The sequence below is a fragment of the Crocodylus siamensis genome, chromosome 1 (assembly GCF_052110815.1).
Source record: "Crocodylus siamensis isolate JL-2025a chromosome 1, ASM5211081v1, whole genome shotgun sequence".
NCBI lineage: Eukaryota > Metazoa > Chordata > Crocodylia > Crocodylidae > Crocodylus > Crocodylus siamensis.
In genome coordinates, this window is record NC_143395.1 from 154,813,780 (window position 1) to 155,102,137 (window position 288,358).

At 46.4% G+C, this 288,358-nt stretch overlaps 1 protein-coding gene across 5 annotated transcripts; it reads right to left on the reverse strand.

The window, feature by feature from the left end:
• Window positions 1–11,955: 11,955 nt before the first annotated feature.
• Window positions 11,956–219,806, reverse strand: MDGA1 (MAM domain containing glycosylphosphatidylinositol anchor 1). 5 transcript variants are annotated; one of them, XR_016442233.1, is made up of 19 exons: window positions 219,188–219,806; window positions 150,602–150,741; window positions 146,914–147,088; window positions 141,377–141,573; window positions 136,841–136,973; window positions 129,772–130,041; window positions 129,002–129,331; window positions 124,486–124,779; window positions 93,695–93,964; window positions 88,680–88,831; window positions 65,885–65,938; window positions 59,917–60,094; window positions 58,779–58,802; window positions 49,906–50,118; window positions 48,543–48,677; window positions 29,249–29,379; window positions 26,772–26,880; window positions 17,285–23,653; window positions 11,956–14,316 (listed from the first exon to the last, which is right to left on the reverse strand). XR_016442233.1 is itself a non-coding variant. In XM_090046573.1 (18 exons), exons 1-18 carry the CDS (start codon window positions 219,345–219,347, stop codon window positions 23,562–23,564), a joined length of 2,997 nt encoding a protein of 998 aa, XP_089902699.1. In that variant the 5' UTR covers window positions 219,348–219,806; the 3' UTR covers window positions 11,956–23,561. The 5 variants fall into 5 exon arrangements, 4 of the variants coding, with proteins under 4 accessions (XP_089902699.1, XP_089902676.1, XP_089902706.1 ...); XM_090046573.1 differs by having other exon boundaries at window positions 11,956–23,653; window positions 49,906–50,058; XM_090046550.1 differs by having other exon boundaries at window positions 11,956–23,653.
• Between the last annotated feature and the right edge of the window lie 68,552 nt (window positions 219,807–288,358).

A 288,358-nucleotide genomic window follows, 5' to 3' on the forward strand; every position in this document is an offset into this window, starting at 1 on the left:
CCCAGATGTTTGGCCACCTTTGAGTTCCTGCTGGAATGACCAGGTGCCTATTTACACTTGGGCTGAATTTGATGCAAGCCTGGAGGGTCATACAACCTCATGCCATCCAATCTTCAGTGAGATGCCTCCACCATTCTGCCATTTTCCCACCTCCTCAGCAAGTGCAATATGCAAACTAGCTAACTTGGAACAGCCTGTGTTTCCAGGGGGGCCTTAGGTTCCTTCTGAACTGACACTAGTGTCTCTCTGTAATACCTGAAGGTTGGCATGGGAAGCAAGCCCTGGGCCAGGTCTACATGGCAAACTTTCTGTGTGGTGTAGCCATGGCAGTCAGGATGGAGCTGGATGGTAGGTACAAAGTGATGGGCATCCCAGAGCAAAGAGAAACAGTTGGAGTTCTGCAGGGCCAAATCTACACGGCAGACTTACTGGCCCTGCCATTAGCATCTATAAACACGCTGGCCTGTACCAGGCAGGCTTCCCTTAAACCAAAAGTAGTATAGCTACCTCTGCATTGCACCATATGTTGGCTAAGTAACATGGAGGCAGGATAAATAGCTCTGTCACTCATCTGTGCTAATTAACCTGTTCAAAGCAGCTGTGAGTATGTAGCTTCTGGACTAGGAGAAGCCTGCCTGGAGCAGTGGGGCATGTTTGAGGGCATCACTACTGGCCATGGTAAGTTATTTGTATAGAGCTGGCCCTGGCCAACTCCTTGTGCAGATACAGATTGGGTGAGGTCCAAGGCGTCCCCTTTCCCAGCTGCCTCTTGTGGCCAAGCAGGGAAGGGCAATTCATCATGCATCAAAGTATCATTGCACACAGCCTACACATGCAATTAATGCAAAGCAATAAACTCCACAGTTTATTGCTCTGCATTAATTACATGTGTAGATGTACCCAGTGTGTGCAAGGAGCAAAACACTGTGGAGCAATGAACTCTGGAGTTTATTGCTCCCAGGTGCACTGTTTGAATGTGTGCCTTGGAGTAACCAACTCCAGAGCAATTAACTCCAGAGCTTATTGCTTTTTGGATGTGTGCCCAGGACTGCAGCACATTGAGCTGGGTCAGAGTCCTGGACTGTTAGCTGCTCCCCCAGTCTCAACATGCTGCGAAGGGACTGGATGGGGTGCCTGTCACACAAACACAAACCATAGCCCCTGACCTGTCACAAGTCAAACAGGGGGGCAGCAGTGGCCAAAGTCCTGCTGCTGCATGGGCTGTTAAAATACACTTGAGAGATCCAAGGAAGAGAGGTCACTTCTGCAGTATGACCACACACTGTAGAAAAGCAAATGAAATTCTTTCCCTGTTTGGGAGTCACTGGGCTATAGCTCTAGAGCTGTAGTTTGTCCTCATCTCCCCTCTCATATTGATGGTGGTAATGTATGGATTACTATTTTCTGAGGGTCTCTAGAGTGATGCTGTTTCCCAGTAGGGGAACTGCACATAGTCTTGTCCTTCCCCACATTGTTACATGACACTGATACTAATGATACCTGCTGTGAAGCGCTTTGAGGCCAGCCCCACCCCCACCAACACAGGAGAACAAGAAAAGGAAATGTTTTCTCAGGTCTGCCTGGCTGCTTGCTCAGTTGCAGCCACACTCCCCCTGCACCCTTGGATTAGGCTCAGGGTAATTTAGCCTTAGGTTTTTCCTGAGACTATTTTAACACTTGATGTATGACCAGGACTGAAGAGGGGCGTTTGTTTCTGAGAACCTTGCATCACATACAATGTGACATGGCATGCCCTTTAGGGCAGGGGGAGAACTGCAGTTTGTCTCACACTTTCCCTGATAGCCCTAGTGAAAAAAATGGAGGCTGGAAGGAATGGCTTCCCTCCACCATCTAATTCCCTCTAAGGGCAGAAGTGGCCAGGTACAGGTGCGGCCCTAAAGAACAGACAAGGAGACATGGGCACCTTAGGACCTGGTGTCCCTTGGCTCCTAGAATTCAGAGTGCCAGGGTGTGACTGAAAAAGCCAGCAGCCATAGAGAATGGCAGGTGTGGCTATGGCCTGCAGATCTCTCACCAGACACCAAATGGAAGTCAAACTTCTCTCTTTTAGGAGACACCAGTCATTTTCTGATGGGTATGTGCTGGAAAGTAAATAGGTGAGAAGAAGGAAGGTGACTACGGGCCCATCTACGTGTGCAATTAATACAATTTGGCTTTACTGCATATGCAGATACTAAATGTACTGTGCAGTAATTTACTATGCAGTGGACCTGTCTACACAAGCTCAGTAGCTCATTGCTATTGTGTAGTAGCATTGCCAGGCACTAACCATGCAGCAACAATACTGTGCAGTAGTGATGGACTACTGTGCAATAGCTCATTGCTACTGCGCAGCAGCATCAGGAAAAAAACCATGCAACGATGGTACTGCACAGTAACATTGGTTACTGTGCAGTTATTTAGTACTTGTTTATGCAGATACTAAATGGCTGTGCAGTAACAACCATGTAGTATGCTGCTCACATAGACAATGTAGCCAGTAAGTGCCTGCACATGTAGACAGTGATGCTTTACTGCGTAGTAGATTACTTTATATCACATGACCTACATCTCCTAATTTTGGTCTCCTGGATACTTGTATGGGACCTGTCTTCTGTCCTGCATCCAACACAATCAGTGGGCCAGATGCCTTGTCCCTTCCTGTCCCCTTTTCTCTGTCTGCTTTGTTCAATACAAAATGTTTCTTGAGATTTGGGGGCCTTCCCAAATGTGCTTGTTTGAGACTTACCTTCTCATGTGAAGGAATCTAGACTGAGCTGCTGCCCTGCCTGAGCCCTTATTTCATGCAAGGCTTGGAAAGAGGCTTTGCTACAAAAAAGTTGGAGAAGGGAAGTGGGAAGGTTGGGAAGCCTGGGTAACAAACAGCAGCAAGCAGGAGTATCCCCCAGTCCATCTCCAGAGAGCGAGGCAAAACATGCTACCCCGATCTCTGCTCTGCTCTGCTTTGCTGTGTGATTCACCTGAGCCCAAGGGTAAAAACAGACATGGCATTTAAGGTGGTTCTGATTGATCTGAGTCAATGCCTGAGAGTGACATAGCCCTTTAGAGGAAAAACACGTATCAGGTTTATCAGGGGTATGACTGTCCTGGGCTTTGACTCACTTCAAAATAGGCATATTACCCACACAGCTTGAATGGTGATTAACTCAAATTAGCCCCCATTGTGGGGGGGAGGTGGAAGAGGTGGGGCGGGAATGGGAAAATGTTATTTTGTTTCTTCACAGGCACTTAAAGTGGGGCAATGGGCTTGTACAGCTGTAGGATCCCAGGATAAAAGACTGTCTGGGGAGAAATCCTGACATCCATTCTCACCCAAAGATGATCTGGGATAATCAGGGGTGAGTAGTTGAAAAACATGAATACCAAGAAAGGTGAGGCAATGCTGGTATCTGCAGCAGGCTAAGAGCAAGGGGATTAACCTGAGTGGAGGGAAACAGGAGCTGGCCTTGGCTTCAGGCAGGGGTGTCAATCAAACATAGGCTGTGGACTGGATGTGGCCTCTGGTGCTGCATGCTCTGGATGTGGCACAGGGTGTCATTCTGGGATGCTCCATGGAGCGTCCAAGGGCCAGACCCAGTGAGCAGGCCCAGTCTGTGGGGTACTTCATGGACCATACACCCCATGACAGTCCCCTGTGCCACAGTGTGCACATTTGCACAAGTGGTCTGGCTATGTGCTAGACCAACTATCTGTACACATGCCAGTACAGGGGTCAGCATGCATTACTCAGTGCACACAAGCTGGACCTGGCACTGTAGGCAGCACAGGGAGTCCGGGGTGTGGGCACTTGAAACTGCCCCTCTGTGCTGCCTGTAGTGCTGAATCCAGCTTGTGTGCAACAGACAACCTAAGCCCCATGCCCTCCACAGGAGCTGGCATGTATGGCAGGTGTGCAGAAGATCTCTCTAGGGGTTTGGTCCGAGTCTGGTGCACAGAACAGCTCAGGTACACTCATCCAGCCCACAGGGATGGATGAGTTTGACACCCCTGGCTTACGGTCTGTTGCCAACAGGGGTGGATCCAGGGGCAGAAAGCATGTGCAGTGGTGTAGATGCAACACCCTTCACTGCTGCTGCTGTCCCTGGCTCACCCATGTGCAGTGGGAGTCCCAGAGCTAATCCTGTCTTACTCCAGTTGCCAGCTGCAGCTGTACAGGGTGCTAGCCTTAGCAGGGGACAGCAGCAATGGTGCAAAGGTTTCACCTTTCAGCCCCTGGTCCCTGCCCACCCTCCCCCTTCACAGGTATCCCCTGGGAGCAGTCACTGGAAGAAGGAATCTGTGCACCACAGTCACTGTCCCCAGCTTGTACAAGCATGGGGGGAGCCCCAAAACCATTCCTGACCTGCTCCTGCCCATGCTGCAGGGAGTGACTGTAGGGGAAGCTGGCTTGGGACAGCAGCAGTGGCACCCAAGTTCCTCTTTCCAGCACCTGCTCCCAGCCAGCACGGGACACTGTGGAGAGTAAGGGGGGAGATGGGGGCAGGCAAGGGGGCAGGGAGTAGGTGCTGGAAGAGGGACCCTGCATGCCATCACTAGTCAAGCCCCATTTCCCATGCAGCCACTCCCCAAAGGCTCTGGCTTGAGGAGTACAGGAGTGGCTCTGGCCCTTGCCCTTCCTCCAGGTCAGCCATAGACAATGTCAGCAATGGGGTGAGGGGTGGGTTCCCCTGCTTCATGTACCTGTTTCTTGACCAGCTCCGCCATGTCCCCTGTGGGCTCCAGAGCTCCAGGCACACCTAACCCCAACCCCCACATAGTCTGAGAGGCAGTGTGGCACACCCCTCTTCAGTAGATCCTGGATATGCCCATGGTTGCCAATGACAGTCCTGGATGCCCTGTGGCTTGCAGCAAAAAAACCTAGAACAGCCAAGGCCCTGGGTGTTTCCTAGAACTAGACATTGACAAACAAAAGTGTATCAGCTGTGTCTGCCTCCTTTGTCAAAACACACATCACCCCTTAGCTTGGCCTTGATGGTGTGGCACACAATGGCAATGTGAACTGGGGCATGGGTCTGAGTGCAGAAAGCAAGGCTTTTCCTCGCCCAGCCAGATCTGCTCCTCAGTGATTGTGGGGATGGGTTTGGCTGAGTGGGGAACCATGACTTGACTTCCCTGTTCATAGAGAAGCACTGAGATTCCCTGGAGTGACTCTCTCTATGTGGGGAAAGCTGGGCAGGGGCTCCAGGGGGGCCCTTAAGCCCCCAGAGCACCTTCCCAGGATGGTGGAAGAGTGCAAGCAGCTCAGGCTGCTTCTACTCTTCTAATACAGAAATAAGAGATGTCAGCTGCAATAAAGTGGCAGAGTCTATTATCACCTTTGGTTGCGGCACTGATTTCCCTTTCACATGGCACAACACAGGGTATCAACAGCTATTTGCTCAGCATTTGTGCCCCCATAAATATTTGGTGACATCTGTTTCCACACAGAGTAATCCTATGTTGGCTTTTTAGAGAATCAGGGGATTTGTCTTGGCCAAATTCCAGGCTTCTCTGTACATGCACCCCCACAGATCCAATTAGACGCTGATTCATTGTCCTGTCCTAAGCAGCTACCTGGGATTGTTGTGCCTGTCCTGCCAACTGTGGCTTGCCTCCCTTCTTGGAAGTGGCGGCGTTGCAGTGGGGAAAGCTGAAGGATTCACAAATCCATTTACCTAGGAGGTGCTGTGTGGGACTTTGTGCTGGGCAAGGCTACGTGGCTTTGTTATTAGCATTAGATTGTGCTAATGCTTCTTCCCAGCCCACCAGCCACACTGCCAAATGACAGAGTAAAATAAGTATTAATGGAGACTGTGAGAGACATAGTAGGCTGCCTGCTCAGGAAATGTCAGCGAGTGCCCAAGACGCATAGTTTCCTCCCTCTGATTGGAACTGGCATTGCCCTGTGGAGGATAGAAATGCTCACAGGCTCTTGCTAACTGATGAGACCTAATCGATCTTTGTCATTGCAAGGAGCCAAGGCCTCTTTGGCAGAGAGTTCCCAGGGAGCCAGGACAGGGAGCCCCAATCCACATCTGCACAAAAGCAGCTCAGATGCCTACCAGGCAGCTGCAGGCAGTATTGTAACTAGGGCGGGGTTACCAGGGAAGCTGCCTCCGGCACTGACTTGGGGGCATGATAAAAAAAAAACTGCTGCCAAGGCAGCTGCACAATCATATCAGTGACAGCCGGAAGTGTGTCACAGCTGCCCTAGGTGCCCAGCTGTGTTGTCATGCCTCTGGCTGAAGGGGACGTTTCTGGACTAGGGCTTGGGAGCTCTCCTGCACATGGGACTGGCTGCCCCATTCAGGGTAGAGGGCCATAGTGCATGGGCACTGAAATCAGGCCAGTCCCTCTGTGGATTGGTACTAGTGTTTCATGGCCTGATGGGCTTCATTGTGGTTGTGTGCTTTTCCCTGGCTCTTCTAGCCCTTCACTGCCCCTCATTCCCACTCACAGGCAACTTTATGTCCCAGCAGTTTATGGGGCTGTGAAACAGACTCCTGACTGCTGAGAGGAAGCCTAGAAGCACAGAGTCCTGTCTTTGGGAGGCTGAGAAAAGACTATTCCAGTAGCATCCATGGATGCTGGGCTGAACATTAGAGACCCTACTGGGAGTAAATACTTATCAGTATCATTTGCCCAAAGGACCTGGGCATGTAGGGACCCAGGAGGAAGGAGTAGTTCACCCTGCTGTCAGAGACGCAAAATGCACAGGGATCCAAGCATGTTGGACTTGGGAAACAGTGTGCTGTCCACACTTTGCTAGGTGTTCTCCTAGGCAGCCTAACCATCACATACTTACCTGGCAGGGGAAATACCATGTATCTGGGTCCACGAAGGTAGTTTTCTTTAAGTGTTCCTGGGCATAACTGTTCTTCTGGCATGGTTTAGTACCCACCAAGGTGTTGGGGCTTAAAGCCCTCTTCATGGAAATGTGAGGCTCCTCCCTAGCTTGCTCCTGCGGCCATATGGCTGAGGCAGGTGAAACTTGGGGGCATCAGAACCACAAGCCTCCAGGCTTGGGACAGCACATAGGATGATGGCCAAAAGACTGGAAATATCTGAAGCCTGGCGGGGGTGGAGGATGTTTGCTGGTTGTAGGGACACTTATGGTTCTGGACTGACGCAGGGATTTGGACTTGACTTGGCTGATTTGGCTTGGAACATGAAAAATTTCTTCAAAAAAAAATGCCTGACCATCACAGCACCACTGACGTACTGACCTGAACCTTTCCTGTGGCAGCTGCCATCATCAAGGCCTTTGTTCACACATCAAGGTGTTTGTTCACCTTCCCTAGCAGATAGTCAAGATTTCTTCGGGACTTTCAGTCTTTGTGGAGGATGAGGAGCATCAGCTTTATGCTGCATCTGAGGCACTAGGGAAGGCCCTCAGCTTCACTCCATGTCCATCCCATCAATCTAATGTTCATGCTAGAGAATTTGCCTCCCTCTACCAGATTACTTGTTCTCTGCAAAGTGACTTGCTCAGAGTCACACAGGAGACCAGGGGCAGGACAGGGATTAAAAACAACCTCCCAGATTCCAGGCCAACACTTTGTTATTGGGCCACCCTCCACTTGTACCACAGTAAAGCAGAAAGAAAAGTTGGGACTGAAGTGGGGGAAAAACTGAGGGGGCCCCTGTACAGCCAGCAGCCAGGCCCGACTGCAGTGATTTTTCTCTGGTGGATTCTTTCTTGCTACTTTCTTTCCCTGAGGCAGAGGAGGTGATGGCAGACTGCACTCAAACCTGGGTGATGCACAGTACAGACTAAGAAGGGAGACCTCCAGGCATCCATGCACCCTGCAGAGCCAGGGCTGTTCTTTCCTGGCCAGGTGGACCACAGGTTGATGGTTTGTCACATAAGCTCCCTCTGCAGCTTTCTGCATTTTATGTCCCATTAGGCATGAGGCCAGCTGACTCCTTCACTCTATAAACAGCCCCCTCCTTTCCCTTCCCTTCCACAGACTGATTACAACCTTCCTGACAGCCCTCTGCTCATCTTCTGGGCCTTTAACCACCGATTGCTTGGGGCGGTGGCCAACAGGTATGACTATGGAGGCTATAGCTGCAGGTGCAATGAGCAGGGTGTGGAGAGAAGGCCAGGGGAACACCAGGAGAGGCAGAGAGAGGAGATGGGAGCCCTCGGCCCTTGCATTAGCTGTGCAGGAATCATGTGCACAGAGTTTGGGAAGTGGGAAGAAGGCCTGGCACTGACAGCCAGGAAGAATCCAAGCTGGGATATCCTGGTGCTGGAGGCTTTTCCAAACAGACTGGCAAAACTTCAGGGCACATGCTATGGGGAAGGATCCCACCCTTGTCTCCAGGATAGGAGGTCAGGGGGAAGTACTGGGGTTGTGTCACGTCTCACCAGGAGCAGATTCTCATCTAACAGCAGGGCTGTGTTGTTCTTTACAGAGAGCACTCCTCTGAGGATGGCAGGTGGTGGAGTAATGGCGACACAGGTGGTCAGAGAACTTATTAGGGTGGGGGAGTGTAGGGCATACATGAGCAAGAGCTGGGCATGGTGGGGGATGTCTGTAACAGCACATGGTGTGTGGGAGAGGGTGTAGCTGATGTACACACAGAACCCATATGTGGGCTAGGGGTGTGTTTGTATGAGGATCTGTGAAGTGCCTATGTGTTGTGTGTGAGGCTGCAACAGAGCTTGTGTTGTGCTTGCAAGTAAAAAGGGTGAAGAGAGGAATTTTCCCTCTACCTAGGGTCCTGAGCCTAAAGAAACTCAGCTCCATCTCCATCCTTTTGCACTGCATGTGTCCGATAGGCAGGGGCGCCCCAGTGAGGCCTGAACACCAGTCTCTTCAGGCTCTGCACTAGACCGCTTGTGGATTGGGAAGTCATTGCCAAGGGCCAGCCTTAGCTGCTGCTGCTGCAGGGGAGGGACTGAAGCTGAAGACTGTCTCTCTCAATCTTCTCTGTTTTTAGGTCACTTTGCTCTGACTTTATAAATCTTGGTGCTGCTTTGCTGCCCATAAATCTCACCCCACTACTCAGCATCACCTAGCCATTTATTTTTCCTGTGGACTTAAGTAAACAGGTCAGGATGGTTAAAATCAGGGGTCTGCTGCATTTGCTGCGATGAGCTGTGGCTTGTGAGGTACTGTCCATTTCTTCCCCGCCTTTAAATGGTGACAAGAAAGTACATCAGTCCTTCTACTGGGGGTTTGGGGTCCAGGAGGACACTCTGACATTGGGCGTTCAAAAGGATCTGCTAAATCTCTAACACATGCATAGACACTCACACAGGCACACACACATCAATAGAGAACTGAACGCCAAGTACGCACAGCATGTACCCTTACCCTCAGTCTCCCCACTTGCATGCAGATATACTCTCTCTTTCTCTCACTCACACACCCCCTCACATACTCCCACACACTCTTTCACTCACACACACATGCAAACTCATTCTCACCACATGCACGTGCTCTCTCACTGCCCTCTCCACAGCCTCATCCCCACCCCCTTACAAACACACAGCCTCGCACTCTCTCTACACGCACCTACACCCATGTAGGCTCATTTTCACCACACACGCATGCATGCACATGCACACATATCTCTTTCTGAAAACACAAATCTTATGACTTGCAACTGCACATCATACATCCATCCACACCCCCAGGGAAGCATATATTGTCCGTTGCATAGATCTACTGAAGTACTTTGTACACCACTCACCTACCACAGACCTCTGTGCCTGGACCCTCACTAAAGCTTAGGTACTGGGGTTGCAGCTGGTGCTTTATTGTGTATTGTCCTATATGCTCTACAGTACCAGAAGAATCCTCTTTGAATGGTTCCTTCCCTGCTCTCCTCCTTCCCCTTCCTGTAGAACAGTGCTGGGGTGCTCCTGTCCCTGCCCAGCCCCTGTCTTTTGCTATCTACTAAGAAAGGGGAAAAGACCCTGAGTGAGTATGAAGGACTACAACATAGAAGAGGCACAAGTCAAGCAGGTTATAAGTAAAAACTGCAGTTTCTCCCAATTCTGGAAGCCAGGAACATGTGGCAGAGGTCTGGGGAGGGTTGCCAAGTCTCCAGGATTGGCCAGGAGTCTACCGAAATTAGCATCAATCTCCCAGTGCCTACTGAAAGCGATTCAGGAGATTTTAATAGGATATTTTAAAGAAAAAAATTCTCCTGAAATAGCTTCAGTCAGAGTTGGCAACCCTAGGTCTGGGTTCAGGGAACGTGGCCAGTCACATGGAAATGGGCGCAGCTACTACCCATTTCCCCTGTTGTGAGATGCTCTGTATGTCCACAGCTGTGAATTTATACATTGAATCCCAGCAAGTACCTTAAGGTTGAAAAGCCAAGCACTCAGACATTAGGAGATGCCAGCACTAAGGTTCACTGTGTAACCTGAATTTAGGCCTTTGTGTGTATGCATTCGTATTCATTTTAATTACACAACCACATGCTATTTTTTCTGCAGGGCCCCTACCTCTTTTAGTGCATGGGAGAGACTGTGCTTGCTGAATGTGCAGTTAGTCGATATTCCTTTTTATCCTCATCACTCTATCTCTAGCCCTGGGTCTTATTTACTGTACACCCTCCAATCCCTTCACTGAATATAAACTTATTAATTCCCTCATGGACTTTTCTCTGCTGCATTCATGGCGCTCAAAAACTTTAATGAAATCCACTTCATAACACCCTCATAGGTGAGGTGACACTGTTATCTCCAGTTTGCACCTGAGGCATAAAGAAATGAAGGCCCACCTTATCAAAAGTATCCACCAACTCTGGATGCCTGATTTGAGATGTCCAGGGTCTTATTTTTCAGAGTACCTTGCATTTTATAGCTTTTTAGATATTCAAAGCACAACTCCCATTGCCTGCAATTGCAGCTCTGAATGCTCAGCATTTCTGCAAACCAGACCCCAGGGTCTCAAGTTGGGCAGCCAGAAAATGAGGAACATACAATTATTGACCATCTGTGAAAAGTTTGGTTTAAACAACTTGACGAGAATTGCACAGGAACTCCATGGTAGGGTCAGAATTTACATCTCCAGGCCTATATTCAACTTCCTTAATTATGACGCCGTGTTTTTCTCCCTGCAGTCCCCTGCCTCATTCCCTCTAAACTTTCCAACCCCTGCAGCCTGTGAGCACAGGAGAGACAGAGGTCTTCCCTGTTGTCAGTTCTAGTGCCTAGCCCACAGCATCTCCTGGTTCCCAAGAGGTACCATGGCATGCTGTCCCATTGATGGCAGTTGGTAATGAGCATGCTCCATGTGGTTAGCATGAAGCTCTGTGATCTTGGGTCATGTTCAGCTGGAACGGACAATTTAGAAGATGTTGCTGCTCAGTTTAAGCCTCTGGTGAACATGGGCAAAGGTCAACTTTTCAGCGGTTTCTGAGTTGACTGGATTTACATGGGATTTGGTAAAAGGCACTTGCCTGACCAGTGTGACCATCTGATACATTTCAAGTCCCTGGCCCTCATGCAATAGGAGTGAAGCAGTCTCCCCGCTTGTAAGAATTGTTTACCTGTGCAAAACAACATGTTTCCCCCCTGAGCCTTTTTGGTTGAAACTTAAAAAAAGAAAAAAACCCCTCTGAAGCAGGCATGTGAACGTCAGCTGGAACAGTTAATGTTAGTAAAGCTTTAACTAACTGAAAACAGGGTCTTATAATGGAAACTGTCAGGCAGCCTTAATTATAGGTGTCCTGGCCAGCTCCACCTATAGACTCAATGAATCAGTGCATGTATACTGCTGCTCTCTGCTGGATGAGATCAGAATGGCTCTGCTGGGAGTCGCATCTGCTGCTGGTAACAGAGACAGTCTTGCAGTGAAAGTGCTTGGGGGGGCTGCAGTTTTGGACCAGGAGGCTCCAAGGTCCATCCATGTCAATACCATCCAATTCCATGTGCTCATGGTACGTGATACATAGACAACAGCAAAGTCCTAGGTAGTACTGATTTATTACAATGGATATTACAAAGGTAGAGTTTACATAGCCTACTGGCTCACAATGGGATCAGAGATACCCATAGTGCTTGCCATTTGTTTTCTGGATGCGTACTTATTAGATATGGCTTTGGCTTCTACAAAGTCCCAAGCCAATGCTCCCAGGCCCTGCCATCCCAGGGAGTACAAACCCATTATCAGGAATGAGGCCCGTGTCGCCTAGGTGGTAGACCAGGCAGAGCTCCAGGCACAGTGCCCACATGAAGCTATATATACAGAGTCTGGCTGGGATATAGCTGAGTATATCTTGAAGGAAGCAGACATCTTCATCTGAGAAGCTGTTGTGGTTAAGGGCCATAGGTATTATCACCAGTATCTATGAAGTAAGGTTCAAGACATACAGTAACTGGTCTCTGGCTGGTGCTTCTGGAGGGGACAGCAGTGGGTGGGAGGGCCATACTGCTCCAATGAAGCTGGACAGTTCCCTGCTTGTTTCACAGACTAGGATTGTTTTCAAGCTGCTGCCCGGTCCTTCACAGGAGAGACCTATGTAAGGGACCAGATGAGACTGCCTATTGCTTAGCAAAAGCAGCAATCAGTAACCTCTGTAACTGCAAGGCTGGGCACTAGGACAGGAGAGGGAGGTTTGAGAAAGAAAGAGACTCAATGCCACCAATTATGGGCACATCAGTGAAGTGAGGGCCTCTGCACTGGGATGAACAGACCCTCCAATGTGTGTCAGTGCGTTCTCTCAACACTAAGCACCACTGTTAGCAGCACACCCAAACTGAACTCCCTAGATCAGTGCCCCATGCCCCAGGATGGTTATGCACTGAGATAGACACAGATAGAAATAACCTCCCTGGCACCCAACACAAATGGACACATATACTCTCTCATTTGAGTACTGCAGCTTTATTTGAATGAAATAATCCATGTTGAGAATCTAGTGGTAACATGGAGGGAGGGGCGGGGGTGGATGGGGGAACATTTATAAAACATCTCACCCTGTTTCAAAGGTTCCTTCAGTCCCTTTGTATTTTGTGCTTTTAAAAATTTTGATGTTTAATGTCATGTTAGATGCTGGCGAGTGGATTGGGGTCTCCTGCTCTGCCTGATGATGACAACGATACTCTATGAAGAGCAGAGCAGGAGCGTGAGGAGATGTGGCTATGATGAAGACAGTGGACAACAAGGTGGCTTCCCTGGGACTCCATCCAAGATGTTGATGAGAAAAAAACAACAAACATTGAAGAACCCCTTTCCACCCTGGGCCACCCACAGAAAGCCCACATATACAAAGTCTGTTGCCTGCTTCTTAGGGGTTTGCAGTGGTTCTGTCAGGTCAACATATTGTTTCTACTGGCCTTGGTGACCTTGAAGCAGAAGGGATGGATGAAGTCTCCTTGCTCAGAAGCCCACAGAAGTGGATCACAGTTTTGGCCTGAGCTGATTCTGTCTGTCACTCCTGGAGCTGTGGACAGGATTTTGGTGTGATCCCCTTTGTGGGATGCAGCAGAGAAGTTTCCTTCTGATATCTCTGGACTGAAACAAAATGTCTGGTGATGGCAAATTCATGGGAAAGAGCATATGAAACACTGTTCCAAACCAACCCTTGCACTGCAGGCTGGAGGTACTGCAGCTGATTCTCTCTCATCCAACACAGGGACCATCGCCTGTGGGGGTGACAGCTCTCCAAAGCACCTGCTGTGTGTATGTGGTACATACGAAAGATCCTTTTAATTGGAAAAACAAAATAAACCACGCTAACTCAGTCTTTTCAGGCTGAACTGGGGTGTTCTCCAGATTCCCAAAGCAAACTTGTTCTACAGATCATTTCCCATGGTGACTGCTGCCTTGTACTGCCAGGTTGTGGACATGATTCAAAGCACATAAGGAGCTGAGTTCCTGCACTCTTCCCAGCCTGCCTGGGAGCACTGGGAATGATAGGAGAGAAAGCAAGCAAGTTCTGTGGAAAGCTTCAGCAGGGATTTTGTAAAACCCCAGTGCTTCTAAGAACAAGAAATACAGGCCAAGCTAATCCAATGTGAGGCCTTTATGCTAGGCAATCTTCATGTGAGTATTACTACAGCCCAGCCCCACCAATAATGATATACTCTGAAGGTTTATGAGAAACACCCAGGATCAAGAGAGGCACTGGATCATCTCAGGTAGACTTTTAGAGAGACCTGCTAGAGAGTCCCCTTTAGAGAGACGGAGGAAGCAACAAACAAGTTACCTGTAAGAATTGCTGCACAAATGCATGTGGAAGGCTGTTTTCTACCATGTAGGAACATTTTCTACATTTAGCTCCAGTGTCTGAACTGCCCAACAGAAATTTCTGGCTCTTCTGGTGTCTGCATGGTGTACATGGAGCCTGTACCCAGGAGACATAAAATATTGCACCTGACTATTGTTTGTGGACAGAGAAACTGATTTCCCCCTCTTGCTAATTCCTTCCCCCCCGTCACTAAAATGTACACACACTCTGACCCGTCTCTGATGGGATTGCTACCTCACTTGACCTTATGGACATTGATCTTACCACACTTACTTAGCTAATGACAGTATGGTGTCTTCTAACTATTGCTCAGTATACGTCTCACACAGTGCATAAAAGATGTTGATAGGGCAGCTCTGTGCAACTGGTTCTTACTACAGCGCCCAGTGAAACAGGGTATTGGGTGTGCACAGCTCTGAAGGTACCCAGTACCTGGCAGGAGGTGTCCAGCATTGCATGGGATCAGGTACTTTATGAAGAGTGCCTGCTGATTGAATCCTCATTACCTGTGGTCCTGACAGTATGGGGTGGAACAGTGGTAGCTCTGCTGAACTCCAGGGTGTGCACCACTGAACAAATGAGTGGTGAGCACTGGGCAGTACAGGGAAGGTCTTGGATGGGTAAGTTGGCAGTTGTACATGGGATGCTGGCTACTGAAAATGCTACACTTGGACACATACTTTCAAGCCCTTGCCTCCATCCCCACTGCACTGTTATTAGATATTACTTCAGGAGTTATGGTCTATACAGGGCACATCTACACATGCAGTTTAATGCGCAGTAGCTTATTTTACTGCACATTAAAGTGCCACATAAAAAACCGTGCAATTATGCTTATGTGCTGTAAAATAAGCTATTGTGCATTAAGTGTCACTTAAAAAACATGCACTTCTGGCCCTGTGCAGTAGGGCAGCCTAATGTGCATTAATTTAGTACCTCACACTGGAGGTATTAAATTTAATGTGCATTAGGAAAAGTGCATTAATGCATGTGTAGACTGTCGCCCTGCTGAGCACAGAGCCAGCAATGAGGTGATAAGTCCTACCCACTCTGAGCCATCCATGCTCCAAATTGATGTATTTTGAGAACGAGTAAGGGGTCAAGGCTGTCCCAGTCTCAGCAGGGAAGCCTTTTAGGGGTAGCTAGGAGACCTCTTATCCAATACCTGGCATTGACCCTCTCTCATGCTGATGCTAGGATGATAACAGCCACCCAAAGTGGCTAAACAGAACACAACAGTTCAGCACCTGCTACATTTGGTGCGTCTCAGCTCTTCCCCAGGGCCTCTCTTTCTATCTTTGCTGATTACCAGGGTGGTTGTTATATTCTTAAACCTCCTGGCACCTCAGATAAACTCATCTGTATATCCCCTGGCACTAGAAAAATGGGTGTTCTGTTACCAAAAGCACAATTCCTACACAAATCAGCAGGAGCCAGGAAGAGCGAGGACTACAACCTAGGACTTCAAGCCCCTAACATTTCAAATCTAGAACAACATCAGTTGCCAGCAGTAGTATGTCCCTTATCTTTTCTGTAGGCCCAGCCATTATAGGACTATCATATACACAAATCTCCAGCTGCTATTCAGTGTATAGCCTCAGTTTGTAGCTCATAGTCCACACTAAAGAGCTGGCCATGCTAACATCAAATAGAGACAGCAAAAGCAAATGATATTTGATTGCCTTGGCTGACAGTAAGGGCTGTTCGCTGGTAGCTTGACTTGTGTGGGTACTGTCCTCTCATCAAAGTGTTGTGCTGGGCCTAAGGCATCCTTGGAGGTGTGTGGCAGGGATCTTACTGTAAATTAGCTGTTAAGGGGAAATTCTCTGCCTTACGAGACAAGCTAATGGAGAAACGAGATTCCACCCATTACCGCAGAAGCAAGTAGTGTCATGCTAGGCCAAACTTAAGCACAGTCCAGGGTTGGCCATAGAACTTGACAGCTCTTCCTACAGAGGAGGAGGAGAAACACATGATTTTCCAGTTCTCCATATCTGAGAAGAGAAGATTTGCAGACACCTGCAGATTTCCTTTCTCCTCTCCCTTCGTTCTTTACTCTGCGTAGAAAATCCTCACTATGAAAGGAAGCAGAGTAAAAGGGAATGCTCTTCTGCTGGGAATCTAACCTCTGACTCTCTTTGCAGTTAAACAAAGACTTCCTGGGAGAACAGTCTGTACAGACAGTGCGTTGGCATCAGGCTCCTTCGAAGAACTGTGTACATTGGAAGCAGTCGCAGGGCTCGATGCCCTTCTGAGAGGGGCTCCCTCCTGAACACCAGCATCCCAGAAAGCATGACCAGGCAGGCCTCACAAGGCCTCACAGACTAATCACTATGCCAGTGTAGGCATAACAGAATGACCTGAGCTAGGACTACCTGTGCACTACTTCAGACAGTTTGGAGCCAGGATTTTGGGCCAGTCCTGTTTGTGTGGCAGGAGGCTGCTCAAAAACTTGGATGTGGAGATTTCCTTGTCCTCAGTGTATAGCTTCAGAGCTTCTACCTACATAAAACACCTTAAACATGTTCCCTTTTCAGGGTCCTGGGAGACCTGTTATTTCCTTTACTAATGAGGAAACTGAGGCATTAAGATACTAAGTGACCTCCCTATAACCACCGAAGGACTGAAGATTTCACCTGAGTTGCTGCTGGACACTCATGACCCGGCTAAACCAAGGGGATGGGGTGAGGTTGAGGGAGAGTATCCCTGCCAAATTAATGGAGGGTGAAACAAGAACTGTACATGGCTAGAAGCTGGATAGCTACACTTCCCAGCAGTCACCCAGCCATGAAGTTTAGGGACATGGCTCATGTCTGCCTCAGCTGCTCATCTTGCCTTTGGTTTTCCTTTCTTTCTCCCTGGTGAACAGGCAGCTTGGCACTCAGGCTATGGGCAGTGCATGTGCCCATCTGACTGGGAGCTCTCTGAGAGGCAGCCCCTTCTCACTGAGGACTACTGGTGCTATGGTAATGTAAGAGACTGAAGGGTTGAAACAGGATTTATGCTGAAATTGTGCCCAACCTGACATTCCCCAGGTTGAGTGTTGGGTCCTCAGGGGCCACACCTGAAATACAGCTGCTCTCCTCTGCAGGCGCAGCACACAGAGATGTCAGCTCCCACCATACTATGTTCCTCCTTGGGCTGAATCTTCTGGATACAGGACCAGGCTTTCTACAGACTGCACAGCTGTGTTGAAAATGAAGGTGGCTCAGAAATGCTCTGTAGGATGCCAGGGGTTCTTTGTGGTCCTATGGCCACACAGAGCTGCCTCTGAGCTAAAGCAACAATGCCAGGCACTGAGTTGCTGTTTAAAGTCCCCATAATCCTGGTGCCTAGAAAAAAGGTGATACAATCAGTGACTGGAAGCACCCTTGAAAAGGAGACATGAGGAGCACATGAGTCCCTCTGCTATCATCTTGGGATGCTGAGTGTGTTGGGACTATTTAACTTCTGGCTGGAAACCATGGGGGCCTGGTTAATCCTATGGTGAGTAACCGGGGTTACAGTGAGCTTTCCAATATGCTATTAGACTTGCTTTTCTGCAAATGTCTTGCTCATTTATTAAGCATCATCCGAGACTGAATGAAAAACAACAGCGCCAAGATAAAAACATAAAGATTAAAGCTGCCCTCCAGAGACTTCCAACCCTAATTCTTTGCACTGGGAAATCTAGGTTGCGAAAGGCAGCATGCACTTTGTGACCAGGAAAAAAGGGCTACTAGTGTAGTTTGTTGAAAGGCAATTGGAACTGAGGTGCAGCCATGGTGGAATAAGTGGACGTCAGGGAGGGACTGTGGGGTAGGCATGAGGGTGAGACTGTTGGTTTTCTTGGCCAGTTGATGCCACACTATGATTTAGTCTCCATGGAACAGGCAGGGAGCAGGCTTCTGGGAATACACTTGAGTAGCGCTAGTTGCCGTGAGCTGTAATTACCACTTGGCAGAGAACCCCGCTTCCAGCAGATAGCCAGCAGTGACCAGCACTGCACTTCTACTGCCCCTTACCTGGCACTGCAGTACACTTGTAGAGTGCCCATGGAGGGACTTGGGGTTGTTGGCAGTCTTTCTGGGGGAAAGATGGGTTCATCTCATCTGTAAGGCTCCAGCTTACAAAGGGGATCAAAACAACAGCATCCTGAGCTCCTTGTTTTAAGGCAAATGTTTGTCTTTCTGAGTGGCATGAAGCAATACGCATTCATCCCCTGGGTCCTAGAATATGTCCCTTTGCATCCAGGCAGTGCCATTCTGCCCTAGACAGAGTCACTCACAATAGGAGGAGCTGCTATTTGCAACAGTGTTAGTCCATAATCTTCAGTGACCCTCCTCGCCCCAGACTGAGAATCACAGGACCCCAGCCCAAAGGTAAAGAAGTCTTCTAGTCCAGCCAACGTATGTGGATCTGATTTGGACAGTTGGGAGGTGAAGTACAATGCCTGCTCTCTCACTGGTACTGAAAATCCTTTGCATCATTTCTGAGAGAAGTCAACCCAGGAGATCCTATATACTATGAAGTTATGTTCTGGCCACTTTGAACACCAGCTGGGGAGTAAATGTCATTTGTAGCATGATTACATATCCCCCCTCCACACACACATCCATAAATTGGCCGTACAAAATTATCATGGAGTTTACCAGACTAGGTTGATGAAAAATAAAAAAACACCCACACACTTTATTTTACTGCCTCCCCATTTGCCCCCCCAACTAAAATTGTTTCCCCAGGTGAAAATGTAGGTAATATTTTTGCAGGGCTGCAATTTAGGCAGTGTGCTGTGAGATTATACCGAGGTAGATCTGCACACCTGCCAATCATAAAGTTTTAAAATCCAGCCATTATTTTTAAATATGGGCACTTAAAGGTCAGAATAATTTTTTATATATACAGAAAAAAAGGCCTTTTTTACTCTTAAGTGGCTGGAAAGTTTCACTTAGGCTTTCCAAAGTACTTCACAGGTGACCTGACACAAAATGTAACATGCTAGTTGTGTTGTCCTCTAGCGATTGATCCATATAACAACAAAAGAACCTACTACTGCTAGCAACTAGCAGAGTTTCTCCATGCAAATGATAGATACCCATTTTTTAACCTCTGAAAGTCTTGGATTCAAGTACTATTAAGGAGCTAGGATTAGGTCTGTTCCTCTAATGGAGAATGAAATAATCAAAGCAAAATATTTTTTTCCAGAATGCAATGGGCAAATGCAAAGAGCTTTTCACATTAACAATATTTTGAAATATTTTGCACAGGAGCACTCACTAGCCCTATTACCTACAACATATATCCATCTTGCGCACACGCATTTTCTGTATTATATACTGAAGAAAAGGAGTTGAATGTACGCTGGATCTCACCCCCCCCCATTTCTCTTCTGCATCTCTGTAGCTGCCAAACAAAGGTTTCCCTGTAAAGCAAAACAGCCTTTTAAATTTATATAGTACCTTTTGCCTATAGGGTCTTACAGACTATATACAGAAATAATCTCACCCATCACTGAGATGCAGCCGTTTCTGGAGTGGAACAAAGCAGGTAATGAAGAGTCTCACAGCAACACTAAAAGCCAGGAAAAAACAAATAATGTACCCAGTTGGAACTGCAGAACAAATTTAAGGAGACAGACTGCAATTAAATGTATGGATTTTAATTTGGTCAAGCCACTGTGCAAGGTGCTATGGGATCATTAATGACAAAGGGGCAAGGACCCTGGTTTCCATCTCAGCTGAAAGATATTACTTCTAATAGCACAGTGCCTTCCAGCATGAGGCTGGGTCTAGTACTGACTCCTAAACCACACATACTACTGTCTGTAGATCTATAGTGGCCTCCCATCCACATATTAACACAACATAGCCTTGTTTAGCTTGTGAGGCTCTAGTCTAGACAAAGACAGCTTTGCCTCAAAAGGACACACAAATGTGTTTGTCCCTAATGCATGTGCAGCCTCCATCCTGTAGAAGTGAGGCATCTGCCCTACCAGCCTGGCTTCTTCCTCTGTTCTACATTTTCTCGCAGCACTTCTGACAGTGAGACAAACTCTTTTCCTTCATCCTTAACAGTCCCAACAAGCTGAGGCACTTGGGTTAATGAAGCTTCCTAAAACAATGCTGATTTCAAACCACAGATGAAAGAAAAGGAAGCCAGGGTAGGATGCACACTGAGAGGATCCCTGAGATTTATATGAGAGGTGACTATGTTTCATACATCTGAGCCCACAGGCAGAAGCAAGCCATGGCTCTGCGGGAGAATCCACTCCCTCTGGTCCTTGGCTCCAGTACCACGGACTCTGAGCTCAGTGGCACTCGTACCTCCCTGTGTGTGCTGGCTCCTAGGTGGTAGCACAAGAAGTTGCTGCAGCTATCCCTATTAGCATCATAGCCTCTCTTCACTGGCAGCTGTCCTAAGGATGCAACTCACACAAGACTTATCCCTCTTCCATTCCCTGTTCTACCAGGCCTGGAGTCTATTTTCTGTCCCACCAGGCACCAGCATACGTTTATTTACAACACCATACCCCAAACTCCCATGGCATTCAAAAGCTGAAAATCCATGCCCTGCCCCTTCCAGCCCACCAAGGCTATGAAGAACTATGACTTCCTGAAGCTAACTCTTTGGGAAAAGGAAAATGCTTCCCTTCTACCCCAAAGACTTATTGAAAGCAGCAACATGACAGGGACCCAGATTATTGGCTAGGTCCGCTTGGAAAGCACTAGGTCTCCTCCTATGTCTGAGAGAAATCTCTTGGGTAAGGGTGTGAAGGCTCGTGGCTGTCAGTGAACAAGGAGGAAAGTAGCTGCTTTCTGCAGAGCACAGAAATGAATGAAAGGCAGGGCACTAGTTTGTTGCTGCCCTGCTGTCTGCTGGCAGCAAGGAGAGGTCACCCTCCAAACATCCCACCACAATGCCTGGCCAATTATGATGGTTTCACAACCTCTGCCAGGGATTCTGTGAGACAAAGACATAGACTCAGGAGAGGAAAAAAAAGCATTGATAGACAGGCAGAGTGCTGGAAACATCTGGCTTCTCTATCTCTTGAGATCTCCTCTATGAAGGATCCCCTCTTCCTTCAGAGCCCAATCTCCTAGCACCCTTTCTTTGGCTGAAGAAGGCTCTATGGGATTCCTTTGTATTAGCATCCATTGGCATCCAATCCTATACTGGCCAGGAAGGGTCACCACAGACTGACTGCAGACACTGCCTCCAGGGAAGCTGGGGAGTGAGAAATTGAATCCAAAACTCAAGGCTGAGTCTTTTGGGCAGTAGTGGTGAGCACTAAACATAGGCCTCCTATGTCTGAGGAGGAAATGAGGCATCAGACATTTTAAGGAAGCCAAGCAATACAGAGGGTTCTGGAAGATAATACATCCAGTGAATTTAGATAAATGTTACCATCTGGGAAAACGTAGAAACCATCACAGATGACAGATGGGGGGACTATTTTTAGTGGGGACTGTACCTGAGATAGGTCAGTGAGTCTCTGCTATGTCCTTGGACTAGACTTCAGATGAGGTGTCCTTCACAGGGAACAGTCCTACCTAACTGAATCACTTCCCCACATGCTGATACACCTATAGTGAGAGCCCCTATACCTAACATTATGATTTTCAGGGAGGGCTGTGTAAGATATGTCCTGAGCCATTTCCACCTACAAGTCTACCTGGCTCTTTACTTGGCTGGTGCAGGAGAGACCTTTCTTGTGTGTGATGCTGTTACAGCAAGTGCCAATGTACCACATTATTCCCAGAGCTACAGTAATATGCAGGACGAACCTAACTGCAGCAGAGTGGGAGCAGAGAGGCTTCACCTCTGTGAGGCTTGCTTGAGACCTCAGCTGTATTCCTTCCTGGTGGTAGCACAGACTCTATGGAGATGAAATCCCAGTCCCCTTCCTGTCTGCATTGTTCTTTTCCATAGAAAAAAAGCAACAAACTGGACTAATCCTCACTTTGGGATCAAGCCATCGGAGCTTTACTGAGTATTCTACCCCTCAGCTCCTCTGACCATTGCTCTAGTGATGTGACACCACCTGCTCCAAGACCCTTCCTGGTGACAGGATGCAGCTGTCTTACCCTTGCGCAGTAATACAGCTGGCACATTTCACCCATCTTATGGATAATGCACCGCAGAACCTTGGAGCTGAAGGCAGCAACTGCGGTTTCAGAACTGTTCAGATTGCACAGGGCCTGAGGCATGTGGCAAGGAAGGCAAATCCAGGGTTCTCCCTGAAGCCTGAAATGAAAGACTCAGAGCGGTGGGGAAGTGCAACAAAGGAATAGACAGAAATAAATAACTAACAACAACAGCCAGCTGAGGAGAGATCCTGACCCTTAGGCTGCTGCAGCTCCCTTTCCAATGCTTGCAAGCTGATTAGGGTCAAGACAGCATGCCACTGCTCCCACTCCACCCCAATGGGAGGCCTTTCTGTTATCAAAGTTTGTCCACCCAGTTGCAGAAAGCAAAAGAGAGGCTGAAAGCGAGGTTAGCAGTTGGGGCCGTTGAGTGGTTGGTGCAGCAGCTGGATCCACCCATGGCCTTCCACTGTTTGCCGTAATCCACATGATGGGTCTGTTTCTCTGTTTTCTTCCTTGGGCTGGAGGAGGGCACAGGGGGGCATAGGGGATGGGAGGAGGAGAGCACTGTGGGCTAAAGCAAATCACACAAGGACAATTAAATATATGAGAGTCTGGAAGATGCAAATGGAGACACTGAAGCACATGCAGCCTAGAGGGCCATTCTATGGCCACTGGCACACGGGACAGGAGCTGCCCTGAACAGAGGCAGGTAGGGTGTTACTGCAGGGGGGCACTGCAGCTGGGGCACAGTAGCCAGAGCCAGCAGATTCACGTTGGAACATGGAGAGCCATATGGGGAGAGCACTGTGGTATATTGTCTCCTAAGCTGTGGGCTCTGCAGTAAAGAAGTTAACAGTTCTGGTAGAAATTTGTGCTTTAATATATTTTTTTTTGTTTAAAACAAGTTCCCACTTCCCTGAGGAAGTCCTGTCCAATGTTCCCAAGGAAATATGGGAGTTTTCCTTTGTCATTCATTCTTTTTTTTTCATTCCCATTTTTCCTTCATTCCATCTTTTATGGTTTTGTTCTTTCCTTCCTTCCTCTGTCGTATTTTTTTTGTTTCTGTTTTTATTTTTTTGTTTAGACACTATGACTTTCTTGAGGAATCCTCCAGGTTCTGCACTGGATTCCTTGGCGTGGTCATGCTTGTCAGTCTTTGGTAACGTTTGGACACTTTGGTGTGCCAGTGAGGAGGGGGAGGAAGAGGAGCAGAGGTGGCTGAGTAGGAAAGGAGCAGGAATGTCTCGGTCAGAAGACACGGGCGCTTGCTTGCCATCATCTAAGCAGCACATAAAGAAAGAAAGTCACTGGCCCACAGAGAGAAGACCTGTGCAGGGTTGGGACACCATTCCCTGGAAGGGCAACCGCTATGAAACAAAGAGAGAGAGAGAGAGAGAGAAAGGGAGATTAGTTAAGACAGACTCCATAAAATAAATCAGTGAGTGCTAGCCAGTACTACAGGAAACAACAAGAGCATTTGTAGAGCTCGTGGGAAATCCGAGGAATTTTTTGCCATTATTTCAAAAATGTCTTGTCATCCCAAATAGGAACAAGAAAGTCAGAATCTTGAATTCTATTACAAACTAAAAAGCTGGAAAAACTCAAATCCAGTCAAATAGAACATTTTGTTTTAATCACTTGTAAACATTTCCTGTTGAGGTTGAAAATTTCTCACTTTCTCTTTTTTTTTATTCTAATGAGCTTGAAATTTGCCTGGAAAACTTGCTTTGAACCACACACTCAAATGTTTCATTAACAAACAGATACCCAGATGGTTTATTTTGACAATTTGGAAATTATTTTCTCTCAAATGTTTTGATTTGAGAAATGTGATGGAACAAACCCTTTTCCATAAAAAGCTCTTAGTAATTATCCATGAAAAAATGCTTCCTTGAAAAATTCCCAACTAGCCCTAGGTGCACAGGATACCCACTCTGTCTTGCCCCATTTCGTATTCTCCTGAGAAACTAGCCAAGGCTACAGTTAGGACAAAGCATGTGCATACTAGTGCTTCTCCTCAAAGATAGAAGAGAAACAGAAATTACCAGTCTTCTCCAGAGAAACCAAGGCATTCAAATGATATGGATGTTATTGGGTTGCCCATCCCAGAGCAGGGAGGGAAGCTTTCTTTTTTTAGGCTTCTAGCAACAGAAAGATATGGGCAAAAGAGAAAAAGGCTCTGAAGAGAGCAGCTACAAAGGTGGTGGGGCTGGAAGGAGCGACTCATGATGCTGAAAGAACTAAATCTGTCTTTCCGGCCAAGGCAACAGCTGAAGGATGAGTTCCACCTTGAGATCTACGTATGAAGGATGTAAAAAGGAACAAGAAATGATTCAGCGTGAGATCTGTATAAAGAAGGGGAATGGGATAAAATAAAGCCAAAGAAATTGTAGGCTGACTGTTGTATTTCCTGATAGTAAAATACTTTAAGCTGGGGAGTCATCTCCTCAAGGAAGAAGTAGGAACATCATTGCTTGGGACCCTTACAGGTAGACACTTCAGGGAACATGTGGTAGACTAGAAAGGGACCCAACACAGCTAGCTAAATTCAGTCTCAGAGCTCTAGGATTCTCAGCTTGATTGATGCCCTCGGTTCTGATGGACTAGGCAAGGGGATGGGAGCTCCTGCCTGTCCTTCACCAGAGGAGTTGAGAAACAGAACCCTGCTCCTGAAGAAATAATGATTTAGAGATAGGGTGCATCCAGACAAGCATGGATGTTTGGTTTCCCGGGGATATCCAGGGGTCAAAATAACCTGTGGGAAAAGAAACAGGAGCAGCACACACTTGGGCAGTGCCCCTTGCAGTGCAGAGAACATCGGACTGTGCATTACGTGGCACTGCAGATGTGTTTGTGGCACCACATACCATATAGCTGCACTTGTCTGGATGTGCCCATAGAGGCTATTAAAGGGTCAGAGAAGATTTGTCCCTTCCCAAGCTCAAATGACTAGGATTAATTGGTTTCACTGATATCTGCAGCACTGTAAAAGTCTTGCAACTGCCCAACACCCTGGCTGAAACCCGAGCATATTAGTGTAGAGAATAGTGGCTGGCAGAGAGCCACCAAATGGCTGGAGATAATGGAAGACCATAGCAGAAGGGCTCATGGCACAGCCATGTCAGATTCCAATGAATCTGCAAATTCTGCTAAACACCGTGTTATAAGGACATGAGAAGGAGCGAAGGAAGTGTGATAATGGATCCTGATTCTCAAGGACTGAGTAGGCAACCTCGGGATCATAGGATCACAGGAAATTAAGGTTGGAAGGGACCTCACAAGGTCATCTAGTCCAGCCCCCTGCTCAAGGCAGGATCATCCCTGACTAAACTGTTCCAGACAAGTGTCTGTCTAACTCACACCTGAGAATTTGCAGGGATGGAGATTTCACAATGTGTACAGGTTCCAGAGCTTGACCACCCTCGTAGTCATAAAGTTTCCCCTAACCTCCAACCTAAATTTCCTCTACTGAAGCCTGAGGCCATTACTCCTAGTCCTGTCCACTACAGCCACAGAGAAAAGCCCATATCCATCCTCTGTAATTATCCTCCCAGTCTTCTCTCTGGCTCTTTCTGGTTGTGGGCTGGAATGACCCACCCTGGGTCAGAGGCAAGTGGGAAGGTGGGTGCTAGGACCAGCTGCTGCCACTGCTTGCCTCCCCAGTAGCATGGGAGGGTGCCTGCAGCTGGCACTTCTCCCTGTGGAGGCATAGAGTGAGTGCCCATAGCAGAAATTCATCCCCTCGCTGGCAAGGGAGAATGCCAGGAGAAGGCACCTTCCCCCTGCTGAATGCTGCCGAAGCTGCTAGTTCATAGACTGGATCCAGGGTTCCACAGGCCAGATCTGGTCCACAGGCCATAGGTTTCCAACCCCTAATTTGGGGTCATGTTAACCTGTGGTTGCTCACTGCAAGGTTAGGGGTTTGAGGTTCAGAGCAACACAACAATAATATCAATGAGATCTTTGCAATGCCCCTGCTGTTGCCTACACAGCAGGTAGTCATTGTCCTTTTCTGTGGGAAAGATTTTGCTTTATAAATGTACTCTCAAGCACTTAGGAATAAGCCAAGTCCTTCCCCAGAAAGCTCACTGTTGGCCTTGCAGCTAACAGCAACGACAACACTGAGAACACCGGACGATACTCACTACAAACCCAGCCAACAACTCTGTATATCCTCCAACTCATCATATCCCTGCAGACATGCAGAAAACATCTAACACTGCTGAAAAAATCCCACCCCCACCTCTTCCGTTGCAGAAGGGCATACCACGTATAACCCTCCAAGAAACGCATCCATATAAGCCCATCACAGATACACACCTCCTGAGCAGGGAAGAACAGTCACGCAACCCAGTTACAACCCTGCACAACACGCACCCCTCCTCCGCTCATTGACACAGTCATACCAACCCATCAGATGCCATGGCACAGCCCCCACCCCTGACGCACATGTGTACACACCCTCAAGCCTGCTCACACACTCACCCTTATTCGGGCCAATTGGCTTCCTTGGACAGTCCCCCTTTTTCAGAGTGACATCATCAATGGCAATATCTCCCTCGTAGTTTGTGCCACGGACACCTTCGAAGATGATCTGTGGGTAGAGACACTAAGCAGTGAGAGAGCTCGAGGGTGCCGAATGCTCCCAAGGCAGATTGGCAGGAGGGAATGGGTAGGACACAAGATGCTCTGTCTATAGATGCAAAGAGGCAACACACCTGCTGCCCCCGGGAAGGGGATCCTTCTCCCCTGCAACCCTTAGCCAACCCTACTATAGGCTTCTACAATGCTGTAAGCCCCTGGCAAGTCCCCTGAGCAGTCCCTATTCTCCACAGCTACTGGCTGCCTCCTTGAAGGGGAAACCTAGCCCTCCATCTCCTGTTTCTTCTCCCCCAGCTGCCTGGCTGTCCTTGACTTCCCCCCTAGCTGCTCCCCTGTGGGCTTCCCTCCTGCCTGTTGCCTTGACACACCTCCACCAACCTGGACTGCCATTCACACCAGTGCTTCTGTGCAGCACAGTGTCTCTCCCCACAAACATGGGGGTCAAGGGGACAGAGTTGCACCAGACAACCCTCTACCCCGCACTGGCAGGAGGCAGACAATTCCTCTCTCCACTGCTGGAATATCTCCCGCCCCACGTGCGGAGGCCCGAGGTCTCTCCCCCCTCCTCCCTGCACCCTCTCGCATCAGGATGCATGCGGAGACTAGCTCCTTCCTTCTCCGAACCTGACAGTTACAGCTTCATCAACCTGAATCCCTCTGCTGTTCCCATGGTTACCAAACTCTGCCTGCAAGCCTAGGGGCAGAAACTCAATCACTACCTGCTCTGGGGGCTGAGGGAACAACTGGCCCCAGCTCTCACTCCTCCTTGCTAAGGAGCAGGGGGGAAAGGCCAGCCTCTGGCCCCACACACTGACCGCTAGCGGCAGCGGTCCCAGGAGAGAGCCACAGTCTGTGCTCCCCTCTCAGCACTATGGCAGACACTTAGACTCTGGTGGATGGGTACCATTTAGAGGACAAAGACAAGGGTTTGAGTAGCATCCCCTGCTTGTGACAGCAAACCCACTCCACCCCCACCTCTGTGGGCTCCCTGTGACAGTAAAACTTCATCCATGCTCCCCTCCTCCCCCCTCACAATGTTCTCCCCTGCCCTCCACCCTAGACACACACCCATGTCCCTGCCGGCTTTCCCATCCCCAATAATGGCGAACATATGCCCGTCCCTGCACGCTCCCCCACAGTAACTAATGCTCACCTTCACTCACAGTAGCAAATATATATAGGGACAAACTTGTGTCCAACTGTCTGATGTAGCCTTCAGGGGTCACTCTAAAATAACAAAGCAATATGTCCTGGCCCTGCCAGTGTAGGATATCCTACAAAAATAACATCCAGGGGCATCCTAAAAACAACTGTATCAAGATGCTTCAATGCTACTCATCGCTCAATGTATGTGAATAGCCCAGAAGCAGCTCTACAGGAACAGACCAGTGTGTCCAGCCCCTGAGCCTATCAGCCTATGACACCAATCCAAGAAGCACTGTATAGTACTCACCAGCAACCGCAGAATAACAAGTGCATGGCTATAACTCAGCTTTCATTAAGAATTCTGGAATAACAAATCAGCTGGCGCTGAATAGTACTCACACAAGTAACTAAGTCCTTGTTTATTATTTTACAGCACCCAAAAGTGTACTAGGCATTTCGCAAGCACACAGCAACTAGCCAAAGTGCTCACATCCAGACCTTACCAGCACAATACAGCAAGAAACTAGTGTGCAGGGCTTAGAATTAAAAAATAACAGTTTCCTACCATACCAAATTGCTGGGTGCCCATGTGGTCAGTGCCATCCCAGGGGATGGGGAGGCAGGTGAATCGGGGCAATCGCCCCAGGCCCCGTGCTTTTGCGGGGGGGCCCACAGAGCGGGGCAAGGGTGGGGCCCCTGCATGGGTTGATTTGCACCGGGCCCCGGGCCCTGCACCCTGCTCGGGTAGGCTCTGCCTGTGGTCATAAGTAACTACATAATAAAACCCCCAAGTGGCTAGCTTGCTACTCATGAGCAATCCTCCAACAATAAACCCAAGTACGTGCTCCAGAATACATGGTACCATGGTTATTTGCATGCGTTTTGGAGCCCTGTGCTTACAAGCATCACATCCATAATATACAGTAACTGGCAATGAGCTTGGACACACAAAAATAAGCCTACAATTGCAGGCTGGTTTCTAGGGCTCATCAGCAAAATGACAGTAACAAATCAATGCTGCTGAATGATGGAGTTCGATAGTTTTAGGGAGGAAACAGGTTGGTGTTTTACACTTCCCACATACTTCTCACCTGTGACCTTGTAACAGAATCCCTTCCACAACGGCTATCCATCTACCTTACATATCCAGTAGCTGTACCACAGGGTAGATGGCCACAGTGTACAGCTAGGCTGTGTCTTTGGTGCTTGCTTACCTGAAAGGGTCCTGGGGGATTGATGGGGACGTGTACTTGCTGCCACTTGTTTCCTCTGTTCCCACTGAGTGACCATACTTGGGTGTCAATGGCCCGCTTGTTCTTTACACGAACTAAAAGATTCAAGGAGCCTGCCAGAAAGAAACCAGACACTGGAGTCACAGGTCATTCTCCATCAGCTTGCGGTGTCCCAAACAGTTCTTGTAAAATTGGGACATGAGGGACCCTATGTTAGAAAACTGGCATAAGAACCTGCAGGGGGGCAGGTCTGGTGGTCTCCAAGATAGTCACAGCTAGGGTTTGCCATAACTTCCTGTGCAAAACTATTTTTTTCACCCCAACCTACATATTTAGAGCAACCCAAATGATGTGTGAATATGCATCAAATTCAAATAGTTTCAGCCAAAAAAATTTTTTTTTAAACCTTGAAACAATTTCAGAAAAGTAAATTATTTTTTGACATTTTCCAAACAATTCCTTCCAAAACTTATTTTTGAACTTAAAAAATGGTTTAAATCCCCCAAATGAAAAAAAAGTCTTGTTTTATGTCAAATAAATTGCTGCAGTCAACCTGCAAGATTTTCCTCTGAGTTTTTGCTTCAGACAAAAATGCAAAAAAATATGTCACATCGGGTCAAACTGAAATGAATTTTCTCCCTCATTTTTCAGTGCAGTCAGCAAACCAAAAAAATCAATTATTTGAACAGCTCTAGTCATAGCATCTCCAGTCTCGGCACTGAAATAGTGGGCTGAAGTAACTCTCACTCTTCTGAAGCTAAAAACAGCCATGAATTTCGGTCTTCACACACAGAAGAACAGAGAGGTGATGATAACCTCTTTTTGTATGTCTGTGGTCATGCTGTAGCTAGGATGACTGCATTCTGGCAAGGACACTTCAATTCTAGAAGCATCAGGGTCAGAGGGCAGGGAGAAAATACTTCCTCTCTATACAACCCTGGTCACCTACGAGTGTTTTATTTTTGGCACCTTTATCTCAGAGGCATCATATCAGGGAGAGGGTAGGTGGTTCTGGAAGGACCCCATCTGGTGCTTCAGTATGAGAGATATGGCTAAATTGGAGGGTATTCAGTGGTAGATAATAAAGATGAAGAAATGTTTGAATTCTGAGTGGCTGACTTACAAGGAAAGGTTAAAAGACTGAAATATATGTAACTTGGCAAAGAGACAAATAAGAGAAGAGGTGGTTATTGCTTAGGAATATTCAAAGGCATGAGCATTAAGGAGAGAGAGGGTAATTGCTTGTTATGGTTCAAAGAGCCTGGATGTAGGATTTAAGGGATTAAACCAAGCAGGTTGAATATAAAACATAAAATCCCAACCCAGTGCAACATGAGGCTGTGGAATAGCCTCTCTAAGAAAGGAGTGGAAGCCCCATTTCCAGGGTTATTCAGAATTTGCCTTGGGATTAAGTCTGATCTGCTGAGAGGGTGGGGAGAACTGGATGATCCAACGTCCCCTCTCTCACGTGTATGATCAGAATTTCAACAAGAAGGGAAGAATCCCGTCTGAACTGGAAGTGCAGGCCATGACAAATTGCCTTTCCTGGAGGTGTCCATTTTGTACCATGGATTGATACTCTGAGCTGAGATGACAGCGTATCATTCTCAGGAGAGGTCAGCTGGCATGGCGTGACCTTGAGAAGACAGAGATAAGTGAGCCTGAGCTCTCCTCCATGGAAACACAGAGCCTGGAAGGAGAAAAGTCGCTATGGGAACCTCAAGCAAAGACAGCTTTGAGCCACAGGCTTCCTCCCTGTCCACTGCCCTCAGAAACTTCCTGTGAAGCAATGTCTAATTGAAGAAGAATGAAGCCTGAATCTCATTGAGGCTGTTGGGTGAATTGATGGTCCAAGCAGGGACTAAATAACCCCATAAATCAATGTCAACAAGAGTGTGTTCAGAGCAGCTAATTACAGCTGCTGGAGCTGAGAAGGTGAGAGGTTGAGAGAGAGGGAAGAATTAGCATGAAGCTGCCAGTGAGCAAGGATTAAAACAGCCACCCTCTACTCTAACCTCACTTGGTGATGGCAGGTAGGATCTGCCATACAAGAGCCTGGCCGATCAGCGAGTGTTGTGGCAAATCATTTGGCAAATGAACTTTGTGTTCTAGGTGAAAAAGGGAAAGCAAGACAGAAAAGGACTCAGAAAAGCATCTGGACTGTACACTAGTGCCAACTAAGCACTAGCTGTGAACTGCTGGCCTAAACCCAAGCCTGTCCTCAGGATGCCCAGACTCTCCTGTCAGGCTGTCAACAGCCTTTGCTTTTTGCCCAACAAAACATCTAATCATTAGTTCTTTCTAGGTGTGGCTTACAGGACACTTAGCAAACATTAGTGAAGCCCCCTGATACCTCTCCAAGTTGGAGCATGTTACCTTCCACCTGTGAGAAAACTGAGGCATAGAGAGGCTAAGTGACTTGCCTAAAATTACAACAATGAACCACTGTTAAGAGCTGCACAGAGAACCCATGCCTTAAGCTTTTAGCCCCACCTTCTCTAGTCACCAAATCACAATTTGGTGAGAATCAGAGAAACTCCCTCCCTTTTGTTAATCCTTTTACTAACACCTTCTGCTAGATTTAGAAGCCCGCATCCAGATATGGCAGAAAGAGTGAAAGTCCTTTGATGTCAACATGGTTTCAGCAGTTTATACCAAGACTGAATTCAAGCTCATGGCATCACATACATTAAAGATTGCTTATACCTGGTTCATTTTCTTGCTTAGTTTGCTGATTTGTTTCCTAAATGATCTTTTCCAGGCCTAGTCTAACTGAAATGCTTCCTTGTGTTGCAGGTTCCTCCACCCTAGGCCCTGACCCCTAATACTGTTGGTCCTGGGATACAGAGATCAGTGCACCTATCATGCCATCTTTACAGACTAGGAATTCTTAGCTGGGAAGACAGGAAGAGTAGTAGAACATCACCGGAGCGACGGTAGGATCTTCACCCATCCTGCCATATTAGAAGTGACAGGATTCTCATGTCAACATACAAGCATACATTGAGCCCTCAGCCAGGATTGCAGGCGTTGAAGTCATTCTCTTCCCCAACCAGACTTCAAAGCACTTGAAGAGAAGCCCTGCCCTTATGTTTCAAGTCCTATTGCTCACAACCTTCTACTCCAAGAGCATACTGATTGGTCTGGCCCTGAATGATGATCTTGGAGTTTGTGTAGCACAGCCTTTTCCTTTGGGGATACTTCCCTGGATGCCAAACTGTTTTGGACCACTCTGCTGATGGCTCATGATCAATGCCCACAGCACTGCCAGCTGATGATGGGGCACCGCTGTGTGACAGGACTTGTAACCTCCTGTCCCCACCTCAACAATTCTCCTCCCCACACACAACTTGCAGTGCCTTGATACATACTTCATACTGGTTCAGAAGAAGCCCAAAGCATTATGTTTGTAAGAAGCCAGAAAGTTCCCCTCTTATAACAGAATCTGTTTGTCTAATTATTTAAATAACTTAATCAATAGCTCCATTTGGAGCATTATGTCTAGTGGCTAAGAGAAAAGACAGGCTCGAGGTGCCTGTCCCATTCTCACTTTGCTACTGACCTGCCACAGAAGTCACCATCCCTTTGTCCATCAGTTTCTCTATCTGTGAAATAAAGATAATGACACTAATTCACTTTATGGGGGTGTTCTGAGTCTTAACTAACACTTTGTAAGTGCTTTGAAATCTGTGGATTGAAAACAGCAGGAGCAGAAGCTCTTTCAATGCCTCCATGTTGGAGAAGAATCTAACTGAGACATGCCCTCCAATCCACACATTATGCCTAATGGAAATGGGAGAGGCACAATCAGTCTATTTCCTAGGGAGGGCAGTGTAAGATGGTTGCCTGCAATCTGTTCCCTAGCCCAGTTTCACATGGCAGCCTTGCACAGCTGCCCATTTAGAAATACAGATCCTCACTTGCAGATTTGCGTTTCTTCTTTCCATTCTTCAACCTCCTCCCATCTGATTTGGATTTGGCCTTTCCTCAGAACACCTGCTAGTGATGCATAGATAAGGGAAGGCCAGGCATCTGTCGCTAAATCTCTGCAACAGGTCAGACCCCAGAGTGGCCAGGAAATCCCTGGCCACTGACAATCTTGTTGGTAGCATCTCTAAATGGGGTGTATTTGGTATTTTCCTTGTTATCTTTAGCAGCTCATCTTTCCTAATCTGAGAAGGAAACAAAGGCCTGTAACAAGCTATGAGGAATCAATTATTGTGCAAGTGAGTTGTGCCTTCTGCTGGCTCTTTTAAGCTCAGAGCTGGCATTTCAGAAGAGTGGTGCATACACAAAAGAGCACCAGCTGGGATGCCAGATACAGTAACCCAAGGGGATGGCTCTAAATGTTACCTGCTTGCAGCATGAAAAGTCTTATTTCAGTTGCCACAGAATGGAAACTTCAGTCTATCAGAATTGCAACAACAGTTAGGAAAAACTGATACTAGTTGGGTTCATCAGCTGAAGAATGGGGACACTCCTGGGACCCAAGGATGGCCTAGATACTGGGGCAGATGGCAGCTTACTTAACCTAGAGTTTTCCATATCAGTTTTCCAGAGCATGGTTCAACACAAAATGAGGAAGAGACTGACATAAAGAGAAATCAAGAGAGTGATAGATCATATCTATCTATCTGTCTGTCTATCTAGCTAGCTAGCTATCTCCAAGATAGATAGCTAGATATGGGAGGCAGAGTAACTAGCAAGAAAAGAAGGCTAGCCAGTGAGTGGAGACAAAGATAATACTATCTCTCTCTAGCTTTATGGGATGAACTGCAAAGTCAGGAGCTGTTTGGTTCATAGTACAGATCTGGATTAGGGGCAGGCTGGGGTTCGCTTTCCAATCCAACAGTGCTGAAATTTGTAACCAGCATTTCCACAATATGCCAGCCACAAAAGACAGAAATCTCCTGAGATTAGCTGTTCACAGGAGATCTGGGTAGCAACTAGAGACTGAAAGCCAGAATCTAGATTTGGATCCAACCTAAAACCAATCATGTGGGGGATACAAATCTGAAAGCCAGATATCTAACCTAGAATCTAAATTCCATACATTCAAAAAGAGAAACCAGAGAGAAACAGCCTTTCCCTCTTCATCTAGGGTCCTGACTGCATCCTCCTCATGGTTTATTGTAGCATAGCTGATCATAAAGCACAAGCCCAGAGCTCAGTGCAGACAAATCCCAGGAGCTAGCTAAAACCCTCAAAAGGAATCTATTACTGTTCATAATCCTGAGAACAAATACAGGCCTCTCTCTTTCTCATTTAAATGAATGATAATGAAAAGCAATCAGCAGCAGGCTTGTGTTCTCAATTATGGTGCTGTGGTGGAAAGTTACTGCTCTGAGCGCCAAGAGACAGAGAGTGGGGGAAATGATCGTATTGGTGATGGAGGAAGAGAAATAATATCAAGCTGCAGTGAGCTGTAATTTATAGGAATGTAATTTGTCTCTGTGCCACGATAAAATGTATTTACTCTTTCATTGTCTCTAATGATGCTTTGTACAGCAACATATGTGTAATAAACACAATTACAGGCTCTTGACTATCTCCTGAACCTATCTACTTTAGTCTCTGTCCCAATGTCTCCTCAATGGATGGATTCACACCCAAACTCTCAGAGGTCACAGGTCCATCTGTTTGGAAAATGCTATCACCATGCTGCTGCCACTCCTAAGCCTCTCTTTCTTTATCAGCCTTGATGTTATGCAGGATTTCAAAGCACTTTGCAGGCATTCGTGAGTTAACCCTGAGGGATGAGTAGAGGGTATAAGTAGAGAGTATAAGAAACATTAACTTTCCTCTAGGGCAGTAGTTCTCAATCTTTTGAGACTCAAGAAACCCCTTGATTGACTCAAGACCCCACTCAGAAAACACCAGCTCCTAGTTCTCACTCATTTTTAACTATAGAAAAATAACATTGCAGAGAACTCAGAAAGATTGTGGCATATCAGAATGGTGTTAAGACTGTGGATTCCCATTTGAAATCTCGGGGTTTGTCTTGTGAACCATGTGTGCACACCTAACAGTACTAACATTATGTGGCACCCTGAAGCACCTTTGGAAGGATCTCAAGGCAGACACCTTGGGTGAGAATCAGTGCTCGAGGCAATGCAATCAAAACTACTCCACTGTGTGTGTCATGGGTCTATACTGGCAACACCTAGGAATGATCCCCTTTTAGTTCAATGCTGGGTTTTTTTGGAGCAGGAGGATCAAACTTCCCTTCTTTGCTGTTGCTGTGACTTTTGAAGGGGTTATTTTCTGCAGGAAAGAAAGGCAACACAGCAGCATGTTTAAGCTGCAGCATTCCCTCCAGCCCAAAACACTGTGTGAAAATGAATTGCTTATGTCCTAGTGCAGAGACAGCCTTAGGGGTGAGTGATGTGGGTGACTGCCCAGGCCACCATGGTCAGGGGGGCTCCGTGCACACACACACACAATCTGGCAGGCACGGGCAGCAGGGTGCAAGGTCTTCCTGTCCCTCTGGGTTCATCCCAGCTTGGGGGGAAGGGCCAGGCCTGCGGGGATACAGAGCCAGACTCAGACCAACAAGGAGCTGCCACAGTGTTGTGGTGTGGCTGGTGCTCTGTAGGTGTCTGTCCTGTTGCACCACCTAACTCCCCAGGCATCCCCAGGAGATCCCCTCCAGTGGGGAGCCCAGCAGGCATGGCTGCTGGGGAAATGCACCTCACTATCATGTGCAGCTCCAGGACGAGGAGGGGAATACTTACATGAGTCTAGGACCTGCATCAAGGGCAGGGGCAGGCATCCCACAGAAGGGCTAAGATAACCCCATGCTGGTGGCAGGGGGGGAAGGGAAGAAGTGCTATTTTCTGTAAGACTAGCTCTGCTAATGTAGAAAATGTTTCTGGCTCTTGCCATGGATTAAAAATTTCATATGAGAATTGGTCAGGAGGAATGGGAAAAGCCTGGCAGTGATCAGGTCTACAGTCTTGGAGAGTTCACATTCTCCTAGGGCCAAAATAAGCAAATAGGAAATGGAGGTACATATGCTTGGATACACAGTGAGAGAACAAGATAGGGTGGGGTGCGCGTGGGTGTCTGTCTGCATGTGTCTATATAGAGGAGGTGATGATACAGCTTAATTCAGACATAGTCCATTCCGAATGCAAGCTGACTTCGGTAGACTTTTAATGAAGCTACGCTCTGTGAATCTGGCTCATTTCATATGAACCATAATTAAGGGAAGGAGCTGAATATAGTTGAATACAGAGGCCTAAATGACACAAGACATCTGTCATTGACACTAAATACAAGGGCAAAACATTGCAATTCTCTTTCCTGCAAAACACCTATGGACTTTGATGCCAGCAACATTCTTTCCTGTGTGTGAACAACAGGACTGGGTTCAAGGTTCTTTTTTAAAGGAAAAAAACCCCTCCATTGTGTAATTTTCAACTAAACATATTTTCTGCTATGTTCAAAGGGAAAGGCCCCATCCAACATGCAGTCAAAACAAGAAAGGGAGGCAGCATTAGTTAGTGCTTAAAGCACAGAGGAGCTAAGATTCTTGGGTTCTAATTCCAGATCTGCTGCTGATTCACTGTACATCTTTGGTTCATTCAATTTTTTGTTTCCCTCTGCCTCAACTTTTTCATGGGCAGGGGATAATCAGGACAGATTGGGGCAGACCAGGGAGGGGGTCTCTGATGCCAGGTTTGCTCATATATGGTGCTCCTACAAGTTGATCCACTGTACAATGGCTCCCTGCTGCCCCCCTCTCCAACCCTAGGTCCACATCAAGGTCACATCAAAGTCACTATGCCCATTTATGTAGATCAAACCAGCTTGGCTGTAACATGAACTAGATTAGTCTGTAAGCAGATTCTCTCCGTCTGTCACCAGATGGGCCCCATGCTTGGCTGCACTTAGTACTGTTGTTTGGCTTATTAGTGCGTCAGTCTCTGCTGGGGACCCCCTGCCTCCAGAGGCAGAAGGAGAGCAAGAGGGGAGGATGGTGCCTGTGACTCTCAGCTGGGCACTTGTTTATGTATAGTCCAGTAGCATGGAAAGTAAATAGCACCTTGGAGCGAGTGAGTCTTTACACACCTGTGTCCCCCATGCATTACTCTCTTCAGTGAAAGAGGTGGGGACAGCCTGTCTCACAGCTCTGCCTCTCAGCTGGTGTCAAGTGAGGCAGTGCACGGACTTGCACTCTCAGTGTCTGGATTCTTCACAAGATCTGGCTGATTATATATGAAGTCTTCTTCTAAACATAAAAGGAAGAAAGCCTTGGCCTGCAGGTCACTCAGAAGGCCTGCTCAGACTTAACCTCTGATTTCAATGTCATGGTGATCTGAAAAGACTTTACCCTGCTCTCTGGAGTGGGCTTCTCTCTGTTGCCAGGAACTTGCTTTGGCAGGCTGTAATGCTGGCTGACCTTGCCATGCCCTACGTGTTACCGGTCCCATTCACATGATGTTGTTTGCCCAGCTGAATGCGGGGGAAGCAGAGGGGCAGAGGCCCAGCCTAGGGTCTCAAGAGTGCATTGCGGGTATTCTAAGCATGCCAAGAAAAACTATTTCTACCTGGAGAAGCCCACAGCTGCCTTATATCCTTAATATTATGGTAATTTAGACATGGCTAAGATCCCATTCCTTAAACCCAGCCTGATACAATGAACATTATATATGATATTTTATAACATCCATCCACCCATGTATAAAGAGCCCAATTGCCATAACGACTCTTGTGCTTTTATGTTATGGCAGTGTGGTAGTGATGTACAGTCCTAGAAAAAGCTTGTCTATATCCCTCCCAACTATATAGTTGGTCCAATAAAAAATATCACCCACGGAACGTCTTGCCTCTCTCATACTGCTTCAGGAACTACCACCCCCTCACTGCATCCCCTGCCCTAAAATCTATGTGGACACTGCGGGTGACAGACACCGGGCTAAACATTCAGGCAGACAGATCTAGACTGTGACGCTCCAGCTTCATCAGTCAGGAGGAACTTGTGTCTTACCCTGTTTAAGGTCCCCTTGGAAGCCTATGCTTAACTTCCAGGCAGGCAGGATGTGACATAGTCACCCTTCCTGCCTGTCAAGGATGTGACACAGTCATTGATTTAACCCTTATAAAACAGGCCATAAAATGGACATAAAGATTATTCCTGCCTTTTGGGATCATTCTCCAACCAACTGATGGCAATACAATCTAGATGAGAGTGCAGCATGCAGGAGTAATGGCCCCTCCCCGGGTAAAAGTATTTATTCCCTGACTTCCTATAGTTGCTGCCTAGATATGACAGTAACAGGTAGGCAGGATAGATTAATCAAATTTACCATGTTTTAAAGGAAAAGACTCCCTCTGTGACATACTTATATGTTCAGAGTTGCAAAATGTCTGAATGCAGAAATCTGATCATGATGCAGAATGAAAAAAGTCTGCTTTCAACATGCCAAGGGAGAGAATGGGGAAAACACTATAGGGCCAGCATCAAACCAAACCACTAAGCCTGTGTTACTCAGACACTCCCATGGATCATCTCCTCAGAAATAACACAGCTGCCTTTATTTCTGTCAGCAGATTTCCAGATATGCACACTGGTACAATGGTAACAGTCCAGTGGAAGATTCATCCATAGCCTCTCCATGGCAGGTTAGAGTCATACAGAGCTGACACCCACGCCCAGACACTAGTCCCACTTCTTGCTGTTTCTCCTATCAGAGCCAACTTATACCATAGCCACACATTCCAACATAGCCCGGCTTGAGGAGAAACCTCACCCTGCTTCTAGTGCCTGTGATGGCATCCACCAGATAATGCACAATCCACAATAATGCAGGTGATCCCTAACCACAAGATTAGAAGACTTAGGGGTAGGTGAATCCTAGATGTGAGCAGAAGCTCTCCAAAGGAATCTATTATGAGGACAAGAATGTCCTCTCTTCTCATTTAAATGTGTGATAGGAGAAAGTGAGCAGCACCCAGCTTGTGTTCCCAACTACTGCCACAGGATAAAGGTGAGTGTTGGGGACAAACCAGAAATCATTCCAAACCTGACTTTGCAGGGGCACATACAGTGAATGTTGGCAGGGGGGAAGGAAGTGGACCACCTGTCAGAAAGAAGGTCTGGGTGTTAACAGCATTCATTATGTAAAAACCTAGGACAGAAGGAGGTCCTAGGTTTTTATCCTAGGTTTGCATTAGAGATGGGTGAAATTAGAGGTGCCTTTCCCCCCTCCCACTTTTCCTAAAACCAAACAGCATCCTAGTGTGCCAGAAGCCTAGTGTCCTGCCCTAGAGCCAAACTACATGGAGAGTTTTGAAAGGCTTATCCTTTCTCTCTCACCTTCATTTTTCATACATGTTGCATCTTTGTGCCAGCTGGTCCCAGAGGTGCTGGATACTGCACCTGGGAGGAGATGCTGGGTCTGGCACAACAGGAAATGGGAAGTACTAGAAATGTGACAAGCAGCAGATGGTGCTGAGGGAGATTTTCTGAGGAGCCTAACAGACTCAAGATGCTGGGATGATGAGCCCAAGTATGCTCTGACCCTAATATGGCTTGCCCATCACTTGCTCATTCTTTGTCTAATCCATGACACGTTCGGCTGCCTCCAAGAGAATTTGCTGTGGCATAGATCAACCCAGAGCCCTCTCTCCTCCCCAGCCTCTTTCTTTGCTTTGATAACTATCCCTTTCATCTCTGCCACTGGAGACAGCCAGGTCCCTCACTCACTTCATGTGCTCGGCTCCCAGTGTGAGCGTACTGCACTCAGCTCACTCTGCCTCACACAAAACAGAAGTCTGCTTCACAGAGATACAGTGAGGTTCAAAAGAGCACGGCGCCTGTGGAAATGAGAAGCTTGGATGCTTCCCCTCCTGGATTGTTTCAGCTGAGCCTTCAGTCACAGAGTCAGAGAGTAAAATACCTGCTGGAGCCCCAAAGAATAGGCAGAGACAGAACTGAGCCTACATCTGAGACCAGGGTAAAACTGCCTTATATTTTATTAGGAAGGTTTTGCCCATTCATATGTATGCCTGTCAGGCTTCTCCATCTCCCTCTCCTTCCCCTAGATCCATCCTGTGTGTCACCAATTTGTATGGAGCTCCTGACACACGCACTTCTTTTGTACAGATCCACCTTACTTACAGGTAAGTAGTCCCCTGTACTGTACGTGACTCAGGCAGGCAATCAGCAGATGCACAATGTGCACACTGCTTGGGCTCCCTGTCCACCAGAGTTTCTGCTCCCAGCTGAAGAGGCCACAGGTCTGTGGAGGCTGCAATGTTGCAGTGCAGCGTGCTGGCAGCAAGACCACAGCGGGAAGAAGGAAGAGTGAGAGGGGGCACTTCCTTCTTTTTCCAGGTGAACTGAAGATGACTGTTGAAGCCAGGGATTTGATCCCCAGCTCCATCCCTGCTCATATTAGGTGATCAGAAGAGAGCCTTGAAGGATGGGGAGGAGAGTGCCATGGCCTTATGGTTTTCTGCAGAGAGTTGAAAACCTTTTCGTTTCCAAAGCAGACCATTCTCACCATGTGTCTGGCTGTGACAAGATGCAGTTACTCCAAAAGACTGGCTGTTCCAGTGGGACTGCAACCTGTTTCTACAGGCTTAAGAAAGTTGGGCACTGCAGCATCTCAGTGGTGATTTCAAAGACCTTTTGTCAGACATTACTGAAGCTAAAGTGGCAAATGACTTTCATCAGTAGGGTCAGGTATTGAGGACAGGATATTTTAGGAGAGCCATGGCTCTCAGGGCCTCTGGAAGATGGCACGTGAAGAGGCAGGATAACAGTGTGTGTACCTCACCCGGTAAAAGGCAGTATTCTGCCCTGATACGTACAGACTGGTGTGTCACTGAGCTGTATCCTGAATGACTGACCTCAGAGCAGATGCAATTATCATTGAAATACCTAGATCACTGAGCACTGAGGAAGCAGTTAATGCTCTACTGAGAGACTAAGAAGAGAGCTTAGAAACATTGAAGAGGAGTGTGACAGTTAAGGCCAGAGCTTCCATTTTCTCTGAAGGGCCTGTCAAGTTTTGAATTCAAACATTTCTGTGATGCTACAGCTCATGCCCCATGGGCTAACCAGGTTGCACTTACTCTTTACAGCTACTCACCCCTGAGCAAAGCTTTTGTAAACCTTAAGCTAGTTCTGAGCTTGGAGAAAGAGCTGCCTCCCTTCCGAGGAGATAGGGGTGACTGGGATCAATTGCTTCTCACAGGGAAAGCTTTCCTGGCAGCTGGGTGGGCAGCAGCAAATAGTATCTGTAGCTAGCCAGGGGAGTTTGTAAAATGTCAGCTTGCACCCACTGAAGATTTGTCTCCTGCTGGTTTTCTGGCAAACAAACAGTGGTAGAAGAACTGACTGAGAATTGTGAATAAATACGGGAGACTACTGAAGGTGGCAAATGCTCAGTGTGTGTGTGAATGTGAGAGAGAAAGAGAGAGAGCACATACATTGGGAATCTGATTTTGAAAGAGATACTTTCAGCGATGGACAGGAAAACAGGAGAGGGCAGGGTCAGTGCAGTTGGACTTACACAGTAAGAGTGTGCGTAGGTGGGGACTGAAGGCATTTTATTCATGGGATGCTTATGGCATGAAGCCAGCAGCAAGTGAATCATCTTACCTGCCTTCCATGCACAGTTTATTCTTTAGACTGCAAGTTCTTTGGGATGGGGGACAGTTTTGTCCAATGTTGGTGAAGTGCCTGGCATGCTGTTAGTGGTTTGGGTAAATAAATAACAATGAATAGAATTAAGCTCATCTAATCAGGGAACAGATATGTACTATTTGTTGAGCTCAAACAAGAGTAGCTGAAACAAATCTTTGGCCTGTGATATACAAGAGGTTGGACTAGATGATCTATTGCTCCCTTCAGGCCTTAGAAATCTATGAGTCTATGGCTCTGCTCCAAAGCTCATTGAAGTCCATGGAAAAAATGCATATTGACTTCAGCAGGTGCTAGGTCAGAACCTCTGCGTTCAATCTATAGAGTGTGAATAACAATGTACACATTTGTAGTTATCTTGTCAAGTATTTAAAACTCTGCTCCTTGTCATATTTTTTTGGAAGTTGTTCAAACAAGGAGATACCAGCGGAGCATACCGAGGTATGCTACAGTGCTGAATATTCTTGGCCAACAGCAAGAAACCTAGATGCTGATATATGTTTGCACAAAACAGTCTCCAAATAAATTCCAAACAACAAACAAACCAGTAGGCACAAGAGGCTGCTGCTGATTTGTGAAGAGAAAAACAAGGGTTAAATAAATTGAATAAATTGTTCATTACAAATTGTTCGCTCAGCTCCGCATGCAACTTATTTTCAAGAGCCTAGAGGGATGTGAATCACACTCATTAGGAGAAATAAACCTCCCCTAGATCAGCTTGGTGACGTAATCCTATATGACGTAGTGTTGTTCTCCTGGAAACAACTCAAGATGCTTTATAAACAGCACATTATGTATTAAGATCCCTTCACCCACTAGTAAAATGCAGCTACCTCCGGGGTGGGAGAGTGACAGTTACCTAACAGCATTCAGCAACACTGAGCAACAGGAAGGGAGGAGTACGTGGGTCAGCAGAATGTGTTTACGCATGCACTGGAGTCTGAGCTGGAGCTAGGAGGATAGCATGATGAAAGCAGTAGTTATCCATGTTAGTCAGATGTCAGGCAGAAGGCAGGGTAGATTTGCACTTTATAGACTAACTAAACCAGAGATGTATAATGTGAGCTTTCATAAGGACAGAGCTTACTTCTCTGCTTACAAAAGCCCATGCTATATATCTCTAATTTAGTTAGTCTACAAGGGTGCCTGTACATGTGCTGGGATGCTGCTTCAATGCACTGTAATTACAGTAATTACAGTGCATCAGAGCTGACTCAATTAATCGAGTCTGCTGGAGCATGCTAATCAGCATGCTCTAGCAGCCTCCATGTCTCGTGTATTCAATGTCCCCACAATGCAAAATAGCAGTGGGGACGCTTTAACTAAAGCTAGTTCCACATTCCACAAGCTTTAGTTAAAGCTCCCTCACCGCCATTTTGAAGCAGGGGATGCTGAATACATGAGATACTATGGGCGCTTTAATTAGAGAGGCTCTGAGAGCTGCTCTAATTACAGCACTCCCTCCCACAGAGCACATGCAAATCTATCCCGCCTTCTGCCTAGCATGAAAGTGCTGATTGATATGTGGCCACTTTGTCTGAAAGATCAACTACCCCAGCAGCACAACTGTCTATGTACTTAGCTACTTCTACAGCACCCATCACTGTAGTAAGCACTGCCTACTACCAGGGAGCATCTACACATGCAACTGGGGCGGAGCAATAAACTCTGGTGCTTATTGCATTGGAGTTTATTGCTCCTGAGCACACCATTTAAATGTATGCCTGGGACCACAGCATGTTGAGCTAGGACACAGCATACCCAGCTGGCAGGGAACCTGGGGGGGCCAGCCTGCCAGCCTTGGGCTGCTCCACCGGCCTTAATGTGCTGTGGAGTTTATTAGTTTACACCAGCCTAAAAGGGCCACATGTAAATAAGACATTTACTGTGGAGATAATTAGTATACTCTGAGTAAATGTCTCATATAGATGCACCCACACACTGGGGCAGATCCTATTCCTCCTATTAGGCATCTAATGGCACTAGGGAGTCTAAATACAATTCTCTTCCACTCTGCTCAAGGTGCTGCAGACCTGTTAATACAAAAAGGGGTGTAGGTGGGAGGGGGGGAGGTTCCCTTCCTCATCACTTTGTGTGACTTAGTCTTAAGACTACGCTGAAGGTGTATTGATGCATCACTAGTGCTGCTTCCTTAAGTAACTCATCCCATCTTCCTTGGAGGTATCCCATCTGCTGGTAAGAAGGCCAGACTTTTCTTAACTTGTGGAATCGAAGATTCCAGCCAGAGGTGGATTGGAACAATAACTCTTTTAATTTGTCTGTGAGTTTGACTGAGGTTGACAGATCCAAGAAAATAAGCCTGTTCTCTGAATTTTAGCCATCAACGGGCATGTCTACATGTCACCCTACGGTGATGCAGCAATGTGCTACATTGCCATACGGCACACTATGGAGATTTAGCAATCATGCAGGTCTACACATGATCACTAGCTACTTCACCATAGTGGCATACAATAGCTGGGAACTGGGACTGTGCTGCTACGGTGATGTAGCTGCAAAATCTAAGTGTGTACCACCTGTACAGCACAGCACAGCACAGCACAGACAGTTACTGCGCTGTGTTTTAGTACTTCCAAAAGGAAGTACTAAAGCATGGTGCAGTAACTTCATCGCTGTATGGCAATGTGTAGATGCACCCAGCAAGTCAAGGGCTGTGCAATTCCTACACCAGCAGGGAGGCTCAAGGGGACAAAGTATAAGCAAGATTCTTCTCTTTGCCTCTGATTTCTTCACTGTTAAATGGGTTTAATGGTCCTGAACCCCTCCTGAGGGTAGAAGGTGAATTCATTCATGCTGGTAAAGTGAAACAAAGATTCTTTGGTAGAAGACACTACAGGAGAAAGAGATGATCACTTTTTTTCCAGTAGAAGGAACCATCTAAAACAGGCCATTGATGGCCTCTAAGGATAGCCATACTGCACTGTAAAAAGCTGATCCCCAAATATAATCGTTGTCTCTTGGCTTCTCAAAACCTCTTGGGGCCAGAGGACCAGGGGGATGCCAATTCTGAGATGGTGAAGAAAGCAATAGCCAAATAAATCAAGAGGAATGGGAAGAATCTCAGGGAAGCTCCCCTCCACCCTGCTCTCTGCTCAGCTGAGAGATATTCAACATCACCCCGCTCTGTTAGTCACTGAATATTTTATACCCTGACTACAAATGCTCCATTTGTATTCTGTTTCTCTCTTTCGTCATATCTATTATAAACGAGCAGTGTCTGGGAACTCTCCCAGGGAAGATTTGCCTGGATGGCTATGGATATTTTATAGTCAAATTGTGAGAGTAAACCAGCTTTCAAGATGTGGAGAGGGAGAAAATAGGTAATAAAAGGGTTATTAAAAAAATAAACAAATGTCAAATTTTACACAGCTTCTTCTCATAGTGACAGGGAGCTGAATGGCATGGCTTTGGAGGTGGAGCTGCCACAAGTGTCTGGGGCCCAGACACGTGCTGGCTCTGGTATGCTTATTGCTTACACTCTGCTGATACAGGGAATAGGGCATATACTGGCACAAAGCCTGCTATGATTCTGCTTATGCTGGGTCTGGTTCAGCTATGCTGGAACCTGGTTAGGCCAAATTATACTGACATTGGTTTGTGTGCACTCATTAGTGCAGGTGAGGAATAGATGTCTAGGGAGGACAGATATGCAAATGGATCAGGTTTTCAGTGATTAAGCCATGCTCAGACTGTCAGAGCAAGGAGACCAATGACTAAATGGACCTCTCTTCTGTCTATCAGCCTCAGGATCAGTCACAGTGGTAGGCAGTGGGTGAGAGAAGCTTGTATTACCACCAACTGGACTGTATGTGCTCTGTGGTTGGAGGACTTCAGCCTCAATGGTCATCAAGTTTGATATCACTCAGCACCACCACAGCTGTGGGGCTTGATCTTGTCAGTTTCCTGAAAGCAAGAACGAGCAAGAAGTACTGTACTGGAAATAAAGATTTACCCATGACACCTTCAATAAGGGATAGAATGGGTTCTTAATTTGAGAGATCATCTACTGCATGCTGGAGAGCTGCCTAAAGCAGGGATCCTTCAGGGAAGAATCAGTTTCAAGAAATGGAGTAGTTACCAGTGGAGATTTTGACAACTGATCAGATACTTGAGGGACAGTAAGCATGGGGCCCAGTAACAGAATCAAGAATCATAGAAAGTTAGGGTTGGAAGAGACCTCAGGAAATTATCTAGTTCAACCCCCTGCTCAAAGCAGAGCAGTATATGAAAGCCAGTATACCTCAGGCGAGTAGCAGAGAAACAGATGCAGTAGTACAGAGCTTTATGAAAGTCCTCATTCCAAAACTAGATGAGAAATAGGTGGTGTCAAGGTTGCTCAGCATCCTGATTTACTAGGGGCAACATGATTTTTTCTTGTTGCCCTGGTACATTATCCCAAAGCCCGAATGAGCAGAGCCTAGATTTTTTGCCCTAGAGGAAAAAACCCAAATTAGAAAGAGAATATAAGTGACTGGATTTAGGTTTATGGATGGATGCATTGTGGGTTCACAAAATGTAGACCACAGATAGCTCCAATAGGCAGGAAGAAAAGAACACACTGTCTCTCTCTCTCATCTCTGACTCTATCTAGTCTGATATTTAAATAATTCATTCACTCTCAGCTTAGCATCACCCACCCTGGGAAATCATCACACGACATTAACATTAAACAATTCAGCCACCTCGCACAAATTTAACAGCCCCTTTGTGCAATGAGAGGGGAACAGGGACCAGGAGGATAATATTAAGTCTAAATGGAGAAAAAAAATCTGAGAGAAAAGCTGAAAGATTCCTGAAGCTGCGGTATGGAAAATGGGACCTATGGGGTCTTCATGAGTCTCCAGAGGAACAGAACCTTTCCTGTTGAACACCTAGTGGCTGGAACCAATGCACAAAAGGGTTAAAATGCCAACAGTCAAAACTCTCTTCTACTGTATCCTGTTCATTTCCTATCTAAACAGAACCCATATGACCATTAAATATGGGTGCTGCAAGGTTCTCATGTGAAAAAGATCATTTTGAAGAGGAACATCATCATCTTCCCTGCAGAAAAGCAATTCCATGTAAGGTACAATGTGTCATGCCCAAATGAAGCAATCATAGGGGACCTCTCCTTTTTTTCCCTCCTTCTCCTGCTACCATTGGCATGGCTTCCTCTACATGAGAAGGATGTAGGATGACAGCCCTTTCGAGAGTGTCTGAGGAGGAGCTAGGGGAGAATGTACGGAAGGACTGACTGGCCTGGCTCTATGAGGTGATTGTGGATGACCTAATCTGAAAAAGCCAGAAGAACCCATACACAAAGTCATGCAAGCTGCACAGCCATAACCAAGAGTAGGACCTTATATCAGTAGAGCACTTGGATTAATCTAGCAAGCAAAGAAAAACCTAGTGCCAAGTGGGACAGATTTGGGTATAAGATCGTGATAACCTTCCACTGACAGCATCAAGGCAGCATAGAGCTACCCACTTCTACAGCAAGCATCAGTATACTACAATTCCTTTGACTTGTCAGGACATTGAGAGCATAGGGCTATGTGTCCTCATGTCAAACATAGGGAAGGAAACCTTTTAGGTGACCAATCTTCACCTGCTCATGACTGAGAAACCATTCACACTCACAGTCAGTAACTCTGCATGGTGGGATAGTTCCAGGTCTTGGACCTCAACCCTTTTTTCCCCACCACACACAGGAGAGGTGTAAATAACTGGTCCTTGAAGCAGGTTCCATCCCAGTGATATGAATGGGTGATAAGGTAGAGAGCTGTTAATTAACCCCATTTACCAAAGAGCAGGCACCCTTCTGCCTGTACCCTGATTTTTCAGTCAGGCTCCAGTCCAGCAGGTGATTAATAACCTGGAGTGCTGTGGGAAGACTGCATCTATTATTCAAATTAATGAAATTATAATCAAGAGGTGACAAATTAGCAATTGCTCCTTGACTGGATATGGAAACTCATTACTGTGCTGGGAGTTTTGGTAGTGCTTGCTAAGCATGCAGGTTCTGGCTCAGCAGTCAGGGGAACAGGGCAGAGGGAGATGGCACCTCAGAATGGTTCTGCTTTATGGCATGGCCACCTCCCTGCACACCCTGTCAGCCTGACACAACTAGCTTCCCAGCCTCAAACCACAGCAGCCACCACAGAGCCCTTTCTCCTACAGTTCCCTCCACCAACCCAATGTCTTCAGCATCCCTCCACACCCACAGTCCCTTCTGTGAGACAATCCCACAGCACATCTCACCATTTCAAGGAAAGAGAAAGGGATGTTGATAGCTACAAGGGAAGAGAACAGAGGGGGTAGGAATTGCAGAGGCATTTTGAATGGGAAAGGTGTGATACTGTAGTATGGTGATGGAGGTTGTGAGAATACAAGACCCTGTGCTGGTGTCACGGAGAATGCAGCGGATAAGGGGGTGAAGCATTCCTACAAGACATACAGTAGGTGAAGGGCTACTAGAGCATTATAGGGAATTTCTGCCCTTCTCAGAGGGGGCTGAAAATGGGGCTTTGCAACTCTGGCTCAGGAATGGAGAAGGATTACTAGATGATAACAGAGGACTGTGGTACTTGAACCAATGTGCTTTGAACGTACACTCACCAATGTGCTTCCCGTACATGTGGTAGTAGAAGGAGACACAGTAGTATTTGGCGGTAATGTTGTACAGAGGGCTGATCAGCCGGGCCTTGTCTCCTTCCACTCGGGGCCGAGAGGCTTCAATGAACATGTAATAACCTGCAGAACAAGAGTGAAAGGTGAGGAAAGGCAATGTGCCATGTCTCCTGCCCTGCAGGTCAAAGAGGATGCTGACAGCTTAGAACCTATATGGCAGGTGGGCTTTGAAATAAAAATGCAACAGTGAGCATTGCTCTTCTCACCCTGCACGGGCCTCTTGCGTTCTGAAACCAGCTGGCCGTGCTTTTGACCTGATGTGCCCATTGTAACTACCTAGAGTTTTTCACCTGCCTCACACCACCAGGGACTGAAGGAAGTAAAAATGAGCCATTTAATTTCAGTGTCCCAAGCAGAGAGAGAGAAACTTTAATAATCTGTGAGATCTTTAAATAACAATGCTGAGGAGGTTCGTAGCAACAGGATCAAGAACAGCTTTACAACACAGCTGTTTATTTTGCTACCGTCCTTTTACTGATGGAGCAATTGCTATGAGAAACACTTGCAGGAAAAGCAATTTACTTGGCTGGTTAATGGGGGTTTCCTCATTTGTTCTTGATTCACATATCTGTTCTCAGATAAGAATTTATTCTCCTTCACAGAGGGAGGGAGAAACTGTGGTCATGCTATACCAACACTGCAGAATACATACCTTGCTCAGCTTGACGACTCATTCTGTATCCCTATGCCACCCCAGAGAGCTGGCAAAGAGAGGGAACCTTTGGGCAAGGGCCATTCCAAAGTGGGCAGATACATGCTTCCCTTCAGCATTCATCTTATAAACCTCAGCCCTCAAGGTCTCACATAAACTCCTTCCAAGTGACTCTTAACCCAGGAGAGATGTGGTGCCCTTACCAGGTTCTTTCTCAGGAAAATATCTGGCTGAAACCAAGTTGGGCTCTTCTAAGCACTAGAGAAGTTTTCCTACTTGCCTCTCCTTTTGTGACTTCAAAACAAGCATCAAATGGGACAAGGACATTTGGCAGCAGGCAATTAGCTGGTAACGAGGACTAATGCTCTGACTATTCCTTTAAACAAAGTCGTGGGCGTTCTAATTGTGTATTTAATGCCAATCAGTAACATGCAAATTAACTGCATGCTCCCTGCACCCCATATAGAGCAGAAGCATGTGCCTGGAAAACAGAACAACACTCAGTCTTCAGAGTCATGTGGTGCTGAGGGGCTACAGAGAACCTGAAGAGGGCCTGGCACAATAGAGTGCAACTGTTCTCTGCCTCTACTGTGCACTTGGAGGGCAGAAGGGCAACAGGAACAAGAGCAGTCTACATACCCTCTTTGGTGCCACTGATGTCTGTGGGTGGGCCAGTGTTGACGGTGCGCTTCGGGTTCTGCGTCTGGGCATTCTGACGAGTCCAATCAAAGTTGTCCATCCTGTCTTGCATGAAGCCACAGATTTTTTCATCCTCAAAGTGGCAGGTGTTATCTGTGGGTGGGAACAGTAGCTGATTTTGATCAGCCAAACCTGCCTGGAGAGAGTGATTGCCTACAAGGGGAAATGAAGATCCTGCAGGCTGTTCTGAGGAAGCAGGACTATAGAAGCGTAAAATTAACAAAAGAAGCATTTATGTTAACCAGACCAGAAAGGATTCCCAACAGCAAGAGCTACCTGACTGTGGAATCATCTCCTCAGAGAAAAGATCGAATGACCCGTCACATAGGATATTTTCAACTAGGGTGGACCAAGCATGTGAAAGTACTCCGCAGAGAAGAACTTGAGGCTAGATGTAGAAAACATCTGCTAGGATAGCTATAGTAGAAAGCCCAACTTGTGTAGATCCAGTTTATACTAGCAAAAAAGACGTCTGTTGCCATATTAACTTTGGTATACGTTAATTAACGCTGTTAGTAGAAACTAGTTCCTCAAGCAAAATACATTATGCTAGCCAAGGTATAGCAGAGCAGGTCTATGCCTGGGCCAGCCACCAATATATGGGTGCAATGCCACCTCCTCCTGCACTGATTATAGTAGCACTGACAGCCACCACTACAGACCCCACAAAGGCAGCATCTGAATCTGTTGCCCTGCCTGGTCACCCCCTCTCAGTTGCACTGCTGCTACTAGCAAAATAACTTTTATGCAGGTAGAACTATCTATACTAGGGCTTCCACTGCTATAGGAATGTTGTGCCAGGGTCAATGGGCAGCAGAAGACTCTAGGGCAGACCTGGCATGACACTGATTCCCAGACTGGATGCAACATGACAAAGCTTCTCCATTTCTAACTTCTATCATAAAATACCAGTCCCAGAGTAATAAGATTGTGGCCCACCCCTAGATGCCCATACAGGGGTTCTGTTAAGTCAATGGAAACTGGACACATAGGAGAGAAAAAAGAGCAGAAACAGGAAAGATTCCAGGGGGTGGCCATGAAAAATGCTTAGAGGTCTGAAGAGGGAGGTGAAATCAGGGGTGAAACCAGAAGAGATTGGAACGTCTCAATTTAGAGGAAGCAAATAGGAGGGGACATGAGTGAGGTACAGAAAGTAGTGAAAGGTGCAAAGAAGGATCTTCTCCTAGCCCTCTGCCATGTGAAAATAATGCACACAATGAAATTGGAAGGTAACTGGTTTAAAAACCATAAAGATGAAACAGGTTGTGGGGAGACAGTGACCCTCCTGCTCTGGAACCTCAGCTGAGTGTTAAGTTACCTGGTGTTAGGAAGAAATACCTTTCACCACAGGCAGCTTAGCACTCAGTTCAATTGTATGAAGGCTCGCACCCACAAATAGCACCTGGCCCTGGGCACACCTGGAGAGGGTTCTGACATGCTGCATCAGCTCCCGTCTTCTCAAAATCTTACAGCTTCAACAAGTGAGATTCCCAATGCAGTTTGCTAGCTGACAGAGGGCAAGGGCCATCCGGGTTCTAGTGGCTCAGTCAGCACATGTAGAGACTTTTCTGGAGTAGGGCATTTGGAGGCTCTAGGTGGCTTCCCTCTTCCTCTGTCTACTCTGGTCTGTCCTTGATGGCTCATTGTGCAAGTGAGAACAGAGAACTTGACCCATTTTGAGACCCACCGATACCTAGAAAAGGTCCTCAATGCTGCTCATTATGTATGAGCTGCCTGAAGGGTCCATTCACACTGACCAAGGCAGCTGGCCTTGCTGAGAAAGCTCTGCAGGGCCGTGTAGCTCAGCAGGAAGCAACAACTCCTGTGAACTGAATGCAGCCATACGGGGCTGTGCTGGCCACTTAACTGCTGATTAAACCTGGCTAAGTGCTTTCCGTTCAGTCCATTCATTTTTAATTAGCATCCTAATCCAAATTACTCACTGCCTTGTAGTGCCGAGCACAAGGGGCTGCTCAGCATCTGAAGCTGGTGGAAGAGAAGAGAGAAGTGGGGGGACTGGACATGCAGGTGCCTGGGTGACCTTCAGCATGAGGATCACATAGTCTCTACAATTAGTTTTGTGTCTGCCTCAGAGGCAGAAAGAGCAGGGAGACAGCAACTACTCCATGTCCTTTCCAGGGGCTTATGTGAATGAGGTGGCTGAGCTCCAGGCCTACCAATGCCACTTGATGGGCTGAGACCTTCAGATCACACAGGGAAGGCTGGTCCCTACCAGCTCTCCAATGTGGTGAGTTTGATTCAGCACACCCCAGCTTTTCCTTCACTAGGCTCAGCTCCTGTACCAGTGCAATGAACCTTGCCAGAGTGAAGCCAACCCCAAGGTACCTTAGCTGTAGCTCACAGGAGGTGGGATATGGCTAGCTGAATGCCAGGTGTGCTCATCACATGTCTTTATCCCAAATGCAATTCCAGCTCAGAATGACTGCACAGAGATGGGGGGCCTGGTACTTTGGAAAGGAGGGAAATGAACAGTGTATGAGCTCTGGGGATGTACTGAAATGTTTGGGGATATCTACCTATGCCTTGAAGCTGTCTGGGCAAAGAGTTCCCACGCTTCCTGGTGGCATGCACTGTAACTGAACCTTTGTCAATAGCCATACCAAGACACATCTCTGAGGATGGGGATGCTGGCACGCATCAGGATATGGAGGAAATTGCGTAGCTGGTGCCCTGGGTGCCGTTCCTTGAATGGGCATGGCACTTCAGTCTCCAGGGAAACAGGCTACCCCTTTCAATAGCACAAAAATCTACATAACTGACACATGGAAAAGAAAAAGAGAACTCAAGATAGAAATAAGCAGCCTCATGAAGAGGTTGTGTGGCATCTATTTGGGCTGGTTTAAGAAGAGAGTAACCTGTACCTCTGTAGGTGGTCAGACTGCAGGGGGCCTTTTGGCTGCGCTTCTATCTATCCAGAACATGGAGGATACAGCTGCCTGAGTGACCATGAAAGGTGGTAGGGGATTGTCATGAAGAAAGTCTTTTCTTTGGCATGGGGTTGTGAGATGAAACCCCTCAGAGAAAGGAACAGAAAACCTGAGCAGGCAGGAGGCAGAGACCCCTTACTACTATACTGGGAGGAATCTGATCTATCACAAGACATGGATCACTGTCATGAAACAGAACTACTATCCTATAATTGCTTTAACACACACATCCCTGGACTGAAACTGCTTCTCTTGCTGAAATGAAGCCATTTCTAGGGTGCAGTGTAGCTCCCCTAAGAACATCTTAGCCAGGAGGTGAAGAAAAATCCCAGAACCAATAAAGGCTAAACCTGATAATCCCTATAGGAATGTGTATGGGTGTTCTGCTGAGCATCTTGTGTGGGGATCTGAACTCTTGACAAGCTCTAGCTATTCCTATCTGAGGAGCCCAAAGCACCCTCTAATTTTTAACAACACATTCTCAGTTCCTCTGGGATGCACAAAATCATCTCTCCCATTTTACAGATGGCAATGTCAAGATGCAGAAGCAGCAAGGGAATCATACAAGGTCACAGCCAGCCAGGGACACAGCTAGAAACAGAACCCCTATGCCCTAACTCCCAGTCCCCTCCTTTAGAATGGCAGACCATACTTTCACTCCTCCTGAGCCAAGTTGCAAGACCAACCCAGATTTGCAGAGGTGAATACATCTCCTCTGTGTTTTTGATAGACACCTGTAGACAGGGCTGTATCTGGGACATGTTCTGTTTGGCTTAGGATGCAAACAGAACTCTATCCCTTAGTAAGGTCAAAAGGTTATGAGCACATCTCACTGTAAGAAACCTGGCAGATCCACCTGGAAATAAACCTTCTCAGTGACTGCATCCCTGGGGCTGCAGCAGTGATCTAACTGCTGCCCCCAACAGTGTGACGTATGCCTGGTCTCAGAGTTGGTCTGTCTGGCTAGGATTCTGGTACAGCCCTTGAGAAGCAAGAAAACTCTCCTATTTAAAAATAAAACCTTTGGTTTAAATACTGAACATGTAAATTGTTCACTGAATTGTTAGAAATGAGGTTGGGCTGGAGGGGGAGCCGGTTCCTCAAAAGCAATTCCTCCTTCACCCAACTGATTTCCTCTACGTGCTATCTGCAGTGGCTGAAGCTAAAGGTGTCGAAGTATTTGTTCCTCTGCTCACATGGAAAAGATCTTCTGCCATGGCTATTAGCATTTTTTGGGGTTTTCCTCTCCTAGGTGAATGGAAGAGAGGTTTTCATTTCAGCCCCGGGGAAGCCATCCCAAGCTTTGATATTCAGGCTGTAGGAGCACAAATGAAGAAGCAGCCAAGTACTGATGCTGGGGATGTTACATACCTAAGTGTACCTGAATTGTGTTCACTGTCACTGTAGCGCAATGCTGCAGTAGAAGATTAGGGCACAGGACACTATGATTCCAGCCCCAGGTGAGTACGTGACTGGCTAGGTGCATGACAAGCCATTTTCCCATCTCCAAAATGAGGCTAGTGTTCCTTAATCATGCTTGCAAAGTGTTTTGGAATCATTGCATAAAGAGTGCTCTTCAAGAGCATTAAATATTATTTCTATGAGTGCCTTCCACCTAGGATCTCAACATACTTTATCAACATTAATTAACTGAACTTCATAACACCCCTGTGAGATAAGTAATTATTATCCCTGTATTACAGATGGGGAAATGAAAGCAGACAGTGTTATACAGCCTGATTTGCCCTCATTACACAATAAGCCACTGGCAGAGCCGGAAGCAGAAACAAAGGTTCAAAATATTTACTCAGCTCCTCCAGCCATTATATCCATCTAGAGCAGTGATTCTCAACCAGGGTGTTGTGATACCCTGGGATGCCTTGGGATCCTTTCAATGGTGCTGTAGCTGTCGGATGTGCAAGCACTGTTGGGTGTGCAAGCATGATTCATAAGATAACCCCAGAGATTCCAAACAGGAAGCCATGGTGTTAAAACCATTCTGACCTGCTGTGGTCTTTCTGAGTTCTTTGTAACAGGAGAATTACTCTAGTATTTTTCTGCAGTCAAAAAATCAAGTAAAAACTAGAAGCTACCAGCAGTGCCTTGAGTCTGAAAAGGCTGAAAACCACTGGTCTAGACCAAAAATACTCCTTTTCCATGGCTGAGCATAGGACTTAGAAATCCTGAGTTTCTAGGTGTAAACAGATGTCACCAAATGAAGAGGATCAGCTGTGTCCTGGAACAGCTGATCCGTTTCATTGGGCAAAACACGTCATCCACTGTGACACCTGTTGATCCTGTGGGACAATGGGCAATGTGTTCCCTGCTTGCACAGATATGCTCCGGGGAATCTCCAGGGTGCATCTCTGTAAACAGGGAAAACAAGTTCCCTGCTTACAAAGACTTCCTGGAGATTCCCTCTGGTGCATCTATAAAAGACAAAACCTGGACAGGAGCTTCCAGGGCTTGAGAGATCCTTTCCTGCATGGGACCATCTGGGGTGCACAGGTTTGGGCCCCTCAAGCCATGGGGGTACCTGCCTGGGGCAACTGGAGGGTGCAGGCCATCTGTACTCTCACACCATAAACCTAACAGACATCTGCCACAATAAAGCGGTGGAAACTACTACCACCTTTGTTGCACCCACATAATTGAGGAACAAAAAAATGGTATAAAGGTCTCTTGCTTTCCCTTTGTGCCACCATAAAAACCGTTATGCCAGCACAAAGGTGATGTCTTTTTATTCCCTCAGTCTTCCACTCTTCCATTAAGTCATTTCTCATTCCCATGCACTGACCTTAGGCAAAGAAATTCAGCTTTCTCTGGATCATCTGGGACTGGCAGAATTGGAAGCACTGGATGTCTAGCAAAGGAGCAGATGAATTCATAGGGCTATTCTGGTATGACAAGTCCCATGCATTGATCATTCCCTGTCAGATCTCTTTAGCACTATGTTCAGTTACTGAAGCCAGAGAAAGAGTGCTGTTCTTACTCAGGATGGGAATGCCAGGCTGGCAGAAAATATAATGAAAATGTCTCGTATTTCTGTCTCTATCTTCAAGGTTGCTAGAATGTACATCTAAAGAATCATTCCACATGCCACTTCTGGGGTGGAAGAGAACAGCTGTTTAACAGCACACAGGAACACAGTGCAAGATTTCAGGTGAAGAAGTGAAGACTGTATTTGACTGCCGTGGCAGACAGAATGTAAGCAAGCAGACTGGAACTCAGAGTGGATATTTGGCATGGAGACCCTGATTAACTTCCTTGCTCTTGCAGTAAGAACTAAAAGAGATCTTTCATGACCACAAGAGGTCAGGTTCAAATGAAATAACAAAGGAATCAGGTGAAATAATACTAGCCTCAGATCGATTTTTACTGGTTAAGGTCAGTCCCATCCCCAACCTCCAAGTGCATGAGGCTTCAGCACCCCCTCCATATACCTTCATTTGAAATTGCTGTTTCTGTATAATCCTGGCACCTGCCTCAGTAACCAGGCCACATGCAAGCATGCCCTGATGTCATTAACATCTTATTAGGCGAGGAGAGAAAATGCATGAAGAAATAATTATATCAAGCAACATTCTGAGTCTATAAATTAATCACTATTGTGTGTGTCCTTGGATCAGGCTGCCAGGGGCATTAATCATCTAATCTTTGCCTTTCACTCCAGAGCATGGGGTATCCATTCCCAGTGTTTAGCTGGGCAGCCAAGCATGATAGCCCTGTGGCTCTCTTCACTGCCCTTTCACCATGTAGGGGAATGCCAGAATTCAAAGCAGGAGAAGAGTTAAGGGCCTCTGCTGATCTACGAGCTGGGTGATATTCTGGGTTATTCTCTTTGCAGCATGGATGCAAAGCTAAATGCCTGTGTGACTGCACTGGTCAGAAGGTCTGAAGGGAAAGGGGCATCTCTGGAAAGCAAGGGGAGCTATAGCAACCATGTCCTCACATATATGTCCCTGCACTCAGTGTAGACCTTCTGGCTTTTCCCAAAGTAGAACACTACATGCTGGCTCTGTGGCTGCTCCTCTGTATGGAAACATGAGTCTGGCTGCTCTCTCACCAATATTAAGACACATCGGGTGAAGTGTCCTGGCCCTTATCAAGCAGCCAAAGCTGTCCCTGCCTGAGCAGAACTTGGCAGTGCCATATATAATGTGTTGAAGAAGACTGCCATACTCAAGATGAAGACCACAATGGCATTTCTACGGGTGCTGAAAGGAAAGACATTTCATTTACTGAGGTAGGATGCTCTACCCAGGCTAGCTGCTGAAGTATAGGTACTCTGGAAGCACAGACTGCAAAACCCTGTTCATTGTTTCCCAATGATTCTTTCCCAGAGGATGTCTAGGAGCCACATTGTGGAGAATAAGGGGACAGTGGCAGCCTTCCTTTTAGGGAAGTGGAAAATGAGAGAAAATAGCACCAGAGAAGCCTTGCAACAATGTTGAATGCCCTCAGGTAGGACATGAGCCTTAAGGCTCCCTAAGGCAGGGGGTCAAAGACCAGTACATAAGGGGAATTACATTTTGTTTGCAGAAATGTCTCATGGTTCTCTCCCCTCTTAGCTGGAAAACCTAACCCCGCTCCTAGCTGCCATTATCCAGAGCCAGTATCCCTTTCCAGCCATCACCCCGTTATTTGTAGCAGTCACAGTACTTGCTTATGTGAAAAAGTAACATTTGGACACTCTTGAATATATGTTCAGCTTCTCTTACTTCCATGTGGCAGCTGGAAATAAAGAGGAAGAGCCAGCACCATGGAACTAGCCTGCTCCCTGTGACCCATTAGCTCTGCCAGCCTCTACCTCACATTGGTAATTACCCTGTGATTCAAGCAATGGGGCCTCTATCCAACCTGAAAGAGATGATTCCACAACTTCTTATAACCCCCTGGGCTCTCCCTAAGCAATCTTCTCTCATGACATCTGAGCACCATCCCGTGGCCTGATTTTTTAAAGATGCTGAGTACTCTCAACAGAATTGGTAGGGGCTCTGGTTTCTCAATACTCAGATAAATCAGGCCAACATCCAGTTCCCTAAGATCTGGGATCTCACCATATCCCAAAGGGATAAGACATTACTGAAGAAAAGAACAATGCTGTGCAATAAAGAACTGGGAATACAGATGTTTGTAGGGGAACCAGATCCACAGTGGAGAATATTCGCCAACATGCAACATCCTACAGAGGTTTTAGGAAGATTTTTTCCCAGTTAGAACAGAATGGGGGTTATTAAAAAGACACACACACACACACACAAACAAACCCCCACACAAACACATATGCATGTCTATGCTGAGTTACTAATTTCACCATTCTTCTTGGGGCATGTTGCTAACATTAAGAGAGTGCTGTTGGCAGTCACATCTTTCCTAGTCATGTGGACATCAGGGGCAAGATCCCACTGCACTCTGATCCTATTTTACCCTGCTCAAGTCCCTGAAAAATGTTAACATTCCTGTTTTTGTGATGCACTATCATCTTAGCCGTAAGACTAAATCACAACAGGTAGCATGCAAGAGGACTGCCCACCCACCTTTTGTATTACCTGTTTTTCAGGGACTGAGTAAGGTGGAATAGTAGTCTTCTTAGACACCTATAGGTGGAATAGGATCTGGCCCCAGGTGTAAGGGAGTGGGGTTTTTGGGTGCCTTTCTCCTTTTTTGGGCACCCAAAAAGTTGCACTTCCCATTGGAAGATTTTTTAATGCTCTGTCAGAGAAAGGATCTGGCAAAGCTATTTCTGCCACTTGATGTTCCTGGCAGGATTCTGCCTCACAAATCTGGTATCTGCTGGGGCAGCCATAGGCTACAATCCTTCTGTACAGTTGAAAAAAAAAAATCAGTGGTTTTGCTGCCTACCTGCTGGGCTGGGAGAGTTGATTGCTGGGGAAGGAAACAGAAAACAGGAAGGGTTAGAATAACATTTTTTCCCCACAAGATAAACTAAGAATCTGGATTTTTTTTTAAAAAAAAAAGATTAAGTAATGTGACTCATGCCTACATTGCCCAGCCCATGGGTCCTGAGCTGAAGAAGGGAAACTTCTCACATTTGGGACACAACAAGGTGTGGGCAGTCTTCTTTTCCCAGTGATAACAGAACCCCAGAAGCAAACCTTTGGCTCTGAGCAAGCCCCTGGGTCTTGTGTCTATGCAGGGAGGGCATTCTGGTGCCCCAAGCTCACTCTTTTGTGGAATTGAATGGGGATGAGTATCCAATGTGGATACCAAGACAATTTGATATCCTGGGGGGAAACTGACTAGCCCTTAGTAGGAGGATCTGCCAACCTGGAGGGAACAAGTGGGTCCCAGACCTCTCTGTAGGGAATGGGTATCCCGAGCAAAAATGAGTCACAGGGGTATCCCATGTGACTCGATGGGTCACACATTCTCTGCTGAAGGGAGAGAACTCAATTTCAGGATGTGACTGAGTGGGTTTGTACTCCTCGAAGTCTCCTACTATCTGATATCCTGCAGGAACAGGGGAGTGGGGGAGCCTTCTGCTCATGGGGTCTAGTGATCTACGGGTTCAGAGGCTGGAGTCAGCATCCCAAGGGGATGGAAACCTGCCTACAGTTACAGTGTCTGCTTGCTGTCAGAAGAGCAGTGGTATTAATTTATTTAAAGGTCACTGCAGTTCTCTTTCCTTTGTGGTCAGTCTGGCTAGAACACACTACCCATGGCCCGGATATGAACACAGCTTCCTTATAGCAGCCAAAGGTTCCATATGGCTTGATTGGAAATACTGGGCTCCGAGCAGCTGGAGAGTGAAAAGCACATGTCGGGGGCGTGGAATGAGTTGAGGATTAGTCTCCTGTAGCCCATGCATGCAGTCCTGAGCCAAAGTGCAGAGATGGCATTGCAATACCATAGTGCTAGATAACATCCAAGGACCCTCCTGGGACCACAATGCTAGAAACAAACCAACAATCAAACTCTCCTCCTTTGGCCTGAGCCACTAAAAAGCCCAGACTTGGCAGGGCTGAGGGGAGATACCTACGTTCCAAGTATTGGATGATGCGGGAAGCCATATCTCCAGCCCCAAAGCTAGTTATAGGAGTCAGGCGGACCTCATAGCTCTGAGGCACCTTCAGATTGGGCAAGACATGCTCCAACAAGAGGCCCTTTTCCATCTTCTGCACAGGAATGAATGTCTGGATGGTGTTCCTTTGACTTAGCTGCAAAGAAAGACAGCAGATCCCAGTGTTAACAGCACTCTGAAGGGAAGAGCCCCAAGACTCTATGGACCAAGCTCTATTCCCTTGTAAGTGGACAAGATGGTCAGGGCCTATTTCAGAAATGTCTGCAACATTCCCTCCTTGCCATTTAAGTGTGCTCCAAAATCTTATCTTTCATTTAGGACAGGGCTGTCCAACCAGTGGCTTGTGGGCCCCTACAGGCATATCTCCCATCACAGCACAGCAGGGAAGGGCCTGGAAGGTGGTGGGGGGGAATGTGTACTATCACTGCTGCTCATGGGGACTACATGGGCAGTGCATGGCCCCCCACCTCCCTGACACACAGACTGCATAGGTAGCACACAGCCCATTCAACAAGGGAGCAAGGGCCAAGTGCTGCTGGTGCTGTGAACACTGTAGGAGAAGGCGGCCTGGGGGCCCAATCCATAGTGTATGGCTCATGTGGAATGAAGTTTGGGGGCACACACACCAGTGCCACAAGCTGCAGGGAAGCTGGACAGCCCTGATTTAGAAAAAAACCCTTCCGGATGAGAAGATAACCTCATAAGGATGAATCAAGCATCAACCAATTTATATCTGAGTCTGCACAGAGCAGACAAGCCTGCAGACAACTGCCTCATTCATCTCAGACAGGGCCCCATGACATCTTACACATAGCAGATGATGCTTTTCCAAGATACAGCTTTTGCCTAAAGGATTTGTGCTTTGGCTGCAGCTAGGTTTGGAGCATTTCACTTCCTGTTTCCCTGACCTGCTGGGACCTGCCTGTAGCTGCCCCTTGTGCTGCACCTTTCTTCACCAGGGAAGGATTAACTGGATTATAGTACAGGTGCCCTTCACTGTTGCACAGAACCAGGCAAGGATCACAGCTGAAATCTAATAGATATCCACAGGTTAGGAGGAGTTGGGAATGTAGCCAGCAAACTGCAATGCCTATGGCACAGAGCAGCAGCCCAAGATCCAGAGAACTGAGAAGATGATGCATGGGATTTGATGAACAGACGCTTCCCCCTTTTCGGAGACACATGGGGTGGACAGATGAAATCAGGCAGCTTAGACAATATCTCAACTGCTGAGACCCACAGAGCTGGAGTTTTTGGAAGAAACAGTGAAAAAACAGCATTGTCAAAAACAGCCATTACTGAAGTGATCCTGATGTATATGGGCTTTTCAGCCATGGGTCAATTGCACGTATATATGGGCATGATCCCAATGGAGAGTGTTTCATAGAAATGCAATTCATTAATGTTGCCATGGAGAATGTGCAGAGATAACGTTGGGACCTGCTTATGGGACCTTCAACTATATCTCACCCAGTCCAATGTCATGTGTCCAAAATACTGGGCCTTCCCTTATTTCCTCTGAAGAACTACCCAGCCTGACAGATTTCACTGTAAGGCTTTACATGGTTGGCTTTAATGTAGGATTTACTGGCCTGGAACAACAATGGGGGGGTCCCAGTGTGGCAAGTGGGAATCAAAGAGCACTGGCAAAGCTCTGTGCGGAGACCAGAATTAGCACGACAGAATCCTGTCAAGTGGCCAACAAAGGGTCAGCAGTGAAGAGAACTAGCCGAGCTGTGTGTGGGGAGCCCAGCACTGGGATAGCAGGGAGCTACAGGGCAGGGGTGAGACATTAGCAAAGCCGCTGGGAGAGAGAACAAACACAGATCCATTTTCTCCTTGGTTCTAACCCTTCACCTACTTGACACTGGAGTTCACGAACAAAATTAAAACCTCTGGCTGCCACGGGGGTTGCCTTATACCAGAGCCCTGTGCTTTGCTAAGGCAGCCAAGATCCAAATCCCCCACCAGCAGTTAATATGGCCACACGCTGACCACAGCTCCCCCATGGACATTTTAAAGGCAGGTCACAGTGGAGCCCTGCCAAGCAGCTAGAAATGGAGCAGACCCAAGCCTGTGGGAGCCTAGCTGAATCCTGAACCCTGACAGGGAAGGAGACCTTTGCTTCACCTCAAACAGGCTGGATTGCAAGCTGCTTGTGTAACAGCTCTGTGCACCTTTCATCTCCACCAGCAGAAGGAGATGGCAGAACCAGGCACTCCTCCTGCCTCACTCTACCTCAGTTCCCAGCAGACTCTGAGCATGGCTTCTCCTATGCCTGAGGGGCAGGACTGGCGCAGCCCTTGTGGGAACAGAGTGTCACCTTGGGTGTGGGATGCTGTCAGGACCCATTTGCATCAGCATTGTCCCATTTGCACACAGGTTCGCTGGGTGCTGATCCCACTGGAATCCCTGCAGTTCAACCCTCCTGTCTGCCGGTATATCTCACATATGCTCTGCTAAACAAGAGTGGATCCAGTTCCTGACAGCAGTGACCTCAGGCACACGGATTCATACCATATGAGCAGTAATCTGGTTGCCAGCCAGGACAAGAAGGATGCACGATGCCAAAATGGAGGGTGAACTATAGTCCCGAGTGGGGTGGGATTTGATAAGGAATGCCTGATCCACAACCTGCAGACCCATTCTCCCTTAAGGCCACCTCAGTCCCTGGGCACTGGGGAGATACAGCCGGCATGGAGGAGAAGGTAAGGAAACAATTCCCTGTTTTAGCCATTACCTTTGGATGGGAAACTGAAGTGGAGAGCTAGAAAGAAGCCAACAGCCAAAACCATCAGCAATAAGAACCATTAGTTCCTGCTCTGCATTTCATGGCTCTGTACCACGGCTGGAACTTACACACTCCTGGCCCAGTAAATCACTAGCACTGCTTTCTGTGGCACCAGGTTTTCCTCAAAGTGTGGAGCAGGCCTGGCCCTGCTGGTTAGGTCTGGTAAGATCAAAGCTCAGCATACCTCTGCTAGTGACAAAGTGGTGTTTGGAGACCTCAGTTTTCCCACACACAAAGAGGCTGCAGAGGACAACAGGGCAGCTAGGACTTCTTATACTTTCTCAGGTATCTGAAACTCACTTCAAGATATTCTCTTCTCCACCACTGCCATGCCATGGAGGGGCTTCCAGTAGGCACTCCCTTTCATTCTGCATGGCCCTTTCTGACTTTGACGTCTCCGCTGAGATTGTCCATAAAGGACCAATTAGCTCCAAAATGTAGTGGCAGTTCTTATGTGGTGGGTATCTGTTCCCCAGGAAAGTTACAGAAAGATCACAGAATCATAAAGCAGGGCTGGAAAGGATCTCCATAGGTCATCTAGTCCAGCCCCTGAGCCTGAGGCAGGATCACCCCTATCCAAACTACCCTATGAAAACCTATTGTCTAACCTCTCAGCAAAACAACACAGTAAACTCTGATACAATACAAAATATAGCACCTTAACCTACCATAAGCAGAGGGACGGTAGTTGATGGTGGCCACCATCCTGCTGCTATAAAGGTTGTTAATATATGCCCAAAGGATTCAAGGAAGAGGGCCATGCCTCTACTACAAAGGTCGGCAAAACCCCCCACAATACATATCAATCTGACCATGGGGTAAAATTCCTTCGTGACCCAGAATATGTTGATCAGTCTGACCCTGGGCAGAGGGGCAAGACCCTCTAGTCATCACCCTCCAGCTTTAAGTCCCAGCAGGAACACTGGCAAACCCCAGTCAAAATCCCTAGTGTTGGATGCAGCCAACATCCAACGCCACTGAAGAAGGCTTAAAAAACCCTGATACATGTAGACTTTTAACAGAAAGTCCCATTCCTGCTAGAGATACCTAGACCAAAAGAGGTATGGAACAGGGAATTTTCTCTACCCTGTTATGCAGGCCAGTGTCATAAAGTCCTCTTCACGTCATCTGTGTTCAACTTCACGGGAACTCATCAACCCATTAAATACTTCATACCACCTGTCAATAATCCTTATTTTTGAAATACCCATCTTGGAAAGATGATGTCTTCTCTCAAAATCCTGGGAGAGATGGCATACATAAAAGCTCACTGAATCTCTCCCCTTCAGCAGAGAATTACACAGCAGCTCTTCTTCCAGCTTCCATCAGGCCTCTCCCCAGTCCAGAACCAGTAGGCTTCACTGCTGTAGATGAGCCCTTTCTACCTTCTTCTGCTCCATGGCCCCTGGAACATCCCACTGCCTTGTCCCTATGGTGCTGGCATCTTTGCAGAAGCAGCCCATGATATTTTCTGGAAGTACTGACACCTACACACTAGCATAGGCCCAAACATCCTCTGAAGTGAGTCACTGTCAGTGAGAAGGTCTCTGAGGTGCTTCAGGGAGATCACAAAGTATCAGCAAGAACAAGTGAGTGGTTCCAGACAGCCAGTTGCTTTAAATATCTGGAGCAAGTGTTTGCTAGCAAGGACCACTACAGGCCCACAAGGCAACAATATAAAGGGCCCAGGTCTGGCTACAACCCCCAGATGTCCTTCCCCACTTCCCTGCCCCCAGTGACTGATGGCTGCAGCTCTGAGCAGAGCACACTGCAGCTGTACACATCAATCTGGGGGGAGCTTTTTATTTTTCCATAGGGACATCACACTGCCATCTTCACTGTCCCCCAATATCAGTGCTCCTCCCTATGCTGCTCTGGCACCTTTTCTTTCTTCTAGCCCCCTTTCTCCTCTTGATCATGCTGGCTCAGTGCTGTGGCTTAATATTGCTCTGGCAGAGTTAATGAAACACATACAGAGCCATCAAGGCTGGCTACCTTATTAGAGATTCCAAAGCCTCAGTGGAGACGCTCACGCAGGACCCAGCAATGAGCTCATTCATCACCAGGCGCAGGAAACTGCCAGTGGGGCTGATGCAGGAACAGAGCGCAATGCACAGGCTCATCTCTGCCTTCAGCTCCTTCCATTTAAAATAATGAGAGGAAAGAAAAAATACACCCATTCCTCTCAGCCTCCCATTGCCTGCTGCAGCTATTACACTGGGCAATCAGGGTGCTTGCAGAGCCGTGTGTCAGAGAAGCCCAGAATGGGGGATCACCCCAAAGTGTGTGCATACTTGGACACATGCACACATATATATACACACCTGCATTCACACAGTGAAGGACACAAGCCTAGGATCACCACCACACACTTGCCTTCACATAGGCATTTGGGGCTTGCATGTGTACTATGGTTCCTAATTCTAAGCCTCTGCCAACACACACTGCAAGCAGATCCTCTTTATCAGAACTGGTCTTGCATTTTGACCTAGTTTTTTGTCATTTAAAAGGGGCTTCTTCCCATGTGGCTTCCAGCTGGATGAGTTGATTGGAGATGGCAGGTAGTTTGGAACAGCACATATCTAAGGGCCTCAAAGCGGGAGGCATAGAGTTAGGGTGGGACTGCTGTCTCCTCCCCACCAAGCTGTGACATGGTCAAACTTGGAAGTCCCAAAACATGGTTCTGCTTTTGTGGTTCCTTTTGGCTCCAAAGCCCAGGGAATTTCTTAGGAGGAAGAAAGGGGAGTGGAAGATCTTTCCAAAGCAAATGCCATTTTAACCACAAACATTTGCAATGACATGTACTACGATAGCTAAATCCTACGCATGATCCTACAACAACTCATCACGCCTGGGCAACACCAGAAGCCCAACAACACACACCTTTCCACCACACACAAGAGTGCATTCAGCTTTGCATTCATGAACAAGGCTGAAAAACAAATCAGTGCATGCAGCCCAAAGCTCCTGTGTAGCCCTGGCATAAAAGTACACTCATATGCTCTGGCAAACCTTCCATATGAGACACATGTTTGTGTGCACCTGGATTCAGGCATAATCCTCTGCTAACAAACCAATGTGGGCAACAGTACCATAAGCCACAAGAGACAGTCAAGCAATGCTACAGTCACACACCTGTCCTGGAGCTTGTGAGTAAAGATGCAGTTTCCCATTGGCAAACTGGTACACCTGTATGATGGAGAAAAAGAAATCAGTAAGGAAGCTGGTTTCACTCCCAAGCCTCAGAGGGATTATTGTTTTTAAAAAAATACAGTGAGAAAACTGTATATTAAAATTTTGCAGAGAGCCTGACAAGTAGGTTACAGCAAAGGGAAACAGTCATGAGCATCTGCCTTGCCAGAGTCGTTATTCGCTCTCTGTCCTTGTTTATCCTTGCTCCCAGGATGTCTTAGCAGGGGGGCATGAGCACTAACCCTGCTCTTCTCTGTCTTCTCTCAGAACACTTCATCCATTCTCCATTTGCCTTTTTAAGGCATCACTCTCATTCCCCCAGCCACCCTTCCTGTAGCATCAGTGAAGGTGGGGTGGCAGAGTGCAAACTCACTCCATGCTCATCAGCTAAACACACACGTGGGGCACGGGGAAAAGAATTCCCAGCTTTCATCTCTGGTCACAGCAGCCTCTGCAAAGTGAATAGAAAGGGAAAGGCTAGGTACATTCCCACAGGCTGGCATGACAGAGTGCTCCCACAGACATGTTGCTATCTCCCCGTCCCCTGCACAGTGCCCCTCACACATGTAGACCTAGAGCTCTGCCTCTGTAGTCTTTTCCGCATGCACACAGTTGTCCGTGACATGCTGACCTGCCCCCGCCAGTGCTGGCTGAATTGTCAGAATCAAACTGCCTTTGTGCCTGCCCTGAACCCCCAGAGAACTTAGCAGTAGGGAGCTGGTCTCATCTTCCAATTTCTTCCAAGTGCAGTAATAGACCTGGGGCTCAGAGACTGTGGGATCTAGCACTCCAACAGCTGGCTGAAGCCCAGGCTTCCTAATGGGACCTAAGAAGGCCTTGACAACCATATTGAGGCCATAACATTCAACAGCCTGTGTTGCCTGTACAATGGGTTGTTTAAATGAAACAGCCAATTCAGGAGCACTTCAAATGCAACAGCTCTGGCAAGGCTGGGCGCAATCTCAGCATCACACTCCTTTATGGATAGGCATCACCAGGCTCTGGCTTGAGCTATGTATGCTGCGCACTGGGAAGAGGGTGAGCGAAGCAGGGAGGGGCTTTACCTCTCAATGGCAACACAAACGAAGCTACCAAAGTGCCTCCTGAGCAAGTAGGACTATAAGGCACAGACAGAGCTCTGGCCCACACCAATCTGGGGTGTCACCTCACAGGTACACTGGAAAACCTTTTCTCTGGCTGTGACTGTCAGAGGGTTACCTGAACAAACCCCAACACAGAGAAAATCCATTGAGTTCCAAAGGGTTTCCCATACAGGGAGACTGTGAGCCATGGGTTTGCTAGCAAAAACAACCCTGTTGTAATGAAAGCATCACTGCCCTCTACCAGTTAGAATGGAAACCAACCAACTGCATGTTACAGATCTTGGGTTGCTGATGGTGAAGGCAGGGTCGTTAGCATTCAGTTTATGGAGCCATAGGTTCTGGATGTGGCGGGAGGGTTTTGCCTGGTCCTGTACCCACACCCTCACTGGGCTTGAGTAGTGAGGAGCTATGCTGGGGCTGGGGGAAGGCAGAGAGCAGTGGGGAGAAGCCTCAGCAGTGCAGATGCAGCTTCCAGCTACTTGGCCCTGATGCAGTACCCCACTGGCTGGAAGCTGCACTCATGCTACAGCCAGGGAGCAGGGGGCTGGGAAAAGCAGAAGCAGCAGGGGTGCAGCTTGCAGTGGCCTGGCCCCAGTGGGAAAACCCTCCAACAACTGATGTGTCGAAGAAGCCGCCCAGCCCAGGACCAGAGCTGGGTTGTTCTGGCCCCCAGCTTGTAAAGGTTGCCAGCCACTGGTGTAAAGAGATTTGTCTTTGGCTTGTGATTGAGCCTCATATTTGGGAGCTGCAGGATCTGAATTCTGTTACCGTCCATCATGATTATTATGGTTGTGTGTAGGGAGCAACCAAAAACAGAGCTCCTCCAAGCAGCAGCTATGCAAACAGAGTAGACAGTCCCCGTCCTCAAATCAGAGTCCAGAGTCAACTAGTCCAACCCCCTGCATGGATGTAGGGTTTGCTGTTCCTAAATTATCCCAGACAAGCACCATATCCTGTCTCTTCTTGAACTCCTCCAGCAAAGGAGATCCCACAACTTCCCTGGGCAGCTTGCTCCATTGTCTTGAGATTTGATTTAAATCTGCTTTCTTGAGGTTTAAACTAATCATTTCATGCCCTGTCCTCTGTGCCAAGAGAGATCAGTTATTCTTCCTCTTTCTTATGGCAGCTCCTCAAGCATCTGAGAACTGCTAACATGTGACTCCTTTCTCTCTTCCCCTCCAGACCAAACACACCTGGCTCTTCCACCATTTCCTCAGACGGCTCACTCTCCCACTCCTTTGTCATCTTTGTCACTTGCCTCTGGATCCTCTCCAGTTTTCCCACCTTCTTCCTAACATCCAGGGCCCAGAACTGTATACAACGGTGCAGCTGAGACTGAATTGGGGCTGAGGGCAGACATTATAGTATGACGGCCCTGCTGTGTGGTTCCAATTGCTGCCGTGAAGCTATTAGCAAACCTGCAAAGAAGCCACTGTGTGGCTCCCTAGCACTTGTGACCTTGTTAAAATAATACAGAAGGAAGCTGCATAGAGCTTTCCTTCCTCAAACCAAACATGCAACTAAGCTTGCAACGACAAAGGTAAGCCTCCACTTTTAAGAGATGGGAAAACTGAGACAGGGGAACTGAAGAGACCTGCTCACAATCACCCTGACCATTTAAGTGAGCATTATTATACATTAAAGGCAATGTTCATGATGTGCAGGCCACTCTCTGGATGTTCAAGAAGAAATGGTCCCTGAGCACAGGAGCTTGTAGCCCAGACAGACTAGTGATTAAGATACTAGGGAAAAAAACAGACAGAGATGTACCTACACAAATCAATAGGATCCACTATAGGTACCATGACAATGGTGGGATTGTTAGAGGGGTTTGAGCATGAACAGGTAGGGCCTTCACTGAGATGCTCAGAGAGATTATATCACATACAAGGGACCATGCAGGAAAAGGCATGGAGATTATTATGTAAGGATTAGGCCAACAGGTTGACAAAAGTGGGGACAGTAGTGAAGCAAAAAGATGTGAAGCTAAATAAGAGATGATAATTATGCAAGGCAGAGTTACACAGACAGTGGCAACCAGCAGCTTCAATCTGATGGAACAGTGGCTGGGCAGCCAGTGAAGAAATTCAAAGGGGCAAGGTACAGAATCAGACCAGTGGGCAAAGGCAAACGCTTTAGCAGGTGTATTCTGAATTTACTGACTGGTTCAAAAAGTCACTTATAGTCAGATGTTCCACAGTGAAACAATAGCAAAGCTGGGATTTGCCCAGTTTTATCCAAGAGTGAGCCAGCTTTCACTGGAAGGGTTCAACAAATGATGGGGACAGACTAAAACCCTGGATAAAACCTCCCTCCCCCAAACCCATTTCATTACTGACCCTGAAGGGCTTGTGCTGCAGAGTAATTCAGGGACTGAAGGCCTACTTACAGGGCACTCCATATAAGTGCATAGCCTTAGGACTAGAAAAAGGCTCTGCATTTACTTTGGGTATGCACTTACTGGCACTTAATGTTAACAGTGCGTGCATCCATACGAGACTTTTACTGTGCAGTTGACCAATTTACTGCACAGTACGTCCCAGCATCTACACATGTACTCCTACTAAGGCAAATGAAATTAATAAACATGGCAGCAGGGTATTTTTGTAAAATACATGTACTACCCCACTATGGAGTTTTTTCATGCACAGCAGCACACATGTAGATGCTGCCCTGGCTGGATGGGGAACAGAAGGCCTCTGCGCAGGGCTAGTCAGCAGACAGTCCCCCATGCTGAGGCAACCTGTGCCCCAGCCAGCCTCTCTGCAGCTGGCTGCTTCCTATCTCCATGTTCCCCAGCATGTAGAGATGGGGGAGCAGTCATCCCTGACTTGGCTGCTTTCCTGTCTTCACATGCTGCTTCGCAGCTGGCTGGGGTGCAGTATGCCTCAGTATGGGGGCTGCCTGCCAGCTATCCCCATGTTGAGGCACCTTGGCTAGGGGCAGACATTCAAAAAGCTTGAGTCTGAATTGATTTAATCTTTGCAGGTCTGGTGGGTGGCAAATTGACTTAGGGGTCACACCCAGACGGTGGCGGTGGATGGGTCGGTATTGACTTGGAAAGATGTCAGCAGTGGAGTCCCACAAGGCTTGGTCCTTGGACCCGTGCTGTTCAATGTTTTAATCAGTGACTTAGATGAGGGTGTGGAAAGCACTCTGTCCAAATTCGCAGATGATACTAAATTATGGGGTAAAGTTAACACATTAGAGGGTAGGGAATGAATCCGGGCAGATCTGGATAGGTTGGAAAAGTGGGTGGAATAGAATAGGATGCAATTCAACAAGGACAAGTGCAAGGTCCTGCACTTAGTGAGAAGGAATCACCAGCATGCTTACAGGCTGGGGGAGGGCCTTCTCAGCAGCACAGCAGCAGAAAGGGATCTCAGAGTCACTGTTGACACCAAGATGAACATGAATCGTCAATATGACGAAGCGATCAGTAAAGGTAACCACACTTTATCATGCACTAGCAGGTGCATGACAAACAGGTCCAGGGACGTGATACTTCCCCTTTATTCGGCCTTGGTCAATTGGAGTACTGCATCCAGTTTTGGGCGCCACACTTCAAGAGGGATGTGCACAACCTCAAGAGGGTTCAGAGGAGAATCACACTTATGGTTGGGGGCCTGCAGGCAAAGCTCTACGAGAAGGGATTGAGGGACCTGGGTCTCTTCACCCTCTGCAAGAGAAGGTTGAGAAGTGATCTTGTGGCCGCATACAAATTCATCCGGAGGGCTGGGGGTGGCAGCAAGAAATAGGAGATGCTCTGTTTACCAGGGTGCCCTTTGGAATAACAAGGAACAATGGCCACACACTGATGGAGAGCAGATTTAGGTTGGGCATCAGGAAGAACTTCTTTACAATAAGGGTTGCCAGAATCTGGAACTGGCTTCCAAGGGAGGTGGTGCTCTCCTCTACCTTGGGGGTCTTTAAGAGGAGGCTGGACACGCACCTGGCTGGGGTCGTCTGACCCCAGTGTTCTTTCCTGTCCAGGACAGGGGGTTGGACTCGATGATCTGCTAAGGTCCCTTCAGACCCAAGTATTTATGAATCTATGAATCTGATTTGCAAGTACACAGACATTCCCTCTGGACTGAAGAAATGCAGACACATGCCATCAGTGGCTCAGGCTAGAAGGTGGGAGGTGCTAGAGCAGCCCTCCCTTCCCTTCCAGAGTACTGAGCTGAGGGGGGCATGGCCAGGCCTGGGCAGAACGCTCTGGTTAGTGAGGAGTTTAAAACCCCACCCTGCCCTGCACCATCCCAGGCTTTTCCCTGCTTGCTGCTCAAGGGATAGAAGTGTTGCCAGCCCCCAGCCCCCGCCTAGCACTCTAAGGCAAAGCGAGGAGAGGGAGGGAGGACTATTTGTATGCAGTGCATGCATCTGTTGATGACACTGAACTTTTCAGTCGCCCTCTCCCTGCTTCTTCATACTGTCTGCAAACTTGACAAGTGAGGGAGCCAGCAGGGAGCTGATAACACAGCATTTAGCAGCCCATCAAGGAAACAAAAGCCTCTCTCATTAGTTCAAGCTCTTCTTAAACAGCTTTTTCCAAAGAAGGAACAGAGGGACATTACCAGCTGACCTGTTGATTAGCTCCAAAAAGCTCTAAGTGGACACTGTCCCGTCTGTCTTTCACAGATCCACAGAAGTTTAGGGTTAGAAGGGACCCTCCTATTTGCCTGTGTCTTGTCCCAATGAAATTGGAGACATACACATAGGCATCTCTCTGCCTTAGCTAGCATATCACATGCCTAGGGTCCATGGGGCTGGGGTCCGTGCTGCGGGAGATGGGAGGGGGGTGATCCCTGCTTAAGCAGTGAATGGCCGGGGGCAGGCAGTCCCTGCTGTGCCTGCAGTCAACTGCTGGAGCTCTGGATAGGGAGCAGAGGTACAAGGCCAGCCCTGCTTTCTGAAGCAGACAGCCCAGCCCAGGACCTCAAAGCATCTGGGGTGCTGGGGGACTCTGGTTTAATTTAAATCAGGAAGGGGTCTGCATAAACTGGTTTGACCCAAATCAGTTAAGTTTGACATTACATTCAACCAGGTTTCTCTTAAACCAGTTTCAGCCATTTTGAAACTGGTTTATGTGCACTGAACTTCTGTTTCGTTACAGGTTTAAACCAGTTGCTGATGACTTAAACCGATCATCGCCTGCTGGAATTCACCATCCAGCACAAGGTGACAAAGGCATGCAGTAAAGCAGCAGCCCTAGATTTTAGGAGGGCAAACTTCAGCGAGCTAAGGAGGATAGCTGCAGAAGCGCTGAGGTCCCAGAGGGGGCAGAGCCAGGTGTCCAAGGAGAGTGGTCGCTCCTTAAGGAGACGATCCTCCAAGCCAAAAGGAAGGTAATCCCAACGAGGATCAAAGGGAGCAGGAGAGCACACAAGCCTCCATGGCTCACCAAAAGCATCTGGGAATGTCTCCTTGCTAAAAAGGAGGCTTACACCCAATGGAAAGAAGGGGTCATCACCAGGGAGGACTATTCTGCAGTTGCTCGGGGATGTAGGAGGGTAGTTAGGAAGGCCAAGGCAGAGATGGAACTGGGACTAGCTTCCCAGATTAAGGACAATAAGAAGTCCTTTTATAAATACATAGGAGGTAAAAAGAAGGTCCCGGGTAATGTGGGGCCCTTGCAGGATGCGTTGGGAAATTTGGTCGTCACACCAGATGGCAAAGCTAACATGTTTAATGATTTCTTTGCCTCCGTCTTCCTAACGGACCAGAACAGCCACCTCCCTGCTGGGCCCCCTTGGGCCCCGGGGGAGGCACACCTGGGCCAAGGGTTAGCGAGGATTTAGTTAGGGAGCTTCTGGAGGGGCTGGACATATTCGAGTCAGCTGGTCCGGATGATCTCCACCCTAGAGTTCTAAAGGAATTGGCTGAGGTCATTGCAAGACCCCTGGTATGGCTTTATGAGCACTCGTGGTGCTCAGGAGTGGTGCCAGAGGACTGGAAGAGGGCCAACGTGGTTCCCATCTTCAAAAAAGGGAGGAAGGAGGTCCCGGGAAACTATAGGCCAGTTAGTCTTACCTTGATCCTAGGCAAGCTATTTGAGAAAATTATTCTGGCACACATCCAGGAGGGGCCAGCAGGGGACTGCATGCTTAGGGGCAACCAACACGGGTTCATCAGTGGCAGGTCCTATCAGACCAACCTGGTGGCCTTTTACGATCAGATCACCAGATCATTAGATGCAGGGGTAGCAGTGGACGTAGTCTTCTTGGACTTCCGGAAGGCTTTTGACACTGTCTCTCACCCCGTTCTCATTAAGAAACTGGGGGGCTGTGGTGTAGACACCCACACAGTCAAATGGGTCACCAACTGGCTGGAAGGCCGCACCCAGAGGGTGGTAGCGGATGGCTCCTTCTCAACCTGGAAGGACGTGGGCAGTGAGATCCCCCAGGGCTCAGTCCTTGGGCCCGCACTGTTCAACATCTTCATCAGTGATTTGGACGAGGGGATAAAAAGCACCCTGTTCAAATTTGCTGATGACACTAAGATGTGGGGGGATGTGGGCACGCTAGAAGGAAGGAACAGGCTACAATCAGACCTAGACAGGTTACAAGGGTGGGTGGATGAGAATAGGATGGGACTCAACACAGACAAATGTAAGGTGATGCACCAGGGGAGGCACAACCAGCACCATACCTACAGGTTGGGGAACTCCCCTCTTGTCCGCACGGAGGCAGAAAAGGATCTTGGGGTCATCATTGACTCCAAGATGAACATGGGCCGGCAGTGTGGGGAGGCAGTTAGGAAGGCCAGCCGCACCTGGTCATGCATCCACAGATGCATCTCGAGCAGGTCCAGGGAGGTGATACTCCCCCTCTATGCAGCACTGGTCAGGCCGCAGCTGGAGTACTGTGTCCAGTTCTGGGCGCCGCACTTCAAGAGGGATGTGCACAACATGGAGAGGGTCCAGAGGAGGCCACCCGCATGATCAGGGGGCAGCAGGGCAGGCCCTATGAGGAGAGGCTATGGGACCTGAAGCTGTTCAGCCTCCAAAAGAGAAGGCTGAGGGGGGATCTCGTGGCCTGTTACAAACTAGTCAGGGGGGATCAGCAGGCACTGGGGGAGTCACTGTTCCCCCAAGCACCGCCAGGAGTGACCAGGAATAATGGTCACAAGCTGGCAGAGGGTAGGTTTAGGTTAGATATCAGGAGGCGCTACTTTACGGTGAGGGCGGCTACGGTCTGGAACCAACTTCCAAGAGAAGTGGTGCAGGCTCCTACCCTGTGGGTTTTTAAGAGGAGGTTAGATGAACACCTTGCTGGGGTCGTTTGACCCCAGTACTCTTTCCTGCCATGGCAGGGGGTCGGACTAGATGATCTGCTCAGGTCCCTTCCGACCCTAGAAACTATGAAACTATGTGTAATGTCTGTCCCCAGGCATGTCTGCCCCAGAAAGCCTCGACCCACAGCACTGCTCTGACCAGGCTCCATGTGGTACACATGAATAAACTCTGGAGTAATTTGCCCCAGAGTTTTTTGTTCCCAGGTGCATGTTCAGACAATAAGAGTTTATTGGTCTTTATTGATCGTATGTGTAGATGCATCCAATACTCCTTAAAGCATATAGCCCCACCACAATTGTGGAATAAGCAGCTCTAAAACCAACTCACTCCTCTTATTTTCACTGGTTTTAATAGCCACTTTGGGGCTGCTATTAGGAGCCTTGAAGATGAGGGGAAGAGAGGCTGTGAAACTGACTAGCACCTGTCATTTTCAAGGCTTCTAGAATAGCAGCCCTTTCACAGTTGCTTCCCCTTCACCATTTCTGGTGAAGTTAAAATTAGTTGCAAAAGAGACTGATACCATTGTAGTCACTGTGCAGTTAACTGGAGTTCAATTAAGCTACAAGGGAGACAGTGGAGCTGAAAGATGCTGCGCACAGAAGCAATTTATGCATTTAGCAGAGATGCAGAAGTGACCAGTTTGTTACAATGTAAGCAATAGGCAAAAAAGTAGGCCTAGCAATGCCTTATGCTGTCAAGTGGACTATGCACTTACCCAGGGTGCACAGAAGTAGAGTAATGATCACCGCCCCCCCCGCCCAGCAGCACCCAGTGAGCTTAGGGGTTTCTCCCCCACCCCCAAGGTCCCAGGAGCTGGGGCGGGCGGGGCAGCCATTGCCAGGCTGGGACAGCAGGTGGGGGATGGGCCTGGGTGATTCGGAGATTTGGCAGCAGCCACATCTCCAAATCAGATTCAGCCGCATCGATTTGGGACAGTGATTCGAATCACCAAATCGAATCACTGTCCCCCGAATTGGCCAAACCTGAAGCAAATATTAGCCACTTTGCACAGGCCTACCCAGAGTACAAGGGTTTCTTTTGACTCCACTTATGTCAGCATTGACTTCTCTGAGGATTTCTCTCTTTAAGCAATGAATTTAATCCTTGAGTGGTTTTTAGCCATCCCCCTTCCAGAATCTGGATTCCAGACCACTAACAAATTCAGTAGACGGTGTCCAAAGAATAGAAACTAGATAAATACAAAACTTGAGGAAAGAGAGGCTAGGGTGGAGAATTAAAAGAACCTCAGCTGTACTGGGGAGGCCATTCACAGAATGGCAGGACCTCTCTCAAACAAAGCAATGGTGAGGTTTTGAAATGGTCCCTTGGCTGACACATATAGGAATGAATTTGGATGCTTTTACTTCTCTGCTTCGCACTCTGCCGTGGGGGTAGAGCACTAGCAGGAGAAAAAAATTTCTCTTGTCCAGAGTTTTGACCCTATAGATTTTCAACCAGGCTAAAAAGCCCATAGCCATTCTGGCTCAGCTCTTATTCTGTGAGCATTTAGAAAAAAGTAAAAGCACAGCCACATTCTGAAACAAAGATCTTCCCCATGGATTAAAAGAAATACTCTGTTTGGCTGGTGTCTGGCCATGATGAAGGTCTCAGCCTGCCTTTAGCACTTTGTTCAGGAAAGCTGCAGGACATTTCCATTGGCAAAGGAAGGTTAGGAGATTTGGTTTAAATACAAAACCAACAGCTGGGATAATTTTCTGAGCCTTAGCCAAACCTCCTGCATTTGTAAAGATGGGTTATAATGGGCTCCCTTGCAAGATCCAAGTTATTTCCTACTCTCAATCTTGCAAGGAAATATGTTGAGAAGGCTAGGACTGGATGAGATTTCCTAAGTGGATTTGTTTCCCCGCTCTTGCCTGAAAACGTGAGTCATTCTGTGTTTTCAGGATAAATGACCATTCGTGCCAACTTCAAGCCTGCTACCCATAAACATGTTGTATAGGCAAACCAGGAATCTATGGACATTTATACATGTGCCCTGGGAGGGACAGAGGGACATTTTAATTACAGAGGCTCCAAGAGCCACTCCAATTAAAGCACCCAGAGCATCACATGTATCAGCGTCCTGGTGCTGAAAAATGGCAGCAGGGGTGATTTAACTAAAGCTCAAATGAGCTTTAGTTAAAGCGCCCCTGCCACCATTGTTTAGCATGGGGACACTGGTACACATGACACTGGAGTCTGCTGGAGCATGGTAATTACCATGCTCCCCCACAGACTCAACTAATCAAGTCCGCTCTGGCATGCTATAATTACAACATGCTGGAGCAGTCTCAATGCACATGTATAGGCACCCATTGTCTTCCTGTTTCTTGCACAAGTCAGACATGACAGTTCATATGATGGTGCTTAGCCAATAGGACAGGCCAAGGCAAATTTGTTACAAAGCCAAATGAACAGTCTGGAAACATTTCTCAGCCAAAAGTAAATTACTACTGGGAGAGTTATTCTCCTTCTGGGGTAGTGGAAAAAAACTGCTAGCTCTAAGGTGCAGGCAGCGGGCCTGTGGAAGGCAGCCTGAGCCATGTAAGCCAGGAGACAGGCTCTCTCTCTGTCTCTCTCGCACACGATCTGCTGCCCATTCTCATTAGGTGCCGAGAGTAGCAGTTTACAGCTTCCCAGAGAAGCCAAATTGGTGCTGTCACAAATTACTGTAACTGCTTGTTCCACATTCTTCAATAATGTCTTTCATTAGGGGCTGATAAGAAAGCAATATGTATTTTATTAGCATATGTTCCCCCAGCTAAGAAGAACAGACCTAATCTTCACTTTGTCAGGAAGAGAGTCAAGTGAAATCTTCAGCCAAGCTGAAGGGTGCCTGGCAGCTGTCTGAGCCGTGGGCTTAATGAGGATGAGAAGCACCACAGATCTGGAGGTAAGGGGGAGCACTGGGGTGGGAAAAAGGTTGCCAAATGGAAAGTGAACAGCAAAAGGGGTGGAAAGGAACAGGAAGCCATATGCTTCTGCTCCTTTTTCCCCTTTAGTGAAAGCCTGTGAATGAGTAAATTTGGTGCTTGTCAAATACAGGGCTGAACCAAGGTCAACCAAGACCTAACTCAGTATAAGTTAGGTAACTTGGCATTGCCTTTCATTGAACCTTTCTTCAGACTAATCTGCCTTCCCTTGCCAGCCCAATAGGCATTGCTCCTTTCCCTGCAATATTCCTTTCAGGCTAGATCTACACTACTTTTTTTTTGGGGGGGGGAGGGGGGAGGGGAAGGAGGGGTGCAGCGAAGGAGATTACTGCAGCATGGGTAAGACTACCTGATCTAGCTCTAACCCAGCTAAGTTAAGATAGCACAGCAGTGAGGCTGCAGTGGCACTGGCTGTATGCACCCATCTGGGACTTTGGCCATGCATGACAGCAGTGGACCAGTGCAATTTCACTGCTGTTGGTATCCAAACTAGCTAGATTATTAAGCTAGCCCAGCTATACTCATGCATGTTGCCCTAACCCCTCTATCTTTTCTGCAAATGTACCCTTCAATTACTTTGGTGCACTGGGTCCCACCATTTGGACAAGTAGCTCTCAGACTGCTCGGCAAGACTTGTTCATGCTGAGAGGTGCTGGAATGAATAAAATGCAGAGCCTGAAGACCTCTTTTTATCCCCAGCAAAGGCACAGCAAGGACCATGGAAAACCTAGGCTTCCCACACAGTGCTTCACTAACATACCTCTTTCCTGCCCTGGGAAGACCAAAGGTCATAGGAGAGAGCCATCTCCATGGACTATTAGCTTGGCCTCCTTGCTGATACTGACAGAGCCTGTGATGGCTGTTATTAGTGGAGAGACCTTTTTATTAAAATAAAATAGTTTGCTTCTATAGGACCAGGCAGAAGGCCAGGCAGGCTGGCATCTTTGAGACTGACGGGTTCATAGATGCATGAGATTTTGCAGGTGACAAAGCACCTCTTCCATGGACCTGGCCTCCCTGACTGCCACATGACCCCTGGGATAATGGAATCATCTCACTTCAGCTCTGTAGGAAGGCCTGCTTAGGGCCCACATGGGCAAATGGCTGTGAGCTTAAGACTGACCTATGATTTAGCTGCAACTGCCCTGTCTTTCATAAAAAGGGGGCAGCTTGCAAACACAATCAACCTTCTGGTTGACACATGCCATGCATCCTCTATCCTCAAGCTACATACAGCCACTCTAAGTCACACCTTGATGACAGAGACTAGACTTTGCAAGCTGCACCTTTGGAAGCCCTGAGTTATAATCTATATATGACAGAAACTCAGCAATTTGTCCAGGGTGGGGAAAAAGCTCATTGTACACAAATACATTCAACAACAGAAAGCAATCCCTAGCCATGTGTGTAGCCCTGCCTTAGGGATCCAGTTACCCATTCTACAATCATTCACAGTCCTTAGAGATTATTTTCCCCCTATTGATAAATTACTGTAGTTGTAACAATTCACAGCCTCAAGATAGGTTCTTCCCTAAGGCCTTTGCCTCTCAGTGTCACAAAGGAAGGCCCTGGGGGTAGAAAAGAAAGAACCTCTCTGATGGGGAGCACATGCCTGGATGTTTGATGCTTCAAGAGAGAATGGAAATGACAATGTATATCCCCTCTCACAGCTAAGTATTCACTTCCTGCCCTCCCCAGATCCACATGCAGTCCCCATGAAGGCAAGCAAGGGCAAAGAGAGAGGGAACAAAAAGGAGGAGGATATGAAAAGCTGGAGGGTGGAGAGAAAAGAGGTGCAGGCAAAGGCTTGAAGAAGGTGGGAGAGTAGAGACAAGCTATTGAAAATGATGAATGGATGAAGCAGAGGAAGGAGGAAACCTTTTCAGGCAGTGTCACAGCCTTCTGACAGGGAATCTCAAAAGGCTCAATAACGAGCATGTACTCCTTGAAGTCACCAAAGGTGCGTGGATAAGAGATATGCACAGAAGACTTGCTGGCTTTTATCTCTGATGCCTGGGTAGATTTTTTCATCCTCTGTTCAGCTTTGTAACATATGGGCCTACTGTGCCAACAACCTGCTAGATAGGAACAGGCAAAAAACAGAAAAGGGAACCAACATCTCACCCCCAGAAGGCTGGCATTGGATACAATGGAGAGAGCTCTTCTCTCCCTTTCTCCCCCTCCCCACTAAGCCACAGCTCTAGCAGGGACTGTATCTCCAGTGTGCTCCAGAAAACCCATTTTGCACACTCTAACCCTAATGAAGTGACTTTGGCAGCTTCCCCAGAGTCTGCTCTCAAGCACTCTAGCAACGAAGGACTTGAGAGCAGCCTCTGAGAGATGTCACTGGAGCAGCTTCACCAGCACATGTCTAGGTCTGGCAGGTGTGAGCAGGAGGTGGGGGTGAAGGGTGATCAGGAGTACCCCTGCGGGGACCAACTGGGGATGCAGTGCAGAGATACCCTTAGACAAACTTCTACTGTTTGTGGTCACTAAAGATCACATGGCCCTTCTAATTATTTAACATGGGAAGTTTGTCCCACTTCTCTACTCAGCCCTTGGTAAGAAAGCCAAATAAGACTTGAGCTAAGAAAGGAAAATAACGTTCATAATGATTTATTTTTATAATAAAATTAACTCTCACCCTGCTTTCCCTCTGACACAATCAGTAAATAAGTTCTATTGCAGAAAGAGGGATGTGGGACCTGCTGGGCCATCAAGAGACATTAAATTGAAAACAGCCCCTAAGGAGATGCATCCCATCCCTTCTTGCACACTATGAGTGACAAAGCCCCACTGGATACCCTGGAACAAATACCCATAGAGAATTAATTTTAGGATCATATATTGACAGCTGACTGGACTCTAAAACCTGCTGTCTGAATAGCCTATGTACACAAGTCACCCCATCTGAGGACAGAAATGTCCTTGTGTGAGTGATATCACTACCCCATGCAGCTCCAATCACCACTTGTGAATGATCTCTAGAGCAAGCATCTTCAGCAGAAGAAAACCGTGAATCACACTGAATAATGAATAAATCTGTCTGTTTAACCATTGTCCAGGAGCAATTTGCAATTCATTAGATAAGTCATTTGTTGGGCACAGTTTGCTGAACTCCCAGCTGAGCTGAAGGAGAGTCTTACTAGCAGAGATAGATGTCATGCTCGTCTGGGGGAAAAGTTGCCTCCCCTGGCTAATCCAGCCAAACCAGACTTCCTTAGCCATTATTTACTCTCTGGGTGAGCCAGCAGAAGCTACACTGAGCTGGTCCCAGCTGGGAGTTGCCTCCTGCTGGCCAAGTTTGAAGGAACCACTCTGAGCCTCTTAACACTAGAGCTCTGGGAGCCACACAGAGGTGGAAAGAGACTGCAGGTGCCTTCCTTTGGCTCAGGGAGCATATCCTGGGAGGGGACTTTCTGCCCTGGGTCCTAGGTGGACACTATCCTTTGTGGCTTCAGACAGCACAGAACATGGTCTGCATTTGAAACTGGATATTGCCTCCCTATGATCCTTCTCCCCCACCAGATATCCAACCAGTTTGGAGTCTTTCCAGGATGTTGCTAGCCAGCCCTCCAAAACTAGCAGGGAAGCCCATCTGCTAGTGTTTGACCTCAAGGACACTTCCCCACCTGACTTACATGCACATCACAGGAGGGTTAGCATTTATCAAGGACAGTCATTGAAGTGGTGTGTCCAGCACATAGCAGCAGAGACAGCAGCTGGGGCAAGCTTCTGCCCTCTCTGTTCCCTTAGGCCAGTGGGGACATTGTTGCCACCTTCCCTGAGGTCTCAGGGATTTCAGTATGATTCAGGAGTCCTCTGTCCATTGTGTGCCATTGATCTGCCTAGCCACTCCCCTCTCACTCAGTTCCACTGAATATCCCAAACTCCTCTTTCTCTCATGGACGGTCAAGCTGCAATCACTTCCTCTCCCTGCCTTTTCTAGCTTTCAGCCTCTTGGCTGTGTGAATCAAAAAAACTCCACACCATCTCATTACACTTGGTTCTTCCAAGGGACTCTGAGTACCCCATCACCTTCACTATAGACTCAGTCTTTCACACCCTTCCTTATGCCAGTAATCTCACAGAAGGCAAATGGCTTAGAAAGTAAAACCAATCAATTTATCTTCACTGTCAGAGCAAACGATGAAGAAGCTGCAGCAATGGTTGAAAATAAGTTATACCTGAGAACTAAGTCTTGCCGTTGCACTTTGGAAATTTCACGCCAATCACAGACAAGGACCTTCAAGCTGCCAAGACAATTTTTACCTTGACATGGTCACTGACTTGTAAGCCATCCCAAAATGGGAGGATCAACTTTGAGTGGGAGACAACTCTCTCAAACTCAGTCTCGTGCCTGAGCTTGGCCTCTAACAGGCCAGATAACTACAATACCGACACCAAAAAACACCTATTGAGTCAAGGGAGGTATAAGCTAGGTTGATGAAACTATGGATAGCAAAGGAACATGTGGCAGGCCACGCCAGATCACTTCTTTGGTCCATGTAGTGCCCTGCCTATAGCACTGACAAATGCCTGATGCTTCAGAGGAAGACATGAACCCCTCTACAATGTACCTAGTCAGCCCTGCAGTACTACTACAGGAAGTACAAGGGGAGAAATAATCTTTTTGATCTCATAGAACCATGAATTTGTGTCCTGAATAACAACACATCTTAGCAAATAACAAATATAGGTCACAGAGTTCGCTAGTGGCATGGTATGCGACTCAGCAGCCTCCTGAGCTCATCTTATAGGCAGATATACAGTATGGACTTTATCCATCTTTAAAGTAACTCTATTTAAGTAATTCTAAATTAATTTTCATGTGCAGTAGTATAACTAGGGCCGGGCAAAGCGGGCACCAGCCTCGGGTATGGACTTGGAAGAGGCTTGGGCATGGTCCCCTCCTCCTGCAGGAGTCTTTTCCATGGCAGAAGCAGTCCTGTGCAGCCTGGCCATAGGGAGCCAGGTAGATGCAGCCCAATGCACCATAGTTGATCTGTTGGGTGGGGGTGAGCAGGGAAAGTGGAATGCACCCCCACTGGGAAGCTTTGCATTGGAGGCACAGCCCTGCACCCAGAAGCATATCTAGAGACAGGGGTACAGAGGGAGCAAATGGGGCACTAGGTGTGGCTTCGTGGAGTCTGCGTTAGCCGGGCTGCGGCAGTGCAGCAAGCCCATCCCTTAGCTATAGCAGTTAAGCTAACACTGCTCCAGCAGTAACAGCTACCCTCCAAGCACTGAGCAGGGACAGGTAAGGCTCCATTCCTCCTCCCTTTGCCCTTGCTCTTGCTCTCCAGTGATCAGTATAATTCCACCCACACACACACCGCCCTGCCCCATGTGTTGAAATATCTTCCTATGCTTCTGTCTATGTGCAACAGGATTTCCTTTTACTTGTAGCATTATAATTTTGCCAGCCATTTGGGAATCCTTTGTTCCATTGGTCTTATAAAATGGGACAATACTGGAAAGAAAGGACTGGTCACTAGATCTTTCTTCACCTCAGAAATCTACCAGCTTCCCTCTGAGTCTGCTCTAGTCCCACACACAGCACCGGCAGTGTCTCCTAGGATGAAAATCCTGGCCCAACACCAGTAAAGGAGACAGCAGAATCTGGCCCACAGTGTGCGCAAGCAACAAACTTCTGGATGCCCGCGTTAGGGATGCGGGCCTATCTACACAGCCCCACGTGCTGTCGTTGCCTTGGTGATCACAGCATTGCCCAGATAGCAAGTAATCCCCCTGAGCCAGCAAAATGTTAGCCCATTTGTTTGCAAAATGAGTTCAGTCACCTGAGCCAGTCCTCTGCAGTGTTTCCTTTTTTTGTAGCCCTGAGGCAAAAAACCTCCAGGAGTCAGCTACACCATTTCTAGAGCAGTTTTGCCTGAAGCAGTGGCTGCATATGGAAAATGGAAGAGGCTTGGTTTGTCTCCCAGAGCAGAGGGCCAAATGCTAGCACAAGGACAGGCAACTAGTCGAGTATGTTTTCTTCGCTGCTGATCCATTACCCTTCTTAAATTGCCAGCACTGATCTAAGTACCAGTTTGTTTATTGTTCTTGAGTCTTGGGCTGGGCATAACATTTTGTTATTGTAGGTTTGTACACCTGCTGGGCACTGCTGGATCATTTCTGAACATGAGGATATATGCCACTGGTTTCCTCAATTGAATTGTTCCTGAGGACAAGGCACCGTGCAAGTATTGTCAGTCTCAGCCTGTTCATGAGTGGCAAATTACATATGGGGGTGTGAGGCAGAGGGTGATATCACACTATGGATAAGTGAGGGCCAACCTCTTTGCCAGGCATGACATATATTTTCCTTGCACCCTCCGTGAGAGCTACTGTGATCCCCTTTCCCTGCCCAATCCGCTGCTCTACTATCTGCTTCCTGCCCTGTCTGTTGCTGTGCTGCCTGTCTCCTCCCTAATCTGCTGTTGCACCACACACAAAGGCTACCTGTACCACTTGTGGCTCGCATGCCACAGGTTGGCCACCCCTGCTGTGGGTTATGTGTTGAGCCAAACATTTAGAAGACAAGAAAACAACATGGCTGGCCGGCCAGGTGACCACTTCAGCCAGACAAACGTCACCAGTAAGCACCGATAAGTGCTCCTCCAGCCCCTACACCATCTACTCATGTAGGGGCTTTGGATTTGGTGTGCTAAAAAGATGGAGTGAGTTCTGAGAGATGTTACTGAAGGGAGCTGGAGGAGAGGAAAAGGGTATGCAGGAGAAAGGAAGAAAAGATGCAGTTTTGCAGCACGTGGGCCTCAGCATAAAAAACCTCTCGGTGAGTTGCAATGGCCATCGGCAGTGTTAACCTTCCGATCTAATCATAGTCATTAAGTTCCTGCTAACGTCCCTGTCCTATGTCCGAACAGCTCTGTTATCTGTCACCTCCCAATGCGGTGAGCCCGGCTCCCCACTGCCTCAGCTCTCATTAATGCTGCTCAAGCTGGCTGATGAGGCGAGCAGCAGCCGGCTCCTGAGCCCAGATCAGTTTTGTAGACAGCGGGGGATGTTTATCAAACATGGAGGGGATGAAAGCACAAACAAAGAGAGCGTCTCTCTCCCCTTCCAATCGCTGTGGCGCTGCACAGGGCCAGTCTCATTAAAGGCACACCAGCCTTCCTGGCAGGAATTAATCTCAGATGACAACTTGGTTAGCTCATTTAGCAAATAGGCCCAGGACTGCCAGGTCCAGGTGAGAGGTGGCTTTGAGGATCATTTTGCCAGGTGAATGTGAGCCTGATCCAGACAAAGAAACAGCAGGAATGCAGTAAGCTGTCCCTGTTTTGGTCCAAGCCTGCACATCCGAACTTCACAAGGAAACAGCTGCCTCAGGTCTCCTTGAGGGGCAGAGTGAAGATTAAACGCTCCTTCTGCACCAGTACCTTCTCCTGCCTCTTTCTCCCTTGGCCTCAGGTCACAGATGGGTTCCATCTCATTAAGTACACAGTACTTCTGCCACGTTCCCCCATAACCGTAACCACCAGCTCAGCTCAGATCCTTCCTCCAGGATGCAAGCTGCTTGCAATATTAGAAGGCTTTTCATTTCACTTTAATGTTAGAGCAGAGCTCTGGGAGGGCATAAAACACACAGAGAGAAACAAGCAACTTAAAAGGCTTTTTATTTTTCAAGCAAGAGCTTGGTATGAGTGGGCTGCTCTGAATTCCCCAAGCAATGAAGGAGGCTTTCAGCCTGTGCCTGGTGTCCTTCCATGCTGCAGCGACACACAGAAAAAACAAATACCCCTAGGCTGCCCAATCTGCCCATGGTCAAACCACTTGAGGCTACAACTCATTAGATTTCACAAGCTAAGAGGGATTATCCCAGGTCAGCACTTGGCTTGAATACCTTCAAGGGGAAAAAAACCCCTCTGTTGGAAAATAATGTGATAGAGTTCTGGTGAATCTTTGGTAGAGAAAGTTCCTCCTCTTGAATCACAACTGAGCCCAATGCCACTGTGTGGAATAAGTGGTGGCTGTGCCCTGGGAGCTTTAGTCTAGATGAGACCCAAAACCAGTAACCAGTCCTCTGCAAAAAGTTGCATTTTGCATGGCCAGTAGCTCCCGACAATCAGGCTGTATTTCATATTTGGGTTAATTCTTCCCACACAGGAAGCCGTGCGTCTCTCATTATAGTTAGCATTAGCAGCAGTGCTCTGAACCACCAGCTCACGAAGGAAAATTCTTAAACCTTCCCCCACCGGGAGACCCCATGCAGGAAACAAAGCATCCCTGAGGAACCCAATTCTTGTAGCATCCTCACCCCTATAGCACACAGCTACATGTAAGCCCACTATCCTTCTGAAGCTGCCGAGCAGGAAAAGGCAGAAAGCTATGAACCACAGCACCAGCTGATCTGTAAGCAATGCTTCTACTCCCACTTGGCACAATTTTCAGCAGCTGTAGTAGGCATATTTGAAGCCAGGGTTCCCAGTGGTCCTGTAGAACATGCTGCTGTTTAGGAATCATTGCATTATATGTACCAAGAGCCCTAAGCCAAACAAGGAGGAAGAAAATAAAGCCTAGCAGAATTGTGACGCATGTAAAAACCCTTTGCTCCTCCTGAAATTCCAGCGTAGCAAGAGGTAGTCACTTGGCTGTCCCCCACCAACCGGTCAGTACCCAAGACTCTTGGTTTAAAAGGATTCAGCGTGATGCCCTGTCCATGTCTCATGAATGATGCAGAGAGAAAGAGTTCTGGGTGGCCAGTGCTGAGGAATGGGCAAATTCTGATGGGTTGATGAACCAGCTCAGCTCCAGCCCAGGGAATAAATAAATCCTGACTGGATGTCTCCAAGGGAATACTCCATCACAATCCTTAGTCATGTACCATCTCTTGGAGGACTTCCATTCAGCCACAGGTAGCCTTTGGAAACTTGCATAGTATCAAGTGAGATAAGAAGTTCACAGACAAACAATATCTCATCATTCACCTGGCCAAATCTTTCTTGAGAGCACTTCAGATGGCAAGGCTTTTTTTCAGTGAAGCTTTTCAGCACCTTTTGTGCTTTTCTCAGTTATAGTCACCATCATCCTCTACAGAATCATAGAAAATGAGGGCTGGAAGGAACCTCAGGAGGTCATCTACTCCAACCCCCTGTTCAAAGCATGACCATTCCCAACTAGATCATCCCAGCCAAGGCTCTGTCTACCTGGGTGTTAAAAACATCCAAGTATGGAGACTCCACAGTCTCTCTGGGTAACCTGCTCCAGTGTTTTACTATTCGCCTAGTGAGAAAGTTTGTCCTAATATCTAATCTAAACTTCTCTTGCTACAACTTGACACCAAGTAGGAGAGGAACTGAGAGGATTGAACAACAGGACAAAAAGTAGTCTGTATACCCTGCCCTGGGTTAAAAAATGAACTGAGAAATACAGCATGAGGGAAAATGAGGGCAGGGTAAGGCAGTGATGGATAATGGGGAAGGGCTTGCGGGGGAGAAGTGGGAGGACCAGGAGAACTGTTTTGGCTACTAGGTGTTAGCTGATGTTGAAACCTCCAGGAGAATATGCTGGAGAGAGGCTAAGAGGAGGATTGAATGGAAGAAAACAAGTTGGGAGTGCAGAGACAGAGCTAAAAGTCACCAGGATGAAGGGGATTATTAAAACCTTGGGTGTGGAGGGAATACCTAGAAAAAGGGTACACAGAATCAAGACTAGAAGAAGCTCTATGGGAGTTCAAGTATGGACAGCTGAAGAGGAGCACCCTCCAAATAAATGATTGGATACAATGGCTCAAGAAGCCCCTTCCAGTCCTGTGCTTCTCTGATCACCAGTGAAGAAACAGAACCAAGAGAGGGCAGCGTGGTAGAAGCCTACTGCATTCAGCTCCCGCTTCAGACACAACTGAGCACTGTCCATCTGTCCTCCAGATTTTTGCCATACTTTATTCAGGACCAGGCCAAAGTAATGCAGGAATTTTGAGCAATGCGATATGAGCATGTCTTAGGGTGAGATTAGTATACTTTACTGTGGCTCCACTGTAGATCATACTCTATTGTAGTAGCATATAACCAATAATCAATCTGTGCAATGTGTTTAAATTGCATCTGCAGAAAAAGATATTTCTTATTAGAATTTAACGATGCCAAAGAGAGAGGGCAGCGGCAATATATAGCAGGACTGATTCTCATTTGCATTTAGGTTCCTTGACATCATGCTGGAGGTGCAAATGTAATTTTTCTCCCCCATAAGGGGCCCCAGTATAAATGAGAATCAGATTCGAGACTGCAAGTACTCACTTCGGTTAGAGAGAAACTTGGTTAAGGATGGAAAAACAATAAAAACCCTGAATTATTTCAGTGAATTGCAAATGTGGAAATTGCAATTCTGCTTATTTTGAATCTCTGCTTACAGTAAAGTTGTGCTATGACAAAGTGACTTCATTATAAGAAGTTCCCCTGTGTCCTATAGTATCAGTATTTGTTAAGCACAGACAATGTGCTCTGCGCTGTACGAGAAACAAATATAAAAGGCAAAGCCGTCCCTGGAGACCTCCCAATTGACAGAGCCATAAAGATAAGATGCACTTTGTGACCCAAAGGAAGCAGACACTTAGATCTTTTTTAATTATTTTGTTTTGTATATATAGTAAATAATTTTTTACACCCAAACTTCAACCAAACACATTCATTACTAGGATGTCCTCAAACTCTGAGGTGAACCAATCTTAAAATCCTTGGTTTTTGTGCGGAGTTAGAGAGAAGAGAGCATTATGACCCAGGTAAAAAGATGGAAGTGTCCTGCAAAACTGTCTGTTTCACATGCTCTGAAAAATGTCCAGTTCCTTCCCTCTTCACTCTCTAGTCAAAGCTCTCACCAGTCTCCCACTGGATGCTCTCTGCCCTCTTTTAGGCTGGAGCATCCTTGAAACCTACCCTTTTGTGACCGCAGAACTTATATAAATATAATTCCAGTGATTTCATTATTGTGACTGTATGAAAGCCCTTCCATAATACAAACAGCCAACAACTTTCCCCTGTATTTCCAGCCTGGAGGGCTCTTCAGCTTCAGTATGAGTGAAGAGGTTGAAATTCTACCTGCCTGAATCTTTGGCTTATAAAATTGACAATACCTGCTAATGGCTGGAGGGTTTTCTTCATATTAAAACCCCATTCAGAAAAGTCCAAAGGCAGGCAGCAGGCCTCCTCAGCTCTCCATATCCACAGAATCAGACTTCAAAATCACCAGTGAGTGGCACAATCGGCTTCCCTCTTCTATTCAGCAGGGAAAGGCATGTCCATGCCTGCAGTTTCTGGCTATTCTGTTAATACTACAACTACTTCACTTCTGCAACAAGTGGAGCCTGTTGCATCCTAACCATCTTAACCTCCTTGTCTTTCCAGGGAAGGGTGTGGTGTTTGAGAACAATGGTTTGGGGATCTTACCGGCCGGACTTCCAGGCGATACCTGAGGATGGGATCCACCGCATCAGGCTCCTTCTGTGTCCACTGCAAGATGTAGGAGTAGTTCTTGGATTGCTTCTGGCTCAGGGTGGGGTTGGGGGTGTCATAGTAAAACTCTGGGTTGTAAGCTTTTGCTAGGGAGAAAAGAGGGAAATGAGTAAGGGGTTGGGGAGGGTAAAATACATAGGGGGAGCCCTGAGGGTGGTTTGGCTTCACTCCCCTAATTCAACCACCCAGCTACAGCAGGGAGGTTGATCTGGAGTCCAAAATGGGCAGACTGGCATCATATCAGGCACCTCACTTATGTTATAAGCCACTCAAGCCATACGTGTCTGACAACCTCTGGTGGTTGAGCCTGCAGGGTGTCTTACAGCCCAGGCACCCCAGCGTGGCACACACCACTACACGAGGAGACATGGGAACAACTTTAGTTCTATGGCTGAACTGGTTCTAATCTCCTCTTTGTTGTAGAGATGGAGGCAACCACTTTAAACCGATGCATTTTCTATTTGTTCTTCCTGTGACTACTTCGCAAAGCCTCCTGTTCACAAAACCTGGCCAACAGGTCATATTGAACGTGTTATTTATCACCAAGACTTAAAAAAAGCATGTTGCCCCTCAAAAATACCCTGGGCCACTGCAGCACTTTGCCCAGGTCCTTTTTTAATATGACAGTCACCTCAACAATGGAAAGGTTCCCACCTCAGCCATGGAATAAAACAGCAGCATGCATGGGAGACTGGAAAAGAACAGAGGTCATGTGACTAAGGCAATGTCTCTTCCTAGTAAGAAAGAGCAACAGCAGAGGAGAAACACAGAAGAAAACGTCCCCTACAAAGAAGTAACAGGGATGGCACATGGAAAGATTTTCAGTACTTTTCGCATGACAGCAGGAGCTCTTCCTCTCCCACCACAAATAAGACATAAAGGCTAGGTACAGACATTCACAGAATCAGTCTAAATTATGTGGTTTTCTGTAAAAAGCATAGTTTAGATTGGCAGTGAACAGAACACACATTTGCCCTTTGCTGGGGGGGAAGGAGGGGGAGGCAAATCTTCTGCAATTTCAAACCAGTCTATCTGTGCCAAACTTCTGTTCTGTTATGGGTATAGACTGGTTTCTGAACACTTATATCAGTAAAAATGTAATGTCTGTACCCGGCCACAGTGGCTTTGAAGGAGGGATGAAGTGGGGTAAAATAAGAATCAGCACATGAGCCAAAACTTGCTGAAAGTATATCCCCTTTCCCTCTGTGCTCCAGCTTTTCTGGTGTGTCAGAAGGCATTAAAATACCCTGAGGAAGAGTGCTTTTGTCTGGGCTTCAGCTGTGAGAGGGAAGCAGCCATATTTTCTGGAGTTTAATTGAACAAAGTCTTGTGCTTTCTGGCATTCGCCAACTGTTTCTGAAAGCCCCCCTTCCTTGGGGGCTGGGCAACGTTCTGCTCTCCCTCACCCGGGTGTGAATCCCAAGTCACTGGACAAAGGTTAGTGGAGTGCTTCCACATTCACACTGCTCTCACTGAAGGTGTGTCTACATTTGTGGTCACTACCATGACTAGCATCATGTAGATATATCCCGGCCATCTTTAAACAAGCTAGCTTGGGGGCTGGTAGTAGTGTAGCCCCGGAAGCATGAAACTCAAGGCAGAGGACAAAACTGAGCAGCAGGGTAAGCACTAATGTGGTCAGCCTGAGATGACATTTATCTGGCCATAGCTAGACTGCCCCAGGACTGAAATGGGGCAAGGCAAGAGCAGAAATTCAATAAGTCTGTCTCCAGACATTAGGAGAGTTCAGATCTAGATTTGAGTTCCAAAGACTGAGGCTCTCTCTAAGTCATGAGTTGCTGGAATAAGGAGCGACTATGAACACCATCTTCCCAACTGTTCCTTCTGCCAGACCGCACTCCTTCACCCATCCACTTGAATCATGGGCCCTGCCATTCTGTGTGGATATAATTAGGCTCGAAAGGATTCAATGTTTATTTTTTATGAACTCAGATGGATATTATTGATGTTTATTTCCAAGTCCTTTTTTTCTTATTATTTTTATTGACTTAAATTTTGTGAGAGCAAGAAATTCAGAACCACCTCAGAGACTAATTGCTGCTTATTCAACTTGTATTGACTGTGGAAGTCAAGTTGCATAATGGATTCAGAAATAAAATCAGAACTGATGATAATCATCGTCTTGCATAATATTAATTCCTTATTAATTGACTCCAAGATAGAAATGGAAGCAAAAAAAGGAGAAAAGGGGCTTTTAATAAGAATGCAGAATGTCAGATACTTTTAAAACTTCCTTTCTGAAAAGTTTAACTCTTGCTGGAAGGTTTTTCTTCCTCGCTCTGTTTTTGAAGAAGAGAAAAATGCATTCAAACCCCTTCCTTGGGAGATCACAAGTCAATGAAGTCAGAAGGTACACACTGACTAGACCATGTGAATGTGATGGCAGCATTTGCCAGTCTGTTCATGGCGGGCGTGGGGGGAATGTCACATTGCTATTGAAATACATTTTATAACAAGTTGATTTCCTGTTGGTGGAAGGAGATAAACCATGGCCCACCACCTTATACACTTATTTAAATCTCACTATTAGAGTATTTCAACACCTGAAGGTCTTTAATGCACCCAAATGCCCCAGTGAATCAGGGAAGAATAGTTACCTTTATTTTACAGATGGAACTGAGATAGAGGGAAACGAAGTAATTTGTCCAAGGTCACACCCAAAGGAAAGAAGAAATTAAATCTGAGTAGTCCAAAGCCCAAACTAGTAGCTTAATCATCGAGTTAATTCTTTGGCTACTATTCAAGCTTTTGCTTGATGTGGAGATACCTGGTGCATAAGAATGGGAAGAGAAATTTGAAGTCAAAAACCAGCATTGGACACTGGTGTCCTCAAAGTTGAGAAAAGATGGAGCAGAAGGAATACATGTGGCATTTGTGATGAGTGCCTTCTTTGGAGATGGATGCTGCCTGCTTCTCCCAGGATCCTATCTCATGGGGCAGAGCACCACAAACTGGATGGTATTAATTCATTCATTACCAGCTGCAGGAAAGAATCCACATGCTAGAAGCATTTCTGAGCCCACAAGACATGAATGACTGGTGCTTCCCATGAGTGGGGGGGCATCATGGCGGCGAGTGGGGACTGCCTGCAGCCGCCACCAGTGCTGTCGGCGGTGGTGGGGGTAGGGGTGGCGAGCAGCAGGTGGCGAGCATCAACAGTGTGGGGGGGAGGAGTGGTAGCCAATCTCGGGGGGGCATATGCCCCCCTGTGTCCTTCCTACACATCACCTACACCACAAGAAATTAAGTGTCATTTGGCAGAGCGCAGAGGATTGTATTTTGCCATGATTTAATTTGTGGGAGAAGTACCAGGGGCGTAGGAAGAAAGTGTAGTGAGGACCAAAGTTTTTAGAAGAAATCTGGGTTCACATGAACTTCCAGAAGTCTAAAGGGATGAGAGTGGAATGTCTAGAAAAGAGGGACATAACTGAGGGAAGTCTCTGTGATCACCTTGCTGCAAATGCTTGAAGAGTGACAATCAGAACATAAGACAAAGCAGTGCTCACCTACCTCTCACCCCCCTCTGCTAACTTTCATATGCACAGAGGTGGACATTCTTATCACTTGCAGCAACATAGAGCACTATACAGGGCCTGTGAAGATGACTATTCACACCCAAACTTTGAGGGGGTTCAAAATTCAAATCTTCCCAGTTCTTGAAGAACCATTAAACCAAAATGTGAACTTTAGGGTACTTGAAATCCTGATTTCAGGTAGTGGCTCAACAGCATGCCAGAAGAGCTCAGCTTTATAGCTTCTCCTGTGATTTCTGCTGCTTGGCTTGTTGGAGCAACTAAATGCTGGGATGTTTCTCTGAATTATCCCAATTTTGCACATCTGGAAAAATCAGGTGGAAACTTGCTGAGAGCAATGATATTCCTGGAACTAATAGATAGGCTGGGTTTTACCAATTATGTTCCTGAAAGGACAACCTAAAGGGCAGAAACATTGTGAGAACTCAGCCACAGCAAATGGGAGGTGCTGGCATTGGAGCCTTTCAAACCTCAGAAAAGATCTGGCCTCTTTGTATTCCCTTTGATCTAGTTTGCTCAGGCTTGTCCTGGAATACACTGCATAGTTACAGTGGTGAGAAAGCTCTGTACCTCAGCTGAGTCTATCGCTGATCAAGACAACTCCTTATAAAGAACTTGTCTGGAAACCGGCACCCAAGTCAATCCTTAGGTCATGGGAAAAGCAGACTTAATGATCAGCAGAAGTAGCTGGGGCAGACATGTGTTTTTTGCTGCTGAAACACTGCTGCCCCATTTGTGCCTATGGTCTTGGGAAGGATTTGTTTGCTGTACATGCTGGATTTAAGAAAAGCTGAGTGGCAAATCCACTGAGTATCATTCCTGCCTGGTTTTATCTAAGCAGATATCGCTGCGAAAAGACAATCCAAAGACTTACAGAAACCTGGGGAATGCATGTTTTTAGGAATGGCTTTGTTTTCAAAGAGGGGACTGGGTTCTTTAGGGAACTTATGCTGAGATGCACCATCTTTCTTCCCAAGTTGCTGAACTTTTAAATCCGACTCAGGTTGGCTATAGCTTACAACTGATACCATCCAACAGCCATATAAATAAGCCTGTGTGACATGTGTGGGGTGGGTTCCAGCCCTGTTTCTTTCAGGCTGGTGTGCATGCCACAAAAACGTACCGAGGCAACTGGCACTGATTGACTTCCCTTCCAGGCAGTACCAGCAGAGGTACGAAGGACTGCATGAAACAGAGAGGTTGATCTCCCCTTCTGGATCCAGAGAATGGTCCCTCCAGAACAACTGTAGCATTCTGGTTCAGAAATGGTGTGGAGGAAGCTTGCCTGCACTATTTCTTCTTAAGGAGAAGGGGGCTTCTGTCTCCCCAGCTACCAGTTGCATTACACAAGTCAATTAAAATGAGAACAAGAACAAGGCAACCTGCAAGACTCACCAGACACCTGGAAGAGGCAGGTGGAGACCCCCACATCATTGGAAATGCTGCACTCATAGCTACCGCTGGTGTCCCGGCTCACGCTGTCCACTTTCAGCTCTGAGTAGTCCTGCTGCTCTGCAGGGGGCAGCGTCAAGAGATTCCCATTGAAACGCCAGACAGCAGTGGCAACTTTCATGGGGCTTCCCTTCAGCATGGTGCAGCGCAGGGTGACGCTGCGGCCTAAGCCCTGGCGAATGTCCTGGAAAGTTGGTTCCACCACTGGGGGGACTGGAGGCCAAATGACAAAAATGGACAGAAAAGCCATCAGTGGAAACAGCAGTCTCCAGCACAGTCTATTGTACCACTTAAACCCTCAGTCATTGCCATAGCATCCGTCACGATTCAGGCACCCACCAGTCTTGTTAGAGTATAGTTCCTATTTCCCAAAGTTTTGTCCAGCCAAGAGTCCCATCAGCTCTCTGTCAGCCACTTGCATCTGGACTAGAACAGGTTGCAAGTCTGACATATGGGGGGAGGGGAGAGGGAGCCACCTGTGAAAAGCATGGATGGAGAGACAAGGTTTCATCTTGATCCAACCAGTTATAGTGGGACATTACTGCTGAGCCCTGGAGTTTTAGCAAGTCACCCTTTGTGATCAGACATACAACCCACATTGCTGAGCTCTGCAGCTTGCATTAGACCCACAAGTCTTAAATCAGAATAACAGTAGTAGTAATTCCTTGAATCCAGTCTGACCTGCAAGCTGCATTAGCTGCTAAACACTGAAATCCATTTTCTCCTGTTCCTTGTTTAATAGAGGAAAGTTAAAAATATATAAATTGCCTATCCCTCTGGAGGGATGTACACTGTCTGCCCCAATACAGCATACACTCCATGGGGAGCATTAGAGAGGCTGTACTTAATGCAAGCATCAAGAGGTCTGCAAGGAAGTGCAACTCAGTGGTTAAATCAGAGGACTGACTATAAGTACTCTGGAGTTCTAGTCCCCTCTTTATCTTTATTGTCTTACCTTGGGAGGTAAATCATTTGTCCACTCCGTGCCTCATTTTCCCTTTTCACTAGCATACGAATAATGACATTTATCTGTTCTGCTGGGGTAAGGTGAGTAGGATGATTTTTGTTAGTTTTTGTAAAGGTTTCCGGGGCCAGGCAGGCAGGGTGAGCAGAACCCAGTGGGCTGCCACCTATTTCAATTAACAAGAGAAACCTCGCTTCCAGGTGCTACCAATCTGGCACCTTCCACTAGCACTAAATTAAAAGTAATAGAAGGTAGGGAAAAACACAAGCTTGCCTACTGAAATGAGGAAGACTGCACCAGAATCTACAAAGGTAGAAAATGGCTGTTGGATGGACCAAGCTTCAGAAAGGAAAAAGAATTGTCTCTATAGCAGACCTCCTGTATTATAACGACTCTTCTCCCTCAGGCCTGATAAAATCTACTTGCCTCAAGGCAACATCTACCCACTACAGGTCAAATATGAGAAATCTCCTTTGTCATGAACATAAGAATTTCTACAGCATCTCATCCACTATGAACATGATGGCGTCTCCAGGTCCGCCCTAGCAACTCCTCCACCACAGGTATAACCATGTCAACAAGTCTAATTCACCAACACCTCCTATGCCAGTAGCATAATCACATCTCCAGGTCTAGAACAACAGCATCCCCTTTGCTATGGGCACAATGATGTCTCCAGGTTCAGTGCAGCAAGGTTTCATCTTGATCCAAGCCATTATAGTGGGACATTGCATCTTCCTTCCTGGTTAGCCCTTGCCTGACAGTAACCACATTATTTTTCAGGTACCTGGCTCAACTTTAAGCCTCTGGGTCCTTTACTGCATTTAAATAAATTAAAAGCAGCCCTTGACTGAGATTACACTGCTGTGTTGAATGGCATGGTCAGCTCATTACAGATGGCTTTGCTAGCAATGTGTCTCAGCAGGCGCTCCAAGCACTGACTTGCCTTTGGCTCACACGTCTCCCACCTCACAGTGAGAATAATGTGAGAAGTTGTTTGATTACACTTAGTGCTATGAATATGCCATCTCCATCCCCAGCTGCTATCCCATTTCTTGGGTCACATCTGCTCCTTAATTGAAGCCGGTGGGGACTCACACTCTAATCAAGGCCAGCTGGTGACGTGAAAAAAAGAGAGACGGCTTCAAAAGTGACACAGCAACTCCTGATGCACTTGACCAAAGCAATTCACCTAGTGAGAGAGAGGGATGGGACAGCAGCCCCATTCAATGAAGTAAGGAGGCCCTGAAGGGTCTTGAGAGCAGCAAAAATGGTGTGGTCCCTTCCCTGGTAACAGGACCATCCTCTGTTCCAGTAACCAGGGAATATCTGTCCACTGTAAGAAGTGAGGCAGTGTGGATGCTCTGAGACTGCCCCAGGCCACTGCTCTTGAGCATGCTGGAAACACCGGCATTAAGTAAATGCCAGAGGACCCTTCCGGATGTCCTCAAAATCTCATTTCTGGGCTTGATACACAGGAAGTGGGAGTGGGTGGGAAAGGGTTATTGTTTCAGCCACAAGACTGAAGTGCAGACTGTCGTGGTAGAGCTAAATCGCCAGAACAGCATTCCCTCCTCTGTATCAGAAGTGCAGTTTGCATGTGGAAGAAGCCAGTCTAAATGAACCGGCAGCCTGACCTCCCAGAGCCAGGAACTTCCCAGCTCTCCTAGGTTGGAGATGGATTCCTTCAGGAAGGAGAGCTCCTAGGTCATCCCTCCACAAAGAACCTGCTAGAGCTGCCACAAATGGTACTGACTGTTTCTGCAAATTTTCTGTATATACTTGCTGAGCTAATGCTCCTGCATGGATCCTGGTTGGTAACTGTCTTGCTGGAAACATAGTGAAACAGAGTCCTGGCTGCTCTTGATTATTAAGTTCCCCTGGCATGTAGACTTCTTGGCCAAATTCCAAACCCAGGAGATTACATGGAGGATCCCAACAAGGCTTTCAATTTCTCCCTAAAGATGTAATGTGCAGTGTTGATGTGCCTTGTTAAACACCTGCCATATGCCACCTCAAAGGTGGCGGCTATCCCTGCACACACAGGACTCCAGGAGCTTTTGCATAAGATACAGAGGTTCCAGATACAGACACCTACTGTTTTTCTTTGATGCTGAACTGAACTACTGACCACATCCTGTGGTTCAGTTTAGGTGTGACAAGTGAACTACAGACCAGCTAGTAGGGCAAGAGGTACTAGAAAGGGGAGAAGGGGGCAGATTGTTACCTAGCTAGGTATCATTCAAGAAGCAACAGGCTGCTGGCAGAGATGTTAAGATGTTGCTGCTGTGAAAACATGGAGCCATGCAGCTTGGCTTTATCAATAATGTTATTGAACAATAGTAAAAAGCTATACTCACTTGTCTGTTTGCTAGGAACAAATAAAACCCACCAAATTAAGGCAACCCACTCTGATGTCCCAAGAGCAAAGGGACACTCCAAGTATCTACTTGACTAGGAGCCAGACTAGGAGCTTTGCAGTGAATGGAGCTGCTGGGTCAGCACGATGCTTACAGTGACAGGGGAAAAGCAGGAGGAGAGCAGCATGAGGAGATATCAAGTGTCAGGGTAGAGTTTTGAGCAGCAAAAAATCTCTCATTTTCCAGCTTTGTTGGAAGTAACTAGAATTGTGCTTGGGCTGCTGTGCCACAGGGCAGAGAAATGTGGTGGTCTTTGGTGCAGAGACAACCCTTACACACCCGTCACACAGCTTATTTGCTATTCCAGCTGTGGGAAAGAGCTTTCTTCTTCACAAGGGAACAAAAGCACTTGGCTGAGAGATCCAGCTCAGGATTTTTTGGGGGCTGTTACTAAGCAGCCTTCAGTGCTCCAGTCACTAGGTGCGACTCAGGGAAGTTTGTTAGGGTCAGACCCCCCAGTGCCACAGAAATGGCAATAAAGATAAGGGATATTTCTCCCCCCATGAAAGTCACCACATCCCTGAGTCCCATGATGGCAGCACAGCCATATCTTGGCTCTGTGCAAAAGACCTGATGTGAAGAATTAGATGTTTCTGCATTTTTTTCTATGAGAAAGGCATGTCTCAGTTTACTGACTCCCTCTGCTTTGTTACCTGCTGGGTGAGAAAGAGTTACAATTTCTCCTCAGTAACAAGAAAGCTTGGGACAGCAGGTTGTCATGTAGGCTGTCTAGCTTGGGTTGAATGAATGATGAAGAAAAAGGCCCACATATAAATGGAGGTGACTTGGACAGACAATGGCGAACCAGACATTAGTAATGACTGGCAGCCCAGGGAAGCTGGAGAACATGTGAACACAGCAGTGCCACAACTAGAGACAAAACACTTATGCGTGAGCAGACTGCAATATCAGAAGCTGGCTGGCAGGGCTAAGAGTGACTGCCTCCTCTAAGTGGCACTGGTGCCAGTGGTATAGATTACAGGACATGAACAAATTAATGCTGCTGAACTGCTGGCTTGTAAGGATCATTCAGAAACCACTCTCCTCCAGCTTGGATCAGCCAGTTAGCAGAGCAATCGGTGTGTGGCCAGTCATTCCCTTTCTATAGCCACTCGCTGCAACTCACTATTTGGGCTTGCTACATGTGTTCTCACGCATATATTCACAATGCTGGAGTCTTGTCACTTCCTTAGTATCCCACTGCTGTGTCACCTCAAAGAGCCCATAGCTGGGCAACCCCTGTATAAGATTCTTTCTCTTCCCATCTTTGCCTGACTGAGGCCAGATGTGGAGCATGCTCTCCGGTGTTAGGATTATTAATTATACTGCACTAGATTTTCTTTGTACCAGCTAAAATATGATATGCAGATAAACCGCAAACAGACATCTGAGTCCCCTGCCTTGGAGAGTTCCCAGGGTAAAAGTCACAGACATGTGCAAAAGTAGTGATTGTAAAAGGGCATTACTGAGAGGTGGTGTTTGAAGAAAAAGGATGAAGGAGATGTGGCTTGCCTGGACTCAGATGCTGTTGCAGCCTGGAGCAGGGAGAATCAAGGACAACGCGAAGAAAAGGAGAGAAGTGTGGGCAGACCAAAGGGAATGGGAGGAAGCTCAGGCGGGAGGCATAGGTGAGACCAGAGCTGCAGTGATCTGGGGCCAGAAGAAACAGAGATGATAGCTGCCTGCAGAAGGATAAGGGGAAGCCAGTACCCAGAAGCAAGAAGGGCCAGGTTTACTACAGACAGACCAGGCCTGGAAACTGCAACAAGGATCAAAGAAGCCACCACTAATACTCTGCTCACATCTCTGCAAATTTCAAGCCACTTTACTGATGGATTCTCATGCATACCTCCATAAGGCTCCTACTGTTTCCATTTTGCAGGTGGAGAAATACTGGCAAGGGGACAGAGCATTGTCTGATCCCATGTCACGTGGATAGTCAGCAGCACAGGTGGAAGTGGAGCCTAGGAGTCCTGACTTCCAACTCTGTGCTTATGACCGGATTTCCTCTTGTCACAAGAGAGACACACAGAAATTTCTTAGTTTTTACTAAGATGAAAGTAAAATTCAAAATGGAATGAGAGAAAATAACCCACCTCTCTAGGTGAGAGGGCAGTTTTATTTGCAATTTGCTCTTCTGCAGAAGGCTCTCTCAAACTTAGACACTGAACTGAAATACTGGTTGTAACTAGCATCTATCTGATCTATCCTAGATACTTAACACTGACACAAAGGTCTTGCAGACTCTATCAGATCCCATGTGCATGAGCTGAGATAAATGACCATTTACTTACTGGATTAACACTGCAAAGAACATATTTCACACCCAGAGTCTGGTGAGAAAGCCTGCCCCTTTTTTGTAAATGATAGCTATTAACTCTGTTCTATTAACAGTCTTTCGAATTACACTAGTTACTGCAACTGACTGCAAAAATAAATAAGCATAACTGAAGGCAGGGAAACTACTATGGATAATTTTTAAGGACCTGTTAGACATAGCTCACCATGTCCAGTAGCCTCCTAAATTGAATCAAAATCCTCCCATACATCCCAGGACCCGCTGCAAACACATGGAGCTGCCTTTTCATCCTCCTCTGATATTTTTCTAAGGTTCAACATTAATAATACTATGCAGCTAAAAGCAGCAGGAAACTACCAGCAGCCCAGTGTACCACATAAGGAAATCAGGCAGGGAGCCTCACTTCTACCATTAGTGCCAGGAGGGAAGAGAAGCCAGCAAGCAGGCAGCAAGTCTGTGCTAATGCCACTGTATTGCTGCTGTAGCTGGAATACGTACATATTGACCCCTGGGATATACAGAGCTCTTTGTAACTGAATAGGCTTAAACCCATAGTTAGAACTTTCCCTCCAACAAATTAATGGCTACCTAGGATGGCATGGCCATCACTATGCTGCACACTGTCATGTGCTATAGAGATGGATCACAGATTCTCCTGCTCTAAAACACACACAGAGAAAAATATATGGGAACCTCTGCTGGCATGAGAAGTTCTTCAACACACAACTGATCAGTTCTGTTTCCATCCAGTCGCACACACACAAGCTCTTATTATCCATACCAGGTAGACAGCCCAGGAGGGGCCAGCATGTTGCCCATGGGCTACACATGGCCCATGAGCAGTTAACTCTTGGCATAAGGGCCCCAGCAGCTGCTTCTTCCATACCTGCTTGGCAGGGTGGGCCATTTACCAGTGGTACAGTCTATGAAGTGGGGAGGGATCCCAGGAGGGGTGCCTCCACAAAGTGCAGATTGTGCCGTATATGATCCAAGGGATGCGTGCCAGTGCTGCGTGTATCCCATAACTATGCCAAAGTTGGACAGTTCTCATCAATATGATAAGGACATGAAGAGCTGAGATGTAACTAGCATGATATTAGTGTAAAAAAATATTGGGGAAATTATCTGTTTAGGAAGCTGTGCCATTTTGCTTAAAGTGGTGTAGAAATAGAATCAGCAGTAAAACTAAGTTGGGGTAAGTTTATATCAGCTTGTGTTTCATTTCTCTGTAACTTCCCCAATGTAGCTGTTTGTTAAAGGCAAATGGCAAGCTGTTACTGGCTCTCCACCCCCTTGTGGTGAGGAACAGTGATAGCTAATTGTTATCCTGGGATAGATACGTGTTTGTCCATTCTGGATTCCATTGTCACTTACATGGGTATATGCAACTAATATACCAATATTATACACAAGTAGGTTTTTTTCCAGTTATATCCTAATAAGGCACAACAGGTTCCAACCAAAGGAGTTTTCTATATAGAATTATATTAAGCAATGGATATTTCCAACCTTGATCTCAAATGTTTGTTTTGTCAGCTACAAGGGATGATTTAACCTCATGGGTAGAATAAGGGGCTGGGAGGAAAACTTCCTCAGTTTTAATCTTGGCTCCATCACATACTTCCCTTCTGTAGTGTTGTGCAAATTACTCCCTCTCTCTCTCATCCCAGTCTGTAGAAATGGAGGCAGTAATATAACAAACCGATTAATTTGTCACAGGGGGAAATCCCAATAATGATGAATTATCCAGTAGGGACCAATTATCAGGTGTTGATTTTGAGCTGGGGAGGCTGGTGGGGGACAGGAACAATGGCAAATTACACCATAAGTGGCAAACTATCCCATAGCTGAATTAACCTGTGTTTACTGACCCTTACTCACTTGGCTCCCAGGGGACAGGTGTAAGGACTGCGAACTCTTGACATATGTTGATGCTAAGTTACATGTATTGTTCTTCTTAATAATGAAAACTCAAATACATTCTCTATTTGGAGGGTGGGGAGGAGCAGACAAAGTAGCATTTGGAGGGGAGGAGGATTGTCTTCCTGCCAGTCACATGTTTTAATGCTCTTAAAGAGTGAGCCAAAACACATGTACCAACTGTCTGAATCTCAGCTCCTGTGCTCTCTCCTAGAAACCTTCCAAGCCAATTAATTCAGCAAGTCAAACCCTATTTTAATAAAGACAGTTTTGCTTAGTGATGTACTCTTCTGCTGCATTAACTGAGATGATTAGTACATTATCCCACTCTTTCCCTTTATAAGGTTTTGGAATGGGTCCACGCAGGGTGGGAATTTCTAGACCTTTCGCCCTACATGCTCTCCCAAACACAAACCTAGCCCAGACATGCTGAAACTCTATGTAAACTCAGTGTCCAATTAATTCATGCTAACAAGACACTACAAAGACAAGTATTCCCCTGCAGTGCAAAGTCACATCATTCCCATGGCTCAGTTACCTTGAAGTGCCTGGTTTCAACACATTTGGTTTCCTTAATTGCAAAAGATGAGTGGAAAAAGATGGTGTGTGTGCAGAAGATGCACACACATGCACAGGGTAATGTATTCAAATGACCCCCTCCCTCCCTCCCCCTCCCCCCCGCCACCAGATTAGGTAGACTGTGTATGAAACAGAAAGCAATTAAAATAGTGAAAATCCCCATTTCAGAACTGGGGGCAGTAGGCTAATGTCCCAGTAATTGGAGAATCAAGGGGGTAGATCAAGTCTAGGATTTTAACACTGGTATAGACAGAAATACTAACTAACCCATGGCCAATTAAGGCGTTTATACCTTGCTAATCACCATTATATGAAACAACTTGGCAACAGGTAGGACAGAACTAAGTTCCTCTTGTCCTAAAAAACACTTACCCCATGCTATATTAGCTATAAGAACTCCATTATAAGAACTGGTAGTCTTCTTCCAGTATCTAAGAGGAAATGGCAAGTATGCCCACCTTTCTAATGACATATCAGGAAAGCAGAAACCTACAACTCCCAGTCATCTTGGAGACATTTGTAGTTGGCTGTTCATTTACCATATGCCAAGTACATCTCACTCCAAATGTTTCCTGGGAGGGGCAGGAAGAAGTTTTTCCTCCTTCTGTGCATTACATGGTTTTGGGATTTTTTTTAAAAAACTTTCCTCAGAGATTGGAGCCTGCCAGAGATGGGATTTGGGGCAGGGTGTACCAGAGCTTACAGTGGTACTGCAAAACCTCCCTAGTGCCCAGCTCGTGTCTTGCTCTTGTTTTCACCTTTAAACCACTGCCAGATCTCTTGTCTGGAGGGAATTTTCTCCAGGTCAGACTGATGGCACTGCTACAATTATTTTCCTCCTCCTGTGGTGAGACATCATTCAGTTCCTAGGATCAGCTGGGCTTTTTTCACTTTACCTCCCTGCCCACTGCCTGGCAGTGTCCTGGTCTTTCCTGCTCTCTTTCTGTGGCATGTGGTAGTTTCTGAGGCCTTTGGAGGGTTTTGTAGAAAAGATCTTACTGTGCTACTGGATATGAGAGGACTGTCTGTGGCTTGTGGAATATGGGAAGGACAAAAATGATGTCCTTTTGGATCCACTTGGACTTAGCACCTCTTCTGTGGTTGCCTGCATTTGCAGGGAACTGGATTCAGTGGCCCAAGTGGTCCCTATCAGTCATGTGTTGCTCTGTTTCTTCTCTTTACATTAGAACAGGAATCACTTCATCTTGCCATTTAATCACTCAAAGAGAAGCAACACAACTAGTTAGGTCCTTCTTTGAAGAAGTCCAGGCCCAGCTGAAACCACAAATGGAATCGGTGGTCGGGGGAATGGGATCAACCACTGTTGGAACTGAGGAACACCCTTGCACATCAGTGTGGGCAAACAGTATGGCTCCTATGGAACGGCTGAAAGGAGGAACCCCTGACTACATTAATAAGCAATAAGTAAAGCTCTGGGTCACATTTCACTCTTTCAGAGCCCTTGACAAGATTGTGCTGACATTTATTTTAACTCTTTACATTTCCCTTCCCCTTTCTCTTCCTCCTGTGATCTTCAGCAGCCAGGACCACAGCTTTATTTTATATTTAGGTTTAATTCTCTCTGGGGATCAGTGGTGCCTCAAGAGTTGTAAATGTCACAAGCGTCACAGAGAAGGGAACGAAAAAGAAAAGAAAAGAAATTTCCTTTATATCCCTGCCCAAATCTCCTCTGGAGCATCTCAGGGGAGCTGTAAGAACCAGGACCAAAAGGCTGCCAGAAATAGAAAAGCACAGGACCTCATCAGAAGTGCAAGACTAGGAGGCAGAGGGTGCCACTTCCAGCCTGTAAGTCTCCTCACAAGACTGTCTCCTTGCCACAGCAGAAAATATTCCCTCAGCTACCAGCTCAACCTCCAAGGGGAGAAGGTAAAAGCAAACCCTTAGGAGGGAAAATCCCCAAAGCATGGTATAACCTCCTGGGATGAGCCCTTCTATGTGCCTGAGCAGGGCTTTAAAACAACCAGGGAAGGGACTAATAATCCTTGTTGATTTAATGCCAAGCCCAGCCTTTGCTATGACTGGGCCTTGGGCAGTTAGTGAATGCCCTTGCGATGCCCATGCAGAGCAGAGAGGATCAATAAGGCACATACTTAAAAACTTCCCTATGGACCCTCAGCACCTTGATTTAACGAATTCCCCTGTAACCTAGGACAAAATATGCCTGGGAAGCTTGACAATGCTTCCTACTGGTGGGTAGGGACAGCCCTTCTGTGTGTTAGATTTGTCTTGTCCCCATGATCTCATGGCTGCTCTGCATCGGCACGCACGTTTATTCACAATAACCAAACAGCAGATATCTGACTGCCATGAAGTCATAGAGCCTGTCCACAAAGCAGACAAATCATGCCCACTGAGGGGTCCAATAGCCCAGTGCCTACTAGTGCCTAGCCTACTAGGAACTGGGTGAGATCTCTTCACGTCCTCAAAATTGATTTCACCCAGACCTCTGAGGAGCCATTGTCTGAAACTAATTCAGGTCAGGATGGCTCTGACTGGGCTCCCAGTAGCAGCCTGGAAGTGAAAGATTCAGTCTCCCATTACCAGCTCCCTGAGCAATTCAGGCACTTATGTGTTTGGTCCTTTTAACAAAATAATTGAAAGTTAAAAGTGGAGAAGCTGCTGGTAAAGTGTTGCTGAAAACCCACCAGAGGGAGGGTGGGGAAGTATTGCTGCTTTAAAATGCAATGATCAAAGCCACAGGTGGTCAGAGCCTTTCTGCTCACAGCTGGGCAATAGCTTTACCTTGCCTTCTGTTTTTAGTTTGAAAGCTAAATGGGGAGCACTAAACAGTCCCTATACAGCTACTTCCCAAACAGGCAGGGAAAACAAGTGCCAGAAGAGCCAGCGAACAAAAATGGTTATTAGACACATGAGCCATTTCAGGGCAAGATATGGGGCCCAAGGTGGAAACAAGAGGCCCCATGCGAGGAAAGGCCTGATATGGGAAGCAGGGAAGTTTCAGACAGTTATAATAATAACATATGAACCATCAGCCAGGAAAAGGTCCCTGTGTACTTTTAACCAATATCAAATATACATTTAAAACAGGGATGCCAAACATCCAGCCCACAGAGCTGTGTCATCTGGCCTGCAAGGCTCCTAGAAGGGCCAGGAATTTGAGGATGGGGTAAGTGTAGGTGGGACCCACTGCTAAAATCTGGGATACAGAGACCCATTGGGAACATACATCAGTGGCAGGGGGCAAAAAACAACTGCACTAACCCCCATGGGTTCCTAACTCCACTTGCCATACTGCTCACCCCCGTGCCACTACCAGTTCTGGATCCAGTCTGCAATGAGACCCACAATCCAAATCCAGGCCCTGAATTTGGATCCTGATCCAGCCTGAGATAAGACAGACAGAGCCAAGTTGCAAAGAGTTAACATGGAAATTCTCTATTTACCCACAGAAAAGAAACAGAACAATCTTTGAAAAAAAACTCTGCCTGCCCTGGGGCAATAGAGGTGTTCTGCCTCCAGACCCCTTTCCCTGATGTTTTCTTCAATAGTATCCAACTAATGCCAATCCTAGCAGTGGGATTAACATTGGGATATTTTTTCTTAGGAAATGGATGGAAGATCTCAACTTCTTTCTCATCAAGTATCAGCTAGTAATACCCCAGGGCCACTGCTATGGAAGGAAAAATTCAGAGTACTGACTCAGAGAAAATCTCTGAATTACATTCCTAATCCCATTATTCAGCCAAATCCCTCACTGAATCATTTTCTGGGTCTAGACCTGAGGTAGAATAATGCCAAATTAAGGGCTGGTGAACCGTTTCCTACTGTCCTCTCAACTTACCTCTAGAATGAATAAGAAAAATGAGACATATGACACTTATCCTAATTTTAAAAGAAAAGTAATAACATTCCTCAGCTGTTTGAATAATTCATCCTTAGCACCTTACAAGATCAGACAGCCACAGAGATACCAAGCAAATCTCCCCTCCTTCCCACAGCCCCCTGCCCTCCACCCTAAGCACAGAGAGGTTACATTACTTGACAGAACTTAGACTGGAACCCAGGAGTCCAGCTTCCCAGTTCCTCACTCTGACTGCCAGACCCTATTCTCTTGACATCCCCCAAGAGTCAGTGTCACAGGTGGGGTTAGAGCTCAGGGAGTCCTTGCTACTCACACATGTGATCTGACTACTGGAAATTAGTAATTACTGCCTGTTTCAGGCAGGGTCAAGGAATCATGTATTGGGGATACTTGCTCCGTAACTGTAAAACATGGCATATTTTCTCTGTTTTGCTCTTTATTACTGTGTTTCTGCAGAGAAGCAACACACCAAGTCTGGTTGTGAAGTTCCAGAGCATCGCTACTGCAATTGGCATTAACAGCATTATTCAGAGCTCTGTGACTTCCAACAGCTGTAGGCATTCATAGAAATCACTCTCCTGAGTTTGGAGCATCTACTGCAGCAGAGGGTACAGGAAGAAGGCTGGTGACAGAACTGGCATCCATTCAAGGACAGCTGCCTACTCCCCCAACCTCCCCATCTGGCCAGCAGCTCTGTCTCATCTCCTCTCAACTCAGACCTGGAGGGTGAGATTTATTAGTGAGTCTGCTCACCAGGCAAGCGTGCCTGGACATCTGGTTTGCTGGGCCTCTCCAGTGACTGATTTGAGACTGGTCTGATATCAAAAGAACCTCTTGAAGGAGCTGAGTCCACTTAGTGCGCAGGCAGCAGTTCCTTGCAGAGACACCCTTTTAATGTCAAGTGGAGAGGATTTAATCTGTAGCAGAGGGAAACCAACAAAGTGAAGGGCAGGAAATACATTTCACAGCAGCAGGTTGGCACTCTCTCTCCCTACCCATTCCAGTCAAGGATGGGTAAGGTGAAATACTGGCTTAAGTCTATCCAACAAACCTCCAGTCATTGTCATCCCAAGCTCTTCTGAATAAGGGCAGGGCCTCTCCTAGTCTCACTAACAGCACCAAAGCTCAGGATCCAGGTCTCTGATCTGAATCAGCTCTTCAGTGGTTCTTCCCCCAGCATGGTACACTTGTCTTACCTTCTGGAGAACAGCATTTAGATTTCCAAACCTCCTTGTGGTAGATGAGGGCATGGCACCCCTATCACTCAAAGCACTCAGCAGTGCGAAAATAGCAATTTTTTGAATTTGGACAACATATGTCAAGCTTTTTCCCATCACAGCAGTGAGCCGCTGTCAACGCAGTGCAGGGGAGAATCCGCAAAGGATTCAGCACTGTGTAGACATATGCTGGAGGCTCAATGTCAGAGGTGTCCCACCCTAGAGCTGGGAAAGGACTGCCTTCTCTGTGAAGGGCCAGTGAGATTCCAGGTGCCCCTCAGTACAAGAGCGACAGGTTCCTTCAAGTTCAGGAAAGAAGAAAAATGATTGAAGAGGCCTTATTTGGGGAAAAAGATTAGGGAAGCTCAATGTCTGGGTGCTAAGTCACAGCAGAGGCAAAGAGGGATAAGATAATAGTCTGCAAGTATCTGAAAGATAGGCCAGCTCCCACTCTACCTATTAGACACCTAAATGGACTTAGTCAAATAAGTGTGACCCTATTCCACCCTACTCAAGTCCCAGAAAATACACGAATGCATCCATTTTTGTAATGCACTGTGATTTAATCTCAAAACAAAGTCACAAAAAATCAGCTTGGAAGAGAAGGGCTTCCTACCTTTTGAATGAACAGTTTTTCATGAAGAAAGGATTGCATTTAGGTACCTAAATCCACTTAGATGCCTAATAGGGGGAAGGTCATCTGGCCAGGGGATTTAAAAATGCACTTAAAGAAGGAACATTTAAGCTAAACATCAGGAAACCTCATTGAAAGACTGATACAGGAGGCAATCAGTGAAGAATTAAAAGAGGGTGGCCTAATTAATGCCAGCCCTCAGGGTTTAATGGAAAAATCAGGCTTGTCAAACAATCTGGATGTTTTTCTGAGATCACAAATGTGGTGGAAGAAGGTGACTATGCTGACATAATATGCTTAGATTTCTGGAAGGCGTTTGCCTCAGTCCCACATGGCATGCTGATTAAAACATTAGCTGCATACAAAATCAATACAACGCATATTAAATGGATTAAAAAGCAGATAACTAATAGAATGCAAAAAAGTAACTGTAAATGGGGAATTATCACACAATGGGGGGGTTTCTACAGAGGTCTCACAAGGATCTCTTAGCCCAACACTATTCAATATATTTATTGATTGAAGATAATTTAAAACTATTGCTGGTAACATTTGCAGAAGACACAAAAATTGGTGGAATGATACATAATGATATGGACAGGTCAATTATACAGGCCACCTAGGATTGCTTGGTAAAATTCACTCATCTGAACAACTTGCCTTTTAACACTACAAAATGCAAGGTCATGCATCTAGGAAAGAATATAAGGCGTATTTGTAGGAAGAGGCACTATAGCCACAGCCAAAGTGATTCTGAGAAGGAGTTAAGAGCCACAATAACTAACTGGATGTGAGCTCCCAGTGCACTGCCATAGCTAAGTGAACAACACTTGGATGTATAAGCAAGACAGTATCAAGTAGGAATTGGAAGGCAGGTGTGATCTCTGTATACTAGGAGTGAGACCATTACTAGAATAGTGTCCTAATATTTGCTGTGCGCCAGTTTGCTCAGACAAAACCTTCTGTTCGGATGTAAAAATGAGCTGGTTTTTTTTTTTCATTTTATTCAGATTCCTAGAAACCCACCACGGACTTGCATGTGCATCTGAAAACATTTCTGCAAACAGAAATTAAGCTATTTGCAATTCTGGAAGGTGGTGGAGGTGAGGGGAGATTTCTTTTTGGAAACCCGCTGAAAACCCCAGGCAAATTTGCCCAAGGGTATCCCTATGTTTTCCTCAGGCACCAGCAGCTGTTGCTATCTCCTCTCTTCAAATTCTCCTTTATGATCTCTCTAACAAATATCATACGCTGAGCACTGCTTCTTCTCCCTCCTTTCCAGGAAAACCTCAGTCTCCCATTTTACAGCACAACAAGTAATTGGCCAGGAGGCCGTGTATTATGCATATGCTACGAAACATTAAGGAAATCCCAGCAGGACCATCACTATTAAGCCCATCTATATTGCATTAAAGAGTTATTAGCTACTACATTCTAGATTGCAATTAGGATGGTAAAATGTCTCTTTGCTTTAAGCACTTGGTAAGGAAATCCCCGATCACTGCAAATGTCATTTTCACTTACAGCACTTGGACCTAGCCCTCCATGGTCTGGGACCTGCCTTAATTCTGGTATGACAGCCAAGACCTATCAGATGCCGCATGGATTTGGTGCAGACATTTATTCCAATGTAATCTACATCAGACATTACTGTGCAGTTAATTTACTCTGTAGTGGGCGTGCCTACACATTCATTAATGCACAGTAGTTGCTGCACATTGAATTTAGTACTTTTATAATGAAATACTAAATAAATGTGCAGTAACCATAGTTAACGAACAGTAGTGCCGGTGAAGCCTTTTAAGTGATACTACTGCACAGTAGCCTAATAATACTACACAGTAGCATATTAGTACTGTTTGTGCTGTGACATGCTACTATGCAGTATTATTATCCTACTGCATTGTTAGCATCTCATATAGACGCACCCACTAATGCGACCAGCTCTCCCAGTGTAGCTAGCCAAGTAGGCCCTAGTGCAGCACCTGGCCACTAGATGATGATGAGGTAGCTGGCTTGCACTGACTGAACAGCTACCCCAGAGTGGAACTGAGAATGGTAATGGACACACAGCATATATGCTGTGGTAAAGTTCTCCAGATTAAGTTTATTTCTGAAAGTCCTCAGAAATAACTTTACATCAGAGAACAGCATCTCCTGAGAGGGTAAATGCCATGCATCATGTGTCCTCCCCATTTCCCCTCTGGATTAAATTCTAAATTAAACATATTATGTGCCCTACCCCGAGTTGCCATATGTTTACAATAGGTGAGGTTTCCAGAGCTCATCTAATCTGAAGCATGGCTAGGTTACAACACATTTCCTGGGGCTGCACAGAATTGGCTGGCACAGCTTTCAGATCACCCATCACTTCCACTCTACATTCATCCATAGGGGACAATGCAGAATACACCCTTTTTAACAAGGTCTGAGGCATATTCATCCTTTCCCTGACTCCCCCTCCCTGCGGCAGCTCAGAAAACAGTCAGGCTCAGAGACAGGATTCCACCCAGTCAACAGTAATGAGGAGCTTCTCTGGTTTTCTACTATCAGGTGTGATCAGAGCCATGCTTAATTTTCAGTCAAGCCTGAAACCATATGAAATGCAACAGATCTGCATAAAAACATGAAACTCAGCTCTGCCAGTCAGTTGCTGGAACCAATGTGGCTGCTGCAGCAAAATCATATGAGATACACAGACTCGATCAATTCTCACAAGAAACTTGACAGCTTTATCTGAGTTTTGGAGACCAATTAAACTCCAAACCATAGATGAAATCTGAAGACAGGACTAAATGTGTGTACAGCAGGGAATGGGGGGGTGGGAATCAGAGCCCACACAAACCACAAAAAGCAAAATTTCTGTGCACAGAGAAAATGATGGCTCTGATTGCCTGGAATTTCCATCTCAATTAGAGACTGGACAACCCAGGAAAAGATAAGTCAGAAACTCCTATAGGGAGCTTTAAAGAAACCCACCCACTCTTCCTGAGGAGCTGAGATCTTAGGACCTTCCTGAAAAGCTGAGATTTTTGGCAATCCCAGCACAAATGCTCCGGCACAAACTGGAAAGCAGAGAAGACAATGCACCTGCCAAGCTGCCAAAGAGTCTCTAAGAACCTCTGGAATTTAATTTGAATGCAAACAGTTTCCCTTTGGGCGAACGTAACTGGGGCCGTTCCAGAGCTCCGGGTCAGAAGTGGTCATGGCTGATTAGCATTCAGAAATCCTCTCCGGATGTTTAGCTTGCTATTACAGTTTCTGCTCATAGTGGGAATGTCTCAGGGGGTCTCCCCTGTATAACCCCCCCTCAGGTGCACCCCCCTCTAAGAGCTGCAATTGATATTCTGCAGACTCCCTTCAGATGCCAGCTGGAGTCCTCCAGCAGGTTCTGGAGGAAACAGCTCAGCTTTACTGACCTCCTGTCTCCTCACAAAGGTGGTGAGGGATGTCACTCTCTTGTGTGCAGCCTCCAGGCCCAGCTGAACAGCCCACAGCTGCTTAAGCTCTGCAACAGGGGGCAACAGCAAAGCTACCAGCATATCACCACTGGTGAGCTCCAGCAGCATGCCATTTCTGCTTGCTTCTCCGAGAAGGTATTAAGGCTGGCTGGGTTTCAACAGCAGCTCTCAGGGTCACCAAACCCAAGTATTGCCTCCCTACTGATTTCAGGCTCACCATAACTAAGGCCAGCAGCCAGCAGCTTGCCCTAGTATTATCTGCACCATGTCTGAGGCTCTTTTACAGAGGTGGAGGATTCTTGGTAGTCTTTCTACAGATTCCAACGTTTTCCTGCTATCTCCTCTTCCTGTGCTCCTCCAATAAGTCCAGTGGCTCTCCCTCCTCAATACTCCTCTCTCCAGGCTCTGGCAGCACAGAGCTGGCAGCAACCCACAGCAAGAGAACAGACACCCTTTTTCCTGGACAGGCTCCCAGTCCAAAGAACGAGGAACTGAGAGCAGTCTTCCACGCTCACCTACAGGGAAATGAACAGGGGAGCTGATCTTCAGTCAACTAGACCTAGGAAACGCTCCATCCCTGGGGGATTAGAGACAGGTCTCAGCTATAAAGCTCCCCTTTCAGAACTGAACATTCACAATCCTCAAAGAGGTGCTGTGTGGGTTCAGCTCTAGAGCCAAGCTTCAGGGATGATGCTGGTTTATATTTTATCCCAACCAGTTCAACTGTAGTCAGGTCTTGAGGGGAAAAGAACTACCCAAGCAACAAAATAACAGGAATATACTATGCATTGGAATATTAGTCACCTAGAAGTGCAGAGGGGCCTCAGACATGTGAGGACCATACCACGCTAAGCACTGAAGAAGCAGAGAAGACAAGAGTCCTTGCTTTTAGTCCACACTCTCTATAAGGCTTTTGCTTCTCCTTTCCTGCTCTCATTGCCTGGCTTGGCTCTCTGTCTGTCGGTCTCTTCTATAACAGGAGGTCCTCTTCCCCCTAGGGAGTCTGATCAAAAAGCAGGATATAGACAGCTTATTGAAAGTGTACTTGTTCCCCCCTCAATGACCAAAAAATGGATTGACAGATTTAAATCAATTGTCATTTGAAAACAAATGAATACAATCTCTCTCTTGCCTGAGAACTTGCACATCAAGTCTTCATTCATTACATCTGCAAAGATATTTACTGGTCATATGCTAATCAGCAAACAGAAGCTCTGAAAGGATGCTAGCTGATGTAGCACTCCCATCCCCTGACTCAGAGACACTTCTACCTTCCCTGCTACTTCCTAAATCCAAAGCCAGAGCCAGCATCTCAGGAGAGGACAACTGAGAACAGAGTCCCCTGCTTACCGCAATCAAGGAATGTGAGCGGGAGCAGCGCTTCTCTTTCCCAGAGCCCGGAGAGCCCTGGCCGGGGGGTCAGCAAACAGGAACTGCTTTTTGGGTAATGCCCAATCAGCCAATGAGCCACTACTGCAGCAGCAATATGCCTCCTGCACTCTGGCTACAGTGTGTTTGGTGCTGAGCTCAGCATGCACAAGCTTTGCCCACCTACTTGCAAATTGGCTCCTATACCCATCACTCCTGGGAATGCACTTGCTACTGGGATGCAAGACATATAACTTCCCATGGTGCATCCTGTGAGTAGCTGAGGAGTCCGTTCCACAGTGAAATGAAGTACATCATCAAGGCAATTTCAGAACATTCAGAACTTGCTACTATTGAGACACCTATTTCTTCACACATCAGTCTTGTCTCTACTGACTACAGCACTGTATAAGCTCATTTAGGTACACTGCAATTATGTAAAGAAACCAGGAAGACGAGCTTGCTGCACAAGGAGGAATTCCCAAGAAAATGCCCTTGAGGGGCAGCACAACATTTCCCAAGAATCACCGTGCTGAAACCTCCCCTGGAGAGATCTAATTAACACACATCACATCAGAGCAAGAGATTTAGACAAAATGAAATCCACCCAGGTCTCTTTGAAATGCAAACCCTGCCCTGTGCTGGCCCAGCTCTGAATATTATGGTCAGGGACTCTGGGTGTCCACTCTTTGTTCTGCAAAAGCTAAGACTGCAAACACCATAATGGGGATAAAGGGAGCATTGTCCATGCACAAAAGGTTCACAATGGGTGTGTCTACACATGCCCCTATGGTGCTGTTCTTCCTAAAGGAAGTCCTAATTGATGGCTCAGTAACAGTCATTACTGTGCTGTGCTGGCAGCACACAGTTATTTTTAGTGCTATGTTGTCGTAGCGATGCGCTATACCAAGGGAGTGCAGCGCTACAGTGAAGTAGCTGCAGCGACATGGTTTATACCCACCAATGCTATGTTGCCGTAGCGTCTCGTGTTGATGCACCCAGCAATACAATAACCCCCTCCCCGCCCCCACACACACACTGCACATGGCTAGCAAGAGGGCAAGGCCAATGCTTTAGCAATAGCAAGGTGTTACGCCTGTTTGAGTCACCCGTCTCAGAAGGTTTGATGCATCCGCTTCTCAAAGCCAATCCAAAGCACCAACTTAAGGATTCTCTATGTCCCTGTCACCAAGGTCCCAAAGATACAGCTTCCCCGGATATCATGCCAAACCTACATCCACCTAAGTCCTGCTGGTTGTCACTAGGGACAGAACTGAGCCCTACCCCAGCAGTGCAGACTGTTGCCAGTAGAGCCAAAGGTAAGTGTACACCCACTGTTAACAATATAGACACAAAACAGCCAAGCAGTCCTGATTCAGTTTAACAAAGGGCAGTGGATTTTGACTGTGTGTACGCAGACCCAAACCTACATACTCTGTGAAGCATGCTTCTAGGTGCAGGAGCTGGGTGCTGATCACAGCATCATTAATCAGAAATGTATGAATAAAGAAAGTAGTGAAACTCTGGGCTAGAGAAGGCTTCCACTTAGCATCCCCCAACCTCAGTCTATTTGCCTAAACCATATATGTCACTACTCTAGCATGTGGCCATGAGGTGAATATGGGAGGAATGTCCATGGCAAACAGGCTGGGGAGCAGACTGCAGGATCAGTCTTCACACCTCTTGTAAAGAGAAGATGCAATTAAATGTAAAGAGAACCAGTCCAAGGGCTGCCCTGTCCCCAGAAATGTTCTTCTCCATCACATAAAGACAGTCCCTTAGGTTGCAAACAGCTTGGAGTGGTACAAGGCATCTTTTTCTCAGGGCTTTTAGGAAAGTTACAGCTTCCCAGGATCTCAGCTGGTTTTTGCTCACGCAGATGTTTCATTAAAAAAAAGCCCTGCTCAGAGACAGAACTATCACGATGTGCATCTTGAGCCTGTTTCTCCCTTCTCTGCCCTGCTCCTCTATCCCTGAAGTGCATCTCTGCAATGCCCAACCTGCCCACTGCCATCCTAGCCTTCCCTGCTCTGTGCCGAGGGCTGTTCTCTCACTATCATGCTCCCTTTCATGAGCTGCCACAAGCAGTGAATTGTGAAGTGAGAAAAGCAGTGGCTGCAATGAGGTCATGAGACAGAGAGAGTAGGGGGAAATGGGCAAGAGAGAGCATGGACTAGATGGATGAACTGCAGTAGGTAGAAGAACCTGGAGTTACCCTCATTAGGTTGGTTCCCCAGTCACCCAACCCCAGTTAAGCTACTGGCCTTACTGGAGTTTGTAAGAGGTCCATCTCTCAGTGGTGGTCTCTCTGGGAAATGGGAACACCTAGGAGGTGAAATGGGTGCAGGTAGAGCCATCTTCTGACCCACAGTTAACTTGAGAAATGCACTCTCATCAGATGAGAGAAATTAAAAGGAACAATACATAAACATGTTAATAAATAAGACCAGCTAAATCTGAGGTTCTTAGCAGATGGCTCCAAAATCCAGCCTGCATAGCCAGACCTAGCATAAGGGACAAGCCTGCGTGGGTTCCCAGAGATAAGTCATATCAGCAGAGGTTAAGTATCCCAGACCTGAGGCATGCTCTGTTTCCCCTGAGGCTACACACCCATAAATCCTCAACAAGAGGTGCCAGGAGCTCACAGAAGCTAATCACGCTGTAGGAAGATTCTGCACCAGGAAGTCTCAAGAGTATGTTAATGGAGCTGTTAATATCTACACTTGTAGCTTAGAGGAGGCAGGGCACCAGCTAAAGACTCCAAACTTGAGATATGGTTTCAACAGCTGACTGAAGCAGAGCATAATGCATTCAATTTCTAGTTGTGTAGATCCGTCGATGCTTCTTCCTTATTTACTGTATCACCCCTCCTTTCCTTTCTGCTCTCCTGTTAGCTACACAGATAACAGGTGAAATTGATGCAGACTATTACTTGCCTGATGTACAGCTCTGCAAACTGTTCAGCAGGATACCAAAGAGGGATGAGTCAATGGTGTGTGACCAGGAATAACATTTAGAGGTGCATGAGCTAGAATAGGGAAATTTATCCGTGCTTACCTGTACATTTCCTTTCTTTGAGTAATAGGGTCCACAGATCTGCTACACCAGGTTTTTCATACAGTTTGTAGCTTTAGGGCAGGACCAGACCAGTTAGTCAAGGGCAGCAGGGAAATGCTCTGCTTACTGAAGCTCCCAGTAGTTGCGATAATGTCTGCAGCCAGAATAATTTAAATCTACTTTCTTAAATTACAAACTGTGTTAAGCACACTTTGAGGAAAAATGCAACAATTTCCCTATTGCAAAGTACAGTAAATTCTGCCTTGTGGCAACAAAACCAAATCTTTAGATGTCACGATTCTCACTCTATTCTGGATGGGCCATTCATTCACGAGGTGGCTTGGATCTGAGAACCATATTACTCATAAGAAAGAAAAATTTTCAGGTTAGCACAGATAAATTTTCTGATACTTCTCTAAAACTAAGGTACACAGATCCATTACCATAGGGTTTACATAGCAGTGTACCCAGAGCTAGGAAAATTGGATCATCCATCAAATACAAGCATCCAAAATCAGGTAGATTATATATAGATAGCTCTACCTTACCCTGGAGACTGAAGGGCATGGAGAAGACTTCTGTCAATAGAAAGGAAATGGAACTGGATAAGACTGAATAACTAATCTGCAAGACCTGATGAAGTCATGACTGACTAGCACATGCCAAACAGAAGACAGGATAGCTGCATCTAGTGTCACTGTTCTTGGGGACTGGATTTTAATGATTAACTGAAGGAGAAATTTCTTGAATTATTTAGGATGGGGTTTTCCAACTCACCTTGTGTACCCTGAGTTGGATCTGTACCACAAGGATCTTTGTGGGTCAGATCCAGCCTGGGGCACATGACAGCAGCAGCTCCATCTCCAGCCTGGGGTTCATGGCACAGCTCCAGTTCCTGCCATGTAGCCCCATGCCCTGTGCCAGAGCTGAAACTGCCACTGTCACATGCCCCATACCACAGTGGCAACTCTAGCTCTAGCACAGGGAATGCAAGGACAGTGGCAGTGGCTCCAGCAAGGAGGACGGCAGGCAAAGAACTGAGGCTGCAGCAGTGGCAATGGGTGAAGCATCTGGATGGTGACCAGAGCTGTATCAGCCCTCAACTGTCCTCCTGCCATCAACTGCCACATCCACTGGGACCCAAGAGCCCTGGATTCTGCATTAGGTCACTCTTCCTGGCCACGTTCCCCAACTTCCAGAGGCCTGCTAGTAGCCCAGCAGGCCAAATAAGGCAGCTCTGTGGACTGGATCCAGCCTATGGACTGTACAGTTGACACACCTAGTTTAGGCGATGCATGCTATGGCAATTGAGAAGGCCAAATGATCTGAAAGCGCAATACTGTCTCTCATTGGAAAAAGTTCCCACCTTCAAATAAAAGCTCCTTTGATTGGTGGGTAACTATTGCAATGCCTACTCAAATGGACCAGTAATATAAGGACACCTCCTGCAGAGGTTCAGTCTGACTAGTGCCACGAGGAACAGAATGAGGGCCCAAAGCCATGCTCTGTGACACTGTGGGAGTAGGTAAGGCTAATATCCCAGGGGTATTTGAAGCTGGGATTAGCACAAAACTTCCCTCTCATGGACATGTTGAGAATATTGCATTGAGAACACTGAATATTAAACTTTAGAGACATGACCTTCTGACCTGTCTACCCAGAATTAAGCCCTCCTGAGTGATGGCCACTCATGACTAACTTTCACTGGTTTAACACAACAATTGAGCTACGGAGTTTGCACCAGTCAGTAAGTTAAATTCTACTTGCTGACTTCTTGTTTGCAGCCCTGGAGAAGAATAATCACTTCATACCCATACTTATTTCCAATTCTATCCACCTTATTTCCCTCTGAGGCCTAGGATACATCTTTCCTTACGGAGCCAGGCTCCCCACTCTTCTCTAGCTTCTCTCCTGCTTGGGAAAGAGGAGCTGAGGTGACCCTTCTTGGACTGGGCTGTGAAACGAAAACTGCAGCTAGCTTCAATGAGTCACTTGGTAAGGGGAGGGGAATAGAAGACACAGCCCCTTCCTTTTGCCTCTGGCTTTTCTCAGTTTGCCTCTTCCCCTGAAGCCTTCAGAGACACTGACTGCTTCAAACATCACGGAAGGGGGAATGAAAAGGAGGGGACACATCTCCCCATAATTCAGACACTGCCCTGGAGCATTAGTAAAATTTAAACTACATGTTATCAAGCCAAACTGTGAGCCTAATAACTTGAAATACATTATGGAATTTCCTTCAGAAAAGCCTTGCTGCAGAAAGACCTGGCTGAGCCACCAGCTACCCTGGAGGAGGAAAAAGCTGAAGGGAACTTTAAGGAGGTAAAGCATTTTCCAGCTACTTGTGCCTGGAGGCCTTGGTTCTGCCCCCAACATGGCTAAAAAACCTTTTGTAATAGATCTTTGGACATTAGCTCAAGGAAGAATGACAATATATGGTACAAGGGACACCAGTTCTCTTCCTGAGGACCTGTAGCATCGAGGAAGGGATTCTCACTCACAGGGTCAGGTGCATTGTTAGGCACTTGTTAATTCTACAGCACCAAGTGCTGGCCATTATGAGAGCCAGGGCAGCTGGATTAGAAAAACTGGTCTGATCCAGCACATCATCAAGAAAGAAACTGTAGCAGATGGACTAGTGATCAGGTACGGTAGAGTAAAAAAAGAGAAAACTGGTCTACATGCTCCTTGATTCTGACAGGGCTGCTCTGCATCTTAAAAACTAGACTTGGTTTTTGGGACATAATACCATCCCTGCAGAGGAGCGTACTCAGGGCAGGATGATATTTACATCAGACCGTGGCACTAGGATCTACTAAAGCAAATGTCATGTCCTCCTGGTAAATCAGCTGTTTCAAAAGACAGTCACTCCAAAGAGGCTGGAGTTTAGAGGAACCTCTGTCATTTTAGGATGAAGAAACATTTTTCATTCTGTTTCTATGATCATTAGAAACCAGTAGTCAAGTATTTGTCATAATTAGATATTATGTAATTGCTGGATTTGGGATGTGATGCCTGGTCTAGATCAGATTCTCTTTACTGGTCTTCTCTCTCTCTGAGATGATCTGGCATAGGTTCAGGGGTGATCTGGTGGCTACCTATAAGTTTATCAGGGGTGCTCACCAGGATTTGGGGGAACCTCTGTTCACCAGAGCACCCCAAGGGATGACAAGGTTGAACAGTCACAAACTCTGCCATGACCGTTTCAGGCTGGACATAAGGAAGAACTTCTTTACTGTCCGAGCCCCCAAGGTCTGGAATAGACCGTCACCAGAGGTGGTTCAAGCACCCACTTTGAATGCCTTCAAGAGACATTTGGATGTTTATCTTGCTGGGATCCTATGATCCCTCCTGACTTCCTGCCCCTGGGAAAGGAGGCTGGACTCGACGATCTTCCGAGGTCCCTTCCAGCCCTAATGTCTATGAATCTATGAAAGTGAACCAAGTCATGCTTTGGCTGTCAAATCCCACTGTATTCTTCAGACATTCTAACCCAGGCCCATATTCTGCCAATCATCCCCCTCTCTGATTTTATCTGCACCAGGTGCCTGTCCCTAATTTTAACATGTATCAATGGCAGATGCTGCAATTCTTCTGAGGGCAGCTACTTAGTCCTGAAACAAGCCTGAGAAGCAGTGCTGTTCATCATCATCATAAAGGATGGCTTGATACACCTCCACGGCAGAGGTGTAACAAGCAATTTTTGTGCCTGAAACAGAGGCAGCTACCATTCTTGTCCCCACTTCTAAACTGGTACATAGAGCTGGTGCCCCACTCACCCATGCCTAGTTAGGCTACTGCTCTGTCATGTCCCAAACACAGACCAGCAAATTTTGTGAACATAACAACAACAACAAGAACAATTATTGCCATTAATATATCATATATTATTAATGATATATATACATTATTAATAACAATAATTATTGTTGTTAATATTATTGTTGTTGCAGCTGTTATTTTGTCCTTCTATAGCCCTTTTTGGCTTAAAGAGCTCAAAGGTATCAAAGGACTTTATATCTTTAATTAAGTCTCACAAATCCCTGATGAAATCAGTCAATGTCTTCCCATTTTAAAGATGGGGAAGGTAAGGGGCAAAGGAAGGAAGAGACTCTGTCATGCTAAGCTGTATCTGGAGCTTCTTTCCCCTCATTAATATTGACACTCGCAATCCCAGCCTCTAAACACACATTTTCATCCTAGACAGAAGGAAGAGCCTCCAAGTATCCCTATAAACCTGCTCTTTTACTGCAGCTCCAGAGTGCAGTTCCAGCTCTTTACCAAGCTATCTATGGTTGATTCCAGCCTGGAGCATGAAAGGAGAGGCCACTTCTCCCACTTTCAAAATATATAAATAACAAAAGGAGCCAAAATGAAAAAAACCCCACTTTTTGGAGAGCCAGTTGGTGTTTCTGTTCCACATTCTCTTTTTCCAATATCGCAGCATTGTTACCAAAGCTCATTTCTAGCTGGTTTGCGACAATACACAACTATAGGCATGGAAAAAGAAGAAAAAAAAGAGAGGAGAAACACAGAAACAGGTTCTGACATCTAATCAGATCTGCTGTATTGATTTTGCAACTTTAGGTTTAAAACAAATCAACAAAACAGCCACATTATCACCCAGAATTTGATCTCCCCTGGGTGAGCTGGTTCAAAAGGAGCTCACATACACGCACTCCAGCACTCACACATGCATGCACACGCACACACATACAGACTGACAGACACCTCCCCTCCCCGACGTGATAGAAGGAACAGGCTTCGGGTTGGAGGGGGGAGCTCTCTTATCACAGAGGCTTCAGAAGCCACACGATTCCCATTTCCAACAAGATTAGAATTCCAGAGCAAGCTACAAAACTAATGAGCAGCCCATACTAGAGAGCAGCATTTCAATTAACCAAAGCAACCCCCTGCTGGAGGGCCCAGAGCTGAAGAGGGGGATGGAGAAATGGACATTATGTTGGTTTTGTAGGGGGGGGGTAGGTTGAGGGGGGGAGCCAGAATTGCCCTTTGGCCTTGCTCCACTTTCCAAGAGGCTGGTTTCTTAGTCAGTTCCATGGTAGTGAAAGGAGACAGATGGAGAAGCCCCAGAGAGGGGCATGGAATAGACTAAGAAACCAACCTCGCAGAAAATGGAGCAAGACCAAGGGGCAATTCTGGCTTCTTCCCCCCCCCTTCGCTAAACCAACATACTGTTTACTTCTCCATCTCCTTCTCCAGCAGGGAGCTGGAAGGCGCTGAGCACTCCAGCAGGGGATTGCTTCTGTTTCTTAGTCAATTCCATGCTGGTTAAAGAAGACCGATGGAGAAGCCCCAGAGAGGGAAGGCTTCCACTTATGCACTGAACAGGGATGGGCCAGCTGCCTGCACACCAATCTCCAGGTGTCACTTCAGTCCCAGGAGCCCATTCAGGACTTGGACTCTCTACTGAGACTGCACCATGATGGGAAAAGGATGGGGGGTACAGTTTAGGGGATTGCATATAGATCACATTGACTTTGGGTACATTATTGGGGCAGGACCAGAATCCATTCAATATTGCTTGTCTTTAGATGGAGTTGTTAAGGATGCAAAACAGCAGCAGAAGATGTGCAGGATGATACTGGTCCAGCATTATCTGCACCTCCACCCACTGCATGGCTTCCTCAAAGACCACCTGCTGTGGTCACAGGCCCCAAGCCAGACCCTCCCTGGGGTGAAGACACATGCCCCCTCAAACCAAGATAGAGGGCTGCACCTTTGCAAGTCATTGTGAACCACCCCAGAAAGCCTCGCTGTAGCTTAGAGTCTGCCACCCTGCTTGCTCTGTCAGGGGTAATGACAGAGTTTACTAGAGATCATCCAGCCTTTGCAAAGCCTGGGGACTGTTTATTTTAAGACGACAGCATTACCAAGAAAACACATCAGAAAACAATAAGAAGCCCACACATATGCTAGGTTCACCGGCTATTGCCAGAGGTCCACATGGTGGTACCCAAATTTGTCAGTTCTTTGTTCCAGAATGAGATCTATGTTGCAGTCTCATATCAGTTTTTGGTCAAATGAGAGTTGCACCCTCCCCCAGCTCAGCTTGGTCACCTATCGTATGTGTCAAAGATACAGCCTGTGGGGCTCCTCGAGAGGCTGAGAATTCTGGGTGTGAGTCTGGATTCAGCTCAAACCAGTTTAACATCCCTTATTTGCATATCTTTTGGAGGCTCTTTCTTCTACTTAAACCAGATTATGCAACTTCTCCCAGGGTAAATGGGACTTCCCCAGACTTGTTTACCTACTTGAAAATTTAGATGAATTCTCTCCCATTCCTCAGTTTCATTGCTGTGATGACCCTTTGCCCCACAGAGAGTCATATAACAGTCCATAAAGCTGACATAATATTCTGGAATAGGCAAAGTGCCCATAGTGCCTGGGATTTTTTTTTTTCTCTGCAACTGTCTAGCTGGTCTAATAAAAGATACCACCTCTGGAAAACTGACTGCATAGTGCCTGGCACATCTCAGAGTCTCAGTCTCCCATATGTCACACTGAAGTCTGGTCAGTTTTGTCCAGGTTACCAGATTAAGCATCACACCTTCTAAGCAGAGCTAGAGGGAGGGGGGGAGGAATGCATAGCTAGTGTCTAATGAACTACTCAATCCAGTGCATGTAGTTTCATTAGTCAGGGGCTGGGGGTGGTACAGGCTGGTGCAAATCAGCATCCTTCCTACCAATCCCACTCCCCTCACTTCCAGATCAGTGGTAGGGAGTTACATTAAACCTTGGTAAGATTGGCATGGTGTGTGGGCGGTTGGTCTTCCTCTGTAGCAGGGAGCATGCTCCTCTTTCTTGGAGTTCTTGAGTGTATTTAACAATTACTTCCTGTCCTTGCTATAGCAGAATATTGAAAGTGCCCTCATCCCTCTGCTTCACCTGTGACAAGTTAGAGTGGCTTTTGGTGATTCAGGCAGTGTGTCTCCTAGGTGTATGAGAGGGTAGTTCAAAGTTTTTCAGGTGAGGTTAGACAAACCCTTGTCTAGGATGGTTTACACAGGCATGATTCTCCTTTAAGCAGAGGCTTGGACTAGATGATCCCCTGAAGTCCCTTTTGGCCCTACTTTTCTATGATTCTGTGTGTTCACAGGTGTGTTCACAGGAGGTCACTACTGAAGCTATCCTGATGGGATTAGCTTTGTCAGGGGAGCTACAAGGATGGCCTCATGCCCTACCACCACAATTAATATCATCCAAAGGGCTTCAGTTTCTATCTGGGAGGTGAAATAACCAAGCCACCTTTGCCCTGTGTGCTTTCAAGGCTTTCCTTATCTGCACTGCCTCCAGCCCACTACTCAGCAGGGTTCTTAAGGGAAAGGCACAGATCACTCTGTACTCCTGGCTGTCCCATACATCCATCAAAACACGACCAATGTCTGTAAAAGTATTCCATTCTCCTCTTATACCAGTCACATGATGGATAACAGCCTGCTACTGCTATCAGATGCTCTGTCAGTTCAACTGGCAGAAGTTTGATTGGGTTCAAATCTGGCTGATGAATCATGAGGGTGTCAATATGGTGCCACACAATGAAATTTTGGGGTAGGGGGATTAGTTTGCACTGTAAAAAACCCTATAAAATTACAAACACAACTATGCTAAAACAATACTATTAATATTGCACAATCATAAATGCCGAGTTAGAAAATGCCAGAATAAAGTTTGCCTGGGCAGTATTAATCCAATACCCATGTGCATTAGGAAACAGCCTTTAATTACAAGATCCACATACTATTTTCCACAGGACCCCTACCTCATTCAGTGCGCAGAATGAATAGCAATCACTTAATGAGCAGCTATTTTGTTTTCTCCTCATTGTTCAATGAATGGCCTATGCCTTTTTTTTACTGAACACTATTCAGACTCCACTATGGAGGCATAATTTTTAATTTCCCAGTGGGCTTTTCCAAGGCAATCTTCTGAGTGCTTCATAAACCTTAATGATTTTTCATTCACAGCATTATACATAGATATTATTATCCCCATTTTACAGGTGGAGGACCAAGGCACAGGGAAAGTAAAATAAAATGTTTGCATTAATTTAGCATGTCTAGAACCTCAGTATTCTGTATTATATAGCACTTTATATATTTAAAGCACACAACTCCTGATTTTAGTTGTAGCTGTGAGTGCTTAGTATTTCTGTGCAACAGACCACAACTTTTCAAGTCAGGCATTTGGACAAGAAGGAACACACAACTGGTGACCACCTGTCACTAATTGCATGCCACAGACTAATAGGCAGGGACAGAATCCAGTTTTCCAGGACAACATTCAAGTGCTGTAACCAAGAAACCTTCCTTTCTTTTTCTGCAGTCTCCTGCCTCCCTCACTATATACTTTCCAGCCTCTGCAACAAATGAAGCAGGATCCTTCACTATACCCCTGGTATATCCCAGGGCAGATTCACCCTGTGCACTGAATGAGACAGGTGTCCTGGAGAAGAAACATGATACAACTGTTTGATTAAGAAGGGCATCATCAAGGGTATGCACCAGAGGACTGAATGAGGGTTAGACAAGCAACCTTAATGTTGTCATTTGCCAATGTCTGAGTGGTTGACTTTGCAGCTTTAATAATGTGCTTTTAATGTATTTGTGCATGCGTAATGCACACACACATATGCTGTTGCAAGAACTGAGGTGACCCAGACTGCAGAGGAGCAACAGGCAGTGTAAGCAAATAGAACAGGCTCCACCACTGCCCAGAATATATTGCTGTCTATGTGACATGTCTCAGTTATGCTGTCCTCATGCATGGACATGACAGGTAAAGAAGACCCTTCAGAATCCCCAGAATGAAACAGAACCCCCTCATTCCAGTAAAAGATATCAATCCTGCCTCAAAGCAGTGCATATACATCACTCACTTAGGTGTTATCAAAGCCTGATGCATGCTGGCCTACTGGTACAGAGCTACAGAGTCATGCTGGGATACTCACACTGTATGTTGAGCTGTACCATGGCTTCCCGGGGTCTGATGTTAAAGCCATTGTACCTGGCTGTCTGACACTTATAGGTCCCGCTCATTTCCCGGCTCACGCTCTCCAGACGCAGTTTCCCATCATATGTCTCCTCCGTCATGGTGCCTGAGGGCATGGGAGCTTCCTTATCTACCCGGGACCAGATGATAGGTGGCTTGGGCTTCCCTCGAACCTCGCACTGCAGCTCTGCCCGGGAGCCCTCCCGCACGGTGATGATGGACTGGCCTTTAGGGACACTGATGGTTGGAGGCACTAAAAAGAAGATAACCAAAAGGGACCATTTGTATGTCAGGTTCACATCCACACAGCCCAACATGTGGGAAATTCACTAGGCATAGAATTACACAATCATAGAAAATGAGGGTTGGAAGGGACTGCAAGAGGCCATCTAATCTAACCCCTGGCTCAAAGCAGGACCATTCCTGTCATGCTGGCAACCCAAGAGACTGAAGCCCTCTGCTCAAGGATAGTATTGGCTAGAGTAGGGTCCCCAAACACACTACACCTACTAAGTAAGTTCCATAGGAACATGGGACTGGAAAGGGACCAGTCTCACTCACTGTTCCATCTGGCAACCATTTGTCCCATCATAGCCACAGTAAAACCTAGAACCCCTCCACCTACAGTGTGCCACAGGTGAAGAGCAGTCCAGAGAGAACAAGGACACTGCCAATGCCGCAGGTACTGCAATGGCAGGCAATTCAGCAGGCCCTGGTGCTTCCAGACATTTGGTCACTGCAGCTTCTAGACTGCGTGAAACAACACCAATACAGAGTGCCAGCTCCCCTCAGAGATGCCACTGAACTGCTACCAAACAGGAGGAACACTGAGTCACTCTCCACCTAAAATGCCATTAGAATTAAAGAACCAGAGGCAAAATCATCCCTCTCAATATGTTAGTCTTTTAATTCCCTGGCTGGAACTGTAGCTTACAGCCCAGAGGTGAGATGCCAAATGCAGCAGGGCATCCAGTCTCCTTCCCGAAGCTGGATTGGATAATAAGGATAATGCTTCATATATCTCCCTCCTAGTCTCTATTCACATCCTTGCCAGTTTCTAAAGCATGGATGCAAAACAGATCAGCTCATTTATTCTCTGCTAGAGTTCATTGTGCCTCAACTACTAATGGTAACTCCCAGCTGAGCCCAGTGGTCAGTGGAACCCCTACCCACTCATGCAGGGAACAACTCACTGAGCAGAGCGAGGTGCTCAGTTACTGAATTACAGTAATGTCCTCAGCAAATGCAGCTCCAGGACAGGGAATGCAGTAGCTCCAGCCACCAGCTGTCCAACAACACTTTCTTGACAGAGACAGGCCACGGGGAGTCTAAGGTTTTTAATTGAGATGAACAGGGGGCAGGTCTATGTGGAGGAGGCTCTTAGCCCAAGCCTCATGAATAACCATAAAACTCCACCAACCATGCGTAATGCACCATGAAGTAAATGGAAATCCCTACTGAAGCCATCATAATGTTGACACTGCACTTGTCTTTGCTGGGCTTCAGAGTTAACAGTCTATTGAGACAAATGGGCACTTCCCCCAGCTCCAAGAGTTTATGTGGCAGACTCCATCTCTGCAGACAGCATTGCATTGGAACAAGGTTGGGACTGAAAACTTCACAAATGCAAGGGCCACATATTTTTTTTCTTTTAAAGTGAAAGTTCAGCATTTTGGGGGCCATACAGATCTCTACTGGCCAGCACAAGCTCAACTAAAGCCCAACTCATGAGAAAGAGAGCATTGTGGTGACTGCACGGAAATTTCAGCACATAGCTATATTTAAGAGCATATTTAAAATGCTTCTGGTCTCAGTCTCCCTCAGTAGTGACCTCACTATGCAACTGGGAGGTTGAGTTTTCAATTTGCAGGTCTCCTGTGGGCTGTGGAATCTCATCACATCCTCTCTGGCACAGTGTGAAAGGAGCTGTATGCTCTCGCCACTCAGTGCTGCCAGCAGGCACTCACCCGGCGAGAGGCAATTTTCTCCATGGGGAAAAACTGTAAATTGTCTTTGCAGATATTTTAATTAAAGGCACATCATCTGAGACTCCCAGGGAAGGCAGCCATCTTGGGGGATGTGGGTCCTGCTTTTCAGTCAGGGAAATGGCTAGGGAACACAGAATGGTTGCCATGCCATGGCTCTGGGGAAAGACTCTGCAGATGGATCCAGCCTGCAAAGAGATGTGACCCAGCCTGCAAAGGTTTGATCCAACCCATGGCAGTGATCAGCAACAGGAGGGGGCGTGGGAAACATGGCAAATCCCCAAGGAGTCTGCACTGCCCTACTGTTTCTCTTCCCACCAAATCCACTACCATCTGTTGCAGCTTGCAGTAATGATTGGCAGCACTCAGAGATTGGGATGAGCAAAGGCTGCAGCAAGGGGGGCTTGAGAGTGCCTATTGTGTGGGAAACACTGGCCCAAGGCTACACTTGGTAGCGTGCAGCAGCAGGGGAACAGCAAGGGAAGTGGCTAGGTTGCAAGTGGTGGCCTGCTTTAGAATGGAGCTACACGATTTCATCTCGCCCTTTGTGAACGGCTGCCGACCTTTGCTTGAAGGGCTCACAGCAAACAGAAAGGAGCATTCTTACATTTCCTTAAAGGTTAGCAGAGAGCCAAAGGCACCAGTGTTGGCTCCCCAGGGGTAGGGAGGTTCATCCTGAGGGAGTGCTGATGACACTGTTGAACAAATGCTCTAAAATGCCACCTTTCTCCATTGCCCTGTCATGGTTCCTTCCCAGCCAGCATCACCCATATTGTGGACTGTGCCAGCACCTTATGCTTATCACTGGCAGAAAGGAAGTAGTGACAACTTTGTCCCATCACAGTTACTTCCTAGTGGGTGTTTTCCCAATAGGTTCCCAATATGTGTGCCAACAGGTCCTGTCATACCTTGATTTGGGAGGAAAGGGGTGTAGCATCATGATCTTATATATGACTGCTTTCTACTACCTACTGTTTTCTGGAAAAGAAAGAAGGCCATGGCCTCTGGGGATAAGGAGAGCTGGATCTGTCCCCAGCTCTGCCATTGACTTGCTAGTAGACTTTGAGCCAATTATTTCATGTTTTATTCCTCAGGTCCCCTGGTGGCCATCATAGAGGTCCTGTGTCCTCTATTGATACAAAACCAGATGCCTTTACGTCCTCTGTTTTTCTCTTGAAGAGGAAAATAGAGGACATATAGATGTTGGGTTTCATATCAACAGAGGACAGAGGACAGAGTATAGCAAACCAGAATGTCCTCTATGATGGCCATCCTATGTACAACACGGTTGATATTATTCCCCTGCCTTCCAGGGCAGCCGGGCATGTGAATTAGTTAATCTCATTAACTAATGCTGAAAAGCCCTGACCAAGGGAAATCCTCAGGGTCCATATTATTCAACAACGTTGGGGAATTTCTTTACAAATTAGATTGCTAGGGATTTTTTGTGGAGAATCAGAGGTTTTCAAAATATCATAAGGCAATTCCAGCTCTTCCTGCTAAGGGTATAAACAGGGTAAGGAGCTACTTAGTTCATGGACAGGACTGGGAAGAGTGAAACATGCTAAGGTTTTCAGAAATTCCTTGTAGTCATTTAGAACATCAAGACATATTCTACTGCCTGCTGATTTTCCTCATACTCACTTACCATTTAGTTCCTAGCCTAGAACCCAGCCACACCAGTGTGATCCCCAGTGGAGACACTGGGACTGCACTGATGCAATGGAGAGCAGAATGTGACCCAACAGCTTGCTAGGAGAACAAGAGAAGACCTGATCCTCTGTGTTCTGTGTCACACTACAGAAGCGACTGACACACTTAGGGCTTGATCCTGCCCCCACTGAAAGTCAACAGGAGAGTTTTGGCATTTCCCTTAAGGAATGGAAAAGAGAATGAGAGGTGTTACATCTGGGTGCCTGTAGGAAGTATTGAAGAGGCACTCTTCAGACTGTGTTTAGCATAATCAGCATTCAGAGAATGAAGCACTATATGAAACAGGTCCTTCCATGCACTGTCATGGTTGCAGACTGGGACATTCCATCTCCAACTTGGGCAAAGACTAAGGTTCTCTTATAAGCAAAGGCCAAGAGGTGGGATCCCCTCACCTACCATGACCTTTGAAAATTTGATAAAGTCTCACCCCCTTGTCTGCCTTCCTGATAAACCCTTGGCCAGGGGCTTCTTTAAGCCTCAGGTTATATAAGTTGGCTTGGACTGGGCTTCAGTTGGGTGTTTCCAAATGCACACTTGTCCATTCCTAGGTAGAAACATGGGCAGGGGATCTTCTTGGGATATTACAAATCACACAGCACAGACATAACTAGCAATCCCATGCCACTACTAAACCCCATGATATTATCTTGAACTCAATGTCCATTTGAGGGTCTTCAAAAGCCCAGAGAGGAGACAAATTGTTTTTGTGATGCTGACCTACATCATGCCCCATGCCCAATTCCCTCACAGCCAGAGGCCTCCATGGAAGAGGCTCACCTGTTTCTGAAGAGATGTTCACTTCAACGCTGAGGTCAGGAATGGGTGCACCCTGGAAGGACGCCACACACAAATATGTGCCATAGTCACTAAAGCGCAAGTCTATGATCTCCATGCTGCTAGTCACTGGTGGGAGCTCAGGATCATTCCTGGTGATGAGCAGTCGGTCTGACATCCTGGCTGGCTTTCCGTTCTTGTACCAGAAGTAGAAAACCTTCTCCTGGGGAACAGCATCCACATGGCAGGAAAGCTTCAGGTCCTGCCCTAGCTGGATGCTCTCACTCTCTTTGATCACATCAGGTGTGATCTGGAACGTGACATTCTTCATGGCTGGGGTCAATACAAGTGCAAAGCCAGTTAGTGAAGGCAAACAGGGCCCATTCTCAAAGGACATACATATGTGGGACAGCTACTCCTTGCCCCCAGAGCAAGCAGTGGCCCCACACACTCCGGATAAAGAGATCCCCCAACCCTTTGCCCAAATGGGATCCCCTGGGAGGTAACAGCCCCCCTGTTTTCAAGGCCTGATTGGCACTGCATGTCACAATCAGAGGGCACCAACAGATCTGTGGGGAGCCAAAGGCTGGAATAGCAGCATATGCTGAAAGTCAGGAGTGACAGGTATTAGCAAAGCTGTAGGTGGGGCAACAAGTATTGTACCTCCATACCAACCCTCTGCTGAGTTAAACCCGACATATAACTGAATACAAGTAAGAGGACTGGGAACCCTGGCTCCCTTCCCTGAAAGTGCATGCTATGAAAGGACGTACATCGCACCAGCAGGTTCACTGTCTTCTTGGCTGGGTTTCCCACGTTGTTGATGGCCGTGCAATTATAATAACCTGAATCTTCCACACGGATCCTCCAGATGGTGAGATTGCCTCCTTGAACAAGGCTGTTTTGAGGCATAGGACTGGGTGAGTGAGACCAGACCACCTCAGGCAGTGGGTCACCACCAGTGAGGGAGCACTGAATAGTGATGTTATCTCCAGGGTTCACCACCAGGGTCTCATTGACTGATAGCTTCAGAGCTGGTGGGGCTGGAAGAAAGAAGTGGAGACACTAATGAACTCTGAAGAGAAGTATGCTGTGCCTGAGTTTCATCCAATGATTTATACAAACTGAAAGATTCTCAGTTTATTCTGGGCAAAAGAAGACCAGTCGGAGTGAGTTTGGAATGCCCATGAGGTTGTTAATATTGCCCAGTGTCTATCTGAGAGGTCAGCCACTCCATACGCCTCTAACCAAGTCAGAGGATCTTGTTATCATATTATTAAGAAGTGTAGTGTAGACAGGACTTCAAAGAGACTCAAAACTGAAAGTCCAAAGGCCCTGAGCAGTACAAAGTTTCAGTCAAGCTACATGGTCAGTTAGGTACCATTGACATAACACATTGTAAGAACATTTAAGCCAGGTCCTTTCACTGTCATGGTTCTAGGGTTCAAATCTCCCACCATCAAAGCAACACTTTGTACCCATTTTGCACAGCTACAAATGGCAAAATATGGTGAGAGACAGGGGAAAATCAAAACCTAAAGTTTGCTGGTTCCAGTTGCTCTGATCCCAGAAACTCTAAACACAATCTAGCAAAGTGACAGAAAAATGGAGAATTTAGGGGGTACACACAGTTTAATCTCACAGTAACTCTATTAAACTGCTCTGCACACACACCAGCTTCTTTTGCTCACTCTTAAGTAGTCTCCTCTGCCTTTAATCAAGACCTGTGTACATAAAGATGGAGTAAGAACTCAGCTGGTTACACTGTGGCTCCCTGTTTGGGCCTTTGCTGAAACATGGTTGCGTGAATCACACCAAATGTTCCCATCCCTCTACAGAAACAGTACACCTGGGACTGAGGTGGGGAAAGAAAGATATGAAAGCAAGAGATTCAGTGAAATAGGTCATATTAAGTTGCAGCCAACTCATCAGGTCCTGGGCTCAGTGATTCATGGCCTGATCCAAGGTTCCTTGAAGTCAACAGAAAACCTGGTGCTTACAATAGTTAAGTGGAGAATTTAGACAATTACTCCCATGGTGGTTCATGTATGACCATGCAAGCCAAAGTCTATCTCAAATAGAAGAAATTATAAAACAGTTACCCTTCACACTGACCCAGGCATCCACACTTACGACATTAGTGGGACTCCTAGATTGGAATGACAGACACATGCATGCACACATTTTTACGAGGGCTTTGTCCTAAATGCAAAAGGGGCTGGGTTTAGTTATCACAGGCTAGCTTAACCTGGACCTGCTTCAGAACTGAGCTAAAGAATTAAGCCACACACAGACAAGTTAGATCAAGCAGGGCTACCAAGTGTTAGTTAAGTCCAGCCAATAGGACTTGGAAATGTTAGGGATGGTTCTGTCAGGAACAGGTTTGTTAGGTGAGAGGGACAGCTTGTTTGGACCAGCAGACAAAGCCCTTCCTTGCTGATGTGCAAAAAACCCCAAACAAAACAAAAAACCCCACAACTGCTCCTGGGAGACTAACCTTTTTCAAGGCATTAACTGGAACTTTGTGTACATCAGACTTAAATGAGATAAGGAAAGCACACCCAGAGCTAAAAACCTGCCCCAGATGCCAGCTTGTCTTAGCTTCTGAGAAGACAGGATGCACTCTCTTTCTCATTCCCTCCCTGCAAATGCACCACCACGAGGGTATCCATTTAATGCACAGATTCAAAGAGCACCCCCAAGTTCAGATGATGCTTTGAACCTTGCCTTCATCTTCCATCTCTGCATGAGTTTGAGGAGAAGTCTCACAAGAACAGACTCTCCGATCATGAGATTTCTGGCACCACCTGCATCCAGCCTGGTCTCAGTTTCAGGAGAAACAGCCATGTCTAGGCATGCTGGAGGAAGGTTCATATTCCTGCTCACAGTCCCAGATGGGCTTACCAAGCTGTACTCTAAACAGTTACAGCATTTTGGAAGCTGCAGTGCCCACTGGGGAGCAGTTGGATATAGAGCTGAGTGAAGCTGCATTTAAAACAGTAGGTCTTTGGCAGGGAATAAGAGTAGGGCAAGGAGATTCCTACAAGTCAAGGAAGCACAGAGGGAGGAGAAGGAAAAGAGCCTCCCACCAGCCAAACCCCACAAAGGGAGGGAAAGGGACAAAGAGGACAACAGGCCTTCCAGCAACCATATGAAGAAGCAACAAATAACAGAAGACAGAGAGGGAGACTGTCCTAGGAAGGAGCTGCGGAGTCATGTCTTCCTTCACGCTGTATCCCAACAACCTGGATCACAAGATTATACTCTGTTTCTCAGAGCCGGCTTGAGAGGAGCACTCTGCGTGCCACCCACGTGCTATATGCTTGCTAGCTCAGACCCTGGGTGGAAAACCAGTGCTTTTGAGTGTCAGTACTGATCCTGCAGCCCACACAGCAGCTCCTGCTAAACAGTCTGCCTTGCCACCAGATAAACTGTTCTACAGGTTTAAGGGACAATCCACCAGGCTCGCCCTGCAGGCTGACTCAAGTGCCTCAACTTCTGAATAACCTGGTCCTTGCACCTGGTTCCTTTCATTCCTTCCCTTCCAGAGCTCAGATCCCAAACACTTGTTCCTTCATTTGCCATTTACTCTCATGAAAGACCCTCTCAAGCTGTTCATCAGCTTCATCCCCTGCTCCAGCAATCAACTATCCCTGATACAAAGGTGGTGAGTGCACTTTAAGTAACAGCCATAATAATGCAAAATAAGATGTTGTTACATATTCATGAAGCCTGATTTAACAGCATCATTATTTCTGCCTCTCCTCTCCCTGGACCCTGTGTTAATGAGCTGTGCTGGGTTTGTGTTGGATCACTGAATTACAGCCCATGCAAACAAGGCGAGGAGGGCTGCTCTCTCCTCAGCACAGATGTCATAACTTAGCAGCAACTTAACAACTGCTACGCTGGCTCAGCGCACTGGCAGGCCACGTCTTTCACACCAGTGCTGCCCCCTTGTCATGTGTGCATGGAGCACCTGGTCAGCTCTGCAGAGGTTCCTCATTTGGAAGGAGTGACTCCTTTCTGCTGCTCCTTTCTACGGGCTAATTTAAAGCCCATGGTGTTGAGATCTTTGTTATCTTGGGGGGGTCTGGCTGGAAGTCAGGTCCTTTGAGGGCCTTTCCCACCCTGGAGTTCTGGAAAACACAGTTCAGATCCAGCATGTGAGGTGAAGCAGAAGGAGGATGTGTGAATCTGCCAAGAGTAACCTGAGGCTCTAAAGTAGGGTTACCATACATCTGGGTTTTCCTGGACATGTCCTTTTTTAGATCCTCTGATCTCCATCCGGGCAGTTTTTTTGAAATCTGAACAAATGTCTGGTATTTTGCTCTGCTCCACTAGTGGGAGCAGGGGGAGGGCAATTGGAGGCAGGGGGCACCATGTGCATCTACACGTGCACACACACGTGGCAGGTATGCAGCCTGGCAGGATGGTGGGAGCAGCCTTGGCAGCTGGATGAAGATAAGTCTATGGGGAGTGTGGGTTGGAGAGTCAGGGCTTAGGGACTGTCTGGGGGGTAGGGGTGCACCAGGGCCGGACTCGCTCTGTCACCACCTACACAAGTTGGAGCCACCAGTCATTGCGTTCCAGCCCAGTCGGGACAGGGGCCGATGGAGGTCGCCTCCAGAAGGGCTGGGGGGAGCAGGGGAGTGAGGGTCACAGCTTGTGGGTATGAAGTGAGGTGTCCCTCAGACAGATGTCTCTTTTTCGGAAATGGAAATATGGTAACACTACTCTGAGGGAGTTTGCAGCTCAGTGGGGCCCAGTAGAATAACGACTCGCATCATCCTAAGTGAATGAATCCTACAAGCTACCCAGACAAGAAAGGGCCTCTCTTTCCCATAGGCTACAAACATCTGCCCTGGGCCAAGAGACCTCTGGTCTGGTTCAGCTGATACCGAATAGCATGTGCCTCCCTCTGGCACTGAGCTGAGCTGCTGAGTTAGTTGCCAGTCACTGGCTGAGCTGGCAGAAGCTGCACTGATCTGTTCTTGGTTAGGAGTTTCTTCCTCTGGCTTGGGCTGGAAGAAGGCTGAGATCAGTTTGCATTCTGGGTGCAGATTTGAAATCAGGAAGAAGGAAGGTGTGGGATTGCGAATTTGATCTCATTCAGGTTCTGGCAAAAGTTCCAGGTCATTCTTTTATTTTATCTGAACGTGTTTGCTCAGGCCTAATAGCTTGAATCCTGCTGAGTGATGACATGTTCCTTGCAAAGTAATGTCCAAAAAGTGACCTGATGGGGTAGCCTCTGCCTCAGGGCAGCTTGTTTGTGTGTGTCACTAGAAAAAAAAGGAGGCTGTGAAACAGCTATCTGCCCCTCTCTCCAGGCAACTGAGCTCCAGCTAAACGGCATGTACCCAGTCCCATTTCTGAGAGCCAGGATTGGTTCAGACCGCCCCCCCCCCCCCATTCAGTGGATGGAGGTTAAGAATATGCAGCCATTGTTATGCAGGAGATGAATCTCATTTATTTGTAACCTGTGGCAATTCCTTTTGTTCTCGGCTCAGAAAACCTGCTGGCAGAGTCTGCTGTGGAGCGAGGGGACCATTAAAAACAAAGAGTCGCTTTCAATTCCCTTTGAAGTCCAATTTGCTGCAGTAAAACTGCAGGAGAATTAACCAGCTGGGCTTAACTTTGCAGAAATCAAGGGAGAAAATGTCAGTCCCGCCCCACCAGAGCTGGGGCCCAAAACACAAGCTGTAACAATTGGGCCTGAGGCAGGGCTGTGCTTCTACCCTGCCTGAGTGCTGAACTCCAGAACCACAGTGCATGGAGGGGAGTAGGAGTAGGAGCAGGAGAAACAGACTTTTTTCACAGAGAAGACAGGAATGTATAGCTGGTACAGATACTTGGGCTGTATCCACAACTGTCAGCAGCTGCCCAAAATAACTCTGTCCAAGAGTCATGGCAGAAAAACAAAACAAGATCCTGAGTCTCAGGTCCAAGCTCTGGAATCCCTGATGGAGAAAGCACAGCCTCACCAAAGATGGTCCACCCCCCACAATGACTCTTAGTAGCTGTTTGTACTGCCAAAGCAAAGTGGCTCAGAAGTACAGCAAACAAGCTAGGAGAAAAATTTCAAGCCTGGCCTGACTTGACCCATCACTTCCCCACAAAGGTCCATAATAGTTGGGCCTATAAATATTTAAAAGATTGATCTTCATGCACCTCTCTGCCCCTTGGGTTTTCTCCAGGTGCAAAAGCAGAGGCATCATGAGTAAAGCTGTTCAGCATCCTGGACACAGGCAATGCTAAGGGTGTTATTAATTCATGAGCATAAGAGGGAATGAAAAGATCTATGCAACAAAAGAGAATTTAAAAACAATTATTCACGTGCATACATACTAGGTATTTGGGTATAAATTTTCCTTTATTATCTATATCTGGCAAAAGAGAGACACTTATGGACTATGTGGGCCAAATTCAGAGTTGGTGTAGATGGCTAAGAAACAGAATGGTTCTAGTCATAAAAAGTACAATATTGATATCAGATCTAACTAGCTTGAAAACATGTCTTTCCTGCTCACTCAATAAAGGGTCAAAGTGAAATGAAAGATGCTTTATTTGTATTTGGCTGGGGAATGTGATTATGAAAAGGAATTTTGATTCTTCATATATATGAACATAAAAAGGTGGAGAGAGAAAAGCAGTCCCTTTCACCTTGACTAGAGCAGAACTGTTTCTTCCAGTGAGTGTTCTTCTGTGGTCTAGCTTGAAAGAACTCATGTTAAGGGGTTCTCTAAGTGCTGAGATCGCACTGTGAGGAGAGCTTTTCCTCTGGTGTTTAGCCAAACATCTCCTTTTCTTCACCTCATTAGTTAATTATTTATACATAAAAATATGCAACTTCTTTTGGAGCCTTTTGGTTCTGCTAAATCAATAAACATAATTTGTACGGTATTAACAATACCCCATCAACAGCTGGCAACATCAACAGTGTTCTGTTTTCATTCTACAAAGATGACATGAGGGATGTATATGGCTTTGTATGATATAAGAGCTAGGTGAATTATTCAAACTGGTACAATATCCTAGTTTAGCCCTTTTTTCTGATCACAAGATACCCCAGAGCAAGAAAGCAATTCTCTGACATTTATTCATTATATGAAAATACTCACTGCATTATTTGGCCTTTTTTGGCTTGTTATATTTATTGGTTGCGACCAGGTATCAGCAAGCATTTGATATGTGATATGCAAATATTGATTAGTCGTGACTGGTCAGACAAGTGGCACCGTATTGATTCTGTTCTCCACAGGAACAATTGCTCAGGCATTCACAACACGAACACCAGGGAACACAGTTGCAAAGTTAGTTTTCTGAAAGTGTGATAGCACTGTTCATTTGCCACAAGCAACCCGTAGAACCAGACTGCCTGAAGGCCACTGAAAAGTGAGTATGGTTGAAGCATGAACCAGGCTCAAATTCCATTGAGTGTTTGTGGAAACCTGCTTGCAGCGTTTGCCCAGATCTAGATTGCCCAGCTGCAAGTTGCTTTTGTTTGACAAAGGACCATTCTAAAAGCTATGCAGATCCCCAGTGTCTGAACACAGATTGTTTTAGAGAGAGCAGTCCTGGCAAGGACAGCAGCTGAGCACAGAGCTGAGCTGAATTCCAAGTCCTCTAGGACCTCCCCCTGCTCCAGCTCTTTGTCTGGTACATGCTAAGTTTCTACATAGTCAGCCTTAACACAATACCAATGGGAAACCCATGAGAGACCACTCACTAACTGTAGTAGGCATTTGATAGGTTTCTACTTCACCAGGCCCTGGAAGGATGAGCACCCTTCAGCAAACAGGGGTGGCTGAAGGCTAGGAGGCATTTCTATTGCCACTGTCTTACCTGTCGTGTTAGTGAGCTGGAAGGTGATTGACTTGTCCGGGATGCCACAGACATTTCGTACAGACACCTGACAGGTATAACTGGCATAATCCTGAGGCCTCAGATTCTTCAGCTTCAGGACTTTGGTTTCACCCTGGGGGTTTGGAAAGAAGAGAAGCAGAGTAAACAGAATAACAGACATGCCACACACGGCATTTGGCTGAAAACTGAGATTCTGAGAGATTCCAGTTACCTGCAACTCTCATCAAAATTGATGGGAGGTGCGAGGACTCAGAACTCCGCTGGATTATTCCTGATTCCTTTGTTAAAGAAGCAACAAAGTGGCCATGGTAAGACTTCCAGCAGCAGGGATTGGTTCAGATCCCCCCCTCTATTCAGTGGATGGAGGTTAACAATAAAGAAACAAAAGCAGCAACATTGCCCGTGTAACCCAACAGTATTACCAAGCAGTTTTACAGATAATCTCTTGACAACTGCTGTCAAGATCATCTTGCAAGAACCTGAAGGGCCTTTAACTGCTTAGGGCTGGATTCTGACCTCATGCTGATCTATCAGTAGTAGCTCAGATGAATCCGTGGAGTCGCATGTAGTAAAGTCAAGGTAAGCAAGATCAGATCAGGCTCTTAAACTTTAATGCCTAGCTAAATACAGCATGCTCAAAAGTTAAGCTGCAAAAATTTGTAGTAGAGGAAAAAAGGGTAATTTAGAGACAGAGTCAAAGAAATGTCCAAACCTTTCTGATCCATTTGCTCTAGATTTGAAGCTCATTTACACTGGCATGTATCCAGCAACTACAAAGACTTTAATAGAGTTACCTCGGATTTTTTATCCTAGTGTAACTTAGATCAGATCTTGGCACTCTGTCAATTACTGGCATACTGCAGAACCAGAGTAACACTGATAAATTAACAAGAGATGGGTTGTGCAAATGTATATTTATAAGCTATGCTTATGGAAGCTCTGAGGTGGTTTGGTACCCTCTGCAACTCATATGTCTTTATACGACAGTTTATCTCCGTCCTTGTATTTGTGTAAGTATCTTTTAGCCAAATTTTCAATACAAATCTGAGCGTGTGGAAAGGTATCATCTTGACAAATCCTCTTAAAACAACTGCATGGGACAAGACATAGAGCTCAGGCACGCTAATATACAATGAACAAGTAGTATCTGAACTGGGGGAATTAGATGATAAATACCTAGGAGACGGATACTCGTGTGAAAAACACCTCCTCAGAAATTGGTTGCTATGCTGCATGAACAATGCCATTTACAATGTGCAAGCCAAGTAATGATTTACACACACAGCCAATGTATTGATCAGTGAGGGCTGTGTAAATGTGTACCAACCCAGTTTGTAAATCCATTTATAAAAGCATAAACTGTTAAGACTTCAATCGTTTGTTAATGTACATGTTCACCTAAACCTGCCATTGACACCATTTTATCTGGCCTGACAGAAAGAACTTGAACTGTGTTTTGCTATACATTATGCATCTGAGACAATAGCTAATTTATAACAGTTTTACACCACTGTAATTTGGCTAATCTCAATTCCAGCTTTCAATCATCACAAGTGAGACAAGACTCTGTGTAAACAGCACACTCCTTTACCACTTTGTCTCTAGCTGGCAGGTAAGAATGAGCCATCCTAGCAAGGACAGGTCTTGACAGGAAGCCACATGATACCTGGCCAGTAACATGCCAATACAGCCCCAACAGGAGTTAAACTGCAACATTTATCTTGAGGACACTATTCCGCAGCCTAACAGATCTTATCATTAGCCAGCTCCTTCTGATATTCAGCCACGATTTCACTGAAGAGGCAAAGACTGAGAAGGTAGAAGAGGCTTCTTCTAAGGACTTCCATTTTTGTAATGGACAATACAAAGCCTTGCCTCAGGGCCAAGGGAGCTGCCAATGACATCCATCCCTTTTTTATGTATCACAGGCCCATAGTGCCATGCTCTCTTTCCCTCAACCTCTCTGTTTTACCTCTGGCTGAGTGTTTTCACTGAATACAGGAAAGATGGGTTTCAATAAAATATGAACACTGCCCTGGTTAAACTGAGAGTTTGCCTGGGGCATGGCTCAAAAATCAAACCAAGCCAGAGTCTGCTCAGAGCCCAGCTTCCAGGACTCAAGCTAGCAGAGTGATGCAAGGGATGGAATGGTCCCCTTCAAAATTGCCTTTTCACATCTCCCCATAGCTCATCACTTCCCTGTGGTGCCTAATTGCCTTGTCAAAAGCACTGAAGTCAGTTAGTTACTGAGGAACGTTCAAAGCCACAATGTCATGGAGTGGGGCCCTAAGAACGGCCGTGATCTCCCCTAGCGCCCCCTACCATGCCAGGTTTACTTCAAGCACCCTCAAAATCTTGCCCGCCACGTCTTGATCTTAAATATTAAAGGGAGGCTGTCTTTCATCCTCTTGGACACGGTTTTCTCCTGCTGGCACTCATCTTGTTCTTACAATGGGGTTTCCGTGCACCCCAGCCTTATGGGCAATGCGTGGCTCCAACCACCCCTGTACCACGCCCCAAACCTCGCTGATGTACCAGACATTGTTTGGTCTGTTTCACTGTCTGCACCCCACTAGCACTCTGGCTTGTCCCGCAAGCTGCGCCCCACCGGCGCTCTGGCTTGTCCCGCTGCCCCTTTGCTCTGCGGCTTCTGCAGCCTTGGGGCTCAGGTGGCCATAGCTGTGCCTGGCCCCGAATCTCCTCCTCGGGGTCTTGAACCTCCTGCAGGGCTCAGGCAGCCTTGGCTTTACCTGGCCTCCAATTCTCCGCTCCCCTTCTTGGGGCGGAGGTCAGTGCACCCCCCGAATACTGCGCCCTCTCTGGCGCCGGGGTCCCCACGCTACCGTGGAGCCCCTATGAGGCCTCCTCCAACCTCCTCACCCAGTCCTTTGGTGGTAAACAGTAAACAGAAACTCAAGCCTCTTGGCTACAACATAAATTCGAGCTGCTTGGCTATAACATTAGTCCTGCCACATCTGGGGTGCTCTATCCTTCCCCCAGTCTCAAAGCTATACCAGCAATCTAGCCTCTCCTCTTTGTTCAGTCCAGCAGAGCTCCTTCCTCCAGGGCTGCTAGCAGGGAACTGCCTGCCTGGCCTCAGCCTGGGAGTTATCTAGGAGCCAGGCCCTGCCCCTTCCTGTCAGCTGACCCACAGCGGTTGCCCTAGCAACCCGCAGCTGGGCTCCTTACTTACTGTTCCATAAGTAGCAGGCGTCTCAGTGCCCTGCTACTCACCTCCCCTCTTTATAGGAGCAGCGCATCAAGGTCAAGTTGACACACAGCAGAACTTCAGGTTTGATTTCCAGAGCAAAAAGCAGATTGCCTACAACCTCCCCATCTCACTCTTGGGTTGCAGTCACTGACAAGAAACATATTAGGATTCAAGGGGTAACATGGAGATAAAGAGAAAAAGCAGCACATGAAAAATCTAGAGTTTTGCCCTATATGCTAGGAAGAGGAGAAGGGGAGGAAGACTACATGTGTGTTTGAACTGCATGTGCTACTGCTTTCCACTCTGAAAAGCTCTTCATTTTTAGCACAACCAAGTCCACCAGAATCTTTGCAAATTTTCGAACAGGAAATATTCTTCTCTATTTCTGCAGCTTGGAGCTGAGCTCTCAATCAGGGAGCAGAATGACACCATGGGGCAAAGACAACCAGTTCTTCCCAAGTCCAGTGGCCCATGAATTACCATGGTTATGGCACACCAGTTTCTGCACCCAGCAGCACACCTGGGAGCAATGTGGCTAGCATCACAGCTTAGCCACCATCAAATCTCAAGGCCAAATGATCTAGTATCCATTTACATCCAAGTCAACTAGGGGTTGACTTTGGTGCCAGCCTGTAGCATGCTTGTTGAACTATAGCAAAGGACCTTAACCACATAGCCTCCATTATACGACAGACTTAGAGAATAATCTCAACTTTTCCAAGTAGTGTGCACAAACTCTTCGTCCAGCAAAATGAATAACTAACTGACATGGCCTTGAAAATCTTGGCCTGCTCATAAGCAGTTTCTAAAAAGGAATAAGGGCTAAAAGTTCAACGAATAATCTACTGTCTATGAACAGCACTGAGGAGCACAGAAATAATGCAAGCACAATCAGGCCTGGAGAGAGAGGAAGACAAAGGAAAGTGCTGGAGGCCTGTGGACTGAACTCCATGTCTCTCTGTGAGAAACATGACCAAACCTGTCTGGAATTTCTTAAACTGGCTCCATCTCCAAGAGAGCCTGAAAGTCACAGGCACTATTCTCATGGTGGGACAAGGAACTCTGGGCTCTCTTCCCTGATGTTTCATCCTTGGCTTTCACTATCGGTATCTAGGAAGGCTCCTCATGCTGCACATCTTTCCCACCATAGGTAACATATTGTGAGGGGAGACCCACTTCCCCCTCCCCAGCACTGCCCTCCTGAATCCTCTCCAGATATTGAGCCCTGGTCATGTCCAGGCCCCAGTGGGCGATGTGCCAATGCACGCTGACAGCAAGATCTGCTCATGGGTGGCATTTCTTACCTGTGTGTAGAGAGGCTCATAGATGTCCACCCCATTGTCCTGGCTGTGGGAGAGTGTCTCAGCTCCCCGTTTCCAGATGAAGCGAGCTGGTGGGTTGGAGTTGACTGTGCATCGGAGGAAAACTGTCTTCTCCTGGTAGAAGCTGCCACGCACGTCGCTGATGGTTTGGTGGATGGTGAGAACAGGCTCATCTAGATCTGAAAGGCAGGGAGGACAAGCCCAAGGTGGCCATTACCAAAATGTCAGGCCAGGCACACACAGCCAGGCAGACAGTGGCACTTATTGGGAGAGACAAGGTGGGGAGCCCCTGAATCAGGCAGCCAATGAGAACAATTACATAACAATTAGGTTAAAAGCCCACTTTACTTGAGATTTTAAGGAAACTGATGGGAGAAATCAATATTCTCCAGGAAAAGGAAATAAGCCCTGATTTGCAGACCTCAGACAGCACTAAGATGAACCAACTGTCTAGTGCACCTACTTTAGGCCAGGCTGGCTCACTTACCCCTGAGCCTCACTTCTCCATCCCAGTCAACAGGCCAAAGGGACTCCCACACCCAGAAAGTCCTTCCCCACACCCTTGTCTCCCTCTGCTCCCACCTTTTACCTCAGTGACATTTGTTCCCCAAATCCTGAAAGATTCCCCATGGGAACTTGGAGCTAAGTCCTTTACTTTGAAATGACCAGACAGTGGAAATAAATATAAAACAAACCTTAATGCAGGAGAGAAAATCAGAATGGTAACAGCAGCAACAGACTGAGCTGGAGACTCACCTCAGGGGCAGAAAAGGTCTGGTGGGGTATCCACCATGGGAGCATGAGATGTATAACATGGATGCCGCCTCTCTCTTCCTTCTCCTCCTCCCTGCCTCTCTTCCTATTTAAATGTATCCCTAATCCCTTCTTCCTATTAAAAAGTGAGCCAACCCTCTCTCCTCTCCCCATCTCTTGCTTTCCCATTAAACATTCACATTAAATATCCTTGCTCTATCCATTAGCTTATCTCCTTGTCTCTACCCTCCCAAAGGAAGCTGTCCCCCCAGTCTCCTTTTCTTACCCGCCCTGCACCAGAAGCTTGCTAGTCGTGACTCACTCACCAATGTGATTAGCATTTAAGCCACAAGGAAACATTATTTAAACATTTAAGCCACAAGGAAGAGTCCTGCAGGTAGAGCCACTTGGTAAACTCCCCATCTCAGGCTGGCAGCAGCAGGCACATGGCATAGGATTCCCCAGCTGCAGCCTCCTTGTTAGAAAAGAGGCTTCTCAAACTGTGCTCCTCTTCTATAGTATTCCATGTTTTGAGAGCTGAACAAGTGAAAGTCTAGCATGGGAGCTGGCAGGGAAGATGGAGCCCCTTCATACAAAGGGGTTCCTAAAAGCTGGGGAACACCAAGGAAGGAATATCAAACAGCATCACTACCGGGATTAAATGTAAGTTTATGTCCCATGTCCAGATGCCCCCTCCCCTTTGATGTGCACCTTTTGAGAGGAAGGTGGCCACTGAACACTGCAGAGTGACTCTGGATACCCTTCAGTGTCACAGGAATCATAAACAGGCCCCAATTTAACTGTGAATAGCTGAGGTAACTATCACTAAAGCTGAAGCTAATTGCCTGCATTACTCATGCCATCTCTGCCATCCCCTGAGCCCATTAAGAGAGAGGATGTGTTCCCATCACCTCCTGTTCTTACATGTCACTTGATTTTAAAATATTGGCTTAGATGTTTGCAAATTTGGAAATCTGGCCACAGAAAAAGAGATGAGTTGCTGTTAATGCATCATCTGAGCAGCACACTCTCCCCACTGAGACATATGCACAGACCAGTCCATTTACATATTTTAACAAGGTGTATATTTGGAAGACAGTATTTATAATGGGAGCTGAGATTTGTTAGCTTGACCATGCCATGGCTTACAGATATGAGCCAAGCCGTTAGATGAACATTGATCTGATGTAAGGAGAAAGACAGCAGAGAAACAGAGAGAAACTACCCTTCTTTATAAAGATTATTTCCATTCAGTCACGGAAGTCTGGCTGAATTTTGCTTTAACCTTCCCCTTCACCTGGGACCCTGGACAGAGCTCTATCAACCCTCCCTCCTCGTTTTGGTTACTGCCTTTATTCCCCAACACGTTAGAAGATGGGGCCTACAACTACCAATACTCTGAGTCTATCATTGCTTTGTCAGATGAACGCCAAACGAGTATTACAGTAGGACTAGTTCCTCCAATGTCCAAGGCTCCCCAGAAATCCCAGTCCCTCTTCATCTAGGGTCTCCCTAGGGGAGTGCAGAATGCCATCTTCCCAATTCTTAATCCTAGACTTTTTCTCACAGGTTCCTCTTGCCATAGCTGTCAGTCTTTAATCTAAATCTCCTGAGAAGAGCTGAAATAAGGTCCAAGAATACATATATATCCCTGGTATACAGTAATGCCAATGAATTAGTGGAATTGCATGAGGAATGGATTAGGCTTATTGAGTCAACTAAATGGAATGTTTCAATGACAACCTGTCTTTAAAATGTCCTCATCCTTTTTCCTGTTTTCCCATTCCCTTCCTTCAGCATAGGGGCATCCAAATAGCAGCATCCCAACCTAGCTGGGCCAGACATAGGAACTCTGTATTGGTGACTTCAGCTTCCTAAATTCTTCTGCCCATAAGTAGTGGAGGAAAATATTATTTGGGGGTCCTGCCTGAGCCCTGCCTGACCCCCTGCCCCTCCCTCCCACAGGGCTATTGCAGGGCCGCCGGCATGCGCTGGTGCTGTGCGCGGTAGTGGAAGAGTGGCTGCATGCTGAGTGGCACCGGGCACTGCGGGATGGCAGTGCTGTGGTGCTGCTGCTGTTGCCAGCCACCACAAAAAGTTGGGGGGTCTAAGCCCCATTAGCTCCAGCCTTCTGCCACCTATGCTTTCTGCCCACCTAGCTGGTTGACTGGTCACAGCTGAAATTTAACTGCCCACTGCCTTTCTTTCTCCCTGAGGGAAAGTTTATTTCAATTAACATCAAAGGACAGGAAGCTCTAAAAACAGGAATCTGGACAGGCACATGCCAACCTCCAATCTGACTCAGCTTCTTCAGGTAATCAGTCTCTGCACCACTTCAAAGCTTCCTTCTCCCAGAGGGAAATTGTCCTCAGGACCAGGCTGCGAACAAACTAAGTATGACAGGCACAAATTCACCTGTTTCTCTGATGCAAATCCTTGACTTCAGGGGAGTAACACCAGGGATGCATTTGAACTATTAAGTATTTATATTTTGCTGTCCCCAAGGTTTACTTGACCTTGACTCAACAAACAAACTCCACCCACCTTTACTCTGACCTAAGGCTCACCCCAGCAATAGTCCCTTGCTGCAGGTTACTGTAGACTCCTTGGAACCCCAAGCGCATGCCCTGTACCTAATAGAGCTCCCCACACAATCTTCATTACACCGTTCTGCAGGTGACTACTTGGTGACTACTTACCTCCAAGCATGTTTTAGGGGAAGAAAGAGAAGGGTTTGGTTTCAGTTGCTGGATCACCCAGATAAAAGCTGTCTGGTGAACTCTCAACCAACTGCCCTAAGCCTTTCCTCTCTGCTCCCATGTACAGAGAGATGCTGGTAGAAAGCAGACTCTTCTCCCAGAATACAAGCAAATAGGAAGGAGGTGTATTACCAAGTCCATCTGCAGAGTAGATGTTAGTATCAGAAAGCCTTTGGCCACCCCATTGGTCCCACAGTTCTACAGGTCAGAGCTGCAGGAGGAACTGCAGGACTCTACATCACCTTCATACCACACTGCACCGCAGAAGTAAAGGGACCTCCCACAACATAGAAAGAGACTCAGATCAAGAGACATTCTCCCACTAGCTGCCTGCCTGAAGACAAAGAGCCCTGGCAAGGTGCTAGGTCAAAGGCCAAGAAAACTGAGTACACATGGTGTACTTGGTGTACAAGAAAACTTGTACACATGGCTGGGGTGTTTGGGAGTGGTGGAGAAGGGGATGACAATTATATGCCAGAATTATAGGCATGAGATGGGGAAGGTGGACAAGCCACGCATTCATAGGTGAGTTTGGGGAGCCTCAGAGCAAAGGTGTCAGTCTGGCATGAGCTGCAGAAAGAAAAATGTGTCCTCAAAGCTTCCCAATAGCAAGGTACTCACCTGACTCTACCCTACTTAGGCCTGGTCAACAGACTGCATATTTTTTGACTTGTCAAAAATTATAGAATTTTTACCAAGAAACTATTTTTTGAAGGTTTCTTAACAGAAATAGGATTTATTGTTTTTTGACACATTTCTTAATGGAAAATTCATGCTTTTTCTGTGTATTATTTGGACCTATTGGCAATTTTTTTACAATTTTTGACACATATTTGACCGGTCAATTGACCAAACTTTATTTGACTAGTCAAATACCCAACCCTAAGCCTAATTAAGTAAAGCAATGGGGCAAAGTGAGGAAGGAAGATAGAAACTATTACCAGAGCAGAATGCAGCAGGCATACTAGGCTTAAAGCTGGTAATAAACTACAGCTCTGTATCCTGAATTTCCCTAGGCCTGGGGATGCTCACACCCCTGAGGAGTTTTGGCACATCTTTCATTTAAACCCTTTATTAGCTAGGCCTTCGGAACCCAGGTCAGCCAAGACTCACGTTAGATGCCTCCAGGATTGGAAGGGGACCACATCAGTTGGCAGCAATGGGCAATGAATGGACAAGGCAGCAGTGGGCCTGGAGTCTGTGTAGTTCTAATGCCTGGCTATTCGACCTGAGGCAAAGTGTCTCTGCCCAATGCGTCTCCTTCAAAACTGTGCCGAGGGCTAGGCACTTCTTCTCTCCCACAGGCAGGTACTGGACAAACATAAGCCCATCCTCAATTCCAGCCACAGCACCTTTACAAAGAAGCATTACTCCCACATGGAAAGCCCTTAGACTTTGGAGTCCATGGTAAGATGAACAGTATACCAGTGGAAGCTCCAAGGTGTGAGAGACCCAGACAGAGCAGCACGAGGCCAGAGGAATTTTAATACAGCTGTCTTCCTTTGTTGCTTCAACTGAGGGATCCTCAGGTCCACTCATCTTTACCCATTCACTACTTGGCCTTCTCAAATGCATCCCAGAATCCTGTGCTCTACTCCCATGGGGCTTCAGAGAAGGCATGACTGGAATCAATGCACTAGTTCCTGGGGCATACCAGAGAGTTGCAGTGGGTCCACTTTGGAGGGGCAAAGTAGGTTGGCTTCAGAAAGGAGACCAAGGGAAGGCAAGCAAAGCCATTTGCAGCACTGCACCCCAGACAACTGCCAGGACTTCCTGATGATAGGTGTTAGGGTCCATTCCCTGAGAGTGGCTTAAACAGAAAAAACTACCTTTCCCTAAGAAGGGTCTAAAACCCCAGGGGAGGTGAATTCTGTATCTAATGTGCTGGCCTCTTTGCACCTGAGTGGGTGAGCATGGTTCCAGGCTAATGTAGAGCCCTGCTAGCCCAGCAGTTAGATAAGCACAGTAGAACTGTGGGAAGCTCTGGGCCGCCACTAAACGACTTACACTGCACATCTACTCGAATGGACTTGATGGCAGGGACCCCAACCCCATTTTCTGCTTTACAGTAATAGCGGCCCCCCTGGAGCCTTTGGATCTTCTCAATCCGAAGGGTCTCGTTAAACACCGACGTCTCCTGGAATTTGTCCGAGGCACTGCCAGCGGTTTTGGTCCACCTCACCTGCAGCAAGGGAACAAGCAGAAGAGAGAAACAGAGCTACTGGGTACACAGACTACCTCAAAGGCGTGAGTACAGGCCTGAGATCTCATCACAGCAGCGCTCACCTTTTTGACCCTCACCTGAGAAGGTGGCACTCCCCTCTCTCCCCCACATGGAGGCACAGCAGCATGCACTGCATCCAATGCAAGTTTAGTAGTCTTAATAAATCCCTACTGGACGGCTGCATCTGCCCGTTACTAACTCCAGTACATCAGGCCCTCTGGTGACCCCTACACACCTATTTACCAAATGCAACAACTCTCTCCATCCTGCTGTGTTTTCCCCAATCTCTGCTCTAAATTCACATTATCTCAAACATGTTTTGGAGTTACCCACTCCCTCTGCTCTGTTTAATTAACCAAGGTAAAACCCTCCTCCAAACCCATTTGGCTCAGTGCTGGCACAGACGGGGCTTTCAGTGTGGGTCCTTGGAGGGTGCAAGGGGAGTGTATGTGGGCAGGCAGCTGTGTGGCTGCATGGGCAGCAAGCACTTGGTTGCAAAGCTTTCATCATCCTTCAGTCAGTGCCTTTTCATCTCTCTCTGGGCAATGGGATATTTAATCTGTCTTCCGAAGTAAGAGGCATAGCTGCTGCTGCTGCTAGCCTGTTGTCCCCCTCTCTCTGGAGGAGCCCCCACTGTCTGCTACTTTTGTAAACCAGCCTTTTGTAGCACAGGCATTAACAAAGAAGAATAAGAGCCCTTCAGATTGCAGACTGTTTTGCACGTTTCCCCTTATTTTACATGATTAGTCTGAAATATCCCAGCTTGGGGGATCTGTGCAGAGTCTTATGTTGTTTCACAGTAAATCATGGGACAGGACAGAAGTGCCCCATAGACTCAAGTCCCCTTCCTATGCCCATAACAAGGTACAGTGCTGGCAGTAGTGCAAGCTTCCCATGTCCCAGCAGGAAGAAAGGGCAGACACCACAGCTCATTTGTTCTATGTTTTCTTGATCTGCTTTTTGGCAACCTCTGTATGGAATAGCAGATGGTAGCTTCCTCCAATGTGGACACCTGCCCTGCTAGAGGCTGGACTGAGAATCAGTGACTTGTTATCACTGAACAACTGGAGGGAAGCAAGAGAACCTTCATTCACTAACGTCCTCAAGCTAGACCTCAGGCTAGGAAGGGCTAACGTCCCAGCAGAGTGGACACTGAGCAGCCCATGCCAGACCTTTACATCAAATGACGTGTCACTGGGTTGGAGCCAGTTGCTCTGGAGAGGACAGAGCTGTACAGCTTATTCCAGTTCTAAGTGCTCCATACTGTGCTGATTTTCTCTGCTAATGGCCACCCTGTGATGGATTTATTTAGCCTCAGCAGGTATATTATGAAATTGTTTTGGGGCCCCAAAGTTTCTCAGAGTCTCTTGTTTGCAAGGACTCTTCAGTCAGCTCTTTAATCTTTCCCCAGCCTTTTCACTGCAACCTCATTTAAATATTTTGGCCACATTTTAAAGCTTTAATGAGTAACTGGAAGACGGGAAGGGAAAAGGTTAAACAAAGGTTAAGAGAAGTGCTTTGATTTGGAGCAATGGGAGGGGGTGGGGGGGAGAGAGGGCATACAAGGGAAAGGGAGGGGAGAGAAACAAAGCACAAGAAGGAAGGGAGAAGAGATGGTAAGAACAGGGAGACTGGGGAGAGGGAGAGATGGATCTGTGTCCTGCTACACATCACCTGGGGTTCCATGTGCCTGGTCTCTGTGGGCACACAATGCAGTGCCCCATGTGCATCCTTGGGCTGGTGTTACACACCAGCACAGAGGCTCTGCCTGTGCCATGGTTTTGCATGCACCACTAGTATCTGTGCGCCCCCAAAACAGCAATACTCTGTCATGCTCCCAGGTCCAGAGTGCCCATGAGTAGCATGTGTTCCACCACATGGTGTGTACCTAGGCACCTGGGCATTCCCCTGCTTCTTTTCTGCATGCCTATGACCTGTTTGTGATCAGGATACCCATGTGTGTGGACCAGGCAATCCTCCACAGTGTTCTGCAGTGGCCCAGGGAGCTCTGTTAAGTGTCTTGGTTCCTCAAACTCCTGGCTCAGATTGTCTCCTTATTTCAACTGTAGGATAAATGTTGATGTATAATCTGTTTCAGATTGTTCTGCCTGAGCTGCTCTCTTCCCTTTGTCCTTTCTTGGGAGCCAAGTAGCTCCTTGTGAGTTCATTTGGGGAAGGGGTGATTGGCATACTCTGAACAATAGCTTATCTGAACAAGTGCCTACAGCTGGCATAGCTACTGAAAGCCTGAGAAGGGTGCAGGGGGAAATGATGAACTTCTCATAGTTGTTCTTGTCCTTTTCCTGGGGAAGCTTATTCACAGCATAACAGGCTCCTGACAGTTTATTTTGGCACCCAAGGCCTGGTTTAAGTCACAATATCAGCAGTGCTCTGGGGCTTATTGATGCATGCCAGCCACTAAGTCAGAATCTCCTCACAGCACTCTCATCTCTACAGGTCCAGTCCAGACGTGTGACTGACACTCATGGAGACAGATCTGAGCTGGGTTGAAATGAGCTAGCTTGGTTAACAGTGTAGCTGCAGCAATATGGGTTTCAGCATGAGCTGCAAAGCTTTCAGGGACCCTAGGCAAACCCTCCAGAAGCTCCCTCACTTCAGCTGCATGCCATCTCAGGTACACAGCCAGCATCCAGGCTAGCAAGTTTAAAGCTCATTCAGAGCAGCTGCAGTCTAGCCTGGGCCTGAAGTGAAGCTGTATCTGTGTCATGGGTCTGAATTCAATCCAAATCACCACAAATAAAAAACTGCCATTCTCTGACACCTGTTTGCTGGCTGCTGTACAAAACAAGCTGGTGGGTCTTGGGGATGTTCACCATAGGTAAGTACCCACATCTGCTCTTCTTCTCTGATGGTGAAGGGCAGAGGAGAAGCTTGCACTACCCTTATCCAAGCTTTACTATTCTGAGGAGAGAAGATTAAAGTCTACAGGGTTATCTACACTGCACAGAATTAAATGGAGTATTTAGTTCAGTCTGTTCTACCTGCCTTTTTGGGCTCTATCTACTGAACAATGCCAGAAGCACTGGGGAGACCCTTGAGATATTAGTGGACAGCAAACAGCCAGTATTACCCCCTCAAAACCTTCTGCTCCAGAAATAAAGGCCACTGTCAAGTGATCTATAGGGGAATCTCCATTTGCTATGCCTTACTAGGCCTTCTATCCCCTTTGTTGGCTGTAACCACTAGGGGTGATGTACACACTCAGCCAACTTCAGCTCCAGGGATTGCTTACAGCCAGGTCCAGCACCCCTGCTGCTTAAGCCCTTTTTTTCTTCATGGTGCAGCTGCTCCAGTGCTGCAGACATTGCTTGGGAAGCCAGGAGAGAAAAAGAGAGGAGAATGAAGGTGTTGGGGAAGTTTGTATCCCTAACTTAAGCCTCCCACAGTGTCTCCTCGACATGGAGGAATAATCCTGACAGAAAACCACATGGGGCATGGGTGACAGGTTACCTGTGGCCGTGGGTGTCCTGTGACCAGACACTGCAGGACCAGAGTGTCCCCTTCCCGGATGGTATACACTCTCTCGCTGATGTTATCTTCCTTTACAACACATGCCTGCCCAGCATGGATGATCTGGGCCTGAGCTGGAGCTGAAGAAAGAGAAAGGATTAGAAAAGGGAACACCAGCAAAGTGCAAGCAGAGTCCAAGTCCTCAGAGTGGTTAGAGTTGCAGACACTCTCCTGAGAAGCAATGTGGACTTGAAGGACTACAGGAGGAGAAAGCCAGCATGTTAAAGATTCAAAGGCATCCTTGGCCTGAAAACTGGGGTTTTCTCACTTCTCCTGACTTGCTGGCATCAGTCTGCATTTAAATGAATTTAATCCTAGAGAAAGAAACTGAGGATTATCTGGAGACTAAAAGCTAAGAACACACTGCCTCTCAGTGAGGGACAGGGAATTCTGCAAAGACAGGGAGCTCAGTTCCCAGCTTTGAGAGGAATAGTACTGTAGTGGGATCTGGGACCAGCTGAGTGATCCTGGTCAAATTGTGACTGCTCTGTGCCTTAGTTTCTGCCTTTGTAAAGCAGAAATGATAGTAGGGATGTCACCTTGCAGAAGGATGGTGAGAATTAATCAACCAGTCATTCTGAACTGTTCTGGAGTTGTACAAGCACTACTAGTATATCCTACATCCCTGAACATAGAAGATGCACAGTCCCCCCATGTTTTGTACCAGCATACTCAGGCCCTGTTCTAGATGGGAGAGAACTTCATTCTCTACAGCTCCTCCACTCTCTGACTTTCTGCTGAGCCTCTAACAAGGAGGTTGGGGTAGGGGTGCGGGTAGGGGAGTGGAGAGGAGTTGGGGAGCTAGCTTGCACAGGTAGTGGTGACACCAGTACCCATTGAACAATAATAAAATATAAAGAAAGAAAGATTTTTAGTTCTTCCCAATACACAGGCAAAAAGCTCCCCATCCTGCTACCAGTCCCCTAAGCTACCCATGCCCTGTGTCAACCCCTACCAGTCAGGCCTGATCAACTTAAGCAAAAGCAGCTTTTATAAGGAGTGGATACATAATGAGAGCTGTCTGAAAAAGACCTACATGATAAGGCTTCTCGTTCATTTACTGGAAGCACTCATGGCTGAGACATCTTACATATGGTCGTGTGTGCATCCCAATGGGACACCAATGCTTGAGTTTGGAGAAAACTGTAGTCCAACTTCAAAGGACAAAAAGACCTCCAGGTATGTCTAGAAACTGCTAGTTCACTGGTGAGTATCACTGAGATGCACCTCCACCACCAGCTGTGGTGCTTCCAGATTAACTCAGATTCACAGCCTTAACTGCTCCAGTGGAATTCAACACACAGGAACCTTAAAAGCAAAGGATTGAAAGCAAAGAGTGCTAATGAACCCACCAAACTATGCACAGGGTTTGCAAGGGCACAGGACACTTACCTTAGTGTCCAAGTATTCAAGCAGTAAAACATGCTAAGTGCCCTCATAGCGTAGCATTTAGTTAAGATTTCTCCTATGAGGAGTATCCTCAGATGATATTATCTAACACATGTTGCACTAATGTTCAGCTGCTCCATGGAGGTAATATAATCAGGGGACTTCCTGTGGGGCTGGCACTGACAAATAGCTGTTAGTCAGTCCCAGACCTTGCAGAGCACAGGAGTTTTCAACCACTGCAGCATTTAGGACATGTTTTATTTAGATCATAGTAAGTGTCACTGGGTGACTGCTCAGAAACTTTCTAACTCACAGTAATGTTTACTACTGTCTAAATAAAACTCATCCTAAGTGTAATGTGTGACAAGGTCCATTATAACAGCTGAAGGTCCCCATAGGGATCACAGGTTCATTTTAGTACCTGGTTCCCCTGTCTAACGTGATGCTGTATTGAAGACATTAATGGCCCAGGCTCCGGTGCTGCATAGAAGCTGTGATGCTGGATGACCTCCTGCCCCTCTCAACTCCTCGCCTCAGTCTTTCCAGTTCAATAGCAATGTATTGGCAGGATCAGCGTGTATTATTGTCCAAACTGTTGTGAACTAATCGAGACAATGTATTTATTGGAATGACATTAGAGTGTATCTCTCAAAACTCATCTCTGCCCCTCCTCCCCTTCCTCGCTTTTAGCATCTGCAGAGACCTCCTGAGATAGTGTTCACAATAGGCTTAGCATCATTAAACACTAAAATACTGGAACAAGGAGCAGACAAAGGAAGGAGGATTATAATTGACTGAACATGTCAGGAGGTGGGAGAAAAAGGAAGCCAGAGAGGAGGTGGTATTTGCTAGGTCAAGGGTGGCCACAGGTGGCACAGGCAGCCCGTGTGTGTGGAACACAACAGATTGGGGGGGGGGGAGGCAGGGGGCCAGCAGCAGAGCTGCAATAGGGCATGGACAAAAAGCAGAGCAACAGATTAGGCAGGAAGCACAGAGCAGGAAGTAAAGCAGCAGATCAGGCAGGGGAAAGGGATCAGCGTGGCACTCAGGAGGGTGTGGAGCTTCATTTGTGGTTCACAAATGAAGCTCCACACATCTAACAAAGAAGCTATCCCCCACTTTGCTAGAGGAGGGCAGTTCTGAGGCTTGGACAAAGGGCAAAGGGGCAGAGAAATGTATAGCCTTCTTGTACTTGCCTTTGCCAAGGCCCCTCCATATTGAGCTTCAGCCCCTTCCTGAGCTATTCCCGGTCTGGGTTCCCTTTCCCCACCTCTCACCCCATACCTGCCAGTGGCTGCTCTATCCTAATCATGCTGCACATCATGCTGGCTGTGCCCAATTTCAGATTCAGGAGGAATCTCCACTGCTGATTAAGCTGAGACCCCATCTCGCACTGTGTTCTCCCCTTGGACCTGTGCTGCCTGCATTCCCGTGGACTCCCCTGTCTCAGAGCTCTTTAGCTTGCAGTAGCAGCTAAGCTACTCTTAATTCTCTTTAACTTTTCTCTAGGAGTCGTCTGCCTGCTGGTAGCTCCATTCTCCCTCTGCAAACAGGACCTTACCAATAAAACTAATTTCCAGCCACCCTATGGAGAAGCAGAATTTTTATCTGCTGCCGTAGCTACCAGTTTAATATTTCCCTAAGTTCCTCTGCTGCCCCCTGCTTGGTGTACAATCTATCTAGCCCCAGGTCTTCTGACTTCTTTGGCTCTTCTGCCTTTGGTTAATACCCCACAGTGGTCACAGCTCTGTTTGTTCCTCTTCCCTCATTAACCCTTTCCAGCCTTCCAACTCTATTCATGGGCTTATCTACTTGAAGAATTTTACCAGCATCATTATTTATACTGGTACAACGTCCTAAGTATACCCTTTAGAATGAGTGACTGCTTCCAAACTAACCTGTGTGCATTTGGTTGGGGGTATACATTAATCCAAAAGCAGCTGATCTACAGGACTTGGGCAGGGGGGCAGCTGTGCTCCACGACTACCCACTGCCTGATCCTGATGATCTAAGGCTCAAACCAAGTGTCAAAACTGAGACCTGGAGCTGCCCTCTGCCTGGTCCTCAGGATCCAAAGCTTGAACAGAGTGCCCAAAATGGAACCAAAGCCTACCACCTGCCCAGATCAACTGATTAAATGTGGAACACCTTTGTGGCTGGTTTGCCATTTTCTCTTGCCATAAATTTCTTGCATGTGAAATATGTTACAACTTAACACCAAATGTGTTAATTCCATGATAAATGTAATGTCTGCCAGGGGCCATAGAGGCTTCTTTTTAACCCAGGGCACAACAAGCAGTCCAGCTGTCAGTTTTAGGCATGCTTATTAGACTGGCTCCATTAAACTTTTTCAGAATTTATCATGGATGAAATGGGACTGAGGGTGAAGCATTTTTCCACAGATCCCAGGCTGGTCTTAGGCAATGCAAACATGAACCCTAGTGTCCACTGTAGACTTATCCCAGTATAACTTTTCCAGCGAATAGCTCCAAATGCATAGTCTCAAGGACACTTCTCCAGTCCTTGCTCACTCTGCCCCTCCACAGAGCTTTCTCTAGTCCAGTGGATTTAGAAATTAGACTGTGGGACAGGTCCACAAAAATTTTGGGGCACCAAGCCTTCCTCTAGAATCAGTGAGTAGGAGTCAAGTACCTTTGTGGATCCAGCCATGCATTTATAGCTTAGTAAAGTGTCTTAGTAACTTACTTTGACCCTGTTTGCAGTAGAGTTCCTTCCTCTGTTCATACAATGAGGCCTACATGGTAGTAGGCTACTGCCCTGTCCAAAAAAAAAAGCAGACGCTCTCCTGCTCTACAGTCACTTCATCTGTCCCTTAACTCTTATTTGAATCCAGGTCACTAAAAGAGGAGTTTAGAAAATGTCACCTGCAGCCCTCCAGGGACAGTAAAGATATTCAGGTCCTCTGTGATGGGAGTCTGACAGATGAAAACTCCGCCCTGAGATCTATCTGGACATTGGTGAGTTGAGATAGGTAGAACCAAGGGCAAAGCTCTACCCTTCACAGTCAGAGTTAAATCACAGGTCTGGGAGCTATGAGATCTGGGTTCTAATCTCAGTTCTACTATGACATGCTGAATGGGTTTAGGAAAGTCACTATCACTCTGCCCATCTGTAAACTGGCATTACAAGCATTAATTACATTTGCAAGGTGCTCAGATGGAAGACGTATGTCATTGTTTGGCATCATCCTGTGTCTCATGAGGGATTTTAGCATGCACGAGTCTCCCATACAATAGAAAAGTATTGCTTCCCTCCCCAGATGGTGGGACTGTGCCTGGCACAGTAAATGGGGTTTTGTCGAAGTCATTCTCCCCTGGGCAGGAAAAGGAAGGTCAGACTGTACGGCAAGGTGATTGGTGCTTGGGACTGAAGGAATAATCTCTGCCATTCCCTCTGGAGCCCTACAAAGAATGAGCTCAGCATAGATACCATATGCTTTGGGCAGTTTCTCTGAAAGTGGCTTCAGGTGAAGAGAACCCAAACAACCATACACAGCAGAGGGAAAAGAGCTCCCATGAACTTGGAGGGACCAGGGCAGGACTGGAAAACCAGTCTCCTCTCCAAGTTATTCCAGGAGGGGGCTGCAGCGTTCCCATTCTGCCTCCAAAGGGGAACCCCCTCAGAAAAGGGCACAACACAACATGTCATGCCTCAAACAAACTAAATACACTGAGACAATGGTGCTCAACTTCTCCAGCTCTGTGGGCTGGACAAATGGTGCAGGCCGGCTCCAGTGCCAGGCTGGCATATGCAGTTGGTCCGTAGGTGCAACATGGCATACCAGCATGACTCCATGCGCCAGCCCAACCCCACCTGTATCTGGCCATGGAGTGACTGTACACTGGTATGTTCCAGTGTACAGAACCAGATCACCCAGACCACAAGGCTCCCTATGGGTCCAGGAATTTAGTAGCAAGCAAATGGTGGCAGCACTAATTGCCACAGCTCTGGGAGCAATTAGCATTGCTATTGGTCCCTGCTGCTAAATTTTTGGACCTGTGGGGAGCTCCACAGACTAGATGACACAGCTCCATGGATGACAGGTTAAACACTGCTGCTCTGAGACATTCATAACTGCAGTCTTTAAAATCTATCCAGCTCATAACATCACCTAGTAATTCCCATTCTGGAAAGGCATGGTCTGTAATGTGCTTGGCCTCTGCACTGAGATTTCTAACTAAGCTTTCCCTTGATATATTTACACATTAAAATGAGAGGAAATTGGAGAGAATAAAATAACTTTATGCCCAGTGCAATGTACTGTACAATGTTATTATTACCATAATCTCAGAAGTTTATGAGACTCCCGCTACTTTAAAAGGTTGGTAATGTTATTAAAATGTAGAAAAGGACAGAGAAATGATATTATGGGCAAGGCAGTGGACCAAGAGCTGGCCAATCTGGATTCCATTCCCAGCACTCCCACAAACTGCTGGCATGTATCAAGGAAAGCTATTTAATTTCTCCAGGCCCAAGTTCCCAGTTTGAGAAATGGGGGTGACAGTGCTTTCAAACCTGGCATGAGATTGTGAAGAACAATCCTTTCCATTTGCACTGTGTAGACCAGGAGGTGGGCAAAATATGGCCCATGTGCAGGATCTTGCCCACTAACAGATTCAATCCGGCTTGTGGGAGGACAGCCACCAATTCATGCTCTGGCACACAGTTGGCTGGCAGCTCTGGCCGCCATGTGTTGCCAGGCAGGCAGGCAGGATCGCTTCCACCTAGCAGCATCAGCCCTTGACACAGCAGCATCAGCTGTGCACCCAATTGGGGCTTCTGCCACAGCAGGCAGGACGCAACATCAGCTGTGGACACCACCAGCAGGTCCAGGAGCCCAGATGCACAACATGCTGGTGGTGTCCACAGCTGACACTGACACCCTCGTAGCACTGTGGAAGCTCCTGTCTGGAGCCCCAACTTAGAACCTGCTGGCAGTGTCAGCTGTGGACCCAGGCAGGAGGTTCTGCCACACCAGGAAGGTGGCAGCATCAGCTGTGACACCACCGAAAGGTTCCACATCAGGGCACTGGAACCTGCTGGCTGCACCCACAGCTGGTGCCACCACACACCCACCATGATGGAAGTCCCCATCTGGGTCTGCAGCTGAGCTTTGGGGTTCCTTGTGTACTACAGCTCTGGAAAGGGAGGGGAGGGGGACAAGCGGGGAAGGGGAGAGGGATGGATGTGGCCCTCAACAGGTCTCCAAAACTCATTAAGTGGCCCTCCAGCTGATATAACTTCCCACTCCTGGTTTAGACTCAAAGCAGGGCCGTGGTGGGATGGAGGAAGAGGAGTAAGCACAGAGGTATAGCAAGGCAAGCTGAAAGTGTCCCAGAAGACCATACCTCCATTCAAGGTCAATGGCCATGCTCCCATTCAACACCAGTTCATGTAGCCAACAGGAGTGTTGCGATTACCATCATATCCAGCTACCTTCAACACCCCAGCCTGAAGGATGAGATATCCATGTGACACCCTAAGTCAACTGAAAGCAGCCATTAGCACATGCCCAGGGCAGGGCTTAGGTTTACACACCTGGGGCCATTCTGGGCACTTCAACCACTCCGCAACCACACCCAGGTTCCTCATTTATAGCCTGGCCCCAGCACCAACCCACAGCAGAACATAGTGAGTGGAGAACCTGCTGGGCCCAGACACTGAAGTTTGATCCAAATCCCTTATCCTATACCCAAACACCTAGTGAGGCCCTCAAACTCATCACAGCCAAGATCCTAACAGGAATCTGGTCATGGTTCAGAGATGGGAGCTCTTCCAGCTGAGCTAAATGAGTGTCTACTTAGTACTGGTCCCAATAGGGATTCACTCCAATTCAGAGACTCTGTCATAGAGACACCACTCTTTTTACATGGAAGTAGCAGGGTTTACATTGGCACAGACTAATCATAGAGACAAACCCCGGGCTTGAAGGGGTTGTGTGGAACTGGAAGTCTCCTTCTTTCGGGCTAAGGTCATAACATAAAGCCAACCTGACCTGCCAGGAGGTGATCATGGAGCCCTGACTGAAATGGCTCCCACTGGTTTGGCCCACATCAAACCAGGTCTCAGATGACAATGACACCAGTTCAGTGTAGTCTCACCCTGGAGCCAGGTCTTCTCAAGCTGAACCAGGCAGATCTACCCTGAGTTAGTCTATGCTATAAACTCTTCTTTATTGATTTTATACAAAATTCCCACAGGCTCTTAATGACAGCCAGGCCAGAAAATATGCCTTACCATGTTGTTGTCTCATCCCTACGTGCTATCTCTGGGTGCATCTCTCTGTGCAGCCTGCTCCTCAGCACAAGTTGTTCAATATTCTTATTCTAAAAAGAAAATCTATAACCACAGCCTTAGGCCTCATAAGCAGCCTTATAAAAACAAGCCAGCATTCCCGGGCTTGGTGCTGTCCACCTGGTCTTTCTATCCCACGCTGCAGGGCTGAGAAAATAGCTAGCTCATCCTTCTTGGTCTCTAAGAAAGATGCCACATATGTACTCAGCCTTGATCCTTCACCACATGTTACCCTCTCCAAACTGCCTCAGGTCTCGGGAGAGATTCCATAGGACATCAAAGGAGGGCTCAGAGGATTAACCAGCCCATTTCTGTGCTGCCCAACCACCACCTTGGCTACACCTGTTCTGTGGATGGCTTCCAGATGAAGTAGTTCAGTCACCAGTGCTGTTACCAAAATTTGCATGTGTACACACACACAGAGAAACACATGCTGTGCACATACATGCACACACATGCATGCACACATACACATACCCAGGCTAAGGTTCAGCATCCAGTCTCCACGGCTGGAGCATAGATTGGTCTATTTCTCACCACTGCGACATCTAGTCTAGATTCTTCTGGTCCTCAGTACTCTTCTGAACTAAGCAAACCTCTAGCTTTTCCAGTCAAGCGATTCCCTCTCCCTCTCTGTGATAAGGGTACTTTTGCAAGTGGGTCAGGCTAAGAGCCAGAGCTCTCTCCCAGCCCTGCTCGCCCGTCTGGGTCAATCTTCTTGGAGTTATAGTGAGCGCCCTAGGGGTAAACATTCACTGCCAGTCAGACTAGCACAATCTGCTGCTCTAGCAGAGAGCCAGCCTGCTGACTGCCAGTCATGTTCTCACTGCCCCAGTCCCAAACAAAAGGCAACTAGTGGATGAGCCTTACAGCTGGAACCAAGGAAAAAACAGAAACTCCAAACCCGTGTTGGATTAATACAAGGGTTTAATTGGTAGTTAATTATAAAATCAATGAGGTTCTCTTGCTGAGCTAGTACTGTAATGAACTGGGTGGAATCACAGTGGTTCCACTGTATATCATAGGCCTTCTGCTGCTAACAGCTAAGGGAGGGTCAAAAGAGATAGCAGCTCTACTTTGGCAATAGGAGGCACAGAGCTTTATCCCTGGCTATTCCTGCGGAGTACCCACTAAAACTTTGCATGCACAACAGCAGTATACACAAGGGCTCAAGTAGCAAGCGTATTCACTTTCCAGAAAATGGCGTGACAAAAGGAAGGAGGACTATGTCATGAAAGGGAGTACATAGGCTGCCAGCACACAGAAGGAATGTGGAAGCGTAAGGCAAAGGGGGATGCTTTTCCTGGACAGAGGTATTCTTGTGTTGAGGAGGGAGGGGAAATGCACAGTTGGGCTGGCTGCAGGAGCCACTCATTATTTAGCTGGTGCCATTGATTAACCCATCGAGGATGGAGACTGGAGGCTTCACTGAAACTTTAAACAAAACAAATAATCAGGCCAGCTCCTTCCCCTCCAGCCCAGTATTTTGGGCACAATATTGATGGACCATTTACACAGGGAAATTCACTCCAGCTTGAGGCTGATTATGGAAATAATAATACACGATCAGTGTCCATTAACGCCATCATGAGGGCTGCGAATCAATAGTGTATTAATGGCTGAAGAAAGACCATTCTGTACCCATCAATAGAGTTAACACCACAGCACAAACAGGGTGGGGGAGGAGGCCATGGGCAGCGTGTTATTGAACCCAGTGAGCTGATGTCTTCATGTTGCTTCTGAATGGAGGGATCTAACTTGCCACCATCACTGCCTCCTGAGCAAGGCTTGGATGTATGAGAATGCCCCCCTACCCCCTCCACAGAAACCCCTTGGTTAAAGCCGCGCTCAAGTTTCCGGAGTCCGGGCTAGGAGACTCTCTGTGCTGCAGCAGTCAGGCGTAGCTGAGCCTAGCTGCCCCAATACTTTTAAAACAGGGTGTGGCTTCCCCCTTGAGAGGGAGAGAGATGTTCACTGAGCAGAAACCAGGAAAGAAAGCTGTAAAGACAGAAGACAGTCCACTTCCACAGGATTTTTCTCCCTCATGGCTGGGCCTTTTTCACATTGCTCCCTGGGCATGTCTATACATGCACTTTAATGCACAGTAGACTATTTTACTGTGTATTAAAGCATCATATAAAACATCATGACATTATGCTAATGTGCAGTAAAATAGTCTACTGTGTATTAAGAGCCACTGAAAAAGCATGCATATGCGCTACTGCACATTAGCACAGCCTAATGCGCATTAATTTAGTACCTCACATTGGAGGCTCTACATTTAATGCACATTAGAAAAGGAGCATTAATGCACGTGTAGACATACCTGCTCTCCCTTTAACGCCCTTCCCTATAATGTACACAATGTTCTTGTCCCCACCTCTAAATTGCCTTCATCTCCCCATCCAACATTACCTGCCTAGGTGCTCTGCACTGTGGCCCCTGTCAGAAGAGGATCACAAAACAAAGCCATCATGAAGCTAACTTGAAGGCTTCTACCTGAAGGGGTGCTCACACCAAGGCAAAGCTTGGCTTAATGCTCCTCTTGGCTGCCAGCCACCTTATCTAATCCCCACCCCAAGTACTAGAAGCAACTTTGCACAACGCTACACAACAGCGTTGAACAGAGGGTTCTGGTTTGTGCCACAAACCATGCTGGGGAATTTTAGAGGTGTAGAATGGAATCACCTGGGGTGAAAGTTGATCACCTGTAAGAAGTGGCATGGGATCTTATGAATCATTAACAGTGAAGACCTTGGCTTTCCACCTCCAAATAACAGCACCACAGACATAATGGCGGCACTATGGTGGGGTGCTGGACATGCACTTGCTTAAGAGAACCTTCTGTTGGATCACCAGTGGCACCTTCTGAGACATGATGATACCTTGTTTGGTTTAAAACAAACATTTGGCCAGCAGGGGTGCCAGAAAGCATCCCTCCAAGGGGAGTGGCTAGTGCCCCAGAGGGTCTTGGTTCTGATTTAAGATCATGACATCCATTAGCTTTACAAGGAAGGACACTGTGGCCTCCAGTGAAATGTTGAAGCCACACAATCAGGACTGCTCCTCCTCTTCAACTTGCAGCAGCTCACTATTTCCACTCCTAGTGTGATTCCTTACAAACAGGACAATGGCAATTGCAGGATCCAGGCGTTCTTTGCTACCTGGCCCCTGCATTTCTGTCTGCAGAACCTAAGTTTTGTCACACTTGCTGTTGCTGTTTCACCCAAAAAGGAAAAGTATTGGTGAGGTACTCTCACCCAGGAGGGCCCTTCTCGGGCTTCTCCAAATACAAGCCCCTTTTTGCTTTTTTTTAAATTGACACAGAGGCAATGAAAGGTGCTGGAGACTGGGGACACAGGAAAAGAACAGCATAGACCATGGAAGTTCACAGACCCTTTCTTGCCCGCTCTTCCTACCTACGTGCTGTCCCAAGAATTTACTGTCCCATCTCCAAGGCCTATTCAATCTTTAGAAGTAGTGTAACTGGAGGGGGAGGAGAGCTAGAGTGAGTAAGCCACCAGCCCTGGGCACCAGGGAGGGCGCCATGTTCTGTCACTTCACTCAGTCTCTGCTGTAAGAGCCGTGCAGAAACATTCCTACACTTCCCAGCCATAGAAGCCAGATGCAGGGACATCCAGGGAAAGTAAGACCACTTCCTCCTCCTCCCCACCTTGGCACATGGGAGTTTTGAGGGTGTAAACTCATTAGTTACATCTCTAATCTTTAACCTCTCTAGGAAGATATGCAACAAGGAGACCTGTGATGCTGATTTACATGCTGGTGGCCCAGCTCCCACAAAGACTTAGGCTAAAACCAAGCTGGTCAAGCACTGGATGATAACGACTTCCAGAAAACCCATTGAAGACTCAACATTTTGTGAGTCATCCTGCTCTTAGTTTACTGCCTGCATTTCATCATGCTATCACTGTATCACATAGTACCAGCTCTTATACCCCCAGGTCCAGTCTGCTCCAAGTCCTTCCCAGTCTCTCCTACTAGTTTTTATTTCCTTTGTCATTGTCTCCTCACCTGTCTGTCAATCTGGTTGCCCCAGGTTACAGCTACTACATGACCTCAAGCAGGTACAGAGTAGGTAAGCCTAGTCCCTATTGTTTTAAGCACTGACCTGATGCCATGGGGGTAGGAGCTTGAGCCATGTCACACCCTTAGGTGACTGTGATGCTTTTTTAAATGGGTTGGTCAGCATCAAACAACACCTGCCTTTGTTTGGCCCTGGAAGGTGAGGTCAGAAAGGGTATTTAAGGGTCTCTCCATCTTGGGAGAGGCATTTTGAAATTCACTGACACACAATGAACTGCCTGCCTCCAGAGGAAGCTCAATCAGCCTCTGGATGACACTTGTAACTTATCTGAAACTTATTTAGAAATATAGCTTACTGTAATGTAGAAGCGTAACAAAAGGCTACCTAGCCAGTTTTCTCTGGGTTATTCTTTGACACTTCTCTAACCCATACCCTTCCCCAAGTCTACCCTCTTTAACCAGTAAAGCTCTCCACTATAACAAGCTCATGGTACTTGCTGGGATAGGGACTGGGAATGCCTTTATGCTACCTAAGGAGGCTACTTTCTGTGCTTCAGGCTTAAGAAAGCACCCCAAGTTCTTGCAGTGGGTCAAGCACCCTCAAGGTCTACAAGGCCTGTGTATCCCGGGGGGCACAGGGCCTGAATACAAATCAAACCCCTGGGTGGTGGCAGCAATTACTCTAGGCTTGCAGGTGTGCTCCAGGAAGGGGGTTAGCCAAACGTAAGGCACTCCAGGGGAAGCACTTGGAGCTTGGTTTTTGGTCAGGCACAGTGAGGCAGGTGGCACAAGCGTTCCCTACTGTCCTCCCACAAGCACCACACTGCAGGTAATCTGACAGCAGGGGTCTGCCCAGCAGTTTGGAAGGGACAAATCAATAGGAGCTAACTGGGACTTGGGTAGAAGTCAGATGTTTCTTGTATATCTCATGCCCTTTGTTTTCCTTTCTTACTTCTCCTTCCCTTCCCAGTGCTAGTGATTGAGTCATGCTGCAAACCTCCGGCCAGCCAGGTAAACTAGCTTCTACTTTGACCCTGTAATTGGGCAACATGGGGAGCAGAGCTCAACAGATGAATGTCCTAAGGAAAGCTGTGACTTGTTGCTAATAACCTTTGTAAGCAAATGTGCATTACTCTACCCTTCCCCAGGGCTTTGTCTCTTTCCTCTCATCCCCACATTCGTGATCAGATCATTCCCAAGGTCACTGTTGGCACCATTTATTTTACTTCCTCTCTCTCTCTCTCTCTCTCTCTCTCTTTCTTTCTCTCTCTCTAAGCCGATTTGGTAAAACAACAGTGCCTTTCCAACAAAGACGCCTGCGTCTACAAATTCAGAAAATGGGGCACTTTGAAACTCAGCTGTTGTTTTATTTCTGGACCATTTAGCAGAAGAGATGAAAGGAGAACACAGACACACAGCCTTCATCCCTTCAAAAGGGAGAGAGAAATGTCAATTTGCTAATCATCTGTCGACTGGATTAGCAGCAAAGGTGTGCGCGCCCTGATCAATGAAGGACTATGGGTTCCTTTTCATATAAGAAGTCATCAGGCAACAGCTGTGGCTTCTGAGTTAGAAAGAGAACAAAAGGCAGAAAGAAAAGGATCATACGTGGCTCCCTGGCAGGCAGCACTGAGAACATTCAGGTCTTTACAAAAGACAAGCGTAAACTTTACCAATATCATGCAAAAAAACATTACTGAAAACAGGGAGAGGACTGAGACAGAATAGAATATCAACAGTAGTTTTACTGGAAAAAAAGAGTGACAAGGTCAAATAATTCAGTCTCAAAACACCAATTCTGTTTGCAAATGAGGGAAAGGGCTTAGCTAACGTGAATACGATTTAGAAGGCTTTCATGCAAATCAAGCCATGTCCTCCAGCATGAGAGGTACAAGGATCAGCCCCTACAATTAGCCAGCGTTTAATACTCCTATATATTTATGGGACCCCTGCCACTATAGCTACACCAACATAGCTAAGGTGGCAAGACCCCAGTGGAGACACAGCATGTGGTCGCAGAAGATTTTTTTTTTTGCCAGCATAGCTAAATTACCTCCCTGGAGGCATTAGCAAACCTGGTATAGCTGCATCCAGATGGGGGGAAGTTTGCTGTTCTAGCTGCATCAGCTAAAGGTGTGATTTTTTTTTCACAGCCCGAGGCATCTTAGCTATGCTGACAAAACTTTGCTGTGTAGACTAAGATTTAAGTGGGGATTGGACTCCAGAGGAAATATAAAAAGAGCATTACAGAGAGTGGAAATGAGAAGAAGGGCAGTGAGGAGAAAGAGAGAGACCTTCTGTAACACTCCCAGGGAAGCTGGCACATTTACATATTGTCAGACCAAAGAAAATGATCAGGGGTGGATCCAGGTGGGTGCAGTGGTACTCTTGCACCCTCGCTTTGATTCCTGCTCCACTCAAAGTTTAAAGCCAATTGTCTGGCAGTGGCAGCAGCATTTCTTGTCAGGCAGTGCTGAGGGAGTCAATTGACTTCATGGCTCATTAAAATGCACCTGCTCCTTTCTAGACTTTTCATTCCACCGGTGTTAATGACCCTCTCTTCTTTTTAATGGCCTTGATGTTCCACTAGTCAATATATACTTTGTTCTGAAAAGCTGCTGTCTGTTAGCTGCTCTTGGTCATGAAGCTCCTATTTCACAGCCTTGCAGGTTGTTTTTAACTCACAAAGTGCACCTACATGAGACGTTTACTGTGCAGTAGACTAATTAGTTGCACAGTAAACATCGTGCCCCAGCCAGCCCCTCCGCAGCATGTTGAGCCAAGGGGAGCAGCCCCAGGCTAGCTGGCTGAGCCCCCAGGTCTTGGCCAAGCTCAAACTACTCCAATCTGGCTCAACATGTTGTGGTCCCAGGCACATGTTTACACATGCACCCAGAAGCAATAAACTCCAGTGTGATAAGCACCAAAGTTTATTCAAGCACATTAATATGCATGCATAGATGCACCCATTCCAATGAAGTTATATTTGTTTTTGCTTCAATTTTAAACTGAATAATACAGCCTTGGGCCCCTAGCATATCAGTAAGGCTTCTAGTTTATTTTTAACTGGAGAAAAATATGTGCTGTTTCATATTTGATGATGTTCCTCACCATCTGCACCCCCCTTTTCAAATTCAGCTGAATTCAAATTCATCTGCACCAGCTGAAAGTGATATTATACCAGAAGGAAAGGTACAGATAAATAGGCTAAGGGAAGCAGGGCACCAAGTGTACAAATATACTTTGTACTTCTCCTTTGTGCTACACAAACTCTGCTGTAACTTTGGATACCACAGTCACTAGTACAACTACAGCATAATCTAGGCACACAGAAGCTAATTTAAAGCTAGCAACGTTTACTACATTCATCTGGAAATGAGTCATCAACCAGCTCCTGGAAGTCAAGTATCCATGGCACAAACCCAGTTCAATTGGCATTAACTAATACTCTTGCTGGCCACCTTAATGAGAGGTTAAGAACCGATGAAATCAGAGAGACTGACCTCCCCCTAACACCTAGACAGCACCTGCTCAGAGCAAGATGACTGACACAGGTAGGCACATTCAAACAAGACTGTTTTGCTGCTGTGAGTGCTCTACCCTAGCCTATAGGCTAAGACATCCTTATTAACGTAGCCCTTATTACTGCGCCCTCTGAACACGTCACAAGACATGGAGGCATATACCCCAGGGTCACTGCTGTTGCATATGGATGCATCACTATTCCCATTTGCCCCATGAAGAAATTAAGCACATGTCTACACTGCCTCATATCCATGAGATGATGTGCATGGAGCAGGAGGGCAAGGGTAGGGCCACAGGGTGCTTCACAGTGGTGGTCCTGAGTGCAACATAAGAGAGCACAGATGTGCTTCAGGACATAAGGAAATCAGATGACTTGCACAACGTCACACTGGAAGTCAGTGATAGAAATGGAAACTGACTCCACATCTCCTAATTCTTATGCAGTATCTTAAAATGTAAGGCCATCCATCCTTTAGTTTCTAGGGCCATTTAAGCCAGCACTGAATTCATAGCTGTGGGGGAAGGGGATGTTTTTATGCAATTTCAGAGTTCTTCCTAAACAGAAATTGATTTTCCCTAGATTTCCTCCATCCACCCTGCCCTCCAGCACAGGCAATGCAAACCCGAGGCAAACGCCAGTAGGCAAAATTGACAAGACACAGAGAAACAGCCCCCTCTCCTCAGCCCAGCTGATCCATCCGAAGTAAGTGAAAACACAGAAAGTCAGGTGATTTTCAGAGAGGCTGAGGAAGAGAAGGATGTTCTGCAAGCAACCAAGCCAAATAATTTTCATCCTGACAGCATTCCTTTAAACCCCTACAAAGCTTCCAAGAGGCTTGTTCCATCCCCAGTTCTTTCCCTCTCGTGTGCCAATAATTAATAATCATAGCCTGGCAGGCAGTAGAGCGACTCCCTTCAGTTCCGATAAGAGAAGCTGACATCTCCCTAACCTCAGCCATCCCCATTGTTTTATTCTCTTTGTTTATTGATCCTTTTATGCACATAATGCAAATTGACATTTAATAATTCAGCCAAGTTAATGGTGCTTAAATATTAAAAGGCTTTTCTCTTTTAATTAGCTGCAGCAAAATAAGCAACAAAGGAGTGCTAGATAGATAGCCATTTAAAAGGCTCTCGTCCGGGTTCTTTCGGGGCTTTTGTCTGGAAAGAGAAGAAGAGGGGGGTCCGATTGAAGGAAAATTTTATGAGTCTCTCAGTCTCCATAGGTAGGAGACTAACCAGATAGAGACATTTCCAGAGCCTTTGATTCATGACCTCAGAGAGTGCATTTGTCTTTGTCAGTTCTTTGTTTCTCTCCCCCTTGCCTCTTCCCTAAATAAAAGATGGGGTGGGAAACAAATCTTCTCCTATAAAAGGTGCCTCCCTCACTGATCAGGATTCAGGATGCTGCAGTGCAAATCTGTATGATCAGCTTCCCAGAATAACATTTGAAGGCAAGAAACTATAGAGTTAAAGTAGGAGGTCCGTGTAACTAATTTAAAGGTTCAAAACATCACAGGAATGTGTGTAATTATTCCCAAGGCAAACAAACATGCAAAAAAAGGACAAACCCAGGAAATTCAGTGAAGCTTGCACTCAAAAAACAAATCAGAACATGGTTGCTTAAGAAAATGTTCACTTGACACTGGCCTGTTAGTAATGGCACTGAAGAAAAACGGTATCTTAAAGTATCAATTTCACATAATACAGTCCAGACACTAAATTATTTCCGACAGAATGGCATTAAACTGAATGGCATCAATTCAGGCCTGTATTAATATTGTTTGGATGTTGTATTCACACCTTAATACTTCGGGATTTCTTTTAATTCTAACGGTAACTCAGAATTTCCTGGCTTCCTAATGTCTGAATTTGGATTAATGAGCTGCTGACCTGACCCTGTCTGTATCCAAAGTAGTCAGACCAATTAGATTCAATAATTGTTAATAAGCTAATTACAACCTTTTTTCTTCAAATTTAATTGAGGCATAAGATTTCAGTGGATTTTAATTACATGTAACATTGTAAAATGCTGTTTTATTCCACTACCGCAATAACGTGGGACAAAGAAAAGATTGCCAAGTGCTATTTTTCTTAAAGGAAACATTTTTAAATTAATCTTAATTCAAACTAATTAACAGATTTACTTGTACATTCTCAGTAATTCTTTCTCTGAGTAAAGAAGTGCTGTGATTCTGGGAAGGGTACACTACTTTTGTCAGGTGTAACAAAGAGATTGAATCTTTGTGTTAAGTGCAAAGCAGAATTCATCTTCACCTACAGAGCTGCAACTAGCACCTTCACAATGCACATAAGCCACTGCAAAAATACATCCTGATCTATGCAGAAATTTGTGGCCATTTCTCTACCATGGACAAAGGACGTTCAGGGACTTCTTGGTCATTAATCGGGGATGGAGTATCTGAAAACAAGGTGCCCTCTCCTATGTCTACAACTAAAAGGAAAGCTGTCCTTAACAGGAGTCAAAAATAGATTCTGACACTACCTCATTCACATACAATATGTAGACGGGCACCAGTGCAGCTGCAAAAGTGATCACGCTAGTCTTTTAAGATTTCAGTTTTTAAATCAGGAAGTTCAGAATGGAGGCACTGCCATCCATCTCTTTTCTGCTCCCTTGTGTACGAAGGTTAGAGTAGGGACCATCATAATCTGATCACAAACTCTGGGCGCTGTTCCAAACTATTTAGCACAGGTTGAGAGAATACAGAAAGAGCTGTTTTTTTCCCTCTCTAAAACTACCTGCACCCGAGTAGCATTTTATATCACAACACATCTGTTGTGTGATAATGCAGTGAAATATCCTTGACACAATAACAAACAGTTTGCATTGTGTCCCATTAATAGATTTTCCATACGTTCCTATCCAGCTGTGCTGCACAGCTGGCAGTACCATTTTCACTGTGCAGATGCAGTCATCCCATGTTGCTGCTTGTCACAATCCTTTTGTGGATTGGAAGGGAGCAAACAAATGGTTCTCCCAAAAGATGTCAGTAGGGATGTGACCCTGGCCAGCTTTCTATCTCTAACAGGCCTATTTATCATTTTACCTTCAGCTATTGCTTAATATAACTGGGGTCACTCTTTAATAGGTATATCCTATTAAATATTCCAGTGTTTGTTCTTGTTACTGGGGATGGCTCTGAATTACTGCCTGTTGCAAAAGGCTTTCTCCAAACCAAATTTCCAGATGTTGCTTTCTCTAGTTCACCATACTCCTGAAAGGTATGAGCTATTCTGAGATAGTTACAGCGAGGCTCATTAACTGGGATGCAAGAGTCTTAGATTTGATTTGGTGCTGATATACTGTCTGTCAGGGACCAGGACCAGATTTGATACGCAAACAGAGATTTGTAGAAAAATATAATCACTTTACAACTGAAACAAGCAAGGAGATGGTATGCAAGCCAACACTGACGCAATTATCCCCCCTTGAGAGATCCATACAAATGAACTCCAGAGCAAGAAGTACACAAAGCAGGATTATGAATTTGTTATTTGACATCTATACAGTGTTACAAGATCTTTCAAAAAGCTAGAAATTCCTAGAGGAAAGCTGGAAAAGTTCTAACGTATTTGGGGCAATGTTTAAAAAAAAAAGCATATTTCTCTACTGGCTTACCATACAGAGAAAAGGGGCAGAGATTAATTCTGTTCCCAAGAGCAAGCACTTAGGTATTCATTATTGTCAAGATGCTCATGCAATAGAAGATTCTGGGACTAGTGTGGCCAAATCAAAAGAAACTAGGATATAGTTGACAAGTCTGAAAAGCAAGCATGATGATCTTTGACATGAAGGAAATAGAGCTCTGAGAGACTGAAGGGATGACAAGCAGAAGCCTCAAGAAGCAGGCAGCTGAAACATGGGTTCTCTGAAGACAAGGTTTTTATTCTCCATCTATTTCTTTTGTAATTTAAAAGGTTTTGGCACAGGTAGGCAAGTCTACCGGCAGGCTGCGACCACAGTATATTTTAGAGTCATTTATCTTCAGTTTTATTTGATACTCTCTGAATTTTCAAATATAGTTGGATTTTAGCTAAGGCACTTCTTGGCCTTTGGCTGTTTGTTAGATAATAGAGTCCACTCCAGTGTAGTCAAAGCAGAACAAAACAGCTCTTATATCTCTGAGGAGAAAGAGAAAGAGTGGCTAGTCTGACACAGTCTGTGTTCTAGGTTAAAGTCCTGGGGCACAGAGGACCTTATGGGGAAGGCCCCATAAAGCGTCCTTAGTCCTCTTACTGTGGTTATGCAAAGTGCCTAATAGAATGATGGATGAGAAATGAGTTTGCAGACGGAGAGAGGTGATAGCTTAGTCAAACTTCACAGGCATGCAAAATGGGACTAACTAATCTATAGAGAGCAGAGTCTCTCATGAAAGGGACAGTCCATTTAGCAGCTGTGTCAGCACGTCAGGTTCAGGGTGAAACCAGAGAGTGCAGGAAGCTGAAATAAATATTGTAAAACTAGAGCCAAAATATTGGAACTTCCAAAACTTGATTTCAGCGTGCATTTTGATCACTTCTTGTGTAACCATAACCAGTTCCCCTACGCATACCCAAAACAGCATCATTTGAGGCTTTATCTACAAAGAGTAATGGGACATAGTACTGGAACAGAGCTCTTTGGTCATAAATCTATTGCTAAAGCAAGCAGTGACACCATATAATCCTATTCATTAGCATCTACTTCCTCCTGCTGCTTCAGTCTGACCATCTCTACCTGGCCCAGCGAAGGCAAAGAGGTTGGCCATAGCCAGAGGAAGCCTGGCTCCTTTTCTCATTCTTAGTAGAATCTGCTTCCTGGTGCTTCTCTCTGCTTGATCAGACTCCCCTCAGATTATTCATGCTCCATCACTCTGCTCCATTTACTTGGACAAATTTAGCTACACACTTTATCTTCAGATTAGTATATTAATGTAGATACGATAAAGGGTGCATTGTTATGATTGGTATTACAGTAGCATCTGGAGACCCCCAACCAAGACCAGGAGCACGCAGTGCTAAGCACTGGTCAGACATAACATTTGAAGAGCTTCAAAGGGCAAACAGACAGATGCATACACCTACAAATTGCTCCAAAATGGCCTAAGTGCTCTAAAAATAACCCAGGAGAAAACAGCAACTATTTGGAAGCACTTCTTTTGAAGCACTTCAGGTTATACCTGTATGCTCTACATAGCAGGACAAGGAGTTGCTCACTTCTCCAACATCCCATAGTGCTTTGCTTCTCCCCTTCCATGGCTGGGGGGAATAGAGGCAGTGGGGTAGAGAGCCAATGACTGTTCTCTGGTGTGCTTGACTGCTCCTGTGCCTAGAGAACAGAAATCCCTGAGTGGCTCTTCACTTCTCATCTCCTGGTTCTGGCAAGGGGATAACTCAAACATCCTTGGCAATCTTGCACAATGCTCCACCTCCACACTGGGAGATCAGAGGCAGACAGCACAGAAGAGCATGCATTGGTTGTCAGCCCTGCCACACTCCTTGGGCGGGGAGGGTGGGGTGAAGTCACAAAATGAAGCAGCTCCCTGCCATGTACCTGGCTGGACAACTTTCCACTGCATACTGTTATGGTGAATTGAAGTACTTCACAGGTGAAGCAGAAGTTGGAACTTTTTGCAGCACAATGAGAACAAAAATGTACAGTGTGTGCACTAAATGTATGAGAAAGGAAATAATTTAATTGTGCGTTACAACAGTTGATCTTTCCACCTTCTGTCCCAATAGGACTATGCTCCATACACCAATTTTGAGGAGAGAGAAGTTTAGTAATTGGCCAGCTTTTCTACTCTGACTTTCCCTTTGACCTTAAATGTCAAGAGGAAGAAAAATAGCTGGGGAAACCTAGTAAACTACTAGTTAAATGCATTACTGTTTTCCTTAACATGACAAAAATATTCCAGATACAAGGATATTTGATACCATCTAGTGCTGAGAACACCGGATTACCCAGAGGAAGAACAATAATATGCCAAACAAACCAAAGAGGTTACTCATAAAAGTGGAATCCACTCTTACATGTTTAGCATAATCCGTGGCACTCAAAGACTTCATCATGAAACTCAAGGACTGAAGTTCATCCTAGCAGATAAAGCCAGGAATTTAGAGTGAACCAGCTCCCATTCTCCCCACCCCTTCTATTTCCAACTATCATGAACATGCTGTTTGACCTTCGTCATGTCTCTTCACCTCTTTTGCAAACCCGTTTTCCCAGGTGTGTAATAGGAAAACTAATACTGTTCTGCCTTGCATGATATTTTAAGCTTATTGTTTGTACTGCATTTTGAACACGCAAAGCACTGTATAAGTGCTAAGTATTATTGCAGTTATTACCTTCCTCACAGGGGGGTTATGAAGCTTTGTAATTAATGTTTGTAAAACAATCCTCGATCATCAGATGAAATGTGTTAGAGAAGTGCAAAGGATTAAAATGCTTCATAATCTGATCTGGGTGTAATTGTTCTGTGCAACACTTAATTTAATTTAAAAAAAAAAGAAAAACAAATCGAGAACAGTGCTAATCAGAAGGAAGAGGAGGTGGGCTGGTTGTGGGTGGGAATGTCCAGTGTTCCACCTGGAATTAATTAAGGCTGATACCATCCATCTCCAAGATTGTGCAATGCTCTTTCTTGCTCCGGGCAATCAATGTGCATTCACCCTGAAGCTGATTTGGGGTAACTAGAATTTGTAAGTGCCCCAGAAAGAATCATGCTGCAATTAAGAATACCAAACAAGGCAGAAGAAGCTCAGCTCTGAGCATCACACCCCATTAAACAGCAAATATTGCCTGCGGAATTCAAGTCAGGGAGCTGGGGTGGCAGAAGCCATATGTCAGAGTGGAAGAGAGCTCCCGGTACTTACAGAGCTGGAAGACCCGGAGATCTCAGAGCCTGCTATGCTGCCTTTATTGTGCCCTGGTCTCCAGTTGCCACACCCTGGACCTGGGACAGCAAAAGGGCAGCAAAGAAACCTTATTCACACTACAGTGCAAAAGTGGAATCTCTTCTGTGGCATGAAACTATCTGTCTTCCAGTTCAACAGCTGCTAGCATTTTAGCTTCATATAATACATGAAGCCAACCTTATAAAGATATGTATTTACATATGCTATCCACTGAGACTGCTGCCTCTCATACGGACCCTTACTTTCACATTGCTTCCTTGCGCTCCTCATCTCCCCGTTTCCACCTGCTGTCTTGCTTTAAATGAAATGGTAAATATTTTGTGCCAAGAACCAAATTTTTCTCTTTAGCACAGTGGGGTTCTGGGCTCCTGTGACTGGAGCTCCCAGCCTGCAGTACAAAATGCCCCCCACCATTATACACACACACATATATCAGCTAAGGGTATCTGCTGAGTGGCTCAGAGAACTGTAACTGAGCAAAAGCCATTTCATTTGTAGGTCATTCTCCAAGCTCCAAGTCAGGTCAGCTGGCTGCCTCAAAGGATCATGTACTGAGTTGGTCATCCCAAGGGCCACAGTTCAAAAGCAGGCTAGACCAACAGCCAGCAACAGTGGTTGCTATTTGATAGCTAGTATATACAAAGAAATTTAGCAGGCCTGGTATCTGGCTGCCTGTAACTGGATTATCACTATCACTTCCATGTGGACAGCCGTAGTAGAGAGGCCAGAGGCTGAATGAGCCATGGAGAATAGATATCCCAGCTAGGTCGAAAAGTGAGACAGAGAGAAAAAGAAACCTCCTTCAGCCTGCTCCCTGATAGCAGGGTTGAAAGGGGTCAGGGAATAATTAAAGTGCTACTGAATTGAAAGACCCAACACTGCAGCACGAATCTCCCTCTGCCATTCCCAGCCTAACTTTCCTCTAGCTCCCACCCATGTGGACACAGAAACAGTTACACAGCAAAGCTAGCAGCTTTCACATGGCATGGAGAGAGAGGGGCCTTTGGAGATCTTCCTGGAGAATAACTCTCACCAGAGAAGGGAAATCACAGGCAATTTCATTAGCTGCTCGAGTACCAGCTGCCTCCCCAGTATAGCAGATGCTGCAAGGCTGAGTGGCCCCACTATACACACTAAACAAAACAGCCCTCTGGACACTCCGTTCTGCAATTCATTTCCCATCTCAAATGTCCCCCCCTGCAGTGGGCGGAAGGAAATGTGTGTGCTGTTGCCTGTCTGGCTCTGGACTGTCTGGGCTGTCTCCAGCACATCCCCAAGTCCAGAGGACATCAAAAGGATGAACTGGTGCCAGTTTGTGAATGATTAGTAATCAGAATTTTTCTTTAGTTACATTTGGTCACTTGGTTCCTTGTGCTGCCAATTCTTTTTGGCTAGACACCAAGGAGATAAAAATCAATGATGCTGTTGTAGGAGGTATGTGTGTATGTCCATGCACGCACATGTGCATGTGTGCATGTGTTCATGATCAAATGGTTTAACTGTTGAAACTCTGAAGTGTTAAAAAAGCAGTTCAGAGAAGCAAGCAGCACAGAGAGACATACACATTAGTCCTAGGATGGCCACCCAGGCTATGTCCCTAGAGGTTAATGCAAGACTACAACAGGTCCTCAGTGATTTGTCTGCTCTGGTTTTAAAGTGCCCCAGCCCTTCTCTGGGGAAACAGTTCCCTGGCCTCATAGCAACAGGACGCTATCACCTGCTGTTCAGATTAAGTTACCCTCCTAGCTTGGGGTAGAACTGGAGTAGAAAACTAAGGCCAAGTGTTTCCATCATGTACAAGGTTCATTGTCTCTAGGGGTACTGTTTCTTCACCTGTCCCTGATGGAGGCCTTCAGGCATTATTGTAATAGGCATGTAACAGTTGCTCCAGCTTCATGGGGCTGAATAATGGCCAGAGACACAATCAAAATACTGCACTGAAGAGGACAGACACTTGAGGAGTCCACCAGGGGCCATGAAAAGCTTAAGTGAGTGCCCTTCTTAACGTAACAGGCTCCAGCTAGTACTCATTCCTCACTCATAAGAGACATCTCCTCCTGCACAAGCTTATTTTAAATTCATGAGAAATACAAAGGCTACTTGACACTAGTAGTATCCTGCTGCTTTGCCATCCAGTCCTCAACCCAGATTAGATGATCAAACTGAGGCTGGGACCAGAGCCCTTGTCTTCTACACCATTAAGATGTGAATCCCCCTTGTTGGGATGAACTTTTCCTTGGAGGATGCTCTGATAGTCGCTGTTACATGAGATTGATAAGGTCAAAGGATTAGCTTTGCCAGCTGCTCCGCAGAGAAGTACTGCAGGGAGAATTGGATGCATATATGCAGTGATGGAGCCATTAGGCAGAATCATGCTTGAACACCCCCTCCCCAATTCACAGATCATAATTTCCAACTGTCACACCTGCTGTGCTCCCCTTCCCGATGCAACCTTTATCTCACTCCTTCTTTGCAGCCTGCAGCTTGTTTCCCCAAGTGGTACTCATACTGCTGAAGTACCTTTGCTGACTCCCCTTCTCCAGCTGCACCTTTGTGGATCTTGTTACTCTTAACAGAATCCCCCAGGGTCTCTGGTGTGTGTTTGTGGAAAGGGCAGAAAATACAGCACATTCTGCGCTTCTCCCATCACAGAGTTTAGAAGCCAAGCAGCTCAACTTGGTTTCTCTTAATGCCTATAGCATTTCTCATGCTGAAAGGGCTTTCCCATTACACAGAGTGATCACTTCAGGCAGTGAAATGCGGCTTCCTCTGGGGTGGAATACAGCTGGCTAATGGTGCACAGCAGCATTATCCAGTTGTTTAAGATTAAAAGGGAAGAAGCAGGCTGAATTGATTGGAAGGTGCAGAGGGAATTAAGGAAGCAGAATGTAATTACCCAAGTTGGAATTTGGCCAGAACTCTTGCAAAAAGTGCCACTGGATCTTAATGACCAGTTCTCCTCAGGAACTCAGTTTTGTCTCTCATCAAAAAGACAACAGGCCAAATTCTATTCTGTGCTGCCCCAGAGGATGCTCCTAACAGTATCCCTGAAACAGGTGAAGGGATGATGGATTTATGGCAATATAACCAAAACCAATAAAACTAAAACTTATCATTGTGTAATCAGGTAAATACAGGACTAGGTCACAATGTATACAGATACGCAGGACTCACATTAAAGTTGCACTGGCCACCTTAATTCTAGTACATCCTAAACTTGGGAAGATTGTTCTTGCAACCTTAACAATATGCCTTCAGCTGAAGTTTGGTTTATTTTTGCAATATGTCTTTACATTCCATAGGGTGGAAGGGAATTTAATCAAATAGATGCCTATCAACTACACCCAACTGACTCTCACACTGTTCTCATAATCGCTTTGCTCCAGGGGCCCTATAGAAAGCATCAATAGAAGGGTGCTGGCTTTTGACCAGGCTTCTGGAGACTTCTCTTGCTCTGTATGGCTATGGGGCACCTATCAGCTCCGTGTCTATGTCTCACAGCCTCCTGGAGGGTAGGCTGTCCAGTCCCAGTTCCCTGTTAACATGATGGGTGCATCCCCATGAGTGTGCACGTGTGGTTTGCAGCACTGCTAACCTGTCTAAGGTGCTACAAACCCCACATGCACATGTTTGCTGCACTACTAAATTAGCAGCACAGAGGGTTTTTTTGACACTGGGAGATCCTGGTGTCAAAAACCCTGTGGCAGAAAAAAAAGCAAGGCAGCACACATGGCTGCAGCTTGCACCCCTCCAGCTGGTATCCAGGCTCTGCGTGCCCAGACTGCTGCCATTGCAGCTGTGGGAGGCCCCCAAGACCCCAAAGCTGCTGGGGTCAGCCCAGGTGCTAGCCCCAGCCTCCCCTACCCCACCCAGGGCAATCTGCCATGTCCCAGAATGTGCATGCAGGGATGTGCCTGGGGACATGCAAATATGTGCTGCTGCTATTTGTCCTGGGGAAATGCATGTTCCCACTTGTGGGCATGTGCCCAAGGTGTCCAAATAGTATAATCCCACAGGGTTGTCCAGTTGCACTCTGGGTCCTCTCCTTCATTCCCACTCAGTCTTATTCTGGGAAAACTCAAAAGGCTGGCTTGATTGTGATGACTTCTAGGGCTACTGGGTGACTGGGCAGAATTTTATTTCACCAAAATGCAGCTTGCAACCGACTGTGAGTTACCTGATTAAACTGTAGGACCAATACTATTACCACCTCTGAGCATGTAAATGTTCCCATTATAGGACTATAGACATGTCTCGGCATCTGTTCTGTGTGCATGTAACTGCATATGCAGGGTGCGTATGAATGGAGAGACAGGAAGAGCCAGAGATGCGGTGGTGACAGAGCATTTAGCAGAGAGAAGAGAGGGTGCTTGGGTCCCTCCATATAGCATAGGATGGGATCTCAGGCAAACGGGGAAGTGAGACTGAATTGAAATGAGGCCAGGTTCCTGGAAACGCCAGTCTACTGAGCTTTCTAGGGAGCAAGGCAGCCTGGGGAGGGAATGACTGCATATCCAGAAAATCTCTGCCAATCAATACAAGGAGAAGCAGGAGGGCTGTTTTCACAGCTTGGGTACAAAGAGTTTTGTTAAGCTCCTCCTTCTCATTTGCAGTTCCCATTTGCAGGCTTTCCTTCTCCTTCAAAGAGCTTTGCATGTAGGATGGTCTCTTCTAGTTATAATCCCTGCTAACAGATACATAGCTCAGTCCAAAGCTTGGTCTGACAAAGTCAGCAGCACTTGCCAGGCAGAAAATTCCTATAGTGTCCCCCGTGTTGTGCCTCCTCACCCCAAGACCCAACAGATCAGCACAGCACAGCGCACAAGAGGCTGACGGGCAAAAGAGTACAGTCCAAAGCCTGCCCACTAGCTTCCCCCAGCAAAAGATAGCACAACTGCCTCCCCCCTCTTCTTTCTGCCAACTCCTTCATCATAGACAGGTTTGCTAAAATAACTGGGTTTGCAACATGTTCCAGGAGAGCACATGGAGACAGCATAGAGAGGCTTCTGCTCCATCCAAGAACACACCTGCCATCACCTGCAGCAATACACTCAAATGCATCACAAACTACACTGACCATTTCCTTTCACATTTCTGTGTGAACATGGCCAGGTGCAGACCGCCAGTGATGGACACACTGCAAGCAGCCAGTCTGATGTATTCAGACTGACCCCTTCACGACTGACCCCTTTGAACCCTTCATGACTGACCACTTGCACTTTCCCATTAGGAAACGGGTCAGATTTCTTACTTCACCTGCTTTTAATTTTGGACACTTCTGGCTGCTCTCAGCTCAGGGAATAGAGATCAGACCTTCTTCACAAACCACAGGCCAAGAAAGGTTATAGCTTTGATGTAGATTGGGCCACACGTCTGAGGGAAGGAGCCTCACAGCCAAACCTAAAGATACAGGCCTGTTATTTTGCCCAGATACAAATCTATGAATGGTTTCACTGTCTGTCCAAGAATCTGCCTGAGGACAGGAGCTCTCCACTGCACCAGTCCAGATGGAGTGGGGGACAGCCTGCAGCTCACCCCACCTTACTGCTAAAGACAGCCCTAGATAGAGGACCCAAAAAGCACTGTTATCATGGTTTTGGCTAGGCAGGCTACCCCAAGGCTCCTTGCCTCTGCTGATTTTTAGCTTTTACATGATTTGTCAGGAGTACCCATTTGGAGACAACCTGCTGCTCTTGCTTCATGTCCAAACAGCGGGGTTTCTGGGGCACAGAAGTTAGTGAGACAGGAAAGGCTGGGTGGAGGTATCCCTTACAGTAAGTAACACAGCCATGCCTCTACCCTCTCATGTAGACTGACTGTGTGGACCAGCATGTATAGAACAAAATGGAGCCATCTCTGGCTCCCTGCCCTCTTTTGTAGCAGATGCAGAATTCCTGAAGCTTGGGTCACCTGTGCTGGTGTTTTCCTTAAGCGGGAAGCCTGGCACCACAATGAACAGATGTAGAGATAGAGTGAGTTATCAGTGTAATAAAAGCATTGGATTCCATCCTCCTGGGCTCCTGTGACTTTAAATCTTTCCTGGTACTTTGCAGGCCATAAGAAGGAATCAGGTCAATCTGATCAGAACAGATCCAATAAAAAATAATCCTTGGGTTTCAATGCAGCAAGGTACTAAAGGATGAGGAACTATAAGCATGCACTTAGCCACACTGAATCACTGGGACTGCCCACATGCTTAACGTTACATCTGCTTTGAAGTGCCTTGGTGAACAACAACCCAGAGAAGCTTGTGGCTGGGAGATTCCCTCCTTTCATAAGAAATTTATATCCTGGAAAGGAAGAAACAATAAGAAAAAGTCACTGACTCATTTGGTACAATTTCTTGGTTTTGCTCTAGTTGATAATATTGTTGCTCTGCTTTTGCAATACAAAACAGGTGGGGAGAGGGAACCAAGGCCTTGTAGTAGAACGTGAGGATCTCTTCCACTAGTAAACCTGCTGAATATACCAAAGATAGTAATTTGTTGTTATCCAAAGGCCAAAGGATATGAATTAAATCATGACTAGACCACGGAGATGCAGTCAGCGAAGCAGGGAAATCACCCTACACTTGACTACAGTTTGCTTTCAGAGCTTAATCCAAGGTCTCAGAACACATGGCTGAGTGAAAGAGAGAGATTTTCCTAGTTCACTCTAGACTAGATGAAGTCTACCAAGAGAGAACTAAGGAAGAATCTGGCATTGACTTTGGAAAGAGCTTTCCTATGGGTATTCTGTCCCTAGTATATATGGATCCAACTCTGCCCTCAGTTACAGAATTGTAACTTTCACTGAAGTCAATGGGAATTACACCTCTTTAATAGAGGGCAGAATTGATTTTATGATCTCCAGTGTCTGGCCCCGCAGGATTTCCAGCCCTTATAACTTGAGATAAAGATCTGACCTATACAAAGCTAATGGAGTGCTTGAGATTCCCATAACACTTCCTACAGAGCAAACTTTGGAAATGGCCACAGCTCAATGCTAGTGAAACCTTCTGCTAAAAAATTACAGGCTGGTAATTATGCAGACTGGGAGTTTTCCATCTCCTCCTAATTCCAACCAGGCCAGAGACAGAGATGTAACAACGGGCAGGTGCCCAGGGCATCAGCAACTTCCATTTATCGCTGCCATCATGATCACCATTATGCAAGTGCATCAGCAGCCTATTTATTCCACCTCTCAACCCCTCCCCAGGTTGGTGCCTGGGGCAGCTGCCTCAGTTGCCATGCCCAAGTTATGCCACTGGCCAGAGATGTTGCCAAAACAGCTAACTTGGGAACATTCTGGTGTTTTCAGTGTGCTCTTGCTCAAAGGCAAAGCCAGTGAGACAAATGGGACACCCCCACCCACCCACTCACCAGCCATGCAAAGGGTTTTTCAGTCAACCTCCCTCCACCATCAGGAGAGTCAGGCTCAAGTGGGGGTTCAGCCATCTCTTTTATTCAGAAAGCTTTGCTTGTCACAAGGTAAAGCAACAGTATATTTAAAGAGATACTCGTACCAGAGATGAAATGAAAAACGCAGCTGGAGCAACTATCACTCGCTGTGATGGGACTTGGGGAGTTTAGTCAGCACAGTGTTGGTGCCCATGTCGTGTCTGATATAAGTGAGAAAGGTCAAAGTTATATATCTCACTAGCAAGTCTTTGCACCTTTATATAAGCAGCCCCTGGTACCTGGGAAGACTGCCTATCCCTGTGCTTCTCCCCTCTTTGGAGTAGCTTATACAGATCAAAGAGAGTGATACTATTGCTAGATATAATAAGGTGTCTTTTTCTTGCCAGCCAACAGGGCCCACACCTGGCCCAAGCAGGCTGGGTAGCTAGCTGGGTAGCTAACATCTAGTTCTTGCAGCAGCAGCTGGACTCTCAGGCTCTGCTGGCAATCATACCTGGAACTAGAGCCCCGGTGAGGAGAGAGAGCAGCAAACAGGTTGGAGCAGCAGAACAATCAGCTGCAAGAAGCCCAGTCACCTCTATGGCAACGCAGCCTCTGGAGCAAAAAGCTGCCCAAGAATTTGAGAGATGAATTAAGGGCATTTGAGCAAGATTCTGCATGTAATTCATGTCCCGCTTACAGGACTCAGCTTCTGCTCCCCCTCTCCCTGGAGAGCACTGAGTGAATGTTATTGCATTCAATTCAGCGTCCTTTCTCTGCTGGCTAACAGTAACTCAATATCACTGGGCCCTGCGGACCCGCGTGATGCATTGTTCTCACTGCGCAGAGATTACATTGTTTAGTGGACATGTTAGCCAGAAACAGCATAATTTTATTAGCTGTCAGCAACCATGATGGCAGCCGGTCAGGAACTGAAGAAGAGGCTGTTTCAGAGAGCATCTACTGACTTACAGTGTGTCTCTCTGTGGAAGGCCATTTGGGGATGCCCAAGAGGAAAGAGATATCTCTTAGGAGGCTTAGGTAATAGAGAAGAACTGGGGCACAGACAGATTAAGGGATCTGCCCAAAGCACAGAGGGAGCTGGTGTCAATTCACTCTCCCAATCTGCTCCTGAAGGTGGTGCCAGCTGTAAAAGCTAAAGGGTGCAGAGAGTCTCTAGTGGCCTGACCCTCCAATTCACATTCCAGTATCTCAGACACGTGTTCAGCAGCCTTCCTGAGATGGAATCAGTATGCAGAGCGCCTTCTCCTACAAAGGATCCAGCTTGCCTTACCACTGCATGGCATGTGTCCCCCAGGTAACATACAACCCCCAACAGCTGACACAGCAAAATACTCAGAGATCCCCGCAAGGAAGACACTTACAAGTGCAAGGCATTAGTTGCCATCTCTAGCTGCCCTGCTGGAGGATGGACAGACAAGGCCCAGTGGAATAACATGAAGAAGGAGAGAAAGAAAGAGATGAGCAGGTAATAACAGAGATGCAGACAGAAAGCACAGGCCTTTTGGGGACTAGCAATACAGTCAGCACTGCCTAGTCACATTCTGAGCATCCTTCTGGCACACTGTAAAATAACACCTACAGACAGAGTCTTTCAGGAGTGGTGCAGCACCCACAGGCCCCTGTCTGTTCCTCTCTCTGCTAAAGCAGGTTCCCTCTTCCAGCAGTTGGCTGCCCAGTATTTTTGCCACATCCTCAGCCTCCCCTTGGAGACCTAGCTGCACTCCCAGTTGGCTCTGCCCTCTGTCCCTCACTGGGCAGGCTGCAGGATGCAACAGGAAGAAACAATTTCACCCTCCATCTGAAGAAGCACTCATACAGATAGATGGGAGAGTCAGTTTTGAGGGGAGGGAGCTGAGAAACTCTGCAAACCATCACAGCATGTCAGCGGTAAAAGCCCAACCAACTTGGACCCTGGAAACCATCTGCCAAAAAACAAAAATTCTATGTCTCTAGGTCAGGAGAGGGAAATTATTTGGGTTTGAGGACCACTTAAAGAATTTCAGTGAGTTGTTGAGGACCAGGAGGAAGCAGGGGCAGGGGAGTGCTGAAGCAGCCCAACATGGCAGAGGGGGTGGGTACTGACCCAGTCCAGTGCTGAGGGGGTTGGGGTGGAGGGGCAATGGTCCTATCCGGCCCCAGGCTGGAGCACCAGATGGAGTGAGTGGGCAGGGTCACCATGCAGAATGGCCCAGGACCCCAGTGGGCAGGGCACACTCCACTAGGTGGATGGGATGTGGCCACAGGCAGGTGGGGAGCGTTGTCCAGGAGGGGAATGGATGGACAAGTGGAGGCCAGAGCAGGGTTAGGATCATGGGCCTGGGGCACAGTTGCAATCTGCTGTCCCCATGTCCCTGTGAGGGATGCCAGTTCCATAGGCAGGGGTGGGCTGCTGCCTATGGCACTGGTACCCATCACAGGGACATGTGGGGAGTGGATCACAACTCTGCCCCAGCCCTGCACTGTCACCAGCCCACAATCCTGGCCCCGGCTCCCACTTGCCCACCCATCCCTCTTATAGATGCCACTTCCAACCCACCTGCAGCCCCATCCCATCCACCCAGCGGAGCAAACCTTGCCCGCTGGGGTCCTGGGCTGGTCTCCATGGAGACCCCTCCCACCCTCTCCATCTGGCACCCCCAGCAGTGGGTGTGGGGCAGACTGGCAGCAGCAGCCAGGCAAAGAGCCCAGCCACCACCCCCCTACTGTACTCCCAGGAGCAATGGGACTGGACACATACACCACAGCCCAGGCTACCCCGGGCACCTAGGCTGGGTGGGGACAAGGTGCTCGGATACATTCCACTGGGCCAGATCCAGTCTGCGGGCCATATTTTGCCTATCCCTGCTCTAAGTCCATCATATACACAACCATTCCCATTATTCTGCCACACAGCCCAGACACCAACTTAAATCACTGCAATGACAAGAGCTTTCAGACCACTAAGTATGCAACTAGCAATAAACCCATGCTTGTGGCCTGGCCCACAGCCTTCAGAAGGAGGGAAGCCTGAGCCTCTCACACTATCACATTAGCAGTGACCCTCCAAACACCACCTCCCTTCTCACACAATGAAATATGCGTAGGCTGTTTCATGGTCTGTCTCACAAATCATTTCATTCACCATGGAAAGGCTTCCACATCTGGGGAAGAGCACAGCAGCCGCTTAATAGTGCACTGCAACACCAGACAATACTTTATGAAGACAGAAGGTGGAAATATTTATGATAATCCTGTTCTCAAGATGAAACTCCTCCATTACCCAGGAAAAATTCAAATAAAACACAGGCTCCCTGCTCTCCCTGCACAATACAGTGATCCATCTCCACTGTGGAGTGATCCCAGGTGATAGTAAACCAGGACTATCAATCAAGAGATATTCAGGTTTTCTATAGCATTTTTTTCTATTCTAAGAGTCCACAAGTGCTATACTAAGTTGTGAGTCGGACACCAGCAGCAGCAGTACAAGGAAAGGGGTGCAATAGAGACAAAAAGAAACTGCCACCTTTCCTAAAGAAAGCAGAGCAGTACCCTGGAGATTTCTTCATCACACCAGTGGGTATATGGATAAGTCAGCCGTTACTGGAAGAGAGAGAACCTGGTGCTTTATGCATGCACTGCAGCATGGGCAAGAGAGCCCTTAGTACGCTGCCTTGGCTGAACACCCCTCCAGCCCAGGGAGAATGTCGCAGTTGCAGTTAACCAGGATTGTTCTCAAGTTCGGTGCTCCTGGTGCTCCTATATAGCCTCAGAGCTCAGCAAGACAATGTAGAAATGCAGCACTGTTTGTAGCCCACAGAGGCTATGGGGGAGAGAGTAAAAGCCCAGCAGCTAGAATGGAAAAGCCTGAGAACAAAGTGCCCTGAAGTCTGCACAGCGGTAGCAGCAGTGGTAATAGTGCTGTTCCAATTCCTATACAAAAGATGTCAATTACCAAATGGCCAGGAAAGGCAGTTTTCAAAGCATCTGCAAGAAAATGTTTGCCCTGAGATGACAACTCTAACCTGGCATTTCACGGGTTGAGCATACTGATGTGTACTACCACACTGGAGAGCTGGGGAGGGTACACTTGCTATAAAACAGTACAGAGTCACCTCATTGTTATGCTATTCAGTTAATCTTTCGGAACAACCTAACTCTTCCCATGGACAGCATCCCTGAGAACTGGCTAGTCCTCCAAATATAATCAATGGTTACCAAAATCATGACAACTAGAAGGGTTTCTAGTCTTTGGCAAGCAGCACCAGTCTGGAACTCTAAAGTCCCGTGGCAAACCTTGCACACAGACTCCCAGCACTGTCTGACTCCTCACTGATGCTAGGTGCCAAACCCAACATTAAAGACAAAAGTCAGTGGGAGATGGTAGTATTCTGTCCCTAGTACATATGGATCCAACTCTGCCCTCAGTTACAGAATTGTAACTTTCACTGAAATCAATGAGACTTACACCTCTTTAATAGAGGGCAGAATTGATTTTATGGTCTCCCGTGTCTGGCCCCGCAGGATTTCCAGCCCATATAACTTGCAGGGATGGGCAATTATTTTGGGCAGAGTTTTGGCAAGCCATCATGGGCCACGTGACAGGCAGCCAGGGGCAGATAAATACTAATTTTCTAAAATTTTTAAGGGCCCTGAGGGATGGATAGAATGGCCTGGCGGGCCACATCCGGCCTCCAGGCCACATTTTGCCCATCCCTGTGGTACAGCTTTGCTCTGGCAAAAGACATGGAACCACATTTAGGAATATAGGCCTGGGTGGGTCCTCCTGCCTCACAGAGTCTGTTCCCTTGTACTGAAGGCATCAGGGTCACATCAGTCCTTTCCACAAAGATAAGCACCTGGAATGGCTCCCTGCAAGGAAGTGAGGTTCCCATCAGAGAGGAAGAGTGTGGGGAGCAAGTGGCTGCACAGCTGCTTAAGGAAAAGGGGAAGGGACCGGCAGAGGTCCCCTCCTGGTCCCCAGCCCTCCCTACTCCACCCCCTACTTACCAGCTCTGAGTCCAGCCTCAGCTCCCTGCTGCACCCACCAAGGACTTCCCTAATCATCAAAGCTCTCCAATCTTTTCCGAAGATTTGAAGGGCTTTGAATTGCTTTGGACATTTTAATTGGTCCCCTGATTCGATGCGGCCTCTGAGATTCAGCCACCGAATCAGGCCAAATCTCCTCCAAATCGAACCACCACCCAAAGCTTTGCACAGCCCTAGAAGCTATGTGTCAGAAGGCAGATCTGTTGGTAGCTTCAGTGCTTCCACTTCATACTACTTGGAAGTGACCTTCCAAACAGCTGGAGCTGCTTTGGTTTGAATGCTGCCACCCAGTTAAGCTGGGTTTCCTTGGCCACCAAGGCTCTCTCTCTCTGCTTTACACACAAACTCAGGACCTGGCTCAGAGAGAGAAAAGCCGAACAGTAGTCACCTCTGTCTTGGCTGATGGAAAGTACATTGCTGTGTACAATATGAACAATGCTGTGCCTCCATTGTGACTGGGATTTACTACCCCTCTGGGTGGGGATGTTTGCATCAAGACTATGGAACCCAACACAAATCTCCTTCCCTTCTCCTTAAAAGTGGGCAGGCAAGGATCTTGTCCTGCTGTTGGCTCTTCTGTGCCTGTTCTGGGGACATCTAGAGGGCGCCTGTCTGTGCACTGGCATAAAACCTTAAGTTGGAAGATACTCTGATCAGCTAGTTCATTCCTCTACCATGTGAGTGAGCAGGCATGTGTGAAGAATAGACTCCTTTTGGCAGCTGAAGGAATGTGTCCCCTCAACCAGCCCTGTGGATTGCAACTATATTTTACAAAAACATTTTTAAAAGAAATGCAGTACTGTGGGTCTGCAGAAACCAAGGTACTGCACCCAGGGAGGAAGAACCAGCAGCATACCTACAGGCTGGGGAACTCCCTTCTTGTCAGCGCAGAGGCAGAAAAGGATCTTGGAGTCATCATTGATGCCAAGATGAACACGGGCCAGCAGTGTGGGGATGCAGTCAGGAAAGCCAACCACACCTTGTCATGCATCCACAGATGCATCACGAGCAGGTCAAGGAGGTGATCCTCCCCCTCTATGCGGCACTGGTCAGGCCGCAGTTGGAATACTGCGTCCAGTTCTGGGTGCCGCACTGCAAGAGGGATGTGGACAACATGGAGAGGGTCCAGAGGAGGGCCACTCACATGATCAGGGGGCAGCAGGGCAGGCCCTATGAGGAGAGGCTATGGGACCTGAACCTGTTCAGCCTCCACAAAAGAAGGCTGAGGGGATCTGGTGGCCATCTATAAACTTACCAAGGGGGACCAACAGGGAACGGGAGAGACCCTGTTCCCCTGAGCACTAGCAAGAGTAACTAGGAATAACAGCCATAAGTTGACTGAGAGTAGGTTCAGGCTAGACATCAGGAAGCACTACTTCATAGTCAGGGCAGCTAGGATCTGGAACCAACTTCCAAGGGAAGTGGTGCTTGCCCCTACCCTGGGGGTCTTCAAAAGGAGGCTAGACAACCACCTAGCTGGGGTCATAGTTTCATAGTTTCATAGTAGCTAGAGTCGGAAGGGACCTAGGTAGATCATCTAGTCCGACCCCCTGCCTTGGCAGGAAAGAGCACCGGGGTCAGATGACCCCGGCAAGGTGCTCATCTAACTTCCTTTTAAAAATCCCCAGGCTAGGAGCCTGCACCACTTCCCCTGGAAGCCGGTTCCAGGCCCTAGCCGCCCTGACTGTGAAGTAGCGCCTCCTAATATCTAATCTAAACCTACCCTCCGCCAGCTTGTGACCGTTATTCCTGGTCACTCCTGGCAGCCCTGGCACTCCTGGGGTCGTTTGACCCCAGGATCCTTTCCTGCCCATGGCAGGGGGTCGGACTTGATGACCTGCTCAGGTCCCTTCAGACCCTACCAACTATGCAACTATGACTGGGTGTTGCTGTCCATAGTCCTGAACTGGATGGAGCCGGGAAGAAAGCGACAATTACTTTGCTACTCTGAGATGTTATCAAGTTGCAAGGTGCCCATAAGCCAATCTGTTCAGGAACTGCCAGAGACTCCAGCAATCAGGTCTGCTTTTCTATAGTCTTTTTAAGTTTCTACAGACATTTCTCCAGGACATTTCTCTGCAATGTTCCAACGCGCTGCAGCTTTCACAATGTTCAGTAGCGGAAGCAATTTGCCTCAGTACACGTGAGGATTGGAGAGAACTGTGACATCACTTCAAGTCTCTTCTCTCCTAGGGAAATCAACCCAACTCCATCACTGTTTCCAAAATCAGCAAGAACCTATTTCTTTCCAATGGGGTGGTGCATAGCCTTGAACATGGAATCCTACAGAGAAGTACCATGAGGTTTTATACAGCAGTAGCAGCATTCCCTCTGGGGCAATAACCTGCTTCCTCTCTTGCCAGATGCAGCCCCTGCAGGCAGGAATCAGCATGTTGAAAAAACACAGAGAAAACAATTTAATTCTCCCTCCCAGAGCCAGCCTTACAACTTGAAAACAGAATGAAAAGGCAGCAGATGCAGAATGAGGAAAAGGATCTGTTACTCAACATTGTCCCCTCCTATTGTCCCACAGGGGGAGTCATCCTCCCTTCCCCTAAAGCCTCAGGAACTGGCCATGCCTCAAACAAGAATGATTGGACTAATTATGTGGCATGAAAGCTTTAAACTCTTCTTCCTGATGGGATGTAATCGATGGTGAATATCAAGCCAGTATCACCTTGGATTTTAATTGCCATCTCCTGCCCTTTGCTTTGACAGTAGAGTCCAGTGCGTAATCTGCCTCTTAACCTGAAGGTATGAGCCAGGAAGAAGGAGCAAGGATCTCCCTGGATTATAGGGAAGAAGTGAAAAATAATAGGTCACTCTTCTTCAGCACTCAACCTCCCTCTTGGCTGGGCAGAGGGGTTGCAGCTTCTCTTGGTAATTCACTCATCCTCCCTCTTTCCAGCATGTTAACAAGCCTTCTGCTACCTATAAAAGCATCAACAGCACAATCCACAGTCCTGACATTGTTAAATACTCCCCTACATATTACAAAACACCTACTAGCCCACCGCCTCCCCTCCACTGCCAACTCCCCTCACATCAGCTCCGGCAAAGACCTCAGCTTGACTGCTTTAAAATCTCATAAACGTTCACATTCTTTCTTGAAGCCGGAGTTACAGCTCTCTCTGGAATCCAGGCCAGTTCCCTGAAAGTTATGGCCAAGTCAAGAATAAACTTGTGGTTTAAAAATTGAATGAACTTAGATTTAAGGCTTTTATTTATTTTCCCCTCCCTAACCACCCCCACCCCCCACCTTCTCTCTCTCTCCTCACAAGTCCAGTGTCTTGATGACTGACACTAAATTAAAGCCAAGAGCAACAAGGGCAAGTAGAGCACTAGTCATTTCAATAGACTAAAAAAATTAATGGGAGTATTAACCCAAGCCTCCCCCCTCCCTCCTTGCCTTTCACTCTGCCTGCCAGGGAAGATCTCCTCCTCTTCCCCTCCCTCTAATCAAAGGTCCTCTTCAGGATTTTCCCTACCAAAATCCCACAGCTGGACCACCCTAAGGAACAAGCAGCTAGGATTTACTGGATGTCATCAGTGACTTGGACAAGGGGGTAAGTAGTACCCTGTTCAAATTTGCTGATGACACTAAGATGTGGGGGGATGTGGGCATGCTAGAAGGGAGGAATAGGCTACAATCAGACCTAGACAGGTTACAGGGGTGGGTGGATGAGAATAGGATGGGATTCAACACTGACAAGTGCAAGGTGATGCACCTGGGGAGGAAGAACCGGCACCATACCTACAGGCCAGGGAACTCCCTTCTCGGCAGTGCAGAGGTGGAAAAGGATCTTGGAGTCATCACTGATTCCAAGATGAACATGAGCCGGCAGTGTGGGGATGCATCTCAAGCAGGTCCGAGGAGGTGATACTCCCCCTCTATGCAGCACTGGTCAGGCTGCAGCTGGAGTATTGCATCCAGTTCTGGGTGCCGCACTTCAAGAGGGATGTGGACAACATGGAGAGGGTCCAGAGGAAGGTCACTCGTATGATCGGGGGCATCAGGGCAGGCCCTATGAGGAAAGGCTAGGGGACCTGAACCTGTTCAGCTTCCACAAGAGAAGGCTGAGGGGGGATCTAGTGGCCTGTTACAAACTAGTCAGAGGGGACCAGCAAGCCTTGGGGGAGTCCCTGTTCCCCTGTGCACTACCAGGACTGACCAGGAATAACGGTCACAAGCTGGCAGAGGGTAGATTTAGGCTAGATATCAGGAGGTGCTACTTCACGGTCAGGGCGGCTAGGATCTGGAACCAACTTCCAAGTGAAGTGGTGCTGGCTCCTACTCTGGGGGTCTTTAAGACAAGTCTGGACAATCACCTCGCTGTGGTTGTTTGACCTCAGTACTCTTTCCTGCCATGGCAGGGGTCAGACTCAATGATCTGCCAGGAGTTTGTTCCAGGTTCTAGATACCTTATGGAGGAAAAGTTCTTCCTTATGTCCACTCTAAATCTTTCCTCTATTAGTTTGTGACCATTGGGCCTCATCCTCCCAAGGGGTGCCTTCCTGAAGACTTGCTCCCCCAGATCTTGGTGTCCTCCCCCCCCAACATACTTGTAGGCAGCTATCAAGTCACATCTCAGCCTCCTCTTGCCCAGACTAAACAAGCCCATCTCTCTGAGTCTATCCTCCAGGCTCCTTATCATGTGGGTGGCCCTTCTCTGCACCCTCTCAAGTTTATCTGCAGGGTGCAGAGAAGGGCCACCCACATGATTACCAATGCACACATGCCACTGTTCTTTGCAAACAGGAGGCTTTCTGTGTCACCTTTCAGCCTTTCATACCATGATCTCACCCTTAACTTGTTCCTCAGAGTTGTCCAAGAAGCTCTGGGACTAATTCTTGCATAGGGGTAATCATAGGAATCAGTCCAATAGAATGAGAGGGAGCTTTTGGCATCAGCCCCACCCAGCCTGTTTCAATAGGAGACCTGCAGAGCCAACAAACTGGGGGCTGCTTGTGACCCTGCCTGAGAACTGTTGGTCACCCCAGGTGCTAAGCCTATATTTTTACTAGCAGATTGGCTTTCCTCAGAAGAACTGAAAGCAATCTACATAATCCTCCTAAAGAGTAGGAATAAGAACTGCCAAAGAGATGATCTAATCTACTACCCACATTTTCTCTGTAGCAATGCCTCAGCTGGCAGCCAATGTCTTCAAGGTAAGTGACTGGGGATGAAGAAGCTCTTGGATGCCAAGGTAAAACCCTCCCAGGCAGACAGTAACTGAAGCTCAGCTGTGTTCAATGGTTCTGTGGCAGACCGTGTGACTAGGTTTTACTTGAGCTCCTAAGACTCTGGCATCTGCTACACAAGACTCTCATTAAAATTAGCCCCCATGGCCCTCCAAGAGTCAAGGTGAGGATTCAACCTGGTGAGAGCCAGAATGGCCAGGCAGGGCTGAAACCCGTTGGTGGGGAACTCTGGGTACATTTAAAAGAAGCTTGCACTCTCCCTGCTGCTGCTGCGTGGGAGGGTGTGCACAGGAAGCCTGTACTGCCTTTGCTTGTGCTAGACACTCCTAGCTATTTACAAGGCTGCCAATTCTGCAGGAGGGGAAGCATTTCACTGTTATTCAATGGAATTCACCCTTCTGGGCAGGCAGATTTAAGTGGCCAGGACCATGGTATAGAGGATTTCAATCTCCAGGGCTGCTGTCAAGCTGGCACCTTAAATTCAGTAAGTTATGGTGGAGAGTGAGTGTGCGTGCATGTGCATGTGTGTGCCCTATTGACACAACAATTCTTCTTCAATAAAGAGCTGTCTGCAGAAGCACCTCCTAGTCCCCCTTTGGCAGTGGTGACAGGAGCCCCATGTCCTCCCACTGCCGGCTGGGTGCAAAGAGCCATGATGCCCCACTGGGAGATGGCCCCTCACCAGCTCCATGAACAGACACTGAGACCAGATAAGAGAGAGAGGCAGATGGAGGGTATGTTGTGGTGGGTATTAACTCAGGCTTTTTTCAGCAGGTTACCTGGATTGAGCCTGACTCTCACTTTGACAAGCGTCACCCAGCCAACCCCCAGGAAGGGCTGCCTCACCCCACCACACCATACACAGTGCAAATTGGAATACAAATCAGAGGAAAAAGCTTTCCTCTGTTTGAACAAATTGCTATAGATTCACCCCCGTCTCAGGTCAGAGCCCCCGATGGGAAATATTTTCACTGGCTGACTGCTAATAGACTCTGGAGCAGCCACTGGATCAATAGCTGAATAAGAAAATTAGCCAAAGCACACAATCTGATTTTGCCTTGCTTTGAATTACAGCAGGTTTGTATGTTTATTTTGCTCCCTTTTCCCTCCGTCTTTCTCCACCATGCTCCCCCCTCCTTGTTCCCTGTTTACCTATCTATCAAATCGAGTCAGATATGTGGGAATATAATAAAGTACGTGCCGGAAGATGTAATGCTGTTTGAAAAATGTTTACATGCGTTAATATTTTCTAGTGAAACTGCAGGACTGCCACTTCCCCAGAGAGAAGAGAGATCAGGAGTGGCAGTGGGATTCTCTCTCCCCCTCTCTGCCTCTCTCCCACATACACAATTGCAGAATGGCAATACACAAACACAATCAGTACAGCTGATTCACACAGCAGGAATAGGGACTGGCTTCACACAAGCCCTTTCCCTGTCAAAAAACCCCAGGGTTTGTCAGTAGGAAGGTTTCAAGCTTCACAACTAAAAACAGTCATTTGGCTTAGACAGAGGTAGTGATAGGTTTGTATAATTATGCATGGGCTGGATTTCAGATACGTTTGAAGAGACAGAGACTAGATATCATCCATGTCCTTTAAAAGGATTCACTCTGACAGCGAACAAGCAGGAAAGTTACAGAGTGGATGTGAAGAGGAAGAAATGATATGTCTCCCACCACTGGGTGTTGATTAGGGAACCAAATAAATCTTATATCATATCGCTCAGTCTTGCCATCCGACCTCCCGCCTGCATAGCCCAGACACAGACGCACAGATCTGCTGGGGGCCTATGACCAAAAGCCTCCAAACACCTTTAACTAAAACCAACTGCTGAGGCATAAAGCAAATTGCCCAAATAGGTTTGAGTGGATGGAAAATAGTTCCTTCAAGTGCCAGCATCCCATTCTCCACATCTCCCCACACCACTTACAATTGGCACAATATCAAATGAAGAAAGAAAACAAAACCAAGGACTGAGCTTCATATTTCAGTACTCCATCTAAGGGGTAAAGCTGACAGATGACTGCAGGTGGAGAACTTGACATTTGAATGGGGCCTCAGTACCTGCAACTCATCTGGGTGTATCCTTCTGGCCTACTAGCAGGCTGAATGCTGCTGTGGCCTTATGAGCAGCACCCAAAGCATCCTCAGCAGTGCATCCCCTAAAAAACAGTCTAAGACTCTACCACATAAGTGCTCCATTGTCCCAAGCAATCTATTACTCCCTTCAAGGGGTTTGGTCATCTGTGAAGAGCAAGGCAGATAGTTCAGGGCTCTTGGCTGATGTCTGTTGAAGGAAGATGGAACCATAAGCAGGTGCAGTCGCCCAGGCCCTTGCTACCTGGTGACTGAACTACTACTTCAAACCTGACCTGAAGGACACTGAAGGCTACAATTGGTGCAAAAGATGGTTGACCACTTAGATGGAGTTTCCTCAAAGGAAGATGGCAGGCCACATAGATGTATTCCTTCAAAGGAAGCATGTTACATTAGCTAGCCACTGGCTTTCCATTTTATTTCTCAGAGCAACTCAAGGTATTGGCTTTGACCTACAGTGATTCTGATTTCATTCCCTTGAAATGAGAGGAGAAAGACCTAATTCAACTCAATTGGTACTACTCATGAAAGTCTCTAGATAACTGCGGGGCACGGGGGGGAGAAGAGGGGAGGGACAGGAATGAGGACTGGCTGAAAGGTCCTTGACCCAACTTACTCCCACCAAGACGCAGTGCAACCCAGGTCTACTGACTCCTTTGCTGAAATCCATCTATTTACACAGACCTTTGCCGGTGGGAATTTCATGCAGCCCTCTAACTGTGTTTCTGATACATTGCTTAAATGGACATTAATTTAGCTTATTATTGGTTTTATGCCCCAAGCCTGATTAGCCCTCACAGAGATGAACCACACACCAATTTCAAAACAGTAAATGCAGTGTGGGTGAAACAAAGCAACACTGTTTTTCCTGTAAATATCATATGGCTTTTCACAATTACCAAGTAGCAACATTGCTTCTCCTATGAAGGCCAGGAAGAAAACAAGGTTTGCAGAAAAGATGGCCTGAGTCTGCACAAAACAGTACAGAAGCAGCAACTAGTTACCAGTATCAACGGGTGGGGAGGGAAAGAGTGACCTTCCCAGAAATTCACCAAACTATACTTTAACAATTCTAATGTTATATCATTAATAACAACTAGTATCATCATGATTATATTTTAATAATGGCAATGCAACAATAATAATAGCTCTGATGATAATATGAATGTGTTGTAATATTATTATAATTATTCTAATTGCCACAGTAGGTGGGTACTGGCACTTCAAGATGTTGAAAAGGGGCAGGGGAGAAAAGCTAGATACAGGAAAGGATAAGAAGAAACCAACTACTACAGTAAAGGGAAGGAGGGTGAGACAAAATGATGCCTCACTCCTGGAAGGATAGGAAAGAAAGGGAAAAGATCTCCCCACAAGTGAAGTAGCAGAGGAGGGGTTCATATAATGAATTATTCTTGCAAGGCAAGACAGGAGGGAGGGTACATCAGGGGACATACATTGCATTGGGCTCCATTCTGCCTGACCAACCCCAGAGAGATTTCAGGCAAATGAATTTCGAATATGAAGCAGCTTCTGGAGTCATGGTGTCCAAACCAGCTCTGAGGAGGAGTTATGGTTTCCACCAAAAGGAAGGAAGAACTATCCAAAACACTTCATCCCACTGTACCCAACCCTCTTCATCTAACCAGCCAGAGGAGAACCTCTACACCAATGTTTCTCAATGGGCACGTCTATATATGCATTAATGCGCTCTTCCTAAAGCTTATTAAATTTAGTACCTAAAATGTGAGGTATTAAATAAATGTGCATTAGGCTGCCTAATCACAAAAGTGATGAAGGGGTGCTTCAAGTCTAAAACGGTTGTTTTAAACCAGGGGTGGGCAATTCTTTGGGCCTGAGGGCCACATAGGAAGTTATGATGAGCTGTTGCAGGCCAAGTCAGCAACACTTGCCTCCCCACCAACAACTCACCAAAACTCCCTATGGGGCTTTGGGTGCATGGGGAACAGTGTTTGGGAGGGCAACAGGCATGAGCTGCACCCTGTGGGGGTGGGAGTAGGGGTGAAGGGATGTATGGGGATGTGTGGAGGGTGCATGTGTGTGTGTGGGGTGGGGGTGAGGGGCTGCCTGGGAGCCAGTCGGGGGGAGGGGAAGGAAGGGAAGCTAGGGAGCATGTGCAGTAGAGCTCACTGAGTTGGCAGCTACCCCCATGGTGCTCCACATGGGGCCAAGCCCCACTGCGGGTAGCCCATACTGTGCTCCCACCCACACCCACTGGCTCTGGCCCCAGCCCCAGCCTGGACCCTGGCCAGTGCACAGCTTCTATTGGGCCTGTTCCCTGTGCAGCTGCAGCCAGCTGGGCTCTTGTTGTTACCAGCAGATGAGGGGAGCAGGGCACCACGCAGGTGGCTGCAGCTGTACTAGGAACAGCCCCACCAGAAGCTGCATGCAGTAGCCAGGGTCCGGACCTGTGGGGCTGTTCTGCTCCATTTGCCTCCAGCTGCAGCTGCTGTTCCTGTTCCTGCTGCACTGCTCTGGGGGAAAGCTTTGGCCTGCCAGCTGCTGCCCAGCATGTGGAGCTCTGGCTCAGCTCCAGGCTGCCTTCCACCCACTCTGCCCACTCGCAGGTGGCTGCTCATTGCACCAGGCAGGTGGAGCAAGTGGAAGGCAGCTGGGAGCTAGAGCTGGAGCTCCGTGCACTGGGTGGAAGCTGCCCCACTCAAGCTCCCCCCCCAAGTGGTGCCCCACAAGTAGGAACAGCTGCAGGCGAGGGGAGCAGAACAGCCCCACCAGCCCAGATCCCAGTCAGCACAGAGAGCTTCTGGTGGGGCTGTTTCCAATGTGGCTGCAGCTGTCCAGGTACTGCTCTGCTCCCCTTGCCTTCAGCAGCAGCTCCTGCTCCAGCTCCTGCTGCCCCATTCCTGGTGGTCAAGCTTCAGCCAGGCAGCTCCCACTGGAGGTGAGGGGATCAGAACAGCATCCAGCTGGCTGCAGCTGCATGAGAACAGCCCCAGCAGGAGCTGTATACTGGCCAGGGCCCAGGCTGGTGAGAGCATGGCATGGGCTGCCCTGGCAGGAGTGAGTGAGGGTTAGCCCCATGTGGAGCACCACAGAGGCAGCTATGGGCCAAATCCAGGCAGTTAGCAGGCCGGACCCAGCCCACAGGCCATATTTTGCCCACCCTGCTCTAAACCATACAGCTCCAGTATGAACCCATAACTTATGGCTGAGCAAAATTATGTCACTGGGCCAAAACACCCTCAATGATTTCATGTTCACTGTAGAGTATAACAACGGCAGGCACTATTCAGCCCTGAAATCTTGATAGGAAACCTGTAGTTTTCCTGGAAGTATAAATGAATAATGAAATTACTCTTCCAACAGCTCTGTCGCTATAGCCTCCAATATTATTTATTCTCCTCTTCATAATTTTTAAAGCAGCTGCCTGGAGTCAGGACACACAATCTATCAGTGTATTTCTCAGTCTAAAGTTATAACCAAACTTTGCTTAGATCAAAACAGGGCTAGAAATCTTGGTATCTGTGGGCTACACAATGGTCAGCAACCTACAATCTATGGGCCAGATACAGCCTGTAGAGCCACTGGCTTTGGAAATAGATTTTGTCCCATTTCCCTTTTTCCCATTTTTCAGAAAAAAAAATTAAAAATGGGAGAAGCCAGCATAGTCACTGGACATGACCCACTTGGTCAGCAGAGCACAGACAGCTGTTGTGTTTGTGGAGGCAGCTAAAGCCGCATCATGAAATAGATGGGCAAATTTTTTTGTCTCAGTTTACCTAAGGAGTCATATAATCAGTGCTAGAGCTAGGAAAAGACCTTAGAAAACCTCACTCATGGTCTCCTTACTAACCATTAGACTACATTCTCCTCCCAATGAGAGAATATTTAAAAGCCTGAAAGATGCTCCCTGAGTTTCTCTCCCTCTTCTGGGGGAAAGAGGAGAAGGTTTCTGTCCTTCTCACCATGCTCTTCCCTTTGGTTTACATCTAGATGGAGTTAGTTCTGCCATTCCTACAATATGCTTGTTTTGTGTCTGGAAGAATGGCAATAGCTTGCAATATTGACCAAGCCACAAAGGTATGAACAGATACAAGTGAACTGGGAGTTAGAAAAGGGCAAGGAGAAGACACTGCTGGAGCATACGTGTGCTTAGAATAATTCCGAGCACATGAGAAACTACACCATCCCCGTGCTCTTCACAAGCAATTGGGCGGGGCTCACTCTCCATCTAACTCTCTAGCAATCATTGCAGCCCAGATTCTCAGATTAGGTCTGGATACCCTTGAGCATCTGCCGCAGCCCAGTGAGACAAAAGAAAGACAGAATAAAGAAGTAGTACCAGAACCTGTGCTCCCACCACCCCTACTTCCGTCATTTTTGCGGAAGCTATTACCATTCCTCCAGACACAAAACAAGGGCATGCTAGGAACAGCAGAACTAACTCCATATAGACAGAAACCAAAGGGAATGGTGGGGGGAGAAGGATAAAAACCTCCTCCCCTTTCCCCTCAAAAGAGGGAGAGGAACTCAGGGAACATCTCTCAGAGCTAAAGGGGCCTCTCTCAGTCATCACTCATCACCAATTTGTGACAAACTAGGTACTTAGCAGTAATATAGGTCTAGCACTATTTCCCATGGAACACAACAGTGAAAGGGTTTCAGAAAATAATATACCCAACCCCATTATGTCCGATATAACTTCTGAGGGGGGATCCTTAAGTTAGAGCATGAATTTAAAGTGGAATAGCTACTGAGGAATAACTCTACAGGCAAATATGTCTTCATGAAAAATCAGTCTTCAAACCAAAGCAGTCAGAAAGTCTTTAGAGGGTCTCCTCATCTTCCTAGCCTCCGAAGACCAACTTCTTCCTTAAGCAACAGATTCTGAAAGCCTGATCTACAGTCATTGGCATTCTTAGAAGTATTATCCAGCTTTCCCAAATGTCTAGGGAATTGTCTCTCAGATCCAGGAATCACATTCTATCCAAATGCTCTCTTTTTACCATGCAAACTCACTGCCTTGTAGATTTTCTACATGTCAGTTGTGCAGAAAGCCATCTTGAACAGCAGCTGTCTAACTGAGATTTATGTAGCTCTGGTGATATGTGGACTGAGTCACAGTATACTGTCAGAGTATACTAAAAGCCATTATAGTTGCAATGATCCAGACTAGGAAGAGGGTATATTGGGTCCTTTTGAGTTTTATGCTTGGTGCATTAGGTCTTAAAACTGAAGTTTTTTTTTCTGGAATACGCTGGTTTATTGGGGAGAGGGGGCATTTCCTTCTCTTTTCTTAAAAAGGACCCTTGCTTCTGAAAAACAGAAGTTGGTTACAAAAGCTGCTAGGAAATCAGAGAGCCTTCCAGAAAAATGTCAATGGACTTTAAACCAGTATCTAATCATTTTGGAGATCTCTGCCACCAAACTTAAACACCTCCCCACAAGCCACTAAAATCATTACCCCACCCCAAATCTATTCTTGCCCATCTGCATATTTACAAAACTCCCAACACAGTACCATCTTAACATCTTACCAATATCAATGCATTTATGCATAAGCCCCCCTGTTAAAGTAGATAAATATCACCGTCTCTTGCTGATAAATAGGAAAAGTAAGTAAAGGGAGAAAATAGGCCAAATTTTCGAAAACACTCAAGCCCTTACCTCTTAGTGAAATCTTAAAAAAAAAATTTCATCCGAAGGGACTTGCCTAAAGTCACGTAGGAAGACTGTGGCCAGCTCACAAGTTGAATCAAGACCTGCTGAGTCTCAGCCAATATCTGTAAACCAGAAAGTCTCCCCTGGATTTAACTCCTTTACCCTAAAATTAAAACTGCAGCTAAGACGCATGCTGCGGACTGCACCAAAGCCAAGAACCATAGCCAGTAAAATAACTTTGTACAAACCCTCCAATGATTCTTTCAGTTCTTGAATTTATTCTTCCTCATATCCATTTTTAAAAACTTAAACCAAGATATGAAAATGCAGCCATCCTTCCTGCCCAGATAATCTCCAGTATTAAAGGTTGCCAGCATTTGGCTGGCAGCTCCATCAATGAGTCACAAACAGAAAAGCCTCCTGCTCATTCTCCCATAGCTGTAGCTGCTCCTGCAGGGCTAATGGGTGTAAAAACTTGTTTGACTCAGCAAAGCAAGCAGGTGTGACAAAAGACTTGCAAGAAGGCAGGCACTATATCAGCTGAAATCCAATAAGCCAAATATGCCTTGTAAACTAATTACAATGACTTTAATTGGATCAGAACAACAAGAAGAAAAATAAGAAGAGTTAGCACAGCAAATGGGTCCTTTTTTATAAGCTACCATCCATCCTCCTCTATTTGCAGTCTTCTGCCTCATCCCTTCTGACAGCTGTTTCCAACCAACATGTCGCGTCAGACTGCCACACAGAATATTCAAGGCCTTTTAAAACACAGGAGCCATGCTATGGATGTGCCCATGCTGCCTCCATGCCATGCCCAGAAGTGTTCCACCTATTCCCCACCACTCCACATCCGGCAAAACCTGGAAATGAGGCAATGAACCCTCCTAAGAGCCATACCAGGGTCATATCAACACATGACTGAAAGCAGCACACAGCACATGCTCAGCACCATGCCAAGGCAGCTATGTTGCCTTTTTTTCAGGAGATGACTTAAACACAGTGGGAGCAAGCAGGTGGGCCATGCTTCACAGCCGTCTTCCTAAGCATGGCAGAGAGACACCGTACACAAGCTATAAGTCGGGGTGCATAAGGGTGATAGGCCCAGGCCCAGCATAAATCTCTATTAAACTATTCATTCCATGCCAGTCCACAAGCAGCAAAAATAAAAAAAGGAATTGAAAAGCAAAACGCTCCATCAAATGATCACAACATATGCCCATTGCATAAATCCATATCATGCATGTATGTGCCATCCACTTAATGTTTTGTCCACTAGAGACACCCCTCCATTGAAAAGTGTCCCTTGCCACTGGCTTTCAGAAAAGTCTGAGCTGTGCACCCCTGCCATCAGGCCTTCTGATTCTTAAAGATTCCACATGCTAGACATTTCCCATCCATTATTAAAAAAACAAACAGACGAAATCTTTTGGGTGCTCTGCCATTCTGTTTTGAGGAGCCTTGCCCAGCTGGGGGTGCTGCTGGCACTTGCTCCTTCCATCCCTCACTTGCAACAGCAAGTGTCATTAGTACCATCATCATTATAGTCATGCCAGTGAAAAAGATGAGCATTTTCACCCTCTGTGAATACATGGTCACAAGCAACATCTCTGTGTTGCTCCAGCCAGCACACCCAGGCAGGGGTTTTGTGGCAGAGTAGTTAAGGTGTCTTGCAAGGACTCTAAAAAGCACAGGTTTGAAAGCCTTGCTCCAGACTAATGCTCAAGGCAAGGCTCCAGCTGTATACGTGGCCAATGAGGCTAGGGAGTCAGCTCAACACAATGCTGGCCACATCACGCCTTTGTGTGGCTATAGAAACCAGTGTGCCTTAACCACGCTGCCCAAACGCTTTCCTTTGACTTTTTTTCACATCGCTAGACATCATTTCCCTGGTTACCTCACCAAGAGCATCACTGATCCCAAGCATTTCTTGGAGCACCTTTCCCCACCACCTCCTTCCCCTGTAACTTTTTTTGGGTGTGCAGAGCCCTCAAACATACCACCCAGCTTCATGCACACTGCCTTGAGCAGGAAATAGTGTTACACGATCACACGGCAAAGCGGGTGTGCTCCTTAGCACTGACTCCCAGGCATGACTATCTAGGAAGCTTGTATTGTGGGTTTCATTCCCTGTGCTGTTTTTCCATCTCTTTCTTTCACTACATTTGCCTCAAGCCAATCAAATTTAAATCTTAAATTAAATCTACTGTTTATTAATAATTAGCTCTGCTGGAGTTTCCTGGGCACTGCTCTGGGGTGCTGATTTATACAACAAAAGAAAGTTTGCAACACAGTGTTGCAAAGCTCCCTTGTTTCTTTCTACTGTTCTTTTTAAGTGTTTGGGTAAAATGCTGTACTGACCCATCTGAAGCTAGGAGATAAGCAGCTGATCTACTACATTTTACTGAATGCCTCTTATCCAGAACGATCTCTTTAAGCAAACCATATGCTGCAAACATACTCCACAATGCCTCAATAACAACCTGAGCCACAAAACTGTTTCTCATATAGTACAAACCACAGCTGGCCATTGGAAATAAGCATCAGGTACAAGTAAGTACATATATTCATTCTGATCTGTAAAAGTCAGTGTCTCATCTTTGCCAAGGCCTCACCGTCCACCATCACTGAGCAATTTCTGGCAAGTTTCAGCAACTGCTAGCAAGCTATTCACCACTCTCTCCTACAGCTGGATTTAATTCTGAGCATCCAAAATCACATATAGGAAAATTCTCATTTTCAGTTTGCCTTGGTGATGTTCATATAATTCAACCAGCATCCTAACGTGCAAAACTCAGAGTACGTGGGAAATGTCAGTGCTGTTTTTATGAAAGTTATCTGTGATTCAGTTCACCCATTCACTTCTGTATGGCTATCCACCTGGCCCCGAGGGGCTAACATCTTTGCAGAAAGCACCTCACTGGTTCTCAGATATATGCCTGAGTGAATATGAATGAACTATCAGGAATGATCACTACACCATGAGAGCTGTCTTGGAGATAAAACAGAGATAAAACAAAAACAAATGACTGCCAGCCAAGGGGACTTCTTGGACTACAGATGGACAATACAGTATATCATCTGACCATGCTCCATCCACTACCTACAGAGGGAAGTGCATGTGAAAACAGCAGGGCTGAGACTAGAGATAAAGGATTTGGCTGTTAAGAGACTGACATAAGGAGGTTGCACAAGGAGAAGAGGAGGGCCATCCAGTGAGGAGCTATTGGGAAAAGCCAGGAAGGACTGACGCAAGGAAAAGTGGGAACCTCCTAACCAAATAAACCAACAGGATGTGGGAGGGTAGTGTATTCTGGCTTTTCTTTACTGGTATCTCTGAATGGGAGTGGTGACTCCTTAAGGAGACGATCCTCCAAGCCCAAAGGGAGGAAATCCCAACACGGATCAAAGGGAGCAGGAGGGCACAAAAGCCCCCATGGCTCACCAAAAACATCCAGGAATGTCTTCTAGCTAAAAGGGAGGTGCACACCCAATGGCAGGGAGGGGCCATCACCAGGGGGGACGATACTGCGGTTGCTTGGGGCTGCAGGGGGGCGGTCAGGAAGGCCAAAGCAGAGATGGGACTGGGACTAGCTTCCCGGATCAAGGACAACACAAAGTCATTTTTTAAATACATAGGGGGCAAAAAGAAGGCACTGGGTAATGTGGGGCTCCTGCAAGACATGCTAGGAAATTTGGTTGTCACACCAGACAAAAAAGCTAACATATTTCACACCTTCTTTGCCTCCATTTTCCTGAGCAGGGACCAGAACAGCCACCCCCCCTTTGGGCCCCCCTCAGGCCCCAGGAGAGGCGCACCTGGGCCAAGGGTCAGTGAGGATCTAGTCAGGGAACTTCTGGAGGGACTGGACATATTTAAATCAGCTGGTCCAGATGATCTCCACCCCACAGTGCTGAGGGGATTAGCTGCGGTCATTGCGAGACCCCTGGCATGGCTGTACAAGCACTCATGGTGCTCTGGTATGGTGCCAGAGGACTGGAAAAGGGCCAACATGGTTCTCATCTTCAAAAATGGGGAGGAAGGAGGACCCAGGAAACTATAGGCCAGTTAGTCTTACCTCGATCCTGGGCAAGCTTTTTGAGAGAATTATTCTGGCACATGTCCACGAGGGACCAGCAGGGGAGATTATGCTTAGGGGCAACCAACATGGGTTCATTAGAGGCAGGTCCTGTCAGACCAACCTGGTGGCCTTCTACAACGAGGTCACCAAATCCCTAGATGCAGGGGTAGCAGTGGACATAGTCTTCCTGGACTTTCGGAAGACCTTCGACACTGTCTCTCACCCCATTCTCATTAAGAAACTGGGGGACCGTGGTGTCGACACCCACACAGTCAAATGGGTCACCAACAGGCTGGAGGGCCGCATCCAGAGAGGGGTGGTGGACGGGTCATTTTCGACCTGGAGGGATGTGGGCAGTGGGGTCCCCCAAGGCCCGGTCCTCGGGCCCGCACTGTTCAACATCTTCATCAGTGACTTGGATGAGGGGGTAAAAAGCACCCTGTTCAAATTTGCTGATGACACTAAGATGTGGGGGGATGTGGGCACGCTAGAAGGAAGGAATAGGCTGCAATCGGACCTAGACAGGTTACAGGGGTGGGCGGATGAGAATAGGATGGGATTCAACACCGACAAGTGCAAAGTGATGCACCTGGGGAGGAAGAACCAGCAGCATACCTACAGGCTGGGGAACTCCCTTCTCGGCAGTGCAGAGGCAGAAAAGGATCTTGGAGTCATCACTGATGCCAAGATGAACACGGGCCGGCAGTGTGGGGAGGCAGTTTGGAAGGCCAACCGTACCTTGTCATGCATCCACAGATGCATCTCGAGCAGGTCCAAGGAGGTGATCCTCCCCCTCTATGCGGCACTGGTCAGGCCGCAGCTGGAGTACTGCGTCCAGTTCTGGGCGCCGCACTTCAAGAGGGATGTGGACAACATGGAGAGGGTCCAGAGGAGGGCCATTCGCATGATCAGGGGGCAGCAGGGCAGGCCCTACGAGGAGAGGCTACGGGACCTGAACCTGTTCAGCCTCCACAAGAGAAGGCTGAGGGGGGATCTAGTGGCCTGTTACAAACTAGTCAGGGGGGATCAGCAGGCATTGGGGGAGTCCCTGTTCCCCCAAGCACTACCAGGAGTGACTAGAAATAACGGTCACAAGCTGGCAGAGGGTAGATTCAGGCTAGATATCAGGAGGCGCTACTTCACTGTCAGGGTGGCTAGGGTCTGGAAGCAACTTCCAAGAGAAGTGGTGCAGGCTTCTACCCTGGGGGTCTTTAAGAGGAGGTTAGATGAACACCTCGCTGGGGTCGTTTGACCTCAGTACTCTTTCCTGCCCATGGCAGGGGGTCGGACTTGATGATCTGCTCAGGTCCCTTCTGACCCTAGAAACTATGAAACTGTGAATACTGGATACCTGCAGACGCATACTACTGTTCTGCAAAGCCTGGCATGTGTCACTGTAAGCACTTGCTGGCTGCATAGCTCCTAAGAGGGTAACTCTTCAGCTGGGATCCAAACTCCTTTGCTACATGAGCCAGGGGGAGTGGGGGGGGGGGAACAGTAATTGTGAAGCCAGGGATGCCATCTCAGAGTATTGGAGTCCTTGGACAAACCACAGATCAGGGGCTATCATTAAGAAGAAAATGCTCCCAGGGAGACTGGGTGAAGTTCAGAGGTACAGCATGCCCTGTGTTATTGTGACAATAATGTATAACACACTTCTCAGTTTCAATTTGCCTTGCTGATGTTCATGTAATTCAACCGGCTTTCTAGCATGTTAGCTTTATGGTATTAATCATGCATGCCATAATGAACAGCCTTCCTCTGTTGTTGATACCATTTTTCAATGGGAATAAAGATGAAATATTTCATCTGCTACATGAGTTTGCTAGAAAAGCTACCATGTTTTCCAGTGTGTAAGATGCATTTGTGTATAAAACATACTCTCCCCTTAAAAATGACAAAATGATGTGAGAAAAGTTTAATGTAAATTTGGTTGAATTTTACTCAGTTTTTTTACAATGAATTTTATTGTTTTTATTAGATAGTTTAAATGTGCATGGCACACCTTAGTTTTAGATCTCCTTTTGGAGGCTGGGGGAGGTGGGGGAGGAATGTATTTCATACACAAAGGAACAAAGCACACTGTATTCCAGTAACCAGAGCAGAGTCTTAGCATTTATGGACAATATAGTCAAGAACACCTAAGTGACTTAGAAGCCTGAGTCCCACTTTCAGGCTAGGGGCAGAAATCACGCATAAACTGGTATAAGTAATTGGAAACTGGTTAAAATCTGTAGAACAACAGAAGTTCAGTGAACATAAACCACTTCCAAGTATAGCCAAAACAAATTTAAGATAAACCTGGTTGGATGTAGTATCAGACTTAACTGATTTAGGTTAAATCAGTTTACTGAACTCCTGTCCCAGATCCCCTCCAGAATCAAGTTAATTCACAGTCCCCCAGCATCCTAGGATACTTTGCACATCCCCTGCAAACCCTTTCTTGGAGGGTGGTGGCCTAGCCTTGGCCCAAGCCCTCTGCTGCAGCTGAGCAGGAAGACGTGCTCTAGCTAGGTTGTGACCTGGATCACTGAAGACATGTGGCTGTGTAGCTGCAGCAGAGCGGAGCTCAGTGCCAGGTAACTAGCTAAGCACTTACCAAAGGTCCTGAAAAGTGTTTGCAGTCTGTGCTGAACCCCACACATGAGCTAGCTAGTTTAATGTTAGCCTAAGGATGCCTATGCAGGATGTGGTTACACCTTTGGATTGTTGTAAAGATGTATTCAAAGCCACTTGGGCAAAAATAAAAGTTTCACCCTACGTATGTGAGTGCATTTCTGTGCGTGTGTGTGTTTCTCTCTCGAGCAGTAGTGGGAAGATTTTCTTCCTTTATTCAACATCTAAATCTCTTCTAAGGGTAACAGGGAAAGCAAATCCATGTCAGCACATTTAATTCAGGCCTGGGCTGGGTATCAGGGATATGCATATAAGATTAAAGCCCACCTCTGATCCCTGGTTTCGGAGAGGGGTGGAACATCTTCCTTTGGACCTTCTTAATCAGAGGGTTTTGATCACCGATCAAGGTAGTTTTCTTTTCAAACACGTATTTTGTGAATTTTAATTGCTCTAAAAATATCTCAATTAAGAAAGCTGCATGGGCAGTAATTCCTTTCAGCCTTTGTTAGCACTTGTGAAGTAAATGCTGTGGATTTCCCTTTACCATCTTGCACAGGCAACATTTTACAGTTTTACTGAAGAATGTCACATGCTCATTGTGAGGAAATCGCTGCACTAAGATGCACTAAAGTGTAGAAAATTCTTAGATTTGGCTTTGCTTCTTCAATAGCTTTGCCTTGCTTTTCCATCCAAGCCCATCCATCACCTGCAGGCATAGTTACCACAATTTTCTATCCATCTGCCTTACCTGACACCCACGTTGTCCTCCTCCAGTCTCCACAGAATCCTGTTTCTAAAGTAAGCTTTTTGACTATGTTCCCCCCTCCCCACCCACAAACACACCTCGGCTCTGCGTCCTCCCAGTGACTCCACAGTATTAAATTCAATCTTCTTGTCCTTCCCTTCAGTACTGCTAAATTCTGCCTTTCTTATTTATGCACACTTTGTCTTTCTACATCCTACTTTAGCCTTTTACTTGGGAAGGCAACACTGCCTGGCATGAACATTTCTTTCCTGCATACTTTGATCAACAGTAAAACAAGTAACATAGTTCCAATTCTAATTATTGTCAGTAGGCTTCAGAATAAATGCCTCCCACCCAGGTAAGTGGGATTATTTGCACATCTCTTCAGGGTGTTGTTTCAGACTGTCTGCAGACTCAGGCAGACATCACTGCATCCATTTAGGAGTCACACTTAGAAGGGCTTCCTAACCTCAGGTCTTTTGAAAAACCTAATTTCCTTCACATTGTCATAAATGAGTGGTCTCCAACCTTTTTAAGTACAAGATTACCTGTGGCATTTAAAAGCAACCCAAGATCTACCATGTGCTGCTGTCACCCCCCTTCCCCTGCCCAGCAGGTAAGTCTATGTGGAGGGAAGGGGTGTGGGGGAGAGCAAAGCAGAGGGAGAAAAAATTATTTGAGGGCATGCCTCCCCAGCAGTTAAGACCCACCTGGCTAGGGCCCCACTCAACTTACCCCTGCTCCTGCCTCTCACTGCAGGAGCCTTGATCTAGCCCCCACCCCTTCCCTCTCTCACGGACTGACCCGCTGGGCTGGGGCACGCACGTGGACACTCAGCCCCACACCCCAGCCTCGGATCAACTCTAAGAGGCTCCGAGATCTACTGGTGGATCGTGATGCACTGGTTGGTGACCACGGCTATAGACGAATGCTCTGATTCTGGAGAACCACCAGGAAAACAGTTTCTAAACTAATGCCAAATTGCTGAGTCACTGGAAGCCAGCCCAGTTCCAGCCCAGACTTTATTACTGTAGGTAATATGAAATGTCTTTCATATTAGTTTAATATACCTAAAAAAATAGCTTAGGTCTAATATATATTTGGCTACTGCCACATCCTCATAACCTTTTTTTCCTGCTATTAAAGGATGCATCCTTTCCAATACAGTCAATCAATCTCTGGAATACAGCTGGGATTTCTGCTATACCGTATGACACTCTTTCATAGACAGGAAGGCTAGTCAAGGCCCTGGATTAAAATTAGGGAGACTTCAGTTGCCAGTTCTTCCATAGATTCACTGCATGGCCAGGAGCAAATCAGTTTATCTCTGTCTTAAATCCCCATACATAAAATGGGGATAGATGCTATCAAACGGGGATGCTGAAAAGATATATTCATTAAGGTTTGTGAGGTGATCAAATATTATAGCAATGTGGGCCCTTAAATGGCACTCTATGAGAGGCATTTTTTTAAAGATCTGGCTCTAACACGTCAAAAAGAAATACTTCAGACAGATAAAGTTTTATGAACTCTGTGCCTCCTACCAGTTGAGGGAATACATCTGGTGGTTTTGGAACTGGACACTGAACCACCCCCAGGCAGGTGTTATATTGATTTTACAGCCTTCACAAACCCTCACACTCCCATCAGTTTTAGGAATTTACACAGGATCAGTGTAATCCATTCATAAAGCTCTACAGCAAAAGTCAGTCTTGGCTTCTGCAGTTCTGCAAAATGCCTTTCTATGGACTTTGAAAAAGTACATGGACAAAATGAGCGTTAAGAGAATGTGGAATGGCATTTTTAAGCACAAGTCATTTTTCCCATGATGTCTCTCCTTGCTGAACCAGTGTCTGCATTTAAAGCAGATTTTTGTTTCTCTCTTAAATTTTATCACTAGACCAAGTAAGTGATGCACAGTTTTCCAATTCAGATTTATCTTGAGACAATTTATGCCAATTAGTGAAGGACCATTTGAACTGTAACAATGGATAGTAAAGACAACTATTCTTGTCTTTTATGTTCACCTGCAGACATCCTAAAATCTTTATCTTGCCGCTTCACTTTAATTTTCAATACTCCAGCACTTTCCCTTAATGTAACATTTGCGAATGTTCTCTCCTGAAATTACAGACATCACAGCACCTTTGCCAATTTCCATTCTCATCCTGCCATCATTTATATTTGCCTTTATGGAAAAGGAGCACTTGAAACCTGTTTATCCTACACTGTAAATGGTTCAGGGTGGTGGTTTAAATCACGAGCCATTTTATCATCAGGCAGATGCAAATTCCCACATATGGATCAATCCCCAGGTACATTCTGTGGGGCCTTCCTTAAGTAAGGCAATAGCTAGCCTCTGGGATAGAGTCCCAAGGGCAGGCAGTGACACTGCTGCCATGACTGGATTGCAGCATAAGTGAGAGTAGAATACAAAAAACCCCCCACAACGTTGCCTGAACACCCTGTGCTCTGAATTACGACCGGGTTTCCTATCGGCTGTCTGCAGTTCTGCATTCCAGTGACAGAGCTGGGACCTGCTCATGTGGGAGGGAACCTTGGCTGATCTAAGAGGAATATTATTCTTTGCAAAGGTAAGAATGGGCTCAGTCAAAGACATGCACAGCAAGTCTCTGGTGGGCCAGGATCCCTAGCCTATAAGCCATCCAAATGGTACAACCATCACAAGTCTACAATGTTTTGTATTATTAATGCAACACCAAGAATGTGCATGGTATTTTACAGGCAAGGTCCCTGCATGGAGTTTAAGTGTTCCTGAGATCCCCAAAGAGCTTTACAGATTAATGAGAAATTCCCTTACAAAGAAATGTTGGTAAAGTGACTAGACTGCATATCTAGTATGTCTAGATATCTAGTATCTGCAGAATATAAAAGCCAAGGAAATAGGCAGTTACAGTAGTAAGCCCTCCACTTACTGGCTCCCCTCTCAAACTCAGCCACCTCCTTCTACCAGCCTCAGGCCACAACACTGAAGTATCCCAGTTTAAGATGCTAGCAGTGGTGAGAAATGAGCAGCTACAATGCACTGGGATGTGAAAAGCTCTCTGGCAAAGCAGGGCAGTAAGTATGCTGTGGGAAGCCTGTAATACCTTTCTGCTCATCAGGTGGGTGTTTCATCAGGGAGCAAAAGTACGAGGTGGACCAAGTGTCACTGTGCTGAGACACTGGTGTTTGAAGGGCTGCCCATGGCATAACTTTGGTGCACACAGGAACTAAAGCACCAGCATCAGTGCCTTTACACAAAGACAATGGGAATTTCTGGAGCAGAGTCTTGACCACAGGGATCACCCCCCTGCACCTAAGCCTCATCTCCCAAAGAAATTCCTTCACATCACTGCTACAAACTGCTGCACCTCTCAGCCCTCTTCAGCCTCCCCTTGCTTACTCAGCATGTCTCATCAGGGATGTATGCAGAGGAGAAGCATGTGGTCCAGTGTCTAGGGCATTCCCCTGGGTCTGCACTGGAAGTCACTGCTCTGCCACAGACTTCTCATGTGACATTGTGCAAGTCACTTGGCTTCTCTAAGCCTCATTTCCCCATCTACAGAAAGAGGTGGGGAAAGTATTTGTAATAACCTCATTGTGTTATGAGGAGAATGGATATTATAGATTGCAAGGTATTCAGGTACTCCTGCAGTACAGACCGTGCCAGGAACTAAAACAGACTAAGTGGACAGTTGAGGCAGGCAGGCAGCCCTGGAGAACAGAAGTAGCACCTTGATTTGATTTGCTAATCTTACCATGAGCCAGACTGGCCTGAAAACAGGGAAAGGCTGGGCTGGATTTCCCCCTGCACCAAAGTATGCTCAGACACAAGGGAGAAAAAGGTTGTCCACATACCCACCCAGGAGGAATGCTTCAGACAGAAGGGACAAGCTGTGGGATGTTCATATGGCAGTGCCTGAGTGGCACAAAGGGAACATGGCAGCCTGAGGAGTATTAACCCTTCAAATGTGGCACAGTCTCAGACTGCGAGCATGTGGAATTGGAAGCACGGGAGGTCTGCAGCCACCTAACCCTGGGAGCTTCAGGAAATGCAAGCAGAGCAAAATTTCAAGTGGTGGCCTGATTTAATTTTCTTCTTCACCAGCTAGTAAATATTTGTCTAAAGAGCTTACATAGGAAACACAGGTGGCCTTAGCAGGCAAAGAGGAGCTAAATGAAATGCATGAGATTTAAGCACAAAACCCAGTACACAACCCTGAATTCTGGAGAGAAATCACCCAAGAAAGGTATTGCTGCCTCCCACCTCCCCCCATCACACAGCTTCACCTTTAGCAGGGATTCTTTACCACACACAAAAAAAATCATCCTTTGCACTTTGTATTGAAATAAACAATGAGATGGCTATAAGTGGTTTCAAAAGTTTACAGACACAAGCATATGCACATGTGAGTGTGCATGCATGAGCCAGAACATAGCACCAATGAGTGGACAACTGAAGTCAACCTTATACCTGCAAAATACTGGTGTGGGGACTGATACACTGTCCTCGGGAGAGGAAAAGGACACAAAGAAGAAAGCTGTAGGCAATAGTTCCCCCTGCCGGTCAGATGTGAAGCAACAGCACCAACTCACAAACCAGCTGTGCACCTACCCACCTGTGGCTAGCAGACAACCTGAGTGGATAGAGGTGAGACAGTCTGGGCAGAGAAAGACCTGGAAAAGCTCAGAGAAGCAAACTCTGACAGATGCTCCTACAGACCTGCACCCTGCAACAGAACTGACATGGATGGGTGTTTCTCAGGTGTACAGAGAGCAGGACAGCAGTCGCTACAACTCATTTGTAGCCTGACTCGACTTTTGCTGACAGTGGTGCAAAATCAAGAGCAACTCACCCATCAATGTCATTGCACTCACATAAATTCTGGAGCAGGTAAGACAGCCTGCTTCAACCAATTCATCTCCTACTTCAGAAACACCCTGTGGAAGACCAGGAACCTTGTACAGACACACAAGCTTTTCAATAGAGACCTATGTCAAAATGGGATTAAGCAAGATGCAACGGTACTATAAAAAAGAAGTAGAAGACATTTGGGATGAGATGACAGGGATCATATGGAAGAGGATGGACTGGCACTGACTGTTCAAGGGTGGGACCCCTGAAGAGAGCGACGACAAAGACAATGTCGATGACAACAGCGGTGGTGGAGCCAGTGAGAAAAGATGATGACAACAGCGATGACTGAAAGAACTTGGAAATAGGGTGAGGGGAGGGGGAGTTAGGATAAAGATTGTGTCATTGTGATGGGCAAGGGTGATGGTGATGGGCCTGCGAATACACGGGAACATGGGTGCGCAGTACAGATATTGTGATGGGAATGTGTAAGATATAATCATAAGGATAAGTGCTTTGGACTGCCAATTGAGCCATAGCAACAATGGGACAAGCTGGTAGAGGGACTGTGGTATATGCAGGGCTGTCCCTAGGGAAGTGCAAATCGGGGCAACCTTCCTGGGCCCCACACTTCGGGGGACCCCACAGAGCTGGGTGGAGTGGCCACAGCTGCAGCCCCTCCTGCAGGGCCCACCTAGTGCTGGTGACTCCGTGCTGCCGCCACCGCCAGCTTCACATCTGGCTGCTCCCCTCTATGTTGCTCCTGCCACCGCTGGCTTCTTCGCATTTGAGCCCCACACAGGCTTGTTTGCCTTGGGCCCTGCACTCTGTTACGGTTGTCTCTACACACACACACACACACACACACACACACACACACAGTTTTACAAAAAAAAAAATTCTCCTTGGATTTCCTTCTAGCTTCCTCCTTCGGCCTTTTAACCCCAAGGCCTCAAGGCTTGGGGCTTGCATGTAGGATGCCTGCCATGAAGTTAGGAGTATCTGAAGCCCCAGACTGACAAGTCTGACAGGTAGGATATTTGCCAGTGGTAGCACCACACAGACTTGAAAGATTGAGCTCTGCTCAGCTGATAGCATTTGGAACTGATTTGGCCGCAGACACGAAATTTCAAAAAAATAAAATAAAACTGGGGGAGTTGGGAGGATGTGAGGTGAGAGGGGAAAGCACTGAGGTGGTCCTTTGCTTAACTGTGATGGTTAAAGGTGATGTTAACAGACACGCGGGTGTGTGAGCATGCAGGTGCATGGTGCAGTTTTATAATGGGAATGAGAATGGTGTAACTATAAATGTGTGCTTTGAACTGTCAGGTGAAGGACAGTGGTTACAAGACAAGTTGATAGAGGTATAGGCATATAGCTATCTATCTATCTATCTAGATCTATATTTATCTCTATCTCTATATATAGAAATAAAATAAGTATATATATTCTATTTCTATATATAGAGAAATAAATTTTTTTGCAAAAACAAAAATCAGGGCCTTTGTCCCAGGAACACTCAGCATCAGGCAAGGAAGATCACTGCCTCAAAACAAGTCCTGCCAGTCGACTGGTGGTCCAAGTAACCCATTACCCTTCCATACCTGTCCTTCTCTTATTTAACTCTTTTATTAAGTAGGGCCCAGCTTGTGCCCTGAGTTCCCCTTTGCTTGCACCAGATACGGATTCCTTTCCTAATTCACATCTGCTGTGGTTTTGATTACCATCTCCATGCAGTAACAGACATTAAGATATTTTTTCATTAAAAAAAAGCTAAAGCTAATTCTCAGCTTGAAAAACAAACCTTGGAGTCTTTTCAATAAAGGGAGGATTAAAGCCGTTTTTAGAAATTAAACAAGACTGTGGATCCTGACTGGGTAGATCACTCTAATTAAATACTGATGCACAGCCACAAAACAAACACACTCATCTTCCCCCCACCCCCTCCCTGCCAACTCCTCACAATCTATCATCTTCTCATGGTAGATCCTAATGGCTCTGCCAGATCTGCATTTTGCCGCATGGTGTCAGCTCCACGTCCCTCCAGCTTGGAGGACTCTGGCAAGTCATTCCATTGAGCTGGTGCCAATACAACACTGACATCTATTTCCTGGCAAAGATAACCAAGCCAGAGGTTCCTGACCTGCCAGCCTTGAGCTCTCCAGAGTGAGAAGTCTGCAAAGATTTTCTCAACAATCCTGCTCTCATGAATGGTGAACATGCCACATACTCTCAATGGAAATATATGCCTCTCAATTGAGATATGTGCACTGAGGTTTTATTAGGTGAACACACCTGCTGTTTCTAATAACAGAGTTTTCTAAAGTGCTTTTTATCTGGTAAAAAGAAAAAACTGTTTATCAGCAGAGTACACGCACACCCAGCACTGAAATGCATCACCAGGGGACAAGGGGCAGGTCCCATCGGCCATCCTGCACCAGTAACACCAAGCTTGCCTCCACTGGCAAGGGTTGGCCAGTCTAGTGGCAAGGGTTAGCTAGGCTAGTGATATCACTATAGCTATAGCAAGCCCTCCCATTTGAAATATGGCTTATCCCAGTTAAAATACTTTTGCTGCTACAGGTTCTACCTTTTCCCTGCATGGAATAAGTTATACCAGCAAAAGGATGTTTTTGATGGTATAAACTGGGGTTACGACTATGTTTGTCAGGAGCATGATTCTCTCCTCCCCTCCTCCCCCGCCACCCCTCCCCACACACACACTCCTGCAGCTTTTCCAAAAAAAAGCTGGGTCCTGTTGCATGTAAACCAAACCTACCTAGCCAAGACTGTGTTTTGATTGTGTGGTTTAAGGGAGAGAAGGATGTAGAAAGAGCAGTGTGAAAAACAAACATTTCTACAACTTGGAGGTGGTTCAAGCACCTACTTTGAACACCTTCAAGATACATTTGGATGTTTAGCTTGCTGGGATCCTGTGACCCCTGCTGACTTCTGGCCCCTGGGGCAGGAGGCCAGACTCAAAGGGGGGGCAGGGGGCTGGACTTGAAGATCTTCCGAGGTCCCTTCCAGCCCTAATGTCTATGAAATCTATGAATTGCAAGATTCAGTTAGGAAAGTGGATAGTGTTATCCAAACTGAAGTCTGGGCCACCCACCTGGGGTCCTGTCCTGCCTTGCAAGAAGTGTCATAGGATATTTAATAACTACTCACCATCAGGACTTCAGTCAAACTTCTTGCTGGAAAAAGGGCAGCCCCGGCAGCACTGTAACCCTTAGTGCCAAAGATGGCATAGCACTTTAATAGAAGAGACACCTAACGAAGAGTGCTGCCTACTGAAGTGCCAGAGCCACTGCCCGCAGCACCTTTGAGGAGGTTTCTCTGGAGCAACGTACTTACTGTATCTACTCACACTTCTCACTCTATCTTTTCAAGTTGTCTGAAATATGTATTTCCACAAAATCCGACAAAAACCTGACACAGTAATAATTTTATAAGCTACGTTGCTCGTGTCAAATTATTCAACATCTGTCTTCATGTTCCCACAAAAATTAGCATAGGATAGTGGTTCCTGATGACACCTCTGGTGAAATATTTTGACTTCTCCCAGTATGTTGCAAACAACCTGTCAAGAGGATAATGTCAGTTCCCAAGTATCGCATATTAAAATTATCACGGGGTTTGCTTTGAGTATAGTTCTGCTGACCTAACACACCCCTCTCTCTAGGCAGAGAGACGGGGCCACCACACCCTATAACAGGAGCAGGACAGGACAGACATGCTGAGTTCATTAATATTAAGGATCTGCTGGAAAAGCTAAATAAATCTTGACCCAAGTTACATGCAATGGGAGATTATACAGTATCAGCAGGGTGGATGGGGCTTCATAGATATAGAGCAAAGACTCATGGAGTTTTATAACCTAAACCAAGTGATTAACAAGAGCAGATGACTGATCGTACAAGGAGGGAGGTCTGTGGTGTTGTCAAGAGTGCTTGTGATCCAGTATCTAAAGTAAAGCCACCAAGAAGCAGCTCACAGATTCAGCCCTGATGCTCCCCAAGTCAAGCAGCAGCCCAAAATAGAGAAATGGGATAAGTGGCTGGGAGGCTGCAAAGCCTGCTCCCCAGCCCTGCAGCTCAGCTAGTAGAGAAACAGGTCAAAAGAAATAAAAGAGTTGTTCCTGGTTCAGAGCACCTTGCTAGAGATTCATCATCACAGCATATCTGTGCACTCACAGCCCAACAGCGAATCATACAGGGCAGGCAAGAAGTGCATGAGGGGGGAGGTGAACTAGAAGCTCTAGGAGCAAAAGGGCCTGAGCCAAAAAACAAGGTGACAAGAGACAAACTTCATCACTAATGTGTAATACGTAAGAGTTTGCATGTTCACATCCTCACCTATGACATGTTTTGCCAAAGCACTAAGATAACACAGGTGAAAGGGAAGATTTACAGAACGTTTAGGACTGGAAGGGACCTCATGAGATCATCCAGTATAGGACAATGGCAGAAGTCAAAGATTCCCCTCAGCAGACTGTAATGCTGCCCACAGCCCACCCCAGCAGCTCAGGAAATCTACAGCTGACCTAGTGCCACAGAGCTTTTGAACATAGAGGCTTACTGGCTCCTTTATTCCTATCTTCAGCAGGTCAGGGCAGGACTGTACCTTGCTGGCAGTTTTCAAGGTGACAGGGCTAACCACATGGCACATTCAGGAAACTCACCCTGATGTCCAACTTATGCCTTTCTTTTCTGCCTACTACCCTTTTGCCAGTGCCCCTCATCTCAAGGATGGAGGTCGCTTTTGCTTTGTTTTGTGCGGGAGGAGGATGGGGCAGACCACACCAGCTCACAACAGGATGCTATCGTTTGCTTTGTTACCAACAAAGTATACCATCAATGTTTGTTAAATGTGGTGCAAGGAGCAGACAAAGCAGTATCCTGGTGCCCACAGTCTGAGAAAAGCTGCAGAATACCTGAAGTCCGCAGGGCTGCCTTGGAGTCAAGAGATGGAAAAAGAAGTGTGTTCTCCTTCTCTCTCACTGTTGAGCGCCTTGGCTCTTAGCAGTCATCATTCCCAGGCCAAAGGAAGGACGTCCACACCCTTTCCCCTTCTTATCTATTTCAGCATTTTGTTGCATTGTTTAGTAAATCCATTACAACATACGCCTTGCCTCAGTCAGTGGCTCCAAGGCCCTGGTGTGGCTAATCCCCTGCAAATGCACGTGCAGGGTGGGGCATGTGGCTACCACAATCACCAGCGAGCTAGCAAGAACAGCCTTTTGGCAACCCAAGGCACTGCCACAAGATGTGAACTGCTCTGCCCACGCTTGCCTCATCTTTTCAGCAAACGAGGTTGAATGGATGGAATCAGCTAATGAGGAGAGGGAAGATTACCAGGCTTCAGACACTCTTCAGTCATTATAACAAACACCAATTTGTGTAACAAGCCTCTTCAGGTAGCAGGCTAAAAGCACCTTGACTCCTAATTAAATTGAACCTCTCCTCACAGGCGCTTCCTTTCCCTACAACTGCTTACACACATTTTATTTATACCATTCATCTCAATAAACCTCTCCAACAACTCAGCTCTCCCAGACAGAGGTCTTTTGTGCACATCCATGTGGGTGCATTATTTAAAGGGTACATCACATGGATATTTTATCTGGTTTAATCTGATTTAATCTTGCTAGATTTACTCTAGTAAAATGTATTTATAGTCCGATACAAATGCTTCCCTCCACTCTCAACGCCACAACTAAAAATATTCAAAAAAGGAAAGTGATCTGAAACCAAATAGCTGAATTCCCAGCATTTCCTCATTAAGTGCCTCCTGAGACAAACAGCACGGTGAAACACTTCAGCTATATTTAGGTTGGAATTATCACCAGAAACAAACATTTAGGACAAAAGGAAAGAAAAAAGCAAGAGGACTCATTTCTAATTCAGTTTTAGATTTTCTGGCAAATATAAGAACAGTGTGAGCCCTCAGCAATAGAAATTTCAAATCCAAACAAATAGCACTGACTGCAGATAGTCTGAAGCCAGTGTAGGGAAAGGGCTGAAGGAAGGATTGCAAAAAAGGATATGAAAACTATTAGTCACCATAAAAGTTTGCGGTGTGCTGGAGTCAGCATACAATGCTCTGAGCTGCACTCACAGAGACAGCTCTATATTAAAAACCCTGATTGTCTCGACAGATAGTTTAAGGAGGAGGGGGGAGGAGGAGAAAGAGGCTGGATTTCTCCTTTGTTTGGTGTGGTTGGAATAACAGAATAAATATGAGTAGTGTACAGCTCTGACTTTAAAGGATGCCTTCATCTTCGTACGTGTCTATCTGGGCTCTCTTTTGCACACTGCCTATCTCTCTCCCTCTCTGGGAAAAAACAAAACCAAAAAAACCACAAAGTTATTCTGAAGATCGAGTTTTGCAGTAGCTCTGCTAAATATGAATTCACTGGAATGGATGGCTGGGTGAAGAATACAATCAGCCACAGTCTAAGGAAGGTTTAAACAAAAACAGGAACATTGCTAGGGTGATGGAGCTTCCAACTGAGTGAAGAGGCCTTTTAAAAGCAAGCCCACCATTAAATGACACTTACACTGCAGCAGTCAGGTTAATTAAAAATAAAAAGTTGGGCTGGGAGCACATCCCCTATACTAAGGGATTGAAAAACCTGCCCATGCCACATTTCTACAGCCAAAAATACATTACACTCCCCATCCTGCTGATGCTGGGGGCTTCCCATAACTTCTGTCTAGACCTGCAAGCCCACATAAACACACACACACACACACCCTCTCTCTCTCTCTCTCTCTCTTTGGGGGTCGGGGGGGCGAAGAAAAGGGGCCTCTATTTGAACTGCTTATTGTATAAACCAGATCTAAACTCAACCTAACAACCCAGCCCTGAGGAAGAATCCTTTCCCATCAAAGAATTACATCATTAAAAAATGACCTACAAAGACTTATCCACAGCCAGTGAGACTGAAGCAGAACTACATGTTGTTCACACCAAAAAATAAACCGTGAAGGGACTGAAGCCTTCTCCCTGGAGGTCTCTCATGGGAGCTCAGAGAGATGTCCTGGTTAGAAGGAGAGGCTTGTTTTCCAAAAGGAGGACTTTCTAGCAATGCACAAAGGAGTTGTAAGCCAGCAGCAAGCAGGCTTGCTCAGAGGCAAGTGCTGTGAGTTGCTTGTATTGATGTTGGTTTATAGGTTGGAAATGCAGATCTCCTTGTAAAAATGAACAAATAAACAAAAAAAGATTGAAGAGGCAAGGGGAGTGGAGAGCGGCCTGTGTTGCTGGAGACACGAAATCCTAGCTGTGCTATCAAACTTAGGGCTGGTGCCGAGGACAGACAGGGCTGGCTGTTCTCCTTGGCATGTGTTGCTGGCCATGCCCCTCCTGCCCTGTGGAAGCTGCAGGGAGAAAGAATTGGTGGCTGTGGGAACCATGGCACGCAGGGTGTCATCTGTACTTGCAGTTTACTAGCTGCCTGCATTCATTTGCAAATGGGCAGCGACAAATAAAAAAAGGAAGGCTAAACCTGAGCTCTGCCAAGGAAATAATTTTTAAAGAACACAAGCAACTGCAAGCAAAGGAGCAAGACCCCACCCCCAGTGTCCCCCCTACATACACTCACACAAGACCCCTTTTGCAGGGAGAGATGAGCACTGGGCAGAGTGAACGCTGCCTCTTTAGGGGCATCATGATCACTCCCAGGGGCATCAGCTCCTGGCTAGCAACTCCCTAAGACCTGCTGGCTTCCCGGAGCTGCCTGGCCAGCCAGGATCCACTGGGATTTGGACATTACTCCTCTCCATGCAGGTGCTGCACAAAAGCCCCCAACCTTCCCAACACACACACATACCTCATCCCCCCATCACCGCCACCTTCTACCTCCATCAGGTGGAGAGCAGCTCCCAGGGCCAGCGGGCCTATGTGCCAACCCCGCACGGCCATCACCTCAATCAATCCATCCCTGCTGGAGGAGCTGGGTGCTCCCCATCCCTACTTAAGCGAGCCCTCCCTTTAGCAAACCCCCTCTGCCCACAGCCAAAGCAAGTCGCAGCAAGGCAAAGAAATCCCAGCAGCAGCAAGAGCAAGCAGCGAAGGCAAGCAACAGACGCCTCATTTAATGAGATGTGGGTGTCTTCCAACAGGCAAACAAACCAGCACAGAGGTGGTGGCAAGGGATGGAGGGGGAGCGAAGAAGAGGAAGGGGGAGTGCAACTTTCAGCTTCCCATTGCAACCACGCTGAGCTGGACACGCAAATCCCGGCTCGGGAATGAATGACTCTTTCTTAGGAGAGTTGTGTGTGGCCCGGGGGGGGGGAGCGGGGCTTGCTCCATGGGACATGGGTGGCTTTTGGGGGCAGAAGAACCGGGCAGCAAGCCCCCCAGCCCCGGGAGGAGCGGGGCCATGTGTCCCCAGGTTTGGGGCTGGTGGATCGGGGGGAAGGGGCAAAGCCGGGGATGCCAAGGCAGTTGGAGGGGCTGGCAGAGCCGAGGTCCAGCCATGGGGGTGGGACAGAGGGACCCTGCCCCCGGCACTAGCCCCGACCTCGGGGGGTCCCTTCCAGCCCGGCTCCTCCAGGAGCCTGCGATCCGCCTCCCGGGAGCCTGGCTGACTTCCTCCTGCCGGCGGCTGCTTAACTTTGATGCCACCATCCACTCCAGTGCCACCCCGCAGCCCCTCTTACCGTAAACCCCCTGGCCCCTGATGCAGGCGGGGACCAGGGCCAGGAACACCAGGCAGATCCTCTCCATTTTCAAGGCAGATCCTTCATCGCCGGCGGAGACGAGCAGCCCAAATCCGCCCCAGGCAGCATCCGGCGAGCGGCTCCTCCAGTGCTCCCGCATGCACAGCCCCCCCGCCCGGGCGATCCGCTGGAAGGGGGCGGAGAGGCAAGGGGGTGCCCCCTGCCCGGCTCCTGGGGGGTCTCCAAGGGCCTCCCCCTAGCCCCAGCCGCTGGATCCGGCAATGCGAGCCGCCGAGCCGCTTCCCAAAGTGGCTGCAAGTGGGGCCAAGTTGCAGGAGTGGCTCCCTGCCTGGCTGCTGCCGAGACTGGCTGCGTCCCCGGGAGCCGGGAGGGGGAGGCAGGAGGCGGCGGGGCTGCGATCCAGCTGCGGCCGAGGGGCGGGGGCGGCGCCGCCAGCTGTGGCGGGAAGGGGCGCCCCGCGCCCAAACTTTGCCTCGGGGCCGCGCTCGGGGCCGCCCCCTTCCTGCCCGCTGGAGTTGCGGGGGGCTTGGGAGGCCCCGCAAAGTTGCCGCGGCTGCTGCTTGAAGGCGGGAGGGAAAGTGTCCGGGGTAGAGGCTGCGTGTCCCCGGCGCGATCCACTGGATCCCCCTCCAGTGACACGAGCCAATGACAGCCGCCCTGCTCGCAGCAAGCCCGGCCTCCTGCCTCCCCCGGGGACAACTGGAGGGAACAGAGCAGGGCTGGGGAGAAAGCCAAGCCCCCTGCTCCAGCGCCCCCTTCCCCCCGCAGGGCCGTGCGACCAGCCGAGGATCCGGCCGTGCGGGGCAGCCCCGGGCTGCAGCGGTCCGGGAGCCGGCGGGCACCCGGGGCGGGGGGACGCGGTGCCTGTCCCGGGGCAGGTGCAGCCTGCTGGGGCTGGCTCCTTGTGCTGGTGCCTGGGGCTGGGGTGTAAAGGGGAAGGGGATGTGTGCGTGCACATGGGGGGGAGCAATTTGTTGCGCGGCGGCACGTGCGCAGCAAAAAGCCCCGGCCGGGCACGTGCTGGACCGTGCACTGGGGGGTAACGGGCGGAGGGGGTGGCGCTTCTTCTAGCAGGGAAAGGCAGAGGAACGGAACTGAATAAGGCATGCCTCCTAACCCCCAATCATGGGGATCCTGTGGTTCAAACAGGTGCCGGCGCCCGGGCTGCTGTGCCCAGTGTGCTCCAGGGAAGAGAAGCGGCTCCTCCAGCCTGCCCCCGCCCAGCCCAGCACACGCCGGCTCCCGAGCGCTGGCAGAGAGGCGATGGGCAGCCTCGAGTCAGGCAGAAAGCGGGATAGATCCATCCTCGGAGGTGTTTCAGCCCCGGGTAGACAACGCCTTGGCTGGGAGGAGATAGCTGGGCATGGGCAGGACTCCATGGCCTCCTGAGCTCCCTTGCAACCCTAATCCTCTGTGATTCATTAGCATCTGATGAAGGCAGCCCCCAAGAAGCATTAGCTGCTCCACATCTCTGCCTGAGTTAGTCTATAAGGCGCTGAGCTGCCCTGATTTCTGCCCATTAGGTCAGCAGGACGCTGCCTTCTGCCTGAACTGCAGCCGGAGCGTGGTCCCTCTGGTTTTCTCCCCCTCCTCTTGTGGGTCTGGGGAAAGGGAAATATTAAATCAATGTTTCTGCAAGAATCAAATCTAGTTTCGCATTCACTGGGGGTTTGTTTTCCCAGAAGAAAGGGGGGCGGGAGGGGGAGATGTGTGGAGAATGCAACAGAAACCCTTGAAATATTAAACGGAGTAGCTAGGAAGAGCAGCTCCCGGGAAAGAGTCCTGCTTAAGTTTGACTTCCTAGCAAACCAGAAGCTGCTGAGGGAAGCGATCCAGCCCCGGCATGAAATCCTCCTCAAAGAAACGTCTCTCCGTGTGTTGTTGGGGGGGTTTTTTTATCCCCCCCCCCCGCCAGATGGTGCATGAAACAGATTGCAATGAGACACGTGCTCACAGGGATTTGAGCAGACCCCTGGGGGTAGGGGATGGGGGCGCTGTCTGCGCCGGGTTCATCAGTGAGGACATGAACTGAGCTTGTCTTGTGCACATGCAGCCGGAGGGGCGGGGGTGGGAGGTGCAATGCGCCCCCCCCCCCGCCCGCTGTGTCCCACCGCCCGTGGATGGGACGGGCCGTGGAGGGGAAGCAGGAACCGGCAGGGATCGGGCTTGTCGAGGGCGGCCGAGGAGACCCGTGCCTGGCGTGTCTCATCACACACCCTTGCGTGCCTCGCCCGTAGGCTTCTTGCAGAGCAGCCCTGTGCTGTCTCCCTCTGCAGCCCGGCCATCTCTCTGCCCCCCACCCCTGCGCTGACTTCCTCCCCACGCTCCGGGATGCCGGTACCCCCTGCCAGAGCCCGGGCCCTGGGCACCGGGCAGGAGCGGGGCGCTGGCCCCTCTAAGGAAGGGGGTGCCCGCTCCGGCCAGGCACCTCTGGGCGTGATGCCCGAGCAGACAGAGCTAGGCTGTAGCCCGGAGGGGAGCCTGCCTTCCGGCATAAAAGCCAGTCCTAGATCAGCCTCTGGTAGTAGGCATGGACATGAGGCATATAATCTGCGAGCAATCAGAACTGGTGGTAGAGGTGATCTCTTTTATTAGACCAACTAGATCTTTGCAAAAATATATATATATATTCTCAGAGGAGCATTTCAACAGCCCCCGCCCCGCCCGGAGGCCACGGGTAGATAGATGCTGGTGGACACCAAAGGGAACCTGTTGCCTCCTGTCTCGCCCATAACCTCCGGGCCCGGGGCAGGACCGGTCCTTTATCTCCCAGGCATCTTCGGCCACGGGGATGCTTAAAGCAACATCCTCTGCCCCGCGGTTATCAGCTCCTTCCCGAGCCCGCTGCAATACAGCAGGCGAGAGTGTAGCTGCCTGTGCTAATCGCGGGCGCCAATCCATGATTTACAGGGCGAGGGCGATGTGCTGCCCCCTCCCCCCCGCTTTGCATCTCGGCATCGCAGCGTGTGTCGCGAAGGGACCCGGGGCCGGCGGGGGGTGTCGTTGGAAAAGCGACACTGGCAGGTATTGACGAGAGAATCGTTCCCAGGAGAAAACCGAACAAAACCCGGAGCCGCTGCCGGCTCATTTGTGCGAGCAATTAATAGACAGGGCAGCTAATTAGGGAGCGGTCACTTCCAAGAGGAGCTGTGCTCAGCCCTGGAGGGCAGCAGCCGCGCGCTTCGTGGAGGGGGGCAGGCGGGATCCCCCATGCAGTGACCAACTTGCCGCTCACGAGCGAGGCAGGGCACCCAGCACCCTCCTCCTCCTCCTCCTCCAGGGGCCCGGAGCTCGGAGCAAGGGGCGCCCGGGAGCTACGGCTTCCTCTTTCGACGGGCGCGGGGAGGTTGGACCACGTGATGCGGACGGGGACGTTTGGGGGACTCTCCCGCAAGCCTGCTTTGGGAGCGCTTCCCCCAGAAGGACCAGCCGCACAGTCACAGAGCCGGGAGGTCAGAGCCAGCAGCAGCCTTACAGCAGCGCGGGGAAACTGAGGCACGAAAGTGCCTAGAGGCGCCAAGTGAAACTCACCAAAGCTCGCAACCAGAAGGAGACAGATAGGAAAACGTCTTAAGATTTGTTAGGGTTTTCAGATCCAATACACTTAGCCGTGATAAGCAACACAGAGAGAAATAGATATATGCACGTGTGTATGTGTGTGTGTGTATCGATACATACATGCATATATGTGTGTATATATGTGTGCATACATAAGCCTGTGTGTGCATATATATGTGTGTGTGTGTATGTATATATGTATGTATACACGCACACATTTAAGCTATGGTTTTGATGCAAGCATAATTATGGAGCAATGCATTACCTATCACACTTCTCCCAGGGGTTTTCATTTGGGTTTCTTGTTTTCAGCAATAACATCAGGAACTAGTTAGATCTGGGTGAGCAGTACACAACCCCACCAGGATTATTCAGGCATCTACATTAGTTTGCTTTTCCGCATTTGCATTCTTGGGTGTTCCTTTCCCTTAACATTTTTCTGTTCATGTTTCCTTGGCACAAATGATCATAGAAAACAAGTCTCAAAACCATTCACCAAAGTATCTAAAGCAACCACATTTTCAATTAGCACATGCAAGTATTTGTGCCAGAAGTACCTGTGAACTCACCCAATTAAAGAGCAGAAAAGAACAGAAACATGAGATTTATCAGACTAAACACAGCTAAACAAAGCAGCGTGCATAGAAAATAATGTATATTTTCAAGTCACTGGTTGTGATCTGTCCAAGAAGAGTTAAAAAGAACATTGGCTGCTGAATAATTAGGAGAAATCAATTTGTTCATGGGTGTTTTGGAAGCAAAGGAGAAACCTCTACATAGCTAATTTATAATGTTTCCAATTGGAAACATAATACAAAACCTCCATATAAATTTCCCTGACATGATCATGAGGAAACCATGATTCTGCTTGTCAAAAAGGAAAGATAAGGGTTACCTTTTCTCTATATATTGTTTATAGAGAACATATTTGCCAACCCGTCCCTGTTGGGAACAAGTGCCTTTTATCCCTTTGTAAGTTCCTACTTGTCAAGTAAGTCCTGCCTGTTTGAAATATTCATGCACACTACATCACATATATTTCATAGATACATTCAGAGGCAGACAGTCTATGGAACATGGTCCCTGTGGTGCTCAAAGAGAGGAAATCATATATAGCACAATGTCACCAACCAAGAGACGATTGATGAACTGGGTGAGGCCAAGGTCCAGTTATAACAACATTAATTCTCTTTTTGTCAATGTTTTTATGCTATAATCCAGTGCAGGCCATCACTTTTCTTCCTTTGCAGATGAAGCTGCTATCTCTGTGCCCCAATCATCTTCTGAACCTGTTGTCTGACATTTCTATCACTTCACCAGCATATTTTTCTCTTAGCACCAGTTTCATAACACTGTTAAGTAACCCTTAGGTTTGATATGCCCCCCACCCCACACACACACACATAGGACTGCATATAATCACAGTTAGAAGGTTTAATGAGCAGCTGTTTCCTTGGCATGGCTTAAAATGGGGAGTAATAGAAGTGAAGCAGAGAATAGAAAACAAAGGAAGTCCTAGCTATAATGTGGATCTGAGTCACAGGAATGGGAAAAGACTCTTCTAATAGTGCAGCACAAGTGCAGAATGAGTAATGGGGAAGCTGGGGCATCCCTGTAACACTGCAGCACAGAGCTTGACAGAGGACACAGGAAAATAAGGGAACTACAACAATGCAGCATGGGTTTGCATCAAGGAAAGCTAAGGTATGCTTTTAACTGTACAGTGCAGGACTGAGCTGGGGTAGAGAGGAAAGGAGAGATACCGCAGCAGAGGACTGAGTTGAGGATCTGTTAGGAGATGGGGAAACAGAGGTTGCCTGCACCACTGATGAGTTGGGGAACTGAAAGGAGGCAGGTAAGCAGTTGTAAGATCAAAGAGAGAGAAGATCACAGCAAGAAAAGCACAGGGCACCTAATAAAGCAAAGGAAGCATGGAGATGGAAAACATGGGCTGAGCCCTGACAACCGGGTTAATCAAACTTTCTGCTGCCTGTTTTCTTTGCTTTAACTTGTGATTTGTCTTCAAGTTAAATATGAAAACAAACTAGTGTGTCATTCCAAAGTGCTGGGATCAACACCTGCTGGGGAAAAAAGGAAATCCTGGAGCTGAGGTCCTGGTCTCCTTAACATCAGGCTGGCCCTGGTCATGGGAGCTCCCTCTCCAAATGCCAAGTCAAAATGTGGCTCTTCTGCCTAAGTGCTGCTCCCAGTGTGAAGGTGGCAATGTGGGATTATGAATGTGAGGAGCTCTGCTTTGCTCTTGCCAGTTATCATCAGGCCCTCTCCAGGGGATACACCTAGACTGTTTGCTTCCTTCCCTGCTACATTTTACAGCATTAATAGTGCCTCTGAGCCTCTTGTGTATTCTCTGCCTTTTTGATTAACTCTCTTCATTACAGAGAGCGTTTGGTACAGAACGGAATGATGAAGAGCGAATCCACTTCTGTTTTTCATCCGAAATATTCCTCCTCCTCCCTCTCTACCTCCTGCTCTGCTCTGATGCAGCTGTTCTCTGTGACACACCAGGATTTCTTGCAATTGGTCACTACTGTGCTGCATTTTCCTTTTCCTGCTTTTACCACACTTGTGCTTTAAGGAGAAGACAGGCTACCCTTTCACTGATAAGCTTTCTGTGAAACCCTTCTCAGTACCGCTGTGATCCCTTACCCCTCTGATCCCTACATGTAGCTACTCTATATACATTCAGGCATGCATGTACACACACAGACAACCCTGCCTCCATCTGCTTCCTGTGCCCCAAGGCCTCTATTTTTTCCATTAGTCTTTATAGTTTTTTACCACAGAGTTTGCCATAGCTGATACTGGCTTGTTGCCTCCAGGGCAGAGGAGGCACCTGACAGGTTGATCCCCTACCACCACCTGTGAAACATCTTTCTATGTTTCCCCTCCCTCCCTAGTTCTTTTTTCTCTCTCTGCCTGCTCTGCCACAGTCAGGCGATGGCATATTGATGACTGATCTGTTGATGGAAACGATCGGAAATTTTTGGTCTCTACTTTGTGAAAAGCGCAATCCTGCTGGGGAGGATAAGACAGCTTTTCCTGAAACAGACAGCTTCAGCCAGAGGTGTAAACTTGTGCTGTTTACATCACTGTCCCACTAGAGCTGGTTGCTGTGAAATGGTTTAGATCCAGCTCACGATGTGAAACAGGTTGGTGAGAGACAGTTTTGAACTGACAAAGAATCATTTCAAATTAAGGCCAACTTAGTGCAGCCCTGGCTAGCTAAGCCTTCAGGGGATCCACCACCCAGCCACAACCAGCTTTTGAAGGGCTCCTATCATCTTAATGTAGGGAAACCTGCCAATGTGTTCATCTTGTAGACCAATATTTTATGGCACACTGTGACTCCAGGCTGTAGCAACAAAACTTGCTGTTGGTAAGGAGCAGCTCTCCTAACTGCTTACATCCCGTTCTGAGCATCTGGCCACTGGAATATGCCTTTGGGGAATCCTTTTTTAAATACAAATTCAAATCTTTAAAATTTAAATCTTTTTTTTAAATGCCAGCATTGTTCTGGCTTGAAACTGAGCACATGAGGTTCTTCAGTGTCCCCTTCCCTGAAGAAAAAGTGGTCCTGCATGAGGAGGAACAGCATCCATAATCTGAATGTGACAGAAAGGAAGACACAAGGCAAATAGTTTTCTTTCCTTTCTATGAATCAGAGTGTAGCCCACAAAGAGTGGTGAGAGGCTGCAAGAGGAAAATGCCTTTCCAATAACAGTGTAGAATTATTGCAAGGAGATCATGAAATTCTGGGGCCAAACCACAGACTCCTTCCATGATTTACAACTGCTCCAATGCTGTATCTATTCTGTGGAATTACCTATCTAGACATATCTATACTGTGTATATCAGTGGGGCATCCGCTGCATCTGCTGCTAGGATTTTTGTTATGTCACAAGTAAGAAGGGAGTACTCAACTCTCCTCAGAAGAGTGACTGGAGCCTGCATACCCTCTTATCAAACAAATAAGATTAATAAGCATGCCATCTATCACTGGAGCTGTACTCTGTGAGGGGACAATAACCACAAGGCTTGCACTCACCCCAGGATAGTCACCAGACTATTACTTGCTCACCTGCTGCTTTATTGTTTTGATTCAATATCTCTTAATGAGCACAGTTCCTCAGGAGTTCATCAGTACTCTGGTTTCTTACAGACTTGTTCACCTGCTTGCCATTTCCCCCATGTGTCACCAGCAAAGACAGGCACGTGCTGAAGGATGTAGTAGTTTGGGTGTTTAATTTAGGCACTGTACTTACCACCAGATTTTCAAAAGACTTAGCGCACTGAGCAGTTTTGAAAATCTAATCCTTATTGACCTATCTAAACAAGAGCTGAGCAACAAATGAGCTTGAAAGGGCTTTCAGGCCTACCTAGAAAAGACAAAGGGCTTCTTCCTTGGACATTATACACCTTCACATTAGTGGCATTTCCCTGGTTTGTGGTGTTGTAATGGTCTCACTTCTCTCATAGTCAGAAGATTGAAGGAATCATCTAAGTGATACAACTAGGTAATGGAGTTTCTCCCTTAGCTTGTGCTCCTCAATATCCTTACTTCCACTTCCCAGCAGACAGCTCACAAATATCAGCTGGGTACTTTTTGTTTCTTTCAGATGTGTTGATTTCATTCACTGTGATGTAAGCCATTTGCTGAGAGTCAAAATGTCAAGAAAAACACGGATGACACCGACATCAAGGTAGGTGAGACCTCTCAACTATACTACATGAAGAAACCATCATCTAGCTCTTTACCAAATCCAGGCACTACACAAAAAAAGAGCTTGCCATGTATTCAGCTCACAAAAATCTGCAGCCTCAGAACAAGACTGAGGTCAAGACTGGAGGCTTTCCAGTGTCTGTTCTGCCTATTTACTTTCTAATGTCCTTGGGCTGCCCTGGAGATCTCTAGGCTCAACTGCCCACCCTCCCCCAACATTTCCTCTCCTACTGTCTGGGGACAGATTAAACATAAACTTTCAATAAAACACAAACCAGAGGATATTTTAAATTATTCTATATGCTGTGCACACATCTAAAACAGGCAGAAAAATATGGAAATAAGAATAACATATTTTGCTTTGCATCTCTTTAAAATACACATCCCTAAAGGGATTACCATTCCCTCCTCACCTTTTCAGCCTGTTATTAATTCTACTTGCTGGCCCCTTACATTCTTTAAGTGTATTATTGTCACATAAAATGCTTAGCTCCTTGAAGCCCAGTGGAAGCAGACCACTCCATTTTTTCTCCAATAACTATTTGACAGACTATACACATTTTTGAAAACCCAGTGAAAAGCATCTGTCCTGGTTTCACAGGGCTGTATTTATAATACGTTTCTATAGCGAATCACTGTAAAGGATGTAAGAGAGTTATTACTGTAAAGCCAAGTCATGTTATCTTGTGCCTAAAAGAAAACTGGTGTGAGGAGATTACAGAAATAACAATCGTGTCATCCAAGGATCTCTAAATACTTCTGAGGACAGGGCTATACAGGGCATGCTTTGCTGATATAGGTACAATGACATTGTATGCCTACAACCTGCCCTATTGAGGATTCAGCTTCTATCAGTAAGACTGCATTTCTGCCAATAGAGTTTATTTCCGACTAAGCAGAATAAGCTGTGCCACCAGAAGTGCAGTTCTGTCACTATAACCGCAACTACACTAGATGTTTTTGCTGGCACAGGTGTCACAGTCACCAAGCACAGCTCATCACATTTCTGACCAATGTGGTGTAGGCCAGAGTCAGCAACTTGTTGAAGCAGTGGGCTGTAATAACCCAGCTCAAGTCTTGGATGGGCCAGTGCTAGGACCTTGCCACTTCTCCCACCATTTCTTCCTGCTACCACTTCTGCCTGCTGGCCCAGCTGCAGTAAAGGTAAAGTCCCCACTGCTTGGGCAATGATCTTACAACAAGGTCCCTTCTAGCTCTAAACTTTTGTGAATATTCTGTGTGAATCTACCCCACAGGCCACAGATTGCCAACCCCCCAGTGTAGGTCAAGCTTAAGTCTCAACCTTCCAGATGCCTAACCATTATGCAGCCTCACTCCTGAATAAAGACATTCTCCACTCCTGAGAGGCAGAGCATTCCTACAGTTACCTGCTTTATTAACTATATATATTGTCACATATGAGTGAAGTGAGTAAAAATGGGAAGCAGACACATGTCCTTTCTTCCTGTTTCTCATTCTCCAGAAGAGATGATATATTGCTCACCCTTTTTATAACCCAGCAAAGATTGAAGTTTGATTGCTTTCCTGGCTACATCTACTATCTCAATAGTAGTGGGGAAAAAATACCCCAACATGATGATGCTAGAGCCTATCCTTGGAATTATGTCACTATTGCCTGTGCATACTACCAGTTTCATAATGAATTGCATGCCTCTTCTTTTTGCATTAGTGTCCCTGTAGTAATTCCGTTGAAGATAACAAGATAACTATAGATAAATAGCTTGAGATAACACCAGTAGCCCTTTTCAGCTCCACGTAACTTTGGCATCTGCCTTCAAAGATAGGCCTAATTTGTTTATTGTTTGTAAAGCTTTTTTTAGCTTGAACATGTAATTCCCCCTGTTCCAGTTTTTTCCCAAGGGTCTATTGTTCACCTATTAAAGATATTTCAAGCTGGTAATTGCCTTCTGCTCACAATGAGATGTGTCCCTGAGCTGGAGTCCCATGATATAATGATATAAGTTTTTTAGCAATTTTCAAATTATCTTCATGCCACCGACATGTATTCTCCACCAAATATTATTTCCAAGAGGAAATAACAGTAGGTTTGTTTCCCATTCCGTTAGCCAAAATTCCCTTTGCAGTTTCCAGTTGCTTAAGTATCTTTATTCTCTTACCATCATGTCCTAAGCTGTTGGTTATTAGTGGTGTGTGTTTTTCCATTCTCTCCCAAAAGTGGGTGCATTTCAGTGGAAAGTAATGATTCCTATAGAAAAAAATCAATCAATTAATCATCAATCAATCAATGAAGGAATCCTTCCTTCCCTTTAAAATCTAGTATAGGCTGCTAAGTGGCTATACCAGTGTATAGGCCTATTCTGGACCACATGAAGGCAAGGAGGTGAATAATTAGAGATGCTGGCATTTCAACACTACTCACAGAATTCATAGCTAATAGACTGTAAAGAGAAGAAGGACTTCTATGATCCAGTTGGACCTTCTGTCTAACCTGGGAGATTCAACTTCAATAAATTATTGTTTGAATGAGAGTTCGGCTTTTAGAAAAAAAATACCAGTTTAATTTAAAATCATAAGCTGCATATACTTATTGAATATAAAGTAATGCATACTCCATTACAGTGCACTAACCAGCATGCTGAGAGAATGGGATTCACTGGGGATCAGAGTTAAGGCTGTTGTATTGTGACAAGCTATAGAGATAAGCAGGGAGATTTGGATTGCTGGCAAGTTTTGCACAGCTCCACATGTGACTCACCTCAATCATGAGGAAAAAGCTTCTCCCTCTGGGTCTCTCCAGTCACTGGTAACAGGTGTGGAGGAGGAAGGGACCTATTCCCCACACATCTAAGAAGCCAGGCAGCTAGGAAGCATGAGGAAGAAAGTGGAAACCAGAGGACTGGCAGGAGGAGTATGGAGCTATTTGGGAAGAAAAAGAACCCGGCATGGCATAAGATCTGGGAGGGGGGAATGTTGCTAGGGCTTTGGGAAGGCTGCTGGGAGGTCAGTGGGAACATGTGGGCCTTTCATGATGTGTGGTGTCTTTTTATCTCATTCTTCATTACGTTTTCTCCAAGCATGTCTGCACTTCTTTCTTCCAGTCAATCTGTGCTCTAATCTTCCCTTTACCTCCTTGCCAGTTGTCCATGGCACCACCGTCACACAGAGGCATCACACAGCTGGGACCAGCAGGGCAGCACAGAACGAGGAGGTGCAAAAGACATAGCTGGCTAGTTACTGTCAGATGTTACAGTGGCCTTCCATGGGAGAAAAGACCAGTTCTTAGGTGCCCTGTTGGAAGGGCACCTACTAGCTACCTTTGTTGCATTAAACTTTGGTTCTTCCTTTACCTTCTCTAGGAAACAGACCTGTGCACTTACCCCAGACTGGTGTGAAATGCACTGGAATCATTTTATTAGCTTTGAGAGGGGGTGCTCCTCATTCTTGAAAATTAGACCTGGAAGGTTTGAAATTTGACCAAAACCAACTCTTCTGTATTAATTCTTTCTTCTTCTTCTTCTTCTTCTTTGGTTTTGTTGGGAAAGAACCATGTCTAATTCTCAAATAAACACAATTTATTAAATATTTGCTACTTGTGACTTTGTAAACAGTTTTTACAGAAACCACTGTCAAAATCTACCTCTATTTTAGATTGTGTAGTATATAATGTGTTTACATTTGGCTGCGAGAGAGAGAGAAAAGGCAGACCCTTTGCAAATATTTTCAAAAGAAAAACATTTCAAGTATTTTACTTTCAAGACATATCTATTCAATTCTTTCAAACATTTCTAAAAATATTTTATTGCCAATGAAATTCAATTCTAAAAATGTGAAAACCTCATGTGAAATCATGAGGATTTTTTTGATTTTCTCTCTGCTTTTCTTACTAAGAGAATCAAAAGCAATCTTATCACACATCAGTAGTTTCACCTTAACTCTGAGAAAGTTAATATGCCTCCATAACAAACCACACACACACAAACATACACCCACAAAGCCAGGTATAGAAGTCTTATCCCACAGCTCTAAACAGACAGACAGTCCTCAAAGCCAACTTGAAAAAACGCATCAACTCTTGGGAGACTATTGCCTTAAACCACTCCAAATGGGGGAATAGTCTTCTACAAGGACCTCAGTACTCTGAAACCTTACAACAACAACAGGAGCTGGAAAAATGGGAATGGCAGAAACAGCATGTTAGGGGACTGAATCAAGAATCCAGAGCCACCCAGCCTGCATGGAAACACACACCCAAGTTGCAGCAGAGTCTGTCAATCCTGGATCAGCCTAATTGGTCATCTTCAGACCCACGGATAAGACAATCATGGAAGACAACCATCCTTGACTGAGAGGGTTTGCCGAAGAATTAAAAAAAAGAAACAACCACTTAAGTTATAGAGTGTGTAGCATTCAACTGCCTTACATAAAACAGTCATGTCATTTGGGTAACAGATAATCAATAGGCAGAGGGAGTGATTTGATATAAAAGGAAGAAACAGGACAGGGTGAACCAAAGAACAGGGCAAGGTGCTATGAAGATATCAGAGGTGTAGAAAGCTCAGTGAGCACCTGGAACAGACTGGGTGGGGGGAGGAGTACAAATGAGGGGGAACAGGCAGCAGGTGAGGGGAAGGGAAGTCTTACCTGCCTGAGCTGCTGTTCAGTGGCAGCAGTGGCAGCAACCCTGTGGCTGGGCTTACTGGGAGCAGTGCTCTATTCGCTTCCCCCCACCCCACCGTACATAATATTGGAAGCAGGGTTGTGTTTCTTCTGGCAAAGGTTCCAGGGAAGAGGGACTCCATTCTATTTGCCCCCTCCCCCGCCACCCCCCAGATGTGGTGTTTGGTGTGGGCCTGCCCAAGCCCAGTTCCAGTGGCTGGGCAGGGGCAGTGCAGGGCTTCCCACGCTGCCGCAAAGACTCCTGGCAGGGGGGTGGATTCTGGCACCCCCTCATAGACAGTGCCTAGGGCAGGTGCCCTGCTCAACTCACCCTAACTGTGCTGCTGGAAGAAATTATGCTTGTCCAAGGCACATAAAAGGTGTCGGGGGTGGGGAGGGGGATGTTTTCCCTTTGCTTATAGGTTAACCCTTTATTTTAAAAAGTAGCTTGTGGATATTTACCTATAGCTGCCAAATACAATCCATGGCAAAAAGTTTCAATGCACACCACCAGGAGTAGGATCAGGCCCATAAACCATGTTGAAACTGATGGGAGACTTATAAGGCACTAGCACAATCATTATTAACTTTGCTCTATAACTGTCTCCTTTATTCACCTATTCTGTTGCAAGAGCTTCCAACCAGATTTAATTATATGGAGTGTTTGAAAGATGATAAACAAGATGCTTGTGAGCTAGAGGGACCAAAAAAACTGTAAACAAAAGCAAAATGGCAAAGGGGTTAAGGTTTAATAAACTGTAATTCAAAGATATTTTGATGGGTTTTTTTCCCTTTGGATATTGCAGAGATATTTTCTCTTCCATTCAGGGACACTTTCATCATTTCAGACAAACATATTTCCCAAGACCAAGTTCTGTAGCTGGGCTGGAAAACAGAAACTTGCTGTAACCTCGTTTGGAAATCTGAAAAATACTAATATATGCAAGTTTACAAATTTCTCAGGGCAGTGACATTTTCTCCTTCATGTACAGCTTTGAGCACTGTCAGAACCCAGAGTAGTAACATACATAGAAAAAGAAACACACGTGTGTGCACTCATATGAAGAACTGAATATTTTGTGCTGGACAGAACACAAACACATATTATCGACAGAGGTGTAGGCAGTCAATAGAATTTAATGGAACATGCATGGCCTGAGGCATGTTAGTGTAGAATTTAATCTGTGTTAATCTGTTCCGGCCCAGGGAAGTGCTGTGTACAGTATTTATCCATTGTATATTAGGTTATCAAGGGCTTTAGGATGAACAGTGCTCCAACCCGCATATGTAGGAGAAATTATTAAATATTATAGCTTTCAAGGTACATAAAAAGGCACATCTCAAAAGTCAAGAGGTAGGCTGTGTCTTTTGAGAGCTTGCTTAGGTCTGATTTCACTTAATGTGTGCCTTGTTTGTTAGCTTTGGACTTGCCAAGAGTGAATCAAAATGCAGAATTTTAATCCCCCCTAACACTCAGAGACAATCATCAATGAAGGGGAAATACTGAATTTCTAGCATCTTGCCTTCTCCAAGAAAGACTGCCTGCTGTGTAATACACACTAATCTCTTCTGAGTATCAGCGGTTTCCTGCCCCAACTCATGCTTGCAGACAAACTTACAGTGAGAGAGAGTCAATTCCATACATATCTATGGCTATTTGAGAAAAATAACTGATATGTGTGAGCTGAAGTTAGAGAGAGAGGCAGAGCTGTTCTGTGATTCTCTGTGAACTGCAGTTGAGATTGATTCAGAAATGCCAGAAATAAAACAATATACAAAGAATAAAACCCAGGGCATTTTTTTAAATTGGCTGGGGGAAAAATAGCTGTGGATTGTGGTAAAGAGAAGCAGATGGTTGTACATAAAGAGGACAGGGCACTGCTGCTGCTACTGCTGCTGTATCCTCTATTGTAACTGCTAGAGCTCAGCTCCTTCCATCTGACAGAAAGGCCTCTGGGCAGTTGACGATGAGTCAGATTCACATGCATTGCATGGATGTCTCCGGAGAACCCCCAGTTGCTCCCTTTTATTTGTGTCTTGCTGTCTCTAGGTTCAAAATGCAGCTCCCAGCCCCACATTAAAAGTTTCACCTGCAACTCACAAGATTCCTTTCCACTATCCTCACACTCCTCCAAAGCAATTGAGGCGCAGGTGGAAACTAGAACTCAGTGCCGCAAGAATTCACCATGAGGGAAATACTCCCCAGGTGTCCAGCTGTACTAGGAGACTCCCAAAAATCTCAGAACTACATAAAAGAAGAAACCAAATGATGAAGAGAAGCCTTTGAGGGCAACAGGTGCCAGCAGGCCATGGTTCACCTTTTTCCATGAAGAGCCTTCATTTTACAGTGAAACCTATAGATGTATTAGGCAGCACCTCCATGTTCAAGGTTGGAGTGGCAACCAGCTTCATTTTAAATCTCTGCAAGGCACTCTTATCTAGAAGATTTAGAGTAAATTCTAATGGACATCATTAGTATCCTTGAACTTCGTTAGCACCCATAACTCTTGGTTTGCATTGGAGCCTCAGGACCTAGGAGACCTACAGGCTAGCTGTTCTGGTTAATTACCATACCTAGCGGAGACCAACTGAGAACTCTAAACTGGAATTTGCAATAAGGAGGACCCTTTTTGCCCACCCCTGCTATCAAGCAAAGCTCATTTGGATCTATACAAGAAAGTCTGGGTCAATAGTTAAATGTGGTTACAAAAAGAAAAGACCATCTTAAAATTTGAGCCATCTGGAATTTCTCTTTGTATAGAAAGAACAGGTCCTGTTGGTTTACAAAAGAAAAGCAGCCTATCAAGGCATCCTTTCCCCTCCTCTTTAGAAAGGGGCTTTCCTCTGTGAAGAAGAGTTCCAGGAAGAGAAGTCACTGAAGCTTCCTGTGCTGTCAACCCCACCATGGGCAGTACCCACAGAGGGAAGGAGAAGGGAATGACAGGGGTCTGCGTGGTGCTCAGCACGGAGTGATCTACCAGCATTTCACTGATATGCACAATGGCAGTAAGGAGAAGCATTGCCACAGGCTGTGCTGTACCTCACATTGTTGCCTTGTGGAGAAAAATAGTGATTTTTAGCTGCCGCTGTGCAAATGTTTATGCAAATTTTATTAGCATAATTTACATGCTGGAAAATAATTAGCATGCAATTATGAATTTCATTTTTAGATTTCTTTTATAGCTTTAATGCTGGTAAAAAGTGCTAGATTGACAGCACCAGTGAATGAACTCATCTTTTTTATCTGCAAGGCAGCAGCAGGGTAAACTCCCAAGTACTGCCCTCCCAGCCTTCCACAGGCATGAACAGTGAGGGGCAAGGGTGCTCCTTGGCTTTGCTGATTCTTCCAGTTGATGCAAAATAAATTTAGGACTGGGTCACAGCTTCATGTCAGATAAAGCCACATCCATGAAATGGGAGCAACTTTCAATCCCTGTTGTAGTGGGCTGGATTCAAACTGGAGAGATATGACTATAAGGCGCTAGAGAGGCTACTAATAGTGGTCTGCGGCATCCAGTCTCTGAACACACAGTGCATAGGAGGAGGTTATCTATTTTGTTTCTTTTCTTTTCTATCCAAGTTACTTGAGTCATCAGCAAATTCTGGTGCTGGGGCCTTCAGGCCTATAACAAAAACCTCTATCACTTCAGCTAAAAGAGTAACTGATAGCCTCAGCAAGCTATTTTCCCTTATGGCATGTGTGTATGCTTTGCCAACAGGTAATAATAATAGGTTATGTAGCTCTTTCTGGAGAACAGCAGGATGCTGGATATTAGGATTTCCAGTTCTTTTTCCTGGATGTATGTGAGGAGTGTTGTCTACTGGGTTGTGCCCTAGCTACAGGCAGAGGACCTCAGGTGGTATATGTCAGCATAACCATCTTAGGTTGGTTGAGGATTTGGCTTAGGATATTCAGGTACATAGATTGGGAAGAATTTCTGCAGGACATTGGGGCTAAATGGATTGCACATAGGTTCTGTTCTTAGCTCTACCACAAGTGCATTTGGGCAGCTTTTCTCCTCTGTTATCTGTAACAGGAAGGATACTTCTGTGCCTCAAAAGGTTGTGAGGCCTTTTGCAGTATTAAGGGCTTGTAAAGCATACAGAAATGTTCACACTAGCCAGAGGAAAAGATGAGACTTGAACTGAGTCTCCCAGCTAATTCATACTCCCTGACTCCAAAGGAGGAGGGGAGGGCTTCCGTCATGCTCCCTCTTGACTTTAGCTGTCAAGGTACTAAGGGATGTGGTACAGTCTTCAAGATTTCAGGATGGATAGTAGCCCTAGCTGTACTTGTCCTATGGATAAAAGATTCATCCTCCAGGGATGTTACTCCAGCACCTGTAACAGCTGGTTTCTTAAGAGCTCCAGACTAAGACAAATAACGCAGACTTACAGCTCTTTACATTAGCTGCGTGGCCTGACCAAGTGTAAAATGTACACCCACAAATCATTCCTACTCATTACCTTCCTGAACACAACTGCTTCTGCATAAGGGCAATTGCCGTGTCATCTCTCAACAGCTTTTAAAAGTGATGCTGAGTGGGAGCTGGAATTTGTTTATTGGGAGCTTTGGGTCTGACCCACACAGGAGCTGGGCACCATTGAAACCATCTGGCCTCCAGTAGGGTGCTCTGCACATTGCAGGATGAGAGCCTTGGCTTTAACGTGAGAGAAGGAGGGATAGGTATAATTTTCCTGGGGTTAAAATATCGCTCTTCGTGGCTGTGCCTGACTTCTGCTTGCACTCCTATATTATTTCATTTCTTGCCCTCTCTGCACAGCCAGCACCGGGTCGGCAAGGCAGCAGCGTGCACTGTGTAAATAAAGTTTGTTGTTCTCCTTTGAAGTATCTAGGAAGGCTTTGAAAACCCGACTGTAGCAGTTCTCAATAATCTCAACTTTCTGCTCTATTTCTCTGGTTAACCTTGCTGACTCAAAACAACAAAAAACATAGCCTAGAGGAAATAGTGCTCACTGCTTTCTTCACTTTCCAATGGCATTTCACTAGCAGATTTTTTTCTGAAGATCTTTGATGTCCGTTCGTCTCTCTGCCTGGATTCCCATTGAGACAGAATGCCTCTTACAAGCAAGTTTCCCTAGGCATGGGGTAGAAAGCATGACTGCCTTCCCCAGGCCTGAAACAAGGAGGAGGAGGCAGTGAGGGGGCGGTGAGATGCCAGCAGAAAACAAGTCAATGAAGAGATCTGTTTGATTTTTTTCCTAGAGGATGATGGGAGTGAGTGTTTCTTTCATATCCCTATCCTAGTTGCTAAGCTAATAGATACCCTGAGACTGCCACCTTCCTTCCAACCCAGGAAGGTGGAACAAATCTCCCTTTTAGAGTCCTTTAATGCTACTTTGTAGTCAGCTCAAGAGGTCACTACTGAAAGGTGTAAGATGCCCCCCCACCAGCCCCACTGGGGTGAGCTTTATGTTTTTATGTAACAACTGACTGAAAGAGCAAGAAAGAACAGAGAAGGAAACCAAGCCTCCAGCTCGGCAGCACAAGGCTACCCTGTGGGCTAAAGACAATGATTTTGATGACAAGGTTGTTTTGGGGAGGGCAAGAATTGTTCCCCAGCTCCCTCCTTTAGGCCAAGGGTCTGTTTTTCTACCACCCAGGCATCAAGGACTACTGTAAAACTGCCTAATGCAAACAGTGTTTGGATGGGACTCCCAGAACTGTTCCCCAGTGAGCAGATCAGCTGCTCTTCAGTATCCAAGACAGTCCACTGCTTCTCAGTACCCAGGAGCTCCCAACTTATTATCCAAGGTGTTTGCATTTGCCTGCCCTGTTATTCAAACCCAAAACATGCAGCACAGAACAGGGAGGGAAGCTGATGTTCTCTCAAAGACCAAGTTATATGGAGTTCACAACAGCACCGGGATCAAGGTGGGATGGGATACTAGGGTGCAGCAACTTCTGTGTAAGCCTTGTTCCTGAAAATCTGCTCGAAGAGAAATTTCTCATGCACAACCACCAAACCTTACCCAGAACCATTATTGGGTTCCTCAGTGGAACATGCAAAGCAGAGTTGCGTTGAGTTGCTTCAGCAGCCCCTTTCAAGGCATTTCCTCTCACTCTCCTTCTCTGGATGAGTCTCTCTCAAACAACTTCCTCTTCCAACCCCAGATGAAAGCAGGAAGTGTGGAGGCTAGCCAACATTTGTAGCAACGAAATGTGATCATCATACTGATTCAAACCTCATAAGAAGGTCTGTTTCCAGTTCTTCCTGCATCGTATCCAGTTCATCATACAGCTTAGACCCATTGACACAGACACACCTAAGAAGGGCTGGGAGAAGCAGCTCTACAAACAGACTCTGCGGAAATAGCTGCAGAAATAGATGTAATTTGGCTCATCATTACAACGGACTGAAGCTGGGCACCAGACTTACCTAACTGATAAAGATGAGTAACTACATAATGAGGTTAAAATATTCATTAAGCTAATTGCATGTTAATTAAGTAAAGGATGCTATTAGGGATCCATTGAACTCCATCTGTGTGTGCAAACAGGAGTGAAAATAATCACACCAGAAAACAGGGGAAAGAGACAGCGCCAGCTCTTGAGGTTAGTGTACAGGAGTCATGATTACAGTGATGGTTGCAACTCCTGTGCGCTGCTCAAAGGTCAGGAAGGGAGCACAGTCTAATGGGGAAAGCAGGGGTGACTGGGAGTTATGACTTCAGGATTCTGTCGCCATCTTGGAATCACTAGGTACATCACTTCCTTACCTTGTGCCTCAGTTTTCTGATGTGTGGGCTTGGGATACTTTCCTGGGAACACCGTGTGGTTGAATTAATGCTTATGACATGCTGTGATATCACCTGTACAAGAGATGGCAAAGCAAGGCAAAGTCTCTTTGCTATGTAGAGAAGAGATGCTCAAAAAATAGGGAGTACTCCTTCCAGCCTCACTTTCACTAACAGACCTGCTGGTGCCAAGGGAACTACTTGCGGAAGTAAAACATATTCACAAAGATTGCAGGACCGCGGCCCAACAGGCTGGAAGGAAGTGGAAAAGTCCATCTCTGCAAACAGCCAACTGAAGTGGCTAAAAATACCAAGGCCACAAATTACTCTTCCATTTAAACCTCTAATGTCAGCACTGCAGAGGACAGTTTCTAATAAATACTTCTTCAAAAAAAAAAAGGAGAAAAATTCCATCTGAAATAATTATGGCCAATGCTCTGTAAGACAGAACAAGGGAAGTGCCTAAATATTTCATGTTAAAATTCATCAATAATGAAGGACAAGCACTAAATTACATAACTGCCACCTATAAGTTAGATAATATTTTCAGCTGGGGGAAAGAGAGATAGGGCAAGTCCACAACCTATAGGTTTATTTCCATACATGAATAATTCAGGCAAATGATACAATGGCATTTAGAGGGGGAGACTCAGTAAGGATCAAGAGGATTTTGGAGAAGGAGTTTACACTGAAGCTGCACAATTTTTAGAACCCAAAGGACAATTTAGAGCCCATTTGATTAATTCCCCCTCTCTTTCTGGCCAGGTATGGACAGATTGTTCTCTTCTCAAATGCATTGGTTATTTGAAATGGCTGGAATAATTCTGGCAAATAATTCTCAGCTAGTGGCTAGTTCACTATGCATAACAGGAGCTTTGATTTGGAGTGTGGGTGAACTGATGGATTTCTCTTTCTGGGCCTGATGAACAAACTCTCAAAATACTTGCTCTTGTGAATCTGACATTTGCTTTCCATGCTTATTCTTTGATAACTGCTTAAAATATATTCTTTCTACAACTGCTCCTGCTAGCAAACTGATCCCCTAGAGCAGTAGTTCTCAACCAGTTGTCCATAGCTCCACGTGCACTAAGTCTCAAATGAGAAGTAATAGAACTGCTTTAGTATAGCACTGCAAGTAGACTAATGCTTCTGCTGAAAGGCAGAGTTAAATAGCCCAGGTGCAGCACTGTGCTGAATGGCTATACTGTTTCTGATTTCAGAGGCTGCATGTGCAGAGCTAGCTTGGGCAATTGTACACAAAGCTGCCGTGTGTTAACATAGCACTGTGGTTATACTGGGCGGCCTCAGGTTCTGGCTACACTACTTCCAGGTCCAGAAGTCATGTGGATCACTTTGCAGTTGTTAAACTGGGCTGCAGGTTCAAAAAGGTGAAGAATGACTACACTAAACCATTTGCAGAGATGAACACAGAGCCAGTGTCAATGCAGGTGAAGTAAAGCCATTTAAAAACTCAAACAGTGATTCATGAGAAATTAATCTGCAGTACTAACCCATCTCTAGGGATGCTGGCACGGATCCTAACTATCCTTCTGAGGAGTGGGAAGGAGAAGAATCTGCTAATCCATAAATAATTCTATAAAGGACCTGGCAGATGAAGCTTTATTGAGAGGTTGATGATTGTCATGGGTAAAGCTCAAACTGTTTGTAGCTTTAGTTAAGCACCCAACTGTGTGCATGCTCCCTTGCATGATTGGAGCCTCTAGGACACACTTCTTGTGGCAGGGGTCCAGACAGCCTCTCTCTCAATACCCCAGACTAAATCAGAAAGTGTGAGCATTGAAAACAGAAACAAAAGTTATTCAGAATTTTTCAAGCTGCAGGAGAGAGAAAGAGAGAGAATTCTGGGTAGGTTGGGGAACTAAGAAGGGGTGTTGGATCGTTGGCTAATACCAAAATGCTTGCTTTCCAGAAACAGCCTTGGGAATTGCTCAAAGAGTCAGCAGGAATCCATAATCATGACCATTTTATGGCTATTCAGCAGCCTGTACATAATGGTTTTGGCTAGGGGTCTGTCTATTTCCAGGTAGATAAATATGCACATAATGAAAACTGCCACCATACTTGGCACTAACTGAGAGTCAAGTTGGCAGTATCAGCAGTCAGACTAAGGGCTGCATTCAGCCCCTGTGGCTTCCCATACCTAGAGGTGGTCTTTGTCCAACAGGAGGACACATGAGCACTCCTGGCCTCTGCTGTAGCTTCATGTGGAAGAACAAGAAACTCCAGTTTCCCTCATTCAACAAAAAAAAATTAAAAGAAGCTTCTCCAAATATATGGCAGGAGGTTGAAAGGAAGGTGAGAAAGAAAGAGAAAGAGAATGTTATTTTATCTGAACTGTTTTATGGACAAGATGACCTAATAAGTCTTTTCCATTTCTAACTTCTCTGCTTCACCTATCCCTAGTTTATCATTAAGGAATCACTTATGCAAATTCAATTAAGTATTTAACATTTTCCTTCCTGTAGCTCTCCGCCTCATCGACTCTCCATCTCATTTCAAATCTCAGTTGACAATATCTCCTACCTCTCGGCTAGCATTTCTCTCCCCTTATGCTATTATCTTGGTAATTGTATGATTTAATTTCCTCAAATGTTTTGGGTTTCACTTTGTATGAGAAACAGTTAGCCAAATAAAGCTGTGCTGCCTGATATTAGCACATGTCTTCTCAGCTACACACTAAAGGAAATCAGTGCTTTGACCTTTCAACTCTGGAGACTTGTGTTCAACTACTATATTAGGTCAATAATAAAAATGACATTTTTTCCATTTCTTGTTCATTTTTTGCTTAAATGTAATAAGAAGTGGAAGAAAGCTGTCAGATTTGCTCAAGAGAATGCTCCTGCCAGGGTTGCAGTGGGGCTACAGGACAGGAGTGATGGGCAAAGCTGGGTGTGGGGTACTCAGAGAAGGAACAGCATGGGCCAGGGCATAACTAGCAAGTTTTGCACATTAGGCAAAACCCTGCTGGACAGTGAGGAGCGGGAGGGTGCTGAGACCAGAGACTGGGGTTGGGGAGAGAGGTGGCAATCTTACCTGCCCCAGGGACTCAAAGTCCTTGGCTTCTACAGCAGCAGTGCAGTATCCCTGCCACAGCACAGCCTCCCTGGGGGGACTGCTATTTTGGCTCCCCCTCTAATCTGGTGCCCTGAGCCAATCCCCCATTCGCCCACTCCAGGCTATACTACTAGTACAGGCTGCAGGGGCTGCTGTTCAGGAGTGAGTGATGTTGACAAAGCAGCATTTGGGAATCCAGCAGGTCTGACTGTAGGCATCAGGTGCTATAAACTGTAAGGTTGTATGGCCCTGGGATTTGAATAGCATGGGAGAATAAGAGGGACTGCAGGTCAGGACTGAGGTATAGGACACAGCTGTGCCTCATGTGTAGCAATAGCTTCTGTTATCCTAGACTTTCACAAGAAAACTCCAACCAGTTAGTGCCCCTGGTATTATCCAGTCCACCGCTTTATAACTTTCTCTGCCCCAGTCTCCCTCTTTGCAAGCGCGTGCATGCGTGTGTGCGCACGCGCGCACACACACACACACGTTCAGTTGTGGGTAAACTTCCCAAGTTGTAAAGCAAAAGCAGCATTCTAGAAACAGCTCAGGAGCGAGACTTTGCTAAGTGCATAATTATACCATACTTGGGGTAATTTTCCTTTTCCTCTGAAAATGCACATTGGCTCTGATTTTCCTATCTGCAGATTGTAAGCTCATAATTAGCAGCAAATTACTCACACAAGTGACAAATTTTGTGCTTTCAAGTAAACAGACAAAATACCCGCAGTTTACAAATTGCCTCTTGGTGCTGCAGACACCTGGCTCTTTCCGGCCTTATCTAGCCCATGTGTTGGGGGGAAAACTAAAAGAAAACATCTTTCCTCAAGGAGCTTGGATGGCAATGTGAATTATTAAGCTACCACCAAATGCAGCAAAGTTGTTTGGGGAAAATGCAAAGTAAATGTCAGAGACTTTCCTTGGGATCCCTAGAAACCTGGGTTTGTGCAGCCAGCTCCTCCCATAATGGTGGTTGGAAGCATTGGCACCAGAGCAGAAAGTTCCAATGTATCCACAGTGTGGGAAGCATGCTGAGCCCCAGTATGCAGGACATTTTAAAATGACAATGGATAAAGTTGTGAAGCATAAACTACAGGCACAGGCAACTGGTAGGGAGACCGGGGGGGCACGTGGCCCCCCCATGACATTGGTCCCCAAATTGGCATGGCTCAAGGCAGGGCAATTTTTTTGCCTAGCAGACCAGCATTGTGTTGGGTCAGGGGGACACTAAGCCATGGCACAGAAGTATAGGAGTGGATATGGACCTTTTGGCCTGCCCCCAGAACTGCCCACAAATTGTGTCCCCACAGAGCCAGGAGGCACCAGTCACCCCTGACTGCAGGGGATACATCTGCCCCAACTGGGAAAGGGGTAGAAGGATGAAACACATGGTCAACATGTCTGCTTTCACTTCAAATGTCTATATTGTCACAGAGCTCTGGAGTAACGGAGATCTGACTGGTGGAGTGGAAATAGGGGTGTAACTAGTAAGAAGTCTCCTCTTTCTAAGGCGATTAATTATTTTAATGAAGGCCAGATTCTAATTTCAGTTACATCATTGTACAGTAAATCTGCAGCTATATGGTACAAGATGCTGCGGTGATATATATCCTCACCTCTTTGTACAGTCAAACACGTGTTAACAGTCATTCTAAATTACATAGGTACAGATCTGCATGTCGCATTGAGCCTATGGATTAGGCTGAGTGACTAGAGTTAGGAAGGTACAGCAGACTTGCCTATGTTTTACAAGTTTGCAAGGCATCAGTGAGGAAGTCTGCCTGCAAGGAGACCCACAGGTGGGTGCAGCAGGGTGGCAAAATTCTCTCTACTAACTAGATACCGTCTGCTTGCTGAACAGAAACCAGAAGCACATCTATTCATGCATGGTCATGTCTAGGAAAACAGCTTACTAGGTAATATGCTTTCCAAGGACTTTATTCCTGACAGAACCTCGCTGGAGGTTTTTAAGTAGAGGCTGGATGGGTATCTGTTTGGGGCTGGTTTAAGAATAGCAAATCCTGCAGGAGATTGGACTAAACAATTCTCCAAAATCCTATGATTTTACAAGGGACATTTAGTTGACAACAGCCTGACAATAAATACACCCAAAGGAGCAAAAGCAATTATTGAAGGGGACTACAATTAAGACAAAGGGAGACAAAGGAAAAATGGAGAGAGGGGGCAGTCAATCGTCTTAATAGCAAGCTCAATTCAGGTGCTGAATAATCTGCCAAGGGAAGCCAGGCTTTTGCAGTAGTACGGCAGTCCCCCATCCCAGAACAGTACCATTGTTATGGAGACTTATACAAGCAAACAAAGGCACAACCATGTCCTACTTTCAGCTTCATTGAAAACTCAGAAGGGGAAAAATATACCATTTGTTTGGCAAGTAGAAAACGATAAAAGATGTAGGGAAACAATTGTTTTAAAGATGGAAATGTACAAATGGATATTATATAAAAATATCTAAGCTAAAGGTTGCAGTTGACCTGGCATCATAAATGTTTGGTTATTACATATTAATATGGAAGGGATGTTTGCAGGGAAAAGACAGGATAAAACAATTAATCTAGAGCATCCATCCAAAGAGAAGCAATTGTTCCCTGTGGGTAGTACCGTGTGAATATATTAGAAACAGGCCTGGTCACAGAAGCATGTCATATAGAATTCAGTCACATTTTTAAAGGTGATCTTAAATCCCTTAAAACACGTATATTTAGAAACACTATTTAAGTTCTTCAGTAATAACAATGCTTTGCACTTCTGTTGCAAATCCCATCTGAAGAACTCAAAGCACTTTACAAACATGAATGAATGAAATTTCACAACCCATAGTGTGGGAGATGAGTATTACTAACTGCCTTTTAGAAATGGGGGAATTGTGAAAGAACATTTAAGCAACTCGACTGAAGTCACCCAGTGAATCAGTGACAGAACTAGGAATTGGAACTAAGTCAGAGTTCTGAAGGAATTTAAGAATGAAACAGCTGAGCTGCAACCAAAAGCTTGTACTTCCATTAATATCAGCTACGGTGTCAGAGGACTGGAGCCTATATTCAAAGAAGGAGCTGGGAGTGATTCTGAGAATAATGAACCAGTGATTCTTGCTTCCATACTAGAAAAACTGGTTTAAATGATAAGAACAGAATTATAAACACTATGATAGGGACAATATGATAGGGACTAACCAGCGTGGCTTCGGTAAAGAAAAACCTCTTCCCTCTGTTAGAATCTTTCAAGCAAATCAGCAAATAGTGGATAATTGAAAATCAAAACTTAGGACTTTCAAAAACTTTTTGACAAGGCAGTTAAGAACATAAGAAAATGAGAATTGCCATTTACCGAGTCAGACCATAGGTCCATCTTGCCCAGTATCTTATGTCACACAGTGGCAGGGAGTGGGTGCTGCAAGGCAGAGTGAACACAGTATGACCAGGGCTTTTTTCCACTGTACCTCTCTCACTTGTGGCATCCAGCATTTAAGGTCTAGGAAGTTCTAATTCAGAGGCTGTACCTCTAACTCCCATACTCAATAGCTACTGATACTCCTTTACTCCAAGAAAGGGAGGTAATCCCAACACGGATCAAAGGGAGCAGGAGGGCACAAAAGCCCCCATGGCTCACCAAAAGCATCCAGGAATGTCTCCTAGCTAAAAGGGAGGTGCACACCCAATGGCAGAAAGGGGCCATCACCAGGGGGGATTATACTGTGGTTGCTCGGGGCTGCAGGGGGGCAGTCAGGAAGGCCAAGGTGGAGATGGAACTGGGATTAGCTTCCCGGATCAAGGACAACAAGAAGTCCTTTTTTAAATACACAGGGGGCAAAAAGAAGGTACTGGGTAATGTGGGGCCCCTGCGAGACACAGTAGGAAATTTGGTCGCCACACCAGACAACAAAGCTAACCTATTTAACGACTTCTTTACCTCCAGTTTCCTGAGCAGGGACCGGATCAACCCCCCACTGGGCCCCCCTCAAGCCCCAGGGGAGGCACACCTAGGCCAAGGGTCAGTGAGGATCTAGTCAGGGAACTTCTGGAGGGACTGGACTTATTTAAATCAGCTGGTCCGGACAATCTCCACCCCAGAGTGCTGAGGGGATTAGCTGAGGTCATTGCAGGACCCCTAGCACGGCTGTACAAGCACTCGTGGTGCTCAGGTGTGGTGCCAGAGGACTGGAAGAGGGCCAATGTGGTTCCCATCTTCAAAAAAGGGAGGAAGGAGGACCCAGGGAACTATAAGCCAGTTAGTCTTATCTCGATCCTGAGCAGAGAGTGGTGGTGGACGGGTCATTTTCGACCTGGAGGGATGTGGGCAGTGGGGTCCCTCAGGGCTTGGTCCTCGGGCCCGCACTGTTCAACATCTTCATCAGTGACTTGGACGAGAGGGTAAAAAGCACCCTATTCAAATTTGCTGATGACACCAAGATGTGGGGGGATATGGGCACCCTAGAAGGAAGGAAAAGGCTACAATCGGACCTAGACAGGTTACAGGAGTGAGCGGATGAGAACATGTTGGGATTCAACACTGACAAGTGCAAGGTGATGGACTTGGAAGGAAGAACCGGCACCATACCTACAGGCTGGGGAACTCCCTTCTTGGCAGTGCAGAAAAGGATCTTGGAGTCATCGTTGATGCCATGATGAACATGGGCCAGCAGTGTGGGGAGGCAGTCAGGAAGGCCAGCCGCACCCTGTCATGCATCCACAGATGTATCTCAAGCAGGTCCAAGGAGGTGATCCTCCCCCTCTATGCAGCACTGATCAGGCCACAGCTGGAGTACTGCGTCCAGTTCTCGGCGCCACACTTCAAGAGGGATGTCGACAGCATGGAGAGGGTCCAGAGGAGAGCCACTCGTATGACCAGGGGGCAGCAGGGCAGGCCCTACGAGGAGAGGCTACGGGACCTGAACCTGTTCAGCCTCCACAAGAGAAGGCTGAGGGGGGATCTAGTGGCCTGTTACAAACTAGTCAGAGGGGACCAGCAGGCATTAGGGGACTTCCTGTTCCCCCGAGCACTACCAGGAGTGACCAGGAATAACGGTCACAAGCTGGCAGAGGGTAGATTCAGGCTAGATATCAGGAGGCGCTACTTCACTGTCAGGGTGGCTAGGGTCTGGAAGCAACTTCCAAGAGAAGTGGTGCTGGCTCCTACCCTGGGGGTCTTTAAGAGGAGGCTAGATGAACACCTTGCTGGGGTCGTTTGATCCCAGTACTCTTTCCTGCCATGGCAGGGGGTCAGACTTTATGATCTGCTCAGGTCCCTTCTGACCCTACCAACTATGAAACTATGAAGATGAAGTATTTGTCCGATCCCTTTCTGGCTAAGCTGTCACCTTCCACAGTGTCTGGTGGCAATGAGTTCCACACTTGAATTACATGCTTCTTGAAAACAACCTTCCTTTTGTTAATTTCAAACTTACTATCTACTAGTTTCATTTTATGACCCCTAGTTCTTGTATTGTATTTTGTATTGTATTCTTGTATTTTATGACCTCTCATTATTGTATTGTATCTCCCAAACGCTGTTCAGTTCTGGTCCTCTTATTATAAAGGCATAGTAGAAATAGAAAAAGTCCAGAGACAGGCAACTGCAATAACTGAAAAGCACAAAAAGATTTACATGTAGGGATTGAAAAATTGGGACTATTGACTTTAGAAAGAAAATGAAAAAAAAAGTGAGTGATAATGTATACAATTAACAACATAGAAAGATCTACTGAATGCTTTTATTTCCCTTTTGATAATAACACAAGGACATTGGGGCATTCTGCGGGTACATTTAAAACTGATAACAGGAATTATCTTATCTTACCTGATAAAAGGAGATACCTTATAACAGGGAAATTAAATATCCAATACAATGAAATATCGTGCACGTGTGCACACACACGCTAAAACTAGCGCGGGGAACTCACTGCCATAAGAGATCCTTTCGACCAAGAGCCTCGCAGGATTCTAAAAAGGCTGGGATGCATGTAGATAATGACAAGACCCCGTTGGCAGAGGAGGAGATTAATATGTAAATAATATTTATATTAAGGTGACACTGTATAAAACAACTACTGAGTGACAAGAATTAGGAAGATCCTCCCCCTGTGGGGAGTATATTCCCTAATTATCCACTATAAGGTATCATGGGCCTTCCAGACCTGGCTGCTTTCTCAGATAAAGCTCTGAACTAGGTGGATCACTGGTCTGATCTGATATAGCAGCTCTTATTTCCCTGCACTTCATGACTCCCAACCTCGGGTTGGTTTTTTCCCCCCACAAGGCCTCACTCCCCTTGTGTAAATTAAACAAAGGATTTAACATTGCTATCAGCATTTTCTTGACTTTTTCATGCAATTGAACTGTGCTGCCCAGCATGAGGCATGCTGCCAAGTTTGACTTGACCTGGTCAGGAGTTTGTGAGCACTGTCAGTGCCAGACATAAGGCTGGAACAGAAATTTTAATGATGTTAATGAACAAGAGTCTAAGCTGTGCTTCCTGCACCTGGACAGCTAAAAGTGCATATTTAATTACTTGCCAACAAGCCTCTCAGCTGCATTCTATTTGCCCCAGGCAAGTAGTTAACTGAAGCTTTCTCCTTTCATGAAGATTATTTTTGAGTGAAATATTTTGTCAGTGAAAGGTGTTGGATTGACAGGCTTGGAGACCGAAGTCCTCTGTTATGTGACAGACGTGGAAAAATCTTTAACAACAGTTTTTATTAGGTCACCTAGTTCATCCCTCTGTCAACACAGAATTGTTCTCTATAATACATTCCTGAGTGATTTTTTTTTCCCCTTCTGCTCTTCTATATGAATCCCTCAGCCTTTTCCAATTCTAAACTGCTTGGTTCTGATCATCACATTTCCTCCCATGTTGAAGTGGTAGGGAAGCTCTGTTTGTGTGTCCTCATCCTGGGGAGTAGGTCAGAGAAGAATAGGGGGACGGTAACATTTGGAATGCAGAAGGAAGCTAGTGTGAAAAATATCAAATAGTCCAACTTTTTCTGGGTCATCCTTTTCATCTTTAAGGAGACTTCAGAGTTGGTTAAAGCACCTGTTTTCTAGCTTTAACTCTACTGTGTTACACAGATTATTTGTAGGCCGTTCTGTGACAGCCATCGTTCTAGTGTCGGAGCCCCTCATAAATTTTGCATTGCAACATTCCTGTGGACAGGATCTCTGTTTTAGAGATGGGGATAGTGCCCCTGAGAGATTAAGTGTGCCTGCAGATGTGTGGGGATGCTGCTCCAACATGCTGTACATTGGAGCAGACTCAATTAATTGCTAATTAGTGCACTCCAGCAGCCTCCACGTCTCATGTATTCAGCAGCCCTGCACTTCAAAATGGCAGCAGGGGTGTTTTAACTAAAGCTTGTCAAATGAGTTTTAGTTAAAGTGCTCCATCACCATTTTGAAGCGTGGGGCACTGAATACATGAGATGCTGCAGATGCTTTAATGAGAGTGGCTCTTGGAGCCACTCTGAAGTGCCTCCATTCCTGGAGCATGTGTAAAGATGCCCTAAGTGACCAAACCAAGACCACACAATGAGTATGTGGCAGAACTCAGCTCTTTTGCTTTCCAGTCCAACACCTTCACCCTGTGATCCTCCACCTGCAGCAAGAGCTGACTCTACCAAACCCAGATACCAGTGAGTCTTTGTGTGAGTGCCCAAAGAATAGCTGTATGGTGACGCTGTTGACCAAGATGAGCCCTAAGCATAAAGATCCTCTTTGTGGAGCATGAGGAAATCAGACATTCCTTCATGCCCTGCCCCTTTTTATTCATTTGGCTCTAAGAATAGGCTCTAAGATCTCAGTGCTCCTCCTAGCTACGTTTCCTGGCATCCTTCCATGGGGCACCAGATCTTCTTTAGTATTATCCTGTTGCAATAATGTTCACTCCAGAATGAGACTTTCCTTTACGTTGAAGTTAAATCCATAATCAGAACGTAATTTGGAGCTGCTCATTCCTGGTCAGAGAAGTTATAAGAAGGCCCTTGCAAATTAGCACATGAATTAGAATGGAGGTGGAAAAACAGCACCAGAAAGGGAGAGTTTCCAATGTGCATTTTATCTCTATTGTCAAGAAAAGGAATTTATAAATCACTCTAACTGTCTGGGGTAAGTGCCAGACATGCTGGCTCTTCCTGTTTTGCATCTCTTGTTGTAAATGCATATAATATTAGGGAACAGGGTGAGACAATTTCTCTGCAAAAGAAAGAGATATTGGTAATCTTTCCATTTCAGGGGAGTTAATATCACTAGGAAATATAGTCAAGACAGCTCTCTGCAGAGCATTCCAGTTACCAGTTTGATTCAGTGTTGGGTTCTTGCTATTTAACTCCATGCAGTCTACTTGTAAGGGGACACTGACTGTGTGGGGAAAATCATAAACCATATATGCTCTCCAGGAGAACCAGGTTGTGCTATACCCTCAGATGGTTTCTACGTCCAGATGCTGAGCAGTGCATTGAAAACTAGAGCCATATCCAGCTCTCAGTTACACTGGCCATTCATCAATATCACATTCAGTCATTCATGGAAATCAATGGAATTGCTCCAGACTGACACAGGATTTGGCTAATGTTTACAAAAGGAAAGGAGGTTTTGGGGGAAGTCGTGGAGTCCAGAGAAGGCATTCAGGGAAGAAGCAGGCTCAAGAACTGTGATGCAGGAGTAGGATCTAAGAAAGGAATCAGGTGCTGAAGCAATTCTCTGTGATATCTTCATTATGCAGGAGGGTGGTGACAATGCAGGACAGACTCAGAGGCACCATAGGAGATGCTGTGTTGAATTATGTGTTGAAAAAGAACTGGAGAGGCACAAAAGAGACCATGAGAATTCAGAACACAAACACAAGTTGTGTCAGGTGGCTGGACCAAGCTTGGCCACATGGCCTCCTTCTGTTTCTTGCTGTTTTTCTGCGCTTAATGGAACAAGGTTGGCAAGCCACATAAAGACTCTCACAGCCTGCCTAGGCCAGGCTTCTTGCCACTTCCACATTAAACAGCAGCCAAGGAAGGGAGCTGGGAAGCCCACCTGGGGTCCTATCTACCTCGGACATGCAGCACAGCACAAGCCCATAGCATTGCCATCTCTAAGCAAATGATTGCTGGTGAAGTAACACAAGTGATTCATTCTCTCTGATAGTCTTTCACATGTAAATATTTTATATTCCTATTGAATATTTTTGGATGATTATGAATTCTTGATGTGATGAGGACCTTGCTATGTATGAGATGCAGGCAGCAGCAAGGACTTGGCAAGGAGGAAAGGCATCCAAGAATAAGAAATAAGGTATCATTACAAACTACAGATAAGGGAGGAGCTCAGATGAAAACACAGTACTACATTCCTCTCCCCATCTTCTCTTCTTCACAGTCTAGCTTATTCTTACAGAATTGGACTGGAGCACATATAATGTAGCTTTGAATCTGCATGGAAATGAAACTCTCTCTCTTGCTCTCTGTGGTAGTGTCTTTAGCCCTAGAAAAAGGTACTGGATTGACAGATCTGGGGATTAAACCAGTAGTTACTCCACAGTTACAGTTGGAGCTGAGTTTCCATTTTATACTCCATTTGAGCCCCTTCTCTGGAATACATCAGTAATCGCCTCAGGTGGCAAGGAAGGAATATATTCTCTGTGGCTCATTCAGTCCAAAGGTCTTATCTTCACACAAACATAAAGGGGTGAAGAAATCAAGTTAAATTGAAATTGAACCTTCTTAGCCTGGAATAAGAATGTCAACCCAGAGGCTGGCACAAAAATAACAAAAGTTGTGAATTCCGACTTGATTCGGTGATTTCAGTTCCAGTTCCTGCATAGACAAACTCTGATTTTCTTTGTTAGGACTGCCAGGACTAACATGGATGCTTATCTAGTGGTGGACTGAGACAGACAACTTATTTGAAGGTCATTACTCCAATGCTAATGGCCCCTGGTCATCACTGAGTTGGGCCATATTTCACCTGTTGTCCTTATACTGAAATGCTGTGTAATCCATGTCCAGTTCCCTGGACATCTGATCTATAGGTCTGAGTTTCTGCTGGCCTGAGAAAGGCAGAGAGAGATTTGTTTTAACATGGAGTCTTTGCAACTCCAACTGTTCCTTGCACCTGGGCACAGAAACCCAAAAGCCCTAGCAGTGGACCAGCAGGGGAGGCCCCAAGTGAAGAAAAGGAACTCTTAGACCCTGCCCACACAATGACTGAAACCAAGGTAGCACCATGCATGTATAAGCGAGCCAGCTCATGTGGACAGGGCCTAAATCAATACAGGTTACACTGAAAACACATGACTGCTTGTCTTGCTAGGACGATCCCAACTGATTTCATGTCTCATTTATGAGCTCAACACTCACTTTCAGGATTCCTCTCAACAACTTGACCCACTGTTCCTCTAGGATCCTTGGAAAACTAAGCCAACATTTATGGGAAAGAGCCATCTGACTCCCTACTGTATTGTTAGCTGAAGCCAAGTTATCCCACTGTACACCTGGGATATAGGGGGAACCAGCATACGGCAGGGACCTGATGTCTCACCATTCTAGCCATTCTAGCACCGCATTAGGGGATGAAGGATACTGGTAGCTTTCTTCCAGAACATTGGATTCGAAGTCCAGCACTGAATGTCCAGGTTTCAGTATGTCCCCAGGGTGCAATACAGTGACTTTGCTTGAAGTGCAGTTTAAGATTGATGAATTCACAGGTTTTAAATCAACTGCAAGCATCCGGGCTGCTCCCTTGATGAAGTCTATTAATGTAATGGAACTGAAAGGCTGTGAAGTCAGATAACAGACATTAGAGTCTTTATTTGCCTCGAGATTTAAGGACACCTTTCTTAGCTGGTACATGACTTTTTTCTCCAGAGCGTAACTAGCACCTAGCAGTACCTCAGAATAGCAAACAGGTGCACATGGACACACATGCACGTGCGCACACACGCACACACACACACACACACTACAGCCTGCCCTGAAGGTACCGTGTGCCCTGCCTATGTTCATTTCCTTTCACATGGACTCACAAGAATGGCACTGTGGCATGGGGTGGAGTCTTCTTTTAAAAACACAGGTCATATTAAAACTGTTCTATCACGACTGGGAAGACACAGAGAATCAGGCCCCAAGGGTCTCAACTTGGGCACCCCAAAATCGACTCATTAGCAGCCATATTTGAAAGGATTTGCTCAGAAGCACTGGCCAAGTCTGGAACAGAACCCAGGTCTCCTCGTTTCAGATTACCTATGCTAAGCATTAGACAGTGCTGCTTCCCATCAAACACTTCAAAGGGACTAGATAGAATAGCTCTCCAGCCAAACAGCACAAAATTTATTATTAACTAGGATCCCCCTGTTCCCCATCTCATGGTTTATTCATGCGGTGCAGAATTTGCATGCACATTCTATGGACAAATCTTGTCCATTTCAACTACTATCTGAAGGAGTTTCTCTGATAAGCTGAAATCTTATGTTGCCTGCCTTTCCTCTGCTTAACTATACAGTTAAAGTGACAGGATACATTATTTTAATGCTCTAGTGGCTGCATACAAGGCAGCAAGGGACTGCCCATACGGCCCACTGCTTTAGAGCTTTCAAGAATAAGCAGGGAGCATGAGTCAGAGACTAGCACACTGGAGCTACTGTAATAACCCCAGGCTTTCTGTCAGTCAGTGGTGGTATCACTGTCCCATTGTACCATGCCCCACTGCCACTGGCTATATACCAGTAAGAATCCCATGATGACAGAGAAATGGGTGGAAGGCAATGAAAACCCAGATTCCACCACCTCCAATTCCGAACAACTCAGTTCAAGAAAGAAACCTTTGGAAATAAAAATGCACTAGCTCAGAGGCAATGCCTCCACTACAGCTAGTCGACCCTGTGCTGAGATCAAATGTCCTAAACCAAGCCAAATTGGAACCTGGCTCATACTTAAGCTGGAGAACTTGGAGGAAAATCCAGGTGCTGCAGGAGATATCTGGGAACAGCGACATTTATTACGATTATGGACCAGTCTCCCAGGAGAAAGGGTAGAGGTTCTTCTGCCCACAAACAGTGCATACCTTTCACATAAATTCCCCTTATGTCATGTACAACACAAGGCACAATATGACAAGCTCCTTAGAAGTCACGCTTCCCTGTGTATCTGTATTGCTGAGCAAGGAATTGCTGTGAGTTACTGTGTATATCTTGGTTAGATGTACTCTGGCTCCTCCCAGCATCAAACAAAAAGACTCTCACGCACATGTGAATGTAGGATTTAAGTATCAAAATAACTAGGAGTATTAGGGAATTTACTTGGACTAAATGCCGTATGTTTCAATTTGCAGGAGGCTCAGGAAGGTTCCATTTAAGCTCTAATACAGATCATTTTCAGCCGACCTCCCTGACACAGCTGAGTTTGCTGAGTCTCCTCTCTGCTGGGGAGAATGATGCTGTGGGTCATTTTCAGAACTTGCCTCATTGCTCAGTTCTCTTGAGAAGGAAGAACAGCTAAATTGTCTTGTTAGACATTTCTCCCAACGCTCCTCTCCTATCAATATTACATGCCTTTGTGTTTTTCTAAGGCTCTTGTGTACAACGTGTTGTTTGAAAGCAGAAGGACTATATTTAAATTCTGGAATAATCCAGATGCACCATCTGTGAATAGTGGGTAACAGGCTCTTTCTGGTATGTGATGCATGACAGCGGACCTGTCAGCCAAAGATTCAGAGGTTTAGGGACTTTAAGACTAGAAGAGACTGTTATGACCATCTAGCCTGACCCCTGCCTGTATAACACAGGCCATAGAGCATCACCTAGTAATTTTTGCTGTGAATGGAATTATTCTTCCCTAGTACACCTCTCTTGAAATCCACACAAATATGCATACATTTTTTCCTTTGACTCCAACTTACTGTGTATGAGGTCTGAGCTGAGAATTGAGAGAAGTTATCTCAGTTTAAGGGATTTGGGTTATCTGTCCACTACTTTCTTATATTGGTGCAAACATTTAATTTGTCTGTGCCCTGAGTGAAGTAAAAAACATGTCCCTGCAATAGCATACTTCCACTGTAAAACAGAACAAGGAGCAAATGTACTTTTGGATACACAATGTAAATTGAACAGGGCAAGAATAAGTGAAGGGCTTATAAAGCTGGGAGAACAAGCTGCAGTACTTACCTGCTCATTTCCAAACTTTTAAGTGTTTGGGTTTGGCTTGGAGTTACAGCATTATGGTGAAGAATAATTTTTTTAAGGGTCACACTCCACTGATATAAACATTCAACTTTACTATCTTTTAACAAAGGTTTTTGTATGATAGTGCTATTTCAGAAGCCTTATGTGAAGCTGTAATTAGAGATCATGGACTGAATTCTGCTTTTACTAATATAAATTAGAAACAGCCCCTCTGAAATCAAGGGAGTTATACTAATGTAAGTGATACCAAAATCTTCTTCTCTTTTTGTGTAGAATATAAACATGTATTCATACATGCATATGCACACGTACCACATACATCACATGTAATAATGCATAGTAAGGTATGCAATTATGGCTCTATGTATTATTAAATGCAATAATACACAAGACGAAAGAAACAAACTTGTGCTTTCATAACATGAATCATCCTCCAATGGTACAATAAATCCTGGGATGTTTGGTGATTACGTTGTTCCGTGTTACTGCCTTAGAAGCAATGCGCAATTACGGGCAGGGGAAAGGGAATGGACTGGCATTTGGTGGATGTGGGCCTAATTTGTGGCACACCTACCAAAATGGTTGCCCCCTCACTGTGCTATAATATACTACATTACTGTGTTCCTAGAACTGAGTGTTTCAATATTTTGGTTTGTATCATGTCCTCTGTGGTTACATGGTCCCCCACAATCAGGCCAGTTTATTCAGGTACACTGTCACTTGCAACTGTAATATTTGAAATAGAAGCTGTGAAACATCACTTTATGTCTAGTTTGTGGATTATTTCTGTTTTGGAAGGCTGTGTTGAAGCCTCCCTCCTCCCTCTAGCCCTTTCTCAATGGGGTTAAGGTGGGAGAATATGACTGCCCCGACACTCCAGCTATAGAACTAAACTGCTGTGTGTTCTCAATTGTCTGCTCTATTGTGCTCAGCTACGACCATAAGGAGCTCCCAACGGCAGAGGTTGTTTTTCCTTGTTTTCTTTCTAATTTTTTGATTCAAGGAATTTTGATTGTGATCTTGGTTCACCTATGGTCACTGAGGCCAGGATTGGGTTCTAGGACTCCTCTCTACACTATTCTTAGTCTCCTAGGAAAGCAGGAAGCAACAGTTAGGGATTGCTTCTTCCCTCTCACCAGCCCAAAACATGTCAGTGAACAAGCCCTAAATGTATCCAGAAATTGCTGTTCTTTCAGGCACCTTCTTTCAGCCCTGAGGGAAAGCATTTATTCAGGGCTTGCCACAGCTGATGCAGTAGACAGAGGGCAAGGCTGCTAATGCCATGTCAAGGAAACCACATTTGTGTTGATCAGCAAACCTGGGAGACATACGCAAGCATCCAAACCACTGGGTGCTCCTCTGAGTTAGGGGAAGCCTTGCCCAAACCCCCCCTTCTCATCTCACTTCCCCCTTTCCAAGAGCAGGCTCCCTGACAAGAGCAAGCCTCGCTGGGGGTGATCCAGCTGAGCTGACCCTGGCCATGTGTTCAGTCTTTTTGCTTTGCTGTAACCGGATTAACCCACAGCTCAGCTGGACAAGCTGATTAGTCCGAGAACTCGTTTCATCTTTCTTTAGGGGTTTATTTTTCAGCCATCATTTCCCCTCTCCATTCCCATGGTAAATATCTGCCTCTTTACCCCTCTCCCCACCATCACCACTTACCATTCCCTTTCATCTTCCCTTGGCCCCTCCGGCCCTTTGCCAGTGGGGTTAAGGTGAAAAAATGTAACTGCCCTGTTTGCCCGTCCTCTGATACCCTCTCACGTTCCTTTTATCTCCTCTATTCAGATCATCTCTTCTGCTTGAGTTAATCCCTCATTTACTCCTGCAGCACTCTGACTGCTTTCATGCTCCCTTCTGTTTCATCCCCCTCTAGTTATTGTGACTCTATGCATGTGCAAACATGTATTAACCCTAGTGTTTCTGCAGATAAAACAAAAAGAAGAGCCAGCCCCTCCTATTGTGAATACTCTTTGTCAGCCCCCTGCTGCCTCCTTTAACAAGGGTGTCTAGTCTTAGAAGGGATGTGGGTGGGGTGTTGCAGAACAAACAAATGCAGTGGTGTCCCTGTCTGGTTAAACAGGGACTGCAGCTTTGCACAGTATTGGGGGAGCTGGGGTTAAGTCAGGTCTTTCTAGTTTCTCACTATCCTCCAGCCTGCCTGTATGAGAGGGACCAGTCTTCCAGATGGATTGCAGCAGTAGTGGCTAGTGAGCCTTTCTATCCTCCTCGTACCATCATTTATTCATCTCAGAAATTTGGACTTGGGGCTCTGTTTTTCCGCAGGTGCTCTTGTACCACTGGGTTCTGGACCCCTTCCTCCTGCCACATCCCTATAGCTGGGACTGCCTGACCTTCATCCTTCCTGTATATCCCCTTCCCCACTTCCCTGCTCCTTTATACTTCCTTCTCCTTCAGGTTCTGTCTTCCTTTAATCAGAACCCTTCATACTCCAAACATTCCTTCCACTCCCCATTTTCAACCCTGAGCAGCCTGAAAAATGTAAGTTCCCCAAAATAGTCAAGTATAACATATCTCCTTCCTTCTGTCCCCATCCATCAGCTCAGCAGTGAAAACTGGACTGAAGGAAGTTATGCCATTCATCTGACTTCTGTGGTCTAGCATCAGCTTCTGTGGTTCACCCAGGACACCTTGGCTTGTATCGGTAACCCCTGGAATTCTAAAGTAGTCTTATATCCAAGTACCAACCAACAGATGAGATCAAAAGCATCCATACCAGCATGTCCCCTCAAAACAGATATATTAGTCTCTTTAAAAAAAAGTCATAAAAATCAGTTTCCAGGTGGCTGCTATCCATCACCTAGATCACTTTGAGGCGATGTCATATTCTCATTGCCACTCTCTCTCCTTTATCTTTATTGACTGTGAACTCTCTAAGTTAAGGACTGTATCTTCCAATGTGTTATCACAGTAGCCAGTTCAGTCAGTCCCAGTCCTGACTGGGGTCTTTTATTCCAATATAAATAACAATAATAATAAAGAGCAGTAACTACAGCCAGCAGCATAGCAGTTTTCTGGCTAGGGAACAAGACAATTAAAGGAAGGATTTTAAAATAATCCAACATAGGGAATAAGAAAATAAATATTTAATGCTCAGTTTTGTAGCTCTGTTATCTTTAATAATCTTGTGTGATTTTAGATCACCTTTCTGAATGAAGTGGATGCAGGCTAGATGCTGAATGTATGCACAATAACCACAGATTGCTTCACGGCACCAGCACACAGAAACATTGTAATGGGCTGACATCTGGAGGATGAGAGCCCCTTTTCAGGCAGCCATGATTGTCACCGCATTGAAGCATGTCAAAAATATTTGCCCTGCATCAGAACTGGTGACTGCCATATGACCTGCACTTCCTCCCACTGAAATTTTTGCATTGACTTCAATGAGCTCTAAGGAGTATCTTGGAGAGTGCCACTTCTGGAGAAAACAAAATGACTCAGAATTCAGCACTGATAGAAGCTGGAAGTCCATGGGCTGCAGAGAAGTTGAGGAGGCCTATAGTTTTTACAATTATATTTAGTTTGATAAGGTTGTTTTGCCCAGTACACGCGACAGAATGAGTCTCTGAGCTTGAGTAGGGGAAGGGCCTAGGCAATATGGGCTGATCTCTTGGCTCTAGCTAGATCAGGTTTTCTTGCTGATGCTAAATATCATTACCCTGAAGCCCATTCAGGCTTCTCTTAGATAAACCATCTACTAGTTAGTGTGAAATCAGACTTAGGGGGATGCCTCCTTCATGAAACGGTATCAAGAAACCCCCATTCTCACAGTTCTGTTTCAGGCCGTTCACCGTTTGTGGAATAGCTTGGGCTGAAGCTCCCCTGGCCACACTTGCAGGGAAGGGCTGATGGATGGCACCCCTCAAGCTGAGTGATTTGAATAATTACTGGAAGGGCAATTTCCCCATGTGATTACCACAGGATCTGATCCTGATCCAGGGTACCATATTCTGCTGCAAGGTCTAGTTCAGATCTAACCTAGCCCCTAAAAACTATGAAACACAAGGGAAACACAGGGGAAATTACCAGTAAGAACTGGGCTACCAGGCCCTGCCTTCTGAGAGGGGAAAAGAGCCTGATTCAATTTAAGACCAGTTCTTCCAGTTGCATAACTTGGGGTGGGAGAGCAGGGCACCAATCCTGGTGCCAGCTTCAAAAGGGCACCAGAATGGCAGCCCCACAAGGAGTATTTGCCCTGGTGGCAGCAGCCTCATGCCACACAGTAGCAGCTGGCCAGTAGCAGCTGTGTGCCAAGGAGGCAGCAGCCATGTTCTTTAAATCCCTGGGGCAGGTAAGGTAGATCAATGCCCACACTCTGAGTAGCTTGGCATCTCCCTTCCTACCCCCATCCCCACCCCCCCAGGATTAAGGGATCTTTGCTCAGCACACAAAACCTATGAGCTACACCTCTGAATTCTTCACAAGTCTCGGAACTGGAGTCTCACTGCAAAAGAAGTTGGACACAAAGCTTGCCAAGAAATGGGATGGAGACTGGGTTTTTTCAATAAAACAGTTCTCTTCTGCACATTGTGGCAGAGTGGAAATTGTTTCTGACTCAGAGACTGTGTTAGTGTACTTTAGAGCTTGGTTATAGTGGATGTGAGGGTGTATGGCATGTCCTCAGACAGTCTGTGCTACATACTGCATCTAGATCAGGAGTACAAACTTTAATCTGACAATGTCAGGCACAGTTTTATGTTCTACTAAAGAAAACAGGCAAATTTCAAAACAAGAATTATTGAAGTTTACAAAGAAGGGAAAGATTTTAAATGTTTAAAATAATATTTGAGGGCAAATTAGCATGTGTGCATGTGGGGTGTGAGTGAGTGGGTGTCTGAGTGACTGTCAGTGGCACTAGAAAAGAATTTTTGATGATATTTAAAATAAAAACATTAAGAGGCTAACATTATGAAATATGATTATTATGAAGTGTGATTTTATTTCTGAATCTGCAATGAATCTCAACCTCAGCAATCATTACACTTTGAATAAATAGCAATTAGTATGCAAGTTCTTTTTTTATATTTCTGGCTAGCAGAAAAATGTGAGTTAATTTTAAATTAAAATTGTTTTAACAAGAATGCTGAGATTGTATGTGAAAAATCACAAAAGCTAAAAACCAAGTTCCTTTCTTAAGCTTCTGGATTTTGCTTGACCTCATAGGAACTAGTGGTGCATTTTGACTGTTTACTAATTTTAATTTGAGGGGGTGGAGGACATGCATTTACATAGGGATAACTCAAAACAACTTGTCTGCAGATTCAAATTCAAGTTCCTTGTCCCTGCTTGCAAACTCACTTTGGGATCTGAGCATCAAGTGGAATATTAACACCTTGTGAATTTATGATCAAAAACAAAAGTTCTGTGGGACAGATTCTGCCTGTAGCAATGCCTGCGTGTAACTTTTGTCTCCGAGTCATACCCCAAGTGGCACAAACCTATCTCCACCCTATTTCCTTCCATGGGATTGCACAACTGCAATTTGATGGAACTCAGAACCAGTTTGCTGCGTGTACACAAGAAGAAACAGGATCCAGCCTACTGTTGCAGTGCAGGGCTGGCTCGCTAGGATTAACAGAAATTAAAACCAATAAAAGCATTTATTCATTTAATTATGGTGTAACAGGGAACCCTAGCCCCGTTACCAGGAAGCAGAGTGGCCTTGTAACAGGGAACCCTAGCCCTGCTACCAAGAAACAGGGCGGCCCCTTTAAATCCAGAACCTTCTGGGCACAGCCTGCAAGTTGAGCAGGGATAAGGATGGAGCCCTGCCAGCTGGTCAGGTGACCGGAAGGGGAAGGCCAGAACCATATAACCCACAAGTGGAGAAGGCCAGGGAGGCAGCAAAGAGGGAGAATCCCGATGACTATGGAGCAGCTGTGGCAGCATCTTTAGGAAGAATATGCCACACTGTGAGACATGAGGCACAATCACATGTAAGCGGGCACTTTGCCTCTCTTATATTTTTATTATTCTCATTATATGGCCATAGGGGCCTATGGTTTACATTTAATGTTAAATGCCGGTGGTTTGTGGCTGAGGCTGTAGGGGAGGAGGAGACCTCATTAGCGCCAAGGGGCACCATGATAGAGTGCTCAAGAAGCTCTGCTGCACTAGGGTACAGCACTAGGGTTACGAGTCCAAAGTCACTTGAAGGGGAGATAGAAGCCTTGAAGCCAGGTCCTACTGGGTGGATTTAAATGAAAGGCCCTGACTACAGAAAGAGGGGCGAAGGTGGAGGGGGCTGAGGCCCCAACAACCTGGTGCCACATGGGCGCTGTGTAAAAGAGCCAGTAGGCCTTGTGTCATGGAGAGTATGGAACTGAGGGCCTTCAGCCCCAGTGAGTTAGAGAGCCAGAGCCTCAGAGTCAATCCCTGATTTGTGGGTTTTGACTTAAACGCCTAGCTAGAGAGAGGGGGGGTAAACCAACAGCAGCTGAGATCCCAACATAAAGAGATATTTATAAAACGTCTGTGAGGCGTGAGGCGTGAGGCATGTCAAGGGGAGGTAGAAGCATGCATTTTTGCCCTTAAGGCAACAGCTCATTATCCTATGGGTGGTGAGACTGGAGCCTGTCTGGGAACCTGAGGGTTGGCCTCCCTCTTTTTTTTTAGAGCCAAGTAGCATCAAGTCGTGGCAAATGAGTAAAAGAGGGGGGAAGCTGATCCCCAGAGAAGGAAAATCCAGCAAGACTTGACAGGGGTACACACACCAGCCTATTTAAAAATAAATGCAGCTGAGGCATCACCCTGTCACATACGGTCACCAAAATAACTGAACTGGGATAGACACATGCAGAAGGTGGAGTGGCTGAATAAGAAGGGTCCATTTTCACAGAAAAAATATACTTCGATACTGAGATCCTTTTGTATGACCTTCCCTTTTCCCCCCTTTTGATCCTTCACCTCCTTCTGGTAGATATAAGACTGGTTCCATGGAAAAATATAGGTGGGGAAACAAGACGGAACACCTCAGCAAAAAGGCACACAGCAGCAGTACACAGTACAGAGCAACGGTTGGACTGGTGTTCAGCTGGTGGATAAAATCCTGAGAACCTTAAGGCTAAGAACAGAAGTTACACATAAACCATTTTAAGGGATCAGAAACTGGTTTAAACCTGTAATAGAATATATGTTCAGTGCACATAAACCAGTTTCAAAATGGCCACAACTGGTTTAAGATAAACTTGGTTGAATGTAATATCAGACTTAATTGATTTGGGTCAAACCAGTTTATGCAACTTCTGTTCCAGACCCCTCCCTGGTTTAAATTAAATCAGAGTCCCTCAGCATCCCAGCATGCAGGGTTGGCCCATGATTTTTTGGGCCCCTCTGCAAGATATAGTTTTCAGGCCCCCTAACCCATCAAAAATCCAAACTGTGGTTAATTGCAATATAAACTCACTGAAATAAAATAGAGCCAGGCTGGGTGTATGTGGGCTACACTGTGGGATGTGTGGGGTGGGGGAAGCACGTGCTGGGGATGCCAGGGCCAGGGCCGGGGCAGGAGTGGATCTGGGAACTCCTTCCATGCTGAGCCAGGAAGGGGCTCCCTGTCTGCATTAAGCCCTTTAAACATGGTGCAGGCAGCAGGAGGCCAGTGGGGCACAGCCTCTTGGCTGCGGGGCCCCCTGTGGCCACAGGTTCTGTAGGATAGGATGGGCTGGCCATGCCAACATGCTTTTCAACCCTGAGCTGGGCTGGGCTGGGCTGTCAGCTCCAGAGAACAGGGCTGGCCCTGCCCCTCTCCTCCTTAGCCAAAGCTCCAGCTGACTGAGAAGGAGGTGGAGACTGGCACAGCAGTGTCTTCCTGGCTTCCTCCTGCTCCATCCTTCCCTGCTTACTGCTTAAGCAGGGATCCCCCACTCTCCCACAGCAGAGACCCCAGTAGCACAGACTCCAGTCAGCATCTGGCCATGCTACCCCCATGCTAGCTAATGCTGAGAAGTGTTTGCATGTGGAATTTCACTGGAACAAAAGCAGACAGAAAAGTGTCCACTTAGGGCTTTTTGGAACTAATCAGCAGGTCAGCTGGTAATGTCTCTCCATTTTTCCTCACAAATGCCTTGGAAAAAGCTGTTTAAGAAGAGCTGGAACTAATGAGAATGGTTTTGTTTTCTTGATGGGGTTTTAAGCATTGTGGTCAGTTAAGCTCCTTGCCGGCTTGCTTGCTCCAAAGGCCACAATCTGATAGCATTCAAGAGGGGACACAGAGACGTGTGGGAAATTACCTGGTTTACATTGCATGGGATCTGTGAGTGCCTGTCAGTTTGCTGCAGACAGTATGAGGAAGCAGAGAGGGAGATTGAAAAGCTCAGTATCATCAACAGATGCATGCAGTCCACACAAATAGTTCTCCCTTCTCCCCCTGCTCCCCCACCCCATCTTGCCTCAGAGTATTAGATGTGGGCCAGGAACTGGCAACACTCCCAGCCCCTTTAGCAGTGAGCCAGGGAAAGCCTGGCAAAGGCTGGTTCCCCCTCCTCCTTCAGGCACACCCCATCTGGGAACGATGCAGGCCAGGGTAGGGGTTTAAACCCCTCCCTAATCATAGCATCCTGCTGGGGCCTGGCCATACCCCTGTCAGCTCATCACTATGGAATGCAAGGGAGGGCTTGCTCTAATGTACCCCAGCTTCTAGCCTGAGCCATTGCAGGCATGTACCTGCATTTTCTGATTCAAAAGTGAATGTCTATCCACTTGCAAATCAGTTCAATCTCTGCAGGTTAGACTAACCTGCAAAGATTGAAGCAATTCAGGCTCAGGCTTTTTTAATGTCTGTCCCTAGCGTAAAAGATTCTAGTGTTGAGCTTCCACTTGCACAAAGTACCAGTGTTTGCAGCCTGATACAGAACTTACCTTTAAGAGAAGCAGTTCCTCTGGCCAGTTGGAAGTGCTGGACCATCACTGGAGACTCATAAAGCTAATCCTTCGTCCTGCCAAAGAGGGTTATGCCTAACAACCTATGGACAGGTGCCTTGTCTTGGTTGTTTTGAATTGCAGGATGCAGTGAAGCTCTCTCCCCTTCCCTTGGGTAGTTATTTCACAGCCCACTGGACCTTGCACTCAAAAATTCCAACACCCCCCTTCCCTCCATATTCATTGCTGGGCTGAATAATGTAACTTGCAGCTATTTTATCCTCCCTGCAGTGTTTTACCTACCGCTCTTAATATTTTTAAAACTGTTCTGTTTATGCTGAATCAGACTGCATGCAGTGTGTGTCCAGCCCTTGGACAACCACTTTCAAGCTGAGCAGGGCAGGCCATCCCAATATCCACATTCCCATTATTCACGGCCACCATAAGAGCTGCCATTTCAGATGGCACTTCACTATTCCAGCCTGCTGCGGTGAATCAGAAAGCAGATTTCCTGGAAAGCTCATCTGTGCAACTGCATTTTCTGGAGTTCTCTGCTTCATTGTTCCAGGGACATGGCCTCTACTGCTGTTTTCAAAGGGCCAGCGTGGCAGAGGGAGGCTGGCAGATGTGCCCCAGAAACATGGAGCTAAGTGGCATTATTGAATCTGTAATTTGCTGCCATTAGCAGGGGTCACTTTCAGCTGCTTCCCACTTAATGAAGCTCTTGCTGCTCTTTCCTGATGTTTCATTAAACAGTAAACTGGAGCAAGCAAAGACATACTGGGATGATAACCAAGACAGAGCGACCCAGCTTGAAGTCCACTGCCCTTTCCCAGGCACCTCAGCCTCCCATCAGCAGACCCCCTGGTTTTCAACATATTCAGTATTTTTTTTTGTTGTGAGGGAGGTTTTTTTGTTGCATTTTCCCTGTGCCGTGCCCACCGTTCCAAAGAGCAGAGTGAATATTTGATTGCAGTAATTAGTTAATCAGTAACTGGCATAATTTTTCCCTGATTAATGCTTTGAATAATCATTACAGCCCTATCTGTAGGCAGTTCTGTTATCAGAGTCACTTTGAAAACAGCTTTGAAAAGGTAGATCTGCACTCTCATAGATAAAATTAGAGAGGTCAGATGCTCAGCCCTCTAGAAAACGACTCCTTCATTTATGCTGGTAGGAAAGAAAGGAAATCAAAAATTCCTTCCCCTCTCCAAATTCACTGATCTTTGCTTCTGCCTCATCAGTACGTACCACAGTGGAAGTTCCTGGGAATGCAATTTCAGTCATAGTACCTCCAGCTCACAGGAAACTTGCTGACATGGAATAGATCTTCCTGGTCCAGCAGAAATGAAGAACAGAGAATATACTGACTGTGAGGTCTAATCCTCCTACCCTGTCACATGTGCCCCATAAAGGTTTTATCACTGCTCCAGAGATGTGTTTCTGCAGGAAGGCCACATGCTGGCTTCAGAGCTGCTTCGCATTCTCCACATATTGGATGATTGCGGTAAGAATCATATACATTTTTACACACACACACGCACGTGCGTGCACACATACACTAGCACTTCAGTAGCAAAAGAAAGTTACACAGTGCAGACTGCAGGAGAAATAGGCATGATTTCTAAGACAGTGTGCACTGCACACCAAATGTTGGTATCAAAGTCAAGAATTAGCATCTTTATAAAACACCCCTATCCTACTTTGGAAGTCCAGCTAGCACTGACTGAGAACATTTGGAGCGAGAGTCAGCTGGGAATCTTTTGACCAAAATTGTTTGTCAGAAAATACCAATTCTTCCAAACCAAAATGTTCAATAGCAATGTACCAGTTTCAGTGAAAGTGTTGTCAGGAAGCATGCCTCAGGTCCAGGATGGAGTTTCTGAGAGAGGATATGAGAAAGAGGGAAAGGTTGCTTCACCACAGACTAGCCAATAAACCTGGTGGCTATAGCACTCACATTGGATGCAGATGACCCACACTCAGGTCCTTCACCTGCTTGATTCACATGAGGGACTCAAAACCAAAGGCTATATCACTGCATCAGCGGGTCCCAGAAAGAAGGCCTGAACTTGAGCCCACTGACATGCTCCAGATCCAGAAGTTGCTGCAGGCTCATTCCCAACTTCTGTTCTGAGGCCCTCACACTTTGGCAAGCCTGATAGTGTGCCTTCGGGGTGAACCTGTAGCTAGTGAACTTCTGGGTCTTGGAGTGGCTGCGGACTCAGGCAGTTGGGACGTGATCAGTCCCACCCTTGCTGAGACCCACCATTACAATGGTATAGACAAGGCTTCACTGTCTCTATCCATCAGGCTATTAGATCCATGCTCTCAGTCTCTAATTTCTCACAAAAAACCTTTGAAAGATCTTTCTTTCTTACTAGTGTGGAATGCATTTTTTGATGGGTTAGGAAAACCATTTCTTGCCCAGTCTACCTATGCTAACCTTCCTCATCATGTATAAAACCTGTAATGTTGTGCCAAAAATCTGTCAAGATTTCAGCTTTTCCAGAGTCCAGGTCAAGAATACATACTCTGTTGTCCTGGGGTGCATTTCTGTGAATGTGGTAACATGACAGAACATTTTATCAGACAGGATAGACTTCCGATATCAACCATCAGAGGCTACCAATCTTTGCTCTATTTGTTACCCTTGACTAAATAAGCAGTTCATAACTTGTTGATAGTTTTGCTGTATGGAAAAAGCAGAAAGATATTTATGGGCATGTCTCCTTTTTCACCAGACATTTCTAGGGCAGGATAAGCCTTCTCTAGAACCAGCCTTAGCTTCCTCCCCCAACCTCAAACAGCATTCCACCTCTGAATTAATAACCAAGAAGCATAAGATAGAGTTAGAAAGAAAAGGGAACTTCAGGTTTTGCATGTGCTAATAGGAGAAGGGTAAAAACAGAAAAATTCAGACAGTCAGTACTTGTGCTGCATTACCCTATAGAGCTGAATTCAGCTGAACTTTTGCAGTTATTCCATCTGAGAGAGGGCACTATTACTCACCTTCCAATCCATAAGACAGTAGTCTAACTGGTTAAATGTCCATTTAGACAGCAGAAGCCAAAGAATCTCCATCCTTTTCTGGGACATGAAGGAAAGGGATTGCTGCTTAGCACAAGGGTGGCCAACCATGATATGGGTGTCACAAGTGACATGGGCAGCCTCTGTGTACGGTATGCAGCAGACTGGGGAAGGGACAGGTGGCACAGTAGCAGAAAGGGCATGGGGTAGAAAGTAGAGCATCAGATCAGGCAGAGAGTACAGGGCAGAAAGTGAAAGCAGAGCAATTGCTCAGTCATGGAGAAAGGGCAGGAAGCAGAAAACTGAGCAGCAGATCAGGTAAGGGAAAGGGATTGGAGTAGTACCTGGGGAGAGTGCAGGGCTAATCTGACATGCCTGCCAAAAAGGTTGTCCCACACTGGTTTAGCAGATGATCATTGTGGATAATAAAGAAACAATCAGCTAGTGACTGAAAGGGATCCCTTAGTTGCCTTTTCCTATTTCCATGCAGGAAAGAACTGGGTCATGTAGGTAATAAAGTTAGTAACAAGATGAACATTTGTGACTTATCAGTTAATTTCTTCTTTTTTGTTCATGTGATTTTAGAAATGGCTCTTATCTTTAAAGGAGTGTTCCTGCATTACTGATTCCTACTGTATTTTGGAGCCAAATGAGGAGTGTTTACCAAGGGGAAAGATAAAATATCTCATTGAATTATCACTACTCAGAGTTCACCATCAATGCATGAATGCATCAGGAACTGGCAGTCAAGGATATCTGTGACCAGCATTCAGCCTGAAGAAGGTGTGCCTTTAACTGCCCAATCAGCTAAAGCATCATATGGGTTGGAGTTTCGTGGATGGAGAATGTTGTCAAACCCCTTCTAAAGGGATTTGTCAACATTTCTAGGGGCAAAACTCTTTGAAAATAAAGGGATTGGTAACTGATTTAAATGTGAAGCAGATTGTGTCTAACATTTGGGAGAAAGAGGGATTATGCATGTACTCCTAACTCCATCCTGGGTGTGCTTCATTCAGACTCAGGTTCTCACAAATACACCAAGTCTTCTAAGGACCTAGGGATGGTACCTTGGTGAGGGAAGACCCCATATCCACATGGGAAACCCCCTTAACAAATATTTGGTCTGTGTCCCCTGTTAGCCCTGTGTTGACAACACAAAATATTAGACATTTAATATGTGGAAAATAATAAAGAATAATAATAAATGGAATTGTGTTTTGTAGGAGCATGTTTCCAGAAAGCCCAACCACTGGGTTCAAACACCCACTCCGTTCACCTTGGGTCCATCAAGAAAGAAATGTTTTTCTCTGAGGCCATGGTACACTTTGCTGAGTCATCTGAAGCTCTTTCTTCCTCTAACTCATTCTCTGTCTAATCTATCTATTGACTATGCCTGCCTAACTCTGGGTGACCTAACAAGTAAGGTGAAGGCAGCTGGAGGTGCTATTTTTCAGATGAGATGAACCATAAAAATCCAAGCCCAGTCTCCAGTGTTAATGTTTGTTCTATGATCTGGCCAAATTCCAGTTCAAGGAATGACATTCTGTCCTGAGTTTACCAGGTAGTTCTAGTTGGCTGACAATTCCTCTTTGCTTCTTGTTTGTAACTACTGTGTGGTGTTGCTGTGTGCTAGAAAACAGCTGCTGTGTTTCACACCAGAGCTGGCTGCATTGTGGTGGTGGGTGAAGTGATACCAGTGTGCATAATGTATCAGCCAGTGAAATTTGTTGAGAACTTCTATACCTTTGTGATGGAAGATGTGATAAAATGTCTTTCTCATCATCTTATGGGACTTGCAAAAATGCATTGGACAGTCAGAAACCCCTGATATTCTCCATCCGGTGGCCATTGCCTAGCAGTGCAGAATGGGGGTGCACAACACATGGCCCCCAATCCCTATTCAACCCACCAGGGCAATCCTGGGGGCTGCCACATTCCTTTATTAAGCTACTCCCTAATTCCTGTCTGCAAACATCAAGAATCAAAGAGGATTTGAAAACCAGTGAAGGGGCCAAATTACTTTTTATCACCGTGAACTGTGTCCTCTCTGTGGCAATTCACTAGTCTGCACATGGACCTGCAAATACAGTCTAGTTTCCTATTTGCAATGTACTCTTTCCCACTAGTGACCGCCCTCCATTGGAAAGCGTGCCTTGCAAGTGTGCTTCAGTGAAGTCTGAGCGGTGCATCCCTGATTCAGACGAAGGTAGAAGTCTCCATAATGTTCCTGATAACTTGTGCACTGCTGTATGTGAGCATATGTAGATAAGGGGATCCCTGTCTGATCCCTACGGGTGATGAGTTGATACCTTGAAACATCAGAGTTAGCTCTACTGACCCAGTGCTCTTTGTGGTAGGCCGTGCATTATGCCTACTCTGTACAACAGGATGTCTGGGGCAGAGCAAGGCATGACCCTGTCTTACATTTAAAGGTGGCAATATGAGTAACTCTGCATCCTCAGGTAACCCAGGGACCTTCCATCATTCAGTGTCAGTATCAGCATTCATGACAGAGAGCACGCTTCTAATATTGTTTATTGAGGTACTGACTTGCACAGCAGGATTCTGCTTTGTTTATTCTCTGCTATTATCATTGTTACCTTTAATGAAGACAATGAAGAATTTAAAGTAATAATTTAAAAAGTCCCCCCCGTTACTGTGGCAACAAGGTAGTGCTGCCACAATTCCATCTGTTTCTTTCTTTTCAGCAACAAAATGACTTCCTCCCATTGCACTGCCAAAAGCAAAAGGGGAAACCCTGAAGCAAGGTTGAAGTTAAAATATCAATAACCAGCCACTGGGGTTGTGTGAAATTTTGACACCAGTTTTGTTTCAAAGCTGTTTCAACCTGTTTTGAGGTAAAAACAGCAAAATTGAAATGGAACAGATATGGTTGAAACAGCCTCGAAACAAAATGACACAAGTCAAAACGTTTTGCTGTTTCAACGCTGTTTTGACATTTTGCTCATAGGCTATAATGGGGAAGGTTGAAACAGCCTATAACTTTGTCATTTATGACCAGATTTGGATGAAACTGGTAGTGATGGTAGCCTGTTCTGAGGGCATAAAGCCTGCCACATGTCAAGAAGATAGGTGCAGGGGGTTCAGAGAAACTGCACCCCAATGTCATGAGAGCCAAACTCGTGTCATGTGTAGGTGTTAAGCCACAGCGGGGTCAAAACTGCAGGCATGCTAGCCCCTGCTGAGGCCACAAAGCCTGCCAAGTTTCAAGGAGATAGCTCCAGGGGTTTGGGGAAAACTGTACCTCAAGCTGTGGACAAGCAAAACTCGTGGCATAGGTGACACTGTGTGCATTAAGGCGCAGCAGGGTGAAAGCTGCAGGCTTGCTAGCCCCTGCTGAGGCCACCAAAAAAATCCCCAGAAGCCAAAAGGATGCTGCCTTTCCTCCCTTTCCCTTCCACTCTGGTGTTTCCCAGGTAATATGTGGCTCTCTCCTGCAACCTGTTGCCATCTAACATTTTTCTAACCTGCACAAGAGCTTACTTTTTCTTCTTCTGGTTTGTTCCCCAATCTTTTCCCCAGACTCCTGTCCCTGCCACTTGGAACTGTCACCTAGGCTATTTACTGTTAGGTCCTCTGCCTGTCCTCAGCTAGGAGATTTATTTACTCCTTTTTCTTCCCAGGCAGACAACAGGTTGTTGCCAGAATAAAAAAAAGCCTGTGCCTCTTTCTTTCAGAGAGACGTCCCCAGAGTGCCAGAGAAGCAATTCTAGACAGGTACCAGAGGACACAAGGCACCCGGGTACAATGGGTTATGACACAAGCCTTTCACGTCTGCAAACCTAGACTCATAGTCTGGCTATGGTTGCAACTATAGTAAGTTTAGTGGATTCTCATCCTATCCTCTATTAATGGCCATCATAAAGGCAGTCTCTGCTGTGGAGAGGCCCTACCTGGAATAGCAGGGAACTTAATGCTGATCTGCGGCATTCCTTTGGAGGACTAATACAAGGGTCTGAGAGTGGGGCAGAAGATGGTGCTGAAAATCAGGATTGAACCACCTTGAGGCTGGAATAGCAGGGAAGGTATCAGGGCAGGAGCAAGGGGCATGGGAATAACTGTATGGCACAGAAGGAAGCTGAGCCAAGGGGCATCACTTTCCCTGTTAGAAGCAGCAAAGCTGTGGGAACAATTAGCTTCTTAATGATGTGCCTCCTTGTGCTGAATAGAAACATCCCTTGTGTTACTAGTGGTATGAGGACCCTGTGCCAGAGACCAGCTGGAAGGCAAAGCAAGTTCCTCTCACCTGGGCAACAGGTGCAGCCAGGAGCTGAGATGTGGGATTTCTATTTTGTTTGGCCTCCTTGATTTACATTCCAGCCAGTCCCACAGCACTCAGCATTTTGGACGGTCATGAAACATTATTGGAAATATAGGGAATCTTGCTTTTTATTACCCTGCCTTTTTTAGTAATGACTGTGCAGTGGCACCGGACAGAGACATATGGTTTACAGTAGAATATCCATCTCCGCAGATTTGTTTTCTATGGTTATTTATCACATTTGTCCTTCTCTAACAGCACAACCATCGGTTACAGAGTGTGAAGAGAAGGCGGTAAAGCTGAAGGGTAATGCAGTGGTGTTCTTGTCTCTTACACCAGAACTGCCAATGGCCTGGGTGGCTCAGGATCCTAACTCCTACAGCAGCACCAAAAGGATGCCCCAGTGCAGGGTGTTAATTTTACCCCCCATCTGCCCACCAAACTTCCTCCATAATAGACCAAGGCCCTGGGGGGATTCCTGAAAATCTGTTTTGTTGCCCCACTACTCTCCTTTGCTGCCAGTACAATACTGTAGGGTTGCCACCTTCATTTTTCCTCCTCAGCCCGTAAAGGATTCCACCACAGACTTCCTTAGGGCTACTATCACCTCAACCTGGTGCAGGTTATTATCCCATAAAGTGCATGTAATCCTTAAAAATCCCAAGGACAATAAATCCACACAAATACCCCAGTTTGGAGATCTTCTGCCACTCCCAGGGCTCTTCTTCTATTTGCTGTATTAAACAGCTACCCCATCCCTTCCTGTTGCAGTCCCTCCCTGCCTTTTCCTTACTCTCTCTCCCCAGGAGTCTTTGCTTCACCTGAAGAGAATCCACCATAGTCTCTACACTCTGTTCTCTGCTGTACCCAGTCAATGGGTGAGCTCCTTCACTACCCCCATTCCCAGCCTTCATTCCTCTCTGGCTTGACAGGTCTGCAAATAAGAATCTCTGCAGTCTCCATAGTCTTCAGCCACCTCTAGCCCTGCAGCTCTGGCCCCCTGGCATGAGAGAAGTCAGCAAGCAAAGTCTGCTGCTTTCTTGCCCTTTGTTGTCTATGTCCCTGCCAAAGGCGTCAGGGCAAATCCCTTTGCTGTGCTCCAGGGAACCCATAGAGCTCTGCCTGTCCCACCACATCTCAACCACCCTGTGCCAGAGAGATGCTGACTAGAAAGGATATTTCCCATCCCTTCAGTGATTGTCTATGGGGGCTGGGAGATTAGAATTGGGGGAAACTCTGAACTTTGAGTCATTGAGCTGGATGTGTTTCCACATCAGCACCTGATCATTTCAAACTTTCATCATTTGGTATCACAGCCCAAAAAGAGTAAGCAGCTCCAGATTCTGGATGGATTTAGAGACGTTCCAGGTTTCAGACTGTGTGTATGTGTGAGCGAGAGAGAGACCGCTCTCTGCTGGGTGGAATCATTACTGCTCAGCTGCATGTCATGGACCCTTTTATTTCATGGGCCATTTTACTTCAGCACTAGTCCATCTACCTCCTTTCCCACCCACCAGCATGAATGTCCCACAGGTAATGTCCCCACCACCTGAGAGATTCTTGCTAGTGCTAGCACAAGGAATAAACCAGCAACCCTGAGTTTGATTTTTGTCACCACTGTGAAATACTAAGCAGCCATGGAGAGCTGCTCGGTGCTGGCTGTGGAATCATGGCTGCTCATAGATTAGATGCATTTGTTTTGTGCTCTGGTACTTCTGCACAGCTGGTTTGCAGAAGTGTGGTGCCTGAGGAGAAAAGTACCCACTCTCCCAAGATTTCTAATACAATTATACAGACCTGAAATAGTTTGATGTGTTTGGCAAAAGCATCTGGACATTTGGATTATCCCCCAGGTGGTAGATGGTGGCAAAAAGACATGGGTCATGATATGTGGGCTCCTCCTTGACAAATGACAATATGAGTTGAAACCAACCTGGAAACCTAGAAAATGAAATGTACCCTGCAGGGATTGTCCTTAGTTGGCAGAATTTCTGCCACTCCCAAGCGTTCTGGGACTCTGTACAAGCAAGGGAATCTTTATTGGGGGAAAGGGAACATAATGGGTTGGGAAAACACAGGAGACTACAAATACAAAAGAAGGGGAAAATACCTGCTTTTCAATAACTTCAGCACTAGTCCATCTACCTCCCTTCCCTCCCACCACGAAGAATGTCCCACAGGTAACATCCACACCACCTCATGCAACCACCAAACTCCCATCTGAATCAGCAGTCCAAATGTCTCTTTGCAGGTTTTTCTCCAGCCCCAAGGGAGCTGCCTGCCTGGTCCCACTTGGAGACACCACCACTACCATTTTAATCCAGCTGACTCAGCTTTTTAAAGGTACATAGATGGCATCTCACCAGCAGTTACTCAGCTCTGCTGCACTATGTAACACCTTGTACTCCAAAATCCTCAGCAGCAGCTCTCATTGCAAAGTCTTTCAGTCTTTCACAATGATCCCTCTGACATTATCCCAAAGCTCCTGTGGAGGAAGAGCCAAGACCTCTTAGGACACTTGAACAGAAAGTTGTTTGAAAATACATTTTTAGCACATTTTAGAAACTCTTCCTTTGGGATCTCCTCTGAGCCCACAAAACCCCCAAATCCAAGTCTGAAGACAGTTCTGGGAACTACCTGTACATTATTAGGGGAATGATGGTAGGCACCCTACACAAATGAACATCTCTAGGTCAGCTTAACTCCTTTGTCACAAACAAAGGGAGTAAAGAGTTCTTCTGCTTCTGGCTATGGAGCTTACATAAGATTTTGGGGTGGGGTTTAACTAAGCCATGCAGCTATAATGGAAAATTTCTATTGCTACTCTGCCCCACAAATAGAAGCACATTTCAGGCCAAAAGGAGCTTCTGCAATCCTCCCTTCCTTCCTTCCTTGATGATCATCTTATTTTAGCTGATGAGAGGAATAGAAGGATTTTCTTCCCTCCCCCTCCACTCTTCTTGTCTGAGCCATTTTTCACACAGGACTAAGAGGGGCTTAAGTGTCACAGATGGCTGAAAATCCTGTGGCATGACATGAAACTCCCATGTCTTTTCACATAAGCAGCACAAACTGAACAGCAGCAGCAACAACAATGGGCCACTGTGCTGCCCACTCTGGCCTCTTCAATCTCAATCAGCTTTAAAAAAAAATGAACTAACATGCCTGATACCAGTCAGAAGCTGAGGCCATTTTGTCCTAAATTTCCCACTAATCCTAATTGTGTCTCATCTTCCTCGATGATAGCAATGACAAGTAAGAGCTCTAGTATAGATGGCTGCCTTTGAGCTGAGCTTGAGCTAAGTGGCTGAAGAGGTCCCTTTGGTATACTATGCAAAGCAAATGAACTGTCACAGACTCTTAGTAGATCAGGGAGTCATTTGGCAACCGAGCCCCATCAAACCTGCACTCTGCAATGGCAAAGAGCACACAGGACAGTGTCTTATAGCCTTTCTTAACTCTAAATGCTTAGGTAACTGCATTCATGGCATTGGCACCTGGCCACCATCGGATTTTTAGTGTGTTACTCGATGGACTGGATGGACAGCACTTTTTCCTGCCACTGCAGGGGGTCAGACTTGATGGTCCATTGAAGTCCCTTCCAGCCCTAGCATTTATGAATCTATGAACCTATGCATCTATGACAGAAAGGCAGAAGGATGGAAGGTTTATACATGTGCAGTGTTTAGCTGGGAAGGCACTTAAGGATCATTATGTTCATTCTCTGCCTAGTGTTAGACATTTCCAGAATCTCCTTACCTTTTTTCATTATATCTTTATAATTACACATTGAACTTAATACCAAGTGGGGTCCATAAAGGATGTGAAAACAGGGGGAGAGCATGTAAAATTAGTTCCCTAATAGATCTGCATGGCAGATAGTTATTTCCACTCTCACAGAATCTCACTGTGGTGGGTGAATCTGGTGCTTCTGCATAAATTAATATTCAAAATGTCAAATGCTAGGGCCATACACAATTACAAAAATGTCAAATGCTAGTCAAATGCCATACCAACTTTGCATGCAGGGTCACCATGACCACATGGTATGTTTGCAAACATTCATCTGTACATCCAAATACTGAATTTGCATGATGTCTGCAACTTAACGTGCAAACTATCTAGGCATGCAGCAATGCGTATATTTAAACACATGACCCAGTCCCTAAACGGCCTGGATCCTCTTACAGCGGAAGGAAAGCAAGATCCTTTTTACATAATATTACAAGCAAGTACATGAATATTTCAAGAGCCCCTTCTCATTGAGACAGGTCCCAAGATGCTCATGAGGAGCTGGGTTCAGTAGGATTAACTGAGAGTCTAAAACTTGTTTCCCATGTTTTCTTTCTTGCAAGGTTCTCCACCTTGGGAATAAAACCTGCAGCATGCTTATAGGCTTGGCAGTGCTACAGTGGCTAGCACTACAGATGAAAGGGACTTGAGGGTCACGACTGACCACAAGAACCTTCAATGTGATGCTGCTGCTAGCAAAGCGAGTAAAACGCTGGCTTGCATCCATAGGTGCTTCTCAAGCAAATCCCAGGACATCATTCTCCCGTTGTACTCAGCCTTGGTGAGGCCGCAGCTGGAGTACTGCATCCAGTTTTGGGCTCCACATTTCAAAAGGGATGTGGAGAAGCTTGAGAGAGTCCAGAGGAGAGTCACATGCATGATCAGAGGTCAGGAAAACAGACCTTATTACAACAGGCTGAGAGCTATGGGACTCTTCAGCCTGGAAAAGCACAGGCTCGGGTGATATGATGGCCACCCATAAGTTTATTGGGGTGTTCACCAGGATCTGGGGGAACGTTTGTTCACCAGAGCGCCCCAAGGGATGATGAGTTCAAACGGTCATAAACTACAACAAGACCGTTTCAGGCTGGACATAAGAAAGAATTTCTTTACAGTCCAAGCCCCCAAGGTCTGGAATAGCCTGCCATCGGAGGTGGTTCAAGCACCTACTTTGAATGCCTTCAAGACACATTTGGATGTTTATCTTGCTGGGATCCTATGACCCCTGCTGACTCCCTGCCCCTTAGGCAGGGGGCTGGACTCAAAGATCTTCTGAGGTCCCTTCCAGCCCTAATGTCTATGAATCTATGAATATTGCAGATATGTTTTTAATGCCAAATATGATCACGCCTTGGCCTTAAGTTATCAGGAAAGCAGATGGGTTTTCCTGGCATGCACCCTGGCTGTTTTGGTTTTTGGAGGCTGCTATATCCTGCTGAGAGGGGGATACATTTTTTACAGCCCTGATGGGATTCTAGCTATTTTCACACACAATAGCTCCCTCCTCAATTCTCAGGCACCAGACATTGCCAGACAAGGCCCAGCCCACCACCCTGTAAGCACGATGTTCACGTGAAAATAGCCTGATTTTTGTTTTGAGTTTCCAAAACAAGAACTGATTAAGCCAAGAACAAACATAACATTTTATCCTTATTGCGCAGGTTAGCCTTGCTGTTATTGTCAGGCCATACAGATAATAGAAGAGAAAAACAGTTTTCTTTAACCAAAGGAAAATATTAGTCATAATTAATCAAAATTAGTAAAGCACACCATTGAAAGTAGGGAAGGAATTTGTCCTCTTATCAATAATCTACACTAATGTTTAGTCATCTCTAGCCATTAAAGCCGGGTGGGCAAAATGTGGCCCGGGGGCCAGATGCAGCCCGCCAGGCCATTCTATCTGGCCTGTGGGGCCCCCCAAAAATTTAGAAAATTAATATTTATTTGCTCTGGGCTGCCTGTATTCGGCCCTCGATGGCTTGCCAAAACTCAGTAAGCAGCCCTCTGCCTGAAGTAACTGCCTGCCCCTACATTTAAGGGTAGTGGTTGGATGGTCACTACTGCTCCTCTGAACATAGGAGATTCAGAACAAGCAGATCTCTTGAGAAAAGGAATCAAACAAATGAGAAGAGTAGATCCACTTCATGGTCTTTTTTCAGCCTGGGTCTCCTCTGCTTGAGTTCTGCAGAGGTCATGTTTTACTAGACTTTGAAGACAAAGATGGCAGAGGAAACAGGGTACAGTCATCATCCCTGGGTGTGCTTGTGAGAGTACTTGTGATGGTGAGAGTCACCAGGTGGCACTGTTACACATACTCAAACCAGTCCTTTTTCTCAGCAAGTTGTGCACCACCTCTGAAGAAATGTTGTATCATTGCTAGTTTTGTGAAGTGGATCTCTTTTGAGGCTGCTACTGCAACCACACGGGAGTTGGCTTCTGCTTTATTATCTCTAGAAGCACAGATGCTCCCTGAGAACTGAACACTAGTGCTGGGCTAAGATTCCTGAAAGCAAGGATTCTTGCATGTTACTTGACCACCTCTGTTGCAGGACTGGCATAGGTAGAATCAGTTGAACAAATTACATGAAGAAGGTCCAAAATATTGTCTGTTCTTCAATGCCATACCAATTTGCAAAGCCCCTCAAACTGCTACCTTAGTTTAAGTCATTTTACTCAGTCTTAGTAATTAAAATATAATCTTTTTTTCTTAATTTGAGACCTCTGCACTATTGGAAGTCTATTTATTTGAGACCTCTAGACCTATCCACTCTTCTTGGCTGCTTCCTTTAGTTACAGTCTTAAGGAAGCAAACACACTGGGCATTTATACACATGCTTCATGAGGCATGGGGTTGGGGGGGGGCTTTAACTAGTGCAGCTCCACTAATTAAAAGTACCTGGAGTATCACATGTATCAGTGTCCCCATACTGAAAAATGGCAGCGGGGTGCTTTGAACCAAAGCTCGTTGAACAAGCTTTAAAGTGCCCCACTGCCATTTTTCAGCACAGGGACACTGATACACGTGACGCTGAAGGCTGCTGGAGGGTGGTAATTTCCACACTCCAGCAGTCTCAGTTCATCAAATCTGCTCGGATGCACTGGAATTACAGCGCATCAAAGCAGGCATGTAGGAGCCCATTGTTTTTATTTGTCACAATGCTGCAGTCATTATGAAGAGCATGGCAATAGCAGGGACAAAACTGAGATTCTCTTGCTACCAAAGCCCCAGCCCCTTACCATCTGAGCTAAAGGAGAATCTCTGTGGGCTGCTAGTAGTTTGGTATTTATGATATGACAGTCAAGAGTTCTGATCGTATCCAGTCAAGCTAGGCACACTCCTGTCCAGTTAGTTACATTACTGTATGCTAGAGCCACCACTACCCCCACAGAATCACTGGTCCTCGTTTGATGCTGGTCTGCAGAAATCAGTAGCTTGAAATTGCGTGAGTGACCCAGCCAATGTGGTAAACATGTTGAATCCTTTGTGCTTAGATTTTTCCTTATGAATAAGGTTTAAAAAAAATCAGATGTGCTAGAAGCAAGCCTGTGGGGACCTGCACAAGCCCCTTGTTAACAGAACTGGCCTCAGGCCCTGCAAGGGAGATTCCTGGCTTTTGCTTTTAAGATGTAGGCAGGCTTCTAGCCTGTTTCCTTATGAAAATAAACCTTGAACCTGCAACTGCTACCCACCAATAACTGAAATCAAAAGGAACAGCTGAGGGATCTCTCTGTGCAGCACAGGCAGAGGAAAGATCTGAAGACCCCCCTCCACAGCCCCTATACAGCCCTTCCTCTAAAGTATAAGGAGCCCTAGAGGCTTAGTGTACAACCCAAAGAACCATCTCACTGGCCCTCCTATGCAGAATGGGGTGCATGGGGAGATAGGAATCAGCAATGTCTTTCTGAGTGGAGGAGGCTATCTGAGAATGTCCAAGCTGGATTTGCTTGTTGGTCTACTCAGTAGCCTCTGGGTTTGGGCCTAAATTGGCTCCCCAGCTTATTCCAGTAGCCACTGTGCTACATGAATGACTGTAGGGGTTGCCTAGCTGCATCCCCCAGTCTAACAGCTACTGGAGATCCATTTTTAGCTCCAGTGACCAGTGTCTGGCTCAGAGTTCTGCCCCTTGCCTCTGTGATGCCCTCGGTTGTCGTGATATATAAAGGCATCCCAAAAACACAGTAGTTTTATCTTAGTAGTTTAAACTTCCTCACTGCCTTTATTTGTAAACAAGACCAAAGCACCTGATAATACAAAGACCTTTCACTGAGTGGTATAGAGCACCTGCACTGCCCACTGACATCAATAGGAATTGCAAGAATTCAATAGCACTTTATGTAATAAGTAATTTCCTCCCTCACGGAAATCAGTAATCTCTGGAGAAGAACATGGCAGGTGCACACAGTAACAAAAGGCAAGACTTTAGGACAGGAAGTGAAGAGCAACTCTGGAACCAATTGCAAATGCAAAGGGTATTTAAGGATGCAAATTGTAATTGCTCCAGCAGGAATTTGGCCAGGAAGACCAGTTGAGGGCCCCCATCTTGTAGGAGACAGGATGGTAACTTCCTGCATGTGGAAATGATGCCTTGTACATTATGCATGCAACCAGAATATTCAAAATAACTGCTCTCTCTAACGTGTTTTGTACCCAAAGCCTCCAGTGCCTCAGTGTGGTATCCTTGAAGCAAATAGAAAGGTAGTGGGTGAAATGCCATAAAGGACCTGTTGCCCTTGTTACTTAAAAGCACTTTGTATTTCGCCTACCACTTCAAATATATATGTCAGCTATAATCTGATACTTTAGGAGTTCCTGCACTTAGTGCAAATAGCTATTTATGATATGCCTTCAGTGTTACTCTACAGAGAGAAATGTACTGGGGATTGATGAAGCACTGAGCCTAATCCATCAATCTCTTTGCTAGAAACTCTAAACAGATTTTAATTGTGAGTCCAGATTTACTCCAGTCATCTCCATAGCAAATGCATCTCGTCACTAAAATAGAGAGGTACTTTATTCTGGATGCTCTTTTCCAATGTATATATTGCAGCAGTGTCAATAAAATATTTGTCATAGCAAAAATGTAAGCCTGATGCCTGCATAATATAAAGCCCAAGTAAAAGGCAGTGCTGCTAGGTTTAACACTGACTAACCTTCTCAATTTAAAATTAAATGAATGGGAATGAGAACAGCCAGGTAATTAAAGGTGCAGGGTGCCGAACACTTGCCTTTTTCCATTCTTTATTGGAATGAGCTTAGTATTGTGCAGTGGAGATGGACAGACAGGCCTAACAACCAGGATCCTTTATCCACAAAACAGGGTCTGCATGGGCAGAGGCACTGCAGGCTTGCCCATGTACATGTGCGTGGCCCTACCAGTGAGCTCCAACAGTGAGACAGATGGGAACCTTGTCTAGGGGCGAGTTTACTCTCCACAGCCTACTCAATCCATGGCCTCTCTGCTCAGACTGCCAACATGGGAGCCAATTAGGACCAGCTGCGGTGGTGGTTTAATGGCCTTGATGCCTGTAGAGCGAGATCCATCAGCTCACTTCAAACTGCCCCCTGAACAGCTATCAGAAGGTAGCAGTTTTTAGTAGCTACCAAGTTTGACTGGATTCAGAGCCATGTACGGTACTGCCTCCCTGTTTCCCTGAGCTACCCAGTCCTTTTCTTTCCTGCCTAAATTCTATTCTGATTAAAGACCCTGGTTACTACCAGAAATCCCTTTTTGAGGCTCTTCTTTCTTGCCAGCAATAACAGAATTGTTAGCGAAGATCCTAAAACGTGGTGACTTGTACGGATCTCAGCCCTTCTCACAACAGACCTAGTCACCTGAGCTTTTTGAGTGCTCACCTAGAACAGCCTGGCATGGTCACAATACCCAAGTCCCAATTGCGGGGTCTGCCAAAGATCAAACACGCATACCGCTCTTCCATGTCATTATGCGAGTCCTCTCTACCTTACCACAGGTCCAGCTTCCAAAGACTCTGCAGCTCTGTGTGCTGTTTTAACCCACTTAGAACACTTTTGCTTTGCAATGCCTAAGGCACTTCCTAATAATATTTAGCTCAGGCTAACAATGCCCAATACAGACTGTCAGCTTGTTTACACTGGAGACATTCATCTCTGGAACTCCCAGTAGCACCGCTCAGGTAAGAAATGTATTCACTGGAATCGATTGCCTGGCGCTTTCAAGCATCACGGTTATTGTCTGTGAAGATGTAGATTCTAGCAGACCCATTTGGATCCAAATTTGCATATTTTTCCAACAGCATTATGGGTACCATTGGCTCATCTGTTGGGGTTTTTAGTTATTTGGACAGCTGATGCTGCTGAAATTTAAAGTAACGGCCACCGGTACCTAACTGAAATGGACGCTGTCAGGTTAAAAATCTTGTGTTGTCTATGTTACAAATAGCATCTCAAATTCTTAACACTGCAAGGATTTTTCAAAATGCAATTTTCTTCTCACTCTGCTGTTTCCTTGTTTTTGCCTTTTTTCTGCAATGGACAATGAAAACAGGCGGTTTCTCTTATTCTATAGTCCATTTTACTCCTTGTCTTTCAGGGACTAACATAGGGCAATATTTAGGTTGTGTTTCCTACAACGTAAGAAGCTGTTTCTATTGGAAGTTTTTTAATACGTTTATAGGAACATCTTTGCTGTCCTTACACACACATTGTGTATATGTATAAACACATGGTTTTTTTTAAAAACAAGCATCTAAACACGGTGTTAAATTTGATCTTATACCATCCCTTAAAACAGCAACTGTTAAATAATGGCTGTACGGATCTAAAATACCTGACAAAGGTCTCTTGCGCACACAAAAAAGTGAAGAACAGGTATTGACTGTTTCATCTCTATTTCTGGCCAATATTCTTCAGTAGCAGGGCTGCCTACTTGAAACAGTTTGATATGACTCTTGAGTCACTAGATGAATGAAGAATTCTGCACAGTGTGATGCAGAGAGGTCTGTCAGAAGAATAAAATGGAAGATCACTGTCAAACCTGGCAAAGTTCATTACACAGGCAAGAGAGTGTCTCCCGGGTGATATTGGACAGCCCAGGAATGACTCCAAACTCTTTGGCTTGGCTCTGAGTAACTGGTTGTGCATTTCATTCTCCACCCATTTATGGAGAAATGAGACAAAGAGAATATGGATGTAAAGATGAGAAGGAATCCCAAAGAGGCAGGCTATAGTTTGGCAGTTAAATTCACCATCAAAAACACCCTAATGTATTCTAGAGACATTTTAAGTGCGTTGCATTAAACACTACTAGTAATACAAAAGCAGAGCAGAAATATGGCTTTGATTTCCTTGTCTGTGTTTTATTGCTCTGCTGTGTGCTCTGTAAAACACATGGAAATCTGCATACAAGATAAAGTATTAGGTGACGGTACAAATCAACTGGGAGCATTCTTGCCTCTTGGCAAAAAAGGTCAGAGGCTTGAATTCTCCTGTTAGTCTCTACTTGAGGGTGAGGAAATACTGCTTTTTTGGGTGAGAGATTAAAAGAAGGCCTATCTCCTGAGCCCAGTATTAGGTAGGAGTGAGTTGCAGCTCTTTGAGGAGCAACGGGGCAAAAATGAGGATGCATATTACTCTTTTTCAGGATGAAAATAATAAAGTACCTAAACATTAAAAATAAACCCATCAAAAGAAACTTATGAAGGCTGTGAAGTCAAAGAATCAAAAATGCAGAACATGCAAAAAGTAAAAGCATTCTGGGCAGCTTCAGTTTTCCTTCCAATCCAATCTTTAGTCAAACAATCCAATAATATTTCCCCTCCCCTCCAGAGCCCCTGCTTTGTTCAGTGCATAGAAGGCACAATGCTCACTTAATGAAGGGCTATGTAGCATTTTGTTTCTTCCTCATTATTCAATGTGTGGCTCCAAGCCCTACTTACCACACACTATTCCAACTCCACTCAGAAGGCAGAATTTATAATTTCCTTGTGTTATTTTCTGTTGGGCCCATCATGATTGAGTTTCACAGCCGTTAATTCATTTATTTTCAAAACACTTCTGTGCTGTGAAGGGGTGATATTATCCCCATTCACAGATGGGGAACTGAGGCACAGATTCATTATAGTCAAACGCAAGAATGGGCAACTTGCAGCATAGATGTCACAAGCAGTATGGGCATCCTCTGTGTCTGGTACGTGGCAGATCAAGGAAGGGGCAGGCAGAACAGCTGTGGATAGGGAAAAAAACAGAAAGCAAAGCACCACATTGGGCAGCGAGCACAGGAAAGAAAACAGAAAGCAAAGCGGCAGATCAGGCAGGAATAGGGAACTGGAGTAGCACTGAGGGGAAGACGCAGAAATAATTTGTGGCACACCTGCCCCCACTGGTCAAAAGTACTCCCTTAATGGGTGCCTAATCGGAGATGCCTTGGACCCGTTTTTCTGCTTCTTTGCATGATATAGCATTTTAGTTGCTCAAAGCCAGCTCCAATTCACTTCAGTTGCAGCTCTGAGCACTCAGCATTTCTGCAAATCTTACCCTAGAGTCTCAACTCAGACACAGAAAGTGAGGAAGAAACAGTTAGTGACCACCTGGAAAAAATCTGCCTGGCCTCATATGACAGTTCTTGGGAGAGACAGGGACAAAATCTAGCGGGCACCATTCAACTGCCTGAGCCAGGGGTGCCGAACGATATGGCCTGCAGGCTGGATATGGCCTCCAGAAGAGGCAGAAATTTGGGAGTAGGGTGAACAGGGGTGGGGCCTGCCACCTAACTCCTAGCTATGGAGCCATGCTGGACACATGTATTGGTGATGGGTGTAGGGTAGGGAAAGTGTGCAATGGCTGTGTTAACCTCTTTGCTCCTGCTCACCCTACTGCCAGGTCCAGGTCTGAATCTGGATCCAGCTCACATGACTCCTCAGAGTGGGGGTTCAGGCCCCATGGTCTGAATCTGGCCTGGAAGCTCAAGTGAATTTCATACCCCTGGCCTAGACCATGAAACTGGTTCCTCCTGATTTCTTCTTTTTTTTCCCCTTGCTTTATTCATGACATCTTGCAATGTTTGTAAAAATGTAGCCACCGTCCCACAGACAACAGCCTCCCTTTCACTACCCAGTCCGGTTGAGGGAGGGGAACACAGATGGTCCAGCAGGATTCCAATGGAAAGAACAAGCTAAAATGAGAGGCATTGCATTGAGGATGCTGTTTTCTAGATGATCTGTATTCTACTGTGTTTTGAGTAAAGCGCAATGCTGTGTTCAGACACTCTGCAAAGATTACTGCTGCGTGTGTCCGGCTGCTTACATCCATCACATGGCCTCCAGCAGGTTAAATGGTAAACCAGAAGTCTTGTAACTTTGGCAGAATTCCCCAGAAATCTTTGGGGGAATTTAGCTCCTAAAAATCTAAACAGTCTTTAATAAGTATATCTGAACTGAAAATGGTCAGAAACTTGCAATAGGAACAAATTTGGGGCATGTTTTGTATCCCCATGGAGAACTGTCTGAGGAGTCTGTGCTAAATCCATGGGGTAGGCAGTTGAATCGTTAAGCATCAGTTTTCAGAAGGGGCTGCCAAAATGTCTTCATGCCAGGGATGTTTACAGAAGCCTCAGAACAGGAATAATCCCTGCGCTCTGCTTAGACTCTCAAGGCTTTGAACACCAGCAGAACGCTTCGCAGGGGGCAGAGAACTATCTATCTAGTTCCAATATCCTCCAGTTCCCATATCTGTCTCCCAGTTGGCTCCCAATGTCCCATTCATGCCCCCCTTTCCTTGTTGTAGGCCTGTCTGCTCTCAATGCCAATGGCTGGACACAGCATGGTTCATAGTAGCCCAGAGATGCAGTGGCAAATTCTGCAGTCTCCTGCCTGTGGACAGAATATTTGGGGGAATTTAATATGAGAATCTGAACTGCAAATTTGCATAAGCTTGCAATAGGAACAATTTATGGGCAGATTTTCATGGGAAAGCAAAAGGTGCATTCTGACACAAAGGCTTACTGCCAAATTTCAAGTTTTGTTTCCAAACCATAGGGGGGAATAAGACCTTTTCAAGGAAAATGTTACCAAAATGTTTAACTTGAACAAAACTACATATTTTTCTCTAGCCTCATTTTTTGAAACAGCTAAACTGTTTTTGGCTGAAATTTTCCAAACCAATCAGGCTAAGAGACACCCAGCATGAAAAATCTCAGCCCAAATGGCTGAAACTTGGAAAAGTTAAAAGCAACTGAAACAGGGTTTTATGTTAGGAAGCGCTGGACAACCTTAGTAAGAGGCGGTTTTAATAACTTGTAAAGGTGAAGCATTGTTAAGAATCAAATGTCAAAAGAGAGGCTTTAGTTTAACATGTTGATAAATCAGGTAGCTGTAGACCCAGCTGGTGTAGGTTCAAGAGTTATGAAAGAAATTAAGAATGATGCAACTGTGCTTCTAATAAAAATACACACTCCCGCAACAAAATCAACTATCAAATCAGAGTATTGGTAGGTTGCAAATATCAAACCTATTTTTTCCTGAAGTCACTAAGAATTGTTTAGGAAACTACAAATTAGTAGTCTTTATTCATTTATTCATTAAAATAAAATTATGAAATAAATGAGTGGGATACAATAGGAACTAACAAGCATATATTTTGCATAGGAAAATCATGCCTCACAAATCTGCTGAAATGCTTTGAACTTTTCAATAAGATGGTGGATAAAGAAGAGATTGATGCAATTTACTTGGACTACTAAAAGTCCCCTGGCAAAGTCTCTCTCAAAGGTAAATTAAGGGAACTAAATAGCCAGGAGATGAGGAACAAAGTACTATCTCATGTTAGACACAGGCTAAGAGGCAGAAAAGAAAAAGAGTAGGAAAAAATGGTAGTTTTCTTCACAGGAAAATGTTATCAGCGAGGTACAAGGTTTTGCACTAAGACTTACTGGTATGTTATTTTATATATATATATACACACACACACACACACACACACACACATTAGTGACCCAGGGAATGAGTAATGTATTATTTAAATGAGTTAAGGCTATGAGGCTGTGAGTTGTGGTAGGGCTCTGGAGCTACTCTAACCTACATCAGAGGTCACATCAGCCCTAAGAACAAGCTGGAATTCAAAGGGTATAAAAGTGTTAGCAAATCATTTCTGTCCACTCTGCTTCACACAGGTCTACATATGCAATATCACATTTTTCAGGCCTTGGTTATTTATAGGAAGAGCCTGACATCAGACAAGCGTTGGGGTGGGGGGGTGGGGGGGGGAGTTCTTGCTTGGTTGAGGGGTTTTTAAATCATAACATTACAGAATCAGAGTCGTCCATGGTATTACCCCATTGAAATCAATAAAGTTACATCAAGGATTACTTTTCTCACATATCTATGCAGTGCCCACACCAGCCTGAGGTTCCTCAATTCCCCTAGCAATCCTCACACAACATCTTTCATACTGAAGTGCTGCAATAAGAGCCTTCTTTCCAGCTAGGAACAGATGTTGCATTTGTCCCTGGACAAGTCATGCCTGTGTTTGTCGCAGAACATACATGTCCCAGGACTGGCGTGTACACACGTTGCCCTTCTAATCAGGGTTTAGTGAGTGGCTGAACAAACTGCCACTTTTCTGCCACTTTTGAACAAATTGCCACTTTTGATTCAATGACAATCCCAGGATAATTGTCGAGACACATTTTGCTATGTCCTCTGATAAACTGTTAGTACTTTTTATCCCATGAACCCTTTTTTAGGATTTATCCTGAAACGATGGACATGAACATCTGAACAACTGCATGTTGTCTCCAGATCAAATGGCTTATTCCAGGACAAATACAACATCTGTCTGTATCCTCCACACTGTGTATTCAATTCCTGTCCTGTGAAGCATCTGACCTCCAAATCCCGCAGTCAGCTCTGCATTTCTTCTATTGTATAAGGATCCAGCTTTGTACTGATCTGAGTGTCTCGCCTGAAAAATCTTTGTCTCAATCCACTGTTAATCATTCAGCTCGTTTGCACACAGTACAATACCACATAAAATTATAGTGTAATATAAATTACAATACTCTTTACAGATAATTACAATAAAATTATAATGGTCTTTTACTGCCACCATTCCTCTCCAATCAGTGGTCAACTGAGTTTAGGTACCTATGCTCCTATGCAACAGCAAGGGAGATGACTTGAATTCAGAGGGGTTCAGATGGAGCTGTATGAGACAAGAGATGATTATCTCTGAACCCTCGACTCAGTATTGCTGTGGATGGGGAATCTCCTGTCCTGGCAACGGGCATCAAGAGGTTGAAGCTGGGTATGTATTCATTGATTGCAGCTCCCAACCTGTCAGACCTGACCCTAGCTTTAACTGCTGCACAAACAAATAATTGATAGCGGGTTTTGGAATCCAGCAGGGCTCTGTGAATAGTGGATGACAAATGCTCCTTGCCCTCCTATGAATATTTCATTGCTGAAAGCATCGAGCTGACAATTAGAGGCTGTTTTCCTTGGCCCCTGAAGTGTTTGGTTTCTTTTGTCAGGATTATCTGCTGTGTTCCTATAAGCCGAGGTGACAGCAGCATGCAGGCTTCCAGCAGAATTTCCCTTTGCACAGCACCCTCCAGAGGCAGGTGAAAAGCCAAAAGAAGAGAAGGAAAAAGTGTATTAGGAATGAACAGTATAGACCAGTGATTCCCAACCCTTGGTTGCCCATGAGACCCTCTGAAGTTGCTTGTGCTCACCAGAAATTAAAACGTTAAAATTGAGATCAACAGGAAGCACAGTACTTGCTCATTCTTGTGGCCCACAGGTCAATGAAGATTGAGAACGGCTGCCACTGACCTAAAAAGTGGCTGAACCAAAGATAAAGTATGCTGAAGTACTAACTTGCAACAAGGTTCACAAAACAGCTGCAGCTGATGTAGAGGAAGTTGTTGCAAGTTAAAGATCAGCTGATCCACTGAAAAGAGAGATTCAGGGCATCAATCTCCTACATTGCCCAGCTGCAGCATGATAGCACCACTTTCAGCTGCAGCACATCTCCTGGAACAGTGTCAGCTGCCAACACAGCCAGGATGAGGAGGTGCTACTACTTTTCATATCCTCCCCAGAACAGGGATGTATTCAGTCAAAATCAATATTACTACAATATAATGTGGGTTGAATTCACTGTTTTCTCCCTTTTAGGAATCTTGAATACTTTCTTTCTTGGCCGTATATATAGCCAGTTCCTACCTCTCCCCAGACTAAGCCCAAA

Bases quoted from the DNA above. Each gene is read 5' to 3' on its own strand.
- MDGA1 (XM_090046550.1), bottom strand. From the start codon at position 219,347: ATGCGGGAGCACTGGAGGAGCCGCTCGCCGGATGCTGCCTGGGGCGGA. The intron at 29,380-48,542 runs GTGAGTGTACGT...TCTTTCTGGCAG, and splicing joins CATGTACGGGAAGCACATTG to GCTCCTTGAATCTTTTAGTT. The intron at 23,654-26,771 runs GTGAGTGTGTGA...TTTGTTTCATAG, and splicing joins GCCAATTGGCCCGAATAAGG to CGGTTGCCCTTCCAGGGAAT.